Source organism: Delphinapterus leucas, chromosome 10 (genome assembly GCF_059928025.1).
Source record: "Delphinapterus leucas isolate spDelLeu-1000000601 "Yukka" chromosome 10, BTC_Dleu_Yukka2, whole genome shotgun sequence".
In the NCBI taxonomy this organism is placed as follows: Eukaryota; Metazoa; Chordata; class Mammalia; order Artiodactyla; family Monodontidae; genus Delphinapterus; species Delphinapterus leucas.
Genome location: NC_143138.1, coordinates 63176831 through 63465188, shown reverse-complemented (window position 1 = coordinate 63465188; position 288358 = coordinate 63176831). Strand labels below are relative to the sequence as shown.

Sequence of the window (288358 nt, the reverse complement as noted above, 5' to 3'; positions counted from 1 at the left end):
ATGCAGGGACATCAGGGGAGCTTACCCTTCTGGAAAAGCAGAAGGGGATCATCTGTGGGGATTGAAGAGAAGGGAGAGGGATGATGCTGAAGGACTAGGAAACTTTAGGGGACAGCCACTTGGGTGACGTGGGACAGGAGCTGAGCCAGAATATGTCTAAGCAGCTGTAAAGGCCAGAGGAAATTGAAAAAAAAAAAAGCTCAAAAGATTTTATGAAGTAAATACAGTTATTTATGTGAATTCTCTGGTTTTGGAGCAAGAACAATAACAAGAAAATGGATGGCTGGGAGGATTGAAGGTTGGTCAAGTTGGTGTTGTAACAGAGTTAACTGGTGAGAAATAGAAACTTCTCCTGGTGGAGTGATGACCTGGAGGTCTAGAAGTGGGACCAGGAGAAGTGAGTCAAGGAGGAGGGATGCTAGAGCAGAAGAAAATAGAAGGTTCACAAGATCAGTTAGCTCACAGTCAGGTGAGAGGCAAGGTTTACGGAAAGTGCAGGAGTTGGAGGAACTCAGATAGCTGGTGATGATCAGAGAGTCACTTCTGAGTTGTCAGCACGGCAATGGAGCAGCTTCGGGCTACGATGGGATGTGGGGAACAGAGTAGGTGCTACAGTGAAATAGAGCTCAAGGTTGCCAGGGAGCATCAGGCAGAGCCAGGACAAAGGGGCGCTAGCCGGGTCATCCTCTGGGATGGCAGGATAGGCTGGAACCAGATGTGATAGGCCTCGAGGGTGCTTGAAGGCATGAATGATCTGGAGGTTGGTGGAAGATGGTTGATGATGGAAGACAGGTGGCAGTGGGTAACTAGAGACAAGAACTGGTCAGTAGGTGACTGTGAAGGAGGCACAGCCTACCAGTCCTTACAAGGGTTTGTGTGTTGAGGGTCGCAGTAGTGGGAAGAAGGAAGTATTTATCTTCTGGGGTTGCTTTGAGGATTAAACTAAATATCACATTTTAAACATGAAGCATTTGTTACTGAAACACAGTTCAGTGTGCAAAAAATGACAGCTATAACGACTCACATCATAGAGAATTTTAAAATACATATCCATTTTGGGCTTCCCTGGTGGCGCAGTGGTTGAGAGTCCACCTGCCGATGCAGGGGACACGGGTTCGTGCCCCGGTCCGGGAAGATCCCACACGCCGCGGAGCGGCTGGGCCCGTGAGCCATGGCCGCTGAGCCTGCACGTCCGGAGCCTGTGCTCCGCAACGGGAGAGGCCACAGCAGTGAGAGGCCCGCGTACCGCAAAAAAAAAAAAAAAAAAAAATCCATTTTAAAGATGCAAATCTTCACAATATTGTAAATTCTAACTGAAAAATACATTGGGCATACGGACAATCTCTCAACACACAGACAGAACCTTCTTATGTGGATAGAGAGATCCTAGGAAAAAAGCCAACTCCGTGGTTTTAATGGTTTCTTACACACAAAATCAAATATAGAAATTCACACTTTAAATCTCTTAAAATGAGAAACTGTTTCTGTCCTTAAAGTTTGCGTTGTCTTCTGACTTATGCTCAGGTCTTGCTATTTTAAAATAAGACCAAATTATATCAGATAAGAACAATTAGGGACCACTGAAGTCCAATTCTGTTCAGTGAAGCTATTGATTCTGTGAGTGTTAGATGTTCAGAGTTAGTCTCCACCGGTTTGTTAGTGGATGATTTAATAAAGCTGCCCCTACCACACTTCTCTTCCACTGTACCTGATGGTGCTGGGGAGTCTTTGCAGGCTGACCGAGTGCAAGTCAGATAAATACACTCTAGTTCTGGAAAGACATCCTCCCCTTAGGTTATCACCAGTGCCTTTGATAGGTGTCTTAGCCTCAATCATAGCAGTTAACCACATATATAACCTACCTTTTTTTTTTTTTTGAGCATTTTAAAAACCCTTTAATTGAAGTATCTGTACACAAATACATACATACATGTATAGGCATTTAAATTTTCAAACTCTTTATTGAAGTTATATATGTAAGGGTATAGCTCATTAATTTTCACAAACTAAAAACACATAACTTGCACCCAGATCATGAAACAGAATATTACCATAGCACTAGTACCCCAGACTTCCCGCTCTGCTCCCTTTTAGACAATAACAGTTGTAGAGATATAACTTATCTTTATATCCCTTTGGTTTTTAGTGTGTTGGGTTATTTTTTTTCCCTGTGAAGGTAATTTGTTTTTCTACTCATGACTTATTCACCAATATTTTTAGCAAAGCAATGACATTTTTGGCAGCATTAATTCCTAAAAGTAGAGGCTAACCTATTATTTAAGCTTTGTTAGGAATTCACATGCTGGACTGTTTCAGGTTTTGTTGTGTTCCCTCTACCCTTTCTGCCTTGCTTTCCCAGGCTAACTCTTGCCAATCCCTCAAGATTCAATTCAGGGATCTTCCTCAGTGGTTTCCTTGAAGTCCTAGATTGAACTAAGTGCCCCTTACCTCGTTTCCCAAAAGGTGACCACATTATATGAACGTGACCTTCTAATGGGTCTATCTCTCCTGCTACACAGGAGCCTGGAGAGCAGGGACTTGTTTCAATCCTCTTTGCTCTCCCAACATCCAATAGGCATTTAAGACACAGAGCCTAAGGCCTGTAAAATATGTGAGATCTGAAATAAAATACTGCAGATATTATATAATATGTATAATATATGATATTATATAATATGATATATAATAAAATATAATATATAATAAAATGGTGTGAGTCCATGATATGAAAAGAAAAGCACAAAATCTAAATTAGTACTAGTTTTATGGGATATCTTCAAAATGTAACATTAAGTCAACTGATCAACTAGAATTCAATTTGTAGTTTATATAAAAATTTAAGTGTTAAATCACAAGAACTAAATAATTCATTCTCAAAGACTCATGATTATAAAAGTTATATAAACCAAACTCACCATTACATTTAATATAGGAAATAGGGATAGCTGGATGTTTGATAATACACGATACGTTTTCTAAGAGGCAGCATGCCCAGGGCCAACCACGTCCCCCGCCAAACATACAGTGCCTGGAACCCAGCAGGAACTCACGAATGTTTGTTGAGATGTTCCTGCTAAATTTCATTTCAATTCTGCAAGCACTGCTCAGAGATATTATAGCCGAGCCCTTGCTGGGGGGCTCAGGTTGATCATGTAATAAAGATTCCATCCTGCAAGGAGCTTGAAATGTAGTAGTGGGAAAGACAAACAAGTATAGACCAACCAAGAATGACATTTCCTTTTGCCTTCTATTTACCTATCCCGTTGAGAAAACTTCCATCCATGAACACAGTTTGCACTAGGACATTCAGACTTTATAAAAGGACTGCACAGCCCCATCTCTGTAGGCAAAACTTCCTGAGCAAATTTGAGTCTGTTTTCCATTTTCTAAGATGGGATGCAATTGGTGAACATCTTTCCATTGACAGTAGTCCAGGTAAACATTTAGCAAAGATCACAGATCTAGGAAGGCCCACATTCCTGAGTAAGATACTGGAATAGATACTCCATCGTTGTGTATCTCTTTTTGTAGTTTGACCCTTGAAATAATAACAAATTTAAAAGTACGTCCCTGGACAGCTCTTCTGCCTCACCTGATGAAAATTCTGGTTCTTTGTGCAGGACAGCCTTCTCTCCCGCAATCATCATGCCGACCCACAACTCTTCCACACACCTTTTAAAGCCTAGCCCAAATTCCACTGCCTTCTGAAAGACTCTCCTGAACTTCTCCTTTCTTCCTTCAAGAGAGGTAACCTTTCTCTTCTCTGAACTCCCATTCCACTTACTGTCTGCTCTGAGATCGTTTTGCAAGCTTGCATTTTCCCTTGACTTGATTATAAGGCCATGTTTGAAAGGGACAGATCCTATCTTGCTCATTGTTCCCTTCCCCACAATGTCTGTTGTGTATGGGGTTTTCCGTGAACAGTCGCTGAACACAAAGGTTGAGCTTGGGGGTCTAACTCAAATGTATACGTGCACAGGAGGGTGTGGAATAAGGATTTGGTGCATATCACCATAGTTACAATAAGTTTTTCTTGTACCTCACAAGGAGGTATTCCTCACAACCAATTCCTAACATTTTTTTTTAGGTGGTCTTCAGTATTTGATGTTTTTGGTGTTTGTTTCCTGTGGGGTGTTTTAATTTTGGAGATTTATCACTGAAACTAATCTATCATTTGGGCTAAGAAATTATCGTCATCCACACAGTCTTAAAGGGAGTTGTAGTACTTTATGGTGAACCACTTCCTTGCCTGACCTCCTTTAAAGCATGTGATACTGATTTCACTAATTTGTTAGCACCCTCTAATACTCTGCGGGTCACTCTGCATCTTGAAACCAACTGACTGAAGGAGCAAATAGAATAACTGAAAATAGCCTCTTGCCCACTAGAGACCCAATCAAATGCCATAGCTCCTGTAAAGACTCTTTGAATCCTGTGTTCTTCCCTTCTCTAACATGTTGGCTACTTTCTCAGTTGTAATGGGGCAGGGTGCAGGGAGTTGCAGAGGACCCTGGTAGTATTACATGTACAAAGCCATACGCTGAAGGCTCTGCTCCTTCTTCAAGATAATCCACTCCCCCGAAATGATTTTCCCCTAACCATTTCCTGCCTACTCTCAGTTCAGTGTTTCTCAAACGTCAAACATTCCTTTCCCATATAATCTTCAAGACTTTTTTTGTGTACTACCTGTATTAGTTTTTACTTAATCATTTTCTTTATTATTTCCTCTTTTTTACTTAAGTAAAGCCTCACCTTAGTCCCCCAACCTTACCCAAGATTTATAGAGTAGGGGAATCTGGGGCTTCCTAAATCCCTCCACTTCGTCCCTCAGATTCTATCTTGGCCAGAGAACCTTGCACACAAAGGGACTCTGTAAATAGTGGCGAAAGGAGCAATGTGTCAATGCTGCTAAGAAGACCACGATCAACTTCCCGTTCCTCCTTTTGCCTAGTCTAGGTTTTAAACACGCTGAAATTGGTGGCCGCAGTGTTAAGACTAGTAATTTATAAGCTCATAAAAGTCTCATTTTGTAGTAATCTAAAAAGACAGAGTTGATCTTCATTTTATTGGTATTGAACTATGCTAAAAGGTATATAATGGCCTTGTTTGTACGCCTCCCATAATGCAATCCTTCCAAATGGACATACACATGTATGCACACACACAAACACATTTTTTAAATTGTCACAGTGATTAAAAAAAAATAGAATGAGGCTGAGAAGCTCACTGCTAAAGTAGGGTGGAGATGTTCTTCCTCACAGCTTGAACTGTTTGCTTTGGTAATCAACTCAAGCTAGTAAACATCCCAAAGCATGGGCTCAGTCTTTTCCCGAGCCAAATTCATCACTTTAAGACCAAAATACATGTTCATATTTGCTGACACTATTTAGACAACTTATGTACCAACATTCAACTCAGCTGGGTAGATGGGCTAACAGTGATATTATAACATCCTTGGTACAGAAGATTTTAGATTAAAATAGAATTTTAAGTTAAAATAACCAGCTGATGTAGCTTTGCATAACAAAGAATCACCAAGCCCCAAACATATTCGCCAATGAAATACTTGCATTATCCACCCACTGCTTTGGTTCCCCTGCATTAATAACACTTAGTAATAAGCACAGGAGTTTGCCAGCAGGAAAATGCACTTAAGTTTCCTTAGAAATGCAGACTGGTGAACAACTTTGTTCATTTAAATGTCATAAAAGTGTTTATGAAATTCCTTCTTTACTTTGCGTCCACAGCACCTAGTAAAGTGACCTTTCTCTATGTGAATTCAATGAATACCTACTGCAGTAAGAAAAGAACCAGAGATTTTGAGGATTAACTATTGAAATGGAATATGTCTAGCCTATTGTAGGCACTAAATAATGGCAACTATTATTATCAAATTAGGCCAGCACTCATTGAACAGAAATGTAAGGGATGGCATGGTAAAGCAGAAATTTAACTGAGCTTGGAGGGAGTCATAATGGGAGGCTGAGAACCTGCCCTTTAGACCCTGCAGGGAGACAGAGATTCTGCCCAGATACTACTGGGAGGCCAGTGAAGTGGGGCATACCCAAGCCACTGCCACCAGGCCATCCTTCCATGCCTGGGAGTGCTCCGTTACACACAGGAGAGCCTTGTCAGCTGTTCATGTCCCTGAGGATTGAGATCCTTCCACGGGCAACTGCCTGCATATCGTTCCTGGGTCATCCAAGCAAAGGACTCTTGACTGTGCCCCAAGATTTTGCGAAGCCCCATCCAAATTGGAAAACTGCTCTTTCAACCCCTGCTTTTCAAGTAATGGGAAACTCATAAGCTCCCCTAAACAGAGGGTGAGAGGCCTTACTTACAGAGGGGAAGAGAAAGACCCGTCACCTGTATTTGGTTGGAACTAAATGGTCAAGAAACTCTTGCCAGTAAGTCATGAGATTTGGATTCCAGACCTGGTTCTGCTGCTTCTCTGGCCAAGACAGTTTACTTTTCTGAGCTGCCTTTCCTCATCTGAAAGTATTATTTCCTTCTAGCTCTTACTTTGTCTGAATTGAAAATTATCCATTTAAATTAATTCCATTTTACCGTATTGACCGTTTAACTAGTAAATGTTTTCATTGCCACACCTCTTTTTCTAAAGACATCATCCCTTCATAAGTTAGCTTTATTCTACAGAATTTATCTGCTGCCACTTTATTCTAGCAGTTAAAGTGTCCAGTTAAAAAAGTATTGAGCTCAGTTCTTGGGACAATTACTAAGCTTTGTACATAATTTAGTATATAATTTATATTAAATAAAATGAATGTGGTGATAAATGAAAAGAAAAATGAAATTCTTGAAACCAGAATATGATTTAACATGCACTGTACCAGAATAGTTCACACCTGCTTTCTGGTTTTGCTCTTAAAAACATATTTGTATTAGTTTCATCACTGACTCAAGCTTCAGATGCCCCCACCTAGCCCTCTGAAGTCTTGGACATGTGACCTTGGCTCTCAGTCTCTTCATCCATAAATTAACCAAGTGGAACCAGGTCTCTAAAATCTTGTCTAGGTGTTTAGGTTCCAATTGCGATATATATTTTTTTCAATTGTGATGCATTTTAAATTGCATTGTGTAGTAGCCAAAATCAACATAAGCCCCATGAGCATTATCTAAATTAGCTTATCTTCTCCTGAGCAGGGATAATGCCAAATATCCTCTCCTCAGTTTTGAGCCTCCCAGATTCTCAGAAAGCTCCCGGCTCTGTGCTCCTTCTCATTTCAATGTCTATCACGAGGGGCTCACTTTTTAGCCTCCCCAGTGATTGTATCTGCTCGTGTTTCTGTCTTCTGAGCCTCTGAAATGCCCACTGAATGGCCTAGGCCCATATTCATTGCCTTTCACCCACGCAGCCCAACACCTCCATCCCCCTCCTCCACCCCCCCCCCTCCTCCACCCCATCCCCCTCCTCCACCCCATCCCCCTCCTCCACCCCCATCCCCCCTCCACTCCCCATCCCCCCTCCACTCCCCATCCCCCCGCCAGTATTTGCAATAATGCATCTCTTCCTACACCTCTGCTTCTTCTAGAGCAGTGTTTCTTTTTTTATATAAATTTATTTGGGGCTGCACTGGGTCTTTGTTGCTGTGCGCGGGGTTTCTCTAGTTGTGGCGAGCGCGGGGGCTACTCTTCATTGCGGTGCGTGGGCTTCTCATTGCGGTGGCTTCTCTTGTTGTGGAGCACGGGCTCCAGGTGCACAGGCTTCAGTAGTTGCAGTCTATGGGCTCAGTAGTTGTGGCTTGCGGGCTCTAGAGCGCAGGCTCGGTAGTTGTGGCGCACGGACTTAGTTGCTCCGTGGCACGTGGGACCTTCCAGGACCACAGATTGAACCCATGTCCCCTGCATTGACAGGCGGATTCGTAACCACTGAGCCACCAGGGAAGTCCCAAGGACAGTGTTTCTTAAAGAGTGATCCATGATCAATCCTGGAGGGTCGGTAAAAGATGCAGATTCCAAACCCAGAGTGATTCAGGATTTCTGGGGGTTAGGCCAGGGAAGCATTTGTACAACACGCTCCCCTGATGATCTAGGCATAATAGTTTGAAATTCACTGCTCTTTCACTAATTCCGTTCGCAATTTTTTTTTTTTAAGGAAAAAGGTGCTATATTAGACATTTTTACCAAGAATATAAGAGGGGAAAAAATGGGAGCGGTGGGGAGTGAGTCGTTCAAAGCTCTATCCAGGAACCTGGCAGCACTGGTGCTGTTGGCCTATCTCGGCCAAGTAGGAACACTTGGGAGAGAAGAGAAATAAGTCTGGGACGCCCCACGAGACCGTTAAAAGGTCGGGTGTCAACGGTCGAGGCCACGGCCCTCGGGGCCGCCAGGTCACAGGAAGTGCAGGACAAGCCCTGAGCAGCAAAGCAGACCCAGATGCCCCGCGAATCCCGGGAGCGGTGGGGAGTCAGGCGGCCGCTCCACTTCCGTTACCATTGGCAACGGCGGCCTCCCCCAAAGTCGGCGTGGCACGAAAAGGAGGGACTTCCCGGCTGTGGGAGCAAATGCGCATGCGGCTGTCGGCCGGTCACAAGGCACTTCCTGTCGCGTGATCTTGAGGACCAATAAAAGTGCATCATTCCAGGGTCACGTGCATAGGTTGCCATTAGCAACCGGAGGCTTCTAAACAACCCGCCCTCCCTCCGCGTCCTCTGCGGTCTAACTTACCTTGGAGACGCCGGGCCTGACGAAGCTGCGCCTGGCCCCTCCCGCTTTTCCAGACCGGTGACTCCTGTCCACCGCCATGGTGAGTAGCCGGCCGGGTAACGCCGGCCCGCGCCGAGGAGAGATGCAGAGCCGGGGCCCCGGGGTGATACCCTGGCCTGCAGCGGGTCTGAGTCCGGCCCTGAGCCTCCCTGAGGAGGGGAGGCTGCGCCGGGTGCGAGAGGCTCTGTTAGCCTCGGCCGAAGCCCTTCCGGGATAATCCTAGGTGGAGCCCTCTCCTAGCAGCCGCGCTTTTCCGCGTCGCTTCATTCCTCGCCCCTGCCTGAGGTGCCCGGGGCAAGTCACTCTTCACAGGTGGCTGACGAAGAGAGCTGGAGGGAACCGGCTGCCAGCAGAAGGCTCAAGGCGGGATTCTCATTCGATTCCAAAAACTCCAAGTTTATGCGCTCGCAGACACAGATACACACATGCGCGCGCGCTCGCAGACACACACACACACACACACACACACACACACACACACACACACACACACACACACACACACACACACACTTTGGCAGCATTATGTTAACGAGCCGAGGAGGAAAAATGTGATTGAATACAACTTCCTGATGTGAGAGTGACTGTAAGAGTTCCAGCCCCTATTTTATAGCTGTGAAAACTTGAGTGACATTTCTTGTGTTTTGACCTGTTCAAAAGAAGGCACGTTTTCCTGTATGCTAGAGCATATCCCATTAATCACGCCAGCGTATATAGAATGCCAACTTAAATAGCAACCGTTTTTAGAAGAAGGCACAGTACTGAAGTGTTGAGAAAAAAAAATAACTCCAGGGTTGGGGGCACCACTGGAATGGGCTACTAAAATACCTCAGCAACCAGAATTCCTATTTAGCCCACGCTATGTCCCAAGCACTCTCTTGCAGCTGAGGGTACAGCTGTGAACAAAACAGACCGTTCCCTACCCTGCTTGAGCTTGTCCCTCTCATTCTCTTGATGTCCCTAAAATATAAGAAACAAGTTGAAAAAATGATGGTGATGTCACAAGAAGGTTGATATTTGCTCCCATTCTATCTTCTGTAATTCCTTTCTATCAATTTGCTTAACGACTGAGGTTTTGGAGTCAGGCTCAGTTTCTTCATTAGTAAATTGTAGATAATAAGTATACTTCAGTTGTTAAAATGATAAATGAGATAATGCATATAGAACAAATAGCGCAGTACCTGTTAAAATATTAAGCATTCAGTATATAATAGGGTTTATTAGGTTGTGTTCATTTTTATCATTACATTTTCATCCTTATACTTCTCATGGTAAAGCTGTATATGGACTTTGGAGTATGGTCAGGAATAGGGAACCATTTCTGGCACCTTCACCACTCTCCCCTCACTTTATGGCACAATTTCAGGACACTAGCTTGGCAGTGCTCTGGTAGGATTCTTGCTCTGTGTTTTAGCTATTTTTTTTTAATAGAATCTTTTTGCAACAAAATTCAAACAAATTCTGATTTCCCTATTAGGATACCTCCCACTATTTCTACATATTTTACAGCTGATCATCATATCTTCTCTGATTTAACAGCTGACAACTGGTGTCAATGAGGTTAAGTGATTTGCTAACAGAAAGTTTCATAGCTAGGCTTAAATTTGGTTTCTAATCCAGTGCTTTCTCTACTTACACCACACATCAACCCATTCTGTTTTCTCTCTAATGATGTGATTCGTGTACGTGTAGTGTACATATGTGCATATGGGGAAGCAAACGTTTATGAGTGCTGTTTCCCGGGCTAATGCTATTTCTCCTACCGAACTCAGCTGCTTCTTTCTTTTTTTTTTACATCTTTATTGGAGTATAATTGATTTACAATGGTGTGCTAGTTTCTGCTTTATAACAAAGTGAATCAGTTATACATATACATTTGTTCCCATGTCTCTTCCCGCTTGCATCTCCCTCCCTCCCACCCTCCCTATCCCACCCCTCTAGGTGGTCACAAAGCACCGAGGTGATCTCCCTGTGCTATGCGGCTGCTTCCCAATAGCTATCTATTTTACGTTTGGTAGTGTATATATGTCCATGCCACTCTCTCGCTTTGTCACAGCTTACCCTTCCCCCTCCCCATATCCTCAAGTCCATTCTCTAGTAGGTCTGTGTCTTTATTCCCGTCTTACCCCTAGGTTCTTCATGACATTTTTTTTTCTTAAATTCCATATATATGTGTTAGCATACGGTATTTGTCTTTCTCTTTTGGACTTACTTCACTCTGTATGACAGACTCTAGGTCCATCCACCTAATTACAAATAGCTTAATTTTGTTTCTTTTTATGGCTGAGTAATATTCCATTGTATATATGTGCCACATCTTCTTTATCCATTCATCCGATGATGGGCACTTAGGTTGTTTCCATCTCCTGGCTGTTGTAAATAGAGCTGCAATGAACATTTTGGTACATGATTCTTTTTGAATTTTGGTTTTCTCAGGGTATATGCCCAGTAGTGGGATTGCTGGGTCATATGGTAGTTCTATTTGTAGTTTTTTAAGGAACCTCCATACTGTTCTCCATAGTGGCTGAACCAATTCACATTCCCACCAGCAGTGCAAGAGTGTTTCCTTTTCTCCACACCCTCTCCAGCATTTATTGTTTCTAGATTTTTTGATGATGGCCATACTGACTGGTGTGAGATGATATCTCATTGTAGTTTTGATTTGCATTTCTCTAATGATTAATGATGTTGAGCATTCTTTCATGTGTTTGTTGGCAGTCTGTATACTTCTTTGGAGAAATGTCTATTTAGGTTTTCTGCCCATTTTTGGATTGGGTTGTTTGTTTTTTTGTTATTGAGCTGCATGAGCTGCTTGTAAATTTTGGAGATTAATCCTTTGTCAGTTGCTTCATTTGCAAATATTTTCTCCCATTCTGAGGATTGTCTTTTTGTCTTGTTTATGGTTTCCTTTGCTGTGCAAAAGCTTTGAAGTTTCATTAGGTCCCATTTGTTTATTTTTGTTTTTATTTCCATTTCTCTGGGAGGTGGGTCAAAAAGGATCTTGCTGTGATTTATGTCATAGACTGTTCTGCCTATGTTTTCCTCTAAGAGTTTGATAGTTTCTGGCCTTACATTTAGGTCTTTAATCCATTTTGAGCTTATTTTTGTGTATGGTGTTAGGGAGCGGTCTAATCTCATATTTTTACATGTACCTGTCCAGTTTTCCCAGCACCACTTATTGAAGAGGCTGTCCTTTCTCCACTGTACATTCCTGCCTCCTTTATCAAAGATAAGGTGACCATATGTGCGTGGGTTTATCTTTGGGCTTTCTATCCTGTTCCATTGATCTATATTTCTGTTTATGTGCCAGTACCATACTGTCTTGATTACTGTAGCTTTGTAGTATAGTCTGAAGTCAGGGAGTCTGATTCCTCCAGCTCTATTTTTCGATCTCAAGATTGCTTTGGCTATTCGGGGTCTTTTGTGTTTCCATACAAGTTGTGAAATTTTTTGTTCTAGTTCTGTGAAAAATGCCAGTGGTAGTTTGATAGGGATTGCATTGAATCTGTAGATTGCTTTGGGTAGTAGAGTCATTTTCACAATGTTGATTCTTCCAATCCAAGAACATGGTATATCTCTCCATCTATTTGTATCATCTTTAATTTCTTTCATCAGTGTCTTATAATTTTCTGCATACAGGTCTTTTGTCTCCTTAGGTAGGTTTATTCCTAGATATTTTATTCTTTTTGTTGCAATGGTAAATGGGATTGTTTTCTTGATTTCACTTTCAGATTTTTCATCTTTAGTGTATAGGAGTGCCAGAGATTTCTGTATATTAATTTTGTATCCTGCTACTTTACCAAATTCATTGATTAGCTCTAGTAGTTTTCTGGTAGCATCTTTAGGATTCTCTATGTATAGTATCATGTCATCTGCAAACAGTGACAGCTTTACTTCTTCTTTTCCGATTTGGATTCCTTTTATTTCCTTTTCTTCTCTGATTGCTGTGGCTGAAACTTCCAAAACTATGTTGAATAAGAGTGGTGAGAGTGGGCAACCTTGTCTTGTTCCTGATCTTAGTGGAAATGCTTTCAGTTTTTCACCATTGAGGACAGTGTTGGCTGTGGGTTTGTCATATATGGCCTGTATTATGTTGAGGAAAGTTCCCTCTATGCCTACTTTTTGCAGGGTTTTTATCATAAATGGGTGTTGAATTTTGTCGAAAGCTTTCTCTGCATCTATTGAGATGATCATATGGTTTTTCTCCTTCAATTTGTTAATATGGCGTATCACGTTGATTGATTTGCGTATATTGAAGAATCCTTGCATTCCTGGAATAAACCCCACTTGATCATGGTGTATGATCCTTTTAATGTGCTGTTGGATTCTGTTTGCTAGTATTTTGTTGAGGATTTTTGCATCTATGTTCATAAGAGATATTGGCCTGTAGTTTTCTTTCTTTGTGACATCCTTGTCTGGTTTTGGTATCAGGGTGATGGTGGCCTCGTAGAATGAGTTTGGGAGTGTTCCTCCCTCTGCTATATTTTGGAAGAGTTTGAGAAGGATAGGTGTTAGCTCTTCTCTAAATGTTTGACAGAATTCGCCTGTGAAGCCATCTGGTCCTGGGCTTTTGTTTGTTGGAAGATTTTTAATCACAGTTTCAATTTCAGTACTTGTGATTGGTCTGTTTGTATTTTCTATTTCTTCCTGATTCAGTCTTGGCAGGTTGTGCATTTCTAAGAATTTGTCCATTTCTTCCAGGTTGTCCATTTTATTGGCATAGAGTTGCTTGTAGTAATCTCTTATGATCTTTTGTATTTCTGCAGTGTCAGTTGTTACTTCTCCTTTTTCATTTCTAATTTTATTGATTTGAGTCTTCTCCCTTTTTTTCTTGATGAGTCTGGCTAATGGTTTATCAATTTTGTTTATCTTCTCAAAGAACCAGCTTTTAGTTCTATTGATCTTTGCTATCGTTTCCTTCATTTCTTTTTCATTTATTTCTGATCTGATCTTTATGATTTCTTTCCTTCTGCTAACGTTGGGGTTTTTTTGTTCTTCTTTCTCTAATTGCTTTAGGTTCAAGGTTAGGTTGTTTATTCGAGATGTTTCCTGTTTCTTAAGGTAGGATTGTATTGCTATAAACTTCCCTCTTAGAACTGCTTTTGCTGCATCCCATAGGTTTTGGGTCGTCGTGTCTCCATTGTCATTTGTTTCTAGGTACTTTTTGATTTCCTCTTTGATTTCTTCAGTGATCACTTCGTTATTTAGTAGTGTATTGTTTAGCCTCCATGTGTTTGTATTTTTTACAGATCTTTTCCTATAATTGATATCTAGTCTCATAGTGTTGTGGTCAGAAAAGATACTTGATACAATTTCAATTTTCTTAAATTTACCAAGGCTTGATTTGTGACCCAAGATATGATCTATCCTGGAGAATGTTCTATGAGCACTTGAGAAAAATGTGTATTCTGTTGTTTTTGGATGGAATGTCCTATAAATATCAATTAAGTCCATCTTGTTTAATGTATCATTTAAAACTTGTGTTTCCTTATTTATTTTCATTTTGGATGATCTGTCCATTGGTGAAAGTGGGGTGTTAAAGTCCCCTACTATGAATGTGTTACTGTCGATTTCCCCTTTTATGGCTGTTAGTATTTGCCTTATGTATTGAGGTGCTCTTGTGTTGGGTGCATAAATACTTAGAATTGTTATATCTTCTTCTTGATCGATCCCTTGATCATTATGTAGTTTCCTTCTTTGTCTCTTCTAATAGTCTTTATTTTAAAGTCTATTTTATCTGATATGAGAATTACTACTCCAGCTTTCTTTTGGTTTCCATTTGCATGGAATATCTTTTTCCATCCCCTTACTTTCAGTCTGTATGTGTCTCTAGGTTTGAAGTGGTTCTCTCGTAGACAGCATATATATGGGTCTTGTTTTTGTATCCATTCAGCCACTCTGTGTCTTTTGGTGGGAGCATTTAATCCATTTACATTTAAGGTAATTATTGATATGTATGTTCCTAGTCCCATTTTCTTAATTGTTTTGGGTTTGTTATTGTAGGTCTTTTCCTTCTCTTGTGTTTCTTGCCTAGAGAAGTTCCTTTAACATTTGTTGTAAAGCTGGTTTGGTGGTGCTGAACTCTCTCAGCTTTTGCTTGTCTGTAAAGGTTTTAATTTCTCCATCAAATCTGAATGAGATCCTTCCTGGGTAGAGTAATCTTGGTTGTAGGTTTTTCTCCTTCATCACTTTAAATATGTCCTGCCAGTCCCTTCTGGCTTGCAGAGTTTCTGCTGAAAGATCAGCTGTTAACCTTATGGGGATTCCCTTGTGTGTTATTTATTGTCTTTCCCTTACTGCTTTTAATATGTTTTCTTTGTATTTAATTTTTGACAGTTTCATTAATATGTGTCTTGGCGTGTTTCTCCTTGGATTTATCCTGTATGGGACTCTCTGTGTCTCCTGGACTTGATTAACTATTTCCTTTCCCATATTAGGGAAGTTTCAACTATAATCTCTTCAAATATTTTCTCAGTCCCTTTTTTTTTCTCTTCTTCTTCTGGAACCCCTATAATTCGAATGTTGGTGCGTTTAATGTTGTCCCAGAGGTCTCTGAGACCTTTTCATTCTTTTTTCTTTATTCTGCTCTGCATTAGTTATTTCCACTATTTTATCTTCCAGGTTACTTATCCGTTCTTCTGCCTCAGTTATTCTGCTATTGATCCCATCTAGAGTATTTTTAATTGCATTTATTATGTTTTTCATCGTTGCTTGTTTCATCTTTAGTTCTTCTAGGTCCTTGTTAAATGTTTCTTGCATTTTGTTCATTCTATTTCCAAGATTTTGGATCATCTTTACTATCATTCTGAATTCTTTTTCAGGTAGACTGCGTATTTCCTGTTCATTTGTTAGGTCTGGTGGGTTTTTATCTTGCTCCTTCATCTGCTGTGTGTGTTTCTGTCTACTCATTTTGCTTATCTTACTGTGTTTGGGGTCTCCTTTTTGCAGGCTGCAGGTTCGTAGTTCCCGTTGTTTTCGGTGTCTGTCCCCAGTGGCTAAGGTTGGTTCAGTGGGTTGTGTAGGCTTCATGGTGGAGGGGACTAGAGCCTGTGTTCTGGTGGATGAGGCTGGATCTTGTCTTTCTCGTGGGCAGGTCCACGTCTGGTGGTGTGTTTTGGGGTGTCTGTGGACTTATTATGATTTTAGGCAGCCTCTTTGCTAATGGGTGGGGTTGTGTTCCTGTCTTGCTAGTCGTTTGGCATAGGGTGTCCAGCACTGTAGCTTGCTGGTTGTTGAGTGAAGCTGGGTGCCGGTGTTGAGATGGAGATCTCTGGGAGATTTTTCGCCGTTTGATATTATGTGGAGCTGGGAGGTCTCTTGTGGAGCAGTGTCCTGAAGTTGGCTCTCCCACCCCAGAGGCACAGCACTGACTGCTGGCTGCAGCACCAAGAGCCTTTCATCCACACGGCTCAGAATAAAAGGGAGAAAAAGTAGAAAGAAGGAAAGAAAGAATGAAAGGAAGGAAGGAAGAAAAGAAAGAAAAAGGAAAGAGAATAAAATAAAATAAAGTTATTAAAAAATAATTATTAAGAAAAAAAAATTTTTTAAGAAAAAAAATGGACGGTTAGAACCCTAGGACAAATGAAAGCAAAGCTATGCAGACAAAATCTCACATAGAAGCATACACACAAAAAGAGGAAAAGGAAAAAATAATAAATCTTGCTCTCAAAGTCCACCTCCTCAATTTGGGATGATTCGTTGTCTATTCAGGTATTCCACAGATGCAGGGTATATCAAGTTGATTGTGGAGATTTAATCCTCTGCTCTTGAGGCTGCTGGGAGAGATTTCCCTTTCTCTTCTTTGTTCGCACAGCTCCCAGGGCTCAGTTTTGGATTTGGCCCCGCCTCTGCGTGTAGGTCGCCAGAGGGCGTCTGCTCTTCGCCCAGACAGGACGGGGTTAAAGGAGCCGCTGATTCGGGGGCCCTGGCTCACTCAGGCCGGGGGGAGGGAGGGGCACGATGCGGGGTGAGCCTGCGGCGGCAGAGGCTGGCGTGACGTTGCACCAGCCTGAGGCGCGCCGTGCATTCTCCCGGGGAAGTTATCCCTGGATCCCGGAACCCTGGCAGTGGTGGGCTGCACAGGCTCCCCGGAAGGGAGGTGTGGAGAGTGACCTGTGCTCGCACACAGGCTTCTTGGTGGCGGCAGCAGCAGCCTTAGCGTCTCATGCCCGTCTCTGGGGTCCGTGCTGTTAGACACGGCTCGCGCCCGTCTCTGGAGCTCCTTTAAGCAGCGCCCTTAATCCCCTCTCCTCGCGCACCAGGAAACAAAGAGGGAAGAAAAAGTCTCTTGCCTCTTTGGCAGGTCCAGACTTTTCCCCGGACTCCCTCCCGGCTAAACGTGGTGCACTAACAACCCCCTGCAGGCTGTGTTCACTCTACCAACCCCAGTCCTCTCCTGGTGCTCCGACCGAAGCCCGAGCCTCAGCTCCCAGCCCCGCCTGACCCGGCAGGGGAGCAGACAAGCCTCTCGGGCTGGTGAGTGCCAGTCGGCACCTGTGTGGGAATCTCTCCGCTTTGCCCTCTGCACCCCTGTGGCTGTGCTCTCCTTCGCAGCTCCGAAGCTTTCCCCCTCCACCACCTGCAGTCTCCGCCCACGAAGGGGCTTCCTAGTGTGTGGAAACCTTTCCTCCTTCACAGCTCCCTCCCACTGGTGCAGGTCCTGTACATATTCTTTTGTCTCGGTTTATTCTTTTTTCTTTTGCCCTACCCAGGTACCTGGGGAGTTTCTTGCCTTTTGGGAGGTCTGAGATCTAATGCCAGCGTTCAGTAGGTGTTCTGTAGGAGTTATTCCACGTGTAGGTGTATTTCTGGTGTATCTGTGGGGAGGAAGGTGATCTCTGCGTCTTACTCTTCCGCCATCTTCCTGATTCCCCCTCAGCTGCTTATTCCTGCTCCCTTTCTTAACTCCATCCATTTTAGAGTAACTTTTCTGTCTTTTGTCCTAAAGTTCATCCTCAGTTTTTGTAATTTTTTCTTCTTGGTCTTGGGACAGTCAAGACTTTTCTTGACTGAAGAGAAAATAATTAACAGATTTGAATTGGCCACTTACTCTGCACAAGGCACTGTACGAGGAGCTGTGTGGTATAAGAAATGATTCAGGCCCTCATGAGCTTACAGTCTACTTGAAGGAGCAACATCTGGAAGAAAAGACTACTAATAGTACAAGGTAGTAATTAGTCTGTGGTGTTGCCAAATGAGTAGCAGAGTTGATATGTGCTAATTTTTGGAGGAAGGCATAACTAGAGTTACTGAGGGCATATTGGGAGGCTTCACAGAGTAGGTAAAACAGGTTTGGTCTTGAAGGATGGGTAGGAATTTGGTGATTTCCTGGAGCATGCTCGTACTGGCTGGTGAGAGCCAATCGTGTGCATTTCTTCTCATCTCTGCATTCAGTGACATTACCTTGGTAGCTTGAAATCAGCCTTGCTGGGAGTTTTTATACCACAGAAATCAGCAAGGGCCGCAAATCAGTTTCATACACCCCCCACCCAAAAGCCTGTTGTTAAGCATTTACCAGCACACCACTGGGTTGGGTTCAGATTCTTGAATAAGAATGGGGAGGTACTTTTAGTCAAGGATTGGGGTAATGAGAGTGAAAGTATAAGCAGGAAATGTTAAATCATGCTTCTGATGAGCAGACTAGTCTGACTGAAGTAGAGTGTCCTTATGGTAGAATTCTGGGAAATGGGGTTAGAGAAGGAGTTTGGGGAGTATGGAGGCCTTATGCACTTAAGACTATAAACAAGGAAGAATAATTGAAAATTTGTTTATGGGATTTTTTTTAGCAAGATGTGACATTGTTTTGAGTTATTTCCAATTGTAGGATATTCTTGCCCATACTTATGCGACTATAAGAGATAACATCTTTTCTAATGTAGGTATTCAGTTCTTTTTTCAAATGCCTGGTGGAGATCTGTCTTGTTGTGAGTCACAACTCAGGTGCATATGCAACTATAACATGTTTGTTTTCTTTTATTTATTTAAACTCTGACATTTTCCAAAAAGGATTTGAAACAGCCAAGTTGAGTGGGGGCTGTGGAGTTAGACTGCCTGGTTCAGATCCCTGCTCTCCCACTTACCTATTTCAGTAGCATAGAAAATCTTTCTTCTCTGTATCTCACTTATCTATCTGTAAAGTAGGGTTTTTTAAAAAAAATAATAATTTATTATTTATTTATTTTGGGTGCTCTGGGTCTTAGTTGTGGCGTGCAGGATATAGTTCCCCGACCATGAATCAAACCCAGGCCCCCTGCATTGGGAGCATGGGGTCCTACCCACTGGACCACCAGGGAAGTCCCTGTAAAGCAGGTTTATACTACCTTTATCACAGGGTTGTATTGAGGATTAAATGAGGTAATGCCTGGCACATTGTAACCTCTGAATGACTTTTAGCTGTTATCATCATTACTATTATTATTTCTAATGTTCGACATTAGTTCAGGGAGTTGGCTAATAATCATTATAAACCAAAACGTAAGAAACGTCTTTCCATTTACTTTGTCTAGCTCTAAGGCAAGATCTTAGTTACCATTTTAACAAATAAGGTAAAGTCATGAAATTTAAGGTAAGTACATATCTCATATGTGTTGGTTTACATTGGTCAAAATACCTCAACTAGTTGTTCTGAAACATTAGTCTACTAGATAAATGACCATTAGAGAACATCGTAATGTCTTGGGTAATTCTTAAATTATTGAACTCTAACATCTTGAATTGTAGAAATATTAAGAACAATGTGAGGGAGAAAAAGACTTGTTAGAGCCATTCATCATGTGGTTGGGGGTACACGTCTGTAGGCCAGCCTGTTATATTTGAGAGTCAGATGCATATAGATAACAGTTGACATCTTGAGATAGATCATGTCATCAAGGAGAGGATATAGAATGACAAGAGTAAGGGCCCCCAGGCAGGGCCCTGGGAAGTACAGCTACTTAAGAGGCAAGCCCAAGAGGAGCCTACAGATGAGATCAAGAAGGGAGGTGGGGTTAGCAGCCAAAGAATGGAGCAGGTCAGTGGACAGAAAAGCATCGGCCACGGTAGTTGGATTTGTTATTAAGAAGTTGCTGGTGAGCTTCGCAAAGGCAGTTTGAACAGCATATAGAATGGAGACAGCAAGAGTAGAAGGGAAGTAGAGAAATGCAGCAGTAGCTGGAGGGAATTTCTGGTTTTGTATTTTTTTAGCATGAGTGAGATTTATGTACACAGTCTTCTCTATGGTCCGAGGGGAAGAAGAAACGTATAGAGAGTTGAGACGGGGAGTAATTGGTTAAATAAAGTCCCCCAGGAGCTTGAAAGAGAACACATTAAGGCCATGATGGCCTTCAGAAGGAGGAACTCTTTCAGTTGACTTGTCAGGCACATGTCTGTTGTGTGCCAGGCACTATGAGTCGTCCCGGGGATACTCAGGGAACCAGAGGGACAAGGTCATGGCCCTTGTAGACTTCTGTTCTCAGGGAATGGAAACTGCTGAGAGAAGGTAAGGATGTATGTAGATGCAGCAAAGCCGTGGTGCGGGGCTTGGGGGGTGAAGGAGGTCATGCCCAGTGACCTTGGTGCTGGCCTCCACAATGCAGCCCAACACTGTGCTGAGAATGAGAGTTAGACCTTTGTCTCCCATAGACAGGTTATTCTTACAGTAAAATAATCCTGACTTATTCAGCCCCCTGCATTAGAGGTTCACTTTTATAATTTCCTTCTTTAATTTTCAGTATAGCTATAAAATGAAAAAGCTTTATTAATTTCTAGCTTATGGTTGTCAAGCTCTCATCCGGTTTAAAATCAAGACCAATTAGTGGCTATTTCAAAACCAAATATATTTTTTAAAGCTGTGTGAGATGGGATAAGGTTAAGTTTCTGTAATAGAGATTAAAAAAAGAAAGAAAGAAAAAAACCCAGTACCTTAAAGAATATAGAAGTTTGGGCTTCCCTGGTGGCACAGTGGTTAAGAATCTGCCTGCCAATGCGAGGGACACGGGTTCGAGCCCTGGTCTGGGAAGATCCCACATGCTGCAGAGCAACTAAGCCCATGAGCCGCAACTACTGAGCCCGCATGCCTAGAGCCCATGCTTCGTAACAAGAGAAGCGACCGCAATGAGAAGCCTGCGCACCGCAACAAAGAGTAGACCCCGCTCGCCGCAGCTAGAGAAAGCCTGAGCGCAGCAACAAAGACCTAACGCAGCCAAAAATAAATAAATTTATAAAAAAAAGAACTAATATTGTAACAAATTCAATAAAGATTAAAAAAAAAAAGAATACAGAAGTTTATTTATCTCATGCTTAACAGCCCTCTCACTGCTCATCACAGTTAGGTACGAGGTCAGTGCTGCTCCACAAAGTCGTTCCAGGGATACCAGTCCCTTTCAGCTTGCTGTTCCCCCAGCCCCCAGGGCACTGTGCTGTCTGCATGGTTCAGCGGAGTCACCACCCCCAGGTTTCAGAGAAATAGGGTGTGGCAAAGGTGTGCCCCATGTCTTAAGTCCCAGGCTTTAGAAATAGCTCTTATTCTTCTCACATCCATTGCTGAGAAGTAGTCATGTGGCCACACCTGACTTCACGGAGGGCTGGGGAGTGTTTTCTCGTTGGGCAGCCATGTGTCTGGGAAGATGGGAAGAACAGAATTTAGTGGACATCTGCCAGTCTCCACCACAGGATAACCTGTATGTTTTCATTGTTGGTTCCTTTATTATATCTTCAAGACTAACAATTAAATTCTTTTTTTCAGGCAGAGTTGGGTCTGAATGAACACCATCAAAATGAAGTTATTAATTACATGCGTTTTGCTCGTTCAAAAAGAGGCTTGAGACTCAAAACTGTAGATTCCTGCTTCCAGGACCTCAAGGAGAGCAGGTATCAGAGAATTCTAAGGAAACCCAGTGGGAAGGAACATGGATCCCTTCTGGTGGCCAGTATGGGGGTGCTGTAGCAGAGAGGCCTTACAAACCATTGCCAGGATATCATGATCAATTATTCATTGAGAGCAGCTACACTAAGCCTTATGGATATGTGATACTCAAGAAATCAGATTGTGGTGGGAGCAGTCTGTTACTAAACATGCATATAATGATAATTGAGGGATTGCAAAGTTTCAGAAGGGCAGTCAGGAAATTGTGAAGTGCTTGTGGGTTAATGATTGGCTTGCTGTATTAAAGATTCCAGAACCTTAATTACTTGAGTTTTTAATTAAAAGATTAGAGCCATAAGACATGGCAGTTAGCAAGAAAACACCTATGCAGTTTATATTGAAGAATTAGAAGAAGAGAAAACAGCAGGAAACCATGAAAAGCTTGCTGACTAGTACCAAAATTATTAGTTGATTTGTAGCAAGAGATGATAATTAGTTTAGTTGGACCAATAGTGGAAGATAATAAAAGTCCATAGAAAATTTAGTAATAGAGGATAATAGGGAAGCCAACCAAAAGGACTGAGTAATAAAGAGACATCAGATTACTTGGGGATCAGATTTTGGCACACTTAAATGTCAAGACATAAATGAAAAAGGTCTCCAAGTGATCTGTAACTGTGATAAAGTCATTAACTTCACTCAATAGCAGAGACCCTCAGCTGTAGACTGTTACCTGTTCGACCCATCATTCTAATCTGATAATCTGGCTTCCTAACCCACAGCAGAGGTAAGCAGCAATCTGATTGGTGAGTCTATGAGACAGCCAGAGAAGGTACCCATTATTTACTTTATGCATTGGAGTACCTTAACTGCTGTTCATAATAATGAACTTGGGTTGCTCAAAAAAAAAAAAAAAACATTTTTAAGCAGATTTGCTTTGTTCTATTAAAGAATATAGAATGTTAATATATTTAATAAGGACTTGCATCAAAAATAAAGTTTTGGTTTTTTTAGAGTGGTTAAATTCTGCTGGGTAAATGAAACGTTAAAGAATGGTAAATCAAATAAAGTTTGGTGTAACTCCCTTCGTTATGTCCTTTTGGAATGATGGAGAAGAAGACTTGAGGTCGGGGCTGTAGCTCTTCATCTGCTGAGCATCTGAGGGATAAAACACTTTGAGGCTGGAGGCAGGGAGTGGAGGAGACTGTGTTACTATAAAGCTGTCATTGATCGTAGGAGGCATGCGTGGAAGCTTTCTCAAGGATTCAGCTGTTGGGCATGTTCCTGAGGTTGTTGGAAATGATTGTGGAGTTGGGACCATGGGCAAGTCACCGCCACCTTCTGAGCCTGTGTTCCATCTGTGAAGTGAGGGAATTGAAGAAAATGGCTCAAGAGTTCCCTTCCAACACAAACGTTCTCTGTGGAAGAGTCGATCTTTAATCCTTTTGATGATGATGTTTGTTTTAATGGAGCTTTAATTAAATTAGGATTTTTTTCTTTTGGGCCTCAAGAATGCTAAGAGAAGCAATATATAATTACCATTGATTTTCTTATAGGCATTTACTAACATGTGAATGGTCATTCAGTCATCGAAATGCTAGACAAATGATATAAAGAAAGGAGAAATTACACCTCTCAGGTGACTTATGAAATAATTAAATGTGATAAAACTAATTTTAGGGGAGATTAAAGATTTTCACTGAAAAGCTAAAGAAAAAAGTAGATAGTTTGGGGAATGTTTCTGAGCACATACTTGTATTAAAGGATGTGCACATTTGAAGAGCGAACCAGTTTAATCATTTAAATAGACATCAAAAATTAATTGAGCTTAAATTATTTTCAAACTGTTTTATTAATAAAGAAGATAATTTCCAGAGGGACTTTCACTAAACCCTTTAAACCCTTAGATCAGGGGTCCCCAACCCCTGGGCCATGGACTGGTATCAGTCCATGTCCTGTTAGGAACCGGGCCGGACAGCAGGAGGTGAGCGGCGGGCAGGCAGGCGAGCAAGCGAAGCTTCCTCTGTATTTACAGCCGCTCCCCTTCGCTCGCATTACTGCCTGAGCTCCGCCTCCTGTCAGATCAGCAGCGGCATTAGATTCTCATAGGAGCGTGAACCCTACTGTGAACTGTGCACGCGAGGGATCTAGGTTGTGCTTATGAGAATTTAATGCCTGATGATCTGAGGTGGAGCTGAGGCAGTGATGCTAGCGCTGGGGAGCAGCTGCAAATACAGATTATCATTAGCAGAGAGCTTTGACTGCACAGGGACCATAATAAATCAATTGCTTGCAGACTCATATCAAAACCCTATCAGTGAGTGGCAAGGGCAAACAAGCTCAGGGCTCCCACTGATTCCGCATTATGGTGAGTTGTATAATTATTTCATTATACATTGCAATGTAATAATAATAGAAATAAAGGGCACAATAAATGTAATGAGCTTGAATCATCCTGAAACCATCCCCCTACCCCCACCCCCACGTCCATGGAACAGTTGTCTTCCACAAAAGGTTGAGGGCCGCTGCCTCAGATGACATGATGTGGGTTTCTTAGTTTTGTTTTACTTTGTAAATAGTTGTTATTGTTTATCCAGAGGTTTTGGATTGTGGTTGTTTTTCAGGCTGGTGGAGGAGACCTTCACCATAGATGAAGTCTCTGAAGTCCTGAATGGGTTACAGGCCGTGGTCCACAGCGAGGTGGAGTCTGAGCTCATCAACACGGCCTACACCAATGTGCTACTTCTGCGGCAGCTTTTCTCACAGGCTGAGAAGTGGTACCTCAAGCTACAGACAGACATCTCTGAACTTGAAAACAGGTACTAAAATTTGTATCCACAGTTATGACAATAGAGGCCCAAGCATGAACTTAAGTTAGTGAGGGCTCCCCTGGTGGCGCAGTGGTTGAGAGTCCGCCTGCCGATGCAGGGTACATGGGTTCATGCCCCGGTCTGGGAAGATCCCACATGCCGCGGAGTGGCTGGGCCCGTGAGCCATGGCTGCTGAGCCTGCGCGTCCAGAGCCTGTGCTCTGCAACAGGAGAGGCCACAACGGTGAGAGGCCCGCGTACCGCAAAAAAAAAAAAAAAAGTTAGTGAATATCTTTGCTGCTTTGCTTGGGCCTGGTGTGTGAGAAAATTTGGGTAAGGTAACAGCAGAGCATCCAGTTACTAAGTGATCTCTTAGGTGCCGCTCAGCATCCTCTTCAAAATGCCCTGTTTCCACTATTCCTAGGTGTTATAAAGGCCTCTGAGATTTATGAGATTGCTCTTAAGGCTATAAGTAATTATTCCATATGGTATATCTCTGGTTAGCCTGATCAGTATTATAACAAGTCTTCAGAGATAGGTCAACTAAGAAAAAAAGATTATGAAACAGTTGAAAAGTTAATTCAAATACCATCAAATCACACTTAGTAGTATTGGAAGTTTATTTCTAAATAATTGCATTAAAATTATATACTGATCTTTAAAATAGGGAAAGTAAAAAAGTTTCATTATCTGAACTATATCAAAAAGCTCATTAATTTTTAAAAAATATGGTAAAATCAATGAAATTGAAACTCAGTCTAAGAAAAGTCATGCCAGAGATCTGCAAAGACTGATACTGAGCCCAGGGGCCGTTTGCTAAGCACAGGTGCAGCGCGGCTTGTGGACAGTGCTGTGGCCTCGGGTAGGGAAGGAAACCATTTAGCTTCACCAACTGCCAGTAGATAACTGGTGAGAAAACTTTGAGAAACTGACCTATTAAAAAGCTTAGGAGAGTAGTTACTGCCATTCACTCTGTAAGCTTTTGTATAGTCAGCCCCCAGGTACCTTTGCAAATAAAAGGAAATGTTCAGGTGGATCCCCCAAACCATCTGTCTTCCTTGAGAATTTATCGTACTCTTTTCCAGTAGATGTGAACTAATTTTATTTTTCCGAGGCTACTCTATTAAAACTCAGTTTTCCTTGAACCTCTACTAGCTAACAATGTATATTATAGAGCAATTTCCCCTTAGCACCTCAAAAATACAGTGTTGACTACAAATTTCAGACATAGTTGTATTAACATTGTAATTTAGTTCTAGCGATTATATTGTACACTCAGTAGGTACAAAATAGTAGGTGCTATGGAGATTCAAATTTGAGTGCATGGAACTTAGGTTCTCGACCATTAGTAACTAAATATTTTTGATGTGGTGAAGTTTTGTTCATCTTGCTCTGTTGTTTCTGGCGTGTAATAGATTGGTACCAGTGCTTTTATTCTTCTTCTTTTTTTTCTTTCTAAATTTTATTTATTTAGTTATTTGCCTGTGCCAGGTCTTAGTTGTGGCACGCGGGATCTTTGTTGTGGTGTGCGGGATCTTTTTTTAGTTGCAGCGCGCAGGCTCTAGTTCCCTGACCAGGGATCGAATCTGGGCCCCCCGCATTGGGAACACAGAGTCTTAACTGCTGGACCACCAGGGAAGTCCTGCTTTTATTCTTCTTGTGTGTATGATACAAATCTATTCTAAACAAATATTTTTTCCTATTTGTTTTTGTCTTCAAGAGAATTATTGGAACAAGTTGCAGAATTTGAAAAAGCAGAATTTACATCTTCAAATAAAAAGGTAATTTTTGGTCCTTATAAGCCCATACCTTAATAGCCAGTGTTTAAAATCCTCAAGTTGCTCAGAGCATTCAGAGATTAAAGTGAGAACTCTCAAGGAAAAGCATTCAACTCAGGAGCAGAATTCCAAGCTTGCCTCTCAGATTTTTAGGAGAAAAAAGATAAGTTTTGGAAGTAACTATGAAAAACTTGTTTTTGTCTACTACCTCACACACGCATGCGCATGCACACAACATCCCTGCAGTCCACCCGCCTCCCAGCCATGCAAGCTCTTCACTCAGATGATGCGGAGCACAGGCGTTGGGGGCATGCACCCTGGCACTGTCACTCCTCAGCTGTGCGACCTTGAGCGGGTTACCTGAGATGGCTGAGCCTCGTTCCCCTCATCTGTCAAGTGGAGACAGTACTAGTAGTTACCTGCTTGTCTCTTTAATCATTCTCATTACCTGTAGTGACCACTTAGCATTCCATTGTGTAGATGCACCATAAATCCTCTGTGGTGTTACATGGTAAAACACTGCCAAGATCAATCCATGAACATACAGGTACAAAACAATTTTCTAATTATTCCTTTGGAAAATATTTCTAGCTAAGAAATTTCTAGGTCAGAGGGCATGAACTGTTTTGTTTTAATACATATTGCTAAACTGCCAGAATGTTTGTGTCAAGTTACTCATCCGTAATGTAGTTTACCTAAATCCTCATCATTATTACAATTTTTCTGGGGTTCATGCAGAAATCTCCGTTTTAGCTCCCACAGTTTAAAATCCCAGTCTCTAGATACTAGGATCTTTATCGGCTTTGGCTTTGAGTACCTTCCTTCCCCCCTTTCTCTTCCACCTGTTCTTTGTTTTTTTTTTTTTTTAAAGATACAAGGAGGATGGGTTTTGTTTTTATCTCTAATTTGCATTGGGCACTGTGGGCCAGGCACTGTCCTAAGCACTAGGACGTAGCAGAGATCCAAACCAATGAAAATCTAGCTGATATCTCAGTGAATATGTTTACACAGTGTCTTCCACTTAGAAAGTACAAGAGTTCAGTGATTACACGTGTTTTATTCAGTGGTGATTTCAGTTTGGTTTCTTTGTTTTGTTTCAGCCCATCATAGATAACATAAAGCCAAAACTTGCTCCACTTAACGAAGGTGGAACAGCAGAACTCCTAAACAAGGTAATGTTGCCATCATTTTGAGAAATGGCAAACTCTCTAAGGATGTATGCTCACTGCCTGCCCAGCTCTAGGGTAGAGAGACTGGGTGGAAGGTGTTGATTCAGGCTTTGGTCCACTGAGGGTAATTAGCCCATCACAGTAGTTGTACTGAATGGTACCTGGTGGGCCAGAAGAGGACACACTTAACTCCCAGAGAGTCTGAAGCAGCTCTTGATTGCATCTTTTCATAATGAAGTGAAGAGCATAGAATTTTGGGAAGTGTTTATTGATGGACATTTGAAGTTTATGAGCTGTGATAACAGTGAAGAGATTTTTTAATTAAGAGGTTTATAAAGATTAATTACTGATATACAACTATTTTTCGTGACTCTTGTGTTCTCAACATTATGCTAGATATTGTTACATAAAAAGAAAAGTAATACCTGGCCTTTTGCCCTTAAAAACCTTGTAGTCTCGTTGGGAAGGGATAACTAATATTCTAGGAACAGAGACAGCAGAATGCTAACCTGTGTGCCACAGTTGCCACTAACCTGGTGCCAAAGGTGCCACAGGGTGGCAGAGAAGACACATTTCCATGTGGGTAAGAGTAGTTGAGGACAGGCTCTTGGGTAAGGTGGTGCCTGAGCTGGGCTGAAAGGTGTAGCAGATTGAATTGTCAGAGGGAAGAGAAATGGTATGGGCAGCAGAGGAACAGAGTGGGCAGCAGTCAGAGGCAGAGAGGAGGCTGGCATGCCTTGGAGCAGAGTGCAGGCTCTCCAGCTGGGCGATGCTGCATGTGCTGGGGTATAGTAAGAAGTGAGACTGCACTGACAGGTGATGCTTGTGACGGAGCCGCTGATGAGCAAGGCCCTTGGACCTCAGCTCAGTTGGAACCACTTAGGGGCTGGACACAGGGTATGGAATGATGAAGATTGTGTCTTGAGGATAAGCAGCAAGTGGTGTACAGTGTAGGCTGAGAACAAACCCAAGAGTTGCAGGATCAGCTAGGTGAGAGATGGCAGGGGAGAGGGACTTGGCAAAAAGGCTGAGAGTAGAGGGCTGCAAAAAGCCTGAGAGACTGTGAAAGAAGAAACTAGAAGTCTTAGAGCCAGAGATGACTCATACGTGTTGAGGCTGGTGGGCTGGGTAAAACTGGAATATTACCAGTAACCAGGGCATGCAGACTTTTGAGCTTTTATGTAATTTAATATAAAAATTAAATTTTTAAGTGAAACAAAGGATTAAAAATACTTTGGCTAACATAATAAAACTTGAATTTACTCACAAAGGAAATTTTAAGACTTCAAGAAGAGAATGAGAAATTAAAGTCAAGGCTGAAGACCCTTGAAACACAGGTAACCGAGAAATACTTTAACAAAATTATTGAAAGAGTTACTTACAGACTAAGTACTGAATGTATTTTGTTTAATCTTGATTATAGGCAACAAATGCATTGGATGAGAAGTCAAAACTAGAAAGAGCACTGCAAGATTTACAGCTTGATCAAGGAACTCAGAAGGTGAAATCAGTTTTAGCATTTTCACATTTTCTAGATGATCAAGTTATAAACTTATATTAAGTCTTAGCTACTATCAGTATTATGCCCCACAGCCAGCCACTCCCTGAGAGGGAGGCCACCACTGTAGTTCTGCATCAAGACAAACTTGTCCAGGAAAGGCCAGGTGAGCGCCTGTTGAGGGCAGTGGGGGCAGATACACAGCTCATGTACTTCACATATCCCAGAGCCCATTGGCATATGAGATATGCTTAAATTTATTTTTTAAAAATTCTTCTCCCTTTCACTTTGCCCTTCCAATTACAACGGGAAGAAAGGAAGAGTTTTTAGTTATTATTATACAGAACTTATTATTACTTAAGTTTCCCTTCGGTGAGTGTGACAAAACAGAATGAATTTACTCGTCATGCATCTTCTAATCCGCCTATATCTAGCTGTGCTTCTGTAATACAGTGAAATCCAGTGAAGTTCTCCAAGCTTGTCTGAATGGAATGACTGAGTATCACTCTGCCCTGGAAGTCATCGTGTGCTCAGTTCTGCCTCCTTTGGCCTTTCCATTGAGATTAGATGCTGTAATAGGATCCTGTCAGCAGGACCATTGGAGTGAATTTTCATTGCAGCACTGGCTTTTCTAGTGGTTGTAGTGCCATTGTAAATGTCTACTAAACAATCCCCAAACTTACTTCATTAGACTTTGGTTATACTTTTTCTATGGAAAATTTCAAACATATACAGGAGTAGAGAGAATAGTGTAATGCACCCCAGGTACTCATCACTCTGCTTTACCAGTCAGTCATCAAGACATGGCCAGCCTGGTTTCATATTTACCTCTACTTTCTTCTCCCTTTCCCCATGTTTTTTGGGTTTTTTTAATTAATTAATTTTTTGGCTGCGTTGGGTCTTCATTGCTGTGCACAGGCTCTCTCTAGTTGCAGCAAGCGTGGGCTTCTCATTGTGGTGGCTTCTCGTTGCGGAGCATGGGCTCTAGGCGCACAGGCTTCAGTAGCTGTGGCACGCAGGCTCAGTAGTTGTGGCTCACGGGCTCAGTAGTCGTGTCTCATGGGCTCAGTAGTTGTGGCTTGCGGGCTCCAGAGCGCAGGCTCAGTAGTTGTGGTGCACGAGCTTAGTTGTTCCGCAGCATGTGGGATCTTCCCGGACCAGGGCTCGAACCTGTGTCCCCTGCATTGGCAGGCAGATTCTTAACCACTGCGCCACTGGGGAAGTTCCCCCCCATGTTTTTTTGAAGCCGGTCTCAGACATTACATTATTTTATCTGTAGGTTTTTTGTTTTGTTTTGTTTTGTTTTTTGTGGTATGTGGGCCTCTCACTGTTGTGGCCCCTCCCGTTGCGGAGCACAGGCTCCAGATGCACAGGCTCAGCAGCCATGGCTCACGGGCCTAGCTGCTCCGCGGCATGTGGGATCTTCCCGGACCAGGGCACGAACCCGTGTCCCCTGTTTTGGCAGGCGGACTCTCAACTACTGCGCCGCCAGGGAAGCCCAGTCTGTAGGTATTTTTTAAATAAAAGGATGCGTCTTATATGGCTAAAACAAAAGGAAATATATATGATTTTCAATCATTATATACCAAGGACCATAAATTTCAATCATTATATACCAAGGACCATAAAACAGCTAAATACTCCAGAACAGCTTTAGTTTCTCAAAAGTAAACCAGTTACCAACATTTTCAGATGATGAATTTGTTTTAAAAGCCATTGAAGGTTTTGCTCCAGTTTTGCTTTTAAGATTTGGCAAAAGCAAAATGCGTACAGGCCTTGACTAGATGCAGTGAAATAAAATCTTTTTAAAAACCAGATTTCAAAAATAAGTAAGGAATTCTTCTTTTGTTGATAGTAGTGCTTCGTCTTCATAGTTAGCAATTATAGACCATTTTCCTGTCATTAATATAACTTTTGTCTTTTATAAATTTTATCTAGTTAAAAACATGATCCAGGTAGAAGATCCAGCTGCTTATATTACACTGACGAAGTGTACAAATATGTGCATATTGAATTAATGTAAAAAACTTAAAATCTTGTAAATTTAGCAAGCCATATAATCAGTAAGCATTAATTAGGCTCTCATAATATTGTAAAACATGTCTCTTACATTTTTTGTATAAATTGTATTAATTTTATTATTTTTCCATCTGTATCATTAAAAATTCTTCACCAGGATTTTTTTACCTTGACTTTTCAAAAATGAAGCCTATTTGCCACCCCAACTCGGGGAAACACAATCTTGTCAAATTTAGGATCCCACCTCTCTTGTTCCTCTTTTGGAATTCCAGCAGTTCATAAATCATATTTTACATACTTGGAAATCAGTGACCACTGAGTGTCTGCTGTGCTCAGGACACAGTGCACTGGTGCTGAGGGTGAACTGGGTGTGCTGGTGACCCTGACTGGGCTGCAGTGGCAGAGAAGGCTGGCGGGGGATGCTGACATGCACACGCAACACACATCATCATCTGTTTCCATCACCTGTGATGCTGAATCTAAAGCAGTTGCTATTTAGGATGTCAGCATGAAATCATGTGAGTGTATGTATTTTTCATAGGATTTTATAAAGACCCAAGACTTGAGTGACTTGGAAAACACAGTTGCTGCTTTAAAGAGTGAGTTTCAGAAGACACTTAATGACCAGACAGAAAACCAGAAGTCCCTGGAGGAGAATCTAGCGACAGCCAAGCATGACCTGCTCAGGGTGCAGGAGCAGCTGAGCATGGCTGAAAAGGTCAGATTTGTCTGTTTATATCCGATTAAGTGATGAATGCAGTGTAACTAAGGGAAACGTTGGACAACTACATATTCACTTCATTTTTTGTCAAGGTATTAGGCAATTTGTGTTCTAAAGATTTATCATTTGGGGACACTGAGATTCTTCCATCTTTGGCACTAAAATATCTGTGATAATAAAAACCTACACTCCTTCTGTTCTATGGTAAATACTCCACTGAGGGTGGCGTACAGCCGGCACCCTGAGCACCCATTTTGCTCTTCCTGATCAGCCCTCTTACAGTCTGGCAGAGGGATGAGTGGCTTTTTTCTCAAGGGTTCTATACCTTTTTCTTAATTTATATGAGATATGTGGAGAACTGGTTTTTTCACTTTAGGGGTTAGACTCTTAAGAATATGGGAGCTAAAATGTAATTAAATTTAAAATCCTCCTCTTCAAATACTGGCAGTATTTTGGGATTTGGAAAAAAGAGCATGCTTATTTTACCTGAAAATGAATTTACTTTTTCAAATAGATTTCCCATGTCTATGGCATAGTATGTTTGAGTTATTTGCTAATATTGTACTTGGGAAATGTTACTATTTTATTAGCTTCCCATTTGAAAGAATGTATTTTTAAAGTTTGAATAGTCTTAATTTTATATAAGTATATATTTTTTAAAATTAGAAAATAGGGCTTCCCTGGTGGCGCAGTGGTTGAGAGTCCGCCTGCCGATGCAGGGGACATGGGTTCGTGCCCCAGTCCAGGAAGATCCCACATGCCGCGGAGTGGCTGGGCCCGTGAGCCATGGCCGCTGAGCCTGCGCATCTGGAGCCTGTGCTCCGCAACGGGAGAGGCCACAACAGTGAGAGGCCCGCGTACTGCAAAAATAAATAAATAAATAGTAAAAATTAGAAAATAAAATAAGCACAATATTAGTAAAATTAGGGCAAAATATATATTTTCATCAGATATGTTATTTCTTTCCTTAACTATTTCTTATTAATGGGCTGACATTTTTCACTATGCAGGAATTAGAGAAAAAATTCCAACAAACAGCAGCTTATCGAAACATGAAAGAGATTCTCACCAAGAAGAATGACCAAATCAAAGACCTGAGGAAAAGACTGGCGAAGTAAGACATACTGATCCTGTCTCTCAGATTGTCTCCCTGCTGGGTTGATGTCTGTCCTTCATTAAGTCTAACCTTGTGTCTGGAGAGGTCAGGCCGGTGGGGAGTTGCTCTGTCATTCAGTCCAGAAGGCTGTGTCTGAGGAAGGCAGAGGGGTTTTGGCCAGGCCTCATCTGTAACACCCACCAGCGTTTCTTTTCAGGTTCAGCCGAACCTTTAGCCTCACACAGGGCTACACTAGGCTACTCTGGCCGTGGATTCTCTTAGCAGGATATTGGACAGAAACCACAGCAAGCACATAGGGCAGCATTGGGCATTTCTCCTCAGTGGTGTCCTTGCTGCAGCCCACAACCTGATCATACTGTGCTCTCACATGACAATTTAGGTGCTAGAAAATGAGTCCATGCGTGGGTGCCAGAGCCAGTGTGGCTTAGAAGTTCCATGCCCTATATAGGACCAGTGTCTTTGGTCCAGCCACGTGGTGCCCAGGCAGGGACATGTCCGGGAGGGAGGGACTCAACTGTAGGGAAGCCGAAGCCGTGGTTTCCGCCATGGATGTATACTTGTTCACAGTTCTCCTGGTCCAGATGGAGTCTTCTAATCGGGGTCATTTCTGTCATCAGTGGCTCTGCCTGGAAATTCAGCTGACATTTTACCTTTAGCAGGGTTCCAGGGTACCAGAGCTAGAAAGTGAATCCCAGATCATATTTTTCCTTAGAGAAGGGGTCTGTTAACCCTGTACTCACAAAGCCATATCAGCTGTTTGTGTCCATCAGGCCATCGATTAGATAATTACCATAATTACCGCCGAATCCCTAATCTACTAAGCTATCACAGATCTAGATGCCACATGTAGAAACTTGGAACCTGAAGGTATCTCAGCAGTTATCTGGTCCATTCTCCACCTGTGGCAGGAATCCCGAGTTACCCTCGTCATGCCTTGAATGTATCTGACTTCTCCCGTAGCAGTGATTTTAAGTGAAAAATGCAACATTACTGGTTTAGTCACTGGAGGTGTTTCAAGTAAACTTATTTAGTAACAACAACAACAGCAAAAAGTGTCATGACATTATGCTGTTAATTGAATATATATCTCTTTCCAGATATGAACCTGAAGATTAAAAACTGAAGAAGATTTCATCTGGAAGCTGCCACTACATGAAAGTACAAGCTGTTTCTCACCTCAGGCATGTATTTGAAGCAGTTTGTTGTATTCCCTCTCTTTATTTTTCTAATATTTAGACTTTGCTTCTGATATTTAGAACTAGAGTTCCTATTTCAGTTACCTAATTGAGGAGAAAACCTACTGACTGATTCTGGCCTGTCATCCCAAACTCCTCTCTGCTGAGTGCTCCAGAATCTTAGTTCAAATGCAGTGAGAATTCTTTATAGTAAAGAAGAGGCTTATCCTTTTGCATTAGTGTAAAGAGCACGCCTTTTCAATAAATGTTAAAGCTAGCATTGTCTGTACTTGTGCATTCCCCAGAGGAAAAATATAGAGTTATTAAAGATAGCTATTACAAATAAACCTTATTTTTTAACATGAAATCTAATTTGTTTTCTATATGTGATCATCAAAAAAATATGAATTTATTGAAAATGTGAATACCATCTATTATAGGCATCATTTTTACCAATTATAATGAAAATTAACAGTGAACATGAGGTTTCAGTTAACTCCTTTGGTCTCTCTAGCTAAATGCTGAGGAGGGTCAGACATTTTTTGCAGCATAACTTATGAGTCCGTATTACTAATGGAGAAGGCAGAGCCATCCTGTACTTATACAGTTGAGAAAGTATCTGGATTCAGAGTAAATGTAATCTTTATACTTCAGTTTCCAGAATATTCTTTTAAGTTATGTTAAATGAGAACACTTTTTTTTAATATATAAATTTATTTATTTATTTATTTATGGCTGCATTGGGTTTTTGTTGCGGTGAGTGGGCTTCTCATTGCGGTGGCTTCTCTTGTTGTGGAGCACGGGCTCTAGGCACGCGGGCTTCAGTAGTTGTGGCTCACGGGCTCTAGAGCACAGGCTCAGTAGTTGTGGCACACGGGCTTAGTTGCTTCATGGCATGTGGGATCTTCCCGGACCAGGGATCGAACCCGTGTTCAATCCTGCAGTGGTTAAGAATCCTCCTGCATTGGCAGGAGGATTCTTAACCACTGCGCCACCAGGGAAGACCCAAGAACAATTTTTAAAAGACCTCTATTTAACATAAAATCAGTTACCAGACCTCAGATTCAACTTTTGATTATAGTTTATTTATTTATGTGCATCTACAGTAACTGCATTTTCAAGAGGTTTTGATTACATTTCCATTAGTCCTGCTTTTTCTTGTATGATTTTGGGTAAATCATTAGAAGTTAGGTATCATATCTGCACTTGTGTAATGCAACAAACAATATACTCTAAGGATAAACAAAATAAAGTCCATAAAGCAATAATGCCTCAGAAGGAAAGTACTTACTTTTATTACATTATTTAGAAAGTAATTATTCCCACTTCCAAAAGCAGAGTGTCACACCCTAAATGAATGCCGTCTGCTAAGAAAGGTCATCCCACTTCCACAAATGAAGATTTTATTTACCAAGAAGAGTTTACTGATCCAAGGATAAGGCTTCTTGATATCTTTATTCAAGCTCTTAATACTAGCCTTGAATTTGTTGTTTTTCTTGTAGGTTTTATATTAAAGTACTGAAGGAACAAATGATGAAGGGTAAGATAATTTCCCCCCAAAAGGACACAGAAGGCAGTCTTAAAAAGGTGAATGAATGAGAGAAGGGAGGGGAAAAGATCCACTGACAAGCCAGCACTTACTGCATAGTTGTTTCTCACCCATCCCTCACTATTCAGGTCACTCATTGGGTTCTGTGTCCTTTTAGAGCTTTCACTGAGGGTTCCAGTCTCACCCCATATTTCTTTAGGCAAAAATTGATTCTCTCTCTGAAAACTATTCCATTTTTTATAGACGAGAATATCCTGTGTAATTCAGAAACAGACCTCTTTAAATAGCTTGTGTATCTTTCAAAAACCATTTATTTTCTCTCTACATGTTTCTTAGTTTGATGTCCATAGGGAAGGAAGTTATGTTGAGAAACCTATGTTGCTAGGTAGAATTTCAACTTGGTTTTCTTTTTTTTTCGGTAGCAACTTTTAAATATTCTATATATGCAGTTCAGTAATTCAAAAGTATTTATGAAACCTTAAAACCTAACTAGGCCCTGCATTAAGATAAACAAACATGATATTCTTTGACATAAATTAACGTGATGATTCTTCCACATATAAATACTTTCTGTGCCTGTTTTTGTCACTGTGTGTGTGTGTGTGTGTGTGTTAACTCATGTGCCTAGCAAAATGCAATGTTAAATTTTTATTTATTGAATGTTTCCTAGTCTTAAGATTTATCTCATTTAACCAAGAAAGAAAGCCTTTTTAGTTGCTGTATTTTGGGTGTGTAAGAAAGTTGCCTCAAGCCCTGATTGAACTTTCAGTGTGCTAAGCTGTATAGACTGTGCACTGTGGCTGTTATAATGCAGCTTTAGTTTAGCTTAAATATTCAAGGCTCCTGCTAAATTATGACTCAGACCCTTTATTGACAAAAGTAAACTGTAAAGGGTTTTTGTTATTAATTTCTTCTGTTCAATATAGTGTTCATTTTTTCTCATTATGTATTACATTTGAGTCATATTAATGTTTAATCATTTGTTTATATTTTATATAACTCATACGGAAAATATTGCTCTACATTGAATTTGTTATCCTATTTTATAAAACCTTTGCTATTTGTTATTTCCATTCTGATGAGTTGAAAAGGGTTAATAGAGATGTTTACATCTTTATTTTTTTATTGAAGTATAGTTGATTTACAATGTTATGCTAATTTCTGCTGTAGAGCATAGTGGCTCAACCACACACATACACACATTCTTTTTTATATTCTTTTCCATTATGGTTTATCTCAGGAGACTGGGTGTAGTTCCCTGTGCTATACAGTAGGACCTTGTCGTTTATCCATTCTAAATGTAATAGTTTGCATCTACTCACCCCAAACTTTAGTCCATCCCTTTCCCTCCCCCACTCCCCCTTGGCAATCACAAGTCTGCTCTCTATGTCTGCAAGTCTATTCCTGTTTTATAGGTAGGTTCATTTGTGCCATACTTTAGATTCCACATATAAGTGATATCATATGGTGTTTGTCTTTCTCTGTTTGACTTACTTCACTTAGTATGATAATCTCTATTTGCATCCATGTTACTGCAAATGGCATTATTTCGTTCTTTTCTATGGCTGAGTAGTATTCCATTGTATATATGTACCACATATTCTTTATCTATTCCTCTGTCGATGGACATTTAGGTTGTTTCCATGTCTTGGCTATTGTGAATAGTGCTGCTATGAGCATAGGAATGCATGTATCTTTTTGAATTATAGTTTTGTCTGGGTATATACCCAGGAGTGGGATTGCTGATCATATGGTAATTCTATTTTTAGTTTTCTGAGGAACCTCCACACCATTTTCCGTAGTGGCTGCACCAACTTACATTCCCACCAACAGTGTAGGAGGGTTCCCTTTTCCCCACACCCTCTCCAGCATTTGTTATTTTTAGACTTTTTAATGATGGCCATTCTGACTAGTGTGACGTGGTACCTCATTGTAGTTTTGATTTGCATTTCTCTAAGAAATAGTGATGTTGAGCATCTTTACATGTGCCTACTGGCCATCTGTATGTCTTCTTTAGAGAAATGTCTATTTAGGTCTTCTGCCCGTTTTTGGATTGGGTTTTTTTGTTGTTGTTTTGTTGAGTTGTATGAATGGTTTATATATTTTGGAGATTAAACCCTTGTTGGTCGCATCATTTGCAAATATTTTCTCCCATTCTGTAGGTTGTCTTTTTGTTTGTTTTTATGGTTTCCTTTGCTATGCAAAAGCTTGTAAGTTTGATTAGGTCCCATTTGCTTATTTTTGTTTTTATTTCTATTGCCTTGGGAGACTGACCTAAGAAAACATACAGTTTATGTCAGAGAATGTTTTGCCGATGCTCTCTTCTAGGAGTTTTATGGTGTCATGTCTTTTGTTTAAGCCATTGAGCCATTTTGAGTTTATTTTTGTGCGTGGTGTGAGGGTATGTTCTAAGTACATTGATTTACATGCAGCTCTCCAACTTTCCCAGCACCACTTGCTGAAGGGATTTTTCCCATTTTATATTCTTGCCTCCTTTGTCAAAGACTAATTGACCATAGGTGTGTGGGTTTATTTCTGTGCTCTCTTTTCTGTTCCATTGATCTATATGTGTTTTTGTACCTGTACCACACTGCTTTGATTACTGTAGCTTTGTAGTATTGTCTGAAGTCCAGGAGAGTTATGTCCCCTGCTTTTGTTTTTTCTTCCTCAGGATTGCTTTGGCAGTTCTGGGTCTTTTATGGTTCCACATAAATTTTTGGATTATTTGTTCTAGTTCTGTGAAAAATGTCATGGATAATTTGTTAGGGATCACATTAAATCTGTAGATTGCTTTGGGTAGTATTGCCATTTTAACAGTATTAATTCTTCCAGTCCAAGAGCATGGGATATCTTTCCATTTCTTTGAATCCTCTTTAATTTCCTTTATTAATGTTTTATAATGTTATAATGTTTTCATAAATCTTTCACCTCCTTGGTCAGGTTTATTCCTAGGTATTCTTTTTTGATGCAATTTTAAAAGGTACTGTTTTCTAACATTTCCTTTCGGATATTTCATTGTTAGTGTAAAGAAATGCAACCGATTTCTGAAGAGATGTTTACATCTTTAAATGCTTGGTGCTTTTAGATATATTGGATTGCCAAAAAAATTGGCTTTAATGATTTCCCTTTGCTTACGTGTAAATACTTAACACATAAAGCTTTGGCATTATAAAATCAACACATGATTTCTCTCATGTAAGCAAGTCTTTCAGAATAAAAACCATCTCAGCAAAATATTTAGTATCTAGATGAAATAATAGTATTTAGGCAATATTTAAAGAAAATGATTTTCAACACCACATAGAAAAAAAGTTTCAGTATTTTACAGATAAAAATCCACCAATGTTAAACAAAGCCAAATTAGACTTCGAAAATTATAATTTTTAAAAAGTAGCAATATGCCTACTATCAAATTATAACTTATTAAATGGATTTTCATGAGTACTTAGAAAAGAAACTTATAATCCCCAGGAGCCAGCATGGGTTTCCCTAGCAAGAAATCATAGCAGACTAAACTCATTTGTCTTTTAGGAGAGAGAGATGTGGTATATGAGGATTTCAGCAAGGTGTTTGTCAAAGACCTCATGATAATACTGTTGAAAAGGGTCTTACTGGGGTTCTCCCAAATGCAGACTTTGGGATAAGGATTTGGGTGTAGGTAGTTTATTTGGGAAGTGATTCCAGGAAGTCCTGTGGGAGACTGAAGACTTGAGACAAATTGAGGAGTCACCACTAATACAGCTGGGGCTCAGTCCTGCTGGGGACCCCCTGAGACACAGGCAAACATCTCCACATTCTTCCACTACCTGTACTAGATTCCCCCTCGCCCTCAGCCAACATTTCTTGTCAGAATTGCTTGCTTAGTGAGCCACACCTTCCTCTTTTAGGGGTCTGAGCCCATGATTATTTTGCTCTTGTCGTGCTGCTATTTGTGAAATTTCCCATTTATTATTATCCCCAAGTATCACCAAGAAGCACACCTATGAATCCTGAGTCCAGAGAAACTTCCTCCTGCCTCATTGTGTAGCAACAACCCAAGCTCCTCATGATAATTAGGGTCAGTTATCCTTTGCCAGTATGGTAACTCCTTTCTTTGCCTTCTAGTCCATGGACTTGAAGAGCCCCCAAATGAGCAGGCAGCAGTCATAACTTTGGGTCAAGTAGAACCCTTACTGTGTCTAGAAACATTAATCCCCAGTGTCTAAAGCTGTGGAATCATGAAGCACAAAATCCCCAAGTGAGTAACAAAATGGTGGTGAGAGGACCCACAGTGTTTGCATCTCTTGGTTCCCAGAATTATGTGATCTGGTTGTTGGTTCAATATATATACCATATCATGAAGGACCACACCTCAGCCCCCTGGGGCATCATCTGCTATCAAGTAATTCCAACATTTAATAATCTGGCAATTTCCAAGCGATGTAATATATGATAGGACCAATAGACCTTGTGTCCCTGTGCCCATTGTCATACTTCTTTGACTTTAGTCCCTTTCTGTGGGTCCTTGGTTTGAGACAACATTATGCAGGATCCCCTGTGAGCCCTCAGTAGTGGTATTGGCAGAGGCATGGTTGACAGGTAAGGCAAACCCATGTTTGAAATACGTGTAAGTTCCAATAAAGATGAATCACTGCCCGTCCCAGAGTGGAAGAGGTCCAACATAATCAACTTGTATCAAATTGGCTGATTGTTCTCTTAGAGTGATAACACTATATAAGGGATTCAGCACAAATTTCTACTGCGAATAGTTTGGACGTTCAGCAGTAGCAGTAACTAAATGAGCATTGTAGAGAGGGGACCCATACAGAGCCTCCAACCCTACCAATATGACTACTTCATTTATGGGTTCGTTATCCAGACACTGAAGCAGCTGAGGACAGAGGCTGGCTGACATCTGTGGACAAGTCATTCTGTTCACATAGTAGTTCAGCATCTTCTACAATGGATGTTCTCTGATGGGTATTGACAAGAGATAAAAAGATCCATCCCTCATACTTAATAGTGAGAAACTTGAAGGTTTCCTACTAAGATCAGATACAAGGAAAGGGTGTCTCCTCTCACTGTTCCTTTTCAATATTGTATTGGAAATTCTAGCTAATGCAGTAAGACAAAAGGAAATAAAAGGTATTCAGATTGGGAAGGAAGAAATAAAACTGTATTTGTACACAGATGATATGACTATCTAGAAAATATGGAAAGAATCATCAATAACAACAACAAAAACCTCCTGGAACTAGTAAATGATTATAACAGGGTTGCAAAATACACAGTTAATATACAAAAGTCAATCTTATTCTCTGTATACCAATAATGAACAAGTAGAATTTGAAATTCAAAACACAATACCATATACTTTACCCCAAAATGAAATACTTAGGTATAAATCTAACAAAAGATGTGAAAGATCTATATGAGGAAAACTGCAAAACTCTGATGAAAGAAATCAATGAAGAACTAAATTAAATGGAGTGATATTTCATAGTCATGGATAGGAAGACTCAGTATTGTCAAGATGCCATTTACTCCCAACTTGATCTATAGATTTAATGCAATCCCAGTCAAAATCCTAGCAAGTTATTTTGTAGATATGATTTAGTAGATCATTTTGTCTACAAAAATGATTCTAAAGTTTATATGGAGAGGCAAAAGACTCAGAATAGCCAACACAATATTGAAGAACAAAAAAGTTGGAGGACTGACATTAAAACTTACTATAAAGCTATAGTAATCAAGATGGTGTGGTATTGGTGAAAGAACAGACAGATAGATCAATGGAACAGAATAGAGAGTCCAGAAATAGACCCACATGAATATCGTTAACTGGTCTTTGACAGAGGAGCAAAGATCGTACAATGGAGTGAAGATAGTTTTTGCAACAAGGGATGCTAGAACAACTGGCCATCCACATGCAACAAAATGAATCTTGACACAGACCTAACACCTTTTACAGAAATTAATTCAAAATGGGTCACAGACCTAATATAAAATGCAAAACTATAAAACTCCTAGAAGATAACATAGGAGGAAACCTAGATGGCCTTGGGTATGGCGATGACTTTTTAGATGCAACACCAATCCATGAAAGAAAGAATTGAGAATCTGGACTTCATTAAAATTAAAAACCTCTGCTCTGCAAAAGACAATGTCAAAAGAATGAGATGATAAGCCACAAACTGGAGAAAATATTTTTAGAAGACACATCTAATAAAGGACTGTTATCCAGAATGTACAAAGAAGACTTAAAACTCACCAATAAGAAAACAACGTGATTTAAAAATGGGCCAAAGATCTTAAACACCTCACCAAAAAGATATACAGCTGACAAGCAGATGAAAAGATGCTCTACATCATATGTCATCAGGGAAGTGAAAAGTAAAACAATAGTGAGAAACCACTACACATCTATTAGAATGGCCAAAATTCAGAACACTGGCAACACCAAATGCTGGCAAAAATGTGGAGCAACAGGAACTCTCATCCACTGCTGGTAGGAATGCAAAATGGTACAGCCACTTTGGAAGACATTGCAGCAGTTCCTTACAAAACTAAACAAACTTGCCATGTGATCCAGTAATTGTGCTCCTTGATATTTACCCAAAGGAGTTGAAAACGTATGTCTACACAAAAGCCTACATGTGGATATTTATAGCAGCTTTGTTCACATTTGCCAAAATTTGGAAACAACCATCATGTCCTTCAATAGGTGAATGCATAAACTATGGTACATCCAGACAATGTTAAAAAATGAGCTATTAAGCCATGAAATGCATTCTAAGTGAAAGAAGCCAATCTGAAAAGATACTATATGATTCCACCTAAATGACATTTTGGAAAAGACAAAACTATAGAGACAGTAAAAATATCAGTGGTTTCCAGGGGTTGGGGGTATAGGGAGGGATGAATAGGTGGAACACAAAGGACGGGGGGGTGGTGAAAGTACTCTGCATGATACTATAATGATGGGTACATGTCATTATACATTGGTTCAAACCCATGAAATGTACAACACCAAGAGTGAGCCCTAAGATAAACTGTGGACCTTGGGTGATGATGTGTCAATGTAGGTTCATCAGTTGTAACAAATGTTCAACTCTGGTAGGGGATGTTATTATCTGGTGAAGGAGGCTATTCATGTGTGGGGACAGGGAGTATATGGGTACCTGTACCTTCCACTCAATTTTGCTATGAACGTAAAACTGTTCTAAAAAATTAAATCTTAAAAAAAAAAAATCCATCCCCACACTCTCTGTGCTCTTTACCGTGAATCTATCCATATGCCTCTTTCCCAGACCTCCTCATTTTCAGTCTTCCAAACTTGATCCTTCTGGGATCCTGGCCTCCAGTCAAACCATTCACCACTTTCAAAAGTCCATATATAGGGGCTTCCCTGGTGGCACAGTGGTTAGGAATCCATCTGCTAATGCAGGGCACACGGATTCGAGCCCTGGTCCGGGAAGATCCCACATGCCGTGGAGCAACTAAGCCCGTGCACCACAACTACTGAGCCTGTGCTCTAGATCCTATGAGCCACAACTACTGAGCCCGCATGCCACAACTTCTGAAGCCCATGCGCCTAGAGCCCCTGCTCCGCAACAAGAGAAGCCACCACAATGAGAAGCCTGCACACCGCAACGAAGAGTAACCCCACTCGCTGCAACTAGAGAAAGACCGTGCGCAGCAACAAAGACCCAATGCAGCCAAAAATAAATAAATTTATTTTTTAAAAAAAGTCCATACATATTCTTACATCTGACCTCTTCTCCCTCCATACCAGGTTGATTAAGTGTACAGCTTGAAGTTCTGCCCACTGGGGGAATTTCCACCCAAACAGTCTTTCAGTCACTGAGTGGAATTATACATCAGTAGCAAGCCATTTGGGGCTTATCCCCAGCCATTGAGCTGACCCATTCATTTACCAAACCTGGGCTTTTTTTTTTTTCTTCTCTCGCCATATGTGTGAGCTAAAGGAGAGGTATTAGTGTAATGACATGGGAGTCTAGACCATCTGTGCAGTTTGAGTGTGCCCTCTGGACCTTCTTGGCCCAATCCTGAGCATAGCATTTTTATTATATTATGGATTGATGATGCACCTGCTTGACCATATGATTTAGTGGTTCTGACAAGATTTAGCTCATGATGGATGACTCAGTCTCTACAAAGGCCTAGTAGCATGCCAGGACCTGCTTTTCAAAGTGAATAGTTCTTTGCTGCCTTGCTCCAGAAACCTAGAAGTTTCTGCACCACAACTGTCATATTGGGGGCTTGTCAGTCCCTTCACCTCAGCTGCCTCTTGCACTGTGGAACTTTTAGGACATGTAGCCCAAAGGGAAGGGCACATTCTGTGCTGTAGTCTGAAGCACAGAGGGCTACAGAGCCCTCTCTGACTCTGTGTACTGAAAACTGGAAGCCTTCTGAATGACCCAAAAAATGGTCAGAGCTATATTCCCATGTGCTGATTTGTTCTAGTAGAGGTACCACTTCCAGCACGGCAGCTGCTCTTTGAAGCTACTTTTTGCTTTGCATTAGTCCTCTGTCATCTTCCATTATCCATTTGTGTTTCATTTTATCTTGGTGGGTTTTGTTTGGGGGTTTGTTGTTGTTTGCAGGAACTATTCAGCGGGATATCATGGGGATCACTGTCGTTACACTTGGGACATTGTGTTGCCTCTCATTTTGGCCAGGAGGGGTGATAGGGTAGGAGGGGCATTTTGAGCATAAAATAAGCCTTTTCTACTCTTATGGTTCTACTCCTCAGGTCAGGAAACAAATGTGAGGGTCTATCAGTTAAGTACGCTCAACCCACTTATCTACTCAGGAACCAGGGAAGTAACCACAGGATGGATCCACAGACTCATTGGATCCACTTTGAGATGGACTTGAGCTAGAACTTTGTTTTTGTCTGGCTCCTGTATAGCCCCATTCTAACAGGGGCTGTCATGGTGTTTTGGATCCCCTAAGTATGTCAGCTCAGGCCCTATGTTCAGCTGCGCTCAAAAGATGTGTATATTCCACTTTCCCAGTGGTTAGTTACTCTGATAAATAGCCACAGGGCTCTTTGGGAAAGATTGGAGGGCATATTTCTTAAATATGATTGCCATAGCACTGTAGGGTTCCTCCTCAGAGGACCCATCTCACCTCCAATTGATGAGCTCTGGAACTGAGAACTGACTCAGGTATGGGAACTGTAGGAGAGATCATGATTTTTCCATCATGGTGACTGACATCAATTTTTTACTCACCAGCTGTTTGTTTGGCTTTATAATGCAAAAAATAACTTCATTGACTGCCCATTCATCTCATCTCTAGGAACATCATAATCTATTAGCTACTGATCCTCAGCCCCCTGGTTGCTATTCTGGCCTTGCAGCCCATTAGGCTACTGCATTCATTTTTCTCTCAAATGGCTAAGTGCTGCCATTAGACTCTTATTGTGGAATCCTATCCGTTGACCCTAGGGAGCCCAGTTATGTACCAGCATCTCCTACTCTCAACTTCGGCCAATAGGACAGCAGCCACTAAGTTCTCAACAGTGCTAATGTTGCATTCTTTACTGTTTCGATGAAGGGAATTACCCTCTGCCTGTGGGTGGGCTTTCGTGTCCTATATCCATTCTAGCATGCTGTCCCTCTGAGCCTTCTGATCCCTCCTCAGTACTCTGCCAGTGAAGTTATGGAATCTCCAACTCATTTTGGTACGCCATCATCTTTGAGCTCCAAGGAGCCGTTGCAGCAATGTATTAGGAGTGGCTTCAAGTGTCCTTGCCAAGGTGCCAAATCCTAAGTCACAGAAATGGGCCCCCTTATCAATAAACTCTTCCTTATCCAGCTTCTGTTCTACCTCCCACTCCATCATCCTCAAGATCCATGCCCATACATGCTCTTCCAGTTCCTGCCGGTCCATATTAGCCAGGTTCTTCAGCTCTTTTGGGCAATAATTTGTTCCCTCTCCAAGCAGGACAATATTTCTGTACACAGACCATACTGATTCTCACCCCTATTTATTGGTTTAGGAGTAAGTGGGGGCAGATCTTGGGGAGGACAAAGGTTATCTTGCCAGTCTTCTTTCTGAAGAATGATTTCCAGGTAAGGAGAGAATGTTCTCCTCTAGCAAGGAGGAGTGAGCCACTTGCTAGACCCACCCAAGGGTTCAGGGGGGTCTGGAGTGTCCAGGTTCTTGAGGGCATCTACCCAAATGGGCCCAACTCATGTCTCAGAGACCCATTCCTTCCCAGTCAGAGCTCTGACCTGAGCAAGAGTCTTTCCAAGCATGAGAATTTGGTTCCCTTTGTAACTGCACCACTTTTTTTTTTAATTCGTATTTTTTAAAAAATTTTATTGGATTATAGTTGATTTACAATGTTGTGTTAGTTTCAGGTGTACAGCAAAGTGGTTCAGTTATACATATATTCTTTCTTTTTCAGATTCTTTTCTCATATAGGTTATCACAGAATATTGAGTAGAGTTCCCTGTGCTATACAATAGGTCCTTTCTTATATATAGTAGTGTGTGTATTTTAATCCCAAGGTCCTGATTTATCCCTCCCCCCAACGTTTCCCATTTGCTAACCATAAGCTTGTTTTCGATATCTGTGTAAGGCTGTTTTTGTTTTGTAAATAAGTTTCATTTGTATCTTTTTTTTTTTTTGCGGTACGCGGACCTCTCACTGTTGTGGCCTCTCCCGTTGCGGAGCACAGGCTCCGGACGCGCAGGCTCAGCGGCCATGGTTCACAGGCTCAGCCGCTCCGCGGCATCTGGGATCCTCCCGGACCGGGGCACGAACCCATGTCCCCCGCATTGGCAGGCAGACTCTCAACCACTGTGCCACCAGGGAAGCCCCATTTGTATCATTTTTTAAAATTAGAATCCACATATGAATGATATCATATGATATTTGTCTTTCTCTGTCTGACTTACATCATATGCTTATCTCTAGGTCCCTCCATGTTGCTGCAAGTAGCATTATTTTGTTCTTTTTTATGGCTGAATAATATTCCATTGTATGTATGTACCACATCTTTATCCATTCATCTCTTGATGGACATTTAGGCTTCTTGCATGTCTTGGTTATTGTAAATAGTGCTGCAATGAACATTGGGGATGCACCACTCTTATAATGCAATCTTGGGCCTGATTCTCAGCACCTTCTCTCTGCTGCATGTAGGAGACATGGATGGGTCTCTTTAAATGCTGCCATGGGGCATTCTAGTTGTCACTGCATTTCCTGAGGTGACACTTGGCTAATCATGGCCTGTCATCCTCTTCCTTTATCCCAGTCCATCCCAGGTGGGAGTTTTGGTAACTGTGACCCAGCAGAGCACCAGAGATTATCACCACCACACTTACCATCAGCAGTGGGATCCTGTTGTCAAATGGCTGGCATCCAAGTCCACTATCCCAACCAGGGACTGTTTTCTAGGGCCACTTCTGTTTTAGCTGGGCTCCCCTAAGATAAGACCTTGAGACAAGGATTTTGTTTTAAGGAGCTTACTTGGGAGGTGATCCCAGGAAGCATGGTGAGGGCTTGGGGGCATGACACAGAAAAGGGAAGAAAGCCAATAGAGGATATATGTTGATGAGCAGGTAGCTAGTGTGGACCACCACGCTCAGTCCCACCTTGGAGTGAGGAGGCTAGGGCATGACCCACCAGCTCCTTATTTATCAGGTCAAGGGTAGCTCCTGGGATGATAAACCTCAGCACTTCTTGTGCCTGGGTTCTGCATGTGCCAGTAGCCAAGAAAGGCCCCCAGATGAAGAGACACAATCTTCTGCAGGCCACGTCCAGGTTAGGATAAGTGGATATTTGTGGGGCATCAGTAGCATGTGGACATGTGGACGCACAATGACCAGAAGAGAAAATGCAATGGACATTCCATACATGCTGTCAGTACTCACTCATCAAATGGTAAACTCAAGGGACTTCCCTGGTGGTACAGTGGTTAAGAATCCACCTGCCAATGCAGGGGACATGAATTCGATCCCTGGTCCAGGAAGATCCCACATGCCACGGAGCACCTAAGCCTCTGCACCACAACTACAGAGCCTGTGCTCTAGAGCCCACAAGCCACAGCCACTGAGCCTGTGTGTCACAACTACTGAAGCCCGTGCACCTAGAGCCATGCTCCACAACCAGAGAAGCCACCGCAATGAGAAGCCTGCGCATCGCAACAAAGAATAGCCCCCGCTCGCCACAACTAGAGAAAAGCCCACATGCAGCAACAAAGACCCACTGCAGCCAAAAATAAATTAAATGAAATAAGTTTTAAAAAAATGATAAACACAAATTAGAGGAAATGACAAACGTGCTTGGCCTTTTCAGCTCAGTGTGCTCACATGGCCTGGCCATTGCTGCCTTAAAGTAGTAACAGATCTGAAAAAAAGAACGTACCTGGACTGAGTACCCAAACCAGACCCCATCTTTGTGACTCAAGGATCGGGCCCATTATAGGAGCTCAATCCAAATGTTTGTGAAACTGAACTTCTGGTTCCTGCACAGGCACTGCTTAAGTCATGGAAAACTTCGGGTTGGTTGTCAAAAAGTGTGCTGTATTGGGCTTCCCTGGTGGTGCAGTGGTTGAGAGTCCGCCTGCCGATGCAGGGGACACGGGTACGTGCCCCGGTCCGGGAGGATCCCACGTGCTGCGGAGCGGCTGGGCCTGTCAGCCATGGCCACTGGTCCTGCGCGTCCAGGGCCTGTGCTCTGCAGCGGGAGAGGCCACAGCAGTGAGAGGCTCGTGTACCAAAAAAAAAAAAAACCAAAAACCAACAACAACAAAAAAAGTATGCTGTATTGTCTGTAATTTTCTGATAACTAAAATTTCTCCATTTAAATGAACAAAACTTCTTTAAAATCAGCCATTTGAAACATCTTTAATGCAGAATACAATTTTATGCCCTCTTAAGCAGTGAGTCATAAGCATAATCTTATCTTTTCCTGATGATTCAAAGTCACTATTGCAAGTATCAATGATTGTCCTTTTTTTTTGAATTTTTGTGTTTTTTTTTACACAGCAGTTTCTTATTATCTTTTTTTTTTTTTTGCGGCTCAGCGGCCATGGGTCACGGGCCCAGCCGCTCCGCGGCATGTGGGATCTTCCCGGACCGGGGCACGAACCCGTGTCCCCTGCATCGGCAGGCAGACTCTCAACCACTGTGCCACCAGGGAAGCCCTAGTTATCTATTTTATATACATTAGTGTATATATGTCAATGCCAATCTCCCAATTCATCCCAACACCCCCCCTCCCCCACCACTTTCCCCCCTTGGTGTCCATACCTTTGTTCTCTACATCTGTGTCTCTATTTCTGCCTTGCAAACTGGTTCATCTGTACCGTTTTCCTAGATTCCACATATATGCGTTATTATACGATATTTGTTTTCCTCTTTCTGACTTACTCTGTATGACAGTCTCTAGGTCCATCCACGTCTCTACAAATGACCCAATTTCGTTCCTTTTTATGGCTGAGTAATATCCCATTGTATATATGTACCACATCTTCTTTATCCATTTGTCTGTCGATGGACAATTAGGTTGCTTCCATGACCTGGCTACTGTAAATAGTGCTGCAGTGAACATTGGGGTGCATGTGTCTTCCTGAATTATGGTTTTCTCAGGGTATATGCCCAGCAGTGGGATTGCTAGGTCATATGGTAGTTCTATTTTTAATTTTTTAAGGAATCTCCATACTGTTCTCCATAGTGGTTGTATCAATTTACATTCCCACCAACAGTGCAAGAGGGTTCCCTTTTCTCCACACCCTCTACAGAATTTATTGTTTGTAGATTTTTTGATAATGGCCGCTGTGACCAGTGTGAGGTGATACCTCATTGTAGTTTTGATTTGCATTTCTCTAATGATTAGTGATGTTGAGCATCTTTTCATGTGTTTGTTGGCAATCTGTATATATTCTCTAGAGAAATGTCTATTTAGGTCTTCTGCCCATTTTTGGACTGGGTTGTTTGTTTTTTTGATATTGAGCTGCTTGTATATTTTGGAGATTAATCCTTTGTCACTTACTTCATTTGCAAATATTTACTCCCATTCTGAGGGTTGTCTTTTTGTCTTTTTTATCGCTTCCTTTGCTGTGCAAAAGATTTTAAGTTTCATTAGGTCCCATTTGTTTATTTTTGTTTTTATTTCCATTTCTCTAGGTGGTGGGTCAAAAAGGACCTTGCTGTGATTTATGTCATAGAGTGTTCTGCCTGTGTTTTCCTCTAAGGGTTTTATAGTGTCTGGCCTTATATCTAGGTCTTTAATCCATTTTGAGTTTATTTTTGTGTATGGTGTTAGGGAGTGTTCTAATTTCATTCTTTTACATGTAGCTGTCCAGTTTTCCCAGCACCAGTTATTGAAGAGGCTGTCTTTTCTTCATTGTATACTCTTGCCTCCTTTATCAAAGATAAGGTGACCGTATGTGCGTGGGTTTATCTCTGGGCTTTCTATCCTGTTCCATTGATCTATATTTCTGTTTTTGTGCCAGTACCATACTGTCTTGATTACTGTAGCTTTGTAGTATAGTCTGAAGTCTGGACGCCTGATTCCTCCAGTTCCATTTTTCTTTCTCAAGATTGCTTTGGCTATTCAGGATCTTTTGTGTTTCCATACAAATTGTGCAATTTTTTGTTCTAGTTCTGTAAAAAATGCCATTGGAAGTTTGATAGGGATGGCATTGAATCTGTAGATTGCTTTGGGTAGAATAGTCATTTTCACAATGTTGATTCTTCCAGTCGAAGTACGTAGTATTTCTCTCCGTTTGTATCATCTTTAATTTCTTTCATCAGTGTCTTATAGTTTTCTGCGTACAGGTCTTTTGTCTCCTTAGGTAAGTTTATTCCTAGGTATTTTATTCTTTTTGTTGCAGTGGTAAATGGGAGTGTTTCCTTAATTTCTCTTTCAGATTTTTCATCATTAGTGTATAGGAATGCAAGGGATTTCTGTGCATTAATTTGGTATCCTGCTACTCTACCAAATTTACTGATTAGCTCTAGTAGTTTTCTGGTAGCTACTCTTAGGATTCTCTTATATATAGTATCATGTCATCTGCAAACAGGGACAGTTTTACTTCTTCTTTTCCAATTTGGATTCTTTTTATTTCTTTTTCTTCTCTGATTGCTGTGGCTAAAACTTCCAAAACTGTGTTAAATAATAGTGGTGAGAGTGGGCAACCTTGTCTTGTTCCTGATCTTAGAGGAAATGGTTTCAGTTTTTCACCATTGAGAATGATGTTGGCTGTGGGTTTGTCATATATGGCCTTTATTATGTTGAGGTAGGTTCCCTCTATGCTTACTTTCTGGAGAGTTTTTATCATATATGGGTGTTGAATTTTGTCAAAAGCTTTTTCTGCATCTATTGGGATTATCATATGGATTTGGTTTTGTTTTTGTTTTTGTGATACGCGGGCCTCCCACCGCTGTGGCCTCCCCGACCACGGAGCACAGACTCTGCAAACGCAGGCTCAGCGGACATGGCTCACGGGCCCAGCCGCTCCACAGCATGTGGGATCCTCCTGGACTGGGGCACGAACCCGCGCCTCCCGCACCAGCAGGCGGACTCCCAACCACTGTGCCACCATGGAAGCCCTATCATATGGTTTTTATCCTTCAATTTGTTAATATGGTGTAACACATTGATTTGCGTATGTTGAAGAATCCTTGCATTCCTGGGATAAACCCAACTTGATCATGGTATATGATCCTTTTAATGTGCTGTGGGATTCTGTTTGCTGGTATTTTGTTCAGGATTTTTGCATCTATGTTCATCAGAGATATTGGCCTGTAGTTTTCTTTTTTTTTTTTTTTGACATCTTTGTCTGGTTTTGGTATCAGGGTGATGGTGGCCTCATAGAATGAGTTTGGGAGTGTTCCTCCCGCTGCTATATTTTGGAAGAGTGTGAGAAGGATAGATGTTAGCTCTTCTCTAAATGTTTGATAGAATTCATGTGTGAAGCCACTGGTCCTGGGCTTTTGTTTGTTAGAAAAATTTTAATCACAGTTTCAATTTCAGTTCTTGTGATTGGTCTGTTTATATTTTCTATTTCTTCCTGGTTCTGTCTCGGAAGGTTCTGCCCCTCTAAGAATTTGTCCATTTCTTCCAATTTGTCCATTTTATTGGCATATAGTTGCTTGTAGTAATCTCTCATGATCCTTTGTATTTCTGCAGTGTCAGTTGTTACTTCTCCTTTTTCATTTCTAATTCTGTTGATTTGAGTCTTCCGCCTGTTTTTCTTGGTGAGTCTGACTAATGGTTTATCAATTTTGTTTATCTTCTCAAAGAACCAGCTTTTAGTTTTATTGATCTTCGCTATTTTCTTTGTTTCTATTTCATATATTTCTGCTCTGATCTTTATGATTTCTTTCCTTCTACTAACTTTGGGTTTTGTTTGTTCTTCTTTCTCTAGTTCCTTTAGGTGTAAGGGTAGATTGTTTATTTGAGATTTTTCTTGTTTCTTGAGGTAGGCTTGTATTGCTAAAAACTTCCCTCTTAGGACTGCTTTTGCTGCATCCCACAGGTTTTGGATCATTTTGTTTTCATTGTAATTTGCCCTAGGTATTTTTTGATTTCTTCAGTGATCTCTTGTTTATTTAGTAACATATTGTTTAGCCTCCATGTGGTTGTGATTTTTACATTTTTTTTCCTTGTAATTTATTTCTCATCTCATAGCATTGTGGTATGGAAAGATGCTTGATACGATTTCAATTTTCTTAAATTTACCGAGGCTTGATTTGTTACCCAAGATGTGATCTATCCTGGAAAATGTTCCAAGTGCACTTGAGAAGAAAGTGTAATCTGCTGTTTTCGGGTGGAATGTCCTATAAATATCAATTAAATCCATGTGGTCTATTATGTCATTTAAAGCATGTGTTTCCTTATTAATTTTCTGTCTGGATGATCTGTCCATTGGTGTACGTGAGGTGTTAAAGTCCCCTATTATTATTGTGTTACTGTTGATTTCCTCTTTTATAGCTGTTAGCATTTGCCTATGTATTGAGGTGCTCCTATGTTGGGTGCATATATATTTATAATTGTTATATCTTCTTCTTGGATTGATCCCTTGATCATTATGTAGTGTCCTTCCTTGTCTCTTGTAACATTCTTTATTTGAAAGTCTATTTTATCTGATCTGAGTATATAGCTATTCCAGCTTTCTTTTGATTTCCATTTGCATGGAATATCTTTTTCCAACCCCTCACTTTCCGTCTGTATGTGTCCCTAGGTCTGAAGTGGGTCTCTTGTAGACAGCATATATATGGGTCTTGTTTTTGTATCCATTCAGCGAGCCTGTTTCTCTTGGTTGGAGCATTTAATCCATTCACATTTAAGGTAATTATCAGTATGTAATTTCCTATTACCATTTTCTTCATTGTTACGGGTTTGTTTTTGTAGGTCCTTTTCTTCTCTTGTGTTTCCCACTTAGAAGAATTTCTTTTAGCATTTGTTGTAGAGCTGGTTTGATGGTGCTGAATTCTCTTACCTTTTGCTTGTCTGTAAAGCTTTTGATTTCTCCATCGAATCTGAATGAGAGTCTTGCCGCATAGAGTAACCTTCATTGTAGGTGCTTCTCTTTCATCACTTTAAATATATCATGCCACTCCCTTCTGGCTTGTAGAGTTTCTGCTGAGAAATCAGCTGTTAACCTTATGGGAGTTCCCTTGTATGTTATTTGTCATTTTTCCCTTGCTGCTTTTAATAATTTTTCCTTTTCTTTAATTTTTGTCAGTTAGATTACTATGTGTCTTGGCATGTTTCTCCTTGGGTTTTCTGTGCTTCCTGGACTTGGGTGGCTATTTCCTTTCCCATGTTACGGAAGTTTTCAACTATAATCTCTTCAAATATTTTCTCGGGTCCTTTCTCTCTCTCTTCTCCTTCTGGCACCCCTATATTGCAAGTGTTATTGCATTTAATGTTGTCCCAGAGGTCTCTTAGGCTGTCTTCATTTCTTTTCATTCTTTTTTCTTTATTCTGTTCCATGGCAGTGGATTCTAGCATTCTGTCCTCCAGGTCACTTATCCGTTCTTCTGCCTCAATTATTCTGCTATCGATTCCTTCTGGCGTATTTTTCATTACAGTTATTGTGGTTTTCATCTCTGTTTGTTCTTTAATTCTTCTAGGTGTTTGTTCTTTAATTCTTCCAGGTCTTTGTTAAACATTTCTTGCATCTTCTCGATCTTTGTGTCCATTCTTTTTCTGAGGTCCTGCATCATCTTCACTATCATTATTCTGAATTCTTTTTCTGGAAGGTTCCCTATCTCCACTTCATTTATTTGTTTTCCTGGGGTTTTATCTTGTCCCTTCATCTGGTAAATAGTCTTCTGCCTTTTCATTTTGTCTATCTTTCTGTGAATGTGGTTTTCGTTGCACAGGCTGCAAGATTGTAGTTCTTCTTGCTTCTCTGTTGCCATTTCTAATGTGGTATGGGTTTGGAAAATAAATAGAGAAGCTAATTAGAGTTACATATCCTCAGAGTGAGGGCTTAAGGGACTCCCCTGTGAGTGAAGTGCATAGACTTTGTGACATCTTGGCTGCTCCAAGACCTTTTTAGGTTGCTTTATAGGGGAAAGTTAACCTTCCAGGTCATCAGCTTTGTTTCAAATAGATGTTTCCATGTAATGAATTCTGGATAAGTGAGATAGTATGCCTTTTATTTATTTCTCTTACTTTATTGCACTGGCTAGGACCTCTAGTATGATGTTGAATAGAAGTGGTAATAGGGAGTATCCTTGCCTTGTTGCCAATTTCTGGGGGAAACTTAAAGTATTTTACCAATAAGGATAATATTCATAATATTCTGTAGTAGAATAAGGATGCTCTTTTCTATTCCTAGTTTGATAAGAGCTTTCATAAGAATTATAAATGGGTGTTGAATTTTGCCAAGTGCCTTTACTGCTTTTGTTGGGATGATTTAATTCTTCTCTTTTTTTTCCTGTTAATGTCATGAATTACAGCACTTAATTTTCTAATGTTAACTAATCTTAGATTCCTGAAGCGTACTCCACTTGGTCATCATGGTGGGTGCTGCGGGCAAGGGTTGAACTGCAGCTAATTTGAGTCTTGGCAGAACACCTTGTGATTTTCCCAGTAGCACAAGGGTGGGAGGTTGGTGAGGAGCTGCTCCAAGGCCATCTCCCCTTTCCCCACCTAAATACCCTGGGAGGAGGACTCTGATGAAGCTCTCATAAACTCGGGGTAGACTTGCTTAGCTGCAGTCTACACTTGGCTCCTCAGCAACGTGGCATCCCACAGCTTCTGTTGTAGCTACCCTGCTGTTTTTGTTTTGGTGCTGTCCTTTCTGGTATGTGCATGAAGGGCCCCGGAGAGCTCACCCATTTTGCCTTCCTCTCTTCCATTGTCTAAGTAAGTAATAAACCGCCTGAATGTAAAAGTGGCTTATTGTATCTCTACCATGTGACTCAGTCCAGCCACCGCCTCACCTTGGCTGCTGCTGCGTGTTTGGAACAAAGGACTATGGCCCCAGCTACTGGAAACGTCCAAGGCAGTCAGCCCTTTGTGGATTGCCCAGCTAAAGAGAACTACTTCGCCCAGGTTTACACTCCCCTTCAGGGTGACTGCATCCAACTGTTTATGGAGAAGTATAAATCCCCAGCATGGGACTGTGCTGAAGTGTGCCTCATCCTCAGAACACCCCTCAGGATCGAGAGCCTTTCCACTGGGCCTGCCAGTCCTGCTTCCTTCCCTTCCCAAGGGCACTCCCTAATAGATGTCCAACTCACCAGCACGCCTCAGAGTCTGCTTCCCAAGGGACCTGACCTGCAATGGTCATGTTGTACTGTCCTTTTACACCTTGCTGATCCCTATTAGTTGATATATTATTTAGGGTTTTTGCGTCAATATTTATTTTAGAGATCGGTCTGGAATTTTCCTTCCTTGTAAAGCAGCTGTTACTTGAAAGCCACCAATAGTCTTCCTGAATCAATAGCTGATTAATATTCAACTAAACCTTTGAATACTTTAACCAGTGTTTACTCCACTTTGTATGTAGAGTCAATTATCTATCATCAGAAACAAGCCCATCTTAAAACAAAGAGCAGACATATAGCGAGGAACATGAGTGAGTTAGATGGCAGGGGGTGGGTAATGAACAACGACCTTTACCCCCAGGACAGCTGCCCTGTTAACCGTGAAAGGTCTTCTTAAATTACTAAGGCCGCCGATCTGTGTCCCAGGGCTTCACGCAGAAGGTGAGGAACTTGCTGTGTGGCCCAAACGTGGATTCTGTTAACAGTGCCGTTCTGCAAGTGCCTCCTTGGTCAGGCTCCCAGTAGTTGGAACCACCTGCCTTCTGTCACTTTAATTTTATATTTTCTGCTTCCTTCTACTTTAATTCTTTTTTTTTAGTCGAAGTATAGTCGATTTACAATATTATGTTGGTTTCAGGTATACAGCATAGTGATTCAGTATTTTTGCAGATTATACTCAGTTATAAGTTATTACAAGATAATGGCTATAATTCCCTGTGCTATACCATATATCCTTGTTGCTTATCTATTTTATACATAGTAGTTTGTTAACCCCATACCCCTAATTTGTTCCTCCCCCTTTCCTCTTCCCTTTGGAAACCACAAATTTGTTTTCTTTATCTGTGAGTCTGTTACTGTTTTGAGTACACATTCATTTGTATTATTTTTTAGATTCCACATATAAGTGATATCATACAGTATTTGTCTTTCTCTGTCTTATTTTAGTAAACATAATATTCTCTAGGTCCATCCATGTTGCTGCAAATGGCAGGATTTCATTCTTTTTTATGGCTAATATTTCATTGTGTGTGTGTGTATATATATATATATATACACACACACACACATATACACACCGCATCTTCTTTATCCATTTGTCTGGTTTTCTTTAATTTTTATTAAATACTGGAGTATAGTTGATTAACAATGTTGTGTTAGTTTCAGGTGTACAGCAAAGTGATTCAGTTATATATATGCATGTATCTCTTCTTTTTCAAATCCTTTTCCCATTTAGGTTATTATAGAATATTGAGCAGAGTTCCCTGTGCTATACAGTAGGTCCTTGTTGGTTATCTATTTTTTTTTAATATTTGTTTATTTTGGCTGTGCCGGGTCTTCGTTGCAGCACACAAGATCTTTAGTTGCAGCATGCGGACTTCTTAGTTGTGGCATGCGGACTTAGTTGCAGCATGTGGACTCTTAGTTGCGGCATGTGAACTCTTAGTTGTGGCATGCATGAGGGATCTAGTTCCACGACCACGAATCAAACCCAGGCCCTGCATTGGGAGCGTGGAGTCTTACCCACTGGACCACCAGGGAAGTCCCTGGTTATCTATTTTAAATATAGCAGTGTGTATACGTCAATCCCAACCTCCCAATCTACCCACCCCCCCATCCTTCCCCCACCTTGGTAACCATAAGTTCGTTCTCTGTCTGTGAGTCTGTTTCTGTATTATAAATAAGTCATTTGTATCATTTCTTTTAGATTCTGCATATAAGTGGTATCATATGATACTTGTCTTTCTCTATCTGACTTACTTCACTTAGTATGATAATCTCCAGGTCCATCCATGTTGCTGCAAATGGCATTATTTCATTCTTTTTTTATGCCTGAGTAGTATTCCATTGTATATATGTACCACATCTTCTTTATCCATTCATCTGTCGATGTACATTTAGGTTGCTTCCATGTCTTGGCTATTGTAAACAGTGCTGCAATGAACATTGGGGTGCATGTATCCTTTCGAACCATGGTTTTCTCTGGATATATCCCCAGGAGTGGGATTGCCAGATCATATGGTAACTTTTTAGGTTTTTTTAGTTTTTTTAAGGAACCTCCATACTGTTCTCCATAGTGGCTGTACCAGTTTACATTCCCATCAACAGTGTAGGAGGGTTCCCTTTTCTCCATACCCTCTCCAGCATTTACTGTTTGTACACTTTTTGTTGATGGCCATTCTGACTGGTATGAGGTAATATCTCATTGCAGTTTTGATTTGCATTTCTCTAATAATTAGTGATGTCGAGCATCTTTTCACGTGCCTCTTGGCCATCTGTATGTCTTCTTTGGAGAAATGTCTATTTAGGTCTTCTGCCCATTTTTTGATTGGGTTGTTTGTTTTTTTAATATTGAGCCACATGAGCTGTTTGTAAATTTTGGAGATTAATTCCTTGTCAGTCACATCGTTAGCAGATATTTTCTCCCATTCTATGGGTTGTCTTTTCTTTTTGTTTATGGTTTCCTCCATTCATCTGTGATGGGAACTTGGGTTGCTTCCGTGTCTTAGCTATTGTAAATAGTGCTGCTGTGAACATTGGGCTGTACGTATCTTTTTGAATTAGTGTTTCGTTTTTTCCAGATATATACCCAGGAGTGGAATTACTGGACCATATGGTAGTTCTATGTTTAGCTTTTGTGGGTTTTTTTTTTTAAGATTTTTATTTATTTTTTATTTATTTATTTAATTTTATTTATTTTTTGGCTGCTTTGGGTCTTCGTTGCTGCACGCGGGCTTTCTCTAGTTGCAGCAAGCAGGGGCTGCTCTTTGTTGCGGTGCGCAGGCTTCTCATTGCAATGGCTTCTCTTGTTGCAGAGCACACGCTCTAGGCGTGTGGGCTTCAGTAGTTGTGGCTCGCAAGCTCTACAGCACAGGGTCAGTAGTTCTGGCACACGGGCTTAGTTGCTCCGTGGCATGTGGGCTCTCCCCGGACCAGGGATCAAACCCGTGTCACCTACATGTGGATCCTCAACCACTGCGGCAGCAGGGAAGTCCCTACTTGTAGCTTTTTGAGGAACCTCTATACTGTTTTCCACAGTGGCTGTGCCAATTTACATTCCTACCACTATGCATTCTTGCCACATGTTTTTGGACTCTAATGTAACATCTTTAGACCTGCTCCAGGGTCCACGGTGGGTATTTCCCTTAGATAATTATTACATTATTCTAAACAAATAAACCACCTTATTTTTAACCACCTTTTTGAGATAAAGTTTACAATAACACACACCTATTTTAAGGTACAGTTTGATGAGTTTTGGCAGTATGTTAGAAGAAGAATGCGCTGTGGTAACGTAATAATAACGGAGTAGAATTAGGAGGATTAAGAGTGTCGGAGGGGAACTTTCCAGGTGGTCCAGTGGTTAAGAATCTGTGCTTCCACTGCAGGGGGCATGGGTTCGAACCCTGGTCGGGAAGCTGAGATCCTGCATGCCACGTGGTGCAGCCAAAAAAAACAGAGAGTGCCAGAGGGATGCTGGATGCAAGATCAGTGGGCGGGTCAGAGTAGGCCTCACTGAGGAGACACTGAGCCAAGGCTGTGAGGGGTCAGCCCTGGGGGATGAGCACCCCAAACCGAGGGAACACCAGGGGAAAGGCCTTGGGTGGGAGCGGCCCTGGCGTGTTGAAAGGCAGCGAGGAGCTACATGCCTGAATCATGTCAGCAAGAGCAGCAGGGCAGGATCATGCTGGCCTGGGGGACTGCTGGAGAGATTCAAGGCTTTACTCTGAAAGAAACATTGTGGTTGTGAGCCTTGGAATGATAAAATCTGATGACATTTAAAAGGACCAGTCTGTGGGTATATTAAGAATAGACTGGGCTTCCCTGGTGGCACAGTGGTTGAGAGTCCGCCTGCCGATGCAGGGGACACGGGTTCATGCCCTGGTCCAGGAAGATCCCACATTCCGCGGAGTGGCTGGGCCTGTGAGCCATGGCCGCTGAGCCTGCGCGTCCGGAGCCTGTGCTTCGCAACAGGGGAGGCCACAACAGTGAGAGGCCCACATACCGCAAAAAAAAAAAAAAAAAAGAATAGACTCTCCTTGGGCAAGATTGGGAGCAGGAGCACTTTCGGATTCATCCGGGTGAGAACCAATGACTTAGACAAAGGTAGGAGCCAGAGGTGGTAAGGGTGTGATTGAGTCTGGATTTTTTTTAAAATTGAACTAAAACGTACATAAAAGTGCACAGTGCAAAGAATTTTCACAAAGTAAACACTTCATGTAGGACCAGGATGAAGAATCGCTTATTATCTGCCCCCTGGGACTTCCCTGGTGGCGCAGTGGTTAAGAATCCGCCCGCACCACCTGCCAATGCAGGGGTACAGGTTTCAGCCCTGGTCCAGGAAGATCGCACATGCCGCGTAGCAACTAAGCCCGTGCACCACAACTACTGAGCCCACGTGCCACAAGTACTGAAGCCTGCATGCCTAGAGCCTGTGCTCCAGAACAGGAGAAGCCACCGCAATAAGAAGCCCGTGCACTGCAACGAAGAGTAGCCCCTGCTTGCTGCAACTAGAGAAAAGCCTACGTGCAGCAACAAAGACCCAACAGAGCCAAAAATAAAATAAATAAAATCCTTTTTTTTAATTAAAAAAAAAAAAAAAAGAATCCACCTGCCAATGCAGGGGACATGGGTTTGATCCCTGGTCTGGGAAGATCCCACATGCAGCGGAGCAGCTAAGCCCATGCACCACAAATACTGAGCCCACACACCACAACTACTGAAACCCATGCACCCTAGAGCCTGCACATCACAATTACTGAGCCCATGCACCGCAACTCCTAAAGCCCATGCACCTAGAGCCCGTGCTCTGCAACAAGAGAAGCCACTGCAGTGAGAAGCCTGCACACCACAATGAAGCGTAGCCCCCGCTCGCTGCAACCAGAGAAATACCACTCATAGCAACGAAGTCACAACGCAGCCAAAAATAAATAAACAAGTTAATTAATTAAATTAAATTTTTTTAAAAATAAATTGAAGTAAAACTTACATAAAAGTGCATAGACTCCTTCTTGCAAGAGCACCGGAATCACAACTAACTGCTTAACAGTCATCGACAGAAAGACACTGGAACTTACCAAAATAGACACCCCACATCGAAAGACAAAGGAGAATCCACAATGAGATGGTAGGAGGGGCACAATAACAATAAAATCAAATCCCATAACTGCTGGTGGGTGACTCACAAACTGGAGAACACTTATACCACAGAAGTCCACCCACTGGAGTGAAGGTTCTGAGCCCCCAATCAGGCTTCCCAACCTGGGGGTCCGACAAAAGGAGGAGGAATTCCTAGAGAATCAGACTTTGAAGGTTAGCGGGATTTGATTGCAGGACTTCGACAGGACCGGGGGAAACAGACTCCACTCTTAGAAGGCACACACAAAGTAGTGTGCACATCGGGGCCCAAGGGAAGGAGCAGTTCCCATAGGAGACTGAACCAGACCTACCTGCTAGTGTTGGACGGTCTCCTGCAGAGGAGGGGGGTGGCTGTGGCTCACTGTGAGGACAAGGACACTGGCAGCAGAAGTTCTGGGAAATACTCCTTGGTGTGAGCCCTCCCAGAGTCTTCCATTAGCCCCACCAAAGAGCTGGGTAGTCTCCATTGTTGGGTCACCTCAGGCCAAACAACCAACAAGGAGGGAACCCATCTCCACACATCAGCAGACAAGTGGATTAAAATTTTACTGAGCTCTACCCACCAGAGCAACAGCCAGCTCTACCCACCAACAGTCCCTCCTATCAGAAACTTGCACAAGCCTCCAGCCACCAGAGGGCAGACAGCAGAAGCAAGAATAACTACAGTCCTGCAGCAGGTGAAACAAAAACCATGTTCGTAAAAAGATAGACAAGATGAAAAGACAGAGAGCTATGTACCAGATGAAGGAACAAGATAAAACCCCAGAAAAACAACTAAATGAAGTAGAGATAGGAAACCTTCCAGAAAAAGAATTCAGAATAATGATAGTGAAGATGATCCAGGACTTAGGAAAAGAATGGATGCAAAGATCGAAAAGATACAAGAAATGTTTAACACATAAAATAATTAAAGAACAAACACCTAGAAGAATTAAAGAACAAACAAACAGAGATGAAAACCACAATAACTGTAATGAAAAATATGCCAGAAGGAATCGATAGCAGAATAATTGAAGCAGAAGAACGGATAAGTGACTTGGGAGACAGAATGGTGGAATTCACTGCTGCGGAACAGAGTAAAGAAAAAAGAATGGAAAGAAATGAAGACAGCCTAAGAGACCTCTGGGACAACATTAACTGCAACAACATTCGCTTTATAGGTGTCCCAGAAGGAGAAGAGAGAGAGAAAGGACCCGAGAAAATATTTGAAGAGATTATAGTCGAGCACTTCCCTAACATGGGAAAGAAAATAGCCACCCAAGTCCAGGAAGTGCAGAGAGTCCCATACAGGATAAACCCAAGGAGAAACATGCCAAGACACATAGTAATCAAATTGACAAAAATTAAAGACAAAGAAAAATTATTGAAAGCAGCAAGGGAAAAACGACAAATAACATACAAGGGAACTCCCATAAGGTTAACAGCTGATTTCTCAGCAGAAACTCTACAAACCAGAAGGGAGTGGCACGATATATTTAAAGTGATGAAAGAGAAGCACCTGCAACGAAGATTACTCTATGCAGCAAGAATGTCATTCAGATTCGACGGAGAAATCAAAAGCTTTACAGACAAGCAAAAGGTAAGACAATTCAGCACAACCAAACCAGCTCTACAACAAATGCTAAAGGAACTTCTTCTAAGTGGGAAACACAAGAGAAGAAAAGGACCTACAAAAACAAACCCGTAACAATGAAGAAAATGGTAACAGGAACATATATATCGATATTTACCTTAAACGTGAATGGATTAAATGCTCCAACCAAAAGACACAGGCTCGCTGAATGGATACAAAAACAAGACCCATATATATGCTGTCTACAAGAGACCCACTTCAGACCTAGGGACACATACAGACGGAAAGTGAGGGGTTGGAAAAAGATATTCCATGCAAATGGAAATCAAAAGAAAGCTGGAATAGCTATACTCAAATCAGATAAAATAGACTTTAAAATAAAGAAGGTTACAGGAGACAAGGAAGGACACTACATAATGATCAAGGGATCAATCCAAGAAGAAGATATAACAATTATAAATATACATGCACCCAACATAGGAGCACCTCAATACATAAGGCAAATGCTAACAGCTATAAAAGAGGAAATCGACAGTAACACAAAAATAATGGGGGACTTTAACACCTCACTTACACCAATGGACAGATCATCCAAACAGAAAATTAATAAGGAAACACAAGCTTTAAATGACACAATAGAACAGATAGATTTAATCGATATTTACAGGACATTCCATCCGAAAACAGCAGATTACACTTTCTTCTCAAGTGCACACGGAACATTCTCCAGGATAGATCACATCTTGGGTAACAAATCAAGCCTCGGTAAATTTAAGGAAATTGAAATCATATCAAGCATCTTTTCTGACCACAACGCCATGAGATTAGAAATCAATTGCAGGAAAAAAAACAAAAAACAGAAACACATGGAGGCTAAATAATACGTTACTAAATAACCAAGAGATCACTGAAGAAATCAAAGAGGAAATCAAAAAATACCTAGAGACAAATTACAACAAAAACACAATGACCCAAAACCTGTGGGATGCAGCAAAAACAGTCCTAAGAGGGAAGTTTATAGCTATACAAGCCTACCTCAAGAAACATGAAAAATCTCAAATAAACAATCTAATCTTACACCTAAAGGAACTAGAGAAAGAAGAACAAACAAAACCCAAAGTTAGTAGAAGGAAATAAATCATAAAGATCAGAGCAGAAATAAATGAAATAGAAACAAAGAAAACAATAGCAAAGATCAATAAAACTAAAAGCTGGTTCTTTGAGAAGATAAACAAAATTGATAAACCATTAGCTAGACTCATCAAGAAGAAGAGGGACAGGACTCAAATCAATAAAATTAGAAATGAAAAAGGAGAAGTTACAACAGACGTTGCAGAAATACAAAGCATCCTAAGAGACTACTACAAGCAACTCTATGCCAAAAAATGGACAACCTGGAAGAAATGGACAAATTCTTAGAAAGAATTTGTCCCTCCAAGTCTGAACCAGGAAGAGATAGAAAATATGAAAAGACCAATCACAAGTAATGAAATTGAAACTGTGATTAAAAATCTTCCAACAAACAAAAGTCCAGGACCAGATGGCTTCACAGGTGAATTCTGTCAAACATTTAGAGAAGAGCTAACACCCGTCCTTATCAAACTCTTCCAAAAAATCACAGAGGAAGGAACACTCCCAAACTCATTCTATGAGGCCGCCATCACCCTGATACCAAAACCAGACAAAGGTACTACAAAAAAGAAAATTACAGACCAAAATCACTGATGAATATAGATGCAAAAACTCCTCAACAAAATACTAGCAAGCAGAATCCAACAACACATTAAAAGGATCATGCACCATGATCAAGTGGGATTTATCCCAGGGATGCAAGGATTTTTCAGTATATGCAAATCAATCATTGTGATACACCATACTGAAGAATAGAAACCATATGATCATCTCAATAGATACAGAAAAAGCTTTTGAAAAATTCAACACCCATTTAGGATAAAAGCTCTCCAGAAAATGGGCATAGAGGGAACCTACCTCAACATAATGTGATATATGACACACCCACAGCAAACATTCTTAGTGGTGAAAAACTGAAAGCATTTCCTCTAAGATCAGGAGCAAGACAAGGATGTCCACTCTCACCACTGTTATTCAACATAGTTTTGGAAGTCCTGGTCATGGCAATCAGAGAAGAAAAAGAAATAAAAGGAATCCGAATAGAAAAAGAAGAAGTAAAACTGTCACTGTTTGCAGATGACATGATGCTCTACATAGCAAATCCTAAAGTTGCCACCAGAAAACTACTAGAGCAAATCAATGAATTTGGTAAAGTTGCAGGATACACAATTAATGCACAGAAACCTCTTGCATTCCTATACACTAATGATGAAAAATCTGAAAGAGAAATTTAGGAAACACTCCATTTACCATTGCAACAGAAAGAATAATATACCTAGGAATAAACCTACCAAGGGAGAGAAAAGACCGGTATGCAGAAAACTATAAGACACTGATGAAAGAAATTAAAGATGATACCAACAGATGGAGAGATATACCATGTTCTTGGATTGGAGGAATCAATATTGTGAAAATGACTGTACTACCCAAAGCAATCTACAGATTCAATGCAATCCCTATCAAATTACCAATGGCATTTTTTACAGAAGTAGAACAAAAAATCTTAAAATTTGTGTGGAGACACAAAAGACCCCAAATAGCCAGAGCAGTCTTGAGGGAAAACAACAGAGCTGGAGGAATCAGACTCCCTGACTTCAGACTATACTACAAAGCTACAATAATCAAGACAATATGGTACTGTCACAAAAACAGAAATATAGATCAATGGAACAGGATAGAAAGCCCAGAGATAAACCCACGAACCTATGGTCAACTAACCTATGACAAAGGAGGCAAGGATATACAATGGAGAAAAGAGAGTCTCTTCAATAAGTGGTGCTGGGAAAACTGGACAGCTACAGGTAAAAGAATGAAACTAGAACACTCCCTAACACCGTACACAAAAATAAACTCAAAATGGATTAGAGACCTAAATGTAAGACTGGACACTATAAAACTCTTAGAGGAAAACATAGGAAGAACACTCTTTGACATAAATTACAGCAAGATCTTTTTTGATCTACCTCCTAGAGTAATGGAAATAAAAACAAAAATAAAGAAATGGGACCTAATGAAACTTAACACCTTTTGCAAAGAAAAGGAAACTACAAACAAGACAAAAAGACAACCCTCAAAATGGGAGAAAATATTGGCAAACGAATCAATGGACAAAATATTAATCTCCAAAATGTATAAACAGCTCATGCAGCTCAATATTGAAAAAACAAAGAACCCAATTAAAAAATGGGCAGAACACCTAAATAGACATTTCTCCAAAGAAGACATACATATGGCCAAGAAGCCCATGAAAAGCTGCTCAACATCACTAATTATTAGAGAAATGCAAATCACAACTACAATGAGGCATCACCTCACACCAGTTAGAATGGGCATCATTAGAAAATCTTCAAACTGCAGATGCTGGAGAGGGTGTGGAGAAATGGGAACCCTCTTGCACGGTTGGTGGGAATGTAAATTGATACAGCCACTATGGAGAACAGTATGGAGGTTCCTTAAAAAACTAAAAATAGAATTACCATATGACTCCGCTATCCCACTACTGGGCATATACCCAGAGAAAACCATAATTCAAAAAGTCACATGCACGCCAATGTTCATTGTAGTACTGTTTACAATAGACAGGTCATGGAAGCAACCTAAATGCCCATCGAGAGACAAATGGATAAAGAAGTTGTACATATATACAATGGAATATTACTCAGCCATGAAAAGGAATGAAATTGGGTCATTTGTAGAAACGTGGATGGACCTAGAGACTGTCATACAGAGTGAAATAAGTCAGAAAGAGCAAAACAAATACCGTATATTAACACATCTATGTGGAAAAAATGGTACAGATGAAGCAGTTTGCAGGACAGAAATAGAGACACAGATGTAGAGAACACACGTATGGACACCAAGATGGGAAAGCGGGGGCGGGGCGAGTGGGGAGTGTTGAGATGAATTGGGAGATTGGGATTGACATGTATACACTAATATGTATAAAATGGATAACTAATAAGAACCTGCTGTATAAAAAAATAAAATAAATTCAAAAAAAATGCACAAATCATAAGTGCACAGTGCATAGAATTTTCACAATATAAACACTTCATTTAGGAGCAGGGTGAAGAATCGCTTATTATCTGCCCCCCAGGACTTCCCTGGTGGCACAGTGGTTAAGAATCTGCCTGTCAATGCAGGGGACATGGGTTTGATTCCTGGTCTGGGAAGATCCCACATGCCACGGAGCAACTCAGCCCATGCGCCACAACTACTGAGCCTGTGCTCTAGAGCCCACGCACCACAACTACTGAGCCCCCATGCTGCAACTACTGAAGCCCGCACGCCTAGAGTCCCTGCTTCACAACAAGAGAAGCCACTGCAATTAGAAGCCCGCCCACCGCAACAAAGAGTAGCCCCCACTCGCCGCAGCTAGAGAAAGCCTGCACGTAGCAGTGAAGACCCAACACAGCCAGAAGTTTAAAAAAAAAAAAAGTACTTCTGTCTGCCCCCCAGAGGTTTCCTGTGCTCCCCCTTCTGGTACCATCTCCCTGCAGAGGTAACCATTTTCCTGAGTTCTAGCACTTGAGATTCATCTTGGCTGGTTTCCAACTTTATATACGTGGAATCATACAGTATATATTGTGTCCAACTTCTTTCAATTCTGTTTGTGAGATTCATCTATGTTATTGTATGTTGCAATTGTTTGTTCATCCTCATTGCTGTATAGTGTTCCCTCAGTGAATAGTCCGTAATTTACATATCCATTCTACTGTTGCTGGACACTGGGGGTTGTTCCACTTCTGGGCTAGTACAGAGAATACAGAGAATGCTGCCATAACATCTGGGGTGGATCTTCTCGTGGAGATACATACATCTAGGAGTGCCGTTGCCCGATAGCAGCATGTACAAATATTCAGGTACTGCCCCAGAGTTTTCCAATTTGACAGCTTATACTCCTACTAGCAGTGTAGGAGAGTTTGATTCCAGATGTATAGTTTGAAGGTAAACGAAAAGGACAGCAGCTCAGATTGGAAGTGAGGATTAGAGAGGAATCAAGAATGACTCCAAAGGTCTCGGTCTGAGCAACTGAAAGGTTAGACTTGGTATCAGGGATGAGGAGCAGGTCTTGGGAATCGAAGATTGGAAATTCACTTTTAGACAAGTTTGAGATGCCTCCTTCCCCAAACCTCCAAATGGGGATTTGGGGAGGTGGCAGACATACAAGTCTAAACATCTGAGGTGTGGTCTGGGCTGAAGATACAACATTGGGAGTTATAAATGAATAAGTGGCTTTTAAACCACAATAAAGAAAGATACAGGGCTTCCCTGGTGGCGCAGTGGTTGAGAGTCCGCCTGCCGATGCAGGGGACACGGGTTCGTGCCCCAGTCCGGGAAGATACCACATGCGGCGGAGCGGCTGGGCCTGTGAGCCATAGCTGCTGAGCCTGCGCGTCCGGAGCCTGTGCTCCGCAACGGGAGAGGCCACAACAGTGAGAGGCCCACGTACCGCAAAAAAAAAAAAAAAGAAGAAAGATACAGAGGTGAGTGTAGGTGAGAAGCCCAATATCACAGATCATGGAGAGAGGAAGAATCAGCAGAGGAGACTGAGCAATGAATCCAGGAGACAGTGCTGTCCTGGAAGCAAGCTAGGAAAGGTGCCCCAGGAGAAAGGAGTGAGCACCTGGGTCAGAAACAGCTGAGCGGGCAAGGGAAGGAGTCCTGAGAACGGACCGCTCGATTTAGCCACGTCTGGGATCGTTGGTGACCTTGACAAGACAGTTAACTGTAAGAAGCAATGGGAGGAGAGAGACTGAGACAAAGTAGGTATAGACGTCTCTTGATGAGTTTTGCTATAAGATAGAGTAGAAAGAAACAGGACAGAAGCCAGGAGGGAAAGTGGGGTCAAGCAAAGGGATTTTTTTCTTGAGATGGAGAAGCAGCAGTGTGTTTTCTTGTATTCCTTCCTACTAGAATGTATGCCTGGGGTCTGGGTTGTCTTGTTTACTGCTGCATTCCCAGTACCTAGAACAGGGCCCTGCACATAGGGACAATCAATAATTACCTCTAAATAAACTAATGAATCAGACCTGATAAATGAGAAACTCACATTATATGCTAAATAGTGATAAGGGCCAAGGAGATAGAATGAAGCAGGAAAGAAGGTATAACAGCCTGGGGGTGGCAGTTGCCATTTTAGCTGAGGTTATCACTAAGGCCTCATGAGAAGGAGACTTCTGAGCAAAAATATGAGGAAGTAAGGAAATTGGTCATGTCGTATCTGGGAGAATAACATTCAGGCAGAGAAAAGAGCCAGTGCAAAGGCCCCAAGGCAGGACCAATCTGGTACTGTGCCTGGGGTAGTTTGAACAAGGCAAAGTAGTAGGAGAGGAGGGCATAGAAACAGTGAGGGGGTCAGGCCATACAGAGCTTTATAGGTTACTGCAGGGACTTTGTCTTTTGTGATGAGTGAGATGGGGAGGCCACCTGTGGGTTTGAGCGGAGGAGTGACCTGATTTGATTTATATTTGATAAAACTCAACATCCATACTGAGTAGTGATGTGTGGAATGCTTACCCTTTGATCTTAGAAACACAGTAAAGTCCCCTGCTCTTCCCACTTCTATTCAACGTTGTGCTGGAGCTTCAAACCAAAGCATGAGTCCAGGGGAAAAAAAGTCATTATCTATAGATGGCAGGATTGTGAACATAAAAAATACACAGCAATCTGCAGGTAAATTATTCAAATAAAAAGAGAATCTAACACTGCTAGAGATAAAAAGAGTCACTCTATAAGATAAAAGTTTTATTTCTCCAGGAAGATATAACAATTTAAAGTTTGCCTAACAGCTTCAAAATCTATAAAGTAAAAATGGATGCAATTAAAAGGAGAACTAGACAAATCCACAATTATAGTGGAAGATACTAACACCCTTCTCTCAGTGATTGACAGAGCAAGCAGAGAAAAAAAAAATCAGAATATGAAGATAGGAACCATACCAAAGTAAATTTGGCCTAACAGACAAATAAAGCACTGCCCTCAAACTGCTGCATCCACTCTCTTTAACCACATAGAGAATATTTGTAAAGATTGGCCACACTATACCTTGTGAGGCAAGTCTCAACAAAGTTCAATAGACTGAATCGGGACTTTCCTGGTGGCACAGGGATTAAGAATCCACCTGCAAATGCAGGGGACACGGGTTTGATCCCTGGTCTGGGAAGATCCCCCATGCCGCGGAGCAGCTAAGCCCGTGAGTCACAACTACTGAAGCCGACGCACCCAGAGCCCGTGCTCCGCAACAAGAGAAGCCACTGCAATGAGAAGCCCACGCACCGCAATGAGGAGTAGCCCCCACTCGCCGCAACTAGAGAAAGCCTGCGCGCAGCAATGAAGACCCAACACAGCCAAAAAAAAAAAAATAGACTGAATTACACAGTGTTCTACTGAAAATTCCCATGTGCTATAATCATAAAATTGACTGTCTACAGCAATGAAAATACACAAGTGACAGCTACATACGACATGGATGTGTCCCACAGACAGGATGTTAAACAACAGAAGTAAAACAGAAAAATACATTAGGATTCCATTTCCATAAAGTTCAAAACCAGGCAAAACCAAGCTACATTTTTTAGGGTATGTGGATAGATAGTAAAATCATAAAGAAAAGCTAAGAAATAGAATAGTGGTAATCTCTGGGCAGGTGGGGCGTTGGAGAACTGCAGAGAGGAGGGGTGGAGAGCACTCTTGAGCAGTAGACATTATTTCTTCATTTATGTGGTGGCTACATGGGCACTAACAATTATTTGCTACATTACACACATGTGAATGTACTTTCCTGTAGGTATCCTATATAGTTGGAATTTTAAAGTACTGAATAAATGAAAACAAAACATGACAGACCGTGATAAAATGTAATTCTGGGTAGGTTGTATGTTGGGAAATGGAAAACAGAAAATCAGAAATTTGGGAAGTATGTCACTCCCTGTGATACAGCAGGGAATCCATGTAGCAAAATCCCTCCCCAAGGGCCTTGAACTATATCCAGGCAATGTGGCACCTTGGTAAGCAGGGAAAAGATTTCGAGCTCCTCAAGTTCAGGAGGAGAAATTTTTGTTTGCATATACAACAAAATTATCTTTAAGATCTTTTTTCTGTTGACTCAGTATATTTTAGAGAAGAAATTTGAAAGGTGGAAAATGCCACGCGACTTCTAAACGAACACTCACTTGGCATCCTGCATCTGTGCTTTAAATCTGCATAGAGGATCCTGCCGTGAAACCAGGTTGAAGAACCAGCATGCTCCTGAAACTTTAACCTTCCTACAGATCCCCTGGGGGTCTTGCTAAAACGTAGGCTCTGACTTAGGAGGCCTGGAGAGGGGCCCAAGAGTCTGCATTTCTCACAGGCTCCCCAGTGGTGCCCATTCTGGGCCAGAGACCACATTTTGCATATCGACAGGTGAAAGAAATCCAGTGTAATTTGAGCTATTGAGCTTGTGAAACGAAGCATGTGCGTTTTCTGGCAGAGTGAGATTCATAGGGCTTCTCCTGTTATGAAATGAGAGAACAGGCACAAAACAGCACAGCAGGACACAGTGAAACTCCTTTGGGGGTCACTAATTGAGACAGCGTGGCCCCAGGCGTACTCTGACCCTTGAAAATATTTTCACAGGGCTCTGTTTTTCTCCACCAGATTATGCCTTCTAGTTGGTCTTGATTGCTTGTTCCCAGCAAAAATATTTGAGGTGAAGAAATAAATTTAGCCAACACCAACACAAAGTACGGAATGGTTCATCGCTGCTCTCAGGCCGGTGTTTTCATAGTATGTGGCTGGATCTTACTAACGCCGGTGATCAGCTGAGTGGTCGTGGTGAGAAGCCACAATGTTTTCCAAATAAGCTTGTTTCTGCATCTGTTCCCTCTGACCTGAAAAATGCCTGTTTGTTCCATTTGGGCCTTTCTAAACAATGCCTACTTGGTGCTCTTTACCCGAATGAGTTCCTTCAGACAACAGAAGGATCGGTTTACAGAAAAGCCTTATCAGGTTGCTTTCTTGAAACAGCTGTCCTTTGGAAGTGGGCATGTGGACAAAAGGACACAACATATTAAATTTATTATTTTCTTTAACCTTACTCTGAGTCTCACAAAGCCCTGAGTTTTTACCAGTAAGTAATAGTAAAGTATACAAATTCAAACAGTTATGCTATCGCTTCCCTGGTGGTGCAGTGGTTGAGAGTCCGCCTGTCGATGCAGGGGACATGGGTTCGTGTCCCGGTCCGGGAGGATCCCACATGCCACGGAGCGGCTGGGCCCGTGAGCCATAGCCACTGAGCCTGCGCGTCTGGAGCCTGTGCTCCGCAACGGGAGAGGTCACAACAGTGAGAGGCCCGTGTACCGCAAAAAAAAAAACACACTTATGCTATGATTTCCCTATCATTTTAGGTTAAGTCTTCTTTGCTTTCAAGGCTTAGACTTCTCATTTTCTTTTCTCTCATTTTTAAATCTGCCATCAAAGTAATCTGTGTCCCATTAGTTTTTTCATATCTCACAGCAGAAGCAGCCCTAGAAGCAGAGCTACAGCCTGCAGCTGCCACCCTAGACCCGGCTCTGTGCGGTCACCGGACTTCAGTCCTAGCCAGTGATTCTTCGCCATCCTAGGGGCATTCTGCCTCACTTAGATGTGCCAGATAGTCTAAATTTAGTGGAGAAGGTCAGCACTGTCTCTCATTTTGTGAACGTAAATCGCAAACTCAGGTTACATACTCATTTTTTCCCCAAAGTCTGTCAGTAACAAATACAATTAATTGCCTAAGTGCATTTACAGTGCTATAGTATATATCATACATGCCATATAAAGACTAAATTGAACATGTCCTCTGCAAATTATAAGGAGGAAAAAACAGTGTTAAATGGCCCCCAATGAAACAATCAGGGAAATCCTGAATGTAGGACATTCTGCAATTTAAACAATTAGCCTGGTCTCTTCAGAAAGTCAATTATCATGAAATTTAAAAGGTAGGAAAACTGTCCTAAAAGCAACTCTATTCATAACAACCAAATGCAATATATGAACACTGATTAGATCCTGGAGAGCTATAAAAAGCATTTGGTATCAGCTCCCTGAAATGTTCACTTTGCATACCATCACAGAGTCTAAAGTTATTCACCTCTGTAGAACATTTGAATTCTTATCACTCTTCTAAATTGTATGCTATTCTACTTGTCCAGGACCTAAGTTCTACCTTTCTATTTTTTTCAAAATCCCCAAAATGAAACAATCCTCTGCAGTGAGACCTGTGTCATGGATTAAGCTCTCACCATGATGTTCTGGAGCCTCATCCTGATGCATCTTGAGATAGATAGATTTTTTTTTTTTTAAATCCTGCATAAGATTGACTGGACTGCATGAATCCATAGTGGAAAATGCTCAGCTCCTAGTACTTTAAGTATGGCTCTGTCTCAGTTTCTTTCTCTTTTCATTCTAGAATTCTAGGTAAGCGTTTATTGCCCTGCATAGCTTGTCTATATATCTTAACTTCTTTTCATATTTTTTACCTATTTATCTCTCTGTGCAGTGTTCCAGAAAATTTCTTATGACATATCTTTGAGTTCATCAAATCTCTCCTCAGCTGTGTCTAATCCACTTTTAAACCCATTCATTGGGTTTCTAATTTCAGTTATTTTTCATTTCTAAAAGTTCCATTTGGCTCTTATTCTAATAATCTATATCATTTTCCATTCCTTGTTCTTTACTTTTTATTTTCTGCTTTACCAACAATGGAGAGAGGAGTGCAGAAATCTCCATCATGATAGCAGATACATCAGTTTCTCCTTGTAGTCTATCACTCTTTGCTTCCTGGTTTTTGAAGCTATTTTACTAATTGTATTCAACTTTCAGAATGTTACATCTTTCTAGTGATAGATGTTCTTTCTATCACTAATAACACTCTTTGGTTTAAAGTCTATTTTGTCTGATGTAATACAGCTCCTCTTAGCTTTCTTTTGGATAACGTTATCCTGCTATATCCTTTTCATCATTTTACTGTAAATATTTCTGTGATCTTGTTTGATTTTTCTCTTGTAAATGGCATGTAAGTGTATGTGTGAATTTTTTTATTCTGGTCTTATAGTCTCTTTCACCTGGTCCATTTAATCCATTTATATTTATTGTAATTAATGATACATTTAGACTAGGTACAATAAAACTACCATACTCAATATTGATGATGTCAAAGACATCCTCACCAATTAAACCAACAAGCCTACACTAACTTTAATACCAGATATTAATTCAATATTGAATATTTCCCAGATCATGTGAACCTGAAATTCATTCTGATCAGTTTCCTTTATATTTCCAAGAATTTATATAAGCACTTAAATTTCCTTTAAACCAGTTAAATAGAGCTAATTTACAAATTAATTTTGATAATACCACCTGGAGGTAAAGACATCATATCTATAATATACACAGACATACATATATCCACGTGGACACAGATATCTCATAGTTTTCCTGCTTGAATTAAAAGGCCTCTTCCCCCACCCCCCCTTTTTTTTTTTCAGTCTTAGGAATAGGAGAGGGTCAGATAAGATGAGTTCCTGAGAGCCCTGGTAGAACATTTACATCTCAAAGGCACCCGGAGAAAAAAATAAGTTCCTCGTAGAAAACCTGCATCTTCTAACTGCATATGCAAAAACCAGTTTTGGAATGTCAAAAGAGCCCATTTTGGCCATTTTCATGGCGGTTTCCTTCAGTTCTCAAATAGCCAGTTCAGTCTAAACAAACCACAGTAATAGACAATAATACATATCGTTCACTCACCTTCACACTTCCAGATGAACTTACCTGCTCTGAATCAGACTCAAGACCAAATTTAAACTATCAGTTTCTAGGACTGTCTAGACCACATTCAAGTTACCAGGACCCTCTAAATGGTCAAAACCAGGGCCCTCTAACAAGGGTCAATACCAGGAATGTCTCTGAGAATGATTAATCCTTTCACTTTCTTCCTCTCCTACAGGTAGAGTTTCCCCCAAAACCAGGACCCCTTAATGAGGGTCAAAACCAGGGAGAGAAAACAGGATTTGGACATAATGTACCAAGACACTCATGCACACACCCAAGATAAAAGCCAAACCAATTCCAAAAGGCTTACATTGATAGAATATTATAAAAGCCTATACATAAGCAATTTCATCCCATTTTCCTTCCCTTTTACAAAACAGTTCTAATTGAAAGATGGTGTTATAATCTAAAGCACCATTGAGGGGCCATTGTTCTCCAGATCCCAGGGAGTACTGAGGCCAAGCAGTATTACAATAAAATATCATTTTTTCCTTCATGGGAGCATAGCTGAAGATCTCCCAGTTTTGCAAAATACACCCTAGGGTGTTGTGGTCTGAATGCAGGTTGGAAAAGAATTTCCAGACATAAGGCAGAATGTAAAGAAGATAGAATTTATTAGAGGGAAGGGTTGCTGCCAGAACAGCGGGCAGACTTCCTAGTAGTCTGGGAGAGTCAAGACTGAACATGTGCTATTGATCAGTTTTTATAGCCAGAAAACAAAGGAATGGTCCAAGTGAAAATTTCGTTTGCTGATTGGTTGAGGCACATATACCTTCCTTCTATAGGGTGGGAGTAGGACAGGGCAGATGCCTTTCCTTATTTGGGACAGGTCCCGTTACCCAGGTGGGTGTCACCCAGGTGGGCTCAGGAATTTCATAACCATCGCAACATGGTGGGGAGGGCGATTAAGAGTCTGGTAGGGGGTGTGATGCTGACACTTTTTCAGGCAGGGTTGTCCTTTGTCCTTGAAGCACCATTGTCCTTGGAGCACCACATATGGGACTACAAGGTGGAACAGAGTTATGGTTTCCCATTATTCTTTCACACGGCTGGTATTACTAGAAACAGGCAGATCAATATCCGATGGCCTCTCAGGGTTGCAGTTCCCTAGCACAAGAATGGAAGGTTTCCTACTTGCCATTCCAGATGGGGGCGCAGGCAAGCCTTGGTCTAACAGGGAGTTTCCCGATTACCACTCAGGTGGTGCCTGATGGCCAAGGAACTCCTCAACCCAGAATGGAAAATCCACTTAAAGCAGTACTCCACCCAAAACCAGATGATCAAGTCCTATGCCTTTCCCTCCCAAAAAAGGGATATTCTAATCAAGGCAACCCAGTAGGGAAGAATATCCTGATGTCCCACACAAGGTTCTGGCACTTGCCAGAGGTGTCTAAGAGACCAGAACCAGAGCCTTGTTTCCTTCACCATAGAACCTAAAGCACCATGGGTCAGCAACGCCTGGTCAGCAGCAAGTTCTAGGGTTTGCCCCTGAGACGAAGGTGCTCAGGCAGCTGCTGGACAGAATCTGAGTGTCACCACCAGCCAGGGGACAATGTGCCATGGGCAAGATGCCCACTTGGGACAGCTGTCATTTCATGGTTGCCAAAACTTTAACTGAACTGAACTTGGGTCTGCTCACCTGCTGCACAACAAACCCAATCTACTGACACCAGGGTGTGGTGAAGGAAAGTACAGCATTTATTTGCAGAGCACCCAGCAAGGAGAACAGGCAGCTCATGCTCAAAAGACCCTAACTCTCCGATGGCTTTCAGGGGAGGGTTTCTAAAGGCAGTGTTTGGGGTGAGGGCTGCAGGGTGCAAGACTTTCTTCTGATTGGTTGGTGTTGAGGTAACAGGTTGGTGTTTCAGGAATCTTAATTATCAACCCTCCCTCTGGTCCCAGTCTGGGATCTTGGAGTCAGCTTGTAGTCCTCCACCTGGGCGGGTGTCTAGTTTCTGCATAAAAACTCAAAGATATGCGTCAGACTGTTATGTGTGTCTCTTGAGGGGAAACTAAGACTGTTTTATCACTGAACTAATTGGTTTTCCTATGGAACCCTTTGCTTTCTCTTTGTTTCTGCATGCCCTCACTTCCCTAATTAGTAATTGCTTAAGTCTGCTCTTTGGAACTCAGGGAAGGCCTAGGAGACCAAAGCCTTTTTCTACAAACAAGAAACGGGGACACAGAGGAACTTCTGTACCCAGGAAGGCCTTAGAGGGTCCTGCTCAGTTTCACTGTCTCCTCAGCACCACACACACACACACACACACACACACACAGAGGCATGTATGCACCCACATATGTACACATGCAGGCACACACAAATACACGCACATACATATGTGCACACACTCAGCCCCAGAGCAGGGGCTCCCCCAGGCTCTTGGGAGGGCCCTCATCTTCACCACCTGAGCTAGACCAGTCCCCACAGCAGCTTCAGTGTTCTTCTGCAGAACCTCTTCCTGGTGGCTTCCACACGCCTATTTGCACTGTGTGTGTCTCTGTGCTCCCCATGGGAGAGTGAGCAGGTGCCTTGGAGAGCAGGGAAGGGAGGGCCATGTTCAGAGGTTTTACCTCAAGTCCCCAAGCTGGCTCCTGGCACACAGTAGTAGGTGGGCAATAAAGACTTGAAATGTCTGAAGAAACCTTCTGCAACATGGACATCTCGGGGTCTTGGATGCTATGGAATTTATACTGAAGTGCTCAGATTCTGCAGCAGGCTTCTCCTTTATCAGCTAACTTCAGTGAGGCTCAACCGTGCGCCTGGCACTAGGGAAAAAAGGATGACTTAGACATGATACCAGCCACAGCCCAGAGGGGACATGTATCTTACACTTTTCCTGACAAGGCAGCACTGAAAGTGTTAGAAGTCAGATGTACACCCAGGCTTGAGGGCAGGGGAGAGGGAGTGATATATTCTGGCTGGGGATAGAGGTGCTGGGGCTTCTTAAATAGGGTAATATTCCATCTGGGTCGAGAAGAATGGACAGGCTTTTCCTGGGTGAAGAAGGGAGAAGGTGTTCCTGGCTGAGGGAACTGCCCAGAAGTATAAAAATGCACAGCATTTTCCGGGAGGTGAAAAGTCTAGCTTCTCCTGGAACCTAGGTAAGCAAGGGTCAAATTCCTCAGGGCCCAATTTTTAAAAATTCCTAGAGCCTTCCAAACCAGGCTGAGGAGTTTGGACTTTATCTTGTGGGGAACTGGGAGCCACTGAAAGGGGATTAAGTAACAGCAGGATCACTAGGGTAAGCACGTACTGAAAGCTGTGTGGCGATAGCTGGTGGGTGAGAAACTGGAACGCTGGCGTGGGGCCATGACCCACACCCACACAGCTGAGTCGGGGCCATCCCCACTTTCTCCACCCTTTTCCCTAAATTAGATGACTCGGGCAGGCTGGCCTATCCTTCAGGGAGTGTGTCCTGCGTGACGTGGCACAGTGAGACTAGACAGGCTGGTCCGCAGGAAGATTTCTTCCTCACTGCTAGTGGAGGCCCCCGGGGAGCACTTGGGGTGGGGCTTAGCTAAGCTGAAAACCCTGCTGCCCTTGGGCCCCTGACCACTGAGAGCTGAACTCGCTCCCCTCGCCCCTGCCACACAGAAGTTGCTTCCCCAGCCCTGGGTCCCTGTAGAGTGCTGGGCCAGCACCTACAGGCTGGTGAGTGCCACCTGGTACATTTTCAGGAATTTTGTGACTTGATTGCTAAACACAGCCATTTTTTTTTTTTTTAAGAATTCTTTTCTTTTTCGTGTTCTTTAAAAAATTTTATTTTATTTTTGGCTGCATTGTGTTTTCGTTGCTGTGCGCAGGCTTTCTCTAGTTGCGGCGAGCGGGGGCCTACTCTTCGTTGGGGTGTGCGGGCATCTCACTGCAGTGGCTTCTCGTTGCGGAGCATGAGCTCCAGGCGCATGGGCTTCAGTAGTTGCAGCACGAGAGCTCAGTAGTTGTGGCTCGTGGGCTCTAGAGCACAGGCTCAGTAGTTATGTCGCACGGTCTTAGTTGCTCTGCGGCATGTGGGATCTTCCCAGACTAGGGCCCGAACCCGCATCCCCTGCATTGGCAGGCGGATTCTTAACCACTGTGCCACCAGGGAAGTCCCGTAAACACAGCCATTATTAAAAATAAAGTTATATGAACTAACAAATTATTTAAAACAGAGGTAGTCAATACTCAAAGCCCACCACTTCCTAATTATTTTCTACACTATTAGCTCTGTTCTTGAGGTTATCTGTATCATTGCATATGTGTGGTGGACGTTCTGTTTAACGGTGAGCTACTGTACTTCTATCCCAACTCCATGTTCAGTGACACCATGTTGGTAGCTTGGAATCGGCTGTGGTGGGAATATTTACACCATAGAAATTGGTAAACCTACATATCAGAGCTCTTGCCGCAGAGAGCCAGTTGTTAGCCATCTGCCAGCCCACCACCACTAACATCCACCCCCCTGCTTTGCTGGCTCCCTGGGCAAGCACACCCACCCAGGCCTGTTCTGTCCTCTCCTAGCAGCCACAGCAGCACAATGGGTCTTGTCAGGTTAGAGTCTTGTCAGATGGGGTTCAGGAAAGTGTGGGGATGTTACCAGGAGGCCTGAGGTGTTACTTAGTCCTGTTACAGGGATGCCTCCTTGTGCTACCCACAGCCCTACCCAGGGCCTCACAGCATGAACAGGCTCCCAGGGAGTCTGCCAGTGTGACTGGACAGAGGTGCTGGCCTGATCCCTGGGGGAGGGAATCGAAGAGGGGCCTTGCTTATGTCAAACCAACAAACACCAAGCCACCTCCTCTTCCAGGTAACAGGCTGGGCATCTCTCCAAGGTGCCCAGTGTCTGAAATGCGGCCACATAGCCAGGTACTGTCTAGGGAAAAGTCATTTATGAGAACAAGAGCATGCCAGGCGGATGGCTAGAGGCAGCAACATGCCTTCTTTACTATTCAACAGCATTAAAAGGCAGCCCTCTCTGTGGGTCTCTGAGACTTATTTTGCCACAAATTTTAATTATCAGGAATATCATCATGACCTTGGAGTTGGTAAGGGAGGGGTCTCTTAAAATGACATTAAAAAAAAAAAAACTAAAGGAGAAGACTAAGGTGAAAGATTGGTAAATTTGGACTTTATTAAAATTAAGAACGTCTGTTCATCAAAAGACACCACTGATAAAAAGGCAACTCACAGACTGAGAGAAGAAATCTGTAATACATAAAACTGACAAAGGACCCATATTCAGAATATATAAAGAACTATACAGACAAGCCATTTAAAAGCTGGCAAAAGACTTGAACAGGCACTCCATGAAAGAGGATATGCAAATAACCCAATCAGCCTGTGGAAAGGTATGCAGCCTTATTAGCATTAGGGAAATTAAGATTAATAGCCACAGCGAACTATCTCTACACACCCACAAGACCGGGTGGAACTTTGAAAACAATGACAAGTGTTGGTGAGGATGCACAGCAACTGAAACTCTCGGGAGTGTAAACTGGTACTACCTCTCTGGAAACAGTTTGGCAATGTCTACTAAAGTGCACACATACCTACCTGATGGCCCGGAGTTCCCAGCAATGAGTGGATTCATGCACCTAAGGACACGTACTAGGATGTTCAGTAACGCTTTATTCATCACAGTCCCAAACTGGAGACAACACAAACGTCCCTCAGCCATGAACTCGAGTATGTTCATACCTCAGAACCCTAGAGGGCAGGGATAAAGGACATCATACACTGCACACCAGAATGTGAGTAAATCCCACCGAGGAAGCCAGGCAGCAAAGAGCACATACTGCATGAGTTCAGTTTTGTAGAGGTCAGAGCAGCTGAAACTGACCTCTGGGATAGAAACCAGGATAGTGGGTTCCTCTGGGGAGGAGGTGAGGGGTAAAAAAAAACACTCCCTAGAATTCGAAGTCTAAAAATCAAAATCGTCTCCCCTGCTGCATTGAGAACTTTTTCTCCTTTGCTTGTTGGAGGTAGGAAGGTCGAGGACAGGTGGTATGTCTGAGGAGCCCCTATCTTCCTCAGCACACCCCGCTTTCTCCTGTGCTGCTAGCCAGGCAGGAACTCCTGGGACAGTCCAACCAGCGGTTGAGCCACAGTGGTGATTTCATTTTGGCATCAACTAAGATTCCCACTGGCAGCTCTGCTTTTCATCTCCTTTTAATTTTACTTATTTATCAAGTATTTTCTTAGCTCTTACTCTGTACCAGGTGCACTGTTGAAAGTATGTCATTAGTGTGTTATTCATTCAGCCTGTAGTAATGACTTCTTTGCTGAGCACTTAGTATGTGCCCGATAGTAAGCTAAATTCTCAATTAATTCTCACATGAACTCATGGAAGGGGAAAATATTTGTTCCCAGTATAGATAAGGAAACAGAGGCTCAGAGAGGTTAAATGACTTGTACAAGGTCACATAGCCAAGTTGGTGGCAGAACTGAGATTCAAAGCCAGATCCTGCTTCACTCCCAAAGCACCTGACTTAGTCGTTTCTAGCGACCTCCTTAAACCAAATCACCTGAGAGACTGGTAGAACTATGAGGTTTCTTAGCCCCCACCTGCTCAAGCCTAGTGAACCAGAATCTCTGGCCCCAGGAGTAGAATCTCCCACAGTGGTTGTTCGAAACCTGATTCCTGGCCCCATCCTGCACTACAGAGCCAGACTCCCGGCCCTGCACACAGTAGGCACACACAACCTGTCTGTGAACGGAAGGAGATGGCTGCCTGGATCACTTCTCTTCCGCTGGAGGGGTGGGGGGAGTCCCTTGCTTCCTTCTGGTCTCTGGGCAAATGTAAGTCCCCTCCTCTGGGAAGCCCTCCTTGACCACCCCAGCCTACCCCCCTGCCCCCAGAACTGCTAACCCCTTTGCCTTAGTTGCCTTCCTTGCCTCTCTCTGTCTTAAATATGGACTAGGGTAAACCATATGGAATTATCCTTTCTGTAGGTCAAAAATAGTTGAAAATGGGCTATTTCATCCAGTTCATTTAAGCAGTTCCCTTTACCAGAATGTCAGCTCTGGGAGGGCTGGGGATGTTTGTGGTGTTCACAGCCCTGTCCCCAGACAAAGCCTGGCACACAGTAGGCACTCTGTAAATGCTGGGTAGGTGCTCGAGGGAACCTGGCCACTCCCAGGAGCTCCACAGCCGACGCACCAGACCCCACGTCGAGCTGGAGGGGCCCGGGCGCCATCCTGTACGGCGCAATCTCGGGTGCCTTCCCGGCCGCGGCGGCCCGGCGGCGGGGTGGGGCTCGCCGTCATCCATTTACCAGCCTCGCCCCTCCGACGCGAGCGCCGTTAATGAGATTAGCAATTAAAAAGCGGGCGAGCCGCCGCGGCGGAGGCGCGGGGCCATCCCCAGGCCGAGACGGGCGGGACGGCGCTCCTGGCGGCCGCGCACCGAGCGCGCCGCGCGCCGAGCTACGGGGCCATGGACGAAGCGCGGCCGCTGTGGGCCACCCCGCTGCAGTTCGTGTTCGCCTGCATCTCGTACGCCGTGGGCCTGGGCAACGTGTGGCGCTTCCCCTACCTGTGCCAGATGTACGGCGGAGGTGAGTGCCGGCGCCCGGGCTGCGCAGTCCCCTCAAGACCCCGCGGGGTCGCCTTCTGTGCCGAGTGGCCTGGGGGTGCGCGCTGGGGTTAGCCCCATATTGCGTGCCAGTAAACTGAGGCTCAGAGAACGAAGTGATTTGCCCAGAGTCACAGAGGCGGGAATCGGACCTAGGACATCTCAGTCCACAGCTGAAGCTCTTATCCAGAGCGCCTTCTCGAGCCCTCTGCAGCCCCGACCCCATCCCCGGGGCGGCCAAGCCCCCCAGCACGCCCTTGTCACCCTTGTTGGTCAGGCTGCGGCTCTGCGAGCAGTAGGAGGCACGGGGTGGGGGGTACACTATTTTCCTCCTTCGGGAGAAGAGATGTCAGGGGTCTGACAGCAGGAAATTGTCTTGTTCAACAGAAACTCATTATACAACTTTCAGATCAGAAACATTCCTGGCAGCATGATTTGAAACTCAGGATAAAAGGATTTTGAGCTATTTCTTTAAATTTTTTATCACAAGATTGATTTGGGTTTGGGACCACAGTAGGCAGGAAGGCTAATCACTCTATTGCAGTGTTGTTCGTTTGTTTTGGTTTTTTACAAATTTTTCCTCTGAAACGTCACAGTGCGCACACTAGACAGCAACGCACCCACACAGCATTCGCATACCTTCCAGGGAGCTGGAGACGCCTTCTGTGACATGCCAGAGAACCTCAGTGAGGGTCAAGTGCCTTTTTGGAAGGCAAGGTGGCAATAGAGATTGAAGTCTCAGCATTAAAAAAATTTTTTTCTGAGTTTTTCTATTTCTAGCATTCTACATAAAGAAAATAGTTCTGACAGAAAGTAGACAGTAGAAGGATAGCCTCCATCTTTTAATAAGAGCCAGGCATGGGAAACCTCCTAAGCCCTCAGCTAAAGGGGATTGGTTCCATCAATTATGGAACATGCACGTGGTGGTGCTCTTGGAAGCCATTAAGAAGGTTTTTCAAAAAATGTATTTGAGCATCTTTTCATGTTATACGTTAAATGGAGGGAGGGAAGTCAGATTCAAAGCTGTATAAAATGGATGATCTCAATTATGTTTTAAAGTATGCAGAGAAAAGAGAATGAACAAAAACATACCAAAGAGAATAAAACAATAGTTATCTTTGGCTGTGTGTGTGTGTGTGTGTGTGTGTGTGTGTGTGTGTGTTGTGGTGTCTTCTATACTCAGCATGAGTGGTTTTTTTCACCATAGAGGACAATGAAAGATGTTAGACCAAAGTATTTACTAGGTTTAACCTGTTCAAGAAGACCAACATAAAACACTACTCCCTCACTCTCACCCACTCCTCCAGCTCAAAAAAAAAAACTTGACAGAAGATTAATGTACAGTTTTTAAAAAAAATAGTGCATTCTTAATCCTCTGACTCCTTTTTTTAATTTGAAAGGCATATATATATATATATATATATATATCTCATAAGTATGTGAAGTACGTGTATTCCCATATGCTCCAACAGCTTCATAACTGACTTTCGTGAGAATTATTTGTCAGGATGAGATTTCCACATCATTCGGCATTCAGCACACCTACCCACGATACCTTTATCCTGCTACACATTTCCCAAACATGAGACCAGGTGAGCCTTGCTGTCACGTGACTATTTAATTCCTTATTTCTAACAACAGCATTACCTGAGTAGTCTGCAGGTGGACACTGGTAAGGTGGGGTAGTTCTGAGGTGGAATATAATTGACACTCGAACAACATGGAGGTGAAGGGCGTCCATCCTGCACGCTGTTGAAAATCCCTGAAAATTCGCATATGACTAACAGTTGGCGCTCCGTAGCCACAGTTCCTCCGTATCTGCGGTTCAGCCCACTGGGGATTATATAGTATTGTAGTACTTACTACTGAAAAAAGTCTGCGTATAAGTGGACCCATGCAGTTCAAACCCAGTGTTGTTCAAGGGTCAACTGTATATATAAATTGCTAGGGACACGGCAAGACCTTCAAGACCCAGGAAAAGAAAGAAGAAATCTTGTGCCTGGTACAGTATACTTAAGCTGATAGGTGGAAAGGTCGATGGATGGATGATGGTTGGAAAGGTAGATGGATGGATGATGGTTGACCAGCAAATGGACACTGGAGAGAGGATGGATTGGTGGGTGGGTGGAGGGACGGACTCCATGGGTCCATGGATGGACAGATGGATGGGATGGATGGGTCCAGGATGGACAGATGTAGGTTAGGTGGGTGGCGTCCTCTCAGTCATAAGTGTCTACAGAACAAAGACCAAACAGCTTATCCTGGCTTGGTAAGGACTTGACCACCTAACACCTGCCCCTGTTTCCACCTCATTTCCTGTCACTGATCTTCCCGCAGCCCCCCTCCCTGCCAACTGTTCTGAACAACTGTCCATTAGTGAATGACCACTCTCTACCTCCACACTTTGCCCAAGCTATTCCTCCACCTGGGATGCCACTGTTAGCCTGGGGCACTTCCAGCACCTGGGCAGAAGGCCTGCACTTTGTTCTAGAGTTTCTGTCGCCCACTAGCCCCGTCTCTGTGAAGTGGTGCGGTCAGAGGAGGCACCCAATGAATATTTGTTGCATGAAGAAGCCAGGTCTGTTATGAAAAGCCGCAGAGTTCGTGAGGCAGGGGTGCTGGTGGTTTTCCCAAGCCTTTCACTGCCCAACGGTGTCACCTACAGTAAGTGATTTCTGTTTACACTCCTGTTCTGTACCTGACAGGTAACCAACCGCATCATGAAAGGCTCCAGAGGGGCGTCTAACTTCCCTCTACACAGAGCCCTGGCTTCCACCACCCAGCCCCCCGCCAGCCAGCAAAGAGCTTGTTTATAAACCGCAGAGCCAGGCTGCGCCAAAATACTTCCCAGAATAAAAAGGATTAGGGGTCCGTGCTCCTTCCCATGAGGCTTCCTTCCTGCTCTGTGGGCCAGGCGGCACAAGGAATGTTAATTCTGAAGATTACATTCCAGGTGCCAGCACCCGATGCTAGAACAAAGGAAAGGCAGCTGAAGGAACTGCACAAAATCTGTGCTTGATAGTCAGCAGGCCTTGGAGACCAAGTCAAAGTCTAAGGCCGTGGTTGTTCAGGAAGAAATTGGGATGCAAATGTGTTGTATACCAACATGTGGAAAATGAGTGCACCTGCTGTTGACTTTTATATAAATGTGCTCAAATCATGGAAGAAACATGGAAGAATGAGAACACTGATGTGGCTCATGGAAATGTGGATTTTTTTTCCCCTAAATTTTCTCTGTATGATATTTAACCCATAAAGAGGGGCAGTCAGAAGACACCTGACTAGGCAGTGGGACAATGATGCTTTTCCTCAAAGCCCCTTCTGCTCCTCTGGTGCTTAGGTCATTGCATCTCAGACTTTGCCCACCGAAGCTTCTTAAACTACAGACTGCTGGCCCCGCCCCTAGAGATTCTGATTTGGAGAACTGTGGGGGAGGGCAGGATTCTGCATTTCTGACAAGCTCCTAAGTGATGCCAGTGGATGCTGCTGGTCCATGGACCACACTTTAGAGGAATCCCCCAGCCCCGACCACCAGCTGCTGGGAGGCAGGCGGTGGGGTGCCAGTAATGTAGAACAACTGGCTTTTGGAGGGAGGAGCAGGACCTAATTTATACCATTTGCTGATGATCATGGTGTAAATACTCCCACTGTGGCCAAGTTCAGACTAACCAGTGGAATGTCTGGGAATGTGGGGTTGGGAGGAGATGTGCAGCTCCTGAGAGCTGGTGTGAGCCAGCCCCGGCATGCCTGGAGCCACAGCCCTTCGGGGCAGCACCCAGCCTGGGATTGAGCCACACCAGGCCAGTCCACAGATGGACGGGTGGGCAGCACGACAGCAGCTCCCTTGTGTAGTGTGTGCCTGTGTGTGTTGTGCTCAGTCTCTGGCCCTTGGTGTTTCTACAGTGCTCCTGGGTGGAACAGAAACCTGAGTTTCAGAGGTTGTAAAGTATCAAACACAATTTGTAAAGTAAGCTCAAGAGGCTGGGTCCCAGCCGTCAGAAAATGTCCCCGGGAGTGCCGTATCTGCTGCTCACCCTGGGATTTCCAAATTCATTCCTGGTGACAACCACACTCCTGGGCTCCTGACATGTGCCAGGCGCATGTAGGGTGGACACAGGGGACTGAGGCAGAGATATGATGAGGGTTAGGTTGGGGTTAGGCTGGGCCTGTAATAAGGAAGAACCTTTATATTCTATCACAAGTTAATCAGTAAAGGGATGTTGCCTATAAGCTTAAATTATACATAATGGCCCATCTCTGGGAACCCTGGCTCCCAGGTAAGGAGCATTAAGCTAAAATACCTTTGTTTAGCTCACAGCAAACATCCTGACGAGGCTCACCTGTGAATGGCTGCATTTTCCCCCGCCCCCCGCCCCCCTGGAGGCTGACCGGAACCAGGAAATGCTTGGCTTTACTCCCTCCCCTTTAGTATAAAAGACCCTGAATGCTAACTTAGGCAAGATGGTTCTCTGGGAGACGAATCCACCATCTTCTCAGTTTTCTGGCTTTCTGAGTAAAGTCGCTATTCCTTCCCCCAGCAACTCATCTCTAGATTTATTGGCCTGTCGTGCAGTACAAGCTTGGACTCGGTAACAAATTTTGGGTTGGGGAATTTTCCGGTAAGGCCCTAGCAGCTGCTGGGGACCACTTGTCCAGAGAATCTGCCCTTCAAAATTCCCCAAAGTGGCACTGGCTGCCCCAGTGCTAGGCAATTGGAACAAGGAATTGATATTTGGGAGCCGACGGGTTCCATACAGTAGGGTAAGTCACTCCGGTGTGTACAGCCGGAAACTTTATTTCCTCTCCATTTGGGGCTTTTTCTCCAAAATAAGCCAGTTTGTTTTGTATGTGAGTGGGGTACCCTGTTGGAGAGAGGAAAGAGTTGTTGGACTTCTACCCAGTTCGTTTGCTTCTTTGGATGCTAGCGTTGGTATGTGCCATTTGTGTTTTGTTTGTTTTGAATTTCTGTCTTTAAAAATGGAGAATGTTTCAACTATCCCAGAAGAAAGTCCTCTGGGGCTTCCCTGGTGGCGCAGTGGTTGAGAGTCCGCCTGCTGATGCAGGGGACACGGGTTCGTGCCCCGGTCCGGGAGGATCCCACATGCCGTGGAGCGGCTGGGCCCGTGAGCCATGGCCGCTGAGCCTGCGCGTCCGGAGCCTGTGCTCCGCAACGGGATAGGCCGCAGCAGTGAGAGGCCCGCGTACCGCAAAAAAAAAAAAAAAAAAAAAAAAAAAGTCCTCTGAGGTGTGTTTTGGATAAGTGATCTGATTACAGCTGTGACCCGTGAGTAGAAGATGATGATACTTTATGGTAACATTGTGTGGCCACAGTACTTGTTAGAAACTCCACAAGGGGTTTAGGCAGAGTTATCTTGGGACCCTGTGCACCGTATACTGCTACCCTTGCTGTGTTAATTACGTCGTTTGTGGCCTCCTATGTCGTTGGTATATGTAAAACCGCAAGACCAAACTTGAGGGTTCATTTAGATTTTCTGCTTGTTCTTTGGGTTTTTTGTTTCATTTTGTTTGGTACTCTTTCTCCATTTACGGCCAAATCAATTTTGTGATATTTAAAACTCTTAGTGATGTCAGATGGAGGAAAGGAATAGAAAAGGGGCGGGGGGGAAAGACCTGTCTGTAGGACATTCCCAGGGAGAAGAGAAAGGTTCCACTTGGTTCCTAAAATCATCAAAAGCCCCAGCCCAGAATTCCTCCTGGTTGGCTGATGCCAAGGCAAAAAGGCATCCTTTTAACTGTTAGAGATGATTAATTGCTATTTATGGTTTTATGGTGGCTTTTCTGTGAAGAAGTGGGGAAGAATGATGACATTCTTTACGTGCAAGTATTTGTGCTATTACATCAGGGAGAATAAGAGAAAGAAAGGAATGAGAGTGAGGATAGGTTGCTTCAGACCTTAACTCCTCCAGCTGAGCTCGGGACTGCCCCTCCTTCTAGGGATCAACTAGAAAATCCTGTGTTAGTTCCTGGGGCACAGGGGCCTGGTATGGTATTGCCATCTAAGACCCGACAGGGCACCCAGTTGGGGTGAGGAGCTGCTCCTGGGGCAGGAGTTTCCCTTACCCCATTATCTCATAGGGGGCCTAAATGCCAACAGCCAGCCAGCTGGGTTTCTCAGCCTTGTTTATTTGAAAAGATTGCAACCCTCCTTTATAGGGAGCTCTCCTACACCTGAACCCACTTGGCAGTACCAACAGCTGAACCAAATTGGAACCCAATGAGGGAGGACTGCACTTATTAGAACATCACTTATCAGTGCATCTTGGCAGGGCTTTGAAAAGGGGAGCCAAAGCAAAAAGAGGTTGAACAAAATTTAGCAAAAAAACAAATGAAGACCCCTCTGAATTCTTGGAGAAGATTTATCAGGCCTACAGACATTATACTAATGCAGATCGTGTGGCCCCTGAAACTATTAGAATTGTAAATTTGACCTTTTTTACGGAGGGCAAAGTGCCTTATATCAGGAGAAAGTTGAAAAAATCAGAGGATTCATTTGAAATGAACCCTTCTCAATTGGTAGATGTTGCTTTTTAAAGTGTTCAACAGGGCTTCCCTGGTGGCGCAGTGGTTAAGACTCCACCTGCCAACGCAGGGGACACGGTTCGAGCCCTGGTCCGGGAAGATCCCACGTGCTGCAGAGCACCTAAGCCCATGCGCCACAACTACTGAGCCTGCGCTCTACAGCCCGCTAGCCACAACTACTGAGCTTGGGAGCCACGACTACTGAAGCCTGCATGTCTAGAGCCCGTGCTCCGCAACAAGAGCAGCCACCCCAATGAGAAGCCCGTGCACTGCAATGAAGAGTAGCCCCCGCTTGCTGCAACTAGAGAAAGCCTGCACACAGCAACAAAGACCCAACACAGCCAAAAGTAAATAAAATAAAATAAAATTAAGAAAAAAATAAAGTGTTCAACAGGGAACAACAACAGAAGAAAGAAGATGCAAAATGAAACGCCACTTTTTTGGCAGTGGCGTTGAATTCCCTGAAGGTGAGTAGTTGGGAGAGAGGTAAGTCACCAGAGAGGTAAGGGCCCAGCCCTTCTGCCTTCAGTGTCAGGAGGCGCACGATGGCCCAGGAGGAAAGGGCAAAGACCGGCTGACAAACCCAGGATGGCAACCTGGAGGCTGCAGTGGCCTCAGTGGTAAGGGTTCGCTCCACCCCCCTGACTCTCCGGAGGATGCTGGGTACCCCTCATCCAAATAAGTCTGTCTCTCCTGCACCAGACCAACTCACATGTGCCCTGTGGGACAACCCTTGGGGACAGACACGCCAGGACACTTGGCATTTCAACTGGGTGTACAAGGACTTGACTTTCTCTGGCCAGCACCCCACTCGTGGCAAGGACTCAGCTTTTATTAATCCTTCTCCTAGTGATTCTTTGTGCCTCATTTATACCTTTGAGAAAGGATTCTAGGACCAAGAGGTTTGCATCCACATGGATTGCTATCAGGCGGGGCCAACTTTCAACGTACGTTCAGCAATGTCACTGTGCTGATCAAACAACAAATTATTCCATGTCGATTAATAACCCACCCTCGCCTCTCACTTAACCTGAGACCCTTTATTTGGCTTTTTCCACTTTTGTAAAAATGATTCAGATATTGTCCGAGGCTGATGTGGTTGCTTAGTGGCATTCAGAAAAACAAAAACTTATTTATAAAAAGCACACAAACACACTGAATAATTTCCGTATAAGTAACACAAATAAAAAGATAAGGATTTGGGGGGGGGAACCATTCTGGATAAAAACACATATGACGCTTGTCTAAGGGCTGTGTGTACGAATAGAGAGACGAGCTTTAACTCTTAGTCGGGGACCGCTTTGGGCTTCCTACTTGACTAGAGTAACACTGTTTTCAATCAAAACACCTAATGTAATATTTTCAGCTTTTTATATTTTGATGACCAAATGAGTGTATTTGTCAAGGCTTTTTACTTAACTATTTTACATGTTGTTGTCTTCCCCGTTTCTACTTGAAATAAATATTTTGAGAGATTTAAAAAAAAAAAAAAAGGGACGCTGGGACAATCTCCTCTGAGGCAAGAGAATCACTTCTTCCATTGATAGACTTGTCAAAATACCAGCCAGTGTATTCAGAAAAGGACAAGGTGAGGGCCGAAGAGTGGGGTTTCACTTGGACCACACCTCACCTGGCTGGGAATGTAGCGCACAAGGAATTGTTTTGATCCCTGAGGCATCTTGGACACTGTGCTGTGGCACATTCATAATAGCGTCCATTAGGGAGAGATGCCACCTTACAATGGATTCAAAAGTCAGGGGCTTTCCCAGGCAGTCCAGTGGTTAGGACTTGGTGCTTTCATTGCCAAGGGCACTAGTTCAGTCCCTGGTCGAGGAACTAAGATCCTGCAAGCCACTCAGCACAGCCATAAAAAAAAAAAAAAAAAAAAAAAAAAAAGCATATAATGGGGCCTAACCTACAAAAGACCATCCAGCAAGTCACTCAGAATTGCATGATTTGTGCTAAAAATAACCCAAAGGTGGCTATTGGACCTCCCCAGATGGGGACCCAACACAGGAACCTGCACCACTGAGGACTGGACTCAAATGCCTTGAGCTGCAGGAAGTCAAGACAGTTGAAATGCACAAAGGAAGCTTTGAGTAAAGCCCTTCCTGGGGACAGTGTGAGCCTCAGTGTGTCAAGAACGTGTCTGTCAAAGGTGTTTGTTGTGGCAGTGTGGCTGATGACAGCAAAAATGACCCACCGATGGAAGCAGCTGGCTTCACAGCTCAAGGGGATTATCTTGAACCATCAAGGCCAAATCAGTGCTGCATGTGCACCTGGACCGACTTGTCACAGAGCTCACGTTGCTTGCAGGTTTGTTGGGCTGAAGAAGATTGTCTGGGGGACAAGCTGGAAGATGGCCCCCTTCTTAATCTGGGGATGCTGCCATCATTGATATGGTTCCTGGAAAGCCCATGTGTGTTGAGAGCTTCTCTGACTCTCCTCCTCTGGGCCATTTTGCTGTTTGTGACATGAGAGACAGTTGCTTTGGGTGTCATCAAAGCAGTGGACAAAAAGTCAGCTGGAGCTGGCAGGGTCACCAAGTCTGCCCAGAAAGCTCAGAAGGCTAAGTGAATATTATTCCCCAATACCTGCCACCCCAGTCTTAGTCAGTGGTGGAAGGATGGTCTCAGAACCACTTGTCCCAATTGACCATTTAAGTTTAATAGGAAAAGACTGGTTAATGATAACAGTGCATCGTAAAACCTTCAGAAGGAAAGGAGAATGTTTTGTGGGCCATTTGTTTTTGTGTGTGGCAGTGTAAGGTTCTTAGTTTTTAAAATCAGTACTCTTTAATTGGTTAAAGCCCTCCTTGAGGAAATTATCCCCTGATTTGGATTAAGGCATTGGAACTACATTCATCCTGGAGACCACAATCAACAGGGAAAACTGAGAAAGTGAATACTAATTTGACTTGGGATAAGGCCTTCCCAGTTGCCCTGCTGTGAATCAGTGGCTCCCAGAAGCAGGCTTAAATAAGTCCCTTTGAAATGTTGTGTGGTAGGGCTTTTTTGAGGTATAAATTTTGAGGGCTTTTTGAGGGCTTTTTTTTGGTATAAAATGTGATACATGGGTTGAGGTTCATTGTTTCTGCATATGGATGTTCAGTGTTCTAGCATAATTTGTTGAGAAAGTGATCACAGAGCAGATCCATTGGGATTGTGTGTGTGTTTGGATGGTTGGGCAGTGGGAGGGGTAATAGAAGTTACTGAAGGGCAGCGCTAAGGAACCCATCTGGGCACCAGGCCTTGAATGTCCAACCTTCCCACAGGCAGTGGACCATCAAGCAGGCTCTGTGAAAGAGAAAACCCTTCCGTGGACCTTGCCAGGCCTCCTGTGGCTACTGTTTAACATCTTGGGTGAAAATAATCTTTTCTTATAACCACTGAGGGTTCGAATGCTGCTCCAGGCAGGTTGTGCCAACGCAACCTATACTGATGGGTATATGGTGGGTGGGAACCCCTGACAGCCTCGTGGACTCCTTGCTGTTGAGAGGAACCGGGTAAGATGCTGCAGCAACTCCCTGCTGGGCAGGAAGGGAGCAGGGTCTGGCAGAGTCTTCAAAGCGGGGTCCAGAAACGAGGGGGCAGGATTCGTTGTAGCCTTGATGTAAGCAGGGAGGACGAAGCTGGGAGCGCGGAGGTCTGGTGACGTGGGGCCCGCTCTCCCGAGCACACGCTGGCACCTTTCTCTCCGTCGTGAGAGGGCCTTGCGGGGGCTCTGCTTGGCCTTGGTGCCAGCCATTCTCCTTCTGGGATTTCTGTCCCGAGGAAATAAACATGTGGACCAGGCTTTGTTTAGGACGGCAGAAAACTGGCAACAGCCTAAGTGCCCGAGGACTGATGTGATGAAAGAAATTCTAGGCTCCTTCTCCCCGTGGAATGTTGTGCAGCTTCTTAAGGGGCGATGGGAAGGTACACGGTGTGGTCGAGAGAACGACGGTGAGATCCTGTTGGGAGAGAAAAGTGAGTTATAGGACAGTACATATGTACAATGGAGGCATTTTTGTAAATATTAGACGTTCCTGTGAACATACGTATCGTGTTGTTTACCTTAATACTTCCAGAGCCAGTTCCTTCTGTAACCAGCCTTTAATCCCTGCAGCTGTAGAGTCAGGGTTTTCTTTTAATCAGAAGTCCTGCCCTCCTCTCCCAGTGAACCGTTTTTCAGGTCCCCTGCCAAGGAGCTAGGAGCTGGGGGAGGGATGTCCGAGGGGCTGCGGAGGACGGGGCGGGACCAGCAGAAGAAGCAATGGGGCAGCCGGGGTGGGGGACGCCCCCGCAGGCTGCCGTCTCTGTCCATGTGTCTGGCAGTGGGGGGCCTTTTGTAGCTCCGTTCACACGTCCTGGCTCCCCACTGTCACCGAGGGCCATTGTCTGCAGGTGGCTCCTTGGGAACCAGTGGGTTTAAAATTTGAACTAGTCATAATACCCTTTATTAAAATGAAAACTTAGGCTGAAGGCCACTGTATAAAACGGATATACATCCAACAGAGGTGATCTGTAAAGGGAGCTGGTGGCCTGGGCTCGGTCTATCGGAGACCTCCTTGTCTCCACACATACATAGCAATCCCTTGCCTCATCTCTGAAGACAAAGGCCCAGAGGAGTATTCTGTGGCTCCAGGCAATCATGAAGCAGCTGAAATTCCTCTGCCCAGGTGATCCCTGGTGGGCAGGGAGCAGGGCTGCTCCTCTCGCATCTATCCTACACTCAGCTCAGGGCCCGGCCCAGAGGAAGCGTTTAGTAAAACAGCTGTTTGGTGTAATACCTCCACCCAGGTGGTGGGGCACCATCTGGGCCATGTCAAAAGCCCAAAGGAAGTGTGTGGAGGTGGGCGGCTGGCTGACTGGATTCAGAGGTGATGTTCAAAACGTTTAACCACTCAGTGGTCCAGACTCTGATCAGCTATTAGTTGCTACAATAGAAATGGAATGGGGGTTTCTGGCAGAGGGGCTGGGGCAGCTGAGGCCTTGAGGAAGGCGCTCAAGGGTCTTGGCATTGGTGGCAATTTACCACCCAGGATGGACGTATTTAACGATCTTAACAACTGATGTGGCTGTATGTCGTCCATGGATGGAATGATGAATAGAAAGACAAAAGGGTAGAGGGACAGCTGGATGGATGGAAAGACAGAAGAGTGGATGGGTGGAAGGATGGAGGATGAGTAGAAAGAGGAGGATGGATTCCGAGAGAAAGATAAAATACAGGAAGGAATGGAGGATGGATGGAAAGGTAGAAGGACGAATAGACTAGTGGAAAGACGGGAGGGTGGATGGAAGGCCTTTTGCACAGAGGTTAGGTGGGTTCCAGAGTAAAGCCCTGGGTGATGGCCTGGTTTCGGCTCTGGACACCCACAGGTAGTTTCCTGGTGCCCTACATCATCATGCTCACCGTGGAGGGCATGCCGCTCCTGTACCTGGAACTGGCAGTGGGGCAGTGCATGCGCCAGGGCAGCATCGGTGCCTGGAGGACCATCAACCCCTACCTCAGTGGCGTTGGTAAGTGGGTGCTTTCCAGTCCTCTCCCACCTGTGGACCCCCAGACTGTGTTTTGGACAGGAGAAGGTGACGGTGGGGGGAGTCCCTTGGCAAAGCTGCTGGAGCAAGGGGCAAGCATGAGGCCCCAGAGAGAGCCCTTGAGTGGGGCGGGCAGAAGGCCCAGGAGGGGTGCCATAGAATGTGCGCTGAGAGGGGCTGGATTTCTTACCCATGGGACGGTGACAGAGGGAGGATGCACACCCCCTGGGGAACTGATGCCACATTGCTTCTCTGGGGCTCAGTTTGCTCATTTGTAACAGGGAAACAGCTGCCTAAGAAAGGAGCTGTAACTCCGTGTCCTGTCCAGCAACCATTCTGGGAACCCGTATAACGGCTCCCTCTGTCACTGAGCACCTGCTCTGTGCAAGGTGCTGGCCTGTCTGTGTATGTGTGTGAGCTCATTTAATCTTCATCACACCAGAGCGGGTGTGGGTGCCATTAACATCTCCAGTGCATGGAGGCCGAGAGCGGGTGTGGGTGCCATTAACATCTCCAGTGCATGGAGGCCGAGAGCGGGTGTGGGTGCCATTAACATCTCCAGTGCATGGAGGCCGAGAGCGGTGTGGGTGCCATTAACATCTCCAGTGCATGGAGGCCGAGAGCGGGTGTGGGTGCCATTAACATCTCCAGTGCATGGAGGCCGAGAGCGGTGTGGGTGCCATTAACATCTCCAGTGCATGGAGGCCGAGAGCGGGTGTGGGTGCCATTAACATCTCCAGTACGTGGAGGCCGAGGCACAGTGGATGGCAAGAGGGGCACTGCTTTCCATCCTGCCTCCCCTGAGTTACTCTGAGCCAGTGTCCGGGGTGCCCGCGGGAGATCTTTGCCCGACCTGTGCGGCCCTCTTGGGCCGGGGCTCCTCTGCTGAACTTTGACTAGCAGTGGCCACGGTCTGTTCTGCTCACCTCTCCCACCCCCCAGGCAGAAAGGGGGACAGGAAAGTTTCGGGAGCAAGGAGGATGTGAACTTGGACGTGACTTAGTCTCAGATGCAGAAGAAATGTGTCTGGTGGCCTCACGAATCACCTCCAAATCGAACTGCCTCCTCATCTGGAATGGCTGTTAATATTTAACACAGAGGTGTGTGGTTTCACAATTGGCCCGAGTTATCAATCACAGAGGCCTTCTCTGAGGCAGCATTTGCTGAATAGGAAAAATACCAGATGTTGGTGCCAATCGGGGTTGCTCGTGAATGTTTAACAACCAGCTCGGTGAGGTGGGGTGGGGGAGGGGAAGGCCTGGTTGTAGCATTTACTGATACTGGTGCCACCGCGGCCACCGTCAAATTCTAAGGAGATGTCCCGGAGCCTGGGGTTGGGCAGAGCTGTGCACAGCGGCTCTCGGGGGCTGGTGAGGGCCAGCTCCAGGACACTACTGGTTCCCCGCAGGGCTGACCAGGTCAGGGGTAGCCCCCATCCCCCCAACTCCTGACACACCTCCTCACGCCATGTTCCCCACCACTGCTGGGCAGGGTTTGGCACAAATGACCCAGCTTCAGGTGAGCCAGGGAGAGAGCAACTGTTATGTCTGGCATCAGTGACAAAGTGCTTCTCACACTAGGTGCGAATCCTAGTCGTGCCGCTTAATAGCTGTGTGGTCTTGGGCGAGTGCTGTGTCTCAGTTTCCCTCTCTGCGAAGTAGGCATAACATGGCATTTCACAACATCGTTGTGAGGACCTAAGCACATCAAAAGAACATCACAGGCCTCATGCCCCAGAAGATGGGGAGAGAGGTTGTGGAAGAGACTAACCCTTAGGAAGTGCTCGCAGGTGCCAGGTCACAAACCTGGTTTTGCCGTCCCAGGGCGGGCCCTGCAGGCATGTCCTGGGGGCTCTGGGCGGGACCCCTGCTGCCCCGTCCAGGCAGGCGGGGTAGGGGCCGTCCTCAGCACCCTCTGTCTGCATCCTGTCCCTGCAGGCGTGGCCAGTGTGGTGGTGTCCTTCTTCCTCTCCATGTACTACAATGTCATCAACGCCTGGGCCTTCTGGTACCTCTTCCACTCCTTCCAGGTGAGCGCACCCGAGCAGGGGTCAGAGCGGGAAAGGGGGAGGGCAACAGAGTGCACACTGCCGGCACATGGGTGGAGCGTGGGGGCAGCAGCCTTGAGGGAGTCAGGAGCTGTCAGGAAGTGGTGCGAAGGGCTGGGGCTGGCTGGGCGCCCCCAGCCAAGCGGAGGACTTCTGAGCCAGGGATCCATGGACCCCTGCTGTTGTGTGTGATGTATGTGCACATTTTGGGGGAACAGGCCCATGGCTTTCATCGGGTTCTCTCTGAAGGATGTGACCCCCCCAAAAATATTAAGAACCACTGCAGAGGGGGCCCAGGGGGAAACCTGTGGAGAGAACTGATGGGGAAGGGCTCCACCCACTGAGCATAACAGTACCGGCCTCCCTCCTCTTCCCCCTTCCTGCCTCTCGTCACTTGTCCTTCTAGGTTTCTGACTCCGGGCTGTGCCCCTCCTTTTCTCTACAAAAGTTCTCCTAGAAGGACCATTGTCACCCCTGTAACACAATAGTAGCTATTCCCAAGATTAGACATTTAAAAAATGCATGTCTGATTATAACCATAGCTGATGCTCATTGTAGAAAATGTGGAAGGAAATGGAACATGTAGAGAAGAGAGGACCCTAATTCCACACCGAGAGGTGGTCTTCATATCCAAAATGGCAACTTCCCGTCCACTGCCCATGTTCACGTCTTTTCCTCAGAGTCTGCCTTTCACTGTCAGGGACCCCACTCCTGCGGCCTCCTCCCAGATAGGAAAAGAGAGGGAGGAGACAGGAGCTCATGGGCTGGATGCCTTACCCTTTGCCACTGAGCCAAGCCTTCATGGGACAGACCCTACCTCCAAGGCCCAAAAGCTAGATGGGGCCGGTCATGGACTATGAACTGACCCTAATTTGTGAGGCCAGTATCTGGAGCACTTGGGCACAGCCTTGAATCGTTGGGGCCCCAAGGAATGCTTGGGTTAATGACCTCAATCAGGAGTCAGCATCTACGCTCAGAAGGTGCCACATCCACACCCAACTCTGGCTTCCCTGTCCACCCTACCCAGGTCATCTCACTGGAAAATGCCCTGTGCATGTCCCTGACAGGAAGGACTCTGCCCTGAGCATAGCTGTAGCCCCTCATCCTTTCCCTGGCTCAACCTAGAGTTCCATGAAGACTAGCCACAACCTTGCCTGTCCTCTGCCTTCTGGGTGGAGGGCAGCTCCTCTACTCTCCAGCCTGGTAACCATTTCCCTCCTCTGTGCTGGGCTGTCATGTATGGTTGGGCAGGTTGTGCACTGCACAATGCCATTCCAATTAAGGGGTTGCCATACATGTCTCAGGCACTATATGTCTGCATACTTAAGACAGTTTTCCAAAGGTGGAAGCAACGTGTCTTGTAACAAATCAGGATAATCTGACCATTTTCTAAAGGCAAAAATAAAGTGTCTCAAGTAAGGGAGTACTTTTTCCTAACCCTCAGAAGTGTGAAAATCAGTGATTCCTGAAAATCACTTGATTATTCATTCCAGCCTTCAGAGATCCATGGGCCTCTCCCTTATCCCCTCTGCCCTGGAGCCTCCTTCATGGTCACATCGTAATGATAGTACCTGCAGCAACAGACACTCACACTTGCTGTGGACCAGCTGGAGTCACAAGCACTTCAGAACTATTCGCTTGTGTGATCATCACCGCACTGTGTGGTGCTGACACAGCGCGTACCAGAGGCAGAGGGGAGTTGAGTAGCTGGGAGGCTGGATGCGGCAGCCTAGCCACAGGGTCTGTGCTCTTGTCCACCTCCCACCAGGCTGGGCTTTCCAGCTTTTCCCTGGGGGAGCACCGGGATGTTACAAACACAGATGCAGGGATCCCTGCCTGACCCACTGATTCAGAGGGGGAGAGTCTGGGTGCTGAGAATTGGTCAGTTTAAGTCCTTCTGTACTTTAAAGCTTCTCCATGTTGGCTGCTTGCTGGAATCACCTGGGGGAGCTTTTAAAATTCTGAGGCCCGGGCCCTACCCCAGACCAATGAAATCCGAGTCACTGGCGTTGCACCCAGGCATCCGAGTTTTTAAAGCGCCCCCCCCGCCCCCCGCGAGTGATTAAGTCATGTACGTGTAGCCAAGGTTGGCAGTCAGGCTGGGCTGGGCTGGCAACAGCAGTGGTCCAGTGAATGGACCCAGTCAGCCCCATACGGGCCAGGCAAACCCAAGGGACTGTGGTCTGGGCTTCAGGTCCACAGGGACCCTCCCACCTGACAGGGGCTCGGTGCTGGCTGTCGCCAGACACCTCAGTTCACTCCACATGGCCATTCCTTCCACGAGTCCTCCTCGCTCAGCCGTCAAGCCCGAGTGTCTGTACAGGGCAGCTGGTTTCCAAGAGGGTGAAAGTAACAGTTGCAAGGCCGTGGGATGCCAAGGCCAGGAAGTCACACAGCTTCACTCCACTGCTTTCTGTTGATCAAAGCAAGACACAGGTCAACCCAGGTTCACAGGGAGGGGTAGTGGATGCCACCTCTCAAGAGGAGGAATTGCTGGTGGTCGCCTTTGGAAATATTTTAGGTGGAAGCTAGAAACCAGCTCTTATATTCTAGCAGGTGAGGGGCCCCCTGTTGCTGCCAGGGGTCCTACCAGCATGGGCCCCAAGCACTTTCCAGATGACAGACCTGGGCTCCAGCCACTCATGGGCAGAGTGGCCCTGGCCCATCAGGGAGTGATGCCGTTGGAGCTCATTTCTGTTTCCTGTGAAATACAGGGATTGAACCCAATGGGGTTAGACTTGCTTCTGTCAGTGGAGAGTTTTTGTCTAATGAAATCTGATCAACGAGGGGCTGGTCTTGGCAGAGCAGAGGTGGGACCCCCTAACCCCCTTCCCGCTCCAAGCCAGAATCTACCACCCGCCCCCACTCAGCTCAGAGCTTTTCTTTAGCTCTTGGCCTTGGGTCGTGTTCATTGTACATGCACCATTTAGGCTCTTTTGTTTCTAAGTGACAGAGAGCCCTGTTCAAACTAGTGGAAGCAGAAGAGGCTCTTACTGGCTCTATCTACGAAGTCCAGGAGTGGAACTGCTACAGGCGTAGCTTGACTCAGGCTCAAAGGAAGTCATCAGTGCTGGGTTGTCTCTGTCTTAGATGCAGAAGACGGCTGTGGTGGGGCTGAACTGCATCCCCCTCTAACTTCCAAACCCAGTGCCCGTTGTAGGAAACGCCTGTCTCCACCACCATTTAGTGAGGGCAGGACCCAAGTCTTATTCATGCTAGGACTCGCTAGGGGCTTGTGGAAATAAACAGACCACCCAAATGAGAGCGAGCAGAGGCTGTCTATCCGGAGCTCGTTAGCAGGAGGTCAGCACCTTCACTTGTATTTGGCAGAAACTCCAGGCAGGACAGGCAGAGGAGCGGGAAATCGTGCTAGTGGGAAACGGAGGGCTGCACGTGTGCCCTGATTGGAGTGTGCTGGCGTGGAAACTGTAGCTGTGTGATTGGTGAGGGGAGCGTATTTGGCTTTTTCCACTTGGTCCTGAGTTGGAGGGAACACAAGTTTGGAAAGCTGCAGCCGGTGACCGAGTCGTGTCCACTCTGGGCTGATTACTGCCGGAATTGTGGTTTGGGTTCCTGGGCTGGTGGCTGCAGAGTTCGTTTGTCAAAGATGGTCCGGCCATTGTCCCTTTGATTTGGTCCCTCAGACCCACCGTAGAGTTGGGCAGATTGGGAGTGCGGAGCCCCTCCCTGCCTGACCCCTCTGCCCAAGCCCCATCCGTGCCCGTGACAAACCCCGATTCCCTGTCTGCCTTCAGGGGCTTCAGCTGCCTGCCCTTTGGGGACCAGCGTCCTCTTCCAGGAGCCTCCTCTCAGGGCCACCTCCTGTCCTCCCCACCCTGACCTTTGGCCTCAGCCCTCACCTCTGCGTATAACGTTTGTCTTGATCCCAAAGGATCCCCTGCCGTGGTCCGTGTGCCCACTGAATGGCAACCGTACGGGCTATGATGAGGAGTGTGAGAAGGCTTCCTCGACGCAGTACTTCTGGTACCGGAAAACCCTCAACATCTCGCCGTCCATCCAGGAGAGCGGGGCAGTGCAGTGGGAGCCAGCGCTGTGCCTCATCCTGGCCTGGCTCCTGGTGTACTTGTGTATCCTGCGGGGCACGGAGTCTACCGGCAAGGTGGGACGGCGGCACGGGGTGTGTGTGTGTGTGTGTGAGTGTGTGAGAAAGGCTGCCTCTGCAGTCGAAGGGCAGAAGCTGTGCTGGGCGGGGTGGGGGAGGGCAAGGACAGGGATGCTGGCACGAGTCACCTGCTAGTGACTCTAGAGATGGCCAGCGGTGCTCGAAGTCACAACCCTAAATCTCGAAATGAGGACCTTCCCATTTCCTAAAACAATGAGCATTTCTGTCCCAGCCCCAAACCCGCACCACCCAAGGGGTGCCAAGCAACTAAACAGAGTTTTCCTTGCTTTGAAAACTTCACGTTGGCAGATGTCCCCAAGACACCCTCGGCTCTCAACCCTAGCTGCATAGTGGTACCACCTGGAGAGCTTTTAAAACTCTGCTGTCTCAGTCCTACTGTCAGAGGTTCCAGAATGATCATTATGAGGTCCCCCCTGAGCACTGGGATTTTAAAAGCGCTCCAGGTGATTTTGGGGTGCAGCCGAGTTTCAGAACTCAGCTTTGGTCTAAGCTGCTTTCAGTGACCCTCCAGAGCTGTCGGGCCTGATATAGAAACCTTTTCTCTTTGGTGTGTCCCCAGGTTTATACTCCTGCTGGGGCTGAGACACTTCTTTAATCTGCTCCACGTAGAAAGTTTTCCTGGAGAGTTTCCCTCATCTTCCGTCTCTCTCAAGCTGCAGCAGGCGCTCTTAACCCCCCAGTGTGCCCTGCTCATACGCAGTCTCTCCTCTCACCCTGGGTTAGACATGCACATTGTATCAGTCTTCAGTCCTTCATGGTAGATTTCACTGTCCCACTCCCCTGAGGCTTAGAGAGGGCAAGTCCTGCCCAAGGGCACCAAGTAGTGAGGATGGAGTCAGGCAGACCCAGCTTTGCCCCAGAAACTCCCCATCATCTCAGTTTGGTGAGCCACCTCCTGTTTGCTGACACTTTTCATGACTTAATCCCCCAGCTTTTCCCTTCTGAAGGTCCTAAGAGTCCACCTGTCCTCATCCTCTTGGCCATCTGAGTTGCCTTCTCCAGCCCCACCATGTGTTTCTTGAGGCATCAAGACCAGAACTACCCACGGTATTTTAGGTGTCCTGTGATGCCCCAGCACCATGCCTAGTAGGACATCTTCTTTTGGTTTCCGAGACCTCGTGGTGGCCAGCATCTTAGCCCTAACAATACCCCATCTCACCGCCGACCTGAGGGACTAGTGAATCTTCCTGGGGAAAGCTTAGAGTCTGCGGCAACTCACTCTGTCCCGTCTTGAAGCTTGCCCGATAGTTTATGCTCATAAAATTTCTTCAGTTGGTCTATGCCAGATTATCATGACCATGATCCAAAAGATCCGAGGGCAGTGTCTGCAAACTTGGAGATTTAATGAGGCCATCCCTTTACCAGATCATTTAGAAACTTGTTAGATGAGGACATGTCGTGCCATGAAAACTTACTCATTCTTAGTGTCTGTTTCCTCTGCTTAAGCCACACCTCTCTCCATGACAGAAGTGTCCCAACAGCTCTCTTTAGTTATTTTTTTAAATTGAAGTATAGCTGATTTACAGTGTTGTGTTAGTTTCTGGGGTATAGCAAAGTGATTCATTTATATACATTCTTTTTCATATTCTTTTCCATTATGGTTTATTACAGGATACTTAATATAGTTCCCTGTACTATCCAATAGGACCTTGTTGTTTATTGATCCTATATATAATAGTTTGCAACTGCTAATCCCAAACCCCCAATCCAACCCTCCCCTGTTCTCTATGTCCGTGAGTCTCTTTCTGTTTTGTAGATAAGTTCATTTGTGTCATATTTTGGATTCCACATGTAAATGAGATCATATGGTGTTTGTCCTTCTCTTTCTGACGTACTTAGTATGATCATCTCTGGGTCCATCCGTGTTGCTGCAGATGGCATTATTTCATTCTTTTTATGGCTGAGTAATAGTCCATTGTTTACACACACCACATCTTCTTTACCCATTCATCTGTCGATGGACATTTAGGTTGTTTCCATGTCTTGGGTATTGCAAACAGTGCTGCTGTGAACATAGGGGTGCATGTAGCTTTTTGAATTATAATTTTGTCTGGATATATGCCCAGGAGTGGGATTGCTGGATCACATGGCAACTCTATTTTTCGTTTTCTGAGGAACTTCCACACTAGTTTTCCATAGTGGCTGCACCAACTTACATTCCCACCAACAGTGTAGGAGGGTTCCCTTTTCTCCACACCCTCTCTAGCATTTGTTATTTGTAGACTTTTTAATGATGGCCATTCTGACCAGTGTGAGGTGGTACCTCATTGCAGTTTTGATTTGCATTTCTCTAATGATTAGCAATGTTGAGCATCTTTTCATGTGCCTGTTGGCCATCTGTATGTCTTCTTTGGAGAAATGTTTATTTAGGTCTTCTGCCCATTTTTGGATTGGGTTGTGTTTTGTTGTTGTTGTTGAGTTGTATGAGCTCCAACAGCTCTATTTATGGGAATTAATTTTGTTAAAGACTGTGTGCCGTATCCTGGCCTTCTCTGTTGGAATCTGCTTTTTACCCCTCCAGATTATTTAGAAATGTTTTTTTTTTTTTTTTCAGATTATTTAGAGATGGTTTTTCCCAATAGTTCAGGCTGGATCATGTGTCCAGCAAACCTGCCAGCTTCCCTGATGGGGGAGAAGTGAGCCAGCCTGGTCTCGACTCCAGAGAGCCTTCCGGGAAACTTGTTCACCTGAGGGGAAGGGGGGAGATTCCAAGGGCTTGCTCTGAGTGTCCTCTAAGTGTCCAGTGGTTACCGACATTGGTCACCCCTCCCCTGTTGTCTCTTGCTTTCCTTCAGCTCACTGGCCGGATGCCCTCTCTTTCCACCTATCCATTTCCACCTCAGACCTGGTTTTTCTTGTAATCTCAGGTGGATTTATTACTCATCTCAAGTTCAGTGTTTTCAGTTAAGAAGCAGTCATAAAAGATACACCCCACTTCTGCCTGCCATTCCCAGGGTGAGAGGGGACAGAGCACCACTCTGGTGACCTTGGAAATTCATGGGAAGATGGGTGCCACACCTCAGTGGGAATGTCGGGCCAGGTGCAACTCAGGCTCATCTGGACTTGGGTCACCAGCTATATTTCTCATAGGAGGATGTAAACATTAAGGGAACTGCTCTCACCAAAAACAAACAAACAAACTTGCAAAGTATTTCACTGCTTTATATATGGGGCTCTTGTGCACATACAAGTTGATATAGAGAAAAAAAAATTCCAGTCCTGGATGGGCATCCATGCACTTGAAGGTCCCTATTGTAAGGCTTTGTAAAAGTTAAAATTACCCAGAATACGAGAGGCTACTTCTAAATCCACCATGGAAAGCAAAGATAAAACATCATTGAACCCATGACATATGTCAGCAGGGAAAGGTTTTGGTTCACAGAAAATTCCATCAATTTTAAAGCCTCTGGAAGTGAGGCCTTTCATAAAAAATCACTGAATTTCTATTGTATTTATTATAGGAACACCAGTGGTCAAGACTTTTCCTTTATGGCACCCATGGCTAAGCTTCTCTCAGGCTGCAGTCCTGGGGATACCTGACCTTCCTCCAAGCTCTTGGACTTTTTTTTTTTCCTTTCAGAGACAATATAAATCTTGTGATTGTGCTTCCTGCTTTGCTTGGGCCACGAGGAAGCTCAGAGATCGATCTGGCTCAGAAACTGGGTAGCACCTCACACACCTATTCTGTGGGCTGCCTTTTTCTTTGGGCTTATCTTACTGGATTGCCCACATTTTCTTTTTACACAGATATCTTTATCTAGCAGTTTTAACATGTTAATGTGATGATGTATTTTTGTGGGCTGCCTCAAATCCTTTCTGGAAGAAGTTCGGGTTGAAGGGAGGGTGGAGGACAGAGGTCTCTAGGACCTGTTCCCTCTTCTCCACTACATAAGAGATTTCCTGGTGGTCACACACGTGGGCATCCACATCCCACCACCCAGTTTCCCAAACTCGGAACCTGTGCCTGACCAAGACTCTCGATACCTTTCCAGCTATCAGTAGCCCGAACAGCCAAGACAGTGCCATGGTTTTTTTGTGGGGATGGCGGGTCTGCCCTGGGCAAAAGGGTCCTGTAGTCACTGCATCTCCAGGAGGCTGACCCTGCCCTCTGCTGCCCGCAGGTGGTGTACTTCACTGCGTTGCTGCCCTACTGCGTGCTCGTCATCTACCTGGTCAGGGGCCTCACGCTCCACGGAGCCACCAACGGCCTGGCATACATGTTCACTCCCAAGGTATGGGCTGGAGGGGAGGGGTCCCGAGGGCACCCCCATTCATCCTGCCACCTTCCAGGATGGGTGGAAGGGGGAAGACCAAGGGTTGGGGGAACAGTAGTGGACCCGGGGAAGGTGGGTGTGAGCCCGCCAGGCAGTGGAGGGGCGTGGATTCCGTCCTCAGACAGGCAGTCCCTATGCCCTGCTAATTCTGGGGCATTACATCTTCCGTCCACTCTCCTCTTGCTACCCCAGCCCCACATCTGGCCTTCACCCCAGTCTCACCCCAAACCCTCCCTCCAGCCTGTGGACCAAGCTGTTCACCAGGAGCGTCACGCCAGTCAGCTCACCCTCCTGCTCGCACCTCCATGCACCCCGCTCCCGACAGGGGTGCATCCATACTCCGCAGGGCTCTCCGTGATCCAGTCCCAGGCACCCCGCTCCTCAGTCACCCCATAACTGATGCTAATCAAGGGAGGCCACCATTGCCTTTGGGGCAGGACAAGTTATTCATTTAGCAAATCTGGTCCCTGGAAACAAAATGACTTTGGCAGCACCCCGCCATTAGTGCCCCCATCACATTCCAAATGCCCCCTAACATTAGTGCTGCGGTACAACCCAGACCTAGACACCAGCACCGCCATTTCTGGAGGCCCAGACCCGTGCAGTGCCTGGGTCATGGATCAGGGGCTCAGTACCTTTAAAACTTATTTTATCCTACACTTTTCAATTGCACACCTCCTGCGGGTGAGAGGCAGTGGAGGGTAGGACAAAAGGATGCGTTTTATCTGCTGAGGACCGGGCTGGGCACGCATGGGGCCGGGAGAGCTGGGTTCGGGCCCCAGGCCTGCATCTGGCTGGCTGTGTGCCATGGGCAATTTCCTTCCCCTCTCTGGGCCTCCTGCCCCCTGCTGATCTGGGAGTCTGGGATTCCCACCCGGGGTTCTCCAGCCTTGTCCCTGCTGGCTTTCCAGATGGAGCAGCTGGCCAACCCAAAGGCCTGGATCAACGCAGCCACCCAGATCTTCTTCTCGCTCGGCTTGGGGTTCGGCAGCCTCATCGCCTTCGCCAGCTACAACGAGCCCTCCAACAACTGCCAGAAGCACGCCGTCATCGTGTCCATCATCAACAGTTCCACCTCCATCTTTGCCAGCGTCGTCACCTTCTCCATCTATGGCTTCAAGGCCACCTTCAACTACGAGAGCTGCTTGAACAAGTAAGCCTGGGTCATCCGGTGGGCCCCAGGCCTCAAGGCGGGGGCAGTGGGCCTCTAAAGGCCCGAGCTGAAAGGGCCTGTGGGAGGAGGCAGACACCAGAAGTCAAGGGGTGTGGGGCAAAGGGCACCGGCTTTGCTGTCCTCAACCCGGGGTCAAATCGGAACCACCAGCAGCCGATAAGCATAAGGCAAGCCGGCGTCTGCCTGCAGGGACGAGGGCAGCTTTGTGTATTCAAAGCACTTAGCGCCAATAGGGCCTTCAACAGATAAACCTTAGCTGCTTCTACCCCATCTCCCCCCTCAGAAGTAACCAAGAGCTCTCCAGCTGAGCCCTGGAGATTGCAGGATCTACTTTCCGCTGCCCCTTACCCAAAATATAAGAAACATCATCCAGAAGGCGTGCTGTCCAATACAGTGGTCACTAGCCACAAGGGGCTGGTGTAAACATTTAAATGTAAATTGATTTAAAATTAACTAAAATTTGGGGGACTTCCCTGGTGGTGCAGTGGTTGAGAATCCGCCTGCCAATGCAGGGGACACGGGTCCGAGCCCTGGTCCGGGAAGATCCCACATGCCACGGAGCAACTAAGCCTGTGCGCCACAACTACTGAGCCCGCGCGCCTAGAGCCCATGCACTGCAACAAGAGAAGCCACTGCAATGAGAAGCCCGTGCACTGCAATGAGAAACCCGTGCACTGCAACGAAGAGTAAGCCCCCGCTCACCGCAACTAGAGAAAGCCTGCGTGGAGCAATGAAGACCCAATGCAGCCAAAAATAAAATAAATGAGTTAAAAAAAATTAACTAAAATTTTAAATTGATTTAAATTTTGATTTAAATTGGTTTCCATTTCAATGTAAATTCTTTTAAATCAGTTCCTCAGTTGCACTAGCCTCATTAGAGTACTCAGTTGCCACATGTGGCTAGTGGGTACCATATTGGACAGCACTGATGGAGAACGTTCCAATCATCACAGGAAGTTCTGTCAGACAATGTTGGTCCAGAGGTTAAAATAGCCCAGCTGCGGGGGTTTGGTTCCTTTGATCATCACTGTTCCTATCTGAGGCTTCTTCAAAGCCGTTCACAATCACTCTGCCCTCTAAAAGCTCACCAGTCAACAGATTCCCTTTGTTGGAGCGACCTCACCTAATCAGAAGAGGCAGAGGGTTTTGTAATCAGCGACGGTTAATCGGCTGCCCTGCTCTGCAGGGTGATTCTGCTGCTGACCAACTCTTTCGACCTTGAAGATGGCTTTTTGACAGTCAGCAACCTGGAGGAGGTGAAAAGTTACCTGGCGTCTGCCTACCCCAGCAAGTACAGCGAGGTGTTCCCACAGATTAAAAACTGCAGCTTGGAATCGGAGCTGGAAACGGTAAGGTGCTGGCAAGGTCTTTGGGAGCTTCGGGCCCTTTGGGAGCTGTTCTAGAGAAAGTGCAACTTGAGGGGTATGCACACCCCGTGAAAATCAGGGAAAACTCGGGACTTCCCTGGCAGTCCAATGGTTAAGACTCCACGCTTTCACTGCAGGGGGCACGGGTTTGATCCCTGGTCGGGGAGCTAAGATCCCACATGCTGTGCGTGGTGTGAAAACAAACAAAAAAACCAAAACAACAACAACAAAATATATATATATGTATCTCCTTCCTTGTGCCTCTTAGAGGACGAGAACTCTGCCCACTAGTCTCCCCGAGTGCTGCACGGGAATCCCAGTCTCTACACAGTTCCTTTGGGTTCCCTGTGTCCTTTCTTCCTTTAAATTTTCTCTTTTTAAAATTGAAAAATAGAGGAAAGTATAAAGAATAATATAACAAACACATCTATCCACCTCTCCGAATGAAAAATTGTAAATATTTTGTCATTGTGGGCTCCGATTTTTTTTTATGTAAAAGAAAACATTTCAAGGATAAAGATAAAATCCCTTTTGTTACTGTCCCCAAAGCTTTCACTACTCCCCAGAGGCCAGAACCTTCTTTTTTTTTTTTTTTTTTTTTTTTGCGGTACGCGGGCCTCTCACTGCTGTGGCCTCTCCCGCCGCGGAGCACAGGCTCCGGACGTGCAGTCCCAGCGGCCACGGCTCACGGGCCCAGCCGCTCCGCGGCATGTGGGATCCTCCCAGACCGGGGCACGAACCCACGTCCCCTGCATCTGCAGGCGGACTCTCAACCACTGCGCCACCAGGGAAGCCCTGTAAGAGCTACATTTTATTCCATCATTCAAATATCCTACAATTTACTGGACCCAGGCCAGCGGCAGTAGAAGCCCAAAGTCCTAACCACTGGACAACCAGGGAGTTCCCTATGGATTCCCTTACTGATAGACATTTGGGTTTTTCCAAAAAACTTTTGCTACTAAAATCACCTTTATTTATATTTTACAGAATTATATTTGCTATGCTGGCAACTTTTTTTTTTTTTTAACAATTGAAGTATTGTGTTACTTTCTTACATACATCAAAGTGAGTCGGTTATACGTATATATTCTTTTTCATATTCTTTTCCGTTATGGGATATTACAGGATATTGAATATAGTTCCCTGTGCTGTAGAATACTACCTTCTGGTTTATCCATTCTATATGTATAGTTTCCATCTGCAGGTCCGAAACCCCCAATCAAACCCTCCCCCAACCCCGCTAGGCAACCACAAGTCTATTCTCTATGTATGTGAGTCTTTTGTTCTTTCGTAGATAAGTTCATTTGTCATATTTAGTTTTTCAAACTTTGTTGAATTTAATTTTATTTTATATTGGGGTATAGTTGATTTACACTCTTGTGTTTGTTTTAGACATCCAGCAACCTGATTCAGTTATACGTAGATACAGATCTATTCTTTTTCAGATTCTTTTCCCCTATAGGTTATTAAAGGGTGTTGAGTAGAATTCCCTGTGCTACAGAGTAGGTCTTTGTTGGTATCTCTTTTATATATATTAGTGCGTATATGTTAATCACAACCTCCCAAGTTATACCTCCTCCACCCCACTTTTCCCATTTGGTAACTGTTAAGTTTCTTTTCTAAATCTGAGAGCCTGTTTCTGTTTTGTAAATTGGTACATTTGTATCACTTTTCAGATTCCACCTGTAAATGATGTCATATGATATTTGTCGTTATCTGTCTGACTTACTTCATTTAGTATGATCATCTCTAGGTCCATCCTTGTTGCTGCAAATGGCATTATTTCAATTTTTATGGCTGAGTAATATTCCGTCGCATATATTCACATCTTTTCTATCCATTTCTCTGTCAATGGACATTCTGGTTGCTTCCATGTCTTGGCTATTGTAAACAGTGTGGCAGTAAAGGTTGGGTGCGTGTGTCTTTCCGAATGACGGTGCTCTCTGGGACTACGCCCGTGACTGGGACTGCAGGATCGTATGGTGGCTCTATTTTTAGTTTTTTAAAGAAACTGCAGATTGTTCGCCATAGTGGCTGTCACAACTTTCCATTCCCACCAGCAGCGTGTAGGCAGCTTCCCTTTTCTCCACACCCTACTCTGCATTTATGCTTTGTGGACGTTTGTTGATGGCCATTCTGACTGGTGCGAGATAATACCTTGTCCAAGTTTTGATTTGCATTTCTCTAATAATTAGCAATGTTGAATATCTATCCCTGTGCTTTTTTTTTTTTTTTTTAACAGTGTGAGTAAAGCTAAACTCTTGAAACTGGCTTCTTGAAAGTCGGCCCTGTTTTGAATTCTTTTTCCGTTACCTACAACAGGACATTTCTTTAGACCAGGGGTCATTTACTGCCCCGCAGGCTTTGGGAATATTAAGTGCCCATAAGCCCCCTTTTAAAGATGTTGTTATGAGAAACGGCCACAAGGCGGCAGCATTTCTTCATGCCCCACTCTGGTAACTCCAGCAACCAGAGACTTAGAGAAAGTCATATTCCTGGGTTGTAAATTACATGGAAAATGCCCGAAGAAAACCCCGAGGGTTTACATCTCGTCTCGTTACTTCATCCCCTCACCGCACAGACTGATCCCCAACCCCTGCAAAAGTGCTATGCAGATGGTGCTGTGGTACATACAGGGGGCGCCTCTAAGGAACGAGGCTAGAGGTGGGAACCCCACCACCAAACCCATGAAGACCAGGTGACTTTTCAAAGCTCTTCCTACCCAGAGGGTCCACCGTCCTTTGGGTGCACTAGGCTTGCTTCAGCTGTAGGAGGACCTGCCTGGATCTGGAGATTGTAGTCCCATGCAGAGGGGACCAGGCACTACAGGTCCAAGGGGTGGGGCTCGTTTGCCGGCACATCCTGCCCACCCAGCTCCCTCAGCCCCAGCATACTCCAGACTTGGGACCCAATCCTGCTCAGGCTCCAGGGATGTGACACCAGCCCAGGTCACCGAGGCCTCAGGGCAATATAGTAGGCGTTTTTTCCCTCTTTTTTCTTTAAATTTAATTTTTACTTTCTGTTGGAGTATGGTTGATTTACAGTGCTGTGTTTGAGTTTTACAGCAGCTTGATTTAGTTATACATGTACCTGTTCTCTTTCAGATTCTTTTCCCACATAGGTTATTACTGAGTGTTGAGTAGAGGTCCCTGTGCTCTCTAGTAGGTCCTCACTGGTTATCTATTTTTATACATATATATGTGTATGTGTGTGTGTGTGTGTGTGTGTGTGTATATATATATACATATATATACATATATATATACATATATTAGTGTGTATGTGTTAATCCCAACCTTCTAATTTCTCTCTCCCCCCTCTGCAACACCCCCCTTTGGCAACTCTGAATTTCTTTTCTAAGGCTGTGACTCTGTTTTTGTTTGGTCAGTTACTTCATTTGTATCTGATTTTAGATTCCACGTGTAAGTGATATCATATGATATTTGTCTTACTGTGTCTGAGTTACTGGACCTAGTGAGATCATCTCCTGATCCATCCATGTTGGTGCAAATGGCATGATTTCATTGTGTTTTCTGGCTGGGAAATAGTCCACTGTGTATATGTAGTGCGTCTTGTTTATCCATTCATTAATCTCGGTGGATTTTCGGTAGTTTTGATGCCTCGGGTATCGTAAATCTTACTGCAATGACCATTGGGGTGCATGTGTGTATTTGAAAGATGCTTTTCTCCGGATATTTGCCCAGGAGTGGGATTGCTGGAGATTATGGGAGCTCTATTTTTCAGTTTTTAAGGACCTTCCCTACTGCTCTTCATTGTGGCTATTACCAATTTACCTTCCTCCCAACAGCATTGTTGGGTTCCCCTTTCTCCACGTCCTCTGCTGCATTTATTCTTTGGAGAATTTTTGATGATTGGTGCCAGGGGATAACTCGTCATTTTGATTTCCATTTTTCTACTCGTTGGCGACGCTGAACATCTTTTCACGTACTTTAAAACAAAAAAACACAACAGGGTGAGTAAAGTTAATCTCTTGAAATTGTTTTGAAAGTCGGCCCTGTTTTGAGTTCTTTTTCCGTTACCTACAACAGGACATTTCTTGAGAGCAGGGATCATTTAGTGCCCCGCAGGCCTTGTGAATATTAAGCGACCATGAGCAGTGTTTTAAGCATGTTGTTATGAGAAGCGGCCACAAGGCGGCAGCACTTCTTCATGCCCCACTCTGGTAACTCGGGCAACCATAGGCTTAGAGAAAGCTGTGTTCCTGGGTTCTAAATTACATGGAAAACGCCGGAAGAAAACCCCAAGGGCCTCTGTCTGGATACTTCCCACCCCCCTCACCCTGCAGACTGATTCCCAACCCCTACAGTAGTGCTATGCTGATGGTGCCATGGTTCGTAGGTGGGGCGTCTCTAAGGAAGGAGGCTGGAGGTGGGAACCCCACCAGCAGGAGCCGTGGAGATCCGGTGTCTTTTCACAGCTCTTTCCTCCCAGCAGGTCCACCATCCTTTGGGTGCACTAGGCTTGCTTCAGCAGTAGGAGGACCCGTGTGGATCCGGAGATTGTAGTCCCACGCAGAGGGGACTAGGCACCACAGATACAAGGGTGGGGCTCGTTTGCTGGCACATCCTCCCCAGCTCCCTCAGCCCCATGACAACTCAGCCGTGGATCCCAAGCCTGCTCAGGCTCCAAGAATGTGACACCAGTCCTGGTCACCGAGGCCTCAGGGCAATATAGTCTGCATTTTTTCCCTCTTTTTTAAATTTATTTTTTATTTTCTATTAGAGTATGGTTGATTTACAATGCTGTGTTTGAGTTTTACAGCAGCTTGATTCAGTTATACATATACAAGAACGAACCTATTCTCTTTCGGATTCTTTTCCCACATAGGTTATTACTGAGTGTTGAGTAGAAGTCCCTGTGCTCTCCAGTAGGTGCTCATTGATTATCTGTTTTATAATTATATATATACATACATATTAGTGTGTATGTATTAATCCCAACCTCCTAATTTCTGTCGCCCCCCCCTGCAACTTCCCCCTTTGGTAACTCTAAATTACTTATCTAAGGCTGTGAGTCTGTTTTTGTTTTGTCAATTAGTTCATCTGTATCCTTTTTTAGATTCCACCTGTAAGTGATATCATATATTTGTCTTACTCTGACTTACTGGACTTAGTTAGATCATCTCCTGATCCCTCCATGTTGCTGCAAATGGCATGATTTATGTTTTCTGGCTAATAGTCCACTGTGCACACGTATGGCGTTTTCTTTATCCATTCATTCAACTCGATGGACATTTCAGTAGTTTCGATGCCTCGGCTATTGTAAATCTTACCTCAACGACTGTTGGGGCCATGTGTGTATTTGAAGGATGGTTTTCTACAGATATTTGCCCAGGAGTGTTATTGCTGGACCTTATGGGAGCTCTATTTTTCATTATTTAAGGACCTTCCCTACTGCTGTCCGTTGTGCTGTTACCAATTTACCTTCCCACTAACCAGGGGTTCCTTGTTCTTCAGACACTGTCCCGTATTTATTGTATGTAGACTTTTTGGGGTTTTTTGACCAGGCTGATTGTCCTTCGTACTGCAGAGGTGATAACTTGTAGTTTTGATTTGTATTTGTGTCATAATTATATACGTTGAACTCTTTCCTTGTGCCTTTTGGCCATATATATATATATATGTATATATATATATATATATATATATACTTTTTTTGGAGAAATGTTGTTTTAGGTCTTTTTTCCATTTTTTTTGATTGGGTTGTCTTGTTGTTGAGTTGTACATGCTGTTTGTATATCTTTGAAATTTAGCCCTTGTAGGTTGCATCATTTTGAAATATTTTCTCCTAGTCCGTAGTTGTCTTTTTGTTCATGGTTTCCTTCGATGTGCAAAAGCTTTATGTTTGATTGGGTCCATTGGTAGGTTTGCTTTTATTTCTGTTGCCTTGAGTCTGACCTAAGAAAATGGTATGATTTATGTCACAGAATGTTTTGCCTATGTTCTCTTCTGGGGTTTTATCGTGTCATATCTTGTATTTAAGACTTTAATCCCTTTTGAGCTTATTTTTGTGTATGGCGTGAGGGTGTGTTCTAACTTTATTTGCGGCTGTTCAGCTTCCAACACTACTTGCTGAAAAGACTGTCTTTTCTCTATTGTATATTCTTGCTTTGTTGAAGATTAATTGACTGTAGGTGTGTAGGTTTATTTCGGGCCTCTGTATTCTGTTCCATTGATCCATATGTCTGTTTTTGTGACCATGACATTGTTTTCTTTACTGTAGCTTAGTAGTATTTTCTGAAGTCTGGGAGGGTTGTGTCTCCTGCTGTGTTCTTTTTCCTCAGGATTGCTTTGGCAATTCTGGGTCTTTTTTGGTTCCATATAAAGGATTATTCTGGTCTGTGAAAAATGCCATGCATAATTTGATAAGGATCTCATTAAATCTGCAGATTGCTTTGCGTAGTGTGGCCATTTTAGCAACATTATTCTAGGACTTTTTTTTTTAATATTTATTTGGTTGCGCCAGCTCTTAGTTGAGGCAGGCAGGCTCCTCAGTTGCGGCACGTGGGCTCCTTAGTTAAGGCTCACGTGCTCCTTGGTTGCAGCATGCATGTGAGATCTAGTTCCCTGACCAGGGATAGAACCCAGGCCCTGTGCATTGGGAGTGTGGAGTCTTATCCACTATGCCATCAGGGAAGTCCCTAGGACCTTTTTTTCCACATTGATTTTCAGGTCAATTTGACAAGTTCCACTGGGGGGGTGGGAAATCCCTTTAACTTTTATTAGAATTGCACTGACTCTGTAATATAATTTGGGAACAATCAATATTTTTTTCAACTGTGACTTCTGATTTAGGAACAGGCTTTTTCTCATCATTCACTGAAGTCTTCTTTTATATTCTGCAACTAATTTTTCTCCACAAAATCCTGGCAGATCTTTGATTTACCTTTATGTCTATGAACCTTATTGTTTTGTTCCTATTGTAAATAGTGTTCATTTCCCAATTCCTACCATTGCTGGTTTTCGTTGCAAAAGAAAGCTAACGGTTTTTGTGTTGGTCTTTTATCTAGCAACCTTGATGAATTCTTATTCTCATATTTTTCTATATATTTGCTTTACTTTTCTATGTAATTCTTATGGCACCTGCGGATCCTAGGAATTTTTTTCTAGCACAGTGGAAGTGCAAATGAGAGTGGGCATGTTTGTCTAATTCTTATATTTAATGTAAATACTTCTAGAGACTGCTTCTAGAAAGTGTCTCTAGAGAATGCCTTTCAAGAAGAGGGAACAGTAAAGGCCCATAGCTCTGCTTGCCAGTAAGGTACCTTGGAGTTTTTTTGGCCCTTTGATTTCATAGGTGGAGCCATTCCAGGTCATTTTGTGGATGAGGCAACACTTTGTTACTCCTTCCTCCCTGCTTACACTGACCTGTGGCACGACCCTCCCTACCAGGGTGTCAGCAGATCCCCAGACCTCAGCCCCTGCCTTTAAGGCCTGGATCCTGTTCAGATGACTTCTGAGGCCTACTTGTGTTCCTGCTCAGTTCAAATTTCCTTTTTGTTTCTGGCACCTGGGAATTTTCCTCACTTACTTTTTGAGTTTGGCTCAGTTCCCAAGAATTGTGTGGTTATTGATTTATTTAGACTTTTTTCCACTTGAATTTTTCCATGAATCTTTAACAAAGTTTAAACTATACCTTGAGTTCCTTCCCAAACAGTACAAGGACTTTCAGACACTTTCACTCACCCCTCGTTTTATATACCTTTTATGTCCAATTCTTTTTATTTTTTAAAGGTTAACAGATTTTTTTTTTAGCTGCATTGGGTCTTTGATGCTGTGCGTGGGGTTGTGGTGAGTGGGGGGCTACTCTTCTCTGCGGTATGAGGGCCGGGCTTTTCATTGCGGTGGCTTTTATTGTTGCAGAGCGTGGGCTCAATAGTTGTGGCGCACGGGCATAGTTGCTCTGTGGCTTGTGGAATCTTCCCGGACCAGGGTTCGAACCCGTGTCCCCTGAATTGGCGGGTGGATTCTTAACCACTGAGCCACCAGGGAAGTTCCCAATTCTTTTTAAACTGATAAATTGGATGCTATTGTAATTTTATACAACAGTGTCTGTATTGACCGGCATGCTTGCTATTTTATTTGTTCACCTTTATTGCATCCCAGCTGTTTTCTGGGGGCATGTATTATCAGTGACACTGCTTAGCGCTGTCGGCTCATGGTAATAAAAAGCAGGCCACCTTTAGTAGGTTCTGTTGTTGTTTTTAAATTCTCTGCAAGTGATCACTCCCTTATGGTCTGCACCCAGGGCGGATGAATACCATTGTCCCCATTGGTATGCTGTTGAGCTGACCTATATTTTGAATCTGACAATCCAACATCTGCCATTCCAGGGGAAGGGTGCTGAAATCTTAGTTCTTATTCCTGCTGACTCTTCACTCATAGTGGCATGTTTTCTGGTCAGTTTATAAATCTCGGGTTGCAAGCTCACCGCTTGATCATCTCTGGTGGTCTTACAGGTAACCCAATTCAGACCTGCAATGGAAGCCTTCCCCAGTGTTTGCTTCTGCTGCTTCTGCTACTGGCAGCCAGGGGGTGCTCCCCCGCCCCCCACCCATAAGCCCTTTCAACCAGGAGCTGAGGCTCTATTTCCACAGTTCAGTATCCCTACAGCAGCGTTACCGCCGCAAGCATCTGGCCTCTGAGCAGCCTGCCCACTTGGTTGCCTGCCGACCAGGCCAGCTCCCCACCATTCTGGCTCCTGTAGCTGTGGCTCCACTATCTCAGCTCCCGGAACACCCAGTCAGTCATGATACAGGAAAAAGAAATTATGCAACCATTATCTTACTATATTTTATCCATAATGATGTGAGTTGGGGCAGGAGAGAGGAACTCAGTGTTCCAAGTTGACTGAGGTGTCTCCTCACACTTTGCAAATAAGGGCTCCTGACAGCTCGCATTTCTATCCAGCCCAGCTTACCCTCAGTGGGCTGGTGTGCAGGTGGAAGATCCAACCTCAGAATGTGGCTTCTCGTGGCTGATTCTCAGGTTCCCCAAGTAGCTTAGCACCTGGGGAAGAAGTCCTGAGTCCCCCGGGTGTGTAACTGGTGTCTTCATCCTGTGGGCAGGCCGTCCAGGGCACCGGCCTGGCCTTCATCGTCTACACAGAGGCCATTAAAAACATGGAGGTGTCCCAGCTGTGGTCGGTGCTCTACTTCTTCATGCTGCTGATGCTGGGCATTGGAAGCATGCTGGGGAACACGGCCGCCATCCTCACCCCTCTGACCGACAGCAAGGTCATCTCCAGCTACCTGCCCAAGGAGGCAATCTCAGGTGAGTGCGCCAGCGAAGGCGGCGGGGCTCCGGGAGGTGAGCAGAGGGAGGAGTCTCCTCAGGGGCCGCAGGCTCAGCGAGAGGCCGCAGCAGCCTCACCAGGGTCCTGCCATGGCTCTCTCCTCTCGGGCAATCTGGGACCTGGTACACATGATTCACCCCATGCATCTGGTTCTCCACATCACAGGGGAGTGAAGTGGTCACCCCAACCTTGGCAAAGGCCAAACCCCCCAACACGGCCCTCAAAGCTCTCCAGGCTAGCAGAGAACCTGCTTTTGTCTTTGTGTTGACTGAAGCATAACAACACCACGTACATTTCTCGCACCAGAGAGCCCCTCCCTGCTCCTGCCCCATCAGTACGCCCCCATCCTCTTTCCTGTCCGTGTAATAATCCAGCCTAAGACCATACACCACAATTCATCTACCCATTCTGCAGTTGGCAGACCTTTGCCTTGTGGGGGAAAGAACCTGTTTATCCAGGCCTGCCTCTCCACTTCACTCCACCACCCATCTGCTCCAGTGCAACCTGGCAGTGTCCAGAGAACCGTGACTCCTCACCCCCACATCCAGAACCCCTCGTCCCAGCCCACATCAAACCCAGCTCCCACCAGAGCCCTCTAGCGCTTAGCCTCCCTGCCCTCAGGAGCCAGCATTATGTGAGCCTCCCCTCCCGCACAGAGCCTGTTCTCCTTGTGTCCGCCTCAGGACAGCAGTGGGGCTCACTGGCTGGTGGTGTAGGCTGTGGCCATGGAAAGGGCAGGTGGGAACTTCAGAGTCTAATACTTTGTGGGGTGCCCAAGGGAGGCAGCAGAGACTGGAGCCAGAGCTTCGGTTCTGGAGACAGAAGGGCCTCTGTCTGAATTCCAACTTTCTGTGCTGTGGAATGTTGGGAAAGTTACCCGACATCTCTGAGCCTTGGCTTCCCCCTCTGTATAAGGGGGCTCCTGATAACCTGCCCCAGAAGCTAAAGGCTCCACTGCATGGCAAGTGCCTGGGGCGCAGTAGCAGTTGGGTAAGCATTTGTTTCTTCTCTTCCCCTCCCTACTCCTCTCTTCTGGTCAGATGTGAATCCTCTCTAGGGGGTCCTGTAAGGGGTGCCCTGCAGCTCAAATCTCCTCCCCTGATTCACTTCCCATGAGCTTAGTGGCTGAGTTGCTGGGATAAACAGTCACCAGACCCATAGATTGGGTGAGATTCCCCTAGACAGCAACGCCTACAAATTTCTCTTTTCCACCGAGTTTGATTCCCCACTATTGGACGGCTCCATGAATTAACAGCAGGAAGTCCTGCTGACACTCCTCACAACACCTTTGCCCCACGCTGCCCAACACACACACGTGGCGCACACGTGCAGAGAGGCCAGTCCACCACGGCTCCCCCAGCCCATGAGGATGAACTGAACGGCCAGCGCCTCCTCAGGGTCCATGGCTCTTGGGCCCTGGAGAAAGCTGGGTGTGCAGGCCGGGGTCTCAGGTGGGTGAGCAGGCGGTCTTGTGCTCCTAGGTCTGGTGTGCCTCGTCAGCTGTGCCATCGGCTTGGTGTTCACCATGGAGGCCGGCAACTACTGGTTCGACATCTTCAATGACTACGCCGCCACGCTGCCCCTGCTGCTCATTGTCCTGGTGGAGGCGGCCACCGTGTGCTACCTGTACGGACTGAGGAGGTAGGAGGCCTGCCCCACCAGCCGCCCAGGAAACCCACCCGTGAAGGCCATGCCTCACAACACTTTCTGCCACATGTAGTTTCGAGAGTCCCAGATGTTCACTATGCACGTGGGTCTTTGTGGTCTACAGCCCAGGGTCCTGCTAGGTCAGTGGCAGCCGGGGGGGCAGGTGGTGATGGACACGCTGCAGGGTCCAGGAGAGGCAGGGGCTGTGGTTCCCGCTGTGACAGTCTCACCCGGCCCCCTCTCCTCCCCCATGGCTGCCTCTTCTGCCGTGGGGAGCAGTTTCAAAGGCCCTGGACTGGAGGTAAGACACCAGTCCGGATGCTGGGCCTGGGTCGGCCACTACCTGGGTGCCCTCAGGCAAGTCACATCACAGCCCTGGACCTCGGTCCCCTCCCTTGGGAAACGGGGAGGTGGCTGGGTCAGCATTTCTCAAAGTGCTGAGATACTTTCCATCCTCATTTGTGTGTGGGGTGGGGGGGCAGAAAAATATGATTAGCCTATCCAATCCATGGTAAAACGGATATTTTGGCATGCTATTGCTAAATTCAGGTAAAAGTCAATTATAAAAAAAAGCCCACAGACGATGGGAATCCCAATGGTGGGCTGCAGGCAGCTACACTTGGGAAGCACCACTCCATGCCAGCTCCAATGGGTCAGGGCCAAGGTGCTTCTGCTTCCTTCAGGTTTTCCCTCTGCCCCAGAAAACCTGCTCTGGTTTCAGGGGACAAAAGCGATTCCCCTGTGGGGGCATTTCTAGGGGGAAGGAGAGTTGCTGACTGCAGGGTGGGAGGGGTGGAGCGGGGCTGCCCTCGGGGTCCCCTGGTGTTGAGGACTGGCTTCACAGGCATCCTGCCAGGCCCTCTGGTGTACAGCAGCAGCCTCCAGCTGAAGGCCGGCACCAGGAGGATGGCCTCTGATGTCCACTCACCTATGGGTGGTTGCTTTGCCCCCTCTGTGGCGGCCTCAGCCCTTCTTCCCTCCCTGCCCCCAAGACCCCCAGAAGGAATCAGAGACTGCCCAGTGGTCGTGTTCAGACATCACTGGCGCCCAGCACAGAAGCTTCCTGAGCAGATGAGGAGGTGTGGCCTGGACTGCCTGGCGCCAACAGCACGGATAATCCAAGCTTTCTCTCCCCACCTCCGAACAGATTCGAGAGCGACCTTAAGGCTACGACTGGACGCGCTCTGAACTGGTACTGGAAGGCCATGTGGGGCGGTGTGAGCCCGCTGCTCATCATCAGCCTCTCTGTCTTCTACCTGAGCGACTACATCACCACCGGGACGCTGCAGTACCAGGCCTGGGACGCCTCCCAGGTATGGAAAACGTCACCCAGCCCAGGAGCTGGGCTGTGTTTTCAACATGGGCTGCAGGGAAGAGAGTGAGATTCCATCCAGAACTTCCTGGTGGCCTCTGTCCACTGAGGCCACTCAGGCAAGGCCAAGCAAGGCTGGAGGGCATGGCCCCTGAGGAGCTGGGTGGGGCAGGGACTGGCGTTTACACTGGAGTTGCTAGGACAGAACCGGGGACTGAGAGGGGCACTCAGGAGGCTGGGCTGCATCTGTTCACCCAGCAGAGGGCAGCACATCAGTGTTTTAACAACCCGGACAGCCCTATCACGGCACCAGGCCTGAGGGTCAGCCTTGGCTGTCCTTGCACAGACACACTCTCATAAAAAAGATTTACTTTTTAAGGAAAGTAATACAACTGACCAATTTGGATGTCTTTCCCTGTGGATAGAAGATGCTGCCTCTTAGCATATGGTGTGTGTGCAGACAGGGTGCACAGGGCCCGTGCTCCAGTCCACACACTCCACGCTGCACCATGGCTGGGAAGGCGCCACTGCGTCTGGTTCTGGTAGTGGTGCCGAGCAGGGCGTGCAGCCTGATACTTTTGGAAAATGCAATTAACAGTGAATTCCTTTAAAAAAAAAAAAAAAAAAAAGGTAGAGCAAATACAAGCACCAAATATGTATCAGATTCAGCAGACACAGGATTATATGCTGTCAAACTGCTAAAATCATTTATGTTTCCTCCCAATTCCTGTACTCGTCACACAGAACACAATGAGTAACAGATGAGCAACAGAAGTCTGTGGGTTGGTTCCCGCGGCCACACTCCGGGTGGCATTTTGGTTTACAAACCATACGTGCTTTGGTTGACAGCAAGTACCTGCTCCCCGGATTTAGCTGTCCTCTGGTTCCTTTGTGGAAAGGTAGTGTAGCATTTAGTGGCTTTTGGGCCTCAACTGGTTTCTCATCAGTTTTGCATTTACGGAAACATCCATCATTCTTCCAACTAAGTCCTGAGGTCCATCAACACTTCACTTCTCCTGAGATGAGAGCTGTGCTGCTGGACACAGAAGCTAATAACCACATGTGGCTATTGAAATTTAAACAAATTTAAAATTCACTTCTTGAGCATCACCAGCCACATTCCCAGTGCTCAATGGCCACCTATGCCTGATGGCTGCTGTACTGGACAGGTAGCCCCTACATTTAGGTCCCCTGCTGCTGCCTTGAACATAAGCCTTGGATTATTCTCATGGTTGCTCTTTCCAGGTAGCTCCAAACAGTATGCACAAGGGGAGTTAGTCTGCCCAGCAGAGCCACTAGTGACCTGCACGCAGAGCTGGGGTGGCCCCGGGTGTAAGGATGCCCGGCCGCAGATGCTCTCTTCCTCCCGCTGGAGGGCCTGAGGCCCGGCGGGGTGGTGCCCTCAGAAGGCTCCGCACGGGAGGTTCTTTCTTCTGACACTCAGGTTCCTTCTTCAGGGCCAGCTTGTGACCAAGGACTACCCCCCGTATGCACTGGCCATCATTGGGCTGCTCGTGGCCTCCTCTACCATGTGCATCCCCCTGGGGGCCCTGGGGACTTTCATCGTGCGCCACCTCAAGCGGGGAGACACAGCCTCCGTGGCCTGAGAGCTGGGCTTCCCCGAGACTGCCGTCAGCCGCTCACTATCTTACAACCACTTACGTACAGATGGAGCCGCCTCGGCTGCTTTTGGAAGTGTTGACTCCGGAAGCACTCAGCCCATCGTCTTCTCGAGTCTAGAAAGGATTAGGAAGGTGAAAAGAAAGACTACTCCCTCAGCAGGACACACACCCCACCCGCCACCCCCAGAGTCACACACGGTGCTTCCTCCCTGTCAGTCACCACACGGAGGCAGAATTCTCACAGCCAGTCTTGAAGACAACTGCTCGACTCTAGCAAAGTCCTAGAAGTAGGGCACACCGGGAGCTGAAATTTGACTACAGTTTTTATGGGATAAAATTTAAGGAATGTTTTCTGTTGAGATCCGGGCATTCATTTTTAGAGAATTTTGAAAAGGAGTTTTTTAAATGTCATCAACGCAAAATTAATTAGTTCTTTTTTCAGTCACGGTGAACCTGCAGTCACTGTGCTCTCCTTCGCTAATAGGATTGACTGGCCATAAAGAAAGGCCTTTGTTTGGAGCTCACAAAAGGAGTCACTTTTCCCTAATCTGAGGCCTCTCAGTGGGTCCAAGACCAGTCCTCTCTACAAACAACCCCAAACCACCTTCGGCCCTGGTGTCTCACGACACTGAAAAGCTGCCAGAGCCTCTATGAGGATGAAAGTGAAGCTAACTTTCCCATAGACCTAAGGTTATATTTGGACCTGATGACCAACTCTTTATAGGAAAGACCATAACCTAGTTTTAAATTATTTATCTGTACATAAGTTTTCTAAAATGTATAGAAAGACGGCTCTCAAACAGAACACCCAGTAAGTGAAGACACCATATTTATGATACAGCATTAGTCCACCTTGTGAACGTGTCCTGTCGTTTAACTGCAATAAGTAGGTCAGGGTTATCTCGGAAGTGAGGAGGTCCCTTACTGCTCTAACACTCAATTCCATGCTCTCAGTGAAGCACACAAAGTTTCTTTGAGTAGATTTGTACAGACATCTTTAAAGACACTTACACATTCACCTGGGACATCAGCTAGAGATGGCTTTTCTTTTTCATGCCAGAAACTTCCCTATAACAAGAAATAGGCATTAGAAAGGTCTTAGGCAGTCTTGAACTTCCAGCTTCACCTGATGCCCATAAAAAGACCACTTGGTGGTGTTAGGCAAGCTGGAGAGCCGCATGTAAGTCAATGAAGTTAGAACACACCCTCACCCCATATACAAAAATAAACTCAAAATGGCTTAAAGACTTAAATATAAGACTCCTAGAAGAGAACATAGGTAAAGCATTCTCTGACATAAATCGTGCCAATGTTTTCTTAGGTCACTCTCCCGAGAGAACAGAGATAAAAGCAAAAATACACAAATGGGACCTAAACAAACTTAAGCTGTTACACAGCAAAAGAAACCATAAACACAACAAAAAGACAACCTATGGACTGGAAGAAAATATTTGCAAATGATGTTACCAACAAGGGCTTAATTTCCAAAATATACAAACAGCTCATACAAGTCAACAACAAAAAATAACCCAATCCAAAAATGGGCAGAAGGCCTAAATAGACATTTCTGCAAAGACAACATACAGATGGCCAACATGCACATGAAAAGATGCTCAACATCACTAATAGAGAAATGCAAATCAAAACTACAAATCAAAATGTCACACACCAGTCAGAATGACCATCATGACCATCATTAAAAAGTCTACAAATAGGGCTTCCCTGGTGGCGCAGCGGTTAAGAATCCACCTGCCAATGCAGGGGACATGGGTTTGAGCCCTGGTCCGGGAAGATCCCACATGCTGCAGAGCAACTAAGCCTGTGTGCCACAACTACTGAGCCTGCACTCTAAAGCCCGTGAGCCACAACTACTGAAGCCCGCGTGCCTAGAGCCTGTGTTCCGCAACGAGAGAAGCCACTGCAATGAGAAGTCCGCACACCGCAACAAAGAGTAGCCCCTGCTAAATAAATAAATAAAAATTTTTTTAAAAAATGTCTACAAATAACAAATGCTGGAGAAGGTGTGGAGAAAGCAGAACCATCCTACACTGTTGGTGGGAATGTAGACTGGTGCAGCTACTATGGAGAACAGTATGGAGGTTCCTCAAAAAACTAAAAATAGAGTTGCCGTATGATCCAGCAATCCCACTCCTGGGCATGTATCCAGACAAAACTATAATTCAGAAAGATACAGGCACCCCTGTGTTTACAGCAGCACTATTTACAATAGCCAAGACATGGAAACAATCTAAATGTCCATCAACAGATGAATGGATAAAGATGTGGTACATATATACAATGGAATATTACTGAGCCATAAAAAAGAACGAAATCATGCCATTTGCAGCAAAATGGATGGACCTAGAGATGATCATACTAAGTACGTCAGAAAGAGAAAGACAAATATACCATATGATATCACTTATATGTGGAATCTAAAATATGATACAAATGAACTTATCTATGAAACAGAAACAGACTCAGAACAGACGTGTGGTTTGCCAAGGAGGAGGGGGCGTGGGGGAAGGATGGATTGGGAGGCTGGGATCAGCAGATGTCAACTATTCTTTATAGAATGGGTAAACAACAAGGTCCTACTCTAGCACAGGGAACTATATCCAGTATTCTGTGATAAACCATAATGGAAAAGAAACAAAAAATCACTTGGCTTTAAAATGCATGAACCAGCATTTACTTACCACAACTAGTCAGTCCTCCGATTTCTTATCAGAGGTTCTTCGGTGTCACGAAACCTCAGCTATCAAGGCTTGGAGAGTGAGCACACTCAACAGCAAATACACAGCACAGAGTCTGTTCCTGAATCCTTAGGGGTCACAGTCTCCGAGCCCCCAGCCCTGGTCACTGTCTTACAACAGGGGCCGCCCCTCGGGGGTTGGTCATCACCTGGGTATTTCAGCCCTGAATGCTAGGTATCCTCAGGAGCATAGACACAAATGTTGTTCTAGAGCAGCTCTTCATTCACAGTTGCTGTACTTCAGTGGTCCTCCACCTCAGTGTCCATTCAAACCACCCGGGAGCATTTAAAACTCCTGGTGTCCAGGCCACGCCCTGGAACCTGCCAAATCTGAGAACCAGGGCCCTATTTAAGAGAGAAGGAAAATGTGTCATACATTTAGGCACACTTACATCGAAAGTGACCTTTAAAATTTTGAAAGCACTTTTGAGCATTTCTAATTGTATGGAAAAGTTACTTCTCCAGAATAATATTTGCTCACAGAAGTCAAACAGATGAAGTCCCATTATTATAGACTAATGTGCTCCAGATGAAAATGTCTCCTGCTTGGGTTCAGTTTTATTCTGCTTTCTGAGAACTGCACGAAGAGCAGAACATTTCATAGTAATCCTCAGTCCTGTTTCAAAAAATTCTTTGAATTCTTTGACTATTTTCTAGGGACTGCACAAAAGCAGTCATCTTAACATTTGTCCACCCTCTTCCAATAAGCTGGAGAGAAAAAGGCACGTTTCATCCCTGTGCCCTTAGCAGTACAATGACATTAGAGCCAGACACGGACTCCAGAAAGCTTTCTGATTATACTAAAAACACACCTACTCTTAGTTCTAAAGAATCAGGTAGGGAAATATTTGGGTTTTTTTTTTAGCAATTGTCATAAATAAAACCCTAAACAAATATATCTCTAGGTCTTTTTGGTCACTTATGAGATGTAGTTTTGTTTTGAGACCTCTCAACACAAGATTTTCCCTCCTTATGTAAACATACTAGCTAATTTAAAAAAAAAAAAAAAGGAAAATAAAGGAGAATCCATCTGGTCTCTTTTCTACTGCCTTCTCTGTTTGCTTCCTCACACGCAGTGAAACCGCACCAATGCAGTGTATGAAGGCCATCACATGAGAAGAGGATCACATGATAACAGGAAGGGTAGCATCCAAAAGAGAAATTAGGGGAAAAAATTCTAATTTGCTGGATTTAAACAGAATGTGAGCTCTTCCGAATTGCTGCAGAATCTTTCCAACCCTTTTGAGAGGTGCCCTGGGCAGTCTGCCCACCTCAGAATCCCTTGTTGGCTGAGGCCATAAGAACCCACACAATAGGTTTGGGTGTGACCTCAGAACTGTCCTGGGGCGGAAAGAGCGTGTAAACTATTGTGTTAGATCTCTGTAAAAGTTATTTTACATAGAAAAATTAATTTATGGCTGTTCCACTTTATAGACAGAAAAGCTGGGGAAGAGAATGAATTCACCCAACCATTTTCTACTCAGCATCCAGTCAGGAAGAAAAAAAAATGAGCGATTTAAACAATCCTTTGCAAGGCAAAAAGTACGTCTACAAATATGAAATTCTCAACCAGAATTTTCTGACCAGTCTCTTACATGTGACTCATGTGTCCTTTCGTATTGCCCACCTGCATAGGATCAGCCTTTACGGAGTATATTACATAATCCAGTCCCTGTGTAGGCTCTGGGGAAAGTTCTGGTCTCTGGACTTCATGGCTCTTAAATTCTGGAAGGGAAAAAGACAATGATAGATAACAAATGATATAATTACAGACTGTGACCTTTTCTAAGAAGGAAATAAATGGGCCAAGTGATGGTGTGAGAGGGACAGTGCTTCAATCAGGTGGTCAAGGAGGAGATACGTGGACTGAATTTTGAAGAAGAATGAACTAGTTATTGAAATTGCTAGAAGGTCTGTCCAGGCAGAGGCAATGGCAGTGCAAAGGCCCGCAGGGGAGAAAGAGCAGAAAGGAGGCCTGTGGTTGGACTGGGGACGGGAGCGATGGGAGATGAGCTTGGAGAAGTGGGCAGAGACCAGGTCATATAAGGCCTGATAGGCCACAACAGAGCTCCGGATTCCTTCAAAGAGCAACAGAATCTCACCTGAGGGTTTAACGTGGGGCCCTGCGTCATCTAGTTTACACTTGAAAGATCACTTGTAGCTGTGGAGAACAGACTGGAGAAGGTTGTAGATGGGGACCTTGGAAAATTATTCCAGGAGCTACTTTAGGAAGTCCATGGGAAAGATGATGGTGGCATAGACTTGGAAATGAATATGGAGAGGAACAGGTGGGTCTGAGTTATATTTTGGCAGGGGAGAGTTGCCAAGACTTGCTTATGGACTGGATGCATAGTTGAGAGGAGAGGGATGAAATGTTTGACTTACTGGGTGGATGCTGGTGGCATTTCCTGAGATGGAGAAAACTCGGCATGGAACCAGTCTGCAGAGTATAAATCAAGAGCTCTGGGGGGATAAAAAAAGAGCTCTGCTTGACCATACTGAGTTTGAGATGCCTGTGAATCAGGTGGGAATATCAGGTAGGCAACAGAACATTAGAATCTGAACCTTTTGGAAAGGTCCGATCTAGATGTATATATATTTGGGAGTCACAGCATCAAGATGCTATTTTAAAACCATGGGTCTAAATGACATCACCTGGGGTAAGTGTGTACATGGAGAGGAGGGCTTAGGACCAAAGCCTACCAAAAAATCCAACATGTGTCCAGACAGGGCCACAGGTTCTTTTCCATCTTTCTCATTGAGAGAGGGGGTCTGTGTCCCTCCCCCTGAATCTGAGTGGGTTTGTGAGTGCTCCAACCAATAGAATATGGCGGAAGGGACACCACTGGACGTTAGAGGCTAGATCATACCATGCAAGCTTCCACCTGGTTTGCTGGAACTCTCACTCCGGCCGCCGTGAGCCAACCAGGTATGAAGTCCTACGACCTTGAGGCTGCCGTGCTGCAAAGCCACATGGAGGTGCTCCAGCTCACAGAACCAGCTGGTCCACCTTCCAGCCACCCTTGTGCAGCACCAAACCAGCGCAGACCAGAGACCAGCCCCTCTGTCAGCTGAGTATCACTGAGTGACCTCTGTCAGTGCCATCTGGAACAGAAGAGATCACCCAGCTGTGCCAGGCTCCATTCCTAACTCGCAACACTGTGAGATTACTTTCCAGAAATAGATAACTAGAACAGGGGTAAAGCAGAGAGGAGACATCAGTAGGCAATGGAGTTGTGAATAAAGCTGGACAGAACCCAGGAGAATGTGTGCTCCCAAAAGGTCAGGAGAAGGACATCTTAAATTCTCCAAACATGACTTACAACCTGTACTTTCTACTTCTCCTAACCTCAGAGTCTATGTTTAAACCGAAATCTAATAGGAGCTCAATTTAGGACATAAAATATAACATGATATTTTAATAGATGCGACTTTAGCTTCCTACAGCTAGAAAAATAAACAGGCAACAGGCACGCATCACTGAAAATGGTGAAGAAAGACGAATGTCTGGGCCTTTGGCTAAAACAAACAAAAAGCAAAGACAAAGTTATGCTCAGAATAATCTGTAAAGGGAAGTGCTAAGAACAAACAGGCCATCTGACCAGTTCACGCAGGACCAGGGCATTCGTGGTAATAATTAAACATGTCACAACTCCTTTTAATTGTCTCTCCCCCTCCACCCCCGCAGTGAAATCCCATTTATGGAGCCTCTGCGTGATGTCCAACACAGAGGATGAGAGCTGGACATCAAGGAAGAGCTCCCGCCTGTAGATTTACCTGGGTTTCTCAGCAGGGGTGTGTCCGTGTGCATGTGCTATCCTAGGGAACTGCCATATGGATGAGAATCCAAGAATTTATAGTTAAGAGACCAAGTTCAACACACAAGTGAGGTCCAAATATAAATTAGAGCCCATGTTTTCTTTAACTCCACGGCCAGAGTGCTCGCCCTCATAAGGCTCACGAGCCTTACTCAAAATCAGTTTCACAGAATCGTCCTATTGAGATGCTCTGTAAATAAAAAATTCCACAGACCAAAAAGTCTGGGTGCTGCTGCGTCGCACACCCCCTCTAGGGGAGTCAAACCTCTGACAAGTCCGAGAATTGAGACAAGTCTTTGACTATGTTTAACCCAATGTTTCCAAATGGTTCTCACCACAGATCCCTACTGTCAAAAAACAGCTCTGAGCACACAGGACTCGTGTTATTCCAAACACTCAGGACAATGCTTTGCCGAACAGACTGAGAAGCTGGGGGCCCAGAGCTCAGGGAAGAGCCAGGCCATCCTGCAAGACACGGCTGCGTGAGGAAGAGTTCTCAGCAGTGAAAACACCCAGGCCAACAGGACAGAACAGAAAGCCGAAACCCCACAAGTGGAGGGGAGCCTGATGTGTGATGGTGGCAGCACCGCACAGCAGGACGGAGGGAGTCGGGAAGGCTCTCTGCTGACTCTTCCCGTTAACCCAGTGGGAAAAGAAAACTGGAGCCTGTGTCGGATGACAGCACACAGTCCCTCCCCAGGGGCTACACTCTCCTCCCTCCATCACTTCAAGTATGGCCATGCGACTTGCTTTGACCAATGAAATGTGAACAGAAGAGATTGTCACCTTCAACAGAAACTTCTCCCTTTTCTTTCTGCCAGGACAACTGGTAATGTTCCTGTGTGAAGCTGTTCCGTCACTCTGGGTCCCAGGATGCAGACATCATGTAGCAGAGCTGCAGCAGACCCTTCAAGGATACATAGAATGAGTGAGAAATAAGTCTTCATTTTTTTAAAGCCACTGAGATTTGGGGATCATTTGTTACTGCAGCATAATCTGATCTACCTGGATTGACACAGACCATTTCCTTACTTTATAGAATGGGAAAAGACCTGATGTGAAAAAGCAAAATTATGTGAAAAGAAGTCCCTTGGGGTTGAGCAATGTTGTCTTACCCAAGCACAAGGGATGGTAGGAAATTTCTGGTAAATTCAACACCATTGAAATTATACACTTCTTTCACCAAAAGTAACCACAAGAAAATGAAAAGACAAGCCACAAACTAGAAGAAGATATATGTAGTACATATATAAGCAACAAAGAATTACTCTCCAGAATATATAAAGAATTTCAGAAATCTTTAAGGACAAACAATCTAACAGAAACAGGCAAAAGACCTCAAAGGCACAGCACAGGAAACACCCGATTCCCTCCAGCACCAGCTCTGAATCATGACTTTGGATTTTTCTCTCCTTACAGGCTGTGGGAACAGACTTCCAGAGAGCCCCACCTCCCGGTATTCATGCCCTATGTAATCCCCTCCCCGAGTGAGCTGATCTAGTGGCTTGTTTCTAATGCATAGAATATGGCACAAGTGATGGGATGACACTTCTGAGATTAGGTTAAAAAAGACTGTGACTTCCATCTTGCTGGCTTTGGTGAACCAAGCTGCCAAGGTGGAGAGGTCCATGTGCCAAAGAACATAATATTTTAAAGACTTACTTATTGTAATTTATCTGTAGTAGGAAAACTTCTGACATCAGGACTCATAGGCAAGCAGAAGGAAAAACCCCCAAACCCTTAAGCCACTTCCCCCCAAAACACCCTTCACACACCACATACACACGTGCAAGGGTCTCCTAGGCACCGAGGTGTCTACATCAGCATTTCCCTCGGGCTCCCTGACATCCTCCTGTGGCCTGAGAGGACGTTTTCTAATAAGCATATTGTCCCACTTCTTGGTTGAGAGCCTCTATCATTTTGAAAAAGAAATTACAATTTGGAGGTGGGAATACAGGGGACATCTTTTAATGAACACTATACTAAATATTCCCCTGGAATATCTGTAACTGAAAAATAATTATAAGGATAAACACAATTTTTAAAGTGGCCATAATTGGAAAGTAGAATTTCAGAAGCTACTCATTTTCTTGCTTACTTACATTGTCTAATTCTTCTATAATGACCACACATTGCTTTGCATGTTTTTTATAAAAAGGAACATCCCTTTGTAAAACAAGGTATAGGAATGACACCAACATTAGTTAGAAAAGAGTATGACATTTTATTTTCACTTACGGATGGACAGTACATGAATTTAGAAATTTAATCATTGCAGGGTTCTGAAATATTGATACCTTAAGATGTAACACACCAACATTAGCCCATTCACTGCAAAACAGCCACATCAGCAGTTCAGATTTGGTCTTTGTTGTGGTCGCTGAAATAAGTTCTTAATGTGAAATGCCCAGTAGCATCTGAGTAATACATTACAGTAGACATGAACTAAGTTTCGATATTTCCTCTTTGGAATGAATTATGCTTATTTACAAGAGTAGGTAGTTCTAATTACTTACCCTATTGTGAGTTTTAATGACTGACTTTAAGCTACAGAGGGTTTTCCGGCTATTATTTCCTTTAAAGTTTCTAAAAGCAACAACTCTTATTAATGTTTATAAAAGATAATGTTGGAAAAAAGGTAATGTTAAAATCAAGGCGCTCTTTAGAGATATTTAAGGACAGGAAAAGGTATTACCATTGAAAAAACTGTACATATTTTCAAGCACAACACAAATATTGTAGCAGTATTTAATTGAACTATTTTAAAATAGTGGCAATTATACTTCCTTACATACTTTTCTAATTTTTAAACCTCATAATTACAATTTGAATACAATTTGAAGTCTGACTTGTAATTAGAACTATGCACAGCTTCTAGAGTGTATTTTTTCAGATTTATTTCTTCACATAAATTAAAGTTTAAGTTGGTCCTTGATTTGGAGAGCTGTAACTACCTGGAAGCACTAAATTTTAGACTTACTGACAGCTAACAAAAACCCTTCAATAGGGAAAAGCATCAACACTGCCGTGCGTGGAAAAGCAGCTGCTGCCTCCAAGTGCAACATCGGATTCAGCACAAGAGCCGCTCAGAGGCCATGTCTCCATGAAAGACCCCCAAGAAACCGAAAGGTCCAGAATGAAGGAGCTGACCAACCAAGGGCATTTTCCACACTGGGGCAATCCTGAAAACAGAGGAGGCTTTGGACCGCTAGCATAAGAGAGAGACTTCACATTCTTTGATTTCATTTACACCTTTTAAAAAAGATAAAATACACCTGAACCTTTTTCATCACACTTAAACTGCACAGCTAAAGCTGACTGAACTCATAAGGCAGCCCAACTGAAGCTCCAAAGGAACACCGGACCCTGGTCTCCTCCTTCCTACCATGTAGTCACAGACTATTTCGTCCAACTACTTGATGTATGGAAAAGACATTTTATAAACAGAGTAGAGTTAGCTTATTATTAAACTAAAGAAAAGTCCAAAGATGTAGGGAAAAGTATGCTTGCTAACAGAAACTGCTTCTACAGTGACAATAAACTGAGCTAGAAAAATAATTTCACTGTTTTAAATAAGGAAAGAGGCTCGATTTTTAAATATGTTACTTGTTCTGCATCAGCTGATTAAACTGACCATGAATAGATTCCTTCCGTCCCGTGAGCTGAATTGAGGTTACATTTTAATTATAGAATAGCTTCAAATGATAACCATCCCAATAGTAAAGAGATCATCAAGGCAGTAACATCAGATCAATTCTACGTCATCACCCCCACACAAAGCGCAAGATGTGCTTTTGGATAAAGGATTTAAAAAGACCTTGGGCTGACGTGGAAAGCGGGTCAGTAAAGACTCCAGTTCTGCATAATGGAATCTTCCAAGCCAAGCCGCTTTCCACAGACACAAATTCAGTCTATCTTTTCTTTCTGGACCAATCTGGGAGCATCAACAAAATCTTTGCCATTGTAAAGAATAATAAAAAATGTTCCAATGCTTGCAACTCCCCAGAAGAGCACATATGCCAGTGTTTCTGTCCAGGTGTCACCTGTTGATTTTAAAAACAAAGAGCTGATAAATAACAAGTCATTTTATTGATACTAGATCCAGCTTTCAGCCGTTTAGCACATCTTGACAACATTAAAGTTTACAAACACATCCAAAGGAAAAATATAAGAACCTCTCAATTAAGGTTTAAACCAGTGGTTCTCAAACTCTGGCTGGCAACAGAATCCGCTTCAGGGCTTGATAAAGAACCAGCTGCTGGGCTGAACCCCAGCGTGTCTGTCCCATTTAGCAGGCCTGGGGTGGCATCCAAGAATCTGCATTTCTAACAAGTTCCCAGATTATGCTGATGCTATGGGTCGAGAGACCACATTTTGAGAACCGCTTGACTAAACTAATTTCAGGTTATATAAAGCAAATAGTAATTATTAGTTTTAGATTATATACTTTAATATTATAAGAAATTATTACTAATAGTTTAGTTCATAGTCCTATCTATGACAGGTATCAGCTACTACCAAAATGCCAACACAAAAAATACTGGGTTGGCCAAAAAGTTCATTCGGGTTTTTCTGTTATGGAAAATAACTTTACAAATATACGTGCTTCAGAAAAGTTATGTATTAAAGTGTATAGGGGCTTCCCTCGTGGTGCAGTGGTTGAGAGTCCGCCTGCCGATGCAGGGGACACGGGTTCATGCCCCAGTCCGGGAAGATCCCACATGCCGCACAGCGGCTGGGCCTGTGAGCCATGGCCGCTGAGCCTGCACGTCCGGAGCCTGTGCTCCGCAACGGGAGAGGCCACAACAGTGACAGGCCCGCGTACCGCAAAAAAAAAACAAAAAAAAAAATAAAGTGTATAAAACAAAACTCAATAAATACAACATATTTAACACAACTCTCCTGATATGCACTTTTTTCAAAGTCTAGAGTACATGAAGGAAGCAGCAGGCCAATGGGAAAAGGTCTATTTTGTTCAACTCCTTGAACAGGTGAACCCAGTGTTGCTTCTCTCCTGCAATAGTACTGGCCTCACCTGCTGACAGGGAAACATGCAGAGGTCAACAGCCAGTTAAGAGGGCACGCCAGAAAGGAAATCAGGGTGTAGACACTTTCCTAATAAGCTGTCAGAGAACATGCTTGCATTTATTTGCTATTCTCTTAAATACCAAAGTAGGGGCTAGAAATCAGACACTGTCATATCTAAACACCACAAAGATCATTACTTTACAACAATTAACTGACATGAGATGTTACTAACCACAGCATCCAGTATCTTTGCACTTGAAAACATTCAAATTTCCACAACTGCTAATTTTGACAGCTCTGGGTTTTAAAACTCTTTTTGGATAAAGAAAAAAGCAGTTCCTCACAAGCCCACTCTGGGACACTCCCCAAAGGAATGGTCCATTTGTTTAGGCTGAGTCTTGGTCTTGATTTCCCTGCCTTTCCAGAGGTTCCACAGGGAAATGTAAGTATATAAAAAGACCAAAATAACAAAACTAATTCAGCAGTGGAGTGGTTCCCAGAAAATGGCATCCAATGGGCAATGTTTTAAAGTGAGACGTCTAAGGATCTAGGGTGTGAACTGAACTGTGAGCAGCACATGCCAGCTGGTCCTGTCCTCTTCCTTCCTGCCCCAAATGTGACACAAACCCCCTAGTCATGCCGCACAGTGATGCTGCACTCGAGAGTCCTCGGCTTGTTTTTGCACTGTGATGGCTTTTACATTTTTAAAGAACTGTAAAAACAAACTCTGCAAACAGAGACCGTATATAGTTTACAAAATCTAAAATATTTATTATCTGACTCCTCAGAAAACGTCTGCTAACCCCTGCCCTAGAGTAACAAGAAGACAGCTCCTCCCTGTGTCATGACTACCTACACTGCTGAACACTGAGGGGATTATAGAGATGAACAGGTTCTGAGCCTCCCCTCAAGAAGCTGGCAGAATTACTGTGGGGTGTGGGGGGTGAGGAGTCCTTAATTCAGCAAAGTTTTACTGAGGGCAAAACTGTATCCCAGACACAGGAGGTAAAACAATGAGTAAGACACCATCTCTGCCTTCAAAAAGTTGCTGATTCAGTGAGAAAGACGAATGAGTATGCAAATCACTACCACACAAACAGAAATACACCTTGGGTGCATTCAGGACCCAAAGAGTACAGCGCCTCTGAAGAAGAAATCCCTAGGTGCTTACAAGGTTAAAAGAAGAAACTGCTATAAGAGAGGTACACAAAATGCTGTGGAAATCAGAAAGGGGGAGATGAGGTCTGTGTGGGAGAACAGAGAGACACTTCATGAGAGGAGAGCCTGAGGATGGCAGAAGTCAGCCAGGCAGAGAAATGTCAGCCCAGCGAATTCAGGATAGAGGATGTGACTGGAGGTGCCTAAGGCTGCACCTCGAGGCACAATGCAACGTGTTACAGACTCAAACTCCCAGAGCACTGAACACTGCTTAACATGCATTTAAGATGAAAATGTCTCCATTAACTTAGTAACACAGAAAAACATTGAGAGAGAAAAGAAAACCAATAAAGACCTTGTTAGCTCGGGTTCTTAGGCAATTTCACTATTAAAATTTAAGAAGTAGGGCTTCCCTGGTGGCGCAGTGGTTGAGAGTCCGCCTGCCGATGCAGGGGACACGGGTTCGTGCCCCGGTCCGGGAAGATCCCACATGCCGCAGAGCGGCTGGGCCCGTGAGCCATGGCCGGAGCCTGTGCTCCGCAACGGGAGAGGCCACAACAGTGAGAGGCCCGCGTACCGCAAAAAAAAATAAAATTTAAGAAGTAATGTATTCATCTATAATAACATTTATTTGTCCAACATAGGTGGTTGGTTAAATAAATTATACATCCATTAATGGAATACTGTGCAGCCATTAAAAATAAAGAACGTGGGGAAATATTTATATTGCTCAGTGAAAAAACAGATTACAAAAAAATTTGTATCTCACTTTTGAAAACAAGAATACACACTTATAAAGATTAAAACATCAAAATGTTAAGAGTAATTAGCTTATCTCTGAAAGGCAAGGGGATAAATAACATTATCTTCTTTTTTGCCCAACTGTATTTTCTGTAATTACTATGTATTACTTTGATAGCAAGAAAAAAATATTTTAAAAAGCTTAAGTGGAAAAAAAAAAGTATCAAGCTACTGAGTATACATTTTTCCTTCTGTCACATCTAAGGACTAATCCTCCCACCTGCCCACTTTACTCATTCAATTCAATAGGGAAACATCAAGTACTGAATAGGTGCAAACTTAAAGACGCTGTACAGGAAAGTTCAACATTCTAAGAAATGACTGTAAGAATGTGAAACAAGGGCAGACTTACCAGCCATAAGCAAACAGATAATGCACATGGAAAAGGCGACAACCATGATAATAGGCAACTGGAAAAGAAAACGGAAAGAGAAACCATCACATAAGATGCTAATCAATGGTTGTACAATCAGTTATGCATGCTTTGCTTTAAAGAGAATAAAACCCTTCTGCAATCTAATATACAAAGTATCTTTCTTTCAGCAAAACATCATTATTTAGAGTTTTGATCATAACTGCCCAAATCTTCAAACAGGTTAAAAGATCTGAAAAAGCATGGCTTTGCTCCAAACCAGGGAGTGCTAAGCAGAGGGAAGTCGCCCAGATGAGAACCCAGACACCAGGCCCCTCCACTCCAGGACACCCTGCCCACTGGAATGAGACCCCAGAGAGGCTCTTTAAAAGTCTTGTGAACAGAGGAGTCAACTTCCAGGTCACAAGTTTGCCTCCGGCAATCCCTGAACCTCAGGGGAGTAGTCTCCAAAAATGAGAAGCCCTCACACTCCCCTTGCGTCTGTGTTCTCACTTAAAAAGGATCTGCCAAAGACAGTCAAGTTTGAAAGAAGACAAACATTCCAAAGTTATTTTACTCCTCTCCCTGATCTGCTCCTTGGGGACACTTAAATATTTATGTTCCATTTAGAACAACATACAATGTTTTATATCAAGGGGAGTTGGCACCATCTATAACTTCAGACACAATGCTTTTAACAACTTGAAAAACATAAACGTTTCTTACAGCCAGGAATTTCAAATCCCTTGGAACACTTAAAGGACTATGAGATTCTAATTCATCCACTGAATAGTTCCCAAGAAATAAGTCTATGGAATCCTAGAAGAGAAAAAAAGGAAATTAGTTACTCCCAAATTAGATATGATTATATTACTGAAGAACAGTACAAAGATACAGCCACCTAATGACCAAAAAAATTAGCATCAAATAACAAACTTACTTGTCTAAATCCATCAGAAAAGTTGTTCTTGTAATACCGTATCAGTGAGTTCCAGCCATCCATTATAAGTCCCAACTGAGTTCTCTTCCCAGTTCTGGTTAAATATGAGGTTAAGTTTTGAGTTACAGATTTGCATTAATATGCATTAATGCAATTATGCATTAATATGCAAAAATATAAAATTCTCACACTGTTTTACAGCCAATAAGTATGTGGTATGGAGATAGGTGAATTATAAAGATTTTTTTCAAAAAACATCCCTGAATATATGAAGGAGACACCTCACAAAAGAAACCAATATCGGGTCCAAGAAATGGGTATCATATTTCTAAAATATTACCAAAGTAGGCACAAAGAGGAAAAATGCTAAGTTCCACTTGCAAAGACAAGAAATAAGAAGAGAAACACACAGCCCAGGTTAAGTGGCATGAAACAGCAAAGAGACTAGAAAGCTTATCTTGCTCCCGGGGGATCCATATAGCAGAAAAAGACCCAACCACATGTGTAACAAATTCAAAACATTCTAGCCTCTCAGTACCCAGTGTGGTCCTTGAAAACAGCACCAGCACCACCTGGGTACAGAATCTCAGGCCCTGCCCCAGACCTGCTGAGTGGGACTGGGGTGAGTCAGGTGCACAGTAAGCTTTGAGAAAAGCTAAGGAGCCATGGTTCTCAACGCCCACTGTGCATCAGAATCACCCAGGGATGCTAAGAAGACACAGTGCCTGGGCCCCATCTCCCTGCAGTCCTGACTTGACCGGTCTGAAATGAGGCCCAGGCACTGGTGGTTTGCTGTTGCTATTGTCTAAAAGTTGCCCCGAGTGATCTACTATGCACCAGAACTGTGAACCGCTAGTCTGGAATGTGATTTTAAAGCATGGCTTGCCTGGTAAAGTCAGTCTTCAAGGCACCAGTTCCCGCATACTGTTTGGCACAAGCATTTGCATTGTCAGCCCAGGCTGTGAGAAAAAGTAAAACTCAGCTGATAATGATTGAAGTAACAACCAATGCTCTAAATCCAAAATATTTATTTCAAACTTTGAGTAACCTTGCCTCTGTTAAAGAAATTACCTACCGTTTTTGTAAATCTTCTCAAATTCATCTTGTTCTTCAAGCTTTTGTCCCACATGCAAAACTCCTAGTCTCTGGAATAAGAATCATACCTATGTTTATGTGTAACAGATTTCAGCACATATGACTTAGGAAGAAAAAGCATAGTCCCCAGATCATCTGTCACCTGGCTGTAGGTGGGAGATGCTTTCCCTGTATGTGGGGACCACAGCACTCTCCCGCTCAGGCCAGGCTGCAAAAGCCTCTCTTTGGGCTTCCTTCTGCCCATAGCCCCCACTCTCCCTTGAGCCCCAGCACCGCAGGAACAGTGGCAAGACTGTAAACTCAGAGACAGGGGCAGAAGGGAAAGGACGGGGGAGAGGGAAGGCTGCTGCAGGATTCCAGCCATTACTACCTCCTTTCCTGCCACCCCCAACCTTCCACTGACTTTACCCCTCTACCTCCTCACAATTCACCATCTCCAGACTTCTGACCTCCAAACTTATCCCCTAACCCTGGGACCCTTTGAGAATTGGGATGAATACTACCTACCTACCTCCCCACAAACAGCCCTTTGCATATCATCTCAGAGGACTCCTGGGCATCCTGAAGCTCTCTATGGACTCCCCACTGGAGTTCACTGACCACAGATTAGGAACTCCTGCCTTGGTCTTTGTCTCAGACCCGCTACCCTCTTAGAACCACCATCTTCACTGCTCAGCTCAAATGACATCTCGCTCTCTCTCCCTCAGAATGGGGCCTGCCCATGCTCAATGACCTGCCCTCACTGGAAGGGGAAAGGCACAACTGGAGTCCCCACATTAGCTGGCACTGAGGCTAGAGACGTTCCTGCCCAAAGACTCTCTGAAGGTTGGTTAGGTTTTATAATACTATTTTTAGCATGTAAATTAGTTAAATACAGATTACAAAACCTAGTTAAATAGAGTTCTGTTAATCAGCCTTGGAAACAACCATTCCTAATATTGTTTCTATTGAAAAATATATTCTGAAGTACAATAAATCCAACAGACTGACAAGGACACAGTACCATACAAGCTAGAGAATGCTCAAAGAGGGCAACCACTCCTTTGGTATGTCCTACTTGAGGATCTGGGGAGGTATTTTCCCTCCATAATTCTGCCCTGAGTCCCATAAAATTGTCATAAACAAAGTTGAATGTTTACAAATTATTTAGGCAGGAAACCACTTGGGATACATTTTGTTTGCTCCCTACATCAAATGCCAATGTGATCTGGAAATCTGGGATATACATATTTTTAATTCCAAATATAAAGAGAAGAAAATATTTATACCTATTCTTTCTCAACAACACAGTCTTACTGGTAAAGCAAAGCTGTGTCAGAAACTTTATACCTGGGAGTTAATATCCCTTGCCAAACAATAAAAGAGGTGCAAACGAAAACAACTTTTGAGGTACTATTCTGTACTATTAAAGAAGAAATAAAACCTTTCTAAATAAAAATATTTAATGCTGGCAAGATTCACTTTTCACTGCTGGCTAGTCTTAGGGGTAACTGGTATAACCCTCTTGGAAAGTATATATTCTCTTTAACCCAGGAGTTAACCCAAAGGAAATAATTCAAGCTAATAATAATATACATAGGTATATTCTCTATAGTCTTATTTATGAGCCAAAAATATAGAAACCTAAATGGCTTAGTAAATTATAGCACAACAATGCACCTCTTAAAAACTATGATCATGGGCTTCCCTGGTGGCGCAGTGGTTGACAGTCCGCCTGCCGATGCAGGGGACACGGGATCGTGGCCCGGTCCGGGAGGAACCCACGTGCCGCGGAGCGGCTGGGCCCGTGAGCCGTGGCCGCTGGGCCTGTGCGTCCGGAGCCTGTGCTCCGCGGCAGGAGAGGCCACAGCAGTGAGAGGCCCACGTACCGCAAAAAAAAAAAAAAACTATGATCACATATAATGCTAGAGCAAAAAGGCAAAATTTAAAACTGTACATACACTGACCATGATTATGGACAAAGTGTACATCCATGGATGGCAAGACACAAAACCAAAAAGAATTGGGTTAGGACGGGGGCATGTGAATGTTTCTTGTTATTGGTTTTTAAAGATGAAGTTTCTTTTTTGCTATATTGTTTATCTGATAAAAGAAAACAAGCATTTGTACCTGAAGCTGGGCCTGAAGCGAACGACGAGCTAACAGACTCTGGATCACATTAGTTCTGTCCAGACAATCCATGCAATTGCTGCGGAACACGCCTTCCTGGTTAGTCACCACCTTGCCGTCAGAGTCCACTAGAAAATAACTAAAACATATTTATATAAACACTCTCATACCAAAGTCAGCCAAGCCTACTAAGGACAGACCTCTTATAACACAGGTCCATGTCAGAGACATTATTAAAACTGAATTAAACCTAAATTAAAAGGTCAGATGGGAAATGTACAGTTCAGGTATATTTGATTACCAAAGACCAAAAGGAAGTTTGAACAGAAGAGGCAAGACAGCCCCTATCTCAAAACAACTGTAGCATCAAGGTCACTTCACCCAAGAGATGTGAAAAGGGACAGTTGGGAGTATTGTAAAGATGGCTATGGACATCACCGTGTTTCCCTAAGGCCAGAAGAGATCTTCCTTTGACATAATTATTGCACCTATGCCCCCTACGTCGGGATTTCTTGAAGCACAGTCCCCTGTGCTATCTGTATCAGAATTCCCTGAGATGTTTGTTAAAAATGAGGATGCTTGGCCTTGAAATAAACTGAGTAAGACTCTCTGAAGTAAGGGCTGGATATTGTGCATTAAAAATATTTAAAAATCCCTTCTTAAAATGGGTAATAGGGCTTCCCTGGTGGTGCAGTGGTTAAGAATGCCAATGTAGGGGACACAGGTTCGTGCCTTGGTCCAGGAAGATCCCACATGCCGCGGAGCAACTAAGCCCGGGAGCCACAACTACTGAGCCTGCGCTCTAGAGCCCGCGAGCCACAACTACTGAAGCCCGTGTGCCTACAGCTCGCGCTCCACAACAAGAGAAGCCACCGTGATGAGACCATGCACTGCAACGAAGAGTAGCCCCTGCTCGCTGCAACTGGAAAAGCCCATGTACAGCAATGAAGACTCAACGCAGCCAAAAATAAAATAAATAAATGAATTTTAAAAAGAAGGGTAATATATGCAAATAGTACTAAATTTATAAGGTATAATAGGGTATTACTTGAAAAATCCGTTTTCCTTTCTCCCCTGAACCACCCAGATATCTGCACTGGAGCCAACCATGGTTACCAGTTCCTGTGTTTCTGTCATTTTTAACAATCTGTTCAGATTATTCTATGAACTCAAAAATTTGACAATGTTGACACAGTGTGGCAGTAAAGAGCATGGACTTTGGCAGCAAACAACTGGTTTGCTACCCTTAGCTCCTCAGGCAAGTCACTAGCTGTGTAACTTTAAGTAATTAACCTAATCTCTCAGAGCCTAAATTTTTTTCACCCACGAAATGAAGATAACAGCATCACCATTAGGCCGCTCTTAGGTTTAAATGAGATAACGTAAAATGCATATAAAGTGCTTAGCCAGAGTGTATGGGACAGAGAATACAATGAATACTAGATAATATTAATTTTATTGCAATTACTCCCCAAAATCAAAAAGTGAGGGAGAAACACAATAGATTCACCGAGGGCTAAAAATCATGACCTTAAAATTAAGGGTTTAAGGGACTTCCCTGGCAGTCCAGTGGTTAAGACTCCGTGCTTCTAATACAGGGGGCATGGGTTCGATCCCTGGTCAGGGAACTAAGTTCCCACATGCCGTGAGGTGTGGCAGAGGAAAAAAAAAAAAAGGCTTATAAGAATGTGTTTAGACTAAAACTCTACATGAGGTTCATGCCAAACTGGTGAAGTTCGATTAGAGTATGTATATGTAGAGTGCATATGAGTGTTGGCACCCCATTAGTACTTATAAACTAAATACTACATGTTTTATAAATATTATTTATTTATAATAAACACACAGTGAGACGCCCGCGTACCGCAAAAAAAAAAAAGCTGAGCAAATGTCTACAGAAGTTTTACTATGTTACTGTGTAACTGAAATTACACAGTGCATTAGAACTACACAGGCAGAACAAAATGAGACTGGTTTCCAGATTCCTACTTCTGGCTTTAAAAATAGGTAAAGACTGACATGTGCATAGAGTACAGCGAATATATGAACCCACACAGTAAGTAACACTGTAAACACATATGAGAAGTACCATAAAGATATTCAGACCCTTTGATCCATTATCCTACCCTCAAGAATTTATTTCAGGAAACAGTTTAACAGAAGTAAAAATATATTTATACCCAGAGTGATTCACTGCAGCACAATCTTTCATGGTAGAGAAAAGGAAACAAACCAGATGCCCGATGCAAAGAAAAGCATTTAACTGAAACTGTACTATGACAAAATGGAACACAGAAAAGCCATTAAATGCTATCATTACAAAGACCTGGTAGGCTAATGACAAAATGTGATAAAATGTTTAGTGAAAATAACTGAACATAAAACAGTAGCAAACTAACTTCAATTATATAAAAATTTGTAAATGCGTAGAAGAAAATACATAAAAATATGAAAATACCTGGACCTGGGTCATTTTTAAGAATTTTTAAATATTTAAAAATTACCAAGTCTCATCTTTCAGGGGAAAAAAAAAACTACAAATGAGAGTATAGACAAGTGCTATCAACCTAGTGAACTATATCTGTAAGTCTGTTAGATAATGCATAATATACATGATTAACATATGCACCTACCTCATCCCTCAACCTCTGTAGGGAAATAACATAGCTTACCTTAATTCATCTTGCATTTCTGCTACTTGATCCAATAAAATACTTAGTCGATCCCATCTCATATTTTTACATTCCTTATGGAAGTCAAAGGCAATATATCTACCAAAAGAAAAGATATTCAGAAAGTGACTAAAGATTATTCATTTTCTCTCTGTTAATAATACCTTCATAAGCTGATCCTCCTCTCTACATACACATCGCCTGGGAACAGTAGAGCCTCCTTCACTCTGGGTTTACCACTACACATATACACACGCATGCAGGCATGCACAGACACACCCACCTTCTCATGCTCATATCTACTGAAGGAAAAAAATACACACACACTCTCTTCTATCTTCACATGCTTTTCTAGAGGCCCTGAGATAGGAGTAAAGAAGCCCAGCGAAATGCTACAGAAGTGAGCTCAGGAACAGCAATCAGGCATGTTAATATAAAGTAGCCTTGTCCAACTGAATATCTACTGTATATTTATTCTCTACCCCCATGTGCAAAGAATAGGGTCTTTTTTTGATTTTAAGATCAATTAAGATGTTCAAAATGGTCAAATGCAATTCAGTCCAAGGAGGACTGGACTGTCTGTTGTATATTAGGGGCTGTGAGAAGAACAGAAGCAGGATGGTCCCCATTCTGGTTAGTCACTGTTCATCCTACCAAAATATTCATTATCACTATCCATACATCACACATACATGTGGTAGAGAGAATTTTCTTGTCCATCAATCTGTAATGGGCTGTTTTCAGTTATCTAATATTTAAGAGGTATAAATCTCAAAGTTAGAACATATCTAACAGTGAAGGTGCCCTACTATGAGCTGGAAAATGTTGCCCCTTGAGACGGGGAAAAATCATTAACCAACTCCCGAAAGTCAAGAGAGGAAGAAAGAATGAAGAGAACCTGGGCACCAGGGTACATGAAGATTCTCACACATTCCACTTCTACCCAACTTCCTATTCAGGGATCAAGTCAAGTCATAAAGGAGGAGGACTAGAAGAACATTACACTCTCATCTACAGAGTTAAATTCAGATTAGGTGTCTGCTCTCATGGAGCCTTGGCTCCAATGGCCGAAGGGACATCAATGTAGGGAGGGCTTCCAGCAGGTCAAGCGAGGGGCTTCTATCACCTCAATGGTTATCTCAGGGGAGAATGGGGTACTTAAAAATTAGTATAAAAACAGAAGTTAGCCAACTGTGATGCCAGACTTTGGGAAGACTGGGAGTGGGGGAAGCATTTTCAAAGGCAGCTCCATTAGAAGTGGTGGTGTGATAGTTATTTTTGGAGTGCTCTGACCATAGCTCTAGGCTTGCCTGAAAAATTTAAGTGGCTCACTAGCACATAAATGCACTTGGATTCTTAAGCTTGTATCCTTCTAAAATTACATTTGTTAAAATTACATTTGTATCTTCTAAGAATGTCTTACATCATTATATTTTGGTAACAATAGCTTTAGGGTGTTTATTCCTTAGCAGTATGTAACCTCCAAGTGCCCTGGAACACCAAGGGCATAACTTTAGACTCTGACTTATGCCTCAAGTTCTCAAAGTTAGCTGCTGCTACAAGCACTAGAGGCAACTCTGGAGGTAAGTATACCTGCAGAAACCCTCTGAAGCACAGACAGGGGCTTAACCAGGGGTGTACAAAGGAGGCAGCAGATAAACTTTTTCCAGAATAGACATGTTGGACTCTAAACCCAGTGATGCTGATTTTTCAGGTCTTAGGTATATTCTGAGTAATTCCTCTGAGGATTTTGAGGCACATCCTGGATAGGAATCACTTCTCTGACTCATCCAAGTGTGCCTGGGCAGGTTCCACTATGAGACGGCAGAAATGGGCATGGAGTAAGGGTCTGATAAATTTGCTAGAGTTTTTGAGTTGGACAATAGGCTTAAATTCTTCCTCAAAGGTTCATTATATCATTCTATTTTTGTGTATGTTTAAAAATTTCCAGAGGTTAAAAAAATTCTCCCCAAATAACCGAGTACCATTTCTTTTAAAGTCTTCCCCCAATGCCTGTGACCACTTCCTACCACAGTATACCCCCACCTCCTACCCCGGTTTCCTAATGCAGAAGCTCCAAATGGGCTGACTCATTACCCTGCACATTTCCACAGGGCAACTGTTTATGTTTTAGGATCCCCCCTCTTTTGACAAGGCTACACAGAATTTTTAACTATTGCCTGCTGCCTTACAGGAGGGGCAAGTTGCTGCTCCAGACAAGGCCGCCATGCAACAGTAAATTGCTCCAGCTCGTGTGGTGGTCAGGACCAGGCAGACCACACCAAACGAGCATGAGTAACTGAAATTCAAGACCCAATGTGCAGAGCGACACAAAGCCTCAAGGAGAGGATTTTAATCAAGGGCTAAACTTTTACAAAATTCAAATTAAAATTCAACTGTTAAGAAGTTATTCTGCAACATGAATTATGCCAGAGAAAATTTCAAGCTAACAAAATCATGCTTTTAAAACAACAAACTGAAATACATCTAGAGAGATCTATGTACTTACGTATATATGCATTGCACATCTACTGTGAAAATACCTACAACAAATTTCTAGTGAGGTACCTGATCATTCCATTTGCCAAGGAAGACACCATTGTTGCAAACGCCTGTTCAAGTGGCTTCTCTGAGCCCTTCTGATTAACCTGTAAAAAATTAAAAACACCACAGCCTGCTTTTTAAAAAAATATTTGTTTGTTTATTTATTTATTTAAGGCTGTGTTGGGTCTTCACTGCTGCACGCGGGCTTTCTCTAGCTGCAGCGAGCAGGGGCTACTCTTCATTACAATGCGCGGGCTTCTCGTTGAGGTGGCTTCTCTTGTTGTGGAGCACGGGCTCTAGGCACCTGGGCTTCAGTAGCTGTGGCACGTGGGCTCAGTAGTTGTGGCTCGCGGGCTCTAGAGCACAGGCTCAGTAGTTGTGGCACACGGGCTTAGTTGCTCCGCGGCATATGGGATCTTCCCGGACCAGGGCTCAAACCCGTGTCCCCTGCGTTGGCAGGCAGATTCTTAACCACTGTGCCACCAGGGAAGTCCCACCATAGCTTTCTTTTAAGTTTAATTAGAAGGACAGAGTGACATCAGCAAAATGGCAGACTAGGAAGCTTTAAGCTCTTATACCCTCACAAAAACATCAGAAAAAAGAGAAGCTGTCTAAGCCAACTTCGTAGGAGCTCTAGAAAACAGTCAAAGGTTTATAGCAACCAGACAAATGTCCAATCAAGATAAAGCCATCCTCAAAATAGTAGGACAATTCTGTAGCATTTTTCTTGCCCTTATCTCATCCTTTCCCCAGTGCAATGACGATCTTAGCTTAAGCAGCAGCAACACAGTTCTCAGCCCCCCTCCACAAATCGGAGCAGACCAGACCTTATTTGCACACTGCTCATATAAGCTACAAGAGGACTATAAGCCAAGACGCCTAGGGCAAGATATTTCAGGTGGAGACATAAAATAGACCATCTAAAGCCTGCAGAAGCAGCTGGGGTGACACTCTTTGAGAAATTAGGATACTCAAAAGCAGCCACGTATACGGAGAGTTTTAGACAGCCATATGCATACCCAAGCAAGATGCATGCTCAGAAAAGTCCTGAAAAGACCTTAAGCCTTCACCTCAGGCTAATCCCTACGTTCAAAGCAAGCCTAACTAAATAAGTGAAGGACTGCTCCAACACAGAAGCAGTCTGCAGAGATTAGGAGATGGGGTTGTTCTCTCTTTTTCGTTTTTTCCTTTGTCTATTTCAGTTCCTTGTATTCAAGGAAATTTCTGTCAAAACATTAGCTGAAAACAAGCTAAAAGAACGGAGACTTCAGTGAGCATACAAAACAAGGAACAGTCTTTGCAAAAATAGTTTGGAAAAGTCTCAAAACAAATAGATTACTACAGCATTCAATAATCAAAACAAAAACAAAATAAAACAGCAAACCCCTGAGAAAGAAGACTCTAACTTCCAGAGTTACTACATTATAAACATCCAATACCCAGTTTTCAAGAACAACAACAAAATCATAAGGCATACCAAAAAACACAAGAGAACAAGGCTTAGCTTATTCAATGGAAAAGGATAAATTGATAGAAACCATCCCTGCAGAAGCCTTATTTATAAAAAGCTTTCAGGGAATTCCCTGGTGGTCCAGTGGTTAGGACCTGGCGCAGCCTGGGTTCCATCCCTTGTTGGGGAACTAAGATCCTGAAAGCCGTATGGCGTGGCTAAATTAAAAAATAATAATAAATAGGACTTCCCTGGTGACGCAGTGGTTAAGAATCCGCCTGCCAATGCAGGGGACACGGGTTCGAGCCCTGGTCCAGGAAGATCCCACATGCCTTGGAGCAACTAAGCCCGTGCGCCACAACTACTGAGCCTGTGCTCTAGAGCCCTCGAGTCACAACTACTGAGCCTGCGTGCCTAGAGCCCACGCTCTACAAGAAAAGCCACTACAGTGAGAAGCCCATGCACCACAATGAAGAGCAGCTCCCGCTCGCTGCAACTAAAGAAAGCCGGCACCCAGCAACAAAGTCCCAATGCAGCCAAAAATAAATATTTTAAAATTTTTTAAATAAATAAATAACAAAAAGCTTTCACAATAACTGTCTTAAATATGCTGAGAGCTAAAAGAAAGCATGGACGAAGAACTAAAGGAAATCAGGAAAACCATATATGAAAAAAATGAGAACATCAACAAAGAAACAAAGTATTCAAAGGAACCACACAGTAAGTCTGGAGCTGAGAAGTACAAAATGGAAATTAAAAATTCACTAGAGGAGTTCAACAGCACATTTGAGCAGGAAGAAAGAAGAATCAGCAAACTTGTATAAGACAAAAGAAATAATCAAGTTGAAGCAGCAGAAAGAAAAAAGAATCGGAAAATTGAATGGAGCCTGGGGAACTTCTAGGATACCATCAAACAGACAACATATTCATTATGGGAGTCCCAGAAAGAGAAGAGAGAGAGAAAGGGGGAGAGAGATTATTTAAAGAGAAAATGTCAAAAAACCTTCCCAAATTTGATGAACGATATAGATCTTCAAATCCAAGAAGTGCCCAATCCCCAGATATGACGAACCCAAGGAAACACACCAAACACATTATAATCAAACTACTTAATGACAAAGAGAGGATCTTGAAAGCAGCAAGAGAGAAAGGACTCATCACATACAAGGGATTCTGAATAGAATTATATGCCAATTTCTCTTCAGAAACCTTGGAGGCTAGAAGGCAATGGGATGATATATTTAAAGTACTGAAAGAAAAGAACTGTCAACCAATAATTCTATATCTGGCAAAACTGTCCTTCAAAAATGAGACAGAAATTAAGACATTCTTGGATAAACAAAAGTTATGGGAGTTCATTATCCCTAGACCTGCCCTACCAGAAATGCTATAGAGAGTTCTTCAAGTTAAAATGAAAGGACACTACAAAGTAACTTGGAGCCACATAAACAAAAACATTCTGCTAAGGGAAATAAGATGCAAAGGAACAAATATTACACGATACAATTTATATGGGATACCCAGAATAGACAAATTTATAGAGACAGAAAGTAGAATAGAGTTACCAGGGGCTGAGGTAAGAGAGATAATAGGAAGTTACTGTTTAATGGATACTGAGTTTCTGTCTGGTATGACGAAAAGTTCTGGAAATGGTCAGTGGTGACAGTTGCACAACACTGTAAAATATTTAATGCCACTGAGTTGCACACTTAAAAATGTTAAAATGATAAATTTTGTTTTAAAAAAAAAAAAGGAGCTAAGGTTTTATTCCCCCCAAAATGTAAGAAACATACCAGATTGATTATGACTTGTTTTCCATAAATAATTATTTGTGAATCAAAATGCCTTTGGAAACCATCCATCTAGAGAGGGGGAAAAAAAGTTATATACTTTACCAGATTACATTATAAGAATACTTATGTTTAAAAGTGTCTCCTTAAATGTCCTATCTCTATATTCAAGAGAATGACATTAAGATGGACTATGTCTTCTAGATATTCTAAATACCATGTAGTGAGTAGTAATTATAAGCCATTCTACTCTGAGCTACAATATTACTATTTTATTTCTGAGCATGTCAAACAGAATACACTAAATATTCTAAACAGTGTAAGACTGCAAATCTTACTGAGATCTCTAAAATCTAAATTTACCATGTCATTCAGTTTGTTTTTCCACATTTCTAACATGCCACATACACAGCCCTTTGGTTTATAAGCTCGCTAAGTGCCAGAACCAAGGAGAAAGGCCTCAAAGATGTTGAAGTCTGACTTATAAGAAATACATACATGCTCTATACGCAAACTATAATGCCACTAAGCTTCTATTTATAGCCAATGAAAAAAGCATGGAAGATACACACATGATTTGCTACTTTGTTGATCAGTGGCAGTGGTTTGTACTTGAGATTTGGTCTTTGAGACCAGTAAAGTGGTATTGATCCTCGAGTCTAAAAGAAAAGAAAAGATATGTAAAAAGAAACATACGCACAAACTTGTTTTTCTCACCTTATTGTCAGCGGTATATACAATATCAATGACTGCAAAAGAAAAAATAAAAATGCAATCTACTAACTATGAAAGAAATCCATGCATACCGGCTCCTAAAACTCGTATTTTGGGGCATGCATTTGGAAAGGACTTTTTCCGATTTTATATACATGCACTTGTGTAGTAGACAGTTGTGTTTCTCCTAAATTCTAAAATAAATCAATTTTTATCTACAAGTAAAAATTACCAAGTTACATCTGGTATATAATTTGGCATTATAATAAAACTAGAAATTGCTTTATTCATTCTCAAAAGAATATGTTTATGAACTTAAAAATATTTTTAGCCATTAATACTCTGGAGCAGTAAGTGATCCACAACCCAGATATTATGTCACAATGAATGCAAGGCAGGTAAAGTCAGTCATAAGCCAGCTGCTTGTCCTGTCGTCACTGCCCTGAAGAAGTCTAAGGGATTAAGCAGACCAGTGGCTCCATTTCCATAACTCTTGCACCTCCTACCCTACCCTACCCTCTCCTTTAGGGATTTAATTCAAGGGCAGAAAATGTCAGCAACTGAGTGCCAGGTTAATGGAATGTCCTTGTTTGGGGTGAACTCTTTCCATATTGTAGACAATGATATTACTTTAAAAAGGAGAGAAATTTCAACAATATGTCAGGAAATTACAATCCAAGTAGAAGAGACCAACTGGCTGACTGCCTAACAGACACGTTAACTTGCCTGTACAAATGAAGCTCTGCTCCCATTGTAGTGCACAATTTGTTCTGTTTCTACAAAGTTAGCTGCATGGCCTTCAGAATCAATTCCTGAATTGGAAAAAATTAACTATATTTATTACATAAGAAAAACATCAGAAACTCACTAATTCACTCTAACTTGAAAAGAATTAAGTCAGTTCAAATTAGTGGAAAAGTGCTTATAAAGCTAAATTTCAAACAAATGCATAGTCCACCATCAGAAAGCTCACAAAGCTCACTCACTCAAACAGGCTTAAAGGGAGTATTAACGACCTAGTAACAAACAAGTAATGCTGGCTGCTATTTAATATATCAATTGTTTATATATACACAATCCCTCTAAAACACTGTTTCTCAAATTTTGGACATATTTTAAAGAAAAAACAAGTTCTCAAAAACCTCTGACAGTATACCCATAGATCCCAATTTTGGAAGTTAAAACCATTAAACACAATATTAAATGCAAATGTGGGCCATTACATTAACAGTATTTTGTTATAATGATGCAAATGGTCCAGCAGATGCGTATAATTTTAATTACCAAAATGAAAGCACAAAAACTGTATATGATCCTACAATTTCTACAACTCCATGAATATACCCAAAAAAACTAATTTGAAAAGCACTGCTCTTAAATATTTAGCCTTGATTTGGTTAGTTCTTTCAAATGTTTGAAGCATTACCTTACTATCTTGTTTACATAAGAAAAGCTTGCTAAGCAAAGGCAACTTTCAAGCGAGTCCCTGACTCAAATTATTAGGACAAAAAAAAAAAAAAAAAACCCCAACAGATTTTTAATGATCTCAAATATTTCTCAACATTCTTTCTATCTGACGTACTTCTAAAACATATAACATTTTGAGGTGTAACATATAACATCAGTGTTTCTGTTAACATATTAACAGAAGGGAAAAAAATTATAGTCAAATCAGCAATAAAATGCCTTCTCAGTACGTTCTAAAATTACTTGTCAGAAGCATGGGCTATACTTGGTTCTGTCCAGAATTCCCACTAAGGAATAATATTTTATTATTTTAAATAAATAAAATATTTTAGTTAGTAGTTATTTTAAAAAGTGAGATTGAGAATAAGAGTGAGATTGTGTGTGTGAGAGCGAGTGAGCGTACGAGACATCTTTATGAAGCGATTTCCAATATATATTAAGTTAAAAAAACCCAAGGTGCAAGAGAATGTACACAGTATACAACCACTGTCTGCAAAAGAAGGAGAACATACTTGGAATAGCATAAAAATTATCTGAAGGATAAGTAAACTAACAACAGATCAGCTGGTCGGGAGGTAAGATGCAGCAGACGAAGTCAGAAATGAGAAATATTTTTTAACTGCATATCTTTTTATACCTTTGATGCCTGATCTATGTGACTGCATTACCAATTCAAAACTTTTAATTAAAAAATATGACTCCATCCAAGAAAATCCAGATACAAGGGCATTGCTAACTCTAATCCTGGTTGTGTGATCTTGGCCAGGTCACTCACTAAACGTCTTTCTTCCTCTGCTATATCACCTATACTAAAGGAGATTAACCAAATGACTTTTACAACTTCCTGGCCCAAAACTTCTATGATTTACCTAAGGGTCCATAGGATTCTATTCTGATATACTCTGGCTTAAAAAAAAAACAGAGTTCGGGAAACTCATTTTCATAATGACAGTAACTTCTAATACAGATTTTAAAAGCTTCGTTTAAGCGAATTAGCGTGTTGCTAGCACAAAGCCTAAAGAATAAATGCTCAAATGTAAATCTTCGAAGTTGAAGGCATAAGGTCAAATGTCTAGCTTCATACATGCAAAGAAACCAAGAGCAATATAAGAAAATACTTTCTGATATAAGTTTAGGTTACTGAAAACTATAGTGAGTTCAGCTATGCTCTCAGACATCCAGCAAATAACATGATCAATTCCTCTTAAAGCAGTAAGAAGCAGCCTACAGTGTCTCATTAACATCTGCAATGTAACTACAGTAGCTGGAGTAAAGTACAGAAGACCTACCTAATTATCATAATGAAGCAGGAGATAAATATTTAGCAAGGCTATCAAATGATAATGAAACAAATAAAATGCAAAAGGTTACATTCATGTTACCATGAGCCAAACATTAATTAGAGATAGATATAACCCAGTACCAAATCGTGCTGACAAAATTAATCTCACCTCTTACATAATAGCGGACACCAGCTCTGAAACAACTCCTCCTCGAGATGAGAATCCAATCAAAGTATTTTCCATTAATAGAACATGAGTGCATAGTAATAACTTAACTACATTAAGAAAAATATAACATATTGCAAAATCATATGTATTATTTTCAGATGAAATTTGAATCTATCTACCCTAGTAAGAATGACTGCCTTTAGAAAATAAAAAGGAGAATATGCACATTTTTGGTTCCTCATGAATATTCACAAGCCTTTAGTACTGATTGTGAAGTTCTGTCAAGTCAGTAACCCTATACTGACATACAGTCAGTGTGTTTTAAGTGGTTCATTACAGTGTTTCTATTTAAATAATATGATTTCCTTTCCCAGATAGTCTTAACCACTTTCTGCAAGAATTAAATATTAACCACATCACAAAAAAATCTTTGAATGAAAGACTTATACATTTAAAATAGATTAACCTTCCGATAAGAAATGGAAAAAAGGGGGGAAAAAGACTAAGCTACTGAAGTTTATATTATATGCATAATTATAATTACCAATAACAGTTGCTAAGTATATAAAGATTTACAGATCAAACTGTAAATTAAAGATTATTCAGAAACAGAATGTATCTCTCTCTTCCTCATAGGTTTGGGTTTGCCCTATGGTTATTTCCTATACATAACATTTTGCTTAATATAATTTGATTCATCCATTATAAAGCATTAAGAGCATAATAAAATAAATATCTATAAACCTACCTCCAACTTGCAAAAAGTATCAAAGCCCTGAATCTAATATCTGTTCCTTCTTCATCCCATCCAACTGCCTTCTTCCCCAGAAGCCCTGTGGAGACGATTCCCCTGCCTTCTTAGTTTCATTATATGCAACCATGACGTGAAAACACACAGCTTGCTTTTGAGTTTTATAAAAATGGCACAACACTCTTAAAAAACTTCAAGTCCTTGTTTATGCCCCCAGTAAGTATCTAAGAGTCATCCTTGCACTGCATGAAGCAGCAGTATGGTCCTCTTCATTGTTGTGCGCAATCTATAAGAACCATATCACAACAGCCCTAATTCTTCTGCTGATGGAACTCGTGGTGATCAGAGTTTGCTCTAACAGTGGTGCCGTAAACATTTTTGAAAAACTTCCTGTATAAATGTATTGTGTATGTAGAGGGGAAGGCCTGGTAAATCCATAAGGAAATGCCAAATAATTTTCAAAATAGTGGTACCAAATGATACTAGCAATATGAATTTCTTGTGATTCATCCCTCTCTATCACCTGGTATCATCAGACTTAATAATGAGTCATCTTGAGCTCCCAATTCTCAAACCTTTAAAACCACAGTACTAGAGAAGACTCCAAAGCCGTATTTACTCATTCATTCATTTGGAGCAGGGCACAAAAATGAATCAGACATGGAGTCTGCCTCTGAGAGAACTGAGTATAGCATGGAATATGTCTGTTTTATGAATCATTTTCTTCTGATTACAAGATGAATATCCATCCAAAAGCACGTAAGGAACGAAAGAAAAAGAAAAATCATGCAGAATCCCACCACCATGACACAACTTTTAAAATGTTGATGTATTTACTTCTAATCTTTTATCAATTAGTGACTCTCAGGGCCATGCACTCCCACTTGGGATGCCCATTTCACACTTTCTCCTCAACCTCCAGCTACTACTCACAGCTAATGGCACTGCTTCCAATTTCACTGTGAAAATAAAAGCCATCCACATGCTCCCACATCTATCTACCTACTAGCCTCCACGTCCACCATAGCTGCTTCCTTTCTACTAGGGCGGATGAGCTGGATGGTGGATAAACTGTCTATGTCAGGCCTTCAACCTGTGTACTAGACCCCACCCCCTCACACACTCAAGGACATTGCTCCAGCATGTGACTGTGCTCCCACCTTCTCCAAAATCTTTCTTCCCAGCATCTGGTTAACAGCCCCCATTTGGGGAGAAGTGGGGGAAACAGGAACATAACCTCCCTCTCTAATGGTCTTTTTTTTTGCGGTATGCGGGCCTCTCACTGTTGTGGCCCCTCCCGTTGCAGAGCACAGGCTCCGGACGCGCAGGCCCAGCGGCCATGGCTCACGGGCCCAGCGGCTCCACGGCATGTGGGATCTTCCCAGACCGGGGCACGAACCTGTGTCCCCTGCATCGGTAGGCGGACTCTCAATCTAATGGTCATTTTTAAACAACCAGCAGCATATCAGCTGATGAGACTCTCTGCCTGGAAACCTTATTTTCATTTGCTTCTGGGACACTACTCTCACTTGGTTGGTTCTTCTCTTCCTCACTTGCCTTTGTTGGTTCATTTTTCCAACTTCAAATCTTAGAGTAACTCTATATGACTCGTCCTTTCAGTTCACTTACTTTGGTTCCCCCACTTCAGAAGTCCTTTGTCCTGAGGCCTGTAGTCCGTGGCTCTAGCATTTATTCACTATCTAGAACCCCCTTCAGGCTGTCTTCTTTCTCCACACCTTTTTCTTCTCTATATGCATTTCTTCCTTTGATGATCTCATCCCACTTCATGGCTTTAAATGCCATCTATACCCTGAGGACTTTCAAATTTATGTCTCCCAAAAAAAAAAAAAAATTTACGTCTCCAACATGGACTTCTCTCCTAAACTCCAGTTCCATTAATCTATGTCTTCTTGACAATCTCTACTTGGATATTTACAGAAATCTCAAGCTCAACATGTCCAAATAGAAGTCCAGATACTCTGGCCTGCCTTCCACCTCGGCTCTTCCCCACCACAATGCATGGCTTCCTTCCACTTACTCTGGCCAAAAATCTTAAGACTCATACTCAACCCTCCTTCATTCCCCATGTATAATTTGTCAGAAAATCCTTTTAGCTGCACTTTCAAAACATATCTAGAACCTGACCATTTTTCATCACCATCAGCTACCGCCCTGGTCCCAGGCAACATCACCTTCCATCCAGATTACTACAACTGCTCCTAGCTATTCCTTGCATCCTCCCCTGCTCACCTTTGGCATATTCTCTACATCACTGTCCGAGTGACCCTGTCTTACCATGACAATCCTCTACTCAAATCCCAATAGTTTCCCTTAACAGTTGAAGTAAAAGACAAAGCCTCTAAGGCCCTGCATAATGTGGGTCCAGCAGCCTCTCTGAACACAGCTCCTACTCCCTGTCCATTCTCTGCTCCAGTCACACTCCCGCCTTGGGCCCTTTTTTCTTGCTGATCTCTCTCTAAGTACAGGAAACATCTGAGGACAGGTCTAGTCAAAAAGCTACACTAAACAAAAGCCAATGTAAAACTTCAGATTTAAAGCTAAATAGACAAACTTTCTAAAATCACCTAGAAAAAGTGTTCTATAATCTCCTTTGTTATTATTTGCCCATTCACAATCTCATTTTGGAATTAAAAAAACATACACACAATTGGCCCAAACCCTTAAAGCACTACCTAAATAGTACGCTTGTTATTATTTTATCCTTAGGAGAACTTAGAGAGCTCCAGGGTAAAACAAAAACAAAAACCAGAATAAACAAGAGCTTTTATCCTGACATTTTCTGATTTTTATTCCCCCACAACTGTGGAAAATGTTTCCTGCATTATTTTTCTGTTTTTAAGTATAACAAGCATAATAATTTAAGGAAATCATACTAACATAATGAACAAATAAATCACAGACTGTGTGTTAGTTAATAAGCTTCTTTGGGGGTATGTGATAGAAAGACCCCCTCAGTTTCTGCAGGGCAGAGTCCTGACTACAGGCACTCATCAGCACATTGTGCTTACCCTTTAACAGCCAGCTCACTTTGCGTCCCTATTTTTATTATGATGTCTATGTAAAGATTAGCTTTAAAAATGAACTTACAATTAGATAACCATTACTCATTTTGTATTTGTACTACACCTCACCCCAAGCATCATTCTTTGTACACCATGTATTTTCATTTTTCTGTGGCTATTTCAAATGACAAATATAATTTTTAATTGTAATTCTCCTCTCCAACTTGCTGGTTACCCTAGTTCCTAAGTCTAACTTTTTTAATTGCTAAGGAAAATTTTCAGTAGGCTAAAACTATTCTTGTTTATTGATACAAAGTCTAATAAAGCCAAAACACAGTGGACATATTTCTTCTTTTAAAACACCAGCCCCAGAGAGCATTAGTCAGTCTAAAGAGTTTATTCTATTAAAAAAACAATGGTCATTTACAACCAGTATTCTAAGATTTTATGTTAATGGTTTGATATTATCATCAAAAGAGATTTCTACTAATTCTAAAATACTCTCCTCATGTAATATTTGAGACTGTCTTTAAATCTAAATTCTAATAATATTTAAATAAAGGCTGCTAGAAGACTAAAGAGTAATATGTAAGGATACAGCCATATAATACCGGAAGAGCAAACCGATGGACCTGAAATGAAGATGTATGTTATGTTTAGGAATAAATATACTTCAAAAATAATAAAAAGAAGCACTATATAAAATATATTTACAGATGGGGAGGTAATATACAAATAAAACAAAGTAGTAAGCTTATGGGTAACTTTTAATTTTAAAGACATTTCTCTAGTGTAACGTTGTCTTTTTAATTAAAAAAATTTAAGTATGTGCTACAATCATTTGGGCTTGAACATTTGCAGATTTTGGAACACTAATAAAACTACATGAAGTTGCAGGATGTTTATCTCCCTCCTTTTCAGTCTTTGCCCGCAACAAGTTCACTGCTCCAGGGAAAAGATATCTCCACATTAATGGTTTGCAGTTTAAACTACTTTTCCCAAAAAAGCAAAGCAAATGCCAAGAGATAATGCCATTAGGCAAATCTGTTTACCTAGATTCAATACATTATGCTTCCTAGGTGGCCTCCTTGTTTACATCTCATTTGTATAAACCAAGAACAAAGGAAGGTGACACCTATGCAAGTCTATCCTGGGTGACTGAAGGGAGTCAGGTTCCCATAGGAAGACAAATGCAAAGCTCTCCACTGCCTGAGGAATTAGCTCTGGCCCGATTTCTAACATTATTCATCTACCAAGACCCATTCTCTCTCTCTCACTTATAGAAAGCAATGTACTTATATGGAGGTATTTTTTTCTTTATTTAAGGCTTCTATAGAAGATCTGAGTAAAATAATTAGGCTTCTTCAACCTACAATGATGTGGGAGGGTAGATCGGATCAAAGTCCGTAAGTTATAAACAGAGTTAAATTAGAATTCTTTACCAAAATCCTTGGCGATTAGGTAGCCATTTTATAACATGTATTCAATTAAAACTTGAACTGTAACAAATAAGCTGGTTTTATTTAGTATACATTACCTCTGGCTGAGCAGAAAGTTCTCTTAGAAGATGACCATTCCATACAAACCGCTGGTCTGCCTAAGAGAGAAGTTTTAAAATTAATATTCAGTATCTCCTGCCAATTTGAGTTTCTACAGAAAGAAAAGTATAACAATCAATGTCTCCACCTGGTGGCTAGGAGCAGGTCTCTTTGACATGCTGCAAAAAGAACACTTCCGGCATCCCTGTCTCGTTGCCTCAAGCCAGTGTTGCTGGCCCATACAGAAACCTGGCAGTCCTCGCAGGCTCTTTCTCTTATGAGTCCTAAATCCCCTTCCAGATCCATTTCCTCTTCTCCGTATCTTTTCTCACCACCCCTGGCTAACACCTGACTGCATTCCAACTACTAAAACAGCCTCCCTCGCCTCAAGCCTTAGCCTGGCCCTTCACACCCTTCCTCCACATGCTGCCAGCAGTTGTTGTCTAACATGACACGTCTCCTGTCTGCTGGAAATTCTTCACTGGCTCACAGTCATCTAAAGAACCAAACCTTCACATGGCCTAACCAGTCCTGGAATCTGGCAACCCCTACTTAACTCTCTGCTCTCATCTTTGGCCACTCTGACTTTCAAACTATACAGAAGAAACTCCCTCAACAACTCAGTAGACTAACCAATTCTCTTCATTCTCTTTATGAAACACAGCAACGGACACTCCCCTGTCCCCCGTCCCCAGCAGAAAGTCACGAGGAGTGGCTCTTGCACTCAGGCATAACCAGTTGAACAGTACACTTCCTGAGATTCAGACTGTGTGTTCCCAATCAGTTTGTGCCAGTTTTTCTTATTATTCATAACATAATTTAACTATTTTATAAATCAATGAAATATGACTTAAAAATAAACTGATCTTTCTATAAAGTTGAATGATTTACAACAGAACTTGATAAAAGGCAAGTTGCTAAAAACAAAACTTCTGTTGAATTAGAAGTAAAAATGGCAACTATAAAAGACTGGAGAAACAGTAAAAATATATGGTATTCTGCAAACAGACTGCTCTGTAAGTGTCAAAATCTTTAAAGAGACTCAAACTGGAAAGCATTATGGATATAATTTATACAGGAAAGACAAACAGGAATCAAGGAACCAAAAACAAAGAAAAGCTTATGATCCTACATCAAAAAATTGACCAGTCAATGTAAAATTTTATGTTTTAAGTTGAGATAAAATGTTTATAGTATATATGATTCACTTATCACTTCTGTGATTCCCCAAGTTATGGTAACTTTGACTCTTCTGATTAGCTGACAAAAACTTCCCTCCCATCCCAACAGATGAGATGGCTTCTTCTTCAGTTTAGCCTAATATTGCCACTGCCTCTGACTGGAACCCTCCTTCTCCCACTGCCGCCTGATCAATAAGGCCTATTCATCATTAAGTCTCGGCTCAAAAATCACCTTCCTCTGTACAGTCGTCCCTGACTCCCCCAGACAGAGTGAGTCCCGCCTTCCTTCAGGATCCCACCACACTTGGGTACCTATCTCTGTGACAGCAATTGTCCCTTGTTCTGTGATTGCCTGGACTTCCACTTCCCCAGTAGACTGCAGGCTCCCGAGAGGCAGGGGCATGTCTTTTCATCCTGTGTGGCCGGTGGCTAGTACAGTGCCTGGTACATGGCAGGCATCTGAGAGACATTTCATAGCGAATGGAGACTGTAGCAAAAAAAGCAAGAGTCTCTTTGCAGTTAAAAGCCAAATTTCTTCATTGCTTAGCTTACGTCTAAACTTACACTGAAGCCTACATATAATCTTACAAAATTAGACTATAAAGCCTTTAAGAAGCCAGTCAACTAAAATATCGATTTAGGACTTCCCTGGTGGCGCAGTGGTTAAGAATCCACCTGCCAATGCAGGGGACACAGGTTTGATCCCTGGTCCGGGAAGATGCCACATGTCGCGGAGCAACTAAGCCCGTGCGCCGCGATTACTGAGCCTGTGCTCTAGACCCCACGAACCACAACTACTGAAGCCCGCGCTCCACAACAAGAGAAGCCACCGCAATGAGAAGCCTGTGCACTGCAATGAAGAGTAGCCCCTGCTCGCCGCAACTAGAGAAAGCCCGCACGCAGCAACAAAGACCCAATGCAGCCAAAAAAAAAAAAAAAAAAGATATACGTTGAGCTATATAAAATGATCATTTTTATTGGTCAAATATGGTCAGTTAGTGGCAATTTCGTATGGTCCAAACTAACAGGTAACTGACAACTTTTTTTTTTTTTGACAGCAGCCTTTTAAATGCTGTCTGCCCCCTAAACGTATCTACTTTTGCTAACAAAAAATCAAGGCAGCAATTATCTAGGTTCCTGAACAGCAGAAATTTTATGTTGAAATCACCTGAGGTCCAGTTTTAAAGATACACTTAAGTCAATAAAATAACCAAAAACCCCACCCTAAACAAAAGCATATTTTTCAAGTTCTTAAGTTGTTACTTTTCTACTTGTAAAAACTATAAAAAGCACCACTGCAGAAAGAACATCATCCATTAGAACATTAATTTTACAAGTACAATTATGTTGCTAATGCTAATAACTGTTACAACACAGAACACAGAGAGCTAGGAAATTACCAACATTCATGTTTAAGCTAGATTTCTAAAAATGGACCCCTGTGATTCTCAATCCTGTCTGTGTAACATACACAGATTCTGGGGTCCTGAATTTGGAAATGAGATGTCTATTTGAAACACGATATACTTTCAAAGCCCCATACATGATCCTGATAGACCCAGGACTGAGAAAAATCAATATGTATTTTATGGATGAAATAGAGAAAAGCTCCTTAAAATTAAAAAAAAAAGTAATAATAACTGAAGATTAAGCTTACCCTTTCCAAGAGACTCATTTCCTGGAATTCTGGACTAGTGTTAGACAGCCGCTGCAAAGTATGGGTCAAATCATATGTTGTTGAAAAATAAAATCCATCCACACTCAAGACATGGTTTATCATTGCTAGGAAAGTTTTGTTATCTTGTAACTGTAAACAAAGGAGAGCAAATAATCAGTCTATCTTGTACTTGAAAAGGAATCTATCAACATGACAAAAGAGTGAAAATAAAAACCTGAAAGTTCAGCCCTGTTAAATGCCACTGGCTCAAAGACTGGGCAGGATGCTCACCATTTCCCCAGGACCTGGGACAGTTCCTGATACATGGACAATGCTCCACACCATAGGGTATTATATTAACTGATTAGGGAGACCTCCTTTCCCATTGGTATCCTTCACAATTTTTACTTTAAAGGGCAGAAGAGTTACTTTAACAAAACATCACCACCTTAGGTTATGACCTACTGTGTCCCAGACACTTTACAGAGATTCTCCTTTATCTTCAGAGCAACCCCTTGCTAGTTTAGCATTAATTATCCTCATTTGACAGAAGAAAAACATAAATTCATGAGGGGCCCAGTAACAGAGAGTCAATAACGAGAGAACAATACCATCCTCATTCCTAAGAAACTTTACTGGTTTGGGCTAGTTGGGAAGTAAAATGGAATTCTTTACCAAAAAAAAAAAAAAAAAAAAGCAAAGACTGAAAAGAAAAGTCCAGGAGAGAGAGAAGTGGCCAAGATGGTAGCGTACGAAGACCCTGAGCTCACCTCCTCTCACAGGTGCACCAAAACTACAACTATTCACAGAACAACTATCTATGAGAGAAACCTGAAGACTAGTAGAACAGATTTTTCACAGCTAAAGATATAAAGAAGAAACCATGATATGGGTAGGAGGAGTGGAGACCTGGTATAGTCAAGACCCACACTCTCAGGTAGGTGACCCACAAATGGGGAGAATAATCACAATTGCTGAGGTTCTCCCCAGTGAGCAAGGGGTCTGAGCTCCACGTCGGCTACTGAGGCCAACGATCTTGCACCAAGAAGACAAGCCCCCAGAATGTCTGGCTTTTAAGGCCAGAAGGGTTTGTGTGCAGGAGAGCAGGACAACTGTAGGAAACAGAGACTCCACTCTTAAAGGGCCCATACAAAATCTCACATGCTCCAAGTCCTCTAGCATGGAGGCATTTAAAAGGAGTCTAAGTCAGACACACTTAGTGATCTCTGCGAGCCTCCTGGAGAGGCAGGAGGCAACTGGGACTGTTACTGGGGATGCAGATGTTGGCAGCAGCTGTCTCAGGGAGTTTGTTCTACCACGAGGACACTGGTGCTAGCAAGTGCCCTTTTGGAGTCCTCCTTCTGGCCTATTAGTGCAGGGGCTTACCTGCCCACCGGCAGGCCGGCACCAGTGCCGGGACACCCCAGGGCAAACAACAGAAAAGAACAATGAAACTAAGACCTGTTTTTCTGAAAAGATAAATAGAAATTGATAAACCTTTAGCCAGACTCATTAAGAAAAAAGGAGGTTGGGCCTAACTAAAATCAGAAATGAAAGAGGACAAATTACAGCCAACACCACAGAAATACAAAGGATCATAAGAGATTATTACAAATACTTGTACACCAATAAAATGGACAACCGAAAAGAAATGGATAAATTTCTAGAAACGTACAATCTCCCAAGACTGAATCGGGGAGAAACAGAAAATATAAACAGATTTATTACCAGTAACGAAATTGAATCAGTAATCAAAAAACTACCAACGAAGTCCAGGATCAGATGGCTTCTCAGGTGAAATCTACCAAACATTGACAGAAGAGTTAACACCTATCCTTCTCAAACTATTCCAAATAATTGAGGAGGAAGGAATGCTTCCAAACTCATTCCATGAGGCTAGCATTACCCTGATACCAAAACCAGATAAAGACAATTATAGGTCAACATTACTGATGAACACAAATGCAAAAATCCTCAGCAAAACATTAGCAAACCAAATTCAACAGTACATTTAAAAGATCACACACCATGATCAAGTGGTACTGATCCCAAGAACGGAAGGACAGTTTAATATCCACCAATCAATCAATATGATACACCACATTAACAAACTGAAGAATAAAAACCATATGATCATCTCAATAGATGCAGAAAAAGCTTTTTACAAAATCCAATACCCATTTATGATAAAACCTCTCAACAAAGTGGGTATACAAGGAACATACCTTAACATTATTAATAAAGACCAGGGAATTCCCTGGCGGTCAAGTGGTTAGGACTCCGTGCTCTCCCTGCTGAGGGCCCAGGTTCAATCCCTGGTCGGAGAACTAAAGTCCCACAAACCACGTGACGGGGCCAAAAAAAAAAAAGACCATATATGACAAACCTACAGCCAACATCAAGCTCAACAGTGAAAAGCTGAAAGCATTTCCTCTAAGATCAGGAATAAAACAAGGATGCCCATTCTCACTACTTTTACTCAACATATTATTAGATGTCCTAGCTACAGCAATTAGACAAGAAAAAGAAATCAAAGGAACCCAAATTGAAAAGAAGTAAAATTGTCACTGTTTGCAGATGACATGATACTATACAAAACCCCAAAGTAAAGATGCCACCAAAAAACTAGTAGAACAGGACTTCCCTGCTGGCGCAGTGGTTAGGAATCTATCTGCCTGCCAATGCCGGGGACACAGGTTCAAGCCCTGGTCCGGGAAGATCCCACGTGCTGTGGAGCAACTAAGCCCACACGCCACAACTACTGAGCCTGCGCTCTAGAGCCTGCGAGCCACAACTACCGAGCCCACGTGCCACAACTACTGAAGCTCGCATGTCTAAAGCCCACATTCCGCACAAGAGAAGCCACTGCAATGAGAAGCCTGCGCACCACGACGGAGAGTAGCCCACACTTGCCGCAACTAGAGAAAGCCCACATGCAGCAACGAAGACCCAATGCAGCCAAAAATAAAATTTAAAAATAAAAATAAAATGGCAGGATATAAAATTAATAATATACAGAAGTCTGTTGCATTTCTATGCAGTAACAATGAACTAACAGGAAGAGAAATTGAAAAGACAATCCCATTTACAACTGCATGAAAAAGAATAAAATACCTAGGAATAAATCTAACCAAGGCGGTAAAAGACCCGTCATTAGAAAACTGTAAGACACTGACAAGAAAACCATAATTCAAAAGGATATGCGCACCCAATGTTCACTGCAGCACTATTTACAATAGCCAGGACATGGAAACAACCTAAACGTCCAACGGTAGATGAATAGACAAAGAAGATGTGGTACATATATACAATGGAATATTAGTCAGCCATAAAAAGGAATGAAATTGGGTCATTTGTAGAGATGTGGATGGACCTAGAGTCTGTCATCGAGAGTGAAGTAAGCCACAAAGAGAAAAACAAGTATCGTTTATTAACGCATATATGTGGAATCCAGAAAAATGGTACAGATAAACCTATTTGTAGGGCAGGATTAGAGATGTAAACACAGAGAACAGACATGTGGACACGGGCAGCAGCGGGGAGAGGAGGGTGGGACGAACTGGGAGATTAGGTATGACATAAATACACTACCATGTGTAAAATAGCTAGCTAGTGGGAACCTGCTGTATAGCACAGGGAGCTCAGCTCAGTGCTCTGTGATGACCTAGATGGGTGGGATAGGGGCGGGTGGTGGGAGTGAGGTCCAAGAGGGAGGGGATATAGGTATAGCTGACTCACTTCATTGTACAGCAGAAACTAATACAACATTGTAAAGCAATTTTACTCCAATAAAAAAAATTTAAAAAGAGGAAAAAAAATGATACAAACAGACCCATAGACAGAGAACAAACTGGTGGTTGCCAGTGGGGAGGGAGGGGTAGGAAGGATGAACGAAATAGGTAAGGGAGATTAAGAGATACTAACTTCCATTTATAAAATAAGTAAGTCATGGGGATATAATATACAACATACAGAATACAGTCAATAATATTTTATAACTTTGTATGGTGACAGATGGTAACTTGACTTCTCATGGTGATCATTTTAAAATGCATAAAAATACTGAATTACCATGTTGTACACCTGAAACTAATATAATATTGTAAGTCAATTATACTTCAATAAGCAATAAAGGAAGATCCAGTAAAAGCAGTATATTTTCTGATAATCATTTTAGCTGGCTTTCCCAATGAATACCAAGATTGACATTTGTTTTTATCCTTGTTTTAAAAAATAATTTTTAATGTTTGTTACTGTTTAATGTTTAGCAAATGATTAACATGTTAATTCATGTTACGAATCTAAATACAAAATTTTTAATTTGGCCTCTTTTTGTAAAAACACGAAAGGTATAAATAAGCAAAGCATATACAGCAAGGAATGCTAAAATTAGTTACATAGCCTGAAAACAAACTATAGCAATAAAGAAGAAACTGTTCAAGTAAATATTACTAGGCTATTAAATGAAAACAACCATTTTTATTGCCTTAAATTATCATGTCTCATAGAGAATTAATTTATTAATATATTGATAGATATACAGTAAGAAAGAAATTTTAAGTTTAAAGTATAAAAACCATACTCTACAGCTTTACTTAGTCAATAAGACAATAGTGCTAGGACTGATTTTTTTTTTAATGTTTATCATAGGTAAGATACATATTTTAGAATAATTAGCTTTCTTTTAAAAACAAACTTTTTGTAATCCTCGGAATAAAAATACAGCTTAAAATTTTTAAAAAGCAAATACTATAAATAAAGTACATTTAGAAAACAAGTACTCAACATATGTAAATCTCTAAACATAATGTTGACTTAAAAAAAAGTAATTTTCAAAAACTAGAACAGGGTTAATGCCATTCATGTAAGTTTTAAAATACACTGCAAGCAAAAACAGATATTGTCTGAATATGAATACAGGCAATCTTCACTTTGCATGATAGGGTGGGACTATAAAAATGACCATGTTATCTTAATCTTAATAATCTTAAACTATCTTAATAATCAATAGGAAAGTTAGGATCATTTCGTGACTTAAAATTTTTTTAATCAACACATTAAAAACTCTCCTACTGTAAGTTATAAATGTATAGGGAAATGAATAGTAAAACGTTGTTTAGTATACTGTAATTTGAAACACTGATAATTAAAAATATTTTACTTCTGGTCAAAATTTATCAAGAGTAGCCTGAACAGTGCTTGCATTCTTCTCATCATGTAACTTATGATACCATCTTTTCTACACCCTGATGAACTGTCGTACATCTAAGCCTGAACTAGCTTCTAACACTTAATCCTGCGTACTATTAACATCATGAAACACTTCTGTGAGTTCCTTTAACGTGAAGTTTGTTACCGGCATCACTTGCTCTGGGACACGTTCAACCTTTTCATCACAACCACTTGACCATTAATGTCGGATAACATCACCTTCACTGAGACCTCTGGCTGCGTATCCAGAATCTCTTATTCCCACCATCAGCTATTTCTTCTATACTCTATTCATGTTCAGTTTGAATTTCACTTCTAGAGTCGTCATTTTTTGTTTCATTGCACTTTCATCTTTGGTGAGCTAATTCTTTAGTCAATATATCATGGTAACTGAAATTTAAACTGTGTTGTTGGGAACTGGTGTTAACTAAACTGTGGTAACTGAAATCCATGCATATAGGAACTGTGCAAAAAGAGGACTGTTTGAATGTGTACACATGCACACACACTTATATTCCCATGTGGCAAAACTGAAGAAAGCTTTCTCCCTAGGGAAAGAGGGAATGAAACGGGATGAGTGGAACTTCAAAGATAATTTTTTTTTTTAGTAATGTATAGGAGCATCCCTTTTATTTTTATCTCTTTTAACATCTTTATTGGAGTATAACTGCTTTACAATGGTGGAAAGATATTTAATATTTTATTTCTTCACAAAAAGGATATGAAGTTAAATCTACGTGTTGACTACATGTGCATTTTCAGTCTGTCCTTTTCTCTCGTATGAAATTTCATATCTAAGAATTGAGTCAGTTAAAAAAAAACCCAAGTGCAATAAAATATATGAACAGTTTTTAAAAAAAATACACTTTAGGGCTAGGTATGTAGAGTGACCATGCTCTATGCATTGTTTAAATAATTAGGTTTAAAAGAAATCCATCAAACATTCTTTGTGTTCCACCTCCCTTCCCCATCCACCCCATGGGACTTCTTTGGATTTTGCAATTAGTAAGTGCTTCCAGTTCTTACCTGAATATCAGTTAAGTGCAACATTGTCTTCTTATAAGAAAGGACATCAAAATCTATTGCTTTCCAGATTACATGATTGAAAAATTCACCTATTTTTTTCTTTTTGGTAATGACAATTAGATAATTACCTGCAAAAAAGCAGAGCCAAGTACACATAAATAGAAATAAGGCAACTGTAAAGCCAGAAATAGCAGTCCTTATTCTTTAAAGGCAAGAGTTACGGGAATTCCCTGGCAGTCGAGTGGTTAGGACTCCGCGCTTTCACTGCCGAGGGTGCAAGTTTGATCTCGGGTCAGGGAACTAAGGTCCTGCAAGCTTTGAGGCACAGCCAAAATAAATAAAGGCGAGAGCTGTGCTAAATAGATAAAGGACCCATACTTTTTGAAAAGCAATCTTATAATTTATGAATAGAAAGACCAGCATATTATTTAGACAAATTTTTACTGAAAGATCAAATTTTTTCTCAGAAAGATAAAAGTAAAAGCTTTCGGTAACCAGAGCAGTGATCCTAGCAGATGGAAAGTACAGACAGAGAACGCTTCTCTCTCACTCTCCTGTCCTCTCCAAAGCATACGGGCCTCTGCTAATGCATTTCCCAACGTGTAGCTTAAAGCATCATAGGTCATAGTATCTGGCCACTGCAGATATCTACACCTCCCATGTCCTTCATGTCATTCTAAATGGTAGAGAAATGTGCTGGGGCAGTATAACTAACTGGTTACTGCAACATTCCAAAGATGGGTGGTCAGGAATCAAGAAGCGATCCCAGCACCATGCATTAATACACCAACCCTGATCCTGGCCACCTCCTCCTCCCACAAATAAACCAGGGTAAGCCTTTACCACTAGATTAATTCTTCACAACTGTTCAAGGCTCTAACCACAAGTGCCCTCCCTGAAAGTTTTCCTATGTACATCTCTCTCCTAGAACTTGTTACATTGTTCTGCAGTAATTTACTATTTAAATGCCTCTCTCACTCAACTGTAAGCTACAGGACAAAAGGGACTTGCATCTTTTATAAATAACATCCAGCACAGTGCCTGATACGATAGGAACTTTTCAAAAGTTCAATGAAATAAAATTTAGATTAAAAACCATCACTTTCCTAATAACACAGAGCCACGGAGTTGAAGGTTTAGAATACTCTGGTCCAGGACTTCCCTGGTGGCACAGTGGTGAAGAATCCGCCTGCCAATGCAGAGGATACGGGTTCGAGCCCTGATCTGGGAAGATCCCACATGCCATGGAGCAACTAAGCCCGTGTGCCATATCTACTGAACCTGTGCTCTGGAGCCCATGAGCCCCAACTACTGAAGCCCGTGTGCCTAGAGCCCGTGCTCTGCAACAAGAGAAGCCACCGCAATGAGAACCCTGTGCACCACAATGAAGAGTAGCCCCCGCTCGTCGCAACTAGAGAAAGCACGCGCATAGCAACCAAGACCCAACGCAGCCAAAAATAAATAAATAAATTAATTAATTAAAAAAAATAGAACCTCAGGCTTACAAATTTAACCACTTGCTATTTCGGGTATAAATTAATGACAAACACCTACAGATTTATTGCCTAAAGCAAGATATAAAGTGTGCCTTCATCTTATACTCTAATAGCATCGATTTAATTACCTTCTTGTCCATCTTAGCTCATTTTTCTTACCTGCCACCAGATGAATTGTGCCCAGTATACCAAATATTGGTCTTGTGACAGCTGAAGGAGGAATATCTTTCTTGACTTTAAAGAAGAAAGTAAAGAAAAATCACTTAGAAAAAGCTCACCAACTGAAAGAGAAATGTAGTTTCATTTCAATTGTTACTTCAATATGCACGCTTTGTTCCAAGAAAACAATATTCCTTCATTAGTGTTAGACCTCCACTTTGGCAGAATATAAAACAAAGATGTCCGTGTTACATATAAAGGTCTCTGCCTGTCTAGAATATGGTGCCAAAAGTAACATGCTTCAGCAACCTCACTACGTAAATTAAGGGTTATTTCCAATGCCAATTTTCAACCAAATTTATTCAACCTCTTGTCAGAAACCAAATCTTTACCCCTTTAAGAGAATTAGAAAGTAAATGGAAGTTGAAACAAGATTTTAATCTCAACATGCAACAAATGGAATGCAAAAAAAGGGCTCGCCTAATTCCCTAATAAGAATGTGAGACATGGAGGCCAAGATTCAAGAGGGGAGGAGGAAGGAAAAGCCTCCTGTTCACGTCTAAAAGAAACTGATACAGGTATCCAGGGAGGCAATATCATTAGCTGCGATTTTATCAATAATGCCGTTATTAATAAAGACTACCTTACATTACAAGGTTCATTTCACAGTTGTTAAACTTTAAGCCAACATGTTTCACAAAACATATTTTGTACAACTCTAGTTTAGGGAATAATGCCCAAAAAGGGGGGGGGTAGGGTCTCCCAGTCAAAGAAACTTATTTTGCTACATCCATACTAACTCTACTCCTTCTCCCAGAGTCACAATGCACAGTAGGAAATTAAAGGCTATAAAATTTTTCTTTCAGTCACAGTTTAATTATCAGCCTGGGACCCATTTTGAAACACTGCTGTAAACTCCAGTCCTGTTTCTTAAAGGCAGTCCTGTTTTTCTAAATAAACTAATTCTGAATAAGGTCTAAAATTCACTTGTTTCTCTCAATAATTCAATTTACTTAGCAATACTATGCCATAATTAATTACCATGAAAAATGGAAATACCAGTGCAGTTTAAAGCTCAGAGAAGATTCTGAATATACTGAGATCATTGATAAACATACATGTACTACTGATACAGCTGTAAGTTACATTAACTGGAGCGTAATAGCAATAACACTATGATAATTCCTAAGACTATGTTGGTTTTTCAGGGAAGAAAAAAAATTCCTCTTTCGGTGGCAATGGTTTGTATTCCCAATGGTAAAAGGAAACTGCCAGAGAAACTGTGATCGACAGCCCCTCATCATCACTAGCTTCAGGTCAAAGTATCTCTTCATGTGTCTACCAATGACTGTTTGCTTATCACTTTTACATCCAAACTATTCAAAACCTTTAAGCTTTGTCCACTCAAATGGGTCTGCATTCTCTACTTACAAATAAAATGTCACTGAAAGGACAAAAAATAATTGAAAATACATGCATACTAAAGCTTTTATAAGACACTAGGTGGTAGGGAATTCTCTGGTGGTCCAGTGGTTAGGACTCCAAGCTTCCCCTGCCGGAGGCACGGGATGGATCCCTGGTCAGGGAACTAAGATCCTCGTGGCAAGGCCCACCACCCCCAGCCCGCCTCCCCTCCAAAAAAATAAAAAAGACACTGGGTTGAATCAATATTATATAAAGAAGTAGTGGGACTAAATTTCAGAAGTACACTAAGGGTGGTTAAAATCAGTCAGCTATTCTGAGAGAGCAGTCACCAAGCAACAGTCACAGCAAATGCCAAATTATCAAACTAAAACAGCTCTTACTTTATTTGGTCAAAGGAAAAGCTTACCAGAAAAAGCAGACAACCAAGGAAATGGAGATTTATAGTCCTACCTTTCTTACACTTTAGTATCCTATGCTAAATATCTTCATGTTTCACTTAATCCGTTCAAAGGATATTTACCATTTACCGAATGCCTACTCTATGGTTACTCAAATACTGCCCTTCAGAAAAAAATTAATACAGAACACTATCTAGAGGTAAATTTTTAAACATATGAAATTCTAAATGTGATATCACATGATACATTAATTCGTTACCAAAATTACTTCACATTAATCTAGTCAGAAATCAGTGTTCCACACAATTGAAAAACAAGTTGCTTTTCACACCCCAGAGAAGCAAAGCTAAATTATAACTGGATTGATAGATAAGATATAGATAAAGCTTAGGAAAATCATTCTGCCTAAAACACAAGTTTTACCCAGTGATGTATATATTATTTTTCATTTATTAAATTATCCTCATAGTCATGAATATTTTCAAAACAAAATCAGCTGTTAACATTCCACACACTTAATGCTAAAACAACTTTCTCACACTCAAATAATTCAAATCTTACAGCTAGAAAGGAACCTAACATACCAACAAAACCAATCCTGTTACGGTATTGATAAGGGAACAAATAAAGAAAGTTTTTAAATCCTTATGAATAGTAAAATGCTACCTAAAATTTTCAAGATCATTTCTCCTTTTCATGAAAAGGAAAAAGTATAAAATTAATGCATAAAAATCAAATGAGGTAGCAAGAATTAAAATTTTCTAAGAAGACACTCAGATATCCACACACTCACATGGATCTCATTAATTTAACTATTGCAACTTAAGTGTAAACTCTTTCTAGACACTTCTAAATCTGGCCATGAAATACCTGAGAGTGTAACTTCTGTGGACACACGGTCGATGATAAGTACATCATCTGCTCCATCATCACAAGCTTCCACATAGAATTTGTCAGGTGTGATATGCCTAAGAAGAAATTTAAAACCATAAATAATGAAGTGAAATGAAGACTTCCAAAAAAATCTGTTATAACAATTGAACAGTGTTTAAATTTGACATCATTGGGCTTCCCTGGTGGCGCATTGGTTGAGAGTCCGCCTGCCGATGCAGGGGACACGGATTTGTGCCCCGGTCCGGGAGGATCCCACATGCTGCGGCGCGGCTGCGCCCGTGAGCCATGGCTGCTGAGCCTGCGCGTCCAGAGCCTGTGCTCCGCAACGGGAGAGGTCACGACAGTGAGAGGCCCGCGTACCACCAAAAAAAAAAAAAAAAAAAAAGAATGACATTTTCCCAGCTTCTGAATAGATAAAGCTATTATGCTGTCCTCATGTGTTCACTGCAACTCTTTTCACCTAATTTAATGCTGATACGGTTTTAATTCGCTGTAAAACTACCACTCTGACTTACGTAAGAAAATCATACTAAAATCTAATTTATACTCAACATGGTGCAGAAGGCAATGTAGCACAGTAGTCAGGAGCATTCTATGGAACCAGACTGTGCTGTGTGAACTTGGGCACGTTACTCCTCCCCTGTGTTCCTCAGTTCCCTTATCCATAAAATAAGGATAATACCAGACTCATTAAATTGCATTGTTGTGAGGATAAAATGATATACTCTTTGATAAGCATTTAGAACACTTGACACATAGTAACCAAGATTTAAGTATTAGCTAAAAACACTAAGAAACACATTTCCAGGAAATTGTTTAAAATAAACTACTTTAACATTTTTGTATTTTGTTTGAATGCCACTGATGTGTTCTTGAAAAAAAAAACCGCATCCTGCAAAGTAAAAAATAAAGGGGGTACAATTAGTAGAGTACTCAGAATTTATGCAACTTTGTAACCCGAGTCCAACAAAAATTAACAGTTGGCTCCTCAGGAGGTACAACGGATAACTCCAGGCAAGCAATTCAGCATGGCTGGGGACTGCCTCAGGAAATAACAATCAACAAAAACTAAATAAAGTTAAAATAAAGATTTGCAGGCACTAAAACAATGGAGACTGAGGCTGTTGTTGAGGTGGGCACAGGAGTAAATACAGGTATCTGCCAGGGATTGGTTCCAAATACCAAAATCTGTGGATGCTCAAGTCCCTCATATTAAATGGTGCAGTACAGTCAGCCCTCTGCAACCGTGGATTCAACCAAGTTGGAACCTGCAGGTACGGAACCCGCAGGTATGGAGGGTCTCCAGGAGCTGACCAGAGTTGGGGCGAGAACTAGCTTGTTTGTTTTTCCAGGGACTAATCTCTGCCGTTCTTAAACCACACTTGAAAGAACATCTGTCTGGGCAGCAGCCTATCTGAGGGCTTTTTCCTTTCCTTTTAAATTCTACTCCCTCTAGTCTACTCTTCTTGCCAATGAAAAATCTTATATAATAAACCCACACACCATCACTGACATCATTTTTTTTTTTTTTTTTTTTTTCCGATATGCAGGCCTCTCACTGTTGTGGCCTCTCCCGTTGCGGAGCACACGCTCCGGATGCGCAGGCTCAGCGGCCAAGGCTCATGGGTCCAGCCGCTCCACGGCATGTGGGACCTTCCCGGACCGGGGCACGAACCCGTATCCCCTGCATCGGCAGGCGGACTCTCAACCACTGCGCCACCAGGGAAGCCCCATCATTTCTTACTTACTGACCATGTATAAGCTATTTGGTGTTACAGAAACAAGTCCTGTAGCAGAACAAACTATACTGACCATTTTTGACTTATAAGTTTTTGAGGAATAATCAACCCTTAATTATCCAAATATAACTTACATCCTTTTATGGTTCATCTATAACTAACTTCTTAATATTTCCTCCATGGGGTGGGAATGGGGTATGCCAAGGAAATGAAAGTCAATTTTAATACAAAATAAGAAATGCAACAAAGGAAACAAATCTGCTTCAAATATGGCAGTCTTCAATTCAAACTAAATATATGTTCCTTTTTATTCCTGAATAGTAGTCCACTGTATGGATATATCACAATTTGTTTATTCATTCACTTGCTGATGGACATCTGTGCCATTTCCAGTTTAGGATATTATGAATAAAGCTTCTATGAACATTCTAGTACAAGTCTTAAGGCAGACATATGCATCATTTCTCTTGGATGACTACTTAGAAGTGGAATGGCTGGGTGATATTGTAGTTGTATGTTTAACTTGCACAAAGAAGGGAAAACGGAAGTGATTACAGACAAGGAAACTTAAGGGTAATGACTGTATTCATTTGATACTGGTGATGGTTTCACAGGTGTAAAATATATCAAAATGTATCAAAGTGCATGCTTTAAATATGTGCAGTTTATTATATGTCAACTATGCTTCAATAAACCTATAAAAAGAAGCAAAGTGAGAGATCCTGAAACAAACTAAAGGAAGTATAAAAAAACTTCCAGACAATCTAGTCATAGGATAGTTACCTCTAGTCTCGAATCATTAAAAAAAAAAAAAAAAAAAAAAAAAAATCCAACACATCAGTCCATATCTGCAGAAGATGTTTTGTGCAAGGCTAAGTTGCACTCCAGGAGTAAGTCAATAAATTTATTGAAAAGCTACCATGTGCTAAGCATTACACAAGTACTAGGGACAAGGAGGTAGGTGATAAATAAAAAAACAAGTACCAAATAGAAACAAAAATTTTAAACAAAAAGTAGACCTGAAAAACAAGACTTCTTTATAAAAGCCTTTGGAAAAAATTCTTTCTCTAAATCAGAGGGCATTTTATAAGCCTCACTCTTTAGAATCCCTCCACACCCTAACAACCCCCAATCTTTTAAATGCTGTTTAAATGCCTGTGCATCAGATGTCCCACTGCATTTCCAGGTCTTAAACAGGCTCAGGATCTGAAAGAGTCACGTGAAATGCTTTCCTACAATGGGAAATGCTTTCCTACAATGAAGATTTCAATCATGAGAAGGATGTGACAAGTTGTTGGTAGTTCCTGAGATGTTGAGGTCACGTGCAGGGACAGGAGAGTGGCCTCAGGCTGACAGCCAGCAAGAAAACAGGGACCTTAGTCCAACAACCACAAGAAAATGGATTTGGTCAACACCCTGAATGAGCTGGATTCTTCCTCAGAGCCTCCACTATGAAACGTGATTTTAGCCCAGTGAGATTCATATTGGACTTCTGAACGACAGTAACTAAGAGATAATACATTTGTATTGTTTAAAGTTTCTAAGCTTATGGTAATTTGGTACAGCAGCAATAGAAAACTACTACAGTGATCAAATCCCTCCTGGAATGAAATAATCTCCACATTAACCCCTGGCCAAAACACAAAAACACTTTATCTTCCTGGAACAAAACAAAGAGATGTTTCCTTCAATTGAGTTTGATACCTGGTGTGTGAGTTTCTAAGTGATAAAACATTTTAAAAACCATTTTTAATGGCGTGTCTTTAATTTATATTTTATTAAACCAAGGTTTTTTCCTTATGTCTTAACCTAAGTATAAGTAACAATGTTTTCCTGACTGACTAGGATCTTGAACACATCAATTTCTGGGCCATCCTACCAAAAGATGATGCCTTCAAATTCTAGTAACACAGTATGGTGAAAAAGTTACAGGTTTTAAGCTCTTACAAACCTGGTTTGAATTCCAACTCCATGCTTACTTGTCATGAGTCCCTGAACAAATCACTGAACTTCCCAGCTCAGCTTTCTCTCTATTAAAAAGTGGTAAGTGATCGGTGAGGGTAAATGAGAGAATATGTGTGACATGCCTGGCACTAAGAAGAGACTCCACGAAATGGCGGCATTATTTTTTTTACTAAATGACCTCAGACCACTGAGCTTCAGTTTTCTCTTCTGCTGTCTCAGTCTCTTGACAAAGCCATCACCACTGCTCCTACTCAGCCGCTTTAGTTTTACATTTGAGACAAAGGCTGATGAATGCTACACAGTTCTGACCACGAGTGAAGTCCCTGGGTTTTATTATATCCATCTTCTTCATATTGCTCAGGGCCCTAAGCTCTTCTAAATTCACAGCTGTATTTGGGGGGGGGCGGGAAGCTACCACAGTTTACTTCACACACATGGTGTTACTTCTTTAATAACTAATGTTATTCTTAATATAAGAGATGATTATCAACATACAATCTCAGAAATCAAATTCCTCCACTTTTTCAATACAGTGGACAAAGACACAAAGCTTGCATCTAAATGAACAGCCAGTAGAGAAATGCATTCTGTGTTCCCTCAATAGCTCCACCCTCTTATACTTTGACTTCTTTTATCTATATACAGTAGGCCCTCTTTATCCATGGGTTCCACAAGGGTGGATTCAACCAACAGTGGATTGAAAATACTCAAGAAAAAAAAATTCCAGAAAGTTCCAAAAAAGCAAAACTAGAATTTGCTGAACATCATCAACTATTTGCATAACATTTACATTGTATTTACAACTATTTACATAGCATTTACATTGTATTTGCAACTATTTACATAACATTTACATTGTATTAGGTATTATAATATAGAGATGATTTCAAATATACAGGAGGATGTACATAGGTTATATGTAAACACTACGCCACTTATATACGGAACTTGAGCATCCTTGAATTTTGGTAACTGATGGGGCCCTAAAACCAATGTATTTAAGCTTCTCACCTGCAAAACTTCTACCATAAAAATAAATTATTTGAATGAAGTCAATGAATTTTAAAAAATCATACTTGTTTCCATATACAAGTTTTGGTGTGTTACCTAACAGATACCTTTTAGTCAGTGAAATTTATTATAAAATCAAATATTTATAAGAGCAGAAAAATCTCCTATTAAAATTTTAATATGTATAATTATGTAAAAATATATATAAATACATAAATAAATATATTTCAAAATATACATGGAACAAAAAGTATCCCTAATATAAGCAATTAAAAAATTTTTCCCAACTTGACATTTAAATTTAAAACTGATCTGGAAGGGTGTGGAACACTGAAAAAATACATACATCTTGGGGACTTCCCTGGCTGCGCAGTGGTTAAGCATACACCTGCCAATGCAGGGGACACGGGTTCGAGCCCTGGTCTGGGAAGATCCCACATGCCGCGGAGCAACTAAGCCCATGAGCCATAACGACTGAGCCCGCACACCTAGAGCTCGTGCTCCACGACAAGAAGCCACCGCAATGAGAAGCCAACGCACCACAACGAAGAGTAGCCCCTGCCCGCCACAACTAGAGAAAGCCCACACACTGCAATGAAGACCCAATGCAGCTGCAACTCAACTTATTTTTTTAATATATATATACATCTTGAATTAAGACTTTAAATCATATACAAAAAATATACAGCCACAGAAATAGTTACATTCCTAATAATCGCAGTCAAAGTTAATAACCTCACTATGTGTTCAAAATCCTTAAAATTACAAAGTTAGAAATGAAAATTTCTTTTATATGAAGGTGAAATATACTATATATAACACTTCCAGTCTGGCTAGGTACATGTGAAATGAGAAGATCAACAAATTAGCTTTGTAATCGAAGTAGAATGAAATGAATTTCCAAGAGTGAAAACCCTCCAGAGAAAAAGCCTTGATATTCTTTCAGAAGATGGAATCTGGTTAGTACCAAGAGGTGGGTGCAGGCTGTAGGGCAGATACTAGTCATTCAAATGCAGGTGTGGAAGAAGAAAAGTGCTTAGAAATGGGCTAATTAAGTTACTACAGAATCTAACTGCCTACGGGGTGAGAGCCAACAAAGTAAGCAGACTCCAGCTGTAGAGTGCTGAAAAGCCTCAAGAACTAAGGACTTGGGTAGGGGATGAGGTGGGGCAGTGAGATTAACTGCAGGGTTGGCGTTAAGAGTAAGGCGGTTCAAAGTCTGTGTAAGGAACAATCAGATCCCTACCCAAACCTAGAGTCCAGGTACCTCCCTAACCAGATGATTTAACGCTTACAGCAGTTCAACAAGAGAAGACCTGAACTCCAGAAACCAGGCACAGCTGAGGACCACAGTGAGTCAAGTAAAGTCTGGAGACACAGAGAAGGTCTGCTTACAGATTGGGAAAATCATCCACCCTCTTCCTCTGCCAGGTTCCCAGAAGGCTAAAGGCCAAGCATCCCACTCCCCCAATTCCCGAAAGAGCTATGAATACTGTCTCTGAAGAAACTTACTGGCCCAAAAGAAAAGACCTGCAAATGCTGACATTTAGGGCACCTCCCCCAAAGAAACAGTTGAGTTCCTGCACAATCACTCTAGTGAAGGCCACCAATTGACAAATCCTGACCCACAAACAGACCCTTCCAATCCATTTTTTAGTGCCTCATTCTCAAACATGAAATGACAACCGAGGATCACCAGATATTTGAGCTAAGCTTCCATCACACAAGACACAGAACGAAACAAAGAGAAAAATAACTGAGTAAACAAACTATGCTGAGAACAGAATAAAGCTTCAAAACACATTTATAACTGGTAGCCTGAGAGAGAAGACATTGCACTCATGAAACAAAAATACCAAAAAGAAGGAGGGGGAGGGGGGGAGAAGGAGATTCAGCAAGCAAGAATATGTTTTTGGACTGACGGCAGAAATAATTATTTGAATATTCAGTAGAAGGACTGGAAAATAAAACCGAAGAACTCTCCTTGAGAACAGAATAAAAAGATAAGAGCTGTAAAACAGAAAAGCATAGGAAGGAAGAAAGGGGGAGATGGAAAGAGACAGGAGGGGGAGAGAAGACAGGAAGAAAGAGAGGGGCACAATCCAGGATGTTCAACATCCACTTAGCAGGAATTCCAGGAGAGTACACAAGAAAAAAATTTATCAAAGAAATAGTGCAAAAACAAAGAAGAAACCTCAAGCCAAAGGACAAGTTTCCAGATGTAAAAGGCCCACCAAATATATGAAACACACACACACAGAGGCACATTAAGTGTAAAACTCAAAATACCATAGAGATACAATCCCAAAGTTTCCAGAAAAAAAAAAAAAACTAAGAGAAAGAAGTGCTGAAATATTCAACAGCCACACTATTGGATTATTCAACAGCAACACATTGGAGTATTCAACAGAAAGGTCTTTAAAATTCTGAAGGATAATAATTTCTGAGAATTCTCTACTTAGTCACACTAACAAATAAACGTGAGGACAGAATGAAAGCATTTTCAGATGTGCAGTATCTCAAAAGATACTTCTCTTTCACTCTTTCTTGGAAAGAAGGAAAAGATGTTTCATCGACATGGAGTAAATCAAGAGTTAGACTTGGAATCCAAAACAGGAGAGAGGTAAAAGAAATTCTCATGATGATGGTAAAGGGAAGTTCCAGGACAATGCAACAGGCCTAAAGAACAGCCAGTCCAGATTAAAGCAGGGGATAGGGCTCCTGGAGGTAAGCCTCACAGAAGAAGATGAATTGACAGTTACCATCAGCAGAGGAGTTTTACTGCTGTCCCAGAGACTGAAGATTAATTAGCAACAGGTAAAGAAAAGTCAAGCAAACTTTTTAATTCAAGGAAAAACAAAGCATTTTTATAAGGAAATGTAATTATAATACATTACTGACTTCCTTTGAGTCATACCTACACAACCATAATAATGTGAACACTGAATAACCACACTGAGAGGAGAGGAAAGGAAGAGAGGTATAAAAGCTAAATTCTCATCTTCTTAAGTAAAAAGTCATCATATGACTGAAACTGAAAAACAAATCAGGAAATAGCAGTATAAGCATGTTGTTTAGAAGTGTAAAGCAAAATACCAGAAGAAACTGCTTAAAAACATGAAAATACTGGGACTTCCCTGATGATCCAGTGGGTAAGACTCCACGCTCCCAATGCAGGGGGCCCGGGTTCAATCACTTGTCAGGGAACTATATCCCGCATGCTGCAACTAAGAGTTCACATGCCACAACGAAGAGTTCATATGCCACAACTAAGAGTTTGCATGCCGCAACTAAGACCCAGCACAACCTAAATAAATAAACATTGTAAAAAAATGAAAGTATTGATAGATGCCTCTGGGACAGTGGGAGTTGGGAGTGCTGAAAAGTGCTCTTTTAATATATAAGCTTTGTGTCACTTAGCTTTAAACCATATACTCGTATTAGATTATAATAATTAAGCTTAAAATTAATATAAAAATTAAGCTTAAAAAGGTGTTAAAAGAACAAAAATAAGAGTAATTGTGGATCAAGGTAAAGAGTTCTATCTAGCCTAAGGGCTCTGGGACCTTTGCTGGATCTTACCTCTCAGAGAGATGTTGCTAGAATCTAAGTTGCTGGTGCTGCCACCAGGCTGCTCTGATAAATGTTATTGAAAATGGCTTAAGAATTGGAGCAAGAATTGGAGATATGAACAGTGACTGCCAGCTAATCAACATTTCTAAGAAGACTAATTACAAGTAATCGCTCTAATTCATCCAACTAATAACAGCAAGTGTCATCCCAACTCAGCTATCTACATATGCCTTTGCTGCCTTCCTCTTCTCCTTTCCCTCCTTCCATTTCCCACCATTGTTTAATTGGCCTTAATACTGATCTGAAGTATGTTTTATGTAATAAATTTTATTCTGTAAGCTTTATGCTCCCAGGTTTCATTTCAAAAGCTCATGAAATTAACTTTAACTCTCTAGCACTTACAGTCAGAAACACTTGAGTAAACATTCAGGGTATAATTTTTGCTGGGGTTATGGTTTTATTGTTATTTTTGTTTTTAAATCTTCACCAGGGACTTCCCTGGTGGCGCAGTGGTTAAGAATCCGCCTGCCAATGCAGGGGACATGGGTTCGACCCCTGGTCTGGGAAGATCCCACATGCCGCAGAGCAACTAAGCCCATGTGCCACAACTACTGACCCTGCGTGACACAACTACTGAAGCCCGTGCGCCTACAGCCCGAGCTCTGCAACAAGCCACCACAATGAGAAGCCCGCGCACCACAACAAAGAGTAGACCCCACTCGCCTTAACTAGAGAAAGCCTGCACACAGCAATGAAGACCCAACAACAAAGACCCGATGCAGCCATAAATAAATAATTTATTTAAAAAAAAATCTTCACCAAACAGGCTACCAAGCCTCTGCAGACAAGGACTCTAAGCTTATCCTTATTGGTATTCTCACACAAGATAGTAAAAGCTCAATTTTCTTAGAGAATAGAACATAATTAGTCAGAAGACACATACATTAAGTTGTTATTTCTATATGGCCCTTAACTAATGTTTTCTTTGGCTCAGTGACAGAATAAACGGAATTTTAAAAATTGTTTCTTTTCTCTTAGCTAAGGAAAGATCATGAGAGGTCAAATTTTAACTGGATTTGAAGTTATACTGTAACTTATAAGAAGAGAAAGAGGAAGTAGGGTGTTCTCTAAATAGAAAGTCTACAAAGTATCACTAACACCAAGTTCTGCCTGGAGTTTTTCCAAAATTAACCAGTCAACAGGCTCAGCTAAGTTCTCAATGTAATAAGTACATGGAAACCAAGACAGAAGACTCAGTGATGAACAAATATCTAGGCAAAATCTTCTCCCTGTTGCAAAAAGAATGGCTCTCAACTGGTGTGATGTTTCTCATTTCAGTAAAACTCTCTCACATTACTTATTTATGAAATAGATCTTAGAAGTTAAAGAAATTCCCTCCAAGAAGATTATCTGGTCATTAACTATGCTGTTGATATCAAATCTCTAAAGTTCAAAGTAATACTGTATACTAAAATAAACTGGTGAGGTTATCAGAATCCAATAGGTATCAACTATTAACTAACAGAACAGGAATACTACCTAGTTTCTTTCAAGACAGGGGATTTGATATCAACCCAGAGTCCTAGTTTCTGTTAAGATGACACATATTTTGGAAGATATATCAAAATAGGCATGAGCTTGCACTCTCTCTTCTTGATCCCAGAGACCATGGACTTCAAAGCCTATTAAGCTTTGAAAATAAAGGCCCATGGAGATGTGTGGCCAAGATGGCAGAGCAGGAAGACCTTGACCTCACCTCTTCCCACAGGCACACCAAATTACAGCTCTTTACAGAGCAACTACTGATGAGAAAAACTGGAAGACTAGCAGAAGAGATCTTCTACAACTAAAGATATAAAAAAAGGAACAACAAAACGGGTAGGAGGGGAGGAGAGCCAGTGTAACCAAGACCCATACCACAGTGGGGGCGACCCACAAATGGGAGGATAATTACAACTGCAGAGGCTCTCCCCAAGGGGCGAGGGGTCCAGCCTCACATCGGGCTCTCCAGCTCAGGGTTCCTACATCAGAAAGATAAGCCCCTAGAACGTTTGGCTTTGAAGGCCAGTGGAACTTACTTTCAGAAGAGCCAAAGGGCTGTGGCAAGTAAGAGACTCCACTCTTAAAGGACACAGACAAAATCTCACATGCTCCAGGACCCAGGACAGAAGCAAAAATATGAAAGGAGCCTGGGTCAGATTCACCTGCTGATCCTGGAGAGGCAGGAGGCAACTGGCTCACCCTGGGGACAAAGATGGTGGCAGCCATCTTTAGAAGCTCACTCTACCACAAGGACACTGGGGGTGGCAAGTACCATTTTGGAGTCCTCCTTCTAGCTTACTAGCACAAGGACCTGGCCCCACCCACTGCCTACACTGGCTCCATCAGCATCAGTACCAGGGACACCTCAGGCCAATCAACTAGCCAGGCAGAGACACAGCCCTACCTACCCACCAGCGGACATGCTCTCTTATGCCCCAAGACCCAGCCCTGTCCACCAAAGGGCACAGGACCACCCCTAGACACCAGGGTCCCAGTACTAGCCCCAGGATCCTGCCACCAGAGACCCTGGGACCCAGCTCAGCCCACCAGTGGGCTGGCACTAGCCCTAGGACCAGCCTCACCCACAAATGTGTAGGCACCACCCCTGGGATGCCCTAGGTCCCCGCCCCACACACCAGTGGACAGACAACAGCCCCAGGACCACCGCAGCCCCACAGCCTGCCATATCAGGACTGAGCCCAGCCCCCTGGGCCCGGGCTCTGCCCACCAGCAGGCCAACACGAGCTCTGGGACACCATGAGCTCTGCAGCCAGTGGATATAGCCAGTAAAATCACCTACATCCACAATAAGTAGCTAAGGGATACACGAAACAAAAAGATATAAAAGATGATATCAAAAGAGTAAACATGCGGGGCAAGGAGGAGGAGAGGAGCAAAAATGCAGGGTTGTTAAAATGTGTCTGATGTAAGAGATCAGCAGCTTAAAATAATCATAGACAGACAGACTGCTATATATAAACCTCACTGTAACCACAAACCAAAAATCTTTAACAGATATACACATAAACAAAAAGAAAGAACTTCTTTCAAGTGCACACGGAACATTCTCCAGGACAGCGTGCTTGGAAAACGAGATTGCTACATGCAAAATAATCAAAATGGACTACTCTCTCACACTATGCACAAAAGTAAATTCAAAATGGATTAAAGACTTAAACGTAAGACCTGAAACCATAAAACCTCTAGAAGAAAACAGAGGCAGGATGCTTTCTGACATCAGTCTTAGTAATATTTTTTTTGGATATGTCTCCTCAGGCAAGGGAAACAAAAGCAAAAATAAACAAAAGTAACTACATCAAACTAAAAAGCTTTTGCACAGTGAAGGAAACTATCAATAAAACAAAAAGGCAGCCTACTGACTGGGAGAAGAGATTTTCAAATGATACATCTGATAAGGGGTTAATATCCAAAATACTGAAAGAACTCAAACAACTCAAGATCCAAAAAAAAATGAACAGGGACTTCCCTGGTGGTGCAGTGGTTAAGAATCCGCCTGCCAATTCAGGGGACATGGGTTCGAGCCCTGGTCCCACATGCTGCAGAGCAACTAAGCCCGTGCACCACAACTATTGAGCCTGAGCTCTAGAGCCTGCGAGCCACAACTACTGAGCTCTCGTGCCACAACTACTGAAGCCCGCGTGCCTAGAGCCTGTGCTCCGCAACAAAAGAAGCCACTGCAATGAGAAGTACACGTGCAGCAACTAGAGAAAGCCCGTGCACAGCAGTGAAGACCCAAAGCAGCCAAAAATAAATTTAAAAATAAAGTTTAAAAAAAAATGAACAACCTGAGTAAAACATGGGCAGAGGATCTGAACAGACATTTTTCCAAAGAAGATATTCAGATGGCCAATAGGCACATGAAAAGATGCTCAACACCACTAATCATGAAGGAAATGCAAATCAAAACCACGATGAGATACCACCTCTCACCTGTCAGAATGGCTATTATCAAAAAGACAACAAATACAATAAGTGTTGGCGACAATGTCAAGAAAAGGGAACACTGCACTGTTGGTAAGTTAGGGCAGCCACTATGGAAAAGAGTATGGCACTTCCTCAAAAAATTAAAAATGGAACTACCATATGACCCAGCAATTCCATTCCTAATTATCTACAGAAAACAAAACACTAATTAGAAAAGATATACGTACCTTTATGTTCAATGCAACACTGTTTACAAAAGCCAAGATATGGAAGCAACCCAAGTGCCCATCAATAGATGAATGGATAAAAAACATGTATGAGATATACACACACACACACACCAGAATATTACTCAGCCATAACAAAACAATGAAATCTTGCCATTTGCAACAACCAATGGACCGACAGGGTATTATGCTAAGTAAAATAAGTCAGAAAGAGAAAGACAAACACTGTATGATTTTACCTACACATGGAATCTAAAAAACAAGTGAACAAACAAAACAGAAGCAGAGTTAGAGTTACAGAGAACAGAGGGTCGCCGGAGTGGAGGTAGGTAGGGAAAGGAAAGGAATAGGTGAGGGAGATTAAAAGGTACAAACTTCCAGTTATAAAACATAGTAAATGAGTCAAGGGTATGAAACGTACACTGTGGAGATACAGTCAATAACTATGTAATATCTTCGTATGACATAACAAGACTTATCATGGTGACCATTTTTAAATGTACAAAAATACCAAATCACTATCTTGTGTACCAAGAATTAACATAGCATTGTAGGTCAATTACACTTCAAAAACAAACTCATAAAAAAGAGATATGATTTGTGGTTATCAGAGATGGGCGGGGGGGGTGGACGGGAGAGGTGGAATTGGATGAAGGCAGTCAAGAAGAGAGATGTGTGAGTAATCTGAATGTTCACTGGACTGTATAAACTACATATATCTTCATCACAGAATTGCTTAGTTTACATCTGTCCTCAAGATTCTATCACCTCTCCCTTGACTGACCTCACAGCTATGACAATGTTTTAAAAAGAAAGTCCACTTCTTAACTGAGGAAACAATGTTTCTTCAGATAGAAGCTGCAACCTGATTCACTTTCTGCCTTATACTATTTTCACCTGACCTTTAAAAGGAAAAAAAATGCTTTAAAGGTTTCCAATCATGGATTTCTGTTAATTGTCTTGCAATTTCAAACATCACTATTTGACATTACAAAGGCTTACACAAATGATTTTAAATGAAAAAAGGAGTTGCAAAATAGGAATATTAAGAACTGCCTGGACGTTTAAATAGTATAAATTTTAAATTCTGAACAAATCAATATTGTTTTCTACATCAAAAATCCATAATGAACATGTCAATTATTTTCAGTTGTTAAGTAACTCATTTCTATACCATGTCCGAGGACTACCGGAAAGTTCTTTTCATTTACTCAGGTGATCCACTGAGGACCTGCAATGCACCAGGCTTTACGTTAGGAACTGAGGACTAGAGAAGAAATCATTGTTAAGGTGTTTCTAATATGTTCTACATACTTGTAACCTAGTTGGAGAAACAAAGTATTTATTAATGACTTCATCATTTCTAGGCAGCAAAGTGAGTGGTTCAAACAGTGCTATGGCTCGATCATTCTTTCAGTCCTCGTGTCCATCAGACAGTAAGTACACTGCTAACGAATCATAAGAGACAGAATGTGAAAACTCATGTAGACGTTTGGTGTCTAGTTCCTGTGACAGTAGACTGTTATGGGAGCTCAGTGAAGGAAAAGACATTGGAAAAAAGGCTTCGCAGAGACGAGGAGTATCTGTTAAGTATGCTGGTTTCATCTACGCTCTTTCAGTCCTTATAATACTGTGAAGTAGAAACGTTCCCATTTTACAGATGAAAACCCCATTCAGAGAGATTAAGTAACATGGTCAGGACACAAAGCAAATAGCAGGTGAATCTAAGTCTAAATAAATCTAAGTCTGTTCTGACTTAAAAAACCAGAGTTGTCTCGGCTCTACCATAGATGTGATCAGCATGTAAAGAGGGGAAGAGAGGAAGAAAACATTCTGGATAGAAAGATCAAAATAAGCCCAAGCTTGAAGCAAAAAGAGGGTGGCCAAGTCTGGTGAAAGGGAAAAAAAGGAAGAAAAAAAAGCACTGGGCAGTTACGGGAAATAAGGTTAGGGGATAGACTGTGAAGAGGCTAGAATACAGGTGGCTAAGAAATGTGGGCTTATTCCTGTAAGTCAATAAAATGGAACTGGAGATTGTAAGCGGGAGAGTAGAGGATGAAACTTAGGGCATTAGGAAGGTGAACACCACAGGACAGAGATGGACTAGAAAAAATGTATGGCATAACACAGAACAAATTTTTAAAATCCCAAGCACTTCGATATTTAAATAAACCCAATAACAATACTTTCATAATACAATAATCAAACTATCTCTTGTACGGATCTTCCTTAAAACATATCTCTAGGCACTTTTACAACAAATGGCCATTATGTCCTATAATTCTTATATGGATCAGAAACCACTTCCACCTCCAATGCATCTAAAAAAGAATACACCTTAGGTCGGAGGCCACATTTTAAAACCACGCCTCAGAGCAGCAAGGGCCAAACAAAAGAAATGAGCAGAGACTCCAACTCACAAACTCCTTGGCAAAGAAAAACAAAGTTGTAAAAAATTGTATCTTCATTTACAGGAGCATTTAGAACTATTTTTTTTTCAGGGAAAAAAGTTAAGCACTGAAAAATTAGAGAATGACTTTCATATAACCCCAGATTTACTTTCTCCCCCAAACAAATTTATAGTTTCCACTTCTCACAAAAATCAATACAAAAGCATCAGCGTCACCACTTCAGTGCCAAATTTCCTTTCTCTTTTATGGATATAGAGCTTTTTTTTTTTTTAAGGTCTGGACTAGTGTATTTATTGCCTCCTTGGCAGTTATCATCATAACTCTCAAGTTCTCCATCCCATTCAATCTTTGCCACAGGAAAATTCGATTGCATTTCGTAACCTAACGCTGAGCGGCAATCAAGCCAAGGCTCCATATTTCTTAAACACAACTGAGACCTGGTGTAGGATCACATTAAAACCCTTTAGTGACTATCAGGTAGACAACAATAACCTAATTAGCCAACACAGCACACGTGACACTGGCCCCGCCAGTACCTCAGTCAAAGACACTTTCCTAGACTCATTCACCAACAAGGTGATCACCTTGTGATGGGGAACTGGGAGAGAATAAGGAAACCTAACAAGGAAAATATGGAGGGAAGTGTGCAGCTGGGGATTTTCAAGGGAATTACAGTGAAGATAAGTGGTAAGGGGGGTGGGCTGAGGAAAAAGTAATCTTCTTTTATGCAAAACATCTGATGTCGAGATGGCCTCACTTCCAATTCTGCAGCCCTAACTTTTAACTGAACCTTCCAGAAAGTTAAGTGAGCTTGAGGTTCTGGGGAGCATAGGAAGTGCCGAAACCACATCTTGATGTCCTCATATCCTTGTATAGGAAATGCGATACCTGTGCCTAAGTCCCAAGATGTTTTAACTTATTTAGGGATAGATAAGCTTCTCAATAGTCACATCTGCTTCTGCTGCCAAAGACTTTCTGAGATGTGGTCACTGGATTTTCAGTCTAGAGGTAAAGCATTAAACACAAAGTGAGTAGAACAAAGTTATTCACAGACAAGAAAAGCATAGGGGCTGATAGTAATGCTAAGGGAAATACATGTTTTTGCTTTTGTTTTAAACCCAGGACGAACCCCAAACCCTACAAATACCTAATTTACAACTCTAACAACCAGAGCCTATTTCTCAGAGCCTCAAGAGCTTGGCTTTACCGAAAAGTCAATTTACAGGGCCAAAATTCTCGACAGTAGCCCCTGGCTGTCCACGTGGACTTAACAATCTGCTTTATGCTTGGGCGGTATAATATTTAAAGACAAGTAAACCTTTTAGGGCCTTAAGAGTATTGACTGTACTTTAAATTTTTCATGCATCCTCAAGACCGGTCACGAAGGCTTCAATGCCCAGATAAAGGTTTACCCATTTGTGTGTGGCCTCTAACATGCTGCTATGGGTCCATGAAATAAGAAAAACTTCTCGTTTTCTCTCCTAAGCAATAAGGATAAATTTAGCCGCCACCTCTCCAAACAATAAAAAATAAAATAAAGTGGGGAGGAGCGTGCCCCGAAGGGCTGCATCCAAACGGCGAGCCGGGCTCGCCGGAAGACGGTGCGCAGCTTCGGTCCCCCGCCGTGGGCTCTGAGGCCGAGTTGAGCGGAGAAAAGCTGGCGGGACAGCCGCTCCCGGGCCTGTGGCGACTCGGGCGCGGCACCGCGAGCGGCCGCGCCCGGCGAGTAAGGCGGGGAGCGCGCGGGGTTCCCACACCCGGCCCGCAGCCCCGGAACTCAGGAAGCCTCCCCGCTGCCGGCGGCCCACACCTGCCGCCCCACCCGCCGCCCCGCAGACCCCTTCGGGCAACGGCTTCCGGCCCGCGGAACTCACAGCTTCAGCCGCTCGTAGGTTGTTGCCGCCATCCTGCACCACAGCCTCCTCCCTGCTCTTTCCGCCCGCCCCGCCACCTCGAATACAGCGAAACCGGTCACCCTGGCACGGCGGCCGCAACGCCCCGCCTCGTCCCACCTCCTCTCCCTGCCCGGCCGGGCTGCTCCCGAACGGGAGGCGGCCGTGGACAAACTTAGCGCGCGCGCTATAGAACGCTAAAGGCGCAGTCCGATGCGGTGGATGGGAATGCGCCGAAGAGCGCCGTGACGTCACCGCTGCGGATTGGCGGAGCGCATGGTGGGGGGAAAGGCGGAGCCTTGGGAGCTGTGGACCAGCGCCGTGACGCCCGGCGCAGGGGCGAAGCGCAGCGCTAGTGTCGGGGAGCCTGTTGTAGATGCGTAAGGCGTGATCTACGCTACAGTGCTGTTTTTGTTAGTGCGGGGCCAGTGGCGCAATGGATAACGCGTCTGACTACGGATCAGAAGATTCTAGGTTCGACTCCTGGCTGGCTCGAGGCGTACTTTTTAGCTACAACTGGGTTTGACGTTACAGGATGTCCTTAGGACTCTGGTGTGAAGGTTAAATATCTTGAATGTTAACGCTACTGTGCCCGAAATGTCATCTTTTAAGCTGTGTTTGGAAGCCGGAGTTGTGTGAGGTGGTTTGTAAACTGCAAAGCGTCCTAATTAATGATGCACACGAGGAGACTCTGTAAATGGGTTACATGTGGGAAAACACACCTAGAATGGTGGTAGTTTGCAGTAGGGGGGCGTGCTGTGGCCCGAGGTTAGCTAGCGGATGACACAAAAGCGCATTTAAGGCAGCAGTTCTGGCACTTTTTCCCGTGGAGCAGAACCCCTACGGTGACGTAAAAAGCGGCACAGTCCCAGTTTACCGGGATCTGGTGAGCTCTGGGTCTAACCTGCCCCGGAGACGCGAACGCTGCAGTGCGGCTGCGCGCGTTAGAGGGGGTCCGCAAAGTGATCGGAGTCTGCAGCCCTGTCCCTTGAGAGCTCCTGGTCCCCAGTGAATCGGGAAACCTTAGCACATGGGTGTTTTTGCAGTACGAAGACCCCAGGTAATCTAGTATTATATATTACCCCTCATTCTATTGGCGCCTGGGTGGAAGACCTGAGAAGGACCGAAAGGTCTGTGGCGGAAAGGAGAGTCAAACCTGAAGAGTGGCGGAAACATCCGACACTGTCCATAACTAATCATTCAATCGATCAATTAATCTCTCCAATATAACGTTTTTTCCTCCTGAACAAATTACAGGAAACTTGTAAAATACAGAAAAGTACTGGGAATCAAAAAAACGCAAATTCCCATCCCGAGATAATTATTATTAACGTCATAATCCCCGCCCCCGCCGTCATTACTATTAACGTCATAATTTTTTTTCCTTATGGACTTTACTTTTCTTCCACACTTTTTAATATAAACCTACACACGTATTTTTTCCAAATTTGGGGTTTTGTCACAAATGTCTTTGTGTTCTCATTTTGTCTCCTTAGCTTTGGGTCTGAGATTTATGGTCATTAAACATTCTTTGAAGATAACCCATAAAAAAACTAGATATTTTAAACATTACCCTCTTTGTTGGGAATCTGGGTCGTTGTCACTTTAACACTTTTTTTAAAAATAATGCTATGTTGAATTATTTCTGATATCTTATAAATTTTTAGATGTTGAATGATCAGAGAGACATTTTTAAGGTCCATTTCATGGACTTTTTAAGACTTTGGCATATATTTTCAAGTTGCCTGCCAAAAAATTTAAACAAATACACATTTCCATCAATAGCATCAGTTTCCTTGCATGCTAACACTGAGTATTATAAATTTCATTATTTTTTTTGCACTTTTCTTAACTGAGAAACGGAACTTCCTTTTACTTATATTACTTGATGTATATATTTTCTCTTGATATATGTACTCATTTTCTTCTTACAGATTTAAACTTTTAAGTATATTAAGGATATTAATTCTTCAGCTATCGAACGCATTGCAATTTTTAGCTTATCTTTTATATTTTCCTTTTCCTTATAATATTTTTGAACCTCAAGTAATTTTCACTTTTATATATTCCAGTTTACCAATATTTACCCTATGGTTTCTTCTGTTGCTCTTTTCAAATTGTGTTTGTATCGTTTTGTCCATGTACTTTAACCCATTTGTAATTTATTTTGTTAGTTGTCCCAATGGAAAGATCAAGTAAGTCTTAAAACCTGTGACTATTATTGAAAAATTAAGAGCTCTAAGCTCATTACTTGGACTAATTCAGTCAATTCCACAATAGTCCTGTAAGGTAATTTCAGTTGTTATCCCCATTTTTACAGATGAGGGAACTAAATTTGCTTACGTTCATTGAGCAGTTTGGTGGTGGAGCCTGAGTTAGAACTTGAATCCAGGCTTTTGACCCCAAAACCACCCTGCCCGAGGGCTTATTGTGCACCAGAGGGTTGACCACATGAGTCGACTCAGGGCTATTCCCTGTCTGGATATAGATGGCAATCACATACCTTGGCTCCTCACCCCTTCTCCCATGCTAGTTAGCAATCGGGAGACCTCATCTCTAGTCCTGGGCACACCCTGGCCCAGACAACATTTCCCCTGACTACATCTTCATCCCTTGTAGCATCGGGGTCATAGAAAAACAGCAGCCTACATTTGTAAAATCGGAATAGCCACTCTCTCATTGCTTGCCCCTTCCCTCTGCAAGTCCTGCCTTCCTGTATGTGGTTGCCTTAAATCTAGAGGGTCACTCACCTCTGGAATTCTTTGGTCATAACCTCATTAGAAAAAACAGTAACATACACAAAAGGGAAGGAGACAAAACGACCACCATTTTGAGCATGACCTGAAAAGTCTCAATAATAAGGTCCCAGGTGAAGAAACTGGATGCTTGAAAGACTGAAAGACGATTCTCTAAGCGTCTCTCACATTCCTACACAGCTTGTGAGGGAGGCACTGCCTTACTTCCAGACTACCTTTTCAAGGATGTTTGAGTAGTAAACAGACTTGGATGGAAGAGATAGTGTCTCTCTCTGGAGCAAAAGTCAGGCAGGTTTACTGCCCATTTATAAAAGATTGTGGTTCTCTAAGCTTGGGTTTCCTCTTGTAACACAGCCCACCTCATATGCAGGTATCACCTGGCCCTCTTCACGGGGCCCTGTAGGAACTGGAGCTCAGGCAACTAGTGCAAAGGCTTACAGTGTGAAATGCTACTGCTGCTACTGTGAGTAATAAAGTGTCCTTTGTCTCTGACCCAGGAGTCTTATAACTTCTGCCAGGATCCACAAAACCATGGCATGCTAGCTTATTAGCTTGCCAGTAGGATACACAGGTTCAACGCCCGAATATTTCTTTAAGAATCCAGAGCTCTCAGACATAAAAAAGAATGAAATAATGCCATTTGCAGCTACGTGGATGGACCTAGAGATTATCATACTAAGTGAAGTAAGGCAGAAATGACAAATATCATATGATATCACTTTTAAGTGGAATCTAAAATATGACACAAATGAACTTATCTACGAAACAGAAACAGACTCACAGACATAGTGAACAGACTTGTGGTTGCCAAGGGGGCGGGGGAGAGTTGTACTGGGAGTTTGGGATTAGCAGACGCAAACTATTACATACAGAATGGATAAACAACAAGGTCCTACTGTATAGCACAGGGAACTATATTCAATGTCCTGTGATCAACCATAATGGAAAAGAAAGAAAGAAAAAAAAAGAATCGAGAGCTCTGAAAGACCAAATCCCGTTAGCAAAAAGCCCCATCTGCTTACTGCATACACACAAAAGCAGACCCAGTAAACATGATTATGTTGGAGATCACTTTAATAGTCTACAAATTAAGGCAGTTTTATTGTCATGATATTTGGAATAATTTTATAGTAACAGTAAATTTTTGAATAATTTTATAGTTAACAATATTTTGAATAATTTTATGGTAACAAAATTCTGAATAATTTTATAGTAACAGTAAAATTTTGAATAATTTTACAGGAACAATATTTTGAATCAATTAAAGTAAAAGAAGAGACACAGGGGAAAATAATTTCCCTGCAGAGTGAAATTTTCATACACTAGATAGAAATTTCCCATATCTGTCCAGTTCTGGCTCAGAACAATTGATAGCTAACACATCTTCCTCATCTTTTTCCTACTGCTTTTAAAAGTTACCTCCAATAGTAACTGGGAAATTAGGACTCATTCCTGGCACAAAGGAGAATACAAAGCACTTGGTTTCCTGGTCGACAGTTTTAACAAGTGCATCAAGCAACAATGGTTTGGGGTCAAGTCTTGCACACATTCTTTGCAAGGGCACTAGCAGCCATCATAGCTCTCATACTTTCACACATGTGGGAAACGGCACACAAAAACAGCCTGCAAAGGAGTGTGAATTCCAGATCATTTTCTCAAATTCTAACATTTCTGTTTTTCATCTTGGGTAACTCAAGTCCACGGAGACAAGGTGATGGCAGCACTTGAAAGCAATCAGAACTCCTTGGTAATCCCACCGGCCACCCAGGACTCAGTGGCACAACCTCAGTGGACTCAGCCGAAAGAGGCTTTCGCTCAAGCACTAACCACGGAGAAATGGAAAGCCCTGCCGCCACGTGCAGGCAATGACCCAACAGGACTCAATGCCCTTCCGTGTGAAAAATGAACAAATCACTCTCTACTCAACCACAGATGGGAGGATAATGTCAGAGAGAGAGGATCCTGCTATGACAGGCCAAACTGCATTCCTGGCTTTTCTCAGATCACTCAGGCCGTTTTTGAATGACCTTAGCTGGCGGGGGGGGGGGGCGGGGGGGGATGACAAGAAAAAACTAGAGGGCAAAGTGAGGCAAGGGAGAAGGCTGGAGGCTGGCTTTGGCATCTGGAATCAGGCCATAATTCTTGTTTATCTAAAGTCCAAGAGTCATCTAGGGAACTCAAGGCTATCTGCTCTACCTTTTAAAACAAACTTATTCATCCTGGTCTACGAAGTGCTTGTGTGTTCTTTCTACATGCCTATAAATACAACCCCATTATAGCTCTATTTGGCTAATAATTTATAGAAAGTTTAAAATACCAGGTAAGTGGGCATCTATTCATGGTTTTTTTGCAAGGGCCTGAGGAGGAGACAAAACTGGTAGGAGATTCCTACCCATTACCCTCTCCAGGGACACTGACAGTAAGAGAAGTTGCTGCTCAGATTTCTAGGGTGTCTAGAAATTCTCTTATTGTTCTTCTTCAGCAGTATAAAATATTTGCTGAGATATCAAAATTGCCTCAATCAAGGACACTTTAAAAATTTCATTTAAAAAGTGAATCAGATTTTTAAACTACTGTTATGCCTTGAACAACTTAAGGGTTAATCCTCATATAACTTATAGTCGGCCGTCCGTAACCGTGGTCCCTCTGCAGCGTGGATTCAACCAACCACAGATCTCGTGTAGTACTGACTGCAGTATTTACTACTGAAAATTATCCACATATAAATGGACCCATGCAGTTCAAACCCGTGCTCTTCAAGGGTCAACTGTTACCAATTTGCAAACAAATCCCTGCTACTTCTGATGTGGCTCCAAGGCAATTTTCTTTCCTGTGCTTGACTTGATAGTGGAGCAAAGGTGTGTCATCAAGGCCAGAAATAATCCTAGGTTGGCAGAGACAGGTTGAGACATACTGGCTGGCTCCATCTGCCCACCAGCCTTGCCAAGGCTGAGCTGGATGGTGTGCTGGGAAGGGAGGGGGGACCCCAGGGTTCACCTCCCCAGCCCCCTGGATTTTTAGCCCTCCTATAAACATTCATGGGTTTTTAGGAGGCTCAGCCTGTGAAAAGGAACCAATAGAATCACACAGCTTGGGCTGAAGTGACATCTGGCCAAAGGATTCCAGCAGAATGAATTTAACAAAAATGGAAAAGACAATCCATGGTGCCATTTCTGTGCTTCTTACAGGCAACTGCTACCAAAGGAGTCAAAGCATGGTTTAGAGGCTTAGAACTGGGCCCAGTGAATAGTCTGTGAGTCCCTGTGCCTTTGGGTTCCACTGACGCCCTCCAAGGCCCCAGCCACCCAATCCCCTCCCTCTGGATGTGAGGTGAGGCGGCAGAGAGCAGATGCTCCCAGCCTGGCTGGCAGTGGTGAGATGGCCCCTGCCCTCCTGCGACAGGGCCCAGGGTCCCTCCCCATGGGCTGAGAAGCCAAATGCCAGCCAACCTTTTTCTCACACTTTCTTCTCATTGAAATACCCAGGGGTATTGACCTCTGGCCTCAGGAGTGTGACACACAGGGCACATTTTGCCTCTTCAGTGCAGAGGTGGCCTTGAAATCCTGCCAGTAGGTGGCCCTCCCTTAGCCCTTGCCATTCAAGGAAGCCAGCATGATGAAATGCATAAGGCAGGAGCACCCAGTATCAATCAGATCTATTCCCAGCTGAACTTTAGTTAAGATTACAGTGCCCTGACCCACTGGTCTGACCTGGGCGAAGCCAGAGGTTCCTAACACACACTGGCTGAGTCCAGTGTGATGGCCAAATTCCTCCTTAATCTGAAGCTCTTATCTGTGAGGTATTTTTTGTGTGTGGGAGACTGAAAGTAGAGGGAAACAATTTTTACAGAAAGAAAAAGAAAAAAAAAACAACAGACAAAAGCAGTGTACCTTATACTGGTTTCTTCAAGCATAATGCCTGAATTGGCAAGAGAGGAACCTGTGAAATGAATATCATAACTTATGCTCAGGCACTCTCTCCCAGGCTGGCTTTGAGATCTTACACACAAAAACTCTCCTCATTAATAAGGGGTCAGGTCTCAGTATGTGGGCACACTTCCCAAAAGTCCATTGTTAAAGAAGCGAAAATAGGCATAAGAGGATCCCCACGAAAGATCCCGAGACCAGCCTTTGCAGGGGGAACTCTGAAGTCCCAGATTCTTGAGAGCTCCAGAGGAAAAAAAGCACAACAGGCGGGCAAAAGAGGCCTGGCGCCTGCACCAAGTTCTCATCCCAAAGCACACTTTCCTAGAACAGGATCAATCCTCCATCAGGCCGCCAGCTGCCTTTAAAGAAATGAAGATTTCCAGGGGCACACAGAATGCTATTAGGCTACAAGGAGAAAACCCCATCTCACTTATTTCAAACCTTGGCTCTGCTTTACCAAGTGAATTCTTCCTAAGATACAAAGCACACGTCAGAGCATCCCTCTTGCAATGATGCAATTAAAATTTGCAGCCATTCTACAGAAGAACTGAAGCTCTGGAGTGGAAGGAAATCTTAAATTATGGTGTGTGGGGGGCGGGGGAGGGGCTGGGAGGGGGTGTTTGGGTGCAGGTATTTTCCGAAGGGGAGGGAAAGGATTGAACATACCGGCAGCTGAAATCTCTCTTCAGTGCAAACCTTTCCCACTGAAGTGTGAACTCTTCCCAGAGGGGACAGGAAGGTTCATTCAGTCACACTAATGAGATCTCCTGTCACATGCCACGCGCTTGCTGGGGTTTCTTCCTGAGTAATCTGATGAGGGTGTGGCAGCAGTGAAAGGCACTTGGAAAATACATAATCCCAGACCAGCAGGGATCCCCTCCCTGTTTAAAGGAAAGGCACCTGCCTCCCCTCCACTCCCCCAATCCCAATCCGTCCCCAGGGGTGACAGGAATTAACCAGCGGACTCCTCATGGTGCAACCCTGGCTCCTCCCCACCGTGAGGTCTGCAGGAGGCTCTGGCTAGAAGTGGTGCTGGTGAAGGGCTGTGGATGAGTGACCCTTCTCCAGCCTCTTGATGTGGCAGGAGTGACAGAACAGGTGGTCCTCCAGGGGGTAGCAGCGGTGACCATCTTCATCATTGAGCTCCAGACCGCAGTCCTGGGGTGAGGCAGAAATATCCAGTGGTGACGAAACAAAACAAAACAGACTGCAAGAGTGACACAAAGGCCACACACAGTCCCGTACAACCAGCAGAGGGCGCTGTGTGATTCTTTCCGGGCAAAAAACATGCCGGTGCGGAGACACGCAGCTCCAGCCCAGTGAGGGTCTGGACTGGACTGTACTGTCCAACACTGGCCACATGAAGCTCTCCGGCACTTGGAATGGGGCTGGTCAGAAATGAGATGTCATGTCAGTGCAAACACACACACCAGATTTCCAAAACTTAGGACAGAAAAAAGATATAAAATATCTCAGGAAAATTTTTTTCTCTCGACTGCATGTTGAAGCGATAACGTTTTGGATATATTGGGTTGAATAAAAGCACAGTTGAGCAAGTGTCTTTACCCTTTTTTCCAGCACCTGGGGTACCAACCAACAGTGATTCCCACCTATTTCTTCAATGCTGGCAGTGGGATCAAGCTATATGTCACCCACACTCATTGTTCTCCCTACCCACAGCATCACAAAATAAATCTCCTTCCTTGGGTGAATCCACTTAATTCTGGTTGAAATTCCACAAGCACTTAACGCGTTTGCAGCCTTCACAACCTCTGGCTCTCCTGACAGTCATGGGGCACCAGTGACTCCTTCAGCCTGGGGTGTGACACAACAGAGAAGGGACAGATGGGCCCCACCTGCCTTTACACCAACCAGCGACATGCCTGTTTCCAAGGGGGGTTTCTTCATGATTTTCAGGGCTCGGTTGAGAAAGGGGTTCCCGGCAGATAGAACAGACTACAAGCTGGAGGGGAGGGAGTCTATTCCTCAAATCACACAACTGCCTGACAATCTGGCCCCCCAAAAGGACCTGAAACCCACACTCCCCGTGACCCTCCCACTCTGTGGCTTCAGGGAGAGCAGCTGTGACCGGCTCAGGACTTGGTGGTTACAAACATGGAGAAAACAGTAAAGACTTTTATGCATCTTCTCCAACCTCCCTCCCCCCACCACCAACCAAATCAGGCTTCACCCCACTTCTTCTGTCAGCTCTGGAGGGCAGCCCCTTGCCCACATCCTGCCTCCATCAACCCACGATGCTTTCCTCTTGGACTTCTAGGATGGGTTTTGGGGGCCTTCTAGGGCAGGGAGGGGCCTACCTCGCAGTGGTAACACTCCACGTGGTAGTCTCTGTCCATGGACACGACTCGGATGGTCTCATCTGAGCCCTGGACCAAAGGAAAGCAAGAACCAGAGGCTATATGGGGGGCCATCGGGCTCCGCTGCCTGGAGGGTGGGGGAGGGTTCTGGGGCAGCAAGTAGGTGGCCTTAGGAGAAGTGCAGGAATCAGTAGTGGATACTAACACCAGCAGAAAAAAGGACAGATATAGCAGATGAGAGGAACTGAGAGGGATGCAGTTCTACCATCTGGAATGTCAGAGTCAACAGTGAAAAAACCACCTACTTGGTCTTGTTCATCTGCTCATCATCTAATCTGGGAGTTAGTATCAAGTCAGAGAATTTGACCCAATTACAGGGACAAACAGGGCATAAGAAGGACACTGGGCTAGGGAAGGCAGCTAATGAGAAATGGGCTTCTTGGTGAAGACACCATTTATCTCAGAGTTGAGATTTTAGAAGTATTTTTACAAAGGTATAAGGACAGGACACAGATCTTGTAAATGACCCAGGGAAATATTCATCTCTTGGAAGACCCCAGGAGCAGAACTGAAAAAGCATCTTACCTCAGGTGGAAGGATGGGAAGGCCACAGGCTGCACACTTGGGGGCCAACACCCTGGCGGGAGAAACAAAGAAGCAGTGAAGGGCATATTGAGGTGTTTCGGGGAGACTTGTGCCTGGAGCCTTCCTCGCTGGCCCGGCCCTGCCTCCCACCCATCACTCTTCACGTGAATCCCTCTAGTTCGTCTATAAAGACAGACCTGGCACACTCCTGGGACTATTGCTTCGGGATTGTTCCTCAGAGGTAACAAGTGCATTTGCCCCCTCTCACTCTGCTAGGGCTGGAGGCTGACCTGTTTACCCCCCTCATGGTGCCTCATACAGGCCCAGGCAAACTGAGGGTGGTGGAGACCAGCCCTGAATCAGGGCCTTTTGAAGTTTGGTAAGGCTGGAGCCACAGGGCTTGGCACATTCCTCCAGAGGCCTAGTCAGGAATCTGATTATAGGTTTTTTGGTCCTGTTTTCCCAGTAAACGTAATTCTTTAACCAGTTCCTGTCTGCACGGGCATCCGCTGACCCCCGAGGCCCGTGTTACACCCCGCAAAACCATTGCACGTTCGCTGCACTGTCGACAACAGTGCAAGCAGCCTGCAGACATGCCTCAGCAGGTCCCCACCCTCCACCCTGCTGAGTTTCAGCCAGTGTGGCTTACACGAGTGGCTCTCCTTACTTGTGGTAATCCCGGACACAGTAGATCTTGTTCTCTGAGTCCACAGTGAAGGGTACCCCGTCCAAACACTCATTACAGATGACACAGCGGAAACAGCCGGGGTGGTAGGACTTCCCCAGGGCCTGAAGGATCTGGGGGTGCCAAGGAAGAGGTTAGGACTCAGCTGGGATTATAGGGAAGGAAGTGCCAGTGGAAGGGAGAGACACATCAGGCTGAGAGTCCATATGAGCAACTGCCACCCTCATCCCAGTTTCACTTGGACCAAGTCAAGCAATGATGGGGGCAGGAAAGGCTAACCTAGTTACAGGTATAAATAGGAGGAAACCAAATGGTATCCTTCTCCTGCACTTCACAAACCTCCAGAAGGGAGGGTTCTCTATCAAAAAACATGATTCTCTGCAGGAAATGATGCAAAGCAGGGCCATGAAAGGCTCCACCTCAGATTTGGGAAGCAGCAAATACATGGAAAGATTAAAGGAAACTCCACAAGGAAGAGCTTGGGAAAAACCTCTTAACTTCCCTCTCCCGGGTGCCCCTACTGAGCAGCTTTGACTCTGCAGCGTGATAATCCAGAAGCCCGTGACTCGGCCCCGGATTATCTCAAATCCAATTGTAAGTAAAGCCTCTTTGTTGCTGCTGCTTTTAAACACAATGAGGAGAAAGCCCCATGCACCCTCTTCCTCTCGGCATCATTTGATCTGCATGTGACTGATACCTGGAACTGTAAGAGGCCATCCTGAAACCAGAACAGAGCCTAGATGCAGAGGGTGGGAGAGAGAAGAGAGGGAAAGAACGTCCTGTCTACGGTGGTGTCAGTGAGTCACCAAATTAACTCACCATGGAACTGCCTCCCTCCAAACCTCTTAGGTGAGATAAAACACTTGTTCCTATTAAGTCAGTGGTTCTCCAAGTATGGTCCCTGCACCTGCAGCATCGGCAACCCTTGGGAACTTGTTTACAATGCACATTCTTGGGCCCTGTTCCAGCAATGGGTGTTTTAATAGAGTGATTCTGATGCATGCTAAAGTTTGAGAACCATTGGTTTGAGTTGAGTCTGGGCTTTCTGTCATCTGCAGTTGAAAGCATCTCTGATGACTCAGTAGCAGATTCATTTCTGTGATTACCTGCGCCATGAAACTTAGCACAAACAACAGAACTATGGAATCAACACCAGCAAGCCTGCACCAAAACACCGTAGGCAAGGAGTGTACAGAATGGTCATGAGCATCCCTGAGTGGGGCCACACAGAAAGCCTTCCGACAGGCAGAAGGAAGGGGACTTGGAACCAACGAGAACCTTGGCAGAGCATCGTTAAGTCCTGTGGGAAAGCCATGCTGTGTTCTGGCCATGCCACACCTCACACACTGCAGCTGGGGGACACCGGGAGGACGTCATGCTAGCCCAGCTCTCCTCTGAAAGCTCAGCTTTCAAGCTTCCTCATCCCCTCTAGGATTTCACTAATGTTCCAGGCTCCCCAAGCTGCCAAAGTAGGAAGAACAACCGGCTGGGCTTCAGAGTCCCCTCAGCAATCCGGACCTTGGAATGCATTTGGCCCCCAGACTAATGCTGTCTTGGCAGAAAGAGACCCTTAAATTAATTTAACCCACACTGTGCCAGAAGTATGGTAGGATAAAGATACCATTTTGATGCATTCTGACTAGGTGTAATAATTTTTTTCATGTGGGAAAATGCCCAACCTCCAAGCCCAGAGTATTCCCCTCTACTAACAAAGATGGAGCAGAGACGGACAATTTACACCAAGAGTTGCACAACTGAATTCTGCTGGAGAACCAAGAATGGTAACTGAAGGAACCTTTCTCTGTATTATTATAATTCTTGGTGGCAATTAAGGGTTCTATTTTTAAAAATAAGTGTCACTACCAGTCATTCGCTGAAAGTTTTCAAGTCTGAGAGGAGTGTGACTTCATGTTATCCCATGAGGTAGAGATGGTCTCCAAAATTCAGTTCCCCGCTTCCCTTGAATTGGGATTGGCCTTGTGACTTTCTTTGATCAATAGAATGAGGAAGAAATGATGTTCTGAGATTTTAAAGTCAAGGATGTAAGAAAATTGGCAGCTGCTACTTCCTCTCTCTTGCTGAAAGGAAGTCCAGGCTAGACTACTGAGTAAGATTAGTAGCTGTGGGGAGAGAGGCCTGGAGGGTGAGAGATCATCTTGTGCCATCAGCTGAACACAGCTGAGTAAGTGACCCCAGCTAATGCCACATGGAGCAGAAGAATCGCCCTGCAGAGCCTTGACCTAATTCCTGACCCATGGAATCATGATAAATAATAAATCACTGTTGTTTTACACCACTAAGTTTGGGGGTGGCTTGTCATGTAGTAATAGATAAATGAAATACCTTGAGGCCCAAAGAAGGCTTAGGTTACCCACAGATAAGAACAGTGTATAGTCATGTTCATAAATTTGGACACTGCTGGCCTCATATGTGGTGGGTTTGTCAGAAGGGCTCTAAAATCAAGGACAAAATCTGCTAAAGTAATGGAGCCCTGTGGAGTTGGGCAGGCACTTGGGGAAGGTAGGGGTGAGGGTGTGTGGCTTGGGCCTGCCTCCCCTGGCGGAATGGCTGGAGGGCCGCATTCCTAGCAAGGCCTTAGCCGCTTCTCAGGACACCGCTCACAGGGCCAGGCTGTGCTGTGCGGTGTCAGAGCCTGGACGGCAACAGCGTCTGTTCACCAACAGGGACAGCTTTGGTTCACTGTTTTATACCTGTCAGCATAAAACCGGAAGAAATGAGTGTTTATGTCCGCCAAAGACATGCATAAGAGCGTTCACAGCAACTTATTCATAAATTGCCAAAAACTGGATAACACCCAAGTCCCCCTCTTCAGGAGAATGGATAAATAAAGGGTGCTATATCCATACAATGGAATTCTACTTAGCAATGAGAATAAATGAACTACCAACACAGACAACAACATGGATGAATCTCAAAAACATTTTTCTAAGTGAGGAAAGGCTGACCCAAAGGAATCTATACTATATGAATCCACCTGTATGAAGTTCCAGCACCAGCCTGGGGCAATAGAGGTCAGAACAGTAGGTATCTTTGTGGGAGAGGGTCTTTCTGGATGTTGGAAATGTTCTATACCTTGATCTGTGTGGTGTTTACACATAGGTATATACATATATAAAAATTCATTCAGCTGTACACTTAAGATGTGCACCCTCTGAGTTGTTTCTCAATAAAAAAGGTAAACAAACAAACAAACAAAAACAATGACTAGCAATTCCCTTCTCTATAATGGAATTAATGGCTCAGCTTAGAGAGGGATTTAACTCTTTCAACTAGTAGAATGTTATATAACGATTTTCTCTGACCAATATATTAAAGAAATTCGATAGGGCTGTTCTCCAATGGTGAGCAATTTGATCCCTGAGAAAATAAGAACTCTGTATTCATTAACCTCACAACCTTACCCTAAAAGGAGGTGAGGAAGGAAGAACTGTCCCCACTCAAAAGATAAAGGCACTGAGGCCCAGGACAAGCTCAGAGAACCATGGCTGAGCGAGGAACGGAATGGATAAAACCTGCTCCCTGTTTTGCTATCTCAGAACGAACAACGGGCCCCCAGACCTCATCTTAGGAAATGATCAAGCCGGGAAGAACATGGGGAAAAACAACTGTATTATCTGACGTTCTACACCCAATTCCAAAGTAGCTGAGATTTCTGCAGCTCCGTTTGGCATCTCACCTGGGATGCCACAAGGATCACGGAAAATCAGAGGGAGGCCAATGTGACATGAACAGCCCAAAGGAGACAGTGCCAGCAGAAATGACATCATGTGGACTGGATGGCGAAGGATGCTAATTCCAGTAAAAGCCAAATGCGGGTGCTACTACAGCAAGCAAGCAAGCATGGGGTCTTCTTTTAATAAAACCAGATGTAGCCACAAATCAAGGTAGGAAACACTGTTCTCAATTATTAATTTCTTTTTTCTCTGAATGCCTCCCCCTCCCACCATGCTATTGTCTTGTTCGGCTGACCCTACTCACCATGTCCATGATCAGATGTCCACAAAGAAAACACCTGTCAGCAGACTGCTGGAAACCAGAGTACTGCAGTGGAAAGAGAAAAGAAAGTTAAACCCAGGCGGGGCAGAGGAATCTTGCTACTTCCCCGCCAGTCATGAGGAACACAAGGAATTTCTCAGAAAGATGTGTCACTCTACACAGGATCTGTCATGACCCCGGGGACAACAGTGTGATGAATCACAGAATATCCTCTGCCACAAAAGCCATTACAAATGTTAATACCACTCGCCTTCAACAGCTGCACCCAGGCGCCCATGACATGCCAGGCTCTGCATAAGAGGCTGCGCAGAGAGAGGCGTCAGTCTCTCATCCGGTGGTTCTCAAAACGGAGTTCCCTGGCGTCACCTGGAAACTTGTCAGATGCGCAAATTCTTCAGCTCCACCCCAGACCTACTAAACTGGAAACTCAGGGGGTGGGGCCTAGCCATCCTGAGTTTTCACAAGCCCTTCAGGGGATTCTGATGCACACTCAAGTTTGAGACCATCACTCTAATTTTCAAAACAATTCTTCAAAACAAAAACAAAAAAAACAACAACAAAAAAACAATTCTTCAAGGTATATATTACACTGTTTCTCAAATGGAAGCAAAGGGAAGCTCTGAAAGGTTAACTGACCTTCTCATGGTCACACAGCCTGTAAGGGGTAATGACGGGATTCAAATTCAAGTCTGGGTCTGGTTTAAAAGCCAATGCCTTTTACGATTAGCTTCAAAGAAACTGGATAAATATTATTTACCTTACCTTACCAAAACACACACACACACACACACACACACACACACACAGAGCTCTAGTCTTGAAAGAAACGAGGAACTCACCTCAGAAAACAGACTAGATACTACACGCTGGAAGATACTAGAAGCTTAAATATTGCAAACAGACCTTAATAAGGGAAATGTAATGGAAAGGAAGGTGGAAAAGAAAAGGGAAATTTTCTGCAACTCTACACCACATAGTGTGGGGTTTTGCTGCCCAGCACTTCCTCCTGATTCTAGGGGTAACAGTTCTTTATTTTCTTTTGGGATCCAGCCCCATTCCCCATCCTGTGGTCCTGTGATTCCCGTGGGGCTGACCCCATGATGGGTTCCAAGGCAAGGCACTGGCTCAGACCTGGCCAATCAGAGCCTCACAGTCGTCCAGCACCCAAGACTTTGCCCAGGGGTGGGCACCTGGCCCACCAAGAGCCCATGAGACTCCAGGAGCAGGACAGGCACTTGGCCCATCAGATGTGAAACTGGGAGACAGTCAACTCTGGTATGCCACCATCTGACTATCAAACACACAGCGCCGGAGACTGAAGTGAACATGTGGAGGAAGTGATTCTTGAAGGCACGCAGGAAGCAATTTCCTTGGGTTTGCTTGGCGGTTGCCGGCAAACACGAGTCATAATGAGTCAACCCACACATCCCCAGAGAAGCTGGCCCCGAGCCAGCTCTGGGTCTCATGTTGGTGGTCCCACTGACCAGTCAGCGCTCCATGCCTGGCACTGTGTTAGGGTCTGAAGGCGTAAAGGTGAAGCAGCACGTTCCTCCCTCCCTAGGAAGTTACGGTCAAGCCAGGGAAAGACTTGTAAACAGACACGAGGTGCTCTGACCACTGGCAAGCCCGGGGCAGCAGCACACAGGAGGGGAGATCCACTGCGAGGCGGGGGAACGTGAGGGCCGTCGAGTGATCTGGGCAAACAAAGGGTGAAGACATTCCAAGCAGGGGACCCAGTGCAAGCCAAGGCACACAGCATGGGGCCATGGCATGCAGAGAACCGCAAGCCTCAGAGTGAGTGAGATGGGAGGCTGCCCAGACCGCAGAGAGCTCCTGCGCATGCTCTGAACCCTCGATCCCGGGCCTGGGCAGTGACACAGCACAGCAGTGAGGGGCCGGCGGAGCCATGCTGACGTCACGAGCCACACAGGCCTGGGGAGGACGCGGTGGCACCAGGCCCAATGCTTGGCCACACTCTAGGAGAGATAGGAAAGCGGAGGGGTAGAGGAGGAACCTAGGACACTGTTCTCAGAGATAAGGTCCCAGGCAAGGGGACTTTTCTGCTTCAGGTGACTTTCAAGTACAGTGGGAGGGGCTGGCGGATGGGCTGGGGACAACCCTGGGGACTGTCTGACGGGCAGGGAGATTGTGAACAGCTGGCCTCAGAGGCGCCTACGTGGCCGGAGTTCAGACGTGGGAGTCACTGGCACATGGACAGACTTTCAGTGCGTGGGAGAGGCAGGCAGAATGAGAAGTAAGGGGGCCCAGGTCCCAGAGTGAGAGTTAAGAGCTGGGTGGAGAAGGCAGAAATGGGCAAAGCACAAGAGGACACGCTGAGCAACCCCCAAGTCCCTGAAAAGCACAAAGCTCTGCAGTTTGTCATTTGCCTGGGAACGTGGGCCACCCCATGCTTCTGCAGAAGGGAAGTCAGGACACCTTTCTCCAGCAGTGCAGCTTGCAGACGGCACTAGGGACCGCAGAGAGAAGCCACCTTCTTCTGCTTAGCCCAGCTTCTCTGCACGCTCCCCGCCTGACTCAGGGCAGGGCTGAAAGGAGGGGAAGCTTGGGTGACAAACTCACCAGGAAGTCTTCCTCACAAAACACTTTGCCGTTGACAAAATAAAAGGCTTTTCCTCTCAGCTTCCGGCCTAAGGAAAAAACACAAAGGCAGGGTAAACAGAAAATGTTAATATGCAGTGAAAAAAGAGAAAAGAAAGGCAAAATCTTTTAAAGCAGAAATAATAATCATGCAAAATAATCATGCAAAAAATGCCAATTATCAATAACATTTTCTGGTTCCTGAAAGCTGCTGTGGTCCTTGGTAACAGGTAGACTCAGGCCAGAAGACAGGGTCCCCTGGTGGTTGCTGCCTGGCAGACTGACTTGGGAATCATCCTACACCCACTTCTCGCACCTCCTCTCTGCTGAGGAAGAAGCCAGCAAGACACTGGGTGACAAGATGGCAGAGGCATCCACATGTGGGGATACCAGGCAACAGTCTCCTGTGACGCTGCCGTTTCCCACAGACATTGGGCATCATCACCTTTGACATACTCTCCAGGGGATGCTGGTGACAACCTATCAGGAAATTCCTATAAATTGGTCGGCTCTTATCTTCCTTACTTTCACATCTTTTTTCATCTGAACGACAGAAAACACACACTGTTGAAAAAATGATGATTTTTCCTATTTTCTCTTGATCTCAGTGGGGTGGGTGGAAGTGGGAAAAATTCAAAGCACCTTGACTCCTTAGATGTACCTTTAGTTTCCATAGAGCTAGGACACTGACAAGAATAGCACACTGTATCAATTCCTTGGATCCCTTATGAAAAAACACAATGGGCCACCTGTTCGAGGTAAGCGGAAGCATCTTTGTGGGGGACCCTGGATCTGTATTCAGCGGCAACCCCAGATCTGAGAATACCTCCAGGGCCACGCACAAATCACACCCAACAGACTCCGTGGAAGTTTCAAAAACTGAATGAATTCTAAACACTAGTGGAATCAAGCTCCTTAGGCCTAAAGTCACCTGAAACCAAAATCACCGATGTCAAAAATATTGATGGTGCTTGAGACACAGAGAAGTCCCCTCCCTACACAATGGGTGTCCTTGCCTGTGACGCCCCAGAGCAGGCAAAGAGCACAAGGTAACGAGGGAGAGGTTGCTGATGGAGACTCATCGGAGCTCAGAGAGGACTTTGAAAGCATCAACGTAGGGGAAAAGCCACAAAAAGAAATAAATGAAACTACAAAAGCAAAAAACTCCAGATGGACTAAAGACCTCAGTGCGAAAAACAAAAGCTGTTACAAGAAAATACAGGCAACTGTCTTTGACTTTAGCACGGTAAGGATTTCCATGCACTGACCATCCACTTGCCTGCCTCTATACTAAGCTTAACAGGAAGGCCCTGACCTTCTTCTCCGTCAGACCCTTTGCGGGGTGTTAGTTGCTGCCAGATTTACTGTTATCTCAATGTCTCCCCAACCCTCTGATGGGTTCCTCTAGAACGTTTTAATGCTCTGAGCATGTGCTACATCCCCTGAGGACGTAACTGTAATTTCAACTCAGCCTCAGACTAAGAGGTCTTGGTAGCAGTCTAACCAAGGGAAGGGCAATAAATGGAATAAAAGGAAAGGCAAGTCAGGGATAAGAAGATGGCTACAACATACAACATGGCATTAGTATCTAAAACATACAAAGAATATTAATAGTCCTAAGAAAAAGACAAGCAACCCAATGGGGAAAAAGATCAAAGGAAGGTGTAGAGAAGAGAAAACTGTTATTGAATCCAAGCTCGTACTGCTTGCCCCACGACAGGCCAATAAATGGAGAGACGAGTCGCTGGGACAAGGAATAGCGACTTTATTCGGGAAGCCAGTAGACCAAGAAGATGGTAAACTTCTATTCCAAAGAACCACCGTGCCTGAGTTAGAATTCAGGCTCTTTTATACTAAAGGGGAGGGAGTAAAGCCGAACATTTCCTGGTTCCAGTCAGCCTCCAGAGGGGGATGCAGCCATTCACGGGTGGGCCTGTGAGCTAAACAAAGGATGTTTCCTGTGAGCTAAACAAAGGTATTTTAGCTTAATGCGCATTACCTGGGAGCCAGGGTTCCCAGAGATGGGCCATTATGTATACTTTAAGCTTAAAGGCAACATGCCTTTCAGGATTAACTTGTAATAGAATACAAAGGTTCTTCCCTATTACAAAACCTGTTAAACTCTAGGCAACAACCATTGAAAAAGATGTTCAATCCCACCACCAATCAGTGCATGCAAATTAAAACCACAGTGAGAAGATAACTCATCCCTAGATGGGCAAAACTCACCAAGTCTGATAACTCCCTGTCTTGGCGAAGTTGTGAGACAAAAGAGGGACCCTTTCACACTGCTGGTGGGAACATCGATTGGCTTGACCACTTTGGGAAGAATTGGCAAGAGCCAGTTGACCTGAAAATTGACATTACCCACAACACACTGCTAGGGACACCCCTTGAGAAGATCCCCCAGTGTGCAGAAGGAGGTGCATGTATGGATGTTCACTGCAGGGCTGAAATGAAAACTGAGAAACCCAGAGCATCTTCAGTGTTCACCAATATGGAAAAATTGATAAATACATTGAGGAAGAATTTAGAGTTATATTCAATGGATGCGATACTAAACAGCAATCAAAATGAATGAACTAGGTCTGTATGTATCATTATGAATTGAACTGAAAGTCCTCATATGCAAATGAGGAAAACTGTTCAACGATGCATTATTATGAGAGAGAGTGTATATGTCAGTTACATACACACAAAAACTAGTCCTATGTATTGTCTATTGATACTTGTATATGAGGTAATAGTATAAAAGCTGGGATTGGAAGGATCCATACACTCAATTCATAATAGTACCTGCCCTGGGGAAGGGGGAAATGGGACGGGAGGGGGAACCAACATGATTCCAATTTATCTGTAATATTCTTCTTCCTTTATTAAAAATAAGCCAAAATGACAACAGATAAATGTTTGTGTATTCTGGGTGGTACGTAAATAAGGGTTATTTCCTATGGTACTTTCTTGTAGCTTTTTGTTTTCTTGTCGTTTTTAAACTGCACACACACAGCTTCTTTAGGTGAAACACTATAAACCAAAAGGCAAACGACATGCTAGAAAAAGCACCTGTACTATATGACAAACAGAGCTTAACCCCAATATGCAAATTACTCAATTAACAGCCCAATATTTTAAGACTGGGCAAAGAATGGGGGGAAAATGACAAAAGTAGTATGAATGACCAATGAATATAAAAGAATCCTTAACTTTTCTCATTTTTTTTTATAACTGCAAACTAAAATAGTATACCAAGCTTTGTCTATCCAGTTAGCAAAGGCTAAAAAGAATGACAGTGTTAGTAATGACATTGACAGACTGACACTCTCCACTCTGCAAGGAAAAGCAGAAACTGAAACAAGCTTTTTAAGACAAATTTAATATCAAATTTCAACAGAATTTAGAAAGTTTGGATTATTGTGACCCAAAAATTCTACTGCAGGAATTTATCCCAAGGAAATAATCAAATTGTTTAAAGGATCTTCATCACAGCATCATTTATAACAGCTTACAAAAAAATGAGCGTCGGGCTTCCCTGGTGGCGCAGTGGTTAAGAATCTGCCTGCCAGTGCAGGGGACACAGGTTCGAGGAAGATGGGTCCAGGAAGATTCCCACATGCCATGGAGCAACTAAGCCCGTGCAGCACAGCTACTGAGCCTGCACTCTAGCGCCCACAAGCCACAACTACTGAGCCCATGTGCCACAACTACTGAAGCCCGCGTGCCTAGAGCCCATGCTCCAGAACAAGAGAAGCCACCGCAATGAGAAGCCCGCACACTGCAAGGAAGAGTAGCCCCCACTTGCTGCAACTAGAGGAAGCCCGTGTGCAGCAACAAAGACCCAACGCAGCCAAAAATAAATTAAATAAGTAAATTTTTTTAGAAATGAGTGTCAACCAAATATCTAATTCTTATCAGATAAATTATGTACTATTACGAAGCCATATTAAAGAATGTATTTCTGACAGGAAGAGGAGAGTGAAAAGGAAAAAAAAAGATTGTTTTCCAAAAATATTTAGTGGAGAAATATTTAAAATACTGCAAAATGGGGTTAAAAACATCTGTGTGTGTGTGTACACAGACATGGATATACATACACACTTATATGCGCATACACAGTCATTATCTCTGAGTAAAGGAAATGGTGATGTTATTAGTTTTTTTCTGCAATGATTATGTATATTATTTTTATTGCCTGAAACAAACTTTAATGGAGAGAGTGTGAATGGCAATGAGGCATACGTTAGAAGTCTTTAGTTCTCCAAAGTTTCCCTCCTGTCCTTACCTCAAAGTTGTTCTAGGAAGTTCTCATTCTAGAACCTTCACAAGCATTTCCCAACTAAACTAGGATAACAAGAATGAGTACCTACAGCTCAGTGATTTCAGGGTTCACTAACAGAACCCTCTGACAGCCATGGAAGTTAAACTTAATTACTTTACTGCCTTACAAATTTCCCCTCTATAAAAAGATTCCACAGGGCTCAGTTTTAGAAAGGAAAATGAAAACTAACTAGAGTATCCTTTCTACCTTGTGTCCCTGCCAGGCTCGCGGTGAGAGCTTATGTCCTGCTTCCAGTCCCTCCCTAGCAGCCAAGGCGACAAGGACACAAACAGCCCACCCTAAGAGGAAAACAATCCCCACACCGTCCGGCTGCAAGTCCGTGGAGCGCGTTGCTCTGCTGCTCCCTTCTGGGACGTCCCACTGGGATGACCTGGTTCTGATGAGAGGAAGGGAAGCGAGGTTGCAGCTACTGAGGAGGCCACCAGAGGGAGCGAGGAGGCCGTCTGGAAACGCACAGGACTTCCTAGAGAGAGGTGAGGCTACTGAGGCAAGGCGTGGAGAACGCCCCGCTCTGGCTCCTGGAACAGGGTCAGGGAAGTTCTAAAGAATCTAAGCAGGAATTAGCTTTTTGATTTAATAGAGGGTAGATCACTTCTGTTCTAAAACTCATAGAGGAAAATCATCACATTTGCAACAAAAGTGTCAAACCCTCCAGCACTGTAAGAAACACAAAGTAAACAAGAGCTTTTCCTACTTATGATAACAACAAAGATTTTTTTAAACAGTCATATTCATTTGTGATGGCTGTCAGTGCGTATTTCTGTAAGCTATAGAGGAGAGTGTAAAATGATTAACTCACCCTGGAGAGGAAAGTTTAAAATGTTTACCTCTGACTCAATTGGGCTGTCTGGGACTTAGCTTAGGGAAAGAATCGGAAATGTGAATAAATGTTTACTTAGATCCAAATTGGCAGCCTTAGAGAAATGACCACATAAAACAGAACACATTTAAATGTAATACGTAGCCATTTAAAATACCAGTCAAATAAGTGTTTCATTGGTATTCGAAAATGCTTATACTATAGAAGGATACTCAAATTACATTAGTAAGTGAAAAAAGCAAGCTAGATAACTATATTTATAGTACAATTCCATTTCAGTAACCTATACCCATACACACACACCACTGATATGAAAAAAAACCTGGAAGACTGCATATTAAAACTAATAGTGGTGGGCACTGGCTGATGGTGTTACAGGGAAATTTCATGATTTTCAAAATTTCATAAGTTTCTTTTTAAAACTTATCTTATAGAGCACTGACAGGTTGTACTAAAGGGCAATTTCACTTACCACTTTACACTTTTCAATATTTAAGACTTTCTTCTAGTATTTAGTACACTGGAAGATGGTATGAGAGAAATTTCTGCTTCATGCATTTCTAGATTAAATTTTTCTGGAATTATGTATCCATAATCTGAGAAACAATACTTTCTTCTTAATTTTTAAAAGAAAACTCTTACATAATAATGTGAAAAGTTAAAAAAAAAAAAAAAGTAAGATTCAACTACGTAAAGAAGAAATTCAAAGAAAAAAAGACTGGAAGGGAAATCTGTCCAAGAATGACAGTGCCTCTGAGGAGACATACATGGTAGGTATCTGTAGGATGTGGGGTGGGGGGATGTTCGCTAGTTGTTTGCTTCTTTATACTCTCCTACACATCCCCAAACTTTTGATAATGAACAGGTATCACTTTGATCATCATTTTAAAACGTGCCCACTGGCTAGGCAAATCCTCTTTTTTTTTTTTTTTGGCCACGCGGCTTGTGGGATCTTAGTTCCCCGACTAGGCATCGAACCCAGGCCCTCGGCAGCGAAAGCGCCAAGACCTAACCACTGGACCTCCAGGGAACTCCCTAGACAAATCCTTTTGCCGCCAGGCCCCAGAGCTGAGGAGTCCCATGTCCAGACCCCAGAGGCCAGGGGGAGGGCTCAGAGGTTGCATCTGCATTTCCTTTATTACCAAAAAAAAGAAAAAATATTTAGGACTCCGCCACAGTCCTGAGAAGGTGGGGCCTTCCTCTGCTCTGAAGGACTCCAACTCCAGTTTTCACTAAAGTTTTAAAAGACCCCCTGCATTTAGAAACTGGCTCCCACACCCATATTTAGTTTGCATTTTGTCAGAGTGAGAGAAAAAAATTAACATCTGTTGATTGCCTTCTATGTTTCAAGTACTATATTTAGAACTTTCATATACTAAAAAAAGTTTTAAAGGTGTCTGAAAACACTGCCACACATATCACTGCATCATTAACCCCCTTTCTGTCCACACCTGCCACATGCCTTTCACAGAGATGTTTCACAGACCACTCTGTGTCACCTACTCTAGGATTCAGCCAGCGTGGAAAGGGTTCACCCAAGAATTAGGCAGAAATAGAACCTGTCACGTGTCAACATCACGGAGCAGTGCAAAGATGCAGGAATTGCCTACTCTTGGGAATCACTGGAAATGACACCCAGGGTTGCTCCCAGCTCTCTGGGTTTCCTCTTCTCTTCATAAAAACACCATACTTATATGTTAAAAGTTATCATCTCCATTTCATAAATTCCAAGGCTCAGAGAGGCTAGCCCAGGCAGTAAGTGGGCAGGTTGGAAGCCAGGCTGTCTGACGCTGACGTGCGTGCTTGTTCCATTGTGCCATGAGCCCGCCCGCACTATTTAATGCTTGCTGAGTGCACACCTCCACGTGGATTCCAGTTTCTCTCTTCCTACCAGGGAACGGAGAAGGGCATTTTCATTTTTTAAAGCACTTTCTATGTACTGGGCACTTTACCTACGTTGTATCTCTTTGTCTTGACAATTCTGTAAAAATCCCCTGCGATGGCACCCATGTGGCTATAACGTGACTGGTGACTGACCCCCATCTTCTACCACAGACACATGGAGTGACAGTGAGGCCAGGCAGGAAACAGCAAGCAAACTCATCTTGAGAAGCAGGGAGGCAGAGAGAAGTATCCTCCCATCTGAATTACTCCAGATCTAGCCAATGAAATAGAAACCAATGAACCTGGAAATTCCTGGAATCACGGCCACTGTCCTGAAAGTTCCAATCAAGTGCAGGACCCAGAATCACCCTCATTGACAAATAAGCTAGAGCAGCCAACCACCACTAGGTGGCGCCAGACCACAGCCACGACAGGGACAGGTGGGAGCAGCACTACCAGCTGAGAATTCCAGGCTGGCGGGTGTTGGAAGGTTGGCGGGGGTCATTTCCTTAATCCTGCAATAACGTGACCCCACGCTTTAAGCAGGTTAACTCCACTTATCGCATTATATGCAGTTTTACTGAGTCTTCGTTTTGAAGATGGGGAAACAAAAGCTAAAGTGGTCAGGCAAACTTGGCTGTGTGACTGAAGCTAAGCAGAAGAGCTAGGATTTGCACCCAGGTCTCACTACTGCTAAGTCAACACCCTTCCCATCACAATATACTATCCCTTTGTCCCGGAACAAGTATTTCTCAGACTGTGGGAGGGAAAGAAGGTGGATTCTTGACCTTCCTAATCACACCTCTTCCCCACGTGACTCCCCTGAGTGGTGACAAATCACTGTCCTTACACTTCCTATGGTGGCACATACTTGGAGCCAGCTGTGCCATGCCAGAGCTCATACACACCAGAAGATAAAACAATGGTCGAGGCGTGAACACCAGAAAATTAAGCCGGCGGTTCTCAAACTTTAGCATGCTTCAGAACCACCTGGTGAGTTTGCTAAAACACAGATTTCTGGGCCCCTCCCCAGAGATTCTGATTTAGTAGGTCTGGGAAGGGCCTGAGGATTTGCCTTTCTAATGAGTTCCCAGGTGATGCTGACTGTGCTGGTCCAAGGACCACACGTGGAGAACCACAGAGTTAGGCTATGCCTCAGGACTGTCTCTGAAGCAGCATCTCCACTTGAAGAGATTCATCTTGTTCAAACAAAGTGCTAAGACCTAGACCATCCCTATAACAATTAGCATCAAACATAAAGCTGTTGAGAGGGAGGGTGTGTCCGGGTTACATCTTTATAACTCTAGTTTCAGAATCATCCTGCTTCTAGTCCCTGAAACAGGAAACGGATAGCGATATGCACAAGAAAAATATACCAAATAAAGAGCTTTTCCACAGCTTTAGAATATAGTACTCAAAGTTGCTCTTTATTTTCCCATCACAACAATAGTTTATAAAATATTCACTAATAAATGTAAAGATTCATCGAGAAACCGTTCCAAAAAGTCACTTCCCATAGATGCAGTGAATGAATATTTTATATATGCCTTCAGGGGCACCTTCAGATGAAAACAGAAAAATGTGGATAAAGTCAGTGTAGCTTGGTGAAGGAAACAGCGGTTGAGGATGACACAAAGAGAGGTTGACCATTTAATGTGACAAATAAAACTAAACTTGCAATACTCACCATTCTCCCTTGTTTCTAGAAATAGGAACAACTCATCTATTCTGGAAAAGTAATTGGCCCTTGGCTGTAAGACTTAACCGCAAATTTCAGTTTCTAAAATATCTCCTTGAAAAGTAAAAATGCAAGGTTTTCCCAACAAGGAAGATACTTCCTGAGAAAAGTAAAAGCTAGCAATTGTTTAGATCATGTTTTTATTGCACCGTTCCAACTGGTAACTTCTACCTGTGCCGTCCACAGTGGCTACCGGCCCATATGTGGCTACTGATATGTAACTGAATTAATTAAATAAAATAACATTAAAAATTCAGTTCAGGGACTTCCCTGGTGGTCCAGTGATAAAGAATCCGCCTTCCAATGCAGGGGACACGGGTTGGATCCCTGGTCAGGGAACTAAGATCTCACATGCCACGGGGCAACTAAGCCCGTGCGCCACAACTACAGAGCCCACGCGCCCTGGAGCCTGCGCGCCACAACTAGAGAAGAGAAAAAACCCGTGCGCCACAACAAAGAGCCCGTGTGCTCCAACTAAGACCCGAGGCAGCTAATAAATAAATAAATAAAAAATAAATCTTAAAAAGAAAAAAGTCAATTCAACTTGAACAAGCACATTCCAAGTCCCTGAAAGCCACTTGTGACCAGGGCAGCTATAGAACACTTGCATCAGCCACAAAGGTCTACCGGATCTACTGCTTCAAACAGCTTTTTCCAGAATAGGGTAACTGTTAGAAGGTATTGCTAACAACAAAGCAACAGAAAGAAACCAACCAAATTGGTTCGGCTCCAGTGAACAGATCAACCTGGATTCCACAGGCTCATCTTGCCCCAGGGGGATGAGGAACAGGAAGAAAGAGGAAAGTGGAAAAGCTCAGGCTGGGGTCCTTGGCTTTGCTACTTCCCAGGTGAGAGGCTGGCTGGGCACCTAAACCCCTGGGTTCCTCCAAAGAGGGTGCTGAGGAGAGGACAAAATCAGGGATCACAGTGGGGCCCAGCACAGCACCGGCTCATGCTAAGCATGTGACGCAAGGCACCGTTGCCAGGATCCCTTCAAAAACCTTCAAGTATTTTTTTTTTTTTTTTTTTTTGCGGTACGCGGGCCTCCCACTGCTGTGGCCTCTCCCATTGCAGAGCACAGGCTCCGGACACGCAGGCTCAGCGGCCATGGCTCACGGGCCCAGCCGCTCTGCGGCATGTGGGATCCTCCCGGACCGGGGTACGAACCCATGTCCCCTGCATCGGCAGGCGGACTCTCAACCACTGCGCCACCAGGGAAGCCCAAAAACCCTCAATTATTGAAACTAAAAGTCACATCCACTTCCGTCTCCCTCTTTGTCCAAATCCTCCAGGTCACTGTTCCCTTCTCAGTTTTTCTGTGGTAAAGGGCCAGGTCTTGGGGGTTTTGTTTTTAATTTCCACCTGTCAGACTTATTTTCTCGTAAAATACAATAATGTGGGAAAATGAAACATATGAAATCCAAGCCTCAACATGCTCTGTCAAATTGTTATGGAAGTTTCCAGTTTCTGTTGAGAGTGTTATGAAAAGCCTCAATTTCTGTGCTTCTGTCCTTACTGGCCAGCACTGGTTGAGGACCACACTCTGAGTAGCCCACTCCTCACTGCAAATCCTCTTCTCACTAGCCACTCCCCAGTCTTTTTTTTTCCTTAGTTTTCCATGCCCACTATTCCAGACCATCATTATCTGAGTCAGAGGAAAGAACGCTGCACAGAGAAAAAATCCTGGAGATTCCCAGAGGGTCTCCTTTGAGGATTTAGCAGAGCACGGATCAGCACATGCCTGTGAAGAAAATAACCACCGCTGGGGGTAAAAGACATCCGAAAGGATGAGAGAGAACAGTGCCTGGTGTGCACAAGGGCCGGAAACGGTCTATTCCCACCAGACAGACTGGGAAAACACATAATAATCCACGCAACACTGAGTAAAATACTCAGAAAGGTTTTGCCCTGGGAGTGGGGCATAATTACCCCTAGACTGAGCTCTGCTCTAAACTCACTTAGCAAATCATAAAAACCACAGTGGAAAGGATTACTGTTTCTAAATAAGTTATCTGCACCCCAGAAGATTTAATGCTCAAGAAGATTTAATGGAATGTAAAAATATCTAGGACTCAACAAGGTATGATTCACAATGTGTGGCATCCAATCAAAGATGATCAGGCATGTAAAGAGGCAAGAAAACACAACCCATAATGGAGAAAATAATCAATCTATGGAAATCAACCCAGATCTGACACAGACATTAGCATTAGTAAAGAAGGACGAGTTATTGTTATTCTATTCCATATGCTCCAAAAGTTAAACAGTGACACAGAAGATATTTTTAAGAGGCCCAAATTCAACTGCTAGAGATGACAACTAAAATGTCAGATGAAAGATACATTGAATGGGATTAAAAGCAGATTACACATTGCAGGAGAAAACATCTATGACGTTAAAAGCATAGCAATAGAAACTGTCCAAAATGCAACAGAGAGGAAAAGAATCTAAAAAACAAAAAGACCATTAATGTGGGGGGGAGATAAATTAGGAGGTTAGAATTAACATACACACACTACTATATATAAGATAGATGATCAACAAGAAACCACCATATAGCACAGGGAACTCTACTTAACACTCTGTAACAACCTATACGGGGAAATAATCTGAAAAAGAACGAATATGTGTATATGTATAACTGAATCACTATGCTGTACACCTGAAACTAACACAACATTGTAAATCAACTATACTCCAATTAAATTTTTTAAAAAAAGAAAGAAAGAAAAGACCATTAAAGTGAGCCATGGGACAACTTCAAGATGCCGAACCAAGGGGCCACTGGAGTCCCTGAAGGGGAAAGGAGGGCGTGGCAGGAAATTTGAAGAAATAATGGCCAAAAATATTCCAGATTTGATGAAGACCATACACTAACAGATCCAAAAAGCTCAACAAACCCCAAGCACAAGAAACATGAGAAGTGTACCAAGGGACATCATGATCAAACTTCTCAAAATCAATGATAAAGGGAAAACCTTAGAGGAAAAAGACAAGTTACATACAAAGAGACAAAGATAAAGATGGCACTGGATTTCTGATTGAAACAAAGCAAGCAAGAAAACAGTGAAACAACATTTTTTAAAAATGAAAGAACTATCGACCTAGAATTCCACACACAGCAAAAAATATCTTTTAAAACCAAAGTGAAGTACGGCTGAATTCAGACATTCAAAAGCTGAAACAATTCTGCACGGGCAGATCTGCATTACCAAAGGAAAAAAAAAAAGTTAAAGGAAGTCTTTTTTTTTTTTTTTTTTTGTGATACACGGGCCTCTGACTGTTGTGGCCTCTCCCGTTGCGGAGCACAGGCTCCAGACGCGCAGGCTCAGCGGCCATGGCTCAGGGGCCCAGCCGCTCCGCGGCATGTGGGATCTTCCCAGACCGGGGCACAAACCCATGTCCCCTGCATCGGCAGGCGGACTCTCAACCACTGCGCCACCAGGGAAGCCCTAAAGGAAGTCTTTTAAGGAGAAAGAAAATGGTACCAGATGAAAATCTGGATTTAAACAAAGGAATGAAGAAGACTAGAAACAGTAACTGCATGGAAAAATAAGATTTTGTTCTCATTAGTTAAATCTCTTTAAAAGATAATTGACTACAGCAATGGAAGAAAACTGAGAGACCGGAAGTAAACCCTTACATTTTAGGGTCAATGAATTTTTGATGAATTTGCCACAACAATCCAATTGAGAAAGAACGGCCTTTTCAACAGACGGGGCTGGGAAAACTGGCTATCCACACGCCAGAGAATGAACCTGAACTTCTACCCCAAACCACATACAAGAATTAACTCAAAATAGATCCAAGAGCTCAACCTAAGAGCTAAAAACTATAGCTCTCAGGGCATGAATCTTTGTGACATTTGGTAGGTCTATGTTTTCTGAGATAAAGCACCAAAACCACAAGAAACAAAAGAAAAAATAGATAGATTAGACTATATCAAAATTTAAAACTTCTGTGCTGCAAATAATAACATCAGGAAAGTGAAACAACAGTGCACAGAATAACAGAAAACATTGGTAAATTATATATCTAACAGGATATCTACATGTAGAACATATAAAGAACCATTAGATCTCAATAATAAAAAGACAAATAACCCAATTAATGGCTAAGGGGGGACCTTCCCTGAGAGTCCAGTGGTTAAGACTCCGAGCTTCCAATGCAGAGGGCGCAGGTTCAATCCCTGATCGGGGAACTGACTTCCCACATGCCATTCGGTGCAGCCAAAAAAAAAAAGGGTAAGGGATCCGAATAGACATTTCTCCAAATAAGACATACAAATAGGCCATGAAAAGATGCTCCATATCAGTCGTCAGGGAAATGCAAATCAAAACCACACTGAGATTCAACTTCACACTCACTAGGATGGTTAGAATCAAAGTCAGACAATCACAAGTACTGGCAAGAATGTGGAGATACTGGAATCCTCATACACTGCTGGTGGGAATGTAAAATGGTGCAGCCGTTTTGCAAAACAGTGCCTCAAAAAAGTTAAACATAGAGTTACCATATGACACAGCAATTCCACTCCTAGATATCTATCCTAAAGAACTGAAAAAATATGTCCACACAGCAACATGCACAGGAATCTTCATAGCAGCCTTATTTATAATGGCCAAAAAGTGGAAACGAGTGTCCACTGACTGATGAATGGATAAATAAAATGTGGTCTATCCATATGATGGATTATTATTCAGCCATAAAAAGGAACGGAGGGACTTCCCCGGTGGCGCACTGGTTAAGAATCCGCCTGCCAATGTAGGGGACATGGGTTTAATCCCTGGTCCAGGCAGATCCCACATGCCGCGGAGCAACTAAGCTTGTGCGCCACAGCTACTGAGCCTGCACTCCAGAGCCCACGAGCCACAACTACTGAGCACGCATGCTGCAACTACCAAAGCCCGCGTGCCTAGAGCCCGTGCTCCGCAACAAAACAAAACAAAAAGAAGCCACGGCAATGAGAAGCCCGCGCACCTCAACGAAGAGCAGCCCCCACTCACCGCAACTAGGGAAAGCCCACGCACAGCAATGAAGACCCAACGCAGACAAAAATAAATAAATACATGAATAAATATTTTAATAAATAAATATAAAAGGAATGAAGTTCTGATACACACTACAACGTGGATGACTCTGGATCACATTACGCTAAGTAAAAGAAGCTAGTTACAAAAGACCACATATATATGACTCTATTTATATGAAACATCCCGAGTAGGCAAATCTATACAGGAGTGCTTGCTTAGGGCTAGAAAAAGAGGGATGGGGAATGGGGAGTGAAAGCTTATGGGTACAGGGTAATGGATAATGCCACCTTTATGCCCTCCAACATTTCCTCAGTGCTAACTGTGTGCCCTGCATTATACTAAAGATGGCAGATCAAGGGTAAATCAAGGTCAGTTAAACACTGTCCCCGTTCTCACAAAACTGACCACAGAGGGGGAGGCATAGACCCCTGCCAACAGTTTCAATCTAATTATAATTCAAAACACCACAAGACAGGTAAATGAACAAGGTGTGTATGAAACCTGCATCAGAGGAGCCACAGCAGAGATCACAATGGAGGACATTGCTTGGACAGTGATGCGTACCTGGTGGGATGAAGTGTGAGGGCGACAAGACAGGGGTAGGAAAGGGTGGGTGATGTTTAGTGTGGCCGGAGGTTCCGAAGGACACAGGGCGGAGGAGACAGTGGCAAGAGATCAGACAAGAAAGGGAAGGAATGTGTTCAATGTCAAGTAAAGGAATCGGACTATGATGTTATGAGAAGAAGTGGCTGAGGTCTCAGAGCAGGGGAGTGGTCCCCTCACAGCTGTGCTCAAAGGCCAACTGTGTGGATGGAGGTGGGCAGGGCAGCAAACAGGACCTGAGGCAGTCAGGAGGGACAGCAGTGATCCACAGGAGGAACAGAGAGGGTCTTCCCCCAGTGGGGCCCCCGGGCCCCCGCTGGCTTGCAAACCCACCAACAGTGGACACTGCAGGGGCTGCTGCTTGCACGGTCTGTCCTGGCAATGGATTTGCCAGACTCCCAGGCTGCTCAGTGCCCCGGAGGTGCATCTGGTCCTTGAAAACCTGATCACAGGATCCACGCCTGGCTCATGGGGTAATAAGGATTCTCTTCCCCTTTAAACTTTAACTGGCAGGAAGATTGCATTGGCTTTGAGTCATCAAGTCAACAGAAGACCACAGAGCAATGAGGAAGAAGCATATGACGTACTTCTAAATGGAACAAACAGAACATAAAAGCAAGTACTGTGATGACAACCTGGCAAAAATGATGTCCATGTGGGTATAGCCAACATTATTTTGTTTTGTTTTGGTTTGGTTTGGGGTTATGGGTGATTTTCTTCTTCCACATGTATTTTTTTTACAATGTGACTATATTGCCTTTGTGACGCATAAAGTAAAAACAATAAACTTACTGATTGTTTCTTATTAATAAGTGAACTATGGCTTAGTAGAGACTTTACCTACAATGTCCAATATGGTAGCCACTAGCCACGTGTGGCTATTTCAATTTAAACTGAATTAGTTAAAATGAAATAAAAATGTCAACTCCTCAGTCACACTAGCCACGTTTCAAGCACTCAAAAGTCACATGCGGCCGTGGCTACCCTACTGGACGGTGCACGTCTAGAGCTCAGAAAAGCAGCCAGGGAGCTGGGGGACAAATGAAGGTAAGTGGGTGGGGGTGAGGCCAGTCACGTGGCCACAGACAAGATCCCAGCTGACTGCATCGGACCCCCCTGGGATGCTCGTCATGCACGCGCGGGCCTCTGCACTGTAGACTTCAGGAATCAGGATGTCTGCAGGTGGAACAAGCTTCTCGGGACTGGGGCTGGTGTTTGGTAAAGGGTGAGGACCGGAGAGATGGCAAAAACATAGACTGTGGAGCCACCTGGACCTGAGTTGGGACCCCAGTCCCCCACAGACCAGCTATGCAACCGCTCTGGGGCTCCGCTTCCTCTTGTGCAAATGAGTGTGGCTGGGAAGCAAATGAGGGGCGTGAGATGACCAAGCAAATATTCTGCAAACAGTGGCTCATAGTACAACCCATGTCAGAGGCATCAGAGCACTGGTAGAAAGCCTGGGTGCAGACGAAATTGTCAGGGGAAGGCAGAGGAGGAAGAGAGAGAGAGGAAGGGAGGTTGATTGGCTAAAAGGAATTGGCTCCCATGATTATGGGGATTGACAAGTCCCAAGATCTGCAGTCAGCAGGCTGGAGGCCCAGGACAGTGATGATGTAGCTCCAGTCCAAAGGCAGGAAACAACGGGTGTCCCTGTTCAAGGCAGTCAGGCAGGAGGAAGTCCCCTTACTCCAGAAGCGTCCACCTTTTTGTTCTATTGAACAAAACTGATCGGGTGAGGACCACCCACATAAGGGAGAGCTTTACTCAGTCTACCAATTGTTACTCCATCAAGAAACCTTCACAGACACCCAGAATAATGTTAGACCAAAATCTGGGCACCCCATGGCCCAGTCAAGTTGACACATAAAATTAACCATCACAGGGCCAGAGGTGGGGACAGAAGTTTAAGAGAACGTTTGAGAGACAGAACATTTAAGAGAGAAGAGATGCCCTTAGCAAGATGAGGGCACAAAGGAGGCCCAAGCAGTAACTGTGGTGCCAGAATAAAGCTCAGTTTTCCGTAAAAGACCTCACTCCCTAAATCCAGGGTTCTGGGTCTGAGATGAGGCACCCAGTGTAACGTCATGTGCTTATCAGGGTGTGATGAGCCCCGTCGTGTCAGAGCACCCTCCATTCTGCTCTTAGAGTTGAGCACACACTGGGTACCACCAAGTCTCACCGTTGGTCTGGGATTATTGAAGGAAAGGGTGCAGATTTCCACCCAAACTATCCGTGTGCAAATATAAGAAAAGTGTTTGGAATGCAGGTGTGGCAATTAATGATACAGGTCGCACTGGAATTACCCTCACAACATAGCTTAAAAATTCCAGACTCCTTTAATGTCACAGGCACGAAGAAGCTGATGTTCTCTCACTGTCGGGGACATCATGGCTTCTCACTGCATCAACAAAGTCTGACCCGGGAAACCAAGTCTGGTCCCAATTCTGGTGCACGTAGCAGAACTGGGTTTGCTGGAGAGGGACAAGTGACCATCTGATGACACGTCAAGTAAAAGCCACCCCTCTGCTCTCCTCCAACCCGCACAGCCCTTTGCCCAGCTCCGTCTGTTTTGGTCGTTTCCTGATTTCACCCTCACCCGCTGATTTCCTTTGTATCTGCCCACTGTCCCTTTCTCACTTTCTTGATCTTCATTCAGCTTTTTCCCTAGATCCAGCTGACTCATTCAGCTTGCACACAAATGCCGAATCTGATGAGGACTATTGGGATGACTCAACAGCTCAGAAATTCAGGGATCAAAGCCCTTAAAAAGGAACAGACCTCTAATCAAAGCCCTTAATCCACTTCTCTCCTACGGGTACATCCCACCCACTACTGAATTCTAGCTCCCCTATTCCAAGTACAAGGCCACTCTTCTGCATTCACAAGTCAAAAGTATCCCCAAACCCAACCTTTGCTGTCACATAGCCCCCAGGCAGAGATGAACCTGAGATGTCATGGCAAGATCCAGTGTCTCTCTAAGCAAAGCTAATTTGATACGGTGGCTGCAAGCAAGGGCTGTGGGTCCACACGGTCCTTGGTTCAAGTGCCAACCAGGCTATTTAACATCGATATAACCAACCACAAGCAAACTAAACTCTCCAAGCCTCTGCTCGTCTGTGAAATGAGAGTAATAACAATGCTGAACTCACTGGGCTGTTAATAAGGATTTAGTGAGCTACTGCGAGTGAGAGGATCAGGGCAGGGTCAGGCCGAAAGTAAGCTAGAAAGCTCACCTGCGAATTACTTACAAATATTGAGATGACTCTTAAGAAAGCGTGCCTGCCATGAATTAAAGGGAGACCTCCCTAACTCAGGCTCAACTATTTCAGAATCTGGGCATCTCCAAAGGCTGGGCTGGTGAGGAGGCATATACAAAGTCCATGAAAAAGGTTAACATGATTTCAGAGGCAGTGCTTAGACTTGGTAAGAGAAACAAAACAACCACCAAGAACCCTGCCGCACTTCAGATGTGAACTTATGATGGATGAATCACCAATCACTGATTTACTCACTAAGAACCTCCGTCCCACAGCTCTGGGCTTATTTCTAGTTGCTTCATTTACCTGAAGGAATGAAATGGCACTTTCTGGTGTTCTGGATGCAGGATTTCACTGACTCTGTTAGACAGACTTTCCCAGATGGGGTCTAAATAAATGTGTGAGATTTCACTATAAAATCCCTTCACAACCTTTAACAGGCATGGACGTTTGGTTTTGGGAAGGTGGGATGGGCAGTGGCATATATTCTTATTTTTGTTGTGTTTTTTCCCTAAGTGCACCACCAACTCAGGCACATAAACACTAGGTCACAACACTCAAGAGTCACCTGTTCTGGCCATGACCTGCACATCCCAGCCCTGTTCTGTCAGTGGACCCCATCCGGCCCCCAGCTGCCTTCCTCTGAGCTCAGGCCTGTGCTGGGCATAATCCCCATCAGCCTCAGGACTGCCTGCCCCCCAAGCCCTACCCCAAAGACCAGGGCACCCTTGTGGTCTATTGGCTTCTGGGGAGGAGCATGTCATATCTCGTCCATCGTTTTCCAACTCACACAGCTAAAAAGCAGTAGGGGCCGTGAACATGGCAAACTGGTTTCCCCATGACTCCAGGATGGAATTTATTTAATCTTTACAAAATGAACAAAATCTTACTTTCTGGGCCTAAAACGGCTGGGGGTGAGGACACAGAGCCTGGCCTCCCTCTGCCTCATAGTCTATCCTGGAAGGTGCCGAGGAGACGTCACTTGACCCCCCCAAGTCCAGCACCCTTTTTCTTCCTTTTTGTTCCACCTCTCTCGAGCCACAGACAGGCGCCAGCTTCTCCTCATTCAGGCCACTTGACACATGGTGTCCAGACACATGGCACATGGCTGCTGGCCAAGGCCATGCCTACCCTCCCCCCACCCATGCTGTGCCAACAGCTCCTAAGAGCATCCAGTCGGGGGGCCTGGCCACCTTGGGTGGGCAGAGCCGAGGTGGGAGAGGGAGACCCACAGCACACATCTCCATGGCAACCAAACACACCCGCTGCCGAGGGAGGAGCATGTCAAAAAAGAACTTTAACAAACCACATAGACGCCCACGCATCGTGCCCTGAATGCTTGCTTCTGGGAACGAACACCAAGGAAACAACTCAGCAGAGGGAGAAAAGCACGCAGGCACAAAGACATTGACTGGGGCCACGTGTAATAACCAACAAACCCGAGACACAGAGACACTCGCTCCCTGCCATCAAACCGAGGAATGGCTCAGTTGACAGCTATGTAACTGTTAAAATGATTATTATGAAGAAGACTACAAACTAGGGTGAATTTATGACACAATATTAAATCAAAAAGGATACAATACTGGTTTACACTCTATGATCACAACTCTAAAAAATGTGTATAAATCTGGACAAAATCTCGAAGGGAAAATATTAGTGAAAATACCTGTTCTAGAATGATAACAAACCAGGTTACTGTCTTTAAAATTTTTTGTGGCTGTCATGTTGTTCCCACAACTAAAAATGAACTAAACATTGTTGCCTGTTGGCAGATGGGGAATTGGCCGAGGTGCCCGGGAGAACTTGCACCATCCGGAGTCAGAGGTTTGTCTGGGCGTGTGAAACACCCTGGGATCCTCCCGGGACAAAGGACGGACAAAGGACGAGCGGCTTGTGAGGAACTGCTCTAGGGCTGTCTCTGGGACACGAGACAGTCTCTCACCTCTGATGAGGTGAGGGCTCTCTGCCCCACCCCTCTGAATGAAGGGAGCTGCTGACTCATGACGACTTAGCCGTGTTCAGGATTGACTACTTAACATCCCATAACTTACACTGCAGTCATCGGCCCTTTTGTTTCAGTGTTGTCCCTTTTGGGGTGTGGGACAGGGACAAAGGCACCTTCGGCATGTCCTTTTTGTTGCTCACGAAGGGAATAAATTGTCTGAACCTAGAAGTAGCTTGTTTTATCTTTACTGATCAAATCAGTCGGGCCTTGGCCTGGCCTTGTAAGTGCATGTGAGCTCTCAATAAGATCCCGATATTATGTTTTAAAAAAGTATCAATAAGACCCAAGAAGTGAGTGTGTGCACGTGCCGGTGTGTGTGCATGTGTGTGTACCTACAGAAATACATCTTGACGGTGTTTCAAGCTAGATTATTCTCATAAATGAAATGGGAAAACACACACACACACATACATACAGTATGCTCTCACACACACTGTAACCAACCAGACAAACAGATGTACAAGGCCAACCTAATCTGGATTCAGGAGCCATGGATTCAGCTCAACTGCTCGGTTTTCAACCTCGAGAAGTCTCTTTCCCTCTCTGACCCCAATTTTCTCTTCCCCAACGAAGGAGGGGACGGACTGGATGAGAGCCTGGCCCCCACTGTGCTGTGTCCACGTGCCGAGGCTCATGCAGACATCCTTGAGGACTCGCAGAGGCAGGACGTGGGCCACCCTGGCACCTCCTTCTGCTGAAAGCAGTTACTGGCAGCAGTAAGTTAACTGAACAAAGGCAAGTCACTTCTGGCGTCCACGAGAAGCTGCTCAGACACGTGCCTGGGTCTCCAACTGCTCCCTGTGAGTGGGGAGGAAGCTGTATGCTTACCCACAACAGGAATGCCACCACACTCACTTTCTGATGGAACTCAGAGCTTCCTTCAGCAAGTCTGCTCTAGGCCCTGGTTTGCTGGCAGCACCAGAATCACAGACAGTGGTTCATTGTTTATGTGAGAAGGCAGGGCATGCCTAGTTCAGGAGAAATGGTTCTTTCCTGCTTGGGGAACAAGGAAGGCTTCCTGAAAGAGGAGGCATTGGAGCTGGGTCCTAAAAGCTGGACAGAATTTAAATGCACGAAGTGAGGGGGGAAAGGAGGTTCCAGGGAGTGAATGGGGAAGAGACAAATTGTCTCACTGTGATAAGGAAGTAGGAAGCAATAAAACACAGACCAGACCACAAGGGCCTTAAATGCTAGAACAAGCAAAATCCCAAAGCAGCTGTCTTCCTGAGTGTTTGTGTTTGTCATAATTTGACAATAAACTCAGCCCATTAAGGAACTGCCAGCTAGTCAAGCAGCCACTGGTGGAATCAACAGACTCACCAGTAGTTTTTGCCCCCCAACAACTTTCTAGCTCAAATGGTAATTGCTTGAGATATAAAAACAGCCTCTACTCAATATTTATTTTCTTTTTTCCTGAAAGGTAGAGCAAATATTAAGAAACAGTTACAGGAGCCAAAAGTCAAAGATAATTTTTAAAAGAAGGTGTGATCACAACTCTTTACAGATAAAACGCAAACACAGGTCAAAGATTTTATTTAATTCATCATTGAATAAGAGACCAATAAGGTGTTACAACTGGGAGACAGCAAAGAACCATCCACATGCAGGCCATCAGAAATGCTGAAGTAAATTTGCTTAATGGGTGCAAAACTGGTCAATCTCTGCCAGACGCAGTTTGCGTTGCTGTGGACAGGAATCACGGGCCTTGCCGTCAAGACTCTGCAACTTACAGAGTATAACACAGCTCAAAGGCAAGGAAAGGCCCAGAGACCCAGGGAATCCAATAACCAGAAAACTCCTACATTTCCACTGCGGACGCTCGGGAGACGGTGTGATCCATCTCAAAGTCTTTCACAATTTTCCCTACAAAGGTGAGTAACGATCAAGGCGGAAACTCTTAGGCATGTGTTTTATGGGAAATCACGGTGAGGATGAAGCCTAAGGTTTGGAACTGGGCATATGCCTGTGCCACCAAGGCATGGCAGGCCCATGCCCACCTGGTGAACTTCAGACTGGGAACCAGAGTGCTCTTGAGGGCTGTGCCACAAACCAGCCGAGAAAGTCCCTCCTCTTTCCGTCTCCGGAGGCTTCTAAAATGAGAAGCTTGGCACTAATCCCAGGTACTCGGTTCTGGCCACACCTGGGAGTCACCGGAGGAGCTTAGAAACAATACATGTGCCCCACTCTAGAAACCTCACCCCTAGGGCTTCTGATTCTGCTGGTCAGGGTGGGGCTGGGGCATCACTGGCTTTTTTTTTTTTTTTGGCTGCATTGGATCTTCATTGCTGTGCGTGGGCTTTTCTCTAGTTACAGAGAGCGGGGGCTACTCTTCGTTGCGGTGCACGGGCTTCCCATTGCGGTGGCTTCTCTGATTGTGGAGCACGGACTCTAGGCACGCAGTCTTCAGCAGTTATGGCACACGGGCTCAGTAGTTGTGGCTCGCGAGCTCTAGAGCACAGGCTCAGTAGTTGTGGTGCACGGGCTTAGATGTTCTGCGGCATGCAGGATCTTCCCAGACCAGGGCTCAAACCCGTGTCCACTGCACTGGCAGGCGGATTCTTAACCACTGTGCCACCAGGGAAGTCCATCACTGGCTTTTAAAATCTCTCCCCCCAACCCTCCCATGATTCTAATGAACTGCCAGGACTGAGGACCGCTGGGCCAGATGATAAGACCCCCTGGTCCCGGACTCTCTTTGGCTTTGTTGTAATGTTCCCTTTTAATAGACAGCTGCCAGCCTTGGTGTAGAAGTGGAGATGTCAGTGGGACATTTTTCAAAAATGCTCCTCAAAATTAATCTTTGGTAGAGACCGTGAAAAAAGCACAATTCATGGCTCCGTCAGACTTGGCAAACAGCCTGCAATGTGTTAGAATCTTCCACTGTGGATGCCATCAGTTCAATGAGCAGTTTGCTGAGCTGAGCACAGGCCTAGTTTCCTGGTTTGCTGCTTTAGGCATAATGCCCATAATGCAGTACAAAGATGCCCAGAGGTGTTTGCTAAGAGGCATCGATACGTGTGTGGCATGCATACACACAGGCATTCACGCACACGCTCACACTTCACAATGAACTGCAGCCTCCAAATGAAAGATCGGGGCCAAAGAGTTGTGAAAGGACCCTACTTCACACAGGGGTAACTGACTGACTGGTCTCCACAGTGGGGCGGAGAAAACTGACAACAGGGCAGACAACGGTGAATCCCAGCGCTTTCCTCCCAACTCTTCTGAGACCTCTGATATGCATTACAAACCTGATGTTATTAGGGATTGCTCCACTACCACCAGAGTGGGCCCCAGGCAAACCCTGGTACTCTGTGATAAGTCAGCTTACCCTGATGGGCCTTGTGTTGGTGGTACAAAACCCTGTTCTAGAGGACACTGTCCTGCCTTCCCATAGGACCATGGAGGGACATGGGCCAAGTGTCTCCAGGAAGGATGCTCTTCCGTCTCCTCCCTTCCTGGTTCCCTGTGTTCCTTACCCTGTCCCTCAACACACACATACACACACACACACACACACACACACTTACTGCAGGCCGCACAGGTGAAGCACGCGTCGTGGTAGAGGTTCCCCATGGCCTGGCAGGCCTGGCCGGCCCCAAACACCCCCTTGCTGCATTTCACACAGGCTCCTGCAAGGGAAAGAACACGGCAGTGAGTCAGGAGGGAAACAGTGTAAAGTGAGTGATAAAAAGCCAATGGACAGGGCTTCCCTGGTGGCGCAGTGGTTGAGAGTCCGCCTGCCGATGCAGGGGACACGGGTTCGTGCCCCGGTCTGGGAAGATCCCACATGCCGCAGAGCGGCTAGGCCCGTGAGCCATGGCCGCTGAGCCTGTGCGTCCAGAGCCTGTGCTCCGCAACGGGAGAGGCCGCAACAGTGAGAGGTCCGTGTACCGCAAAAAAAAAAAAGCCAACGGACAAAGCAAGATACCCACCCCTTCCCCTAACCAGCCCATCACCAAATCCGGAGGATTACTCCTTTGCAATGTCTTTCTCTCATGCTGTCTCCCCCCGTCAGCCTTTCAACTATCAGTTCTTTCCACTGCAGGAATCAGGCCCCAGGCTCGTGTTCGGGCCCCTCCACACCAGTATGCTAATGTTAAGAATACCTCCACTTCTTCCATCTCCTCCGTGGCCCAGAGTTTTCAAAGCCTCCCACCGTTATAAGACAATGTCCAAATGCTGCACCAGGATTACAATATGCCAAATACACAGGTTGGGCAACTTCAAACAAATTATTTCCTTTAATTTACAATGGGAACCACCAACGGGGATTTACTAACCTCACTTTTTACAACGAGTGATCAGGCCCCCAAGCCCCAGGTCTCTCAGACTGCAAGCCCAGTGCTCTGCCCTGCACCTGCCCCTGGCCACTGGGTCTCAGCTCCTTGCCTTTGCTCGGGGCTCCCCTGTCTGTGCCCTATGCCCACTCTTCGGTTCCTTTATATGGTCCCTTATGTGGGCCAGTCCACATAAAAGGAGGTGTTGGAATCTCCCTTCCAAAGAACTCCCCCATTATAGTCAAATGAAAAAGATCACAATTATGTAAATAATGCATGAAATTTTTTTAAAAAGATTCAAGAAGGAAATATACCAAAACTATAAAATTATGGCTGGTTTTACTTCTTTCCATCTTCTGTATTAAAAAAAAACTTACAAGGGCAGGCATTGTTATAGCTGAAAAAAGTCTAGTCTCAAAAAGTGTTTGGATCTGTTTTTTTTAATTTTAAAAAATTTTTAATTTTTTGGCCGTGCCGAGTGGCTTGTGGGATCTTAGTTCCCTAACCAGGGATTGAACCCGGGCCCATGGCACTGAAAGCATCGAGTCCTAACCACTGGACTGCCAGGGAATTCCCCTGGATCTGTTTAAATATACTGTATAATGTTAAAATTTTTGAAAAATCAATTATACATCTCTATACACTTTATATATAAAATATATATAACTAATTTTTCAAAAATTTAAATATACATAAAAAGGTCCCCCAGCATCCATCAGGGTAGCCAGCTCATGTCCTTGGTCAGGGGCTCAGCCAGCCTTTTCTAGCTCTGGTTCCCATCTGTCAGGCTGTTCTCAGGCTGCAAATCCCCAGCCACATTCTGCCTACAGGGCAGAAAGCCCTGTATTTCAGAGTTCTTATCATTTCAAGTTGATAAACTGCATCACCTTCAAAGGAAGTCCAAGCTAACACATCCTTCATGAAACACACCCACACCAACCACGCCAGGTGCACAGAGAACACACTAAGCCCAGGGCCCTCACGTCGCTTCACCAACACTCCCTTAGGAAGCAGGTGATGCCGTCTGTAGGAACAGTACTGGGTCAGCCGAGAAAACTGGCTCTTGGGGGAATTCGCTTATGGAAAGTTCTAGGGATCACAAGTGGTGGTTATTTGTAGTTCTTCTGCTTTAACATTTTATTATGAAAACTTTCAAGCATGCAGAAAAATGGGAAGAATCATACAGGGAACACCCATATGCCCACCACCTCAATTCTACAATTGTTAGCATTTTGCTGCCCATCCCTTAATCAATCCAACCATCCATCTTATTTGTGATACCTTTCACAGTAAGATGCAGACAGCAGTCCACTTCACCCTGAACACTTCAGCCTGCATGTCATTAATGAGTCCATTATTTGCTTACTGTTATTTTTTCAAGATAAAATTCAAACAGTGAAATGCACAAATTATAAGTCTATCATCCAATGAGTTTTGACAAGTAACCTATGTAATGTAAACCCAGATCAAGATATAGAATGTTTCCAACACCCCAGCAAGTTCCCCAAGGCCCTTCTCTTCCGCCCTTTCTTACTGGCTATGAAATTACCTTTGTGTGTGGGTACGCATGCACGCACACGCCCACACATATGCAGGATGAAACTACTGGACAGCTGGTATTTCTGTACCTAGCAAACAGCATGATGAAATTGAAAACATCGAGGAACTCAGAGGCATCAGCATTTCTCTTTGTCTGATTATTTCACATACAACTTAGGCTGCTCTTAAGTCAAGAAATACATCCGTTCTGGGCAAACTGCATTCCTTTGCTGGCACAATCAGAGCTGTGTCCTGCTAGCAGGGAAGAGTGAAGACGGCAGGGTTCTGCCAGTACCACTCCTCTCTAAACCTGTTGCAGCAGGCTTATCACTCTAGAAACCAATGGTGCTGGCGGCCGGCCAATGAAGCAGGTGGCCCAAGTGGGCCAGGCGGGGCCTCTGGCATTTAGGCGTGTGTGTGGACATGGAAGCAATGGGGTTGGTGTGCCCAGCACTGGACACGGCACCTACTGTGCTGTGGCAGGTTACTGGTTACCTGGGCACTGCCTGCCTCTCCTAGTGAATTGGGAGCACCTTCAAGATAGGGGCCACATCGATGTAAACTGGTGTAGCCATTATGGAAAACAGTCTGGTGGTTCCTTAAGAAACTAAAACTAGAATTACCATATGATCCAATAATCCCACTCCTGGGCATGTATCCAAAAAAGACAAAAACTCTTATTTGAAAAGATACATGCACCCCGATGTTCACAGCGGTAATATTTACAATAGCCAAGATATGGAAGCAACCCAAGTGCTTCAACAGATGAATGGATAAAGAAGATGTGGTGTATATATATACACAATGGAATATTACTCAGCCATAAAAGGAATGAACTAATGCCATTTGCAGCAACGTGGATGGACCTAGAGATTATCATATTATGTGAAGTAAGTCAGACAGAGAAAGACATTATTATATGTGAAATCTGAAAAGTAATACAAATGAACTTATTTACAAAAAAGAAATAGACTCACAGACATAGAAAACAACCTTATGGTTACCGAAGGGAAAAGAGGGGGAGGGATAAATTAGTATGGGATTAACAGATACAAACTACTGTATATAAAATAGATAATAAGGATTTACTGTACAGCACAGGGAACGCATATTCAATATCTTGTAATAACATTATGGAAAAGAATCTGAAAAAGAATATATATATTCTTTTCACTTCGCTGTACACCTGAAACTAATACAATATTGTAAATGAACTATACTTCAGTAAAATAAATAAATAAAAATGTTTGAAACATAAAATAAAATAAAATCCAAAAAAAGAGAGACAGGGCCACGTCTTAACTGTGGCCTCCGCAAGGGTTCCGTGAAGAACTGTTGAGCTGAATCACCTTCTGTGCAGCTCCACGTATAGCCTGTGTCGCCTCCCCTCTGCCCTGGCCCTCACCTCCTTGTACCTGCGGTACACACACCCCTGTAAATGCCTTCTACAGAGTCTTATGCATCTCTGAACACCTGCAGCCCCTGACAAAGTGCACTCCTATGCCCTCAACAAACATACATAAAAATAGAGAAATAGACAACGTGGGCCTCTACTGAGCCCTGGTTGACGGTATAATTCAAACATGGTGACGGGGGGAGAACTTTCTCTTGAAAAACGGCAACTATCGGACAAAGAGAAGGTATTAATTATACTATTTGGTGATCCTGGGGTTGATTTCCAGACCACCCATCCCAAGTGCCCTGGGACTGGACTCTAAACCTTCACAAAGAGCAACACCGGCTGGTTTGTCCGGCAGCAACCAAAGCACGCTCAAAGCAGCCTGGATGGAACCTCAAAGCAACGTGAATGTAATTCTGCTCACAAACATGGAACAAAACCACCCCAAGCGCAACCTCACTTCTTCCCTCTCCATCGCTGTGGTCTCTGCGCTTAAGCCCCGTAGAAATGTTAGCTGCAAAGCACAGAGAAGCAGTGAGACTCAACTGAAGCAGTGATCAGCCCTTCCACCTGTCTGCATGGGGAGTGCGGGAAGAGGACCCCCTTGGAGACAGCTTGCCAGTGAAGAGAGGTGGAATACATCTCCTGAGTCAGAGGGATGCTCCTGGGTCACAAGGACATGAACTCATCTTGCCTGGGCTTGGGGAATAAAATCAGACAACCTCTCACTCCAGCTCGTAAAGTGAGAGGCAGGGTGGGCAGCATCTTCCAGTGGACACTGACAACTGCCCAGGCCTCCCTGGGCTTCCTGCTGCGTTATCTCTCCACATCAGGCCTTCCTCCGCTCCTGCAGCCAGCAGAGTGACACTCTCTCTGGCTTCCTCTTAACCCAAGGGCTGGGACCTACTGACTTCAGCATCCCCCTCACTCTCTCTCATTCCTTGGGGATGCTGACATCCTTTCTCACCACTCTGAGCATTGAGCGCAGATACAAAACAAGGAAGGAAGCCGCTTGTGCTCTAAACCATCAGTCACGGACGGAGGAGGTCCCACAAGAAGCCAAGTAGGTAAGAAAATATTTCATCCCTGTGGCTTGTGGTAAATGGATAGAAAAGTACTTCATGGGCAAGAAATAGATCTAGTCTTCCTTCGGCAGGAAAAAAATAAAAGACAAAGTAAATTTCATATTCTAGGAAATAACGTACCTCCCGGAGCCTGAGCTAGGAGTGTTCATCCAGTGCATGCTGAATGTGCATCCTCTTTCTCAAACCCACGTTCTAGAAATCCTAGAAAGGTGCTGTAACTTGCTGAAGGTCACACCGCTGGGAGGTTTGAAAGATGGAATCTGAGCCCAAGTTCTAACTCAAAGGTCCCGTTATTCCCATCTGGTTGGCAGCTGTGTGGCTATTCCTGCAACACACATGGGCCCCCCCCCCCAAAAAAAGAAGGAGCTCCTTACTCACCACCCGCTGCCCCCAACATACAACCTGTTCAGGGATTCAGACCCAAGACCAGCCCTGCCCCAGATCTCCTGGTGGCCACCCGGCCCACCTCCCATGCTGGCCTATCCCACGCACACAAGGCCATCTTTCTGCCAGGGACCTCCATCACAAGGCCGCCCCCACGCAGACCCTCTGTTCCTCCTACCCGTCTGCCAGGGACACTGCAGCTGAAGGATTCACCCCACGAGTGCTTCCCCACCATTCACTCGGAGCCAGGCTCTCTGCAGACGCTGGCAGTAGGATGGTGAGCAGCGCGACTGCACTCTGACCCTGCCCTCATGGAATGGTCATCCAAGGAGCCAGGAAACCAGACTATGCCACTACTGATAGGTGAGCTGACCAATCTCACCCAAAGTCCTGTGCTGTAAGTTTGCTTAAGTGGCCAGGGCCGATCAGAGGCTCGGGCTTGTGAAATAATAAGAAATACATATATTGGTCTCTGCCCCAAGTTCCTGCTAATATTTGGTTTTTGACCCCAGTTCCTGACACAGAGCTCCTAAATCCCTTGGAATTTCCTGGGAAAAATGAGCATCTTTTGTTCTAATGAGGAAACACTGCGTGGGCTCCTGGTTGGGGGCTGGTCACCAGAAAGACCAAGCCAGGCTTGTAAGTTTGGAACTTTCAGCCTTACCCCTCCGTCCTCCAGGGAGGGGAAAGGGGCTGGAAAATGAGTTAATAATCAATCATGCCTACATGATGAAGCCTCCTCAATGTACAGGATTCAGAGAGCTTCGAGGCTGGTGAACACAACCACATGCCAGGAGGGTAACACACCCCAACTACACCAGGCAGAAGCTTCTGTACTCAGGACCCTTCCAGACCTTTTCCTATGTATCTCTTCATCCAACTGTTAAACTGTATCCATCATCATATCCTTTATAATAAACTGGTAAATGTGTTTCCCTAAGTTCTGTGAGTCATTAAGGCAAATAATCAAACCCAAGGAGGGGGTGGGGGGAACTCTGATTTATAGCCAGTCAGAGGCATAGTTGGCAAAGTGGGAGGGGGACTTGTAGGACTGAGTCCTTCCTTAACCTGTGGGGTCTGTGCTAACTCCAGTTAGCATCAGATTGAATTGAACTGTAGGACACCTGGCTGGTGTCGGAGAATTGGTTGGTGTGGGAAAAACCACACATCTGGTGTCAGAAGTGTGAGCACTAGCAGCACAAAGAAACAGAAGTGAGTTTTTCCGAGACAGGACTCAACAAGAAGAAAAGACTCCTAGACACCCTTTGCTTTCCACATGGTCCCTTAGTTAGAAGATTTTAAAGGAAATCCTTACTTTTCCTCAACAGAGGAAAGTAATAAAATGTCAATCACATACTACTATAGTAATCCAAGCTCCAAAACCAGGAGGAAAGTGAGGGAAAGAAGGAATTAAACTTTAAGGGAAGGGAGGAAAGGATATGCAACAATTGCCCTGTAGTTAGACTCACTGCCCTTTAATCCATTCTCCAAACTCTAGCCAGAGGGATATTTTTTTAAACAGCTTTAATGAGATATAAGTGACACCCAATAAACTGCACATACTTAAAGTGTACAATTTGATAACTTTTGACATTTGAATACACCTGTGAAATCATCACCACAATTAGGACAGTGAACACACCCACCATCCCCAAAGATTCCACATGTCCTCACGCCTTTTCTAATGCCCCCTCCCTGGGCAACCACTGCTCTGCTTTCTGTCAGCAGAGATCAGTTTGGAAGGCTATGCTCACCACTATAGCAGCAATGTGAGCTCAGTTTGTATTTTCTAGAGGTTATATAAATGGAGCCTAGAGCATGTACTCGTTTTTTGTCTGGTTTCTTTCACTCAGCATAATGATTCTGAGATTCACCCAGCTTCTGTATACACCAAGAGTTCATTCCTTTTCATTGCTGAGTTGTTGTCCATTGTGTGATGGGACCACTATTTTTTTATCCACTCAGCTGGTGATGAACATGAGTGGTTTCCACTTCGGGGCTGTTACAAATAAAGCTGCTTGTGTACAACTGTTTATGTATAGACATGTTTCTCCTTTTCTCTTGGGTAACTTAGGAGTGGATTGGCTCAGGCTTATGGTAAGTGTATATTTAACTTTTTAAAAAGCTGCCCAGACTACCCTGGTGGTCTAGTGGGTAAGACTCCGAGCTCCCAACGCAGGCAGCCAGGGTTCGATCCTTGGTCGGGGAACTAGATCCCGAAGGCTGCAACTAAGAGTTTGCATGCCACAACTAAGAAGCCTGTATGCCGCAACTAAGAGTCCAAATGCCGCAACTAAAAGATCCTGCATGCTGCAACTAAGACCTGGTGCAGCCAAAATAAATAAATAAATATTTTTTTTAAAAAAAGAAGAAGCTGCCAAACTGTTTCCCAAAGAAGATCTATCATCTCACATTCCCACCAGCAGTTTATGAGAGTTCCAGTTTCTCCACATCTTTGCCAGTACTTGGAATGGCAGTCATCCTGATTTTGTCCATTCCAATAGGTAGGTAGTAGTACCTCACTGTGTTTTTGGTTCTGTTTTTTGTTTTTTTTTTTGCTGCTCCGCATGGCATGCAGGATCTTAGTTCCCCGACCAGGGGTTGAACTCATGCCCTCTACAGTGGAAGCGCGGAGTCCTAACCAGTTGACCGCCAGGGAATTCCCCCCTCGTTGTGGTTTTAATTTGCATTCCTCCAGTGACTAACGATGTTGCACCAGAGCATCTTTTGCTGTGCTTATTTACCATCCTGTATCTTCTTTGGTGAGGTGTCTGTTCAAATCTTTTGCTCATTTTTTTTTCCTTTTCTTGAGTTATGAGAATTTCCTACATATTCAAGAGACAAGTCCTTTATCAGATATATGCTTTGGAAAGATTTTGCTAGAGTCCTATGAAATCCAGCTGCCTTAGTCTCCCCCAGGATCTCAGCAGCACTTTTTTTTAAAAATTAATTAATTTACTTGTATATTTATTTATTTTTGGCTACGTTGGTCTTCATTGCTGGACACAGGCTTTCTCTAGTTGCAGCGAGCAGGGGCTACTCTTTGGTGTGGTGCGCAGGCTTCTCATTGCGGTGGCTTCTCTCGTTGTGGAGTACGGGCTCTAGGCACACGGGCTTCAGTAGTTGTGGCTCATGGGCTCAGTAGTTGGGGCTCATGGGCTCTAGAGCGCAGGCTCAGTAGTTGTGGTGCACGGGCTTAGCTGCTCCGCAGCATGTGGGATCTTCCCAGGCCAGGGCTCGAACCCGTGTCCCCTTGGCAGGTGGATTCTTAACCACTGCACCACCAGGGAAGTCCCCTCAGCAGCCTTTTAACTCAAGGAGTCTCCCAGGCTCTCTCTCCCTTCTCCCTCCTTGTGTCAATGTCTGGAAACTCTCTCAAGGCAGTAAGCTGGGACAATCATAGGGCCTGCCCCATTTGCTTCCCATCTCTCAAGGATCATTGTCTATCCTTGCCTGAATCCAGCATCTTGAAAACCTTTTGTTTATATACTAATTCAAGCTGGCCTAACTCTCTTGGTGCACAACAGTGGTTTCCAAACGGCTTAGCGGGGAGAAATTTTTCTCAAAAAACGTATCAGTGGAACCTCAAGAGTATATAACAGACAAAAGGGAAACCACGACACTTGAGATGGGACAGAGCCCACTCTGCCTCCTGGAATGTCCCGGCCCACTGCAACAGTTCCAGGAAGATTATCTGAGAACGAATAACACAGCCTAACTGATCGAATGCAGACACCACCCAGCCTAGCCTGGGCAGCGTTCCATGTGAAGGGAGTGATCCCAAACTGGCATTCAATGATCTCCTGTACACCCAAAGCCAAAAAACAAACTGGGTTTAGGGCCATGGCATCTTCCCTACTGGCCTGCAAAGGCAGGATTTATAAACAAGGAGGCCCGCAAAGCAGCCTCAGCGTGAGGTTTTGGCTACAGCAGAATCCCTGCCTCCTTACTGCAGACAGCCTGAGGACCGTGCAGCACTCCTTCAACTGAACACGCAGCCAAGTCGCCACCTTTTATTGTTAGGATAAGGTTTGAAATAAAAAGATTCCATCAGGCCGGCCAATGGGAGTGGCCCTGCACCTCCAGCTCACACCTGGGCCTTGTCCGGGTGACCACTCCTCTCCCAGTGAGGAAGGGAGGTCTCTGAGAGGTGCGGGCGTCCTTTTTAGCTCTGAACGGATGCTGCACATCACATGGCATCACACAGCCATGGACCACATACTACGCTGAAAGGGGGCTGAAGCCAGGGGCAGGGCATGCAGTCAGGTTGGGGGTGGCTGAGAGGACAGATGTGGATGAATTAGTTTACACAAAAGTTGAGCAAGGCTTTTTCTCAGCAGAAGGTTGCAGCCTATGGACCTGGGCGGCTCTGGGCAGCTCTGGGAGTCAACAGGTTCTAGAAGAGGGGCCAAGCGTTTGGCAGAGCTGGACCAATGGCCTCAGCAACAGACTTCCTCCTAGCCACAATATAAGCTCATGGAAAAAGCCCTGAAGGCGGTGGGTGCCGGGCTCCTGCCTCCCAGGCAGAGGGCTGCCTCTCAAGGAAGGAATCAAAGTAGATGCCCACCATCACCTCCAGAGACTCTGGTTCCAATTTGGGGGTGGGACCACAGCGCCTCAGTTGACTCTAAGGCTCGGCCAAGGCTGAGAACCATGGATGCAGATAACACAACAAAACACATCCTCCCCGGCACCCGGGCCTCCCCTGCCTGCCCTCTCTCCCACGCACCCTGTAGTTCCCAGGTCAAGGGGTGATACTCTCACCAAGCTACAAAGGACATACTCAAGGCCATCCTGGGCTATGGGGTCATTGCAGCAGGCTACTTTCTTCAATCTCAAAGCTATTCAAAACCAACGACGGCTTCACTTCATTGCAGTGGGAAAGGAAGTTTCTCTCGCAGTTTCCCAATCACCACCGTAAGCTCTAGCTAGCCTTGCCAGACAACCTGCAGGGGCACTTCTGCCCCAGCGCACTCCCATTCTCTGGCCCGAATCATTCCCTGCTCTCCGCTCTCCGAAGGAAAGAGTTCAACAGCCTCCAGGGCACCCTGTGCTGTGGCTTCTGGGCTCGCCCACCCGCGTACTCCCCCTCCTCCAGTCTCTCTGCACAGAGCCCAGTTATCTTTCTCAACTCTAATCTGAAATAGAAATATGCCAATCAGCACAGGAAAAGGTGTGCCACCCAGGAGCCAAATGCAAAGGTGGGTGCCACTCGTCACTATCTCAGCAGCAAAGACGAAAACAATGATAATAACAATAGTAAGAGTGTCACGGGGGGTGCAGAGAAAAGGGCATTCTTGTACACTGTTAGTGGAAGCATAAATGTGGACGACCTTCCTGGAGGGCAGTGTGGCACCACCTATTGAAAGCCTTAAAAATGGGACTTCCCTGGCGGTCCAGTGGTTAAGACTCCAAGCTTCCACTGCAGGGGGCGTGGGTTTGATCCCTGGTCAGGGAACTAAGATCCCGCATGTGGCATGGCGCGGGAAGTAAATAAATAACTAGAAGAAAGCCTTAAAAAGTCTTCACGCCATTTGATCCAAGGATTTAACAGAATTTTTCCCAAGGAAAAAAATCAAAGATGCTGCCCAAAATGGATATGCAGAGACAGTAAGCAGATGAGTGGCTGCCTCGGACTGGGGGAGGGGGGGCAAGGGGGCATCTGCTAATGGGGGTGGGCTTTCTTTTTGGGGTGATGAAGATGTTCTAAATTAGACAGTGGTGATGGTTGTACAACTCAGTGAATATACTAAAAGCTGTTGAATTGTACACTATCAAAGGGTGGATTTATGGCATGTGAATTATATCTCAGTAAAGCAGTTATAAAAAAACAAAAAGTCGGGCTTCCCTGGTGGCGCAGTGGTTAGGAGTCCGCCTGCCGATGTAGGGGACGCGGGTTCGTGTCCCGGTCCGGGAAGATCCCACATGCCGCGGAGCGACTGGGCCCGTGAGCCATGGCCATTGAGCCTGCGCGTCCGGAGCCTGTGCTCCGCAACGGGAGAGGCTACAACGGTGAGAGGCCCGTGTAACGCAAAATAAATACATAAATACTACACAACTTAAAAAAATCATACTCTACAGCGGTGCCACCCAATAGAACTTTTTCTGTGATAATGAAAATGTTCTATTCTGGATTGTCCAATATGACAGCTCAAGTGGCTGCTGAGCCCTTGAAATGTGGCTAGTACACCTAAGTAATTGGATTTTTTTAATTTAAATAATCCCATGTACTGAGCAACACAGTTCTAGAGTATTCTTTTATGACACCAACTGTTCACAATACAACGTTAAATGAAAAAAGGGGAGGGGACCACGATGCATATGGACACATTGTTCTCTATTCTGTTTTTTTAAAGAGTATATTTACAGATAAAGTCATGACCACGAGGATGAACACTAATTATCGTCCATGTTCACTGCTGAGAAGCAGGGGTTAGGGAGGATTTTTATGGTATTCTTTAACCTCTTCATATATTCGAAAATGAAGATACATTACCATCATAATCAAAAACAAGGTTTTTTTTAAGATTTAAACAATATTTTCAATATAATGCAAATCCGCCACCTCACGCTCTGATACCTACAGGAAGAGTGCTCCTCAGAGCATCCTGCAGCCCTTCAACCAGCCCCTCCCCACACACAAAGTTGCTGCTCCCCCCACCCCACCCCCAAGTTCATTCAATTTCAGGGGCTTCTCACGTGATTTTGGACTCACAAATAAGTTGTAAAAGTAATACAAAGACTTTCTATATACCCTTCATCCAGATTTCCCAAATGTTAACTCTTGTACGACCACAGTACAATTACCAAAGATCAGGAAATTAACACTGATACAATACATATTATATACATTATATACACACACACAAACACACACACATACACACACATACACTAATCTATAGACCTCATTCAAATTTCAACAACTGTCCCACTAATGTCATTTTTCTTGGACCAGGAGCCAATGCCAGAACTAAATCCACTGCATTTAGTAAGTGTCTCCTTGGTCTCCTTTTATGAGAGACAGATCCTTAATCTGTTTTTGTCTTACATGACCTTGACACTTTTGAAGAGCAGTGGTCAATTATTTTGCACACTGTCTCTCATTCTGGTCTCATGATCAGATTGAGGTTATGTGTATCTGGCAGGAACACCCCAGAAGTAATGATGTGCCCTTTACAGCGCATCATATCAGGATATACATGCTATTGATACGTCTTAACTACTGGTGAGATTAACTTTGATCTCTTCTTAAGGTAGAGTTTGCCAGGTTTCTCCACTGTGAAGTTTTACTTTCTCTTTGTAATTATTAAGACATTTATGGGAAAACACTTTGACATTAAGCAAATACCCATTTGTTCATCATATATTTTTGGCCACTATTCAGCCTCCACTGATTCTTGCCTGAAACAATTATTACAATGGTCTTTTCAAATGGTGACCTTTCTATCTTCATCTTTCTTTCTACATTTCACTAATAGGATCTTCTGTACAAGAGTTTTCCCCCCAATTCTCCCCATTTATTTATTTCAGTAAGGACTCATGGATATTTATTTTATTCTCTGGGTTATAATCCATTTCTATCATTATTTGTTTTGTTGCTCAAATTGTCACAGATTCTGAAGCCAGTTTCTCAAGGTAGCTCACTTCTAACATCACTCTTTCTTGTGAGAAGGCTCAAAATTGTGCATTTTCCCCAGGATCTTTGCACAAACATAAACTGCTAGAACAAACGTCAACCTCCAGCAGAACCCATTTTGAAGGCTGAGTGGTACAGCATTTATATCACTACTCCCTTACCTGTCAGATTATTCTGCATAACCCTCTCTTGACATTGGTTCAAGTTCCCTGCAGCATCTCAGAATCCCCCAGCTAACATCCTGCCCCCACCTGCTTTTCTCCTAGATTATTTTCTTGCCTTTGGCCTCAGAATCCTCTGATTTCTCAGAGGAGGCTCAGTTGCGTTTCTCACCCCCTTCAGCTCTCAGCTCAAACAAGGGTTGTCAGATAAAATACTAGTCGCTCAGTCAACTGTGAATTTTAGATAAACAGTGAGCAATTCTTTAGTGTAAGTATACCGCGTGCAAATTTGAATCTCAGGTAAATGAATAATTGTGTAGTATAAGTATGTCCCAAACATTGCATGGTACATACTTACACACTAAAAAAATATTCATTGTTTCTCTGAAATTCAAATTCAACTGGGTGTCTTATATTTTCATTTGTTAAATCTGGCAACCCAAGTTCAAGCATAAAGAAGAGGCGGCATTTATTGTCCACACAACTGGTGACCAATTTAGGCAAGAAGATAAGCAGGTAAAACACTTTAGAGTTCATTATCCTTTTCTAGGGAGCATTTTGTTTTTGTTTTTGTTTTTTAAACACTTTTACTGCAGTATAACATGCATAAAGAAAACCCCATGGTTTACGACTCAATGATTTTTCCCAAAATAAGCACTCCTGTGTAAACACCAAGCACATCAGGACATGGAGCATCGCCAGCCCCAGGATCAGGGGCCACTCCTGCTGAGCCTGAGGATGGCCCGGCCCCCTCCTGTGGTGGATCTGGAAAGAGTGGGTTTGGGCATAAACACTGGGTTCAGATCCCACCTTGGGCACAAGCCCAGTTTCCTCACCTGCCAGATGAGTTTTAATAACATATACATTTCATGGGGTAACTTTGAGGATTAACTGAGATCATGTAAGTGCCTGCAACTGCTCCCAGCACATAGGAGGTACCCCCAAAAAGTTCATTTCCTTCCCTCCCTTTCCAGGAAAGGGGTTTTCCTCCCTAGTTTCCTACCAGGCCTGAGACTGAGAACAAAAACATATCAGCCACTCTCCTGACAGGCACCCACACTCCAAATACCTCACAAAACTCCTGAGTCCTTCTGTGGGGGACCCCCAGGCACTCAGATCTGAGCTCCCCTCCGCTCCCCCAGGGCATCTAACCGCACAGAGGGGTAACTGCTCCTGCCCAGCACACGTGGGTGCTTGATGGACGTTTGCTCATTGAATGAATGAATGAATGAATGAGTGGATCAACCCACACACCCCGCCCCGGCTCCTCTGCTGCCCACACGGCTCCGTGCATTTCCCTACTCGGCACTTTCCCAGCGCCCCGATGCTCTGCATCCACCCCACAAGGGAAAACACAGCAGGTGGGGTGTCCAGTCCCCACCTGGGTCAGAGAGGACTGCTGTGGTGCAGAGAAGCTCTGAGATTAGTGACCCCAGATCAGGGAGAAGCCTCAGACGATGGTCCAATCAATGCCACAGGCACAGTTAACCACGTGGAACCAGAAAGGAACAGGAATGAAAATCGTTTTTCTTTTGTTTGTTTGTTTTTTGTGGGCTTTTTTGTGGTACACGGGCCTCTCACAGCTGTGGCCTCTCCCGTTGCGGAGCACAGGCTCCGGACACGCAGGCTCAGCGGCCATGGCTCACGGGCCCAGCCGCTCCGCGGCATGTGGGATCTTCCCGGACCGGGGCACGAACCCGTGTCCCCTGCATCGGCAGGCAAACTCTCAACCACTGCGCCACCAGGGAAGCCCCTGAAAGTCGTTTTTTTAAGGAAGAAATAAAGTCCTGAACTTTCCTCAGAAGTAACACGAAGCTTAGTTTAGAGATGCTTTAAATCCACATTCACCCAAGACGAGAAAAGGGTGTGATGGAGCAGGACAAAGACATAGTGAACAGTGCCGGTGGAACCTTGAAGCTGAGGGGACATGTCTGCTCTCTCCAGTTTCCAAACAGAGCCCTTCTTCCTGCCCTTCCTCCCCCTCCCTGGGGAACCAGGAGCAGAGACTCTGGTCTCAGTTGAGTCTCCAGCTTCAGTGCCTGTGGCAGAGTAACACCACCGAAAGATTTCCCTTAGAACAAAGGGAAAGTCTGAAAGCAGGCTTTGTTGGGTTCTATGGCTGAGCGAGTGAACCACCCTGGGCAAGGTACTGCATCGCTCTGTCTTACTCCCTCCAGCTTCAAAACGGGGAAGTAGTCACGGGCGCACTGCAGGGCTTCAGGGAGCCTGAGAGATGGCGCGGGTGAAACCCCTGCACATCACTCCTCCATAAACAGTCCCGAGCCTCACATGGGAACGGTGGTTTTCAAACAGAGGTTTTAACATCACTTTTAGGCTTGACTGAGTGTAACACAGGGTAAATCATTCATTCCTCTTTCTGAGAAAAGACAAAACATTGCTTTTTTTTTTTTCTGTACACGGGCCTCTCACTGTTGTGGCCTCTCCCGTTGCGGAGCACAGGCTCCGGACGCGCAGGCTCAGCGGCCATGGCTCACGGGCCCAGCTGCTCCGCGGCATGTGGGATCTTCCCGGACCCAGGCACGAACCCGTGTCCCCTGCATCGGCAGGCGGACTCTCAACCACTGCGCCAACAGGGAAGCCCCAAAACATTGCTTTTTAAGACTATCCATTTAGAATCTGCAGGATAGGTGAGCTACCTGCAAGGCACACACAGACATGAGTTTCCTGGGGGACCAAGAACAAGACATCTTTCAGGAAAGGGCCTTAACAACTAACCCGCCCAGAGAAAGGAGCTTGGAACAGTGATGTCCACCATGCATGGACCAGGAGAGGGGAGGATGTGGACGGAGAAGGCTAGTTGGCCGATGGCTCTAATTCTGGGAGTGAGGAATGGGGAAGAGGGGAATGAAAGGTTTTTTCTGAGCCCAGGAGTGACAGGACCTGGCCATTTTAACAGGCTCAACCTGGCTGCCAATTGGGTCAGATCTTCAGGAAGACGGTTGGCCAGACAGAAGAAAGACTTTCTGATGATCAGAACTGGCCGACCCTTCTCCGGCTGCCTTGAGACTGAGCCCCATGAGCTGCTGGTGATCACAGGAGGGAGGAAGGGTTTCCTGCTGCATGGAGCGGGGAGAGGCCCCCAGCTCTCGGTTAGGACTCCATAATTACTGGCCGCTGGCCCTGCAAAAAAAGTCAAGACAGTAGCTGGGGTGACACAAAGTTCCCTGGGCAGTTCCAGAAACTAAACGGAAGTACGACTTCCAACAAGCAACAGAAATGGAAAGTGCCTCATCACTGTCTTCTGATCTCTAGTTTTGTGACATACCGAGAGGCCTTCTACCAGCACAGTTCTCACCAAAGTCTCAATTCACTCAGATGCTTAAAAAATTAATTATCTATGTGTTTAAAAGAGTGTGTCTTAACAGTGATTATCCCAAGGTAGAACCATGGGTGCCTTTTACTATTATCTTTGTCTATATGTTCTGACTTTTCTACAGTTAGTTCTGTTTGTTTAAATGTTTTTAAAATGACAAAAAACACAGAAGAAAGCTGGTGAAAAAAATCAAACCCTTCAGAGAACATAGTTCCCTTAGCGTGTATGTATAACTGAGTCACTCTGCTGTACAGAAGAAATTAACACAACATTGTAAATCAACTACACTTCAATAAAATTTTTAAAAAAACAAGAGCATAGGGCTTCCCTGGTGGTGCAGTGGTTGGGAGTCCGCCTGCCGATGCAGGGGACGCGGCTTCGTGCCCCGGTCCGGGAGGATCCCACATGCCGCGGAGCTGCTGGGCCCGTAAGCCATGGCCACTGGGCCTGCGCGTCTGGAGCCTGTGCTCCGCAATGGGATAGGCCACAGCAGTGAGAGGCCCGCGTACCACAAAAAAAAAACAACAAAAAAAAAAACAAGAGCATAGTAACTACCAGAAAAGGGATGAAAATGTCTTGTGAAGATATTTCAACAGAAGAAGTTGGAAGGTTATTAGCCAAGCAACACCAGCTTGGAGAGCAGGTGGTTGAGAAAGTGGCAAGCAGAGAGAGCGCAAAGAAACTCCTGAGCCAGCTCGAGTCAAGGACCACAGAACTGGTGCAGCCACTAAGGAAAACAGTATGGGGGTTCGGAAAAAATATAAAAACAGAACTACCGTATGATCCAGCAAACCCACTTCTGGGTATATATCTGAAGAAAATGAAAACACTGATTCAAAAAGGTACATGCAGGGACTTCCCTGGCGGTCCAGTGGTTAAGACTCTGTGCTTCCCCTGCAGGGGGCACCAGTTCGATCCCTGGCCGGGGAACTGAGATCCCGCTTGCCATGTGGTGTGACCGAAAAAAAAAAACAAGCCCCAAAAGGTACATGTACCCCAATGTTCATAGCAGCACATTTACAAGAGCCAAGATATGGAAGCAATGTAATCACCTATCAACAGATGAGTGGATACAGAAGATGTGCCATACACACACACACACACACACACACACACACACACACACACACACACACAATGGAATACTACTCAGCCATAAAAAAGAATGAAATTCTGCCATTTGCAGCAACATGGATGGACCCAGAGAATATTATGCTTAGCTAAATAACTCAGATAGAGAAAGACAAATACTGTATGATATCACTTATATAATACAACACAAATAAATGATATGCAAAACAGAGACTCATGATATAGAAACATAATACAAAATAGTACAAATGAGTGTATATGCAAAACAGAAACAGACTCACAAATACAGAAAACAAACTTGTGGTTTAGACTCAACCGAGACCAGAGTCTCTGCTCTGTGGTTTTCCCTCTCCCAAAGGGGAGAGGGAAGGGAGGAGGGACAAATTAGGGGTATGGGATTAACAGATACAAACTACTATGTATAAAAGAGATCAGCAACAAGGATATACTGTATAGCACAGGGAATTATAGCCATTATCTTGTAATAACTTATAATGGAGTATAATCTGCAAAAATACTGATCACTAAGCTGTACACCTGAAACCAATATAATATTGTAAATGAACCATACTTCAATTAAGTATATATAAAAGAACCACGGGAGGGCTTTCACACTGCTGGTAGGAAGGTTACGTGCACAATCACGCTGGGAAACTTTCTGGCAGTTGCTGTAAAAGTTAAACATACTCCTACCGTATGATCTAGAAATTCTACTCCTAGATACGTACTCCAGAGAAATGAGTGCGTATGTCCACACAAATGATCAAAGCAGACTTATTCATAATGGCTCTACACTGAAAGAACCCAAGGTTCCTCCACAGGGAAATAGAAAAACTGTGGTGTATTCATACCATGGGCTGCTACTCGGCAGTACAAGAGGACCAACCGCTGATACAGGCGGCAACAGAGATGAATTTCAGACATTGTCTGAGTGAAGTAAGCCAGACAAAAGAGTACTACAGTAGATTCTCGCTATTTGAGTCAGTTATGTTCCATAAAGTCACCGCAAATACCAAATTAGTGAATAGTGAATCACTGCTCCCAGAGGAAACACAAGGTTAGGTTCCTGTGAGCCTCTGGTCACAACGTTTTCATCCATCAAAAAATACACAACTTGGGCTTCCCTGGTGGTGCAGTGGTTGAGAGTCCACCTGTCGATGCAGGGGACACGGGTTCATGCCCTGGTCTCGGAAGATTCCACATGCCACAGAGCGGCTGGGCCTGTGAGCTATGGCCGCTGAGCCTGCACGTCCAGAGCCTGTGCTCCACAACGGGAGAGGCCACAACAGTGAGAGGCCCGTGTACCGCAAAAAAAAAAAAAAGAAAATACACAACTTGTTTTATCCATTTCTGTTTAAAGACACCTTATTTAGTATATACTGTTCTTCATTAACATTGAGCTCATGGCCAACAGCTCTGTAAGTCATGCCTGAAGGAAGCTTATCTAACGCATGTATTTTCTCCGTAAGGCACATCACAGCCTTCTCAAGTTTAGGACCACTAGATGTCACTTCAGCCATTGTTTTACACGTGGGCCATTTTAAACAGAGAAATCATCAACAAAGAGCACAAAAATGCAAAAAAACACATTGCACTAAATAGACCATGAAAAGGACACTTGTTTACAATATGAGAGCAGAAACAAGCAGGCAGGACCTCTCCTAGATCAACCTCAGCCGGGTACATGTGTGGGGTGACTCAAATTTTTCGCCGCTCTACACATGTTCCCAAATGATCACCAAAGTGCTGTGAGTATTTGTTTTTTTTGTTTTTTGGCTGCGTTGGGTCTTCATTGCTGTGCGTGGGCTCTCTCTAGTTGCGGTGAGCGGGGACTACTCCTCGTTGCGGTGCGCGGGCTTCTCATTGCAGTGGTTTCTCTTGTTGCGGAGCATGGGCTCTAGGTGTGCGGGCTTCAGTAGTTGCAGCATGTGGGCTCAGTACTTGTGCCTCGCAGGCTCTAGAGCGCAGGCTCAGTAGTCGTGGCTCGCAGGCTCTAGAGCACAGGCTCAGTAGTTGTGGCGCACGGGCTTAGTTGCTCCACGGCACGTGGGATCTTCCCGGACCAGGGCTCGAACCCGTGTCCCCTGCACTGGCAGGCGGATTCTTCACCACTGTGCCACCAGGGAAGCCCATGCTGTGAGTATTGGTCTGGGGTTACAAATAAATTTTAGCAAGTAGGCAAATTCACAGATACAGAATCTGTGAATAATGAGGATCAACTGTGTATGAATACCACATGGATCTATTTACATTATGTTTTGGGGCAGGCAAAACTAATAAATGATTAAAAAAAAAATCAGAACAGGGGTTGCCTGGGGATGGACACTGCCTGGAAGAGGCAGGAGGGAACTTTCTGGGGGTGGAACTGCTCTGTCTTGATAGAAGTGTGGGTTACACGGGTGCATGTGTTTGTCAAAACTCATCGAACTACACGTTATTTCACTGTATGTTATTTCCTTCCCTTGGCTTCCTCTGCTCTCTGGCTGTAAAGTTGGGCAGAGTTGCCCTCCCCACACCCACACGCCCACTGTCAGGCATGGGTAACAAGGGTGGCAGCCACAGGTGGACCACGGGCAGACGAGGGGCTGCCGTCTCCTGTCCACTGGGCTTCTAAAACTGACCTGTAAGGCTGGCCAACAAAGGGACTCCATCTGAGCCCCGCCACCTGAGAGGGAAGCCTCAGCTACTTCACAACAAGCCCCAGATAACTGGGTCTCTGGAAGCTGCCTGGAAAGCCACCCTGATCTGGCCACTCTCCTGCACACCCAGGCGAGGCCTCCAGAGCCTGGCTGGAGGCTCACGGGGTGGGCAGCCTGTCAGCGGGGCCCCCAGAGGGGCCAAATCCCAAAGGGCCCACTTCCCACCTCTTGACAGGAAACACTTCTCTAACTACAGAGACGGGATGGGTGATCTCTCTGGATGCTCTGCCTATACTTGCTAAACTGAGGGGGCCTTTTAAGGTCCCGGAAAACTGGCTCAGCTGCAGATACCGCCTGCTTCATCACGCCCTGTGCAGACACCAGCTTCAGACCCCAGAGTATCTGCTTCCTCCAGCAGAATACACATGAGCCTCAGTGGGCCTGTTCAGGGGGTGCAGGTGGCAATCATGACATCAGTCTCCTTTGGACAAACTACAGTCCTTTTGTTTAAGCATTTTTGGGTATGAATGAATCAATTGAGCTTGGCTTTCGGATGGAAAAAGGTAAAGGTGCTTTGATACTCCTGAGAGAATAATAACTGTAAGTGCTTGTCCAGCAAATGATCACCACGCGCCAGAGCCCGTTCTAAGGGTTTCATACGGCAAAGCCCCGTCCAGCAGAAAAATAATGCAAGCCACGTGTCAGTTTACACTTTCAAGTAGCCACGCTTCAAAAGTAAAAACAGATGAAACTAATTTTAATGATGTATTTTACTCAGCCCAGCATATCCAAAGTATTCTCATGTCAACATACGATCAGTATAAAAATATTCAGGAGGTACTTTACTTTTTTCTCCCTATACCAAGTCTTCAAACTCCAGAGTATATTTCATATGTATAGCACATCTCAACTCAAACCAGCCACCTCTTGAAGTGCTTAGTAGCCTCCTGTGCTGGGGCTCCCACACTGGCCGGTACAGACTGTACTAATTAATTTAGTCCTCACAACAACTATATCCACATTTTCCTAACGGGGAAACTGAGGCAGGAGGATGCTGAGCAGTCTGCCCAGGGCAGTTCCAGAGCCCACAGTCTTATATGGCTTTTCATTCCCACAAAGAGCTCCTCAAACTCTGATTTTCAGTGTAACAGGAATGTCTACTCAGCTAAGAACACATCTGTCAGCACATCTCCCTGCTCCCAGCCAAACGTCCCCAGGACTCTGCTCAGCTGGTCCCTGGAGCTCGGTGAAGTTTCCACCCAGACAAACCTGGCATCCCAACCTCTTCCAGGCCCCCACTCCTCAGCTACCCGAGACACCTTCTACACACATAGGAAAGCTCTTCCGAGTAACTACCAGTCAGGGTGAGGGACGTGGACAGCCAGCCCGGCGCTGTGTGCCCGCCACAGGGGTAACACCCCACTCAAAGCACTGCCACTCAGGAGGGCGTCAGGGAACATCCCTTCCCTCCACTGGCCGGGGCGTTCACCATTTGTTCAAGTGCATACTGAGCATCTACTGTGTGTCAGGCACTGCTCTAGGTCCTGGGGGTACAACAGTGACCAGCACAGACACCCCACACCCAGCAGAGGGCCAGGCAATAAGTCTGGCACAAAAGAAGCCCCACAAATTCTAATCCAGTCTCTTGTATACAGTAGGCGATCCATAATGGCTCTTGAGGGAATACGCTATTTGGTCTTGGAACTGGAAGTGGTGATGGACAGAGGTGGGGGAAGGGTCTGGGTAGGACTAGGGTTGGGGTCGGTGAGAGCCTTGGGAACCTGGCCGGAAAGTCAGTGCCCCACTCAAGGTTCACGCCCACAACCCCTGCTTCAGGACTGCCTCCAAAGCTCCACCCAGCCAAGCAAGACAGGAAACCATCCAGAGATGCACCCAGGTTCCATGCTGTCCTACCGAAATCCCCTCCTCCTCAAAATGTGGTCATGTCTCAAGTTTGCCCTGGGGAACAGGACTTCTCCAGGCTTACAGACTAGCCCACCTGCCACCGGCCATGTCACCCAAGTCCTTGCCCAATAAGCTCATCCTTCTACTCAGACGGGGTAGCACAGATATCAGCACAGCACGTCACAGCTACCACCGGGAACAGGTGACAAAGAAACTGTGTCTGTAGCATCCACTGCGTCTCAGCCCACAGGCATTGTAACTAAAACATTCTGATTTTTTACTCTGATTGCATAACATTAGAAGTACACGCCATGATTCATTCATTCAACAAATAGTTCACGAGTAACTTCTATAGACCAGGCCCCGTGTTTTGTGTATTGAATCTTATCACTAAATCAGTGTTTGGTTTTATTTCCTCACTTTCCTTATTTCTTAAGGGCTGCTTTATCATAGAGTGTCCATTTTTTTCCCCAAAAGAATAGAGTTCTGAGTTCATGAGCAAGGCCAATGATGACCAAGCATTATTAGTGGGAGAAGGGCATTTTGGAGTCACCTCTGCTGGGACATGATCTCACGGAGGGACCTGGTGGGCCAACCAGAAGCGTCTGCCATCACCACCCACTGGCCTGCTGCCTGGGGCGTGTCTGTTGTTTTCCATGTCCTTCCCTCCCTGGGCTTCTGCGCTCTTGCTGGTTTCTCTGCAAGCCAATGAGGGACCAGCTTCCATTCAACTGATGCCCACATGCCTCGCATACAGTGTCTGAAGCAGGTCCTGCCTCCAAACACTGTCACCCTCACAGCCAGGAGTCTCCTCCCAGGCAACAGCCCTGAATCCAAACGTGGCTCTGGAGGCTCGGAGTACAGGAAAGGAAACAGAATTAGAAGGAGCACAGGACCTCCAGTCCCTGTCAGGTGAGGAAACCAAGGGCAGCAAAGTGAAGCAGGGTGTCCAAGCCGGCACAGCCCTCAAGCATCGCCAGGCAGGCCTGCATCTTGCCGAGCCTGCTGCCAGCATGTTCCATGTGACAATAACTCTGTCAGCAAACGCCCTGGGGCCCAGCCCTGAAATCCATCTCTCTCTAAATTCACTACCTTACTGCACCAGCAGGAAGCAATGCAAAGTAAGGAGCTGGAGAGAGGAACAGAACAGGCGATGTTTCAGCAGATGGGAAACCTCTACCCCGCTCCCTGGGGCCAGCCCTGATCGTCATGTGAGCAAACATGGCCACGACTCGGCTCCACTCCACTGAAAGGAAACCATTAATTCAGCTCATGGGGAGGTTTGGGAGAACAGGGAAGGCACTGTCAGGCTCTAGGCAGCAAAAGGCCAATCTGCTACTGTCTTATCGTGCTGAGGTGACCGTCACATGCAGTTGGGCCCAGAGCCTGCTGTGATGGGCTCACCCCGACTCAGGGCCTGCATTATAAGACGGGGGCCTTGTCCACAACGTCCTGAATGACCTGGGTCACCACACCTCCCAGGATCAGCGGCAGGACAGACCCACGCTGAACTGAAGTCCCCTCCTCTTGAATGACAGACAGCATCATGGCAGGCTTCCAGAACTTTCAATATGTTACAAAGACATGTGTGGGGGAAGGAAGGTAGAGGCCCTGATACGCTCCTGACCAACTTCCAGTGACCGGGAGTAACCGGACCACGCTCCCCTGGGACACACAGAGACGAACTACAGAACAAAACAGATGAGGGAAGAACTTGGCCAAGTCTAAACACCGTGGCTCTCAAAATTTAAAAATAACCTGGATCTAAAATACTCCCTCGGAAACACTCAGGCAGAGAGCCTCCAGCCTTCCAGCGTGACCCTGAGATTCTGTGTCCAGCTGGTTTCCCTGGGAGGGGACAGATGAAAAACAAAACCCGAAATGGATATAAATATTTGGTGACAAGTACTACCCTGCAGTTAACACGCCTGGGAACTTTTGGAGGCCTGTTTTGTTTTAGGGTAAGGTTTCTGTTCGGTTTGCCAGATGGACTCTGAGCGTAGTTTCATCCAACGCTGGGTTTTGAGCATCTCCGCACACGGCCTGGGGTTGATACTGACCCTTAGACCAAGGCATCCTAGCTGCCCCCAAGGAAAGTGTGGGCTGGCACACCCCTGCCCTTGCCCACAACCCTTGGGGGTGTCACACAGGCACCCCTGAGGGAATGGCCCGCTCGCCCTAACCAACACCCTTCAGGGGAACAGGAAAAGTCAAGGGTCAAGGGGCTGTGGGCAGTCAAAGCCCCTACGCAGCCCACGTATGTGCCTCTGAGCCTCCATGATTCTGTCACTGCCCGGCAGGGAGGGGCCGGTACAAGCCCAGGCTCCTGACCTGAAGATGAACCTGGGTGCACCCCTAGCTGCAAGAGTGGGATCCGCCCCTCTAACCAGCTTGGGCAGCCATCCACGGCCTGCCTCCTCATTGCTCCACCAGAGAAGCGGGAGACCTCAGGCCTGATTTACTCATAGCCACAATGCCCTCTGGGGTCCCTTTGTCAGAAAGCCACTGTGCTCCCAGGAGCTCCAAGCCAGCGCAGCACGGCGGTCAGGATCCTGGACTCAGCAAAGCTCCTTCATAAATGCATTAGGCAAGTTACTTAGGTTCTGTTCTGTGGACCTCAGTTTCCCCATCTATAAAATGGGGATCATAAAATAGAGTTGTTGGGAGGATTAAACAAGTTAATGCATGTGAGATGATTAGCAAAGTGCCTGACACGGAGCAACCTGCTCAATAAATTTTAGCAAAACTATCTCAGAGCTGTAACCCTGGCTAAACATCCCTTCCTCTTCCCCCTCCACGCCCTAACTGAGGCCCCTCCATTCCTTCAACAGACAACCACCCAGCCCCACGATCTGGGGCCCTGACAGTGCCAGGCCCCAAGGCCACTGTCCCATTTCAAGCCTGAGACCCAGAAACGCTGAGGGTACCGCAAGAGCCCTCAGAGATGTCCTGGGATATGCTAACAAAAACAAGCTCAGTGAGCCCCATGGCCAGTGCTCCCAGCTGTCCCCCACACTAGGGACCCCAAGTTTAATTAGAATGAGAGTCTCAAGAGGCCTCTAGAGGGACTTCCCTGGTGATGCAGTGGTTAAGAATCCACCTGCCAATGCAGGGAACACGGGTTCAATCCCTGATCCGGGAAGATCCCACATGCCGCAGAGCAACTAAGCCCGTGAGAGCCACAACTACTGAGCCCTCGTGCCACAACTACTGAAGCCCACGTGCCTAGAGCCCGTGCTCCACAACAAAAGAAGCCACCACAATGAGAAGCCCGCGCGCCGCAACGAAGAGTAGCCCCCGCTCGCTGCAACTAGAGAAAGCCCGCGCACAGCAACGAAGACGCAATGCAGCCAAAAATAAATAAATAAGTAAATAAAATAAATTTATTTTTTAAGAAAAGGGCTCTAGGGTGGGTGACCCCCATAATATCAGTGGCTCCCCATGTGTGGTTGTTTCCTACAGGAAATCTTCAGTCCTTCCTAATCTCACTTTCATCAGACACACCGCAGAGCAAACTGGCTTCTAGCTCAGTAAACGCTTCTACATCTGGCCAAAGAGCCATGAACCACAGCACACCATGCAGCCTGCATCACCGCGGGCTCCAGCCGCTACTTGGGACTGGAAACTTTCTGCAGAAAATCTTAACACTGATTATTCTAAGGGTGGCAGGCATGTCAGTGATTCATGGTTCTTGTTTTAACTGTATGTATTTTCCAGAATACCTACAGTAAAAATGACTACCGTTTACAACTGAAAATGTAACTGTAACTAAACAAACAAAAAAGTTGTTTTTTAAATCTGTAGAGGCCTGGAAGGGAGATGAGATGCTAGGCCATTCGGCCCTCTACCTTTCCGGGCTCTCGCCACTGTGGACAATACTGCTGCCCAGTCCCTTGTTACTCGATCAGCTAAAATCAGGCATCCGATTGTACCCACAGCCAGAGCACTTTGGGTTAGGAAGAGCCCTCAGAGGTGGCCCTGGCTCAGCACAGAGGAAGAGCAAGCAGCCCCACATCACACCTGGGGCTGTTGGTAGGCTCGGGCCCAGAACACCTGGTTGCTTCACCCCCAAACACCTGATGCATTTCTTCCACAGTTCCTTCTCCTGAGCGGGAGATCCAGAGATGTAAAGAAACATAACTTCAAAAAAAAAACCTCTGGCAAGAATAGTCATGTCTAAAGGTCAATTCGACGTTCTGCATTATGAATGGAAAGAGCAGGAAAATTAGATGGAAAAAACAAGACATTTTTTCCTGGTCACAGAGGAACAGAGCAGAAACATTCCGAGGAGGGAGAACCTCAGAAAGACAGAAGAGTGGCTGTCACTCCAAGTGCAAGGGCTGAGTCTGACCCTCCAGTGTCCTCCCAAGCCCAGTGCTAAGAGCACAGCGGGGAGTGGACAAGCACGCCTTGCCGACATGTGGACCCAGTGAACAGATGAATCACTCTGAATGAACTGTAGGGGTTGCTGATCGTCCCCCTACCCCGAAATCTCAGAAGAGAAATCCTGTGGGGAGAGCAGGCAGTAGGGACAGGGCTAAAGCGTATGATGAAAAGTCCATCCCTCCAGAGAACACAGAGGACCAAAACAGTGTTGGAGCCTTGACCACTGACCACACGGGAGCAGCCACCGGTACAGAGTGAGCTGGATGGCCCTGCTGACAGCACCCACTCCTTGCTGCCCCAGCCTCAGCTGCGCTCGGATCAGCCATGCGCTCTCCATCCATCCAAAAACCTGCCATGAAAGGTTTTTTAATTATCTCAAGGTTTCAGAAGTTACTTCAAACCACACAATTGCTCAGAAACTCATGTTTGGGGACTTCCCTGGTGGTCCAGTGGTTAAGACTCCGTGCTCCCAGTGCAGGGGGCCAGGGTTCGATCCCTGGTCAGGAAACTAGATCCCGCATGCATGCCACAACTGAAGATCCAGCGTGCACAACTAAAAAAAAGAAAGATCTCGTGTGCCACAACTAAGACCCAACCCAGCCAAATAAATAAATAAATATTTTTTTTAAAAACCCTCATGTCTGCAGTCAGAAGTCACAACTCTCCCTGGCGGGTAGTGGTGACTGTAAGAGGGCACACGCAGGGGGCTTCTTGGGTGCTAGTCGTGCTCTGTGCTTTGATCTGTGTGCTGCGTGTCTTCATTTTCTGAGCATCTACAATATATGTATACTATACATCAATAAAAATTTAAAATATAGGGCTTCCCTGGTGGCGCAGTGGTTGAGAGTCCGCCTGCCGATGCAGGGGACACGGGTTCGTGCCCCGGTCCGGGAAGATCCCACATGCCGCGGAGCGGCTGGGCCCGCGAGCCATGGCCGCTGAGCCTGCGCGTCCGGAGCCTGTGCTCTGCAATGGGAGAGGCCACAACAGTGAAAGGTCCGCGTACAGAAAAAAAAAAAAAAAAAAAAAAAATTTAAAATATATACCTTCCTGGTTTTAAGGGGAAGATTACCTGGCCTACAAAACAACATGCACATAAGCTACCCAATTTCTAAACAGCTGGGAATCCCCATGTCTCAGGGTGCACACTGGCTAGGCTAGACAGGCAGAATTGTATTCTTTTTTTTAAAATAAATTTATTTTATTTATTTATTTTTGGCTGCATTGGGTCTTCACTGCTGCACGCAGGCTTTCTCTAGTTGCGGTGAGCGGGGGCTACTCTTCGTTGTGGTGCGTGGGTTTCTCATTGCGGCAGCTTCTCTTGTTGTGGAGCACGGGCTCTAGGCGCGTGGACTTCAGTAGTTGTGGCTCGCGGGCTTAGTTGCTCCGCGGCATGTGGGATCTTTCCGGACCAGGGTTCAAACCCGTGGCCCCTGCATTGGCAGGGTATTCTTAACCACTGCGCCACCAGGGAAGCCCAGAATTGGATTCTTGAGTGTCATTTACAAAAGTTACCAAAGGATCAGAAATTTACTTCCATGGCTATAGAAGCCTGGATTCAGCAGGTCCAAATTATGGCACCATGTCTCCAAAAGGAATGTGGGCAGAAGTTCCCACACTTGGTCATGCCAGCTACTCAGACAGGGCCAGGTGGTTAATGATCTTCTGCCCACTTCTGCTACTTCAGCACTTGGTTTGGGTTTACTGCAATGCCTGATATCTGGGGGGTAAGCAGGGCCTCTGGGGTGCACACAGGCCCCTGTCCTGAATTCTGGAGGGGCCCCTCTTCTACAGGATTGGCCCATGTTGTTTCCTTTTACATGACAAATGCTCTGAAAATCATCCTCAATTTTGCATTCCAGGCTGGACTTAAGCCCCATATTTCAAGCATCTGTTGCTGATCAAGTCAGATAAGACGTGCTTGAAAGGTCATTAAGACAACACGCAGCTCGATGCTGAAGAGACTGTCCAATGGGAGGGAGCAGATAGGACATTCACGGGTTCCTTGTCTGGACTGCTTATTTCACCTCCTGCGTTGCTAGTAAAATGAAATCAAGTGTGACAGGCTCCCTGGTCCCTGGCAGGGCAGGACCATCCCCAGAAGGAGTCACACTTGTTCTCAGGCTCTCAGGCTAAGGCAGGTCTGCCGTTGCAGTTTTCTGAGTTCAAATACTGCAGCAGGAATGTCCACCCAAGACAGGAAAACTAAAGACAGAGCCAGGTGCTTCTCTCTCCATGTAGGTGGAGAAGGGCCCGTCCGTCCACTTGCTGGGTGACAGAGACCCTGAAACCAGCTTCCTCTTGCCTCGCCACCCCGCTGGTGCCTCAGAGTGTGGCTCTCGTGGGCGGCACTAGCAGTGCCTGGTCCCCCAGACCCACACACAGCAGGGAGGGAAGGAGCCGGGGGCTGCAGGTCCAGAGTCCTGACCATGGGGAAGAAGGCCTGGAAAGGGCAGGGAGGCCACCGATGCCCCCACAGCAGCTGGGCGGAGAGTGAATCTGGAGGGGCAAATGGAGAACATCCAATTCAGCCCCGAAAGACCACCTAGTTCTCCCGTGCAAGCGATCAGAGCCCCACCTGGCGTGGCAGCACCACCGCGGACACCTGTGTGGTCCTGAGCATATCACGGGCTTGGTTTCTCAACTGTAAACAGAGAATAACGGAGTCTGGCTGTGACGGTTACATACAGGCGCTCAACAGACGTCACTATGGTTAAAATCATGGCCAAGGTCACCAGGAATGGGGTCTTCTCTGCCCGGGACCGGGGATGTGGTGGACACCCAGATCCCTTCGCTGAAGGAGTCTTGGCCCAGCCGCTGGGGGGGCAGGAGGGAGCCTCACCTGTCAGCGACTCCGAGCTGCCTTGCCCGGTCACCTCCACGCCGGGGCGGAACGCGGGGCGGCCCTGAGGGCTTTTCCAGCTCCCGAGCCCCCTTGGGGTCGGCCCAGGCTTGTCAGGCCCGCACGGCAGCTGGGGTCCTCCCTGCCCACTCCTGCTTCCTCCTCCTCACTCCACAGTTAGGGTCCCAAGAGCACCCTTAGTCAGCCCCCCGCACGCTAGACTCTGTCTCAGAGTCAGCTTCCCGGGAAACCCAGCCTGTGGCAGGTGGTTTATTTGGGTCCTTTTTCCTTAGAAAGGGGGGAGACGACCAGTGTGAGGAGGACAGATGGCTACCGTGGAAGAAAAGACAGGTGAGGGTAAACAAACGGCACGAGGGCCTCTTCACTTCCTCTGCAGGGAACACAGTGGTGTGAAAACAACCACACGGTGGGGTGGGGGGCATCTTCTGAGCGCAAGGCCCAGGGAGCTGGAGACCCAACAGTGTTCTCTAAGAAGCATCAAGAGTTTGTTCTTAACTCTTTCCTCAAGGACTGGAAGGCACAAAGAGGCCACAGAGGAACATAGGAGAGAAAGAGGGGGAAGAAATGCCTCCCTGGGGCCAAACTGTCCCGAAGCCACAGAGACCTGGCCTTGGAAAGTGCCAGAAGAGTCCTCGGTGATAAGCTGATCAATAACTGATCAATAACTGGACACTGAGGTGTCTTCAAACCCAAGTGTCCTCCAGGGTGGTAGCAGGGATTCACAAGCTCTTCCCACAGGTCAAATGCCCAGGAAGGGGTCCAGGTAACAACCCAAACGGCAACTTTGCTTTGCTTCTGCCTAGAATTACATCGACTCCGATGATGGCTGTTAACATTACCCTGATTCTCTCTGCCGAGAGCCCTGTATCAATAGATATTCTTCTATTTAGAAGTAAAATTTCATCCTTATGTAATAAATGTAGTGTGTTGGACAGACTAAATCTTTCAAATAACACCAGATCTAGCGAAGGGAAAGACATCTGCCGATGTGAGCCCCTCAACCAGCCAAGAGCCTCGTACTGTGGATGCGTGGGGAGGCCTCAGAGGGACAGTTTGTCCAAGGTCCCACAGCAGGGCTGGGCCACATACTGACGGCCAGGTGCTCAGAGGAGAGACGTCCTCCTTGGCCACGTGGCCAGTCCCGTTAGAGTGGCTGGAAGCTCCGCTGCCAAAGCAGGTGGGGGCAGGCCCTCTCCTATATGATGGGCAGTGGGGTCCCTGGCATGACCTCTGCGGAGGGCAACTAGGCAACGTTTAAAGGCCACAAAGCCCCCAGCCCTGCAACCTACCCCCCGCCCTGCCCCCGGGAGTCTGTCACAAAGCTAGGCTTTCACCTTGCAGTTGGCCCTTCTGAAGTCCACCACGAGGCTGCTTACGTGACCCGGGGCACATCCACCGAGGGTGACACTGAGCCAACTCAACGCGTGCTGATGCAGGACAGCTGCCAAGGCGCACTGTTCAGAGGGAAAGGCAAAGAGCAGGTGGACAGCAGGCCCACAGGGAGATACACACACATATACACTCATCACACCAGGATGCTCGGCTAGAAACCGGGGTGAGAAAGAGACTCATTTTCCACGCTATGTGCTTTTGCGTCTTTTACATTTTCTACACGTGAATGTAATGCTTCGTCAAAAAATAACTTCAATATGATTCCCTCTATATCAAATATCCAGAATAAGTAAAGCCAGAGAGAGAGAATGTACACTGGTGGTTGCCAGGGGCTGGGAGAGTTGGGGGATTAGGGAGCAACTGATTTATGGGGGTGGGTTTCCTCTGGGGGTGATAAAAATGTTTTGCAACTAGATAGGGGTGGTGTTTGCACAACACGGCGAACGCGCTAAATGCCACTCATTACTTTTTAAATTAATTCCAAATTAATTAAAATGATTAATTTTATGTTATAGGAAGTTGACCTCAATTAAGGAAAAAACAACCATAAAAATAAATAGATAAATAAAGCAGACTTTCACATCTGTGCTTGGGAGGCAGCTGGGCAATGCTGGTTAGAAAAATGGGCAGGGAGCCCCAACTGTGGGGCTCAGACCCCAGCTACACCCAGTCCCCCCTGTGAGACCTGGGATCAATAATCTAACCTCTCTGAGCTTCAGTTTCCAGGTTGGTGAAATGGGCTTCCTAAGATTACATGAGTAAATTAAACAGTGTCTAGCACATTGCCTGGCACAGCCCAGGTCCTGGGGCCTCTGCTCTTGCTGTCTGCCCTGCTGGGAAAGCCCTTTCCCTGGGCAGACTCAGACTCAGGGTTCACCCCCTTGCCTCCTTCAAGCCTAGCTCCAATGCCACCTTCTCGATGGGATCTTCCCTCATCACCTGATTTAAAACCAGAAACCTCCCTGCCACTCCCTGCCCGGAGGCTCCATCCTCTCCTCTTCCTATTTCTCTCCCTCATACTTGCTTATTTATCTTGTTCATCTCCTGTCTCCCTCTACTGCACTGTCTGGTCTGGGGAAGCAGGGGTTTCTGTCCGTCCCATTCATTATGTACCCCATGGCCCAAAGTAGGCACTCAATAAACATGGGCTGAATGAATGGCTAGTGTTAGCCAGTATCTCTGCTCTGAGGCAGTGTATAAACTTGCCTCCCTGAAAAAATAAAACTGCTGTTTTGTTGTTTAATGAGCTTGAATTCAAAATTCAAGATAAATACTGTATTTCATGTGTATGTGGAATCAAAAAAACAACACAAATGAACAAACACAACAAAACATAAACAGAGTTATAGATACAAACAGGTGGTTGCCTGAGGGGACAGGGGTAGGGAAGGAAAGAAATAGGTGAGGGAAAGAGGTACACACTTCCAGTTGCAAAACAAATGAGTCATGGGTATGAAATGTACAGTGTGGGGAATATAGTCAATAACTACATAGTATCTTTGTAAGGTGACATATCGTAACTAGGCTTATCGCGGCGATCAGTTCGAAATGTATAGAAATACCGAATCACTGTGTTGTGTAATAGGAACTAACATAGTGTTGGAGGTCAATTATACTTCAAAAACAAACTCATAGAAAAAGAGGTAAGATTTGTGGCTCCCAGAGGTGGAGGGGGGGGGTGGAGCGAGGTATAAACTTCCAGTTATAAGGTATGTAAGTACTAGGGGTGTAATGTATAACATGATAAATGTAATTAACTCTGCTGTGTGTTGTATATGAAAGTTAAGAGAGTAACTCGTGAGTTCTCATCACAAGGAAAAGGTATTTTTTCCTATGTCTTTAATTTGTACCTACATGAGATGATGGATGTCCACTCACCTTATTGTGATGATCACTTCATGATGCATGTAAATCAAACCATATGCTGCACACCTTAAACTAATACAATGCTGCGTCAATTATATCTCAATAAAACTGGAAGAAAACAATTCAACAACAGTTTGAACTCAAAAACCCACAGTTTTTCCAGCCAAGTATTATTCCCAAAGTGGGGGATTTGCAAAGGAGAAGAGATGGTTCACAGTAAGAGGGTGCTACGTGCTCTAAAACATAAACCAGTAAACAGTTCACAGTAAGAGGGTACCCTAAAACATAAGCCAGTAAACAGTCACCCCAACCTCTGACTGCCCAGGGTGGTGTGAGAGCTGTTCCCGCGAGGCTCTCATGAGAAGCAAGAACACAGTGCTAGCTTGAGGGCCTCGGACCCCACCCCTCCAAGCACCTTGGGACAGAATCACTCACTGACGCAGAATGAGGTAGACGGAAAGGAGCAAGCCGGTCACCCTCCCTGTCCAGGGCCTTCCCGGACCCTGCCTGACAGAGCTGCCACCCCAGCGGCACTCAGCTTCCCACGGTTCACAGGCCTCGTGTGGGGAAATCGTGACCTCAGTTGTGCAGAGTTCAAAAATGAAAAAATAAAATAAAAGCAACCCTCAGACTCTTCTAAAAGTAGGCTGTCTTTCTAGTTAGCTCTCCTATGAGACGGCTACATCATTACTCAACAGAAGCATATCACTGCTTTTCTGCTGCCTCCAAGCCCTGTGAGGAGAAAAAAGCTGAAGCTAGCAGTCTCCAAGAGTTTGTGGCTTTAAAAGAGAAGAAAACAAAACTTGCAAGTTGGAGTGAAATCAGCAAGAAGCATCTTCTATCCTCTTGGGAGCCACGACTGTGGGTGTAACCTGGCGGCCAGCTGGAAGCGGGGGCGGGGCGGGGAGGGGTGCTGTTCCTGAGTTAGAAGGTACCTAATGCACAGGTCTCAAATTTCTCAGAACGTCAGGATCCTGGGCTGGCTCGTGAAAATGCTGATTGCTGGGTCCCACCCCACAGTTTCTGATGCCGTAGGTCTGGGGTGCAGCCTAAGAATCTGCATTTCTAACTAGTTCCCAGGCTAAGGATCCAAACTACACTTTGTGAACTACTGCTCTAGAACAAAGCCTTCCGTGTCAGTGTTTCACCTCCCTCAATTGAACACAGAACCTGCAGGCAGACACGCGCACACATAGGGAGCCACCGAGAGCCCCTGCCCGACCACTGGTCCTCAAACAGTCAGAGCCACCTGGCCCAGCCAGCTACAGATGGAACACTCACGGGGTACCTGGACCTGAGAAGCCCATTCAAGTCCTGCCTGAGCCAGTCACTGAGAGAGGCTCTAAGTCACCCCCAAAACCTTTGAAATCCAAAATCACAGCATTTCCCTTTTGGGGGAGCAGTCATGAGTAATCCTGCCCTTCGCACATGGGTAACACCCAGCTGCAAGATCCGCTTTCTGCCTAGGGATACTTTCAAGTTTCTTTTCAAGTTTCAGAAGAAGCAGCTGAAAGAGGAACACACACACACACACACACACAAAGGCAGGCCACTCAAGGAGAGCTACAGCATCCCTGGTGGGGGGCACTTCCCCCAAATGCCCAAATGCAGGGGCCCCATCACCCACTATGGGCAATCACACGAGTCCCTCACTCACCAAAGTAATCGGCCTTCGGGTGAGCATCCATCTCACGCTCCAGACGTTGGGTGAGGGCTTCTAACTTCAATTCGGCAGCCGTGGGTCCAAGCTCAGGGCCCGGGATGAGGGTCTGGCAAGGCAGCCTCACCCTGGGGGAACCGGGGCTCTCTGGGAGCACAGGCCCCAGGCTGCCATCAGAGGACCAGCCAGAGGGACTTTCTTTACAAGATAACTCAGGCAAGGTAGACATCACTGGATGGACAAGGCTGAGCTTGGGACCAACGCCAGGGTCTGTACAGCCAGGCTTGGGACCCGGCCCAGGGACTGCACCCAGCTGCATATTGTCCATGCTGGCTGGCGAGGATGAAGGGGCAGAGCTAGAAAGGTAAGATTTGGGGCCATCCTGGAACCAGGGTTGAGGGTCCACAGTGGGTTTGGGCATCATGCCTGAAACCTCACTCCCTACCCCCGAGTTTGTTCTTGGAAGAGGTCCCTGACTGGAGCGGTTCAGGGCCAGGGGCGCTGAGAAAGAAGGGGTCCTGGCCTGAGCAGGTCTCGGTAGGGCCCCGTTCTCTGGGCCTGGGGAAGGGAGGCCAGGGCTCACTCGCTGGGAGGAGGCGGTGGTCCAAAGAGCAGCTGGCTTCTCACTGCTGTGGCCACCAACACCACCATCCTGGCTGCTCCGCAATGACCTGCTGGAGCTCGGGGAAAGCTGCTGCTGGTATAGGTGATGGACCCTGGAGGGTGTGGACAGTGGCGGGCCACTCCCTGGCATGCCAGACCACCCACTTCCTACACCCAGTCTGATGCTGGGGGACACTGCTGGTTCATCGCCCCAGTTGGGGCTTGCCAAAAAGAGGTTGTCATAATAGTCTCCGTGGGTGAGGCAGGAAGGATCCTCACAGGGGCCCGGCCGATGGAAAGCAGACATCTCAGAACTCGCCACGCTCTCCTTGGATCCACAGTCCTGGCTGCCTTGCCTTGCGCCACGGACACACAGCTTGGCCCTCTGTTCCTGGGGTGGGGACAAGGGCTGCCCAGCTGCAATGGTTGTGGCTGTCCCAGGGGCCACTGTCGAGGCAGCGAGAGGAGGCTTCGCAGCACCATCCCCCGTCACCTTGCTGCCCCCATCAGCTTCCCGGTGGGCCTGTGGGCCCAGGCGGCCCCCACCGTTCACGGGACCTCGGCTGCCCCTGGGCAGGGTCTCCTCCTGCAGGAGCTGGTGCGGCTGGTGCAGGTGGATTTTGGCCATCTTGGTGGCAAACACCCTGCGTGTTTCCTCAAACTCCGGGTTGTTGCTTGCACCCTTGTCCACTCGGAAGAGTCCATCCTTGGAGGCCTCATACATGTTCAGGTCCTCAATGAATTTACTGGCCTCCAGGCCCAGGTCGTCATACTTATCCATGTTGCTGACAAGTGTCCGGGCCTAGCCTAGATGCTGGGTATTGAGTGTGTGGAGGTGGGCCGGTGGAGGTGCTGGCGAAGGGCAGGGACTCACGTCCAGCCCAGGACAGGTAAAGCCTTCCACCTGCCCAGCATGAGAGTCATGACCCCAGGCCTTAGAGTCCAGCCGAGGGTAAGGCCTCAAAGTCACTTGGACCAAGTTTGCTTCCAATTCCCTTTCCTCTCGGAGGTGTCCACGTGGGGGTAGCTGGTGGCACTTCGCTGTACGAGCTGGCTGTGAGTTCTTTTCTCTGTTTCAAATCATAAAAGGAAAAAGAAATAAGGAGGGGGAAAAAATCACATCCTCCTTAAGCAACCAAACTCGGAAACCCACAACAAGGCAGCAGCCGCTGGACAGGGTTAAGTCGCCCAGAGCGAAGAGCGCAGAGGCCGCCTACCCGCCGGGCCGGAGCAAAGGCGCGGCGGCGGGAGGCGCTGGAACGTCCCGGGCGCTCGGTCCTCCGCTGCTTCCCCTGGTGGCGCGGAGCTGTGATCCTGGCCGGCGCGGAGATGGATCAGGGTCCGGGGCACACGGGCCGGCCGGGCCCCGGCAGGAAGTTCACGGCAGCCGGGCGGGCGGCCTATTGTCCGATGGCGGCGGTGGCTGGGCGCGCGCGGACCGGAGGGCGGCGGGACGCGGAAGTGAGCGCGCCGGACGCCGTCCCTGCAGCTCGGTCGCCGGCCGGGCACGTCGCGGGCGCCTGCGAAGAGGCGGAGGCGGAGGAGGAGGCCGAGGGGCGGGGGCGCCGGCGAGGGGCGGGGTCGGCGCGCGCAGAGGCTGGCGCCCCTGGGCAGGCCCGCGCCCGACCGGTCTGGGGAAGCTGGAGGTGTGTCCCGCGCGTCTCTTCCAGCGCTCGAGCCCGGTGATGGCGCCGAGTTCCCCGCCGCCACTGCCGCCCCCTGAGAAGCCCGGCCCAGCTCCGGTCTTCGGGCAGGGCTGGGCGGGGGCCACTCCGTGGAGGCGGCCTGGACAGCTTGCGTGGAGACGAGACGGGCCGCCTGGAGTTTGCGGGAGTCTGGAGGGCGCGCGCTCCTCTCCCCACCATGCCTCAGTTTCCCGGGTGGGAAGCCAGCCCCTTGTGCCGCCTCTGCCCCAGCCGTACCCTCCCCCCTACACGGGGATGCAGGATTGGCGACCCAGGGTGTCACCCGTGGGCTGACCCAAGTCCTCCTAGACAGGTAGAGAGACTGAGGCACCGAGGGGGAAGTGTCCAAGATGCCATCGTGACCAGCAAAGCGCGGATGCGAGCCCAAGTCCTCTGAAAGGGTTAAAAGTCATGTTGTTGCCCGGAGCGCGCTTATTTGAAGTCCTCTGTGCGGCAATAAAAACACGTGCCGTGGTGGCTCGTTATTCACGAGGGGACTCCTGACACCCCCGAATTGATCCACGCGACTCTGAGGGCGCCGGGCCTGACTCCTGGGCGCCCTCGCATGGCCCAGCACTCCCTGCACCACCTCCGAGGAGACCCTGGAGAGGTTTCATTTCCTGAACAGCAGCCAGCGTGATCCCAAGGCAAATACCAGACCAGTCACTTCCCTGCTTAAACCCTCAGTGCTTACCCCGCATTTGGATTGAAATCGGCCCAATACCACGGCCTTCCTGTCCTGGCGGGCCCTGCTTCCACCCCCTCCCCCGTCCGGATTTGGGGGTCTTCCTTCCCTGCCTGCTAGCTGCAGGAGCTTCCTGGTGTCTACCGAGAGCTGGCCCTTGAACTTCTCCATGGCTCATCCTTACCGTCACTGCCAAAATCACCTCCTCCTAGAGCCCTTCTTTTTCGGTACCCTCTTTATTTCCTGATCAGTTCTGATCACTATTTATATTTGTTTACATATCGGTTTTTTGGTGGTTGGTTGGTTTTCCACCCCATTAGACCGTATCTGTATGTCCAGTATATGTATGTTGTAGAACCTAATGGTTGAATAAGTGAATTAGTGAATCTGTTTGCCAGGGTTGTAACAAGGAACAAAAAATGTAATACACATGACAGTGCTTTGTACTCTGTAAATCCAAAGGGTGGCCCGTGGGCCAGTAGACTGGAATCACCAGGGAGCTTGCTGAAAATGCAAAATCTCACAGCCCTGCCTCCCCCGCCCCCATCCTATGGAACCAGAATCTGCATTTTTAACAAGATTCCTAAATGGTTTGCACAGTAAAGTTTGAGAAGCACTACTCTAAAGAACTATACTAGAATGAGGTATTTATATTTTTAAAATATCTTTTTTTATCTGCAAAAGTAATACATGTTTATAATAACAACTTTGAACAATACAGAGATACATCAACTTTTAAGAGTTGCCCACAATCCCCTTGTACAGAGGCAACCACTGTTAAACAGCCCTTAGGTATTCAGTAATACTTGTTATTTAATAACTGGATTTACTCATAACCTACCTGAGTGATTTGCTTGTGAAATTTCTAGAACACTGGTTTTCAAAGTATGGTCCCAGAACCAGCAGCAGCAGCATCGCCTGGAACTGGTCTATATCAGTGGTTCCCAAACTGCAACGCGCATCAGAATTCCTTAGGGAGCTTATTCAACGCTGGTTGCTGGGACCTACCCCCAGAGTTTCTGATTCAGCAGCTCTGGGGTGGAGCCTAAGAATCTGCATCTCTAACAAGTTCCCAGGTGATGCTGTTGCTGCTGGGACCACACTTGAGCACCACTGGTCTAGAGTCCCAAGTCCTGAGCTTCCTAGAAGCACTGTGGCAATGACCCTTGATGCCCAGAGGGGTGAGGACATCTATCAAAGTGGAAGGCTGTGGCCCGCTTTGCCTGACCCTCAGTATTGGGGAAGGAGCTAACGAAGCACTGGGAACATGCAGCCACCCCCCCGCAAAGTCTAGCAAGCCCAGAGCCAGCTTCCTGTGTGCTCAGTTATAATAACTGGGACCCTGGTACAAGAGCCATAAACACCAGCCAGCACCTCTTTAGAATCAGTCTTCTCTTTTCATCCTAGCTTGGCAGCTGCCAGGGCCCACCGTCCTTGGTCCCCTTCTAAGCCCCCGTACCCCCATTTTGACTTGCCTGGAACGCTCAGAGTTGTGGACTTCACTCCCCACTCCCACTGCAATTCTAGAAGCAGCTGCACCAATTCCACCAACTAAACACATAGACCTAAACCCACAATCCACATATTTCCTGGCCAGACTATCTTGTCCCCTCTTAGCAAATACCTTATACCTTTACTAAACAGCTCATAAAGATGGCATCTCATGAGCATTGGACCACATAGCATACCGCCTGAAAGGGTACTTAGAAATGCTGGATGTCGCCAGGAGACTGCTGGGTGTTTTACTGCTGCTGTTGAATGCTTAAGGGGCAGAGACATTTTCAAATTCTGGGCCCAGCATTTAGAATCCCAGCTGTGGTTATTTAATACAGGCCCGTTTTGCCTGTACCATAGGCTCAGAAATGTCTGTTGGTTAATATCTCAAAAAATGTGTTAATACTTGCACACCAGCTGTTTACACAGCAACATACTGAAGAGCTAAATATTTTTATCAGTAAGTAGGTGAGCATGGATGGTTCTGTGTAAGTGCTTACCAGTAATGTTTTGTTTTGTTGTGTTGCATTTTGCTGAGTGAGAAATGTCCTACATTCTATTTTACCTGTAAAGCCATTTCTATATAACAAAAGCCATCAGCAACACAGAACTTTCCTTTAAGTCTGTTTTCCTTGAAGTCTATTTTCATGAGCACGAGGATGTAAAAATTGCCTGCCCACGAGCATACTGTGGAAATGTGGAATTTTCACCTTGGCCGGCCCAGAGTCTCAGTGACATCAATCAGATCATGTCCCTTCGCAGCTCCAAACCCTCCAGCAGCGTCCCAAACCACACTTAGAGTAAGACCCTCCCCTTGGACCCTATGTGATCGGGTCTCTTACCACCCCTCCCGCCTAATTTCCCCTATTCCCCCTGCTTAGTCTGCTCCGGCTGCAGTGATTTCCCTGCTGCTCCTCGCCCAGCCCTTACCATGCATTCATTCATTCACCAAACAAACATTGCTGGGCACCTCTGATGCCCTGGGCCCTTTTCCAGGTGCTGGGGATGTGGCAGACAGATGAACAAATTAGCAGACATCACTGTCCTATTTGGACTTACATCCCAGTAGGGGGGTGGAGTAGATAATCAACAAAATGGATACATCCCTTATAGAGGGTATTAGCAAGTGATGAGAGCTAGGGAGAAAAATGAAGCTGGGAAGAGGACATATGGAGGGGGTGCCATTTTCAATACAATGGTCAGGGAAGGTCTCCCTGAGAAAGTGACCCCTGAGCAAAGACTTGGAGAAGACTACAAGGAAGGAGAGAGGTTAGAGACAGGCAGCCATCTGAACAACTCTTCCCAAGAGTTTTGTTGGGTAAGTGGAATGGAGGGAAAAGTGCCACTAAGAGAGAGTTTTAAAAAAAAAATTTTTTTTTTAATACGGGAAATGGTACTGCCTGTTTCTATGCAGATGTGAATGAGGTAGTGGCCAGGGAAAGGAGAATTGCTAATATAGGAGAGAGAGAGGAGGATTTGGGGAGTGGCACGCCTGAGGAGCAAAGGGGGACTGGGCTCCCCTGCACATTTCTCCCATGGTAATAAAGAGCAAGGATTTGGGCAATGATCTGATCGGTAAGCATGTAAGGTGTTCGCATCTCGGAGTGGCAGGTGGCTCTTCTGATTAACTCCCTCAGCGGGATAGGAGGTAAAGAGAGCTAGCTGAGAGCGAGGCCAGGGAGTTGTTGCTGGGAGCTGGCCGTCCAGGGGATGAGACAGTGAATGGGCTGGAGAAGCCTTTGTAATGGAAGCATGAAGCTTCCTCTGTGCTCCCCACCCCAGATCCTGGGCCTGAATTGCTACGAGGCCAGCCAGCATGGGGCACGTGTCTCTCCAGAGGAGGTTCAGCTGCACGGATGTGGGTGTGGAGTAGGTGGAGAGTTGGGTCTAACCAGGGCTGGCTTTTGCCAAGTGAGTGCAATGTAACTAGAGTGGGGAAGAGAGTTGCGGTCTGTCTGCCTAGAACCTGCTCCCCAGATATCCCCGTGACTCCTTCACTTACAGTCCTCAGGTCTCCACTCAACACTCACTCCCCTGGGAAGTCCGGATGCCCCTCTATCCATCCCCATCCCTACCTGCCACCACAGTGAACGGCTGTCTCCTCATCAGGATGCCAACTTCACAAGGCCACAGGTCTTTGCACATTATGTTCATCACTATATCCCAGGAACCTAGAACAGTGCCTGGCAGTGTTCCCCAAATGCTTGGTAAGTGAATGCATGAGACACATCAAAAAAGGGAGTACAAATGTTACCATTTATAGGTGGAAAGACTTAATTGGACTTAATGGTGACCCAGATTCAGAGAAGCAAAAAAAGGAGGCTGTATTATTACTCTTGTAACTGTATGTCACTGCAAACCTTCTGCAGATCTTGTTTGATTACCTTGTACCAAATACTTGATCTGCATCACATATCATATATCTTGCTAGTCAAGGGTATGACTACATAGAATTGTAGGTGTGTGTGTTTGAAGGTATAAAGGATATTGGACTTAAGAATATCTGTTTGCATGCATACATATGTTTTTTATATAAGTATGTATAAAGAATTATTGACTGAACGGCATTTGAAAAACACTCATCCAATAGGCTGTAGGCAGTAAACGGTGCTTAGACAGCCTATGAATTACCACGGGGCCCAGGAGGCAAAGGGCTCCTGTCTTTGGACAGAGCCCTGCTTATTTTGCAGTTAACTGAAAGGGCCTCTCTGTCACTTTTGCTTGGCTACAGGGAATGTCCCTACACACAATGCTGTGTGTGTCCTAAAGCTGGAGGGCTACTTCAGGGAGAGCTCTGAAAAGAATCTTTGTATTTCAGCCAGGCAAATGGATGAAGAAATAAGAACCCAGGTTCCTTTGGGCTCTTTCCATCCCACCAATGTCTCAAGCAGGCCAGGAAGCCCTGGTCCTTCCAAATCTGTTTCCTGAGCCTTAGGCTTTTCTGGTCCCAAGTTTCACTGTGGAATTGTCCCATGAATGGAGAGAAGCAGCTGCGATGAAGGCCCTTTCCTGGTGCTTCTAACGAGGCTTTGTCTCATGATTGTCTCCCCTGGAAAGCTGCCCAGGCCAGACCCAGATTTAGGACCGTGACCTTGCTCTGTGTGTGCAGCCCCTGCCAGGCTACTGGAGCCCACCCTTCCCCAGTCTCAGTCCCACACCCTGGGCCTCCCGCCACACGGGAAGACCAGCTGCAGGCATGTGCCAGCTACAGGGCCCCACGTGGCTCCCCACACACCCACGGGGAGGGAGGCTGCCTCCTGGCCCTGGCCCAACCCCTCCCGGGCCATCTGCTCGGAGATCAGCGGAATATGTTTAACAGAACAATGAACTGGATTGAGTTTTGAATCAGCACCAATTTTCTGCTTACTTTTTTTTTTTAAAGTAATACATGTATATGGCTTAAAATTCAAAAGGTGCAAATGAGCACCCAGTGGAAAAAGGAGTCCCTCCTGCCCCTGAGCCCCAGTGCCCCTCCAGAGACAACCACCGGCATATTACCAAAGTACACAGGCACGCACATTTCTTTTTCTTAACACAGAAAGTAAAAGTGCACTGCCCCTTGCTTTTTGCATTTAACAATACTCTTGGAAATCTTTTCATATCATTTCACATGCAGCTGCCTCATTCTTTCAGAGGGCTAATATTTCTGTCTTTGGGTGAGTCATGGATTTCTTAACCAGTCTCCTATTCACAGAAATCTAGGCTGCTTCCAGGCTTTTGCTATTACGTATTCTGTGGCCATGACTGACTTATAAACCATACCACACCTGTGCAAGCATAGCCGTGGGATAAACACCCACGAAGCGGGTATATTCTTGAGAACTCCACCATGTTGCCTGGATTTCTTCATCGACAACAAGGAGCTCTGCCTTGTTTTCTGCTGGTTACCATCTCACTGGGGTCAGGGTTAGAACCGTTGATGAGTCATAACAAGAACAACGATTATTAAAAGCGTCATAGCACCTACGCTTTGCCCAGCACCATTCTCTGTATTCTACATATGTTACAGGGTTGAATCCTCCCAACAGCTCATGAGATAGGTTCCATTATCCCCTCCTTTATACAGGTGAGGAAATTGAGGCACAGAGGAGGTAAGGAACTTGCCTGAAATTCCACAGCTAGGAGGCATCTGGGATCGGAACCCAGGCAGCCCGGCTCTGTGCCACATCACCTCTCATAACAAAATCACCTAAGAAATCACTTGGCTACTGAAGCTGCTTCCAGGGTGTGTATATCAGTGGGTGCTTGCCTGCAAAGCCTGAATGGGAACTGTGTCTTCTGTTCCCAACACCCTGTGTCTCTAGAGGGAGGATTGGATTAGCCTGTAAGCTCTGTGACAGTAGGAACCAGCTCTGCCTTGTTCACCTTGGTACCTTGCATACTGCTCATTAGTTACTGTTGAATGAATATTATCTTGAATAATAACAATGCTAGTAATAGCTGATATTTATGGAGCACCAGCTAAGAGTCTGCCATAAATTATCTCATTTAATCCTCACAACAGCTGTCTGAAATAAATTCCATTATACTTCCATTTTACAGATGGAGAAACAGAGGCTAACAGAGGTTAGGTAAATTGCCCAAGGACGCACAGCTGGTAAGTAGATGAGTTGGGATTTGATCCCTGGATGTCTGCTCTCCACCTCGAGTGATTTCTGAATGATGTCAGTCTGCACCTAAGTCTGTGAATCCACGAATTCCCCACCTAGGAATTGACCTCCACTGGGTGCAGCCTGAAGATAATAACCACACGTCCTTTTTAAAATATTAAATAAACTTAATTTTTAGAGCAGTTTTAAGTTGAGTGGAAAGTACACTTCTGTGTACTCAGAAGTACAGTTTTTAATTTCATAGAAATATTGAGTGGAAAATACAGAGATTTCCTATATGCCTCCTGACCCTACACACACAGCCTCCTCCACCATCAACATCCTGCACCAGAGTGGTGTATGAGTTACAGTCAATGAACTTATGTTAACACATCATTATCGCCCAAAGTCCACAGTTTACATGAAGGCTCAGTCTTGGTGTTGTACATTCTATGGGCTTGGACAAATGCAAAATGATGCGCATCCACCATTATAGTATCATACAGAGTAGTTTCACTGCTCTAAAACTCCTCTGCCAACGCATCTCTCCCTCTTCCCTAACCCCTGAAAACCACTGATCTTTTTCTGCCTCCATAGTTTTGTATCTTCCAGAATGTCATATAGCTGGAATCATATAGTATGTAGCCTTTCCAGATTGGCTCCTTCATTTAGTAAAGCCTCCATGTCTTTTCACGCTTTACGGTAAATAGGTTACAGTTAGTATTTGTGGGGAGGAAAGGCCAATAAAGTTTAAAGATAGAAAAAAGAAGGATAGCTAAAAATTAAACCATTGAGTCTCTGGTCCACCTGAAAAAAATCAGGCCGAACAGAAGCAGAAGGTGGTCTGTCTACCAAAGGGCCGCCAAAGGGGGCTGTCAGCCCTTCACACAGCGCCCCAGGCTCACACTTTCATCTCTGTCTTGAAGTGAAGGCAAACAGAGAAGCACCAAGATTGAACCAAGAAGACATTTATCACACATCTTCATGCTTCTATCCCTTTACCAGCCACATTGCCCATATTGGGTACAAGGAACTCATTAAAACAAAAAAAAAATCCTGGGGGGGAGGGCTAAATTAGGAGACAAGGACCTACTGTATAGCACAGGGAAATCTACTCAACACTCTGTAATAACCTATATGGGAAAAGAATCTGAAAAAGAATAGATGTATGTATAATGTCTGAGTCAGGCTGCTGTACACCTGAAACAAACACAACATTGTAACTCAACTATACTCCAGTTAAAAAAAAAATCCTGTAATCATGCTATGAGTGTGGAAGTTTTGTGTGAGTTTGAGCATGCTAAACATACTATTTAGTTAAATGTAAATATTTAAAATATGCCACAAACTTTGAACTCTATTTTGATGCTATTTGTTTTCAAATATACTGGGAGTCTCAACGAATCAAAGCAGCCAGGACCTTTCTTGACCCTTAAGAGGCCCCATCTGCTTGGGATCTGGGAAAAAAGGAGCTAAAAAAGAGTGTGTGTCTCTGTTATCCAGCCCTGTTCCCGCAGAGAGGATCCAGAATGCTGGAACAGAATGACGAAGGATTTGGGGCATAGCACGGGGCTCCAGTGGGGACAGAGAGGGTACACCCAGCCCACCCAGGGCTGGCCCTCTGCTCTGAACGCTCCAAAAGTTCTGTTGCTGCTGCTAAGCATCCTGTCTTCTTTGTGAGACAGGAGATCAACTGATGTAGGTTAATGAAATGCAATTTTTAAAAAATTTTATTTATTTTATTTATGGCTGCCTTGAGTCTTCGTTGCCATGTGCAGGCTTTCTCTAGTTGTGGTGAGCAGGGGCTACTCGTCATTGTGGTGCGTGGGCTTCTCATTGCGGAGGCTTCTCTTGTCGCGGAGCACGGGCTCTAGGTGCGCAGGCTTCAGTAGTTGTGGCTCATGGACCCTAGAGCGCAGGCTCAGTAGTAGTGGTGCACGGGCTTAGTTGCTCCGTGGCATGTGGGATCTTCCCGGAACAGGGCTCGAACCCGTGTCCCCTGCACTGGCAGGTGGACTCTTAACCACTGCGCCACCAGGGAGGCCCCGAAACGCAAGTTTTGTTAAGCAAATGTATTTCGTGATCGGGGCTTCAAATCTGCAGAGCGTATGTGCATATAAAGATATCATCTTTATATGTATTTGTGTTTCATGTAAAAGAAAACATGTTTTCTGATGCCAAAAATAATTCAATTGACAAAATTTGGGAAAGCATGGCAAGTACATAGACGAATATCAAAGCCGGCCCCCTGGGCAGCAAAAGCCAAGACAGAGTTAAAGTGCAAGTGATTAATTCAAATATCACCTGTGAAATTAAAAGGGGTGAGGGACCAGAAGTGGGTGGGAGAGCCCACAGACTGTGATGCAGGTCTAACACCTGTGAGGGCAAAGGGAGAAGGAAGGAGGATTGGGCAGGAAGAGCCTCAGACTGCAGTGAGCTCTGGGAGAGTTTTGGCCAACGCCATGTAAAGCTCCAGCACAAAGATTGCCTAGAAGAGTCTCGTGCTAGGCAGGAATGACCAAGCCGGAGTACTCCACCACACTTAGTCATTGGTTGTGGCTGCCAGGAGACAGCGTTGCCTTGGCTCCAATGTTGCAGCTGGAGGCTCTCAGCTAACTACCTCCTCTTGGCAGGTTCTCTCTTAAAGGGAGAGCTGACCATATGTATGTGTATGAATATGAGTATGTGTGTGTACGTAAATTATTTTTGTCTTACAAAATTGTGATCATTTTGTACGGACTGCTTGGTGGTCTGAATTTCTTCTACTCAGTTTATGCCACTGGGTACACTAACACGTATCATTAAAGGATTCTTTCAAATCATAATTCATTAAATGGAGCTTCTGGGAGTCCACCAGTTTTCTGAAATGATGTGCTAAATTTCGTGACAGTGTATTTATGAGCATTTTCCCAAGGACAGAGCTGGTAGTTTTCCTCACATCCTCTAAGGGGTCCAAAAAGGTTAAGACCCACAATCTAAAACATTATTTATGGCAGTGATATACCATGACTTGTGAAACCGGTTCCCTACCATTGAGTGGTTTCCAATTCTCGGCTATGGTAAACATTGATGTTCATAAATCTTAGCATAATATGACTATTCCCTTGGGATAAATTCCTATACAAGCAATGCTGAGTCAGAAGGTGTGTGCCTCATCTTTAAGGCTTTTGTTACTGTTGCCAAATACACCAATGCCTGGGAATAGAGAGCCTTGGGCAGATGATAAGGAAATCCTGGTTGCCATAACTTTTTCATCCCTTTTATCTTCTCCACTGGTGCACATTATTATCCTCATTTTACTGATGAGCTTACTGAGTCTCAGAGAGGTTAAGTAATAAGTCCAGGGTCACACTGGGATCTGTCTGCTTCTAGAGAAGCCAGACTACGGGGGACTTTTTCATAAAGAGCCCCATTATTTAACCATACATAGGCTGAATCTTCAAATACTTCCCCTCTGAATTATTTATGATTCTTTTGCTTGCAAGTGACAAGGGCGCATCTCAACCTACCTTAAGAATAAAGGAAGCTGACAGCAGGATATGTCATGGTGTATAAGGCCCGGAATGCGGGTGATGCTGGGTGTGTGAAAGATGGTGCTCAGTCAGGGTGCTGCCTCAGCCCTCTCCTCTCTGCTCACCACGGCCACGCCATTGGCTTCTCTGGCTGCATAGTGACCACCCCCAACGCTCAGGTCCTGCCTGCTGGAGTCCAGGCAATCACTGGGAGATTGACTCTGCTTTTTCTGTCTCAAACCCAAATTCCTGGGAAGGAACTCTGACCGGCCGGGTTAAGTCAGGTGATTCCCCCTCTCAGTCACTGCTGCCAAGGGAGGAGGTGGGGCAGGGGGTGGAGTTGCCCTGTATTAACAAGAGCTCCGTACACTAAGTAGTCACCACAAGCAAGGAGGGGAAATGCCATGACCCCTACAGTTTGCCCTAGAAGAAGGAGAATAGGATTTTTCATGGTCCCTCTTCAGCTCATGGAGATAGTCTTTGGGGAGAAAAGCACATGCCCTTGACCCTGGGCTCCATCTACAAGTGTGGTAGGAGATCTGTGGCGCTGCAAGAGAACAGGTGTCATTTATTTGTTCAGCCAATTCTTTGTGGTACTAACAGTGAGGCCCTGGAGCAGATGAAAATCATCAGTTAGCCTTTTGGTTATTAGCCTGCCACCCCCCTCCCCCCAAAACACATGCGGCTCAGAGTCCAAAAGGAAGAGCTTAAGTAAAGGGGGAGATGAAAGTTCTCTGTACAATAAAGGCACAGGCATTTTCAGGGAGCCTGTTAGGGAGAATATTTAAGGGGAGATCTGGAAAAGCCAGATACTGGGGGAGCATTCTCGCAGAGGAAAAGCAACTCCCAGTTCTGGGGCAGCAAGGCCAGTGTGGCTGGAACGAAGGGAGCACTGCGGGAGAGGGGGCATTGAGGCCAGCAGGGCTGGGACAGGGAGGGGGCTCTCAATGGCCCGCCGCTGGGTTTGGCCCTGGGGATTGTTAAGGCAAGTATATGATTTGAGCTAAGCTCTGAAAAGATCAGCACAGCTGCCATGTTAAGAATAGACTTGGGGGCTTCCCTGGTGGCGCAGTGGTTGAGAATCCGCCTGCCGATGCAGGGGATGTGGGTTCGTGCCCCGGTCCGGGGAGGATCCCACATGCCGCGGAGCGGCTGGGCCCGTGAGCCATGGCCGCTGAACCTGCGCGTCCAGAGCCTGTGCTCCGCAACGGGAGAGGTCACAACAGTGAGAGGCCCGCGTACCGCAAAAAAAAAAAAAAAAAAGAATAGACTTGGGAGTGGGGTTGGTGCCAAGGGTAGGCACTGGGAGACAGGTGAGAAGGCGAGGCTGTTGTAGGGCTGTTGAGGGGATGGCACTGAGATCAGGGAGATGGCCCTGGAGCCAGAAAACAGTGGACGGACTCGAGATACCTGGAGATTGTGGATGGATATGTGGGAGGCAAGAAAATGGGGAGAATCAAGGATAATTCCTAAGTTTCCCATTTGCGCAACTGGATGGTTGGGCGACGGGTGACGGGTCATTTACTGAAAGGGAGCAGACTTGGAGGGAAACAGGGTTGGAGGGAGAAATCAAGAGGAGAGGCAAAGAAGACAGCTGAGCAGCCAGAAAAGAGGTCTGGCTGGACATTAGATTTGGAGTCATTGGTGTTCGAAGCCGTGAGGCTGAGTGAGCTCACCTGGGCAGGGGGTGTAGCTAGAGAAGAACAGAGGGCCCAGGACCAAGTCCTGAAGAGCTCAAAGAGAGGGAAGAGCCAGAAAACGAGCCTGAGGCAGAGCAGCCGGGGAGGTACCAGGAGAAGAAAGAGTGTGTGACATTAAGAGGAGGGTCAATCCCTGTTATGGGTTTGCACCATGGAGGTCACTGTGGGGGACAGTTTCCGTGGGGAGGGCCATGGCTTCCCTGGTGTCATGGGAACAGGGGCTGGATCTACTTCACTTGGGTGATATGGAAGTGGGTGACTCCACGCCAGAGGACTTGGGGACCTTTGTGCTATGTTTGTAGAGCAACATGAAAAAGAGAAAAGTGCCTGTGACATTTTCATCAACCAACGTGGTTGGGGTGTGAGCTGTGAGGGCAGCCTGCGGGCAGCCTGAGGAACGCCCTTGGAGCTGCTAGAGGAACTGTGAACTGAGGACCTGGGTGTTAAGCCACTCCCCATCTGCTACATGGGAGAAGTGCCCTGCCACATGGCGAACATGAGCCCTACAGACAGGAAGGAGGATCGCCCTGTTTATTTCTGTCTGCCTGATTTCACATCTGCTGACGTCTTCGTACCCACCCTCCTCCTCTTCTTTGAGCCTCAGCGGTTGAGGAGCTAAAAATGTACCCCTGAGGCCAAAGCTATGCCTTACGCTTGGTCAATTTAGCACAACCAGTCTACTGGGGAACTCAAAATGCAAAATACTGAGAAGTAAAAATGCTCACAATCCTCTAAACCTGTAAAAAAACAACCCCAAAAGATGGAAAAGATGTGCTCCATGCCCTCCGAGCACTGTGACCATAAGACTAAGATGCAGCGGGTGTCCACAGGGCGCCCACCACATCTGAGGGCTGGTTGGAGTGACTATTTTCTTTTCTTGTCAAAATAAATGGGCCTTTTGTGTTGAAAATGATTTCACAGTTTCATTTCCTTCGAGGGCATCCTGCCCTCATTGATGTGAAAATGCCTCATGGAAACTCCTGCTGCAGGCTGGCTGTCATGGGTGACCTTCAGGGCGCCTGGGCCCCCCTCCTGCAGCCCCCACCCACTTGAGAGCTGACCTACCTGGGATCCCCCAGACCCCAGGCTTCTTCCCCTGGTAGGGCCTGAGTTTATGGCAGGGCTGGGAGAGAACTGCTGGCCCTTGGGACCCCCTGGTAGGCCCTCCAATCTCCAGCTGTGGGGAGCACGATTGCCTGATGCCAGGCTCTGAACCCAGGTGTGCTGAGGCTACATGTCCCATGCGCTGCTCCCAGCCCCTGGCTGAGCTTGGCGGGAACAGATGCTAAGACAGGCCTGTGCCTGGGAGATGCAGGGCTCCTCCAACAGGCAACTTTGTCCTGGGGAAGACCTTTCTTCTCCCTTCCTTCTCTCCTTCCCAGGGATCAACCAGCATCTCCTTCTCCCAGCCTCCCGCATCTCCCTCCCCATCCCCTACGCAGGCTTGGAATCTCATCTTGGTATTTGCATCTCAGAGGATCCAAGTTAGCACACCTGGAGCTTCCAGAAATTGATGGGAGTGTAGCAAACAGCTCCCAGTGTTCATTGCCTGGAGGGCAAGGTCAGTCTTATGCCATAGTCTGTCTCTAATTGGGGTCATCCCTCTGTCCCCTTCTTCTCCTTTTTTTTTTTTAAATTTGAGTTCCTTATACATTTTATTTTATTTTTTAAAATTTTACTTATTTTATTTATTTTTGGCTGCAGTGGGTCTTTGTTGCTGCGTGACAGCTTTCTCTAGTTCTAGCGAGTGGGGGCTCTCTTCGTCGCAGTGCGCGGGCTTCTCATTGCGGTCGGTGGCTTCTCTTGTTGCAGAGCATGGCCTTTAGGCGTGTGGGCTTCAGTAGTTGTGGCACACGGGCTCAGTAGTTGTGGCGCATGGACTTAGTTGCTCTGCGGCATGTGGGATCTTCCCAGGCCAGGGCTCGAACCCATGTTCCCTGCATTGGCAGGTGGATTCTTAACCACTGTGCCACCAGGGAAGTTCCCTCTGTCCCCTTCTGAAGAGACAGATTCCCTCATGAGAGGTGCAGGTGGCGTCCCCATGCCTTTGTGGTGCCTGCTGCAGAGCGCTGACACCGAGCTCCAGCCTGTCTTAATTCACGTCCGCCCAAGTCACTGAGTGTCCCCATGATGGGCACCTCAGTGAGCTGGTGATTCCCATGTTCAAGTATGAGGGGACATGTGACTTCACACTGAGAAACATAAAGCGCAATGGGACGCAGTCAGCAGTCCATCCTCTTGTTTGTCAGGGAATGTGACTTTAACCAGGGATTCTGGGTGCTGGGAGATTAGAGAAGAGAGATGGGAGAGGAGGAGGGAGCAGGGAGGGATGGTGAAGTAACAGGGTCATTTTATCATTTACCAAGGGGAGGTGTGGGGCTGGCAGTGAGTGGAACATAGGCAGGAGGTAGAGAAATCAGATGGAAAAGAGCAGCAGAAGACCTGTACTGGGTTGAACAGTGTCCACCCCATCCCCAAGAATTCATGTCCTTCCTGGAACCTCAGAATGTGACATTATTTGGAAATAGGGGAGTTGCAGATGTCATTAGTCAAGATGATGTCAAACTGGAGTAGGGTGGGCTCTAAATCCAACATGACTGGTATCGCTATAAGAAGAGGAGAGACACAGAGAGTCAGGAGGAGATGCCATGTGGAGACAGAGGCAGAGGTTGGGACAATGCAGGGGCAAGCGAGGAATGTCAAGATTGCTGGCAGGCCTTTCTCGCCTTCTGAGATGGCCCACACTCTGTCTGTGGAGTGTTTCTCTCTAAATAAATCCACTTCTTACCTATCACTTTGTCTCTCACTGAATTCTTTCTGCGATGAGACATCAAGAACCTGAGCTTCATTAAGTCCTGAAACCACGGAACACGAGGTCGAGCCCTGGTCCGGGAAGATACCATATGCCGTGGAGCAACTAAGCCTGTGCACCACAACTACTGAGCCCGTGCTCTAGAGCCCGCGAGCCACAACTACTGAGCCTGCACTCTAGAGCCCACGAGCCACAACTACTGAGCCCACGTGCCACAACTACTGAAGCCCACGTGCCTAGAGCCTGTGTTCCACAACAAGAAAAGCCATCGCAACGAGAAGCCCGTGCACCGCAACGACGAGTAGCCCCTGCTCTCTGCAACTAGAGAAAGCCCGCACGCAGCAATGAAGACCCAACACAGAGAAAAATAAATAAATTAAACAAAAAAAGAATACCCCAATGTAAATGTCCAAATTATATGAACAGGCAAATTACAGAAAAATTAACAATATGGAATGTTCACTAAAATTTTAAAAAATTTCAAATTAAAAAAAAAAAAAGATTGCTGGCAGCCACCAGAAACTAGGAAAAGGCAAAGAAGATTCTCCCTTAGAGCCTTCAGAGAGGGCACGGCCCTGCCAACACCCTGATTTTGGACTTCTGGTCTCCAGAGCTGTGAGAGAATAAATGTTTGCTGTTTAAAGCGCTGAGTTTGTGGTACTTTGTTACAGCAGCCCCAGGAACTGATACTGCGGAATCTCGCAGTGAGGCAGATTGGAAAATGCACTGTAATAACAGTTCATTTCATTCATTCAACAATTATTTACTTGCACCTACTCAGTGCCTGGCCCTGTGCTAAGTGCCGGGTAAGCCGTGGGAATGAAGTAGATGTGCTCGTGGCCCCATGGAGCCTCCAGCTAACAGGAGGCAGATGCACATGGGACAGTCACGCAATGGATGGAGAATTACAAGTTGTAAAAAGTGCTGGGGAAGGCAAAGAACATGTTCTTATGAGTGCAATCGGGCAGGAGGGACAAAGCATTGGTGAGGAGTGGGATAGTTAGGGAGGACTCTGTGAGGAGGTGACGTTTCAACCAGGAGTGTGTTGCAGGCCGAGGGGAAGAACCAGGGGAAGGGTGGCTGGGCATCTGGACTGAGCGGGTGGTGGGGCAGTGCTCACCCTCCAGGAACTGAAAGAGGGTGTGGCTGAGCTCAATGGGGAGAGGGGCGCAGCTGGGAGAGGGAGGCAGCCTCCTAGGGCTTACTGGGGCTCTGGGTTTATTCAAAATCAGTGAGAAACACTCCCAGTTAAACCTTCACCCCAGGTGGTCATGCACATGAATGAATTTTAAAATGGGGATGGGGAGGCCGCTGGATGAAAGGCCATGATGAAGTGTTGTCACCTCCTGGGCAGCAGTGGGTCACCTTGGCTGAAAGGGCACCCTTACATCCCTCCCTCAAGTGTGTACAAACCTCACACCAAATCTATATGGAAAAACAGGCCTACACCTGGATTCCAAATTGAGGGGAAAAGGAAGGAAAGCGGAGGTTGGAGGGGCTGCCCTCCTGCCCTTTACAGTAAAGCATCCTAACTGTCAAGTCAGCCCTCTGAGGCTGGGTGGTGGCTCTGCAGGTGCGGATGCCTTACTCAGGGGCAGTGTTTAGAGAACATTCTATGGGTCTCATCTCTCTCTCAGGGCTGCCCTGGATCTCAGAGGCCCTGCTGCTCGTGCGTGTGTGGGTGTCTCTTCCCTGTATAGACAGCGGGAACCTGGGAGGAAAGTGCAAGGGCTGAGAAGCTGGTCTCCCGTGGAGGGTCACAGATGGTGGTGGCCCCAGCTCAGCAGGGCCTCTTTCCCTCTTCTGTGACTTGGCAGGAGCAGGCCAGGGCCCTGGGGGGAAGTGCCACACAGGAAAGAAGTTCTCAGCATCTCTGGCCTCAATTGAAAGTTTCACTGTCCCATTTGGGTCTCCATTTTTATGTCTGTGTGCCTCTCATCTCTTTACTTGATAATATGTATTCATTCACCCACTCACTCATTTTTTCAACCAATATCCATTGTAGTCAGCATTCTCGAACTGCAAACAGCATCAACTTCAAATAAATCCAGAATCCTTAACATAGTTAAACGGGCTCCCACCCATGTCTGCATGGTCCCCTGCCCTCATTCATTATGTCCTGGTCACCCTGGCCTTTCAGTTCCTCAAAGATGCTGAGTACTTTCCTACCACCTAGCATTTGCACAGGCTGTCCCCTCTGCTGGGACCACCCCACCTTCTTGTTTTCACCTGACTGACTCCACTCCCCTTCAGGAGCCAGAGATCTCCCACTAGTCCTCAGCATCTCCCCTCAGTAGAAGCTAGTATATTACCATCTCACTTTGACATCATCTTGCTGCATCTGCTTCTGTGTCCTGTGGCAGGGGACTCATAACCACTCTTTGGAACCCATCATTCAGACCTCGGGTCCATCTTTTTCTTGCAGAATGGGGAGTACCCATCCACCCTCATTTTCATCACGTGACTCTGGCATGTGTACCGATGGAAACGTTCTTGGAAACAAGTTTACAAGGTGAAACTGGGTAGGTGCCGACGTGCCATCGGTCAGTGAGGAAGGATGTCTCTGGGTCACCTGCTGCTCACCCCTACTCTTATCCAGTCCTCCACGATGGGAAGACAGTGCCTAAATCTTCTTCCTTCATCAAGGGAATTCCTTAGTTACATGTAGGTATGCATAAAATGCTCCAAATATGCTTCTCCTCCTGTAACAGCCATCTCCAAAACCTGCCCAGCAAGGTCAGTGTTGATTTCCCTGCCTTTGATTACTTTGTTGTCTCCTTTTCTTAACTGCCTGATAAAGCCGTGTCCTTCAGAAGGGCTAGGTGGATGGATCAAGGTCCTCTCTGCTCTGGGCTTGACTGCAGACCCAGTGCAAAACCCTGTTCTAAATGCCACGTTGACCCTACACCCCTCTGCTAATACGCTCCTCCAGAAGCTTGCTTGTTCATTCAAAAATATTTAGTAAGTGTTAGCTTTTGACCCAATTCACAACCACTATCTACTGATGGGAAACAGAGAGGGATGAGACACAATCCTTGTTCTTAAGGAGCCTACATGGTGACAGGATTGAGAGAGGGCAGGAGAGAGTAGAAACCCAGGTCATTCCAAAGCAATGGGGCAAAGGCATGGTGGAAGGTGCGTGTGGCGGTGGTGGGGGAAGAACTCTGACGTAGCCTAGAAGTTCTGGGAGGGTTTCCTGAAGGGAAGCCTTGTAGATGAACAGTGATTAGCCTGGTAAAGAAGAATGTCCTTTAGAAATCCAGCAGACTTCCTGCGGATGACATTCAGAATTGCCAGATCTCCTTAGCCACCTGTTCAGAGACCATCTCTGCTAGATGGAAGGGCCTGACACCCATTCAAGACTTGAAACTAAGTGAACGGAAACTACCAAAGCTATTAGCCCCTGGAGAGTTCAACTCCTGAGCACGTGAGGAGATCAGCCCCTCTCTCTAGCTTCTTGACAGAAGACAGGGCAAGTTCTTTCTGGGGAGAATATTATCCACCTCATTCTCTAGTGTGTCTTTTCTTTTTGCGGTACACGGGCCTCTCACTGTTGTGGCCTCTCCCGTTGCAGAGCACAGGCTCCGGACGCGCAGGCTCAGCGGCCATGGCTCACGGGCCCAGCCGCTCCGCGGCATGTGGGATCTTCCCGGACCGGGGCACGAACCCGCGTCCCCTGCATCGGCAGGCGGACTCTCAACCACTGCGCCACCAGGGAAGCCCTCTAGTGTGCTTTTATACCTATGTCTGGCATACACTAAAAAAAAAAAATTATGACACATGAAGAAGCAGGAAAACGTGATCTTTCATGGTGAAAAAATAAACAAATAATAGAAACAGACCCACAGATAACTCAGCTGTTGGAATCAGCAGACTAGGTATTTAAAATAACTTTAAATGCATTAAAGAATTTATGTAAACAGATAGACAAATATAGGGGAAAAATGGACTAATTCAACAGAAAAATGAAAACTTATTTAAAAAAAACCAAATGGGGCTTCCCTGGTGGCGCAGTGGTTGAGAGTCCGCCTGCCATTGCAGGGGACACGGGTTCGTGCCCCGGTCCGGGAAGATCCCACATGCCGCGGAGCGGCTGGGCCCGTGAGCCATGGCCGCTGAGCCTGTGCGTCTGGAGCCTGTGCTCCGCAATGGGAGAGGCCACAGCAGTGAGAGGCCCGCGTACACACAAAAAAAAAACCAAAACCAAATGGAAAAATTTCAATTAAAATATATAGTATCTGAAATGAAGAATTCCTTATATATATAAGTTTAACAGTAGACTAGACGCAGGATAAGAAAGAATCAGTGAACTCAAAAACATGCCAGTAAATAAACAATTACCACATAACCCAGGAATTGCATTCTTCGGCATTTATCCCAGAGAAATAAAACCTCATGTTCACACAAAAGCCTATACATGAATGTTCATAGCTGCTTTATTGGTAATAGCCAAAAACTGGAAAAAACTCAGACGTCCTTCAGATAGTATGTGCATACCATGGAATGCATCTCAGTAATAAAAAGGAACAAACTACTGATAAATGCGAAAACTTAGATGAATTTCAAGGGAATTGTGCTCAGTAAAAAAAAGCCAATCCCAGAGGTTACATACCATATGATTCCATTTATGTAACATTCTTGAAATGACAAAATTATAGAGATGGAGAACAGATTAGCTATTGTCAGGGGTTAAGGAAGGAGTGGGGATGTGGTAGGGAGGTGGGGTGGTTATAAAAGGGCAACATGAGGAATTCTTATACTGATGGAACTGTTCTGTATCTTGACTATGGTGGGGGACACATGGACCTACGGTTGTGATCAAATTGCACTGGACTAGACGCATGCACACACATACATCAGATCAGTACAAGAAAGACTGAGGAAATCTGAATAAGATCGGTATATTCTATTAATTTCATTATCATGGTTGTGATATCGTACTACAGTTCTGCAAGATGTTATCGTTGGGGGAAACGGTACAGGATCTGTTTGTATTACTTTTTTTTTCCCTTTTTAATTTTTATTGGAGTATAGTTCATTTACAATGTTATGTTAGTTTCTGCTGTATAGCAAAGTGAATCAGTTATACAGATACATATATCCACTCTTTTAGATTCTTTTCCCATATAGGTCATTACAGACCATTGAGTAGAGTTCCCTGTGCTATACAGTAGGTCCTTATTAGTTATCTGTTTTTTTGAAAAATAGTTCTTTATTGGAGTATAACTGCTTCACAGTACTGTGGTAGTTTCTGTTGCACAACAAAGGGACTCAGCCATATGCATACACATGTCCCCATATCCCCTTCCTCTTGAGCCTCCCTCCCATCCTCCCTATCCCACTCCTCTCAATCATTGCAAAGCACCGAGCCGATCACCCTGTGCTATGCTTCTGCTTCCCACCAGCCAAATATTTTACATTCGGTAGTGTGTATGTCGATGCTACTCTCACTTCGCCCCAGCTTTGCCCTCCCACCCCATGTCATCAAGTCCATTCTCTATGTGTTAGCATACAGTATTTGTTTTTCTCTTTCTGACTTACTTCACTCTGTATGACAGACTCTAGGTCCATCCACCTCACTACAAATAACTCAATTTTGTTTCTTTTTATGGCTGAGTAATATTCCATTGTATATATGTGCCACATCTTCTTTTTTTTTGCCACATCTTCTTTATCCATTCATCTGTTGATGGGCATTTAGGTTGGTTCCATGTTCTGGCTATTGTAGATAACGCTGCAGTGAACATTGTGGTGCATGTCTCTTTTTGAATTATGGTTTTCTCAGGGTATGCATTACTTCTTACAACTGCATGTGAATCTATTTTTTAAAAAAGAAAGGAAGGACTTCCCTGGTGGCGCAATGGTTAAGAATCCGCCTGCCAATGCAGGGGACATGGGTTCAATCCCTGGTCCTGGAAGATCCCACATGCTGTGGAGCAACTAAGCCTGTGCGCCACAACTACTGAGCCTGCGCTCTAGAGCCTGCGAGCCACAACTACTGAGCCCACGTGCCACAACTACTGAAGCCTGCGCGCCTAGAGCCCGTGCTCCACAACAAGAGAAGCCACCGCAACGAGAAGCCCATGCACCGCAATGAAGAGTAGCCCCAGCTTGCCACTAGAGAAAGCCTGCACACAGCAATGAAGACCCAACACAGCCAAAAATAAATAAATGAATAAATAAATAAATAAATTTATTAAAAAAAGAAAAAGAAATACCAAAGAAAATTCTTTAAGCCAACAGGAAATTATCTCAGACTGAAGGCCAGATCTGCAGGAAGAATCAATAATATAAGAAATGGTAAGTATTTGGGTAAATATAAAAGACTATCTTTTTAAAGCAAAAACAATAAGCAATTTGTGTGGGATTTATAACATATGTATAAATAATTTTGACAATAGCTCATAGTTTGACAATAATTTGACAAAAGGACAGGAGGGAATAGTTCTGTCAGAACAGCCAGATTTGTCCATTGTGAGGTGATTGCAACACTAACTCAGGGAAGACTATTATTGGTTAGGGTTGCACACTGTAATGTCTAAAATACCCATGAAAAATAATACAAGGAGATATAATAAATATATTATCCATTCAACACTCATGACAAGTAGGTAGAATGAGCATTAACACCCAATTTCACAGGTAGAAAAACTGAGGCTTGGAGAGGCTAAAGCTTTGCCTGAGGGTACCAGATGGGAAACAGGCGCACCAGAACTTAAGACAGGTTTTCAGACCCCCCAAGCCCAGTGTCCCTCCCATCATTCTGAGGTTCAACAAACTTTTTCTGTGCAGGACCAGATAATAAATATTTTAGGCTTTGTGGGCCATAGAGTCTCTGTTGCAACTATTGAACTCTGCAAAAACAGCCTCAGAAAATTCATAAATAATCGAGCATGGCAGTGTTCCGATAAAACTCTTTATTTATAAAAACAGGTGGTGGGCCAGATTTGGCCCATGGGTCACTGTTTTTCAGTCTTGCATTATGCTACCGTCCAGTGGTTTTGTGGCTCTGGCCCAGAGAGGGTCATTGTGATCCACAGCCAGTGTCCACAACCACCAACATAGCAACAGGCTCTTTTTGGTCTATGGCTGTCCCCCGCCCATCTCCCCTGCCTGGCTCCCGTGGGCTCTGGCCCCAGCCTTATGATAAATAGAAACCTTAGTTCCATTTCATTCCTTCCTCGGGAGAAATATCCAGCAACAGGCCAGGGACTGCTGGGCCCCGATTACTGCATCACATTTTGCTCCCTCACCTCTCCTTTCCAGCCTTAAAAATAAACCCACAGCGCTTCCGCCAGCAGCAACTCACTGCCTTCTCACCATCTCCCTGTGGCCTTTACTTGAAGCTCTCTCCCCTGAGGGCTTCCAGTCCTTAGGGTCAGCCCAACCCTTGACAACCAAGACTTTAAAACACACACAAACAATATTTGCAAGAGGCTGATGTGCTCCAGTAATGTCCCATGACTGACGTTTAACAATGACTCTGTGGCAGCCCAGGCAAGAGAGGCCGGAACTGAAGGCTTAACTGAAAGACAGAGCAGGAAACCATCCAGTTGCTGTCCTTTTGTTCCCCTGGCAGAGAAACCCCCAGACTGTTACTTAGGGCTGCTCAACAGTTTCTAGTTTACAAAATATCCCCAGACTATTTTCAGCAGATTTCCCTTCCAGGACGCCCATCTCACCCAGCAGCTGGCATCACTGTGTCAATTTTGTTATACTTTTTTTTTTTTTGGCCTCGCCGTACGGCATGTGGGATCTTAGTTCCCTGATCAGGGATCGAATCCGTGCCTCCTGCAGTGGAAGCGCGGAGCCCTAACCACTGGACGGCCAGGGAATTCCCTCAATTTGTAATTAAGGAAATAAAAACCTCTGCTGGGTTTAACAACTTGCTCAAGGTCACCGAGCCCACTTAGGACTAGAATCATTCATGCAAATATTTACTGAGCACCTACTGTGTGCCTGATGGTGTTCTGGGTCTGAGACACAGCAGAGACTAAAATTGCTGTAAATAAATAAAATAAGGCTGCATGAGTCCCTGCCCTCACGATGCTGACCTTCTGGAAGGAGAGACAAATGATAAGATAAATATGCAAACTGTGTCATTATTTGCTAGGGGGTAGGGGATGCTGGGGATGGGGTGGTATTTGGTATAGGATGGTCAGGGAAGACCTTACAAGCACAGAGACCAGGAGGGGGTGAGAGAAGGAGCGACTTGGGGAGGGGCTTTCTTGGTAGAGGGACTCCAAGTCTGAGATGTTGAGGCAGGAGTGTGCCCGGTGTGCCCGGGGAACAGCAAAGAAGCCGGTGTTTCTGGAGCAGAGTGACCTCAGAGGAGTGTGGAGAGGCAGTGGTGGGAGGGAGTGGACCAATCATGTGGAGACGGCGGCGTCTTATTCATTTCCAGGTACACTTTGCTCAGCACAGCAAAGAGCAAAGCACGGCTGATCAGAGGTTTATGGCAGCTTGTGGGGCTGCAGTAACAGATGCGGGGGAGCTCAACCCTGCGGGTGACCCGGTGTTCTGTCCTCACCCGGAATCTGTCCTGGACCTCCTGCGGGGAGGAGGGGCACAGGTAGAGTGCGTGGGGAGAGGCCTCCAACTCACATTCCTAGCTCTTGCACTGAAAGATCAGCACCTGGATAAAAACGAGATGGGATCTGGGAAGCGAAGACCCCTCCGCCCCCTGCCCCCACCTCTCCCTGACCTCCAAGTCCACCCTCTGGGAGGCTCCTGTTTGTCGTTACCCTAGGCAGGCCCCCGCCCAGACCTCTGACCCCTGCCCTGGCCCTGGGGCTGTGCCTCAGCTCACCTGCCCCACCTGTGACCACCTGGCAGTCATTTGTGGCCGCAGGGAAAGGGAGGGCTCTGGGACGGGAAATGGGGAAACCAAGGTCAGGTCTCTGAACCCTCCTCTCCTTCTCTGCTCCCTTCCGCAGGGCCCTGTCTCAGGCCAGGAAAGCGCGGAAAAGGGGAAGAGAAAGGACCTATCCTGTGCTAAGCACTTACTGTGTACCAGAGCTCATGACCTCGCGCATCCTGGTGGGCACCGTCCCTGTGGGGCGGTGGAGCCTCTGAGCTGTGGGAGGCTGGCCCAGGGTCCTGCTGGGTAGGTCATGACTGGCTTTTTTTGCTTTTAGCACTTGGTGTTATAGATATTTTTTTTCTTAAAGTCTAATTGATGTACAATATTCTATAAGTTATAGGTGCACAATACAGTGATTCACAATTTTTAAAGGTCATATTCCATATATAGTTATTATAAAATATTGGCTGTATTCCCTGTGTTGTACAATATATATCCTTGTAGCTTATATAGACTTCTTAAAAAAAGTGAACATTTGAGGAAATAGAGATTCTGAAAACTCATACACATTAAGCGTACAGGTCAACAAATCCTCTTAAACTCTGCCATCAGCACCCAGATCATGAAACAGAAACCAACAGCACCCACCTCCAGACACTCACCAGCTGGCGACCTCAGGCAGGTTCCCCGACAGCTCCAAGCCTCAGTCTGCCCATCCGTAAAGTGGGGCCCTGCTTGTTAACCTCCTCACAGCACATCTGGTGAGGATTAAATGGGATAAAGCATTTAATCATAAGAACACTGGCCGAGTCATCAGCCTTTCTACATACATGAACTCATCGAACCCTCGCAACAACGCCAAGGTTAAAACTGTCATCCCCACTTCCCCAGGTGAGGAGACAGAGGCTCGGGGGGTTAAGCGGCCCGCTGAGCTCTCAGGACCAGTACCTGGGAGAGCGGGGACTCCAGCCAAGCCGAGTTCCAGGGTCCCCCATCTCACCTGCCATTTGCCGAGCTCAATCTCTGCACAAAGTTAAGCTTAATACACAGTAGAGTCCCGACTTATTACTGTGCTTCCATCAACAATGCAGACGACTCCCACCATAGGTGGGTGCTGTCACAAGAGGGTTCCCTGCAGTTTGATGCCTCCGGTGATGGTGTCACCTGAGCCCAGGTGAGGATGGGGGCCTCCCTGTGTAACTGTCCGCCTTGGCCCCAGCCTCAGGCCCTTCCCTGACTGGCAGCTGTGGCTTGGATTAATCCTCAAGACTAAATTGCCCTCCCCACGACACTCCTAGTCACCTGGTGTGAAGCTCATCCTCTGTCAGGCAAAACTGAATTACCAGTTACCTCCCCCACAGCAGGTTTCTGGCTGTGGGCTTGTGCATGTGTTGTATGCTGGCATGTATGGCGCGGGGTGTGTGTGCAGTATGTGTGGTATTGTGTTATGTGTGTGTGGTATCTCTCTATGTGTGTGTGGGTGTGTGTGTGCATGCTGAGGTGTGGGTGTGTATGCGGTATGCGTGTGTTGTGTGTGGGCTGTGTGTATGACGTGTGTGTATGTGGTCTGAGGAGTGTGTGTGGTGTGTGTGTGTGGCGTGTGGTCCGTGTGGTGTGTGTGTGGTGTGTGGCACACGCGTTTGTGTGTGTGGCGTGTGTGTGGCATGTGTGTGTGGCGTGTGTGTATGGCGTGTGCGTGTGGTGTGTGTGTGTGGCGTCTGTGTGTGTGGTGTGTGTGTGTGTGTCGTGTGTGTGTCGTGTGTGGTGTGGGATGGGGCGGGGTGGGGGTGTTAAGTCTCCAGGACCAAAACAAGGTGAAGCATTTAGGGCTGTGTCACATTTCTACCGTTAATGAACAGCTCTGACCCTTCAGAAACAGGAATCTGAAGAATTTCCCAGGTTTCCAGCAGGGCACGTGGGAAACCTGCCTTTCTCTACCTTTTAAAATGCCCCACATCTTCCAAACCAGCAAAACACTCCAAACTGTCTGCATTGATCAATGTGTGAATCTCATGGAGGAAGAAAGTGGGGAGAACTAGAGACCAATAAACGGACCTTTGGAGTAAAAATCAGTCATTTATAAAGTGGCACAAAGCAGATCTGTGATTTCATACATTTCTGGAGTGAGGCCTGGAGCCCAGGACAGAGCGCAGGGCCGGCATCAGCCGGCAGGCGATGAATGAGTTGTTTCAGAGCCACTGTTGGCAGCAGTCACACACTTAGAAGGTAAACAGTCGTCACTCAGGAGATGCCTATATATCCAGGTGTCAG

The 288358-nt window shown here is 44.6% G+C and overlaps 4 protein-coding genes, 1 long non-coding RNA gene and 1 other non-coding gene across 12 annotated transcripts; 3 read left to right on the top strand and 3 right to left on the bottom strand.

Annotated features, from left to right (window-relative positions):
• The first annotated feature begins 8629 nt into the window (after positions 1-8629).
• Positions 8630-34789, top strand: LZTFL1 (leucine zipper transcription factor like 1). The gene is made up of 10 exons (XM_022573397.2): positions 8630-8767; positions 21449-21573; positions 24193-24387; positions 26098-26158; positions 27256-27327; positions 28596-28661; positions 28748-28825; positions 31383-31559; positions 32573-32676; positions 33777-34789. Exons 1-10 carry the CDS (start codon positions 8765-8767, stop codon positions 33793-33795), a joined length of 900 nt encoding a protein of 299 aa, XP_022429105.1. The 5' UTR covers positions 8630-8764; the 3' UTR covers positions 33796-34789.
• Positions 34790-79360: 44571 nt separating this feature from the next.
• SLC6A20 (solute carrier family 6 member 20) lies at positions 79361-141356 on the top strand. Of its 7 annotated transcripts, none has more exons than XM_089918052.1 (11): positions 81105-81330; positions 93248-93388; positions 95344-95435; positions 99346-99573; positions 103719-103829; positions 104783-105024; positions 106232-106394; positions 115501-115705; positions 117209-117368; positions 118522-118687; positions 136963-141356. In XM_089918052.1, the coding sequence occupies exons 1-11, from the start codon at positions 81210-81212 to the stop codon at positions 137152-137154; spliced, it is 1821 nt and encodes a 606-aa protein (XP_089774178.1). In that variant the 5' UTR covers positions 81105-81209; the 3' UTR covers positions 137155-141356. The 7 variants fall into 7 exon arrangements, with proteins under 7 accessions (XP_089774182.1, XP_089774183.1, XP_089774180.1 ...); XM_022573392.3 differs by lacking the exon at positions 136963-141356 and adding an exon at positions 120144-122427 and having other exon boundaries at positions 81106-81330; XM_089918053.1 differs by lacking the exon at positions 81105-81330 and adding an exon at positions 81337-84011.
• LOC149748264 (uncharacterized) lies at positions 89362-93252 on the bottom strand. The gene is made up of 2 exons (XR_016394473.1): positions 91943-93252; positions 89362-91839 (listed from the first exon to the last, which is right to left on the bottom strand). It is a non-coding gene; the product is annotated as an uncharacterized LOC149748264 (long non-coding RNA).
• SACM1L (SAC1 like phosphatidylinositide phosphatase) lies at positions 135188-186106 on the bottom strand. Its single transcript, XM_089918058.1, has 16 exons — positions 185999-186106; positions 169188-169285; positions 166495-166569; positions 164840-164967; positions 158603-158752; positions 155764-155823; positions 154825-154858; positions 150453-150554; positions 148261-148346; positions 147393-147479; positions 146824-146892; positions 143605-143684; positions 141037-141135; positions 138365-138503; positions 136236-136305; positions 135188-136119 (listed from the first exon to the last, which is right to left on the bottom strand). The coding sequence occupies exons 1-16, from the start codon at positions 186028-186030 to the stop codon at positions 136031-136033; spliced, it is 1398 nt and encodes a 465-aa protein (XP_089774184.1). The 5' UTR covers positions 186031-186106; the 3' UTR covers positions 135188-136030.
• On the bottom strand, positions 184381-262278 carry LIMD1 (LIM domain containing 1). The gene is made up of 9 exons (XM_022573402.2): positions 260202-262278; positions 226111-226212; positions 202884-202951; positions 200286-200348; positions 196269-196399; positions 195602-195653; positions 195017-195085; positions 185999-193856; positions 184381-185126 (listed from the first exon to the last, which is right to left on the bottom strand). The coding sequence occupies exons 1-8, from the start codon at positions 261586-261588 to the stop codon at positions 193719-193721; spliced, it is 2010 nt and encodes a 669-aa protein (XP_022429110.1). The 5' UTR covers positions 261589-262278; the 3' UTR covers positions 184381-185126; positions 185999-193718.
• Positions 186439-186511, top strand: TRNAR-ACG (transfer RNA arginine (anticodon ACG)). The gene has a single exon. It is a non-coding gene; the product is annotated as a tRNA-Arg (tRNA).
• Positions 262279-288358: the final 26080 nt, after the last annotated feature.

Excerpts from the sequence above, each read along its gene's own strand:
- LZTFL1 (XM_022573397.2), top strand. Across the intron at positions 28,662-28,747 it reads TGAAGACCCTTGAAACACAG|GCAACAAATGCATTGGATGA; the intron begins GTAACCGAGAAA and ends TCTTGATTATAG. Across the intron at positions 31,560-32,572 it reads AGCTGAGCATGGCTGAAAAG|GAATTAGAGAAAAAATTCCA; the intron begins GTCAGATTTGTC and ends TTCACTATGCAG.
- SLC6A20 (XM_089918052.1), top strand. The coding sequence starts at position 81,210 with ATGGACGAAGCGCGGCCGCTGTGGGCCACCCCGCTGCAGTTCGTGTTC. Across the intron at positions 81,331-93,247 it reads GTGCCAGATGTACGGCGGAG|GTAGTTTCCTGGTGCCCTAC; the intron begins GTGAGTGCCGGC and ends GGACACCCACAG. Across the intron at positions 118,688-136,962 it reads AGGCCTGGGACGCCTCCCAG|AATGGGGCCTGCCCATGCTC; the intron begins GTATGGAAAACG and ends TCTCTCCCTCAG.
- SACM1L (XM_089918058.1), bottom strand. The coding sequence starts at position 186,030 with ATGGCGGCAACAACCTACGAGCGGCTGAAGCT. Across the intron at positions 158,753-164,839 it reads TGCACTTAACTGATATTCAG|TTACAAGATAACAAAACTTT; the intron begins GTAAGAACTGGA and ends CTTTGTTTACAG. Across the intron at positions 155,824-158,602 it reads AAATGAGTCTCTTGGAAAGG|GCAGACCAGCGGTTTGTATG; the intron begins GTAAGCTTAATC and ends CTTCTCTCTTAG.
- LIMD1 (XM_022573402.2), bottom strand. The coding sequence starts at position 261,588 with ATGGATAAGTATGACGACCTGGGCCTGGAGGCCAGTAAATTCATTGAG. Across the intron at positions 202,952-226,110 it reads CTTCACCTGTGCGGCCTGCA|GCCGGAAGCTGAGAGGAAAA; the intron begins GTAAGTGTGTGT and ends TTTTTTCCTTAG. Across the intron at positions 196,400-200,285 it reads GACATCTGATCATGGACATG|ATCCTTCAGGCCCTGGGGAA; the intron begins GTGAGTAGGGTC and ends TGGCACCCCCAG.